Source organism: Bombina bombina, chromosome 4 (assembly GCF_027579735.1).
Source record: "Bombina bombina isolate aBomBom1 chromosome 4, aBomBom1.pri, whole genome shotgun sequence".
Classification (NCBI taxonomy): Eukaryota; Metazoa; Chordata; class Amphibia; order Anura; family Bombinatoridae; genus Bombina; species Bombina bombina.
In genome coordinates this window covers 257,508,932-257,770,307 of record NC_069502.1, presented here as the reverse complement: position 1 = coordinate 257,770,307, position 261,376 = coordinate 257,508,932, and the positions used below count along the sequence as shown (strand labels likewise).

Here is a 261,376-nt window from a genome sequence, read left to right as displayed (position 1 = left end):
CCAAATAGGTACTCACGGTTCCTGAAGTCCGGCGGAGAAAGTCTTCTTCCAGGTGGGTCCTTCATCTTCATCCACAGCGAAGGCGGAGCGGAGACACGGAGCGGTGTTCCCAGATGTGGCGATCCTCGGCGGCAACAGTCCTCGGTGGTGGTCCCCGGTGGCGTGGAGGTTCCTCTTCATGCGATCAGCCGCCGCACACTGAAGATTGAATGCAAGGTACCCCATATTTATTGGGGTATCTTGCATTCCTATTGGCTGACATTTTCACATCAGCCAATAGGATGACAGCAACTGAAATCTTATTAGCTGGTGAATAGCCAATAAGATTTCACTTGCTCTTGGCTTCAGTGTGCGGCGGACGATCGCATAAAGTGGAGCCTCCACGCCGCAGAGGAGCGCCGCCGCCGGGGGACTGCGCTGAGGACCATCGCTGCAGAGGATCGCCGCCACTGAGGATCGCCACATCTGGGAACACTGCTCCGCATCACGCCACCTTCGCTGTGGATGAAGATTATGGACCCGCCTGGAAGAAGACCTTCTCCGCCGGACTTCAAGAACCGTGAGTACCTATTTGGGGCTTTAGTGTTAGGTTTGTTTAAAAAAAATAAAAATATATATATATATATATATATATATATATATATATATATATATATATTTTTTTAATTAGGGTTTTTTTGGGCAATGTGAAAAAGAGCTAAATGCCCTTTTAAGGGCAGCAAAAAAGAGCTGAATGCCCTTTAAAGGGCAATGCCCATACAAATGCCCCTTTAGGGGCAATGGGTAGTTTAGGTTTATTAGTGTTAGGTTTTTTTTATTTTGGGGGGGTTTGGTGGGTGGGGGGTTTTAATGTTATAGGGGGGGTTAGTATTTTTTTAGGTAAAAGAGCTGTTTAACTTAGGGCAATGCCCTACAAAAGGCCCTTTTAGGGGGTTCTTTCGAGATGGCTTTTTTCTTTTTTTAAAAAAGGGGGTTATTAGATTAGGAATATTTATTTTTTATTTTGGATAATGAAGTTTTGTTTTTTTCAGTAATCTTAGTTTTTTTTATTTTTTGTGGAACTTAGATTTTTTTATTTTTTGTCATTTTAGTTACTGGAAAGGGGGATAGTGGGAAAAACGGGGATAGGAATAGGGGGAAAGGAGGATAGGGATAGGGGGATAGATGAATAGAGGGATAGGGATGGATAGGTATATTTATTTCATTAAACACTTTGGCCCGTGTACACAGGCTTTACACTAGTATATACATATACAGTATAAATTATGTATATCCAATAAATAACCAATTACTTTCATGTACTTGTTTGAAAATACCAAACTGCTAGCATTGTAAAATTCTTAATTTTTATAGACCTTTATTTGTACAAATAAATGTGATTTTTTTTAAATTTATTTTTTAGGATATATGGTTTTATTTTAAGAACAAACAAAAACATTACTAACCAGCTGTGCAATTTTTAAAAACAGAACCTTTACTTTAACGTATTTTTAAACACATTTAAAATAATCTTTTTTTAGGATACTGCATGCTGAAGATTAGGAGATCTAAGTGGGGTCCTTAAAGATTTTCTTTTTTTTGGGGGCAGACAAATATATATGGAAAAAAATACACAGATGATTCTTAAAGGGATACTAAACCCAATGTTTTTTCTTTCATGATTCAGAGTATGCAATTTTAAGCAACGTCTAATTTACTCCTATTATCAATTTTTCTTCATGCTCTTGCTATCTTTATTTGAAAAAGAAGGCATCTAAGCTAAGGAGCCAGCCACTTTTTGGTTCAGAACCATGGACAGCATTTAGCCACCAATCAGCAAGCACAACCCAGGTTGTGAATAAAAAATGGGCCGGCTTCTAAACTTAAAGTCTTGCTTTTCCAATAAAGATAGCAAAAGAATGAAGAAAAATTGATAATAGAAGTTAATTAGAAAGTTAATTAGAAAGTTCCAATCAGCCAATAGAATGCAAGCTCAATCCTATTGGCTGATTGGATCAGCCAATAGGATTTTTCCTACCTTAATTCCGATTGGCTGATAGAATCCTATCAGCCAATTTGAATTCAAGGGACGCCATCTTGGATGACGTCATTTAAAGGAACCTTCATTCAGTGTTAGGACGTCGTTTGAAGAGGATGCCTCCACGTCGGCTGGATTGAAGATGGACCCGATCCGCTCCGGATGGATAAAGATAAAAGATGCTGCTTGGATGAAGACTTCTGCCGCTTGGAGGACCTCTTCTGCCCGGATCGGATGAAGACTTCTGCCCCTCTGGAGGACCACTTGTGCCCGGCTGGGTGAAGACGGCTCAAGGTAGGGAGATCTTCAGGGGGGTAGTGTTAGGTTTTTTTAAGGGGGTATTGGGTGGGTTTTAGAGTAGGGTTCGGTGTGTGGGTGGTGGGTTTTAATGTTGGGGGGGTATTGTATTTTTTTTTTACAGGTGAAAGAGCTGATTACTTTGGGGCAATGCCCTGCAAAAAGCCCTTTTAAGGGCTATTTGTAATTTAGTATAGGGTAGGGAATTTTATTATTTTGGGGGGATTTTTTATTTTATTAGGGGGATTAGATTAGGTGTAATTAGTTTAAAAATCTTGTAATTCTTTTTCCCCCCCGTAATTTAGTTTATTTAATTTAATTGTATTTAATTGTAGTTAGTTTAGGTAATTTATTTAATGATAGTGTAGTGTTAGGTGTAATTGTAACTTAGGTTAGGGTTTATTTTACAGGTAATTGTGTACTTATTTTAGCTAGGTAGTTATTAAATAGTTAATAACTATTTAATAACTATTGTACCTAGTTAAAATAAATACAAAAATTGCCTGTAAAATAAATATAAATCCTAAACTAGCTACAATGTAACTATTAGTTATATTGTAGCTAGCTTAGGGTTTATTTTATAGGTAAGTATTTAGTTTTAAATAGGATTCATTTATTTAATTATGTTAAATTTATTTTGTTTAATTTAAATTATATTTAAGTTAGGGAGGGGTTAGACTTAGGGTTAGACTTAGGTTTAGGGGTTAATAAATTTAATATAGTAGTGGCGACGTTGGGGTCGGAAGATTAGGGGTTAATAAATTTAATATAGTTGCGGCTACGTTGGGGGGGCAGATTTGGGGTTAATAACTATAATGTAGGTGGTGGCAATGTTGGGGGCAGTAGATTAGGGGTTCATAGGGATAATGTAGGTGGCGGCGGTGTCCGGAGCAGCAGATTAAGGGTTAATAATATAATGCACGTGGCGGCGATGTCGGGGACGGCAGATTAGGGGTTAATAAGTGTAAGATTAGGGGTGTTTAGACTCGGGGTTCATGTTAGGGTGTTAGGTGTAGACATAGATTTATTTTCCCCATAGGAAACAATGGGGCTGCGTTAGAAGCTGGACGCTGCTTTTTTGCAGGTGTTAGTTTTTTTTCCAGCCAGCTCAGCCCCATTGTTTCCTATGGGGAAATCGTGCACAAGCACGTTTAGCCAGCTTACCGCTACCGTAAGCAACGCTGGTATTGAGGTGAGATGTGGAACTAAATTCTGCTCTACGCTCACCTTTTTGCAGCTAACGCCAGGTTTAAAAAAATGTAATACCAGCGTTGTCTTAAGGGAGTGGTGGGAACAAATGGCTCGTTAGCAACGCACCCCTGTTACCGCAAAACTCGTAATCTCGGTGATAGTGTTTAGCTGAATAGTCACTTAGAATGATTGTAGCTGTTCATAAAAAGTCTCAGATCGGAAGGTAGAGATCCAGCTAATGGGGTAGAAATGGTGTAGTTTACATCATAGATTACCCAATACCGTCTTTAGAATGGCCATAATCACTTAGGTCCGGAGTGTAAAAAAATGGTCTTACAGTCTTCAGTTTAACTACCGTCACTTGCTCCCCGGCATGTTGCTGCTTATCAGGGTTCCAACTACTCACAGTCAGGGCGATCCTATCTGCCCATGTGTCTGTCTGAAGCCTTTCCATATCAAAGCTCCTCCCATCTGGTATAACTGGCCGCATGTCATCGTCCCAGAACCGGGTTTTAGGGTTCTGTGCCACTATAGAATCTACAGTTTCGCACGCTCTAACTGTGAGATTGGAAATAATCTCAGGTAGCACAATCCCATCTTTCCGTATAAAAGCTGGTGCGTGCACCAGGACAAGACTGGTGGAAGTCAAAACATAAAGCACTACATCGGGCGATCATGACATATCAACTAGGTAATGAACAAGCCTTTCTTCCCACAGTTAGTTTAATTGAGAGCGGCCTCCCCATGTTCTCGAACTGGTTTTTCCTACATCAATGCCACTCTTTTATCCTTAAACACCCAGATAGGAAAAATATATTATGCCCTATGACTCCCTTCAAATCTTTGTGTAAAGCTTCTGATCCGATAAAACGTACTCTTTCACTAATATACTCTCTCCTATAAGCATCACCCCCAGGATTCTCCCCTTACTTCATTGACCGATGGTCTGATGAACTAAACACTGAAATATCACAGTTTGACATGACTCGCATATTTTCTAATATAACTAAAGTTTCCACTTCTAGCAAACTCATTGAGACCAATTTAAAAATCATCCAACGTTGGTACCTGACGCCCTGTAGAATAAATAAATGATTTGCATTCACCACAGATAAATGCTGGAGATGCAAAACTTCATTAGGCACCATGGGACACATATGGTGGACTTGTCCCCTAATACAAACGTGTTGGGATACTATTATAAAGGTTACTTCCAGAATGTTAAGTGTAGAATTACCGCTAGATGCACTCCTGTGGTTACTTAATAATATACCCCATAAACTTCCAACCTACAAAAAAAGTTTTATATTCATAGCCAGTAATAGTATGAAGTCCCTTATTGCCCAAAAATGGAAGAGCAGAGATGTGCCAATATTGACTCATTGGTATAGTAAATTCTACCAAATTTTAGAATTAGAGGAATATGCTTACATGCAACATAAAAAAGAGCCCCTTTACATTCAGTTGAACACTACCAGGCAACATCTCACGTGACCTTTATACAGAGTGATTGGGAAATTAAGCTATATGTTTTTCTGACTTTTCAGACACTTATATTGAATGCCACAGTACTTTTATAGTTTTTTTTTCTTATTGTTTTTGTGTTTTTTCTCTCTATTCAATTTGAACCATGTCAGCTTCTCTTTGTATGTACAGATTACCAAATGTACTCATATCATTTCACTGTATATTTATTTTGTATTGTTCTGACTTACTTCATTTATATAAATAAAGCTGATTTAAAAACAAAAAAAAAAAAAGCTGGTGCGGGCATTCTGGTCCAGTTTTGAAGTGGTAGTGGCACGATCCTCATACTTCTGGTCTGTAGACCTCGTCTCCGATTGCTCCCATCCAATTTTCACCAAACAGGGTACAGGCGGGACATTTCCATCTCATGTTGTGTGATCAGCTTGTCGATCGTTTCAAACACTGCACGTTCAAACTCCTCCAATATAGTTGCTAGTGATACATAGAGGTCTTTCATATTGATATAAGAATTATAGCTCTATTGGCTTCTCTCAGATATCTTGTGTGGGGGGAATGTGGCACCCTAAGCCCTACAGGTTATCCACTAGTAGACAGTTGCGGTTTTGCTGTGATAGATCACCCTTGTGGCTTCACTGGATAACATAGGATAGATAACAGTCACAACAGTTGCGCTTTAGTCCTACTAATATCTCTCTGGATAATGGTTTTCACCAGAATCCAAAGTAAAGATCAATACTTATGTAGTAAAATATGAGAAAAACTCCAAAATCAATCATTAAGCTGAGAGCTCCTGTGATACACGTCCTGTCGCTCCAGTGGTCAGCTCAGCCCCCAACCGGAAATTAACATTTTATTACTTATCTTGCTTACTATCTCACCTACCTCCCATTGGGGGTGTAATGTCTTCTGCTGGCTGTTTTTACACCACTTTTTTTATAGCCTATAGTTAAAGGGACTCAAAACAAGTTGGGATAGAGCAAAATATAATAATATGTACTTTAAAGGGACATTAAACACTTTGAGATGGTAATATAAAATGATAAATTGTATATATAAAACAGCTCTGCAATATACTTTCATTATTTATTTTGTCCTCTTTGCCTGTAATTCCATTCTGAAATTGTGAGCTTTTCAGTTCCTGTTAGAAATGGAAGTGCAGAACATTGTTATATCCCACACAGCCATTGGCTGCACTCTCTAGTGACCTATTTATAACTGACCCTAATTGGCCACAGCAGAGAAGGTAACACAAGTTACAACATGGCAGCTCCCAGTGTTTTATAGACACTAAAACTTTACACTTATTTTCTCACTATTTAAACAACTAATGAAACTTAAAAAAAAAAAAATACATCTAAATGTTAGTCATGGACTAATATTTTCTTTGAATGCATCATTCTATCTAGCATGTATTTAGTGTTTAACTTTAATGTCCCTTTAATTACTTTAACTGCAAATTTATACTACAGTGCCTTGCCATTAACCATTTCTTTTAAGTTTCCAAATTGAACAGCTCTAACTCCCCCCACACATTCCCTTCTATGACTGCATCTATATCTACCTTTGCTTTGGTAGAATGCAGACGTACACACTCATTATTTGCTGGAGCATGCCTAGAAGCAAAAAAGCAGCTGTGAACTCAATTGAAATATGATGCCTGTGTTTCTGAAGCTAAAGACTGATAAGGGGGTGGATCAGACTGCTCCAGACAGCATGACTATGTAAGTAAGTTTGCTTATTTTGGAAAATTATTTTTAAATACTTGCCAACAATTATTTTATGCAAACTTTGTTTAATTTGCCCTTTTAGGATATGCAAAGATCTCAACATGTTTTATGGCATTTTAAGTATAGAAACTTTCAGTGTAGCTAGGGATACCACAGTCAAAATTCAGCTATTTTAATTATTGATATAAAGGCAAAGGAACTATTTGTTAAATATGTAAAGTCTATTGGAAATATTTTATTGTTTAAAAAAATAGATAATCCCTTTATTGTCCATTTCCCAGTTTTGCCTAACCAACACTGCTATATTAATATACTTTTTACCTTGCATCTGAGCCTCTACAGACTGCCCCTTATCTCAGTGCTTTTTACAAACTTGCATTTTAGCCACTTTAAACAATACAAAAAATCAAGTAGACTGTCCCTTTAATACACTCCAGCAGGTTAAAGTGAAGGTCCATTTTGATAAATTAGTGCCCGGTTTTTAATAAACCTATTAAAAACAAGGGCACTTTAACATTTCACTGTTTTCTTCAAAAACTTACCTTTTAATCCTGAATGCCGCTCCAGCGACTCCCGCCGGCCGTCAGAAGCCTCTACAGACATCAGTAATGACGAATCAGGCTTCCTTCAATCACAGCTTCCCCCCGGGGGAATCTTGGCCTGATGCAACGCTGTGATTGGAGGAAGCTGGATTCGTCATTTTGGACCCACGAAGACGGCTTGCGACGGGTGGAGGAAGTGCTGGAGCGGCTGCCAGGATTAAAAGGTAAGTTTTTGAAGAAAACAGTTAAATGTCAATTTTGATGAATTGAAGTGCCCTTGTTTTTTTGTTTTTTTTGTTTTTTTTTTACTCTTGACAGAATTTTAATTAAAAAAAAAAATTATAATAATTATATCTGGTTAATATGTCAATGAGTGACTAGAATGACCTTCAATATTTTTCTGATGCAAAGTAATATATAATATATAGAATATTTTACTTCCTTGTGCAAATTCCTTCTCTAACAGATGCTCAGCACCATTACTTTAGACAGCTGGTGCAGAAGTACAACTGGTATTTTATGTATTTAAGCCTCCCAATCATCTTCATCTCTGTCCCCTGCAGATTGGTGCGGTGCGGGCAATGGTGGGATTGTCTTTACCACAACTGATATACAGTGGCACCACTACGGCAGCCTTTTCAATAATTGCCGTGCGTTGCTAACATATAGTTAATGTTTCTATATTTATGATGGCAGAAAAGGTGGTGCTGTGCAGTTAAATAATTTATTCAACCAACAGAGAGGAAGAGACCCCTCTAAAAGACTGCACATATAGCACTCTGTGCCTGGACTTATCATTGAGAAATTGGGAATTTTAAAATGTAACTTTTATTGAATTTTATTAAAATACAACACTCAATTAAAAACAACCGTATAGTGGTAAGCCACTTCCTTTATCCTTTGTAAGCCTTTGATGTGTAAAGGGTGCTTAGAAGGAAGTTGTTTAGGTGGGGAGTTATAAATGAGACCTGTTAATTCAGTAATATTCCTGATAACCAAAAGTAAATCTTTCTGTATCAAATACACATAAGTTTGGCTATTACAATAAATTGTTGGTTTCTACTTGTTGAATTGAGGTAACTGTAAATGATATTCAAAGACCTCAGATATATATCTACAAAGTGTAGTTGTAAAATACCATCTGAATAGTAAGTATCACTTCTATTCAATTGTATTGTAGAGTATAATTGATGTAGATATTCAGAATAGATGTAGTTTCTTAAAGCAGAGTATTGATCTATATTGTTCTAGATATATCTTAAAGTATACAAAATGCTAATATGCATCTGCTCAGATTGCCTTAATTCCCCAATTTTGTGGGTATATTATCACCATAAGTTGTTATAGGTATAGGTATATGACATAAGACAATATCGCTAATAGTGGCATTATTCTGCAGCCACATATTGACAATATAAGTTTGTCCCCCTATCCCTGTAAAACAAATGGCCAATTGTAACAGATGATGTAGTTCATTAATTAAAACGCTATAAATATTCAGCACATTGTATACTGGCTAAGACATATGATGTAAGAAATGTACTAAGCTACTCAGAAGTACACATTATTAAAAAATACCTTCCAGTCAGTATCTCAATAATTATACTAGTCTAGCAATGAATAATAGATATATGACTAGCTAGTATAAATAAATCTAAAGTATACGGCTTTACTTACTCTGCATATAAACCCCCAGAGAACCTATAACAACTTATGGTGTTAATATACCCACAAAATTGGGGAATTAAGGCAATCTGAGCAGATGCATATTAGCATTTTGTATACTTTAAGATATATCTAGAACAATATAGATCAATACTCTGCTTTAAGAAACTACATCTATTCTGAATATCTACATCAATTATACTCTACAATACAATTGAATAGAAGTGATACTTACTATTCAGATGGTATTTTACAACTACACTTTGTAGATATATATCTGAGGTCTTTGAATATCATTTACAGTTACCTCAATTCAACAAGTAGAAACCAACAATTTATTGTAATAGCCAAACTTATGTGTATTTGATACAGAAAGATTTACTTTTGGTTATCAGGAATATTACTGAATTAACAGGTCTCATTTATAACTCCCCACCTAAACAACTTCCTTCTAAGCACCCTGGTGGTGGTATCTGTTTACCATCCTGAAAATCTATCCTAGAGATGTCTGCATTCTCCTCGATGCTGAATGTTGGAAGTTCTGGAATAACAGCAGCTAGGGCTGAAGGAGCAATCCCTGGTCCCAGATCAGCACTGTACATGAGGTCATCAGCCACCCCTGGGAGGTCTGGTAGGGAGTAGGGGACATCTATCTCAGGGACTTGTCCAAGATCTGGCACATAGAAGTAGTTTTCTGCTGTCTGTCTCTCCAACTGCTCCCTCTTGGTGATGGAGAGGGGAGCATCAAAGGGTTTCTCCTCCTCATCTCCCTCAAATGCAGCGTTTGTGCGTGTCACAACCCCAGCTAATGGGTCCAGAAAAACATATTTTCTATAAAGATTTTCTGTTGTGTTGAAAAGCAACAAAGAGCTAACAGAATTGATGTTTCGGGGGAGGCTACCCAGCCCTTCCTCTGCACACCCTTCATCGTGCCCTTTTGAATTCACGCACACTGGAAAATATTTTAGCTTCTCAAACAGAGCCTGCTCATCCAGTGTGCGGTGTTTGCTTTGAATTTTGTGCCGCGTTTTCTTTTCTGACCATAAGTTTTGTGCACCAGCAAAGATGGAACAGTAGTCGTGAAGTTTCTCAGGAGCAGGATATTTAGCACTGGAGAAGACCTTTATTGCTTTCTTGCTGCCTTTAATCCGCTCTATTTTAGCCTGTGCTAAGGTCAGCCGGTTATTGATCCCCTGAAGCTGAGCTCGGTTTGTTTCTACCCGCTGCAGGACTCTGTCAAATATGTCGTTAGCTACACTCTGCAAATGTTGCAGGGTGTCTGTAATTTGATGAATTGCCTCCTCCCTGCGCAGGTCTGGCTGAATGAGCGGTACTGAATAGGCCTGAAGCTCCGAGTGCTGCTGTGGCATTGTGACATTGTCCCCTGCTGAGATAGCAGACACTCCTCATAAGTAGCTTGTTACCACATCAACCTAAGGTCCCCTCGCTCTCTGCATCCTTCCAAGTCCTGTCATATGACCAAGTGCCCTTGTTTTTGATAGGTTTATTAAAAACCGGGCACTAATTCATCAAAATGGACCTTTACTTTAAATCGATCATTGGGAATAAATTAGAGGTGAACATTTTAGGTTAAACTGTCCTTTTAAGTCTTCAATTAATATATATTTGGAATGCACACACACACACACACACATATATATATATATGATACAAATTTCATCTATTCTAATGGTACTTAAAGGGACATGAAACACAAAAAAAACATGCATTATTCATGTAGAGCATATGATTTTAAAGAACTTAACAATTTACTTCTATTATCTAATTTGCTTTGTTTTCTTTGTATCCTTTGTTGAAAAGCATATCTAGGTTAGGTAGACTCATGAGTTGGGAGATAGCTGCCGATTGGTCGCTTCACATATAAACCTCTTATCATTGGCGTTACTGATACCGACTCTACAACAAAACCATGAGAGACACCCTAGAAAGCATTGCACCATCTCGCATACACACTGTCCAAACCCACAACAATGCACCGTGGTTTGATAGCTCCATCAAAGAAATGAAAAGAACAGGACGTAAGCTCGAGAGAAAGTGACGCAGAACACATGATCCAGAGGATAAAGCTGCTCTTACCAAACATCTAAATAAATATCAATTTATGATAACTCAGAAAAAATCTTCATTTTTATTACGCAAAATTGCACCCTCCCACAATAGACCCATGCAACTGTTTCGCACAGTAGAAAGCCTCTGCAAACCAGCATGCATGCTTAGCCCTACCAACTTTTCTCAGGATAAATGTGAAGCATTTGCGAACTTCTTCAGAGACAAGATTTCCTCAATCTGAAACGCTATCACAGCAGGCCAATCAATTACACACCAGAACCACTACAATGGAATGCCAGATTGCCCCAGTTTATGGGCCACTTTTACACATGTGGATATAAAAGGAGTTAAAAACACCATACAAAAGTTGCACCCTACTACGTGTGACTTAGACCCTGCTCCAACTCAGCTCATATCTGGATGCATTGAAACACTCGCCCCAGTCCTCACAAAAAATAGTGCAGTGTTCACTAAAAACAGGAGACTTCCCAGATCCTCTAAAAGAAGCTGTGGTAAAACCACTCCTAAAGAAACCTTTATTAGACCCAGACTGCATGACTAATTACAGACCAGTATCCAACCTCCCATTTCTGGGGAAAGTAATTGAAAAAGTAGTGGCAACTCAACTGGAAGCCCATTTATCACGCCTAAACATATTCGATCCTTTCCAGTCAGGTTTTAGATGCCGCCACAGCACTGAAACAGCGCTAGTCCGAGTGCTAAATGATCTCCTCATGGCAAGAGACAAAGGTGATTACTCCATTCTAATCCTCCTGGATCTCTCAGCTGCATTTGACACCATTGACCATAGGATTCTAATAGAGCGCTTGCAGTACATCTGTGGTCTAGGAGGCACAGTCCTTAACTGGTTTAAATCTTTCCTCGCTGGTAGATCACAGAGAGTAATATCAGGATCAAGCTCATCAGCACCAACAGAACTGGTCTGCGGAGTTCCACAAGGATCTATCCTGTCTCCCATGCTATTCGCAATTTATTTACTACCACTGAGGGACATCATTAACCGACATGGCCTAAGGTATCATTGTTACGCTGATGACACACAACTCTACTTCTCCTTTGCTCCAGATACTACAGACCCAGCATGCCGCATAAACAATTGCTTAACAGACCTCATAGAATGGATGAATGCTAGCTGTCTCAAAGTGAAGCCAGACAAAACAGAGTTACTCTTGGTGAGGGGACCCCGGGCATCAAAAATATCCCACGATCACCCAACTGGCCTGGAGCTTGGAAGCTCTAAACTCGTTAGTTCAGCAAAGGTACGAAACCTTGGAGTGCTCATTGACGTTGGACTATCTTTTAAACAGCAGATTTCCTCCATAATAAAATCTGCCTACTTTCATCTGAAAAACATAGCCAGGATACAACACTTCCACCGGATGATATGCCAACATTAATCCATGCATTTGTATCCTCTAAGCTAGGTTACTGCAATGCACTTTACTTGGGCCTCCCAAAAAAAGAACTCCATCGCCTTCAGACAGTACAAAACTCAGCAGCCAGACTATTGACCAATCAAACTCGCTCCTGCCACATAACACCTGTTCTCCACTCCCTGCATTGGCTTCCAATTAAATGGTGAACATATTTTAAAATTGGCCTGCTGACCTTCAAAGCCTTAAACAACCAAGGCCCACAGTACCTGAAAGAGCTCCTGACACCCTACATCCCATCCCGTTCACTTAGGTCAGCCAACACATCCCTCCTCTCAGTGCCAAGAATAAGGACAAACTCAGGATCCAGAGCATTCTGCCACGCTGCCCCTACTTTCTGGAACTCTTTACCGTACGCAATAAGAGAGGCACCGTCCTTACAGACTTTTAAAAAAAAGCTAAAGACCCACCTCTTCCATCAGGCATTCAGTCCGCTTATCTGACTTTCAGAAACTCCTAACTTTTATGTCTTATGTTGGTATATTTGTAAAGTGCTTTGAGTCTCACAGGGAGAAAAGCGCTATAAAAATCGCAAATTATTATTATTATTTTTATATTATATATGTTCAGCTCGCTCCCAGTAGTGCATTGCTGCTTCTTTAAAGGGATACTGAACCCAATTTTTTTCTTTCATAATTCAGATAAAGCATGCAACTTTATGCAACTCTCTAATTTACTTCTATTATCAATTTTTCTTCGTTCTCTTGCTATCTTTATTTGAAAAAGAAGGCATCTAAGCGAAGGGGCCAGACAATTTTTGGATCAGAACCATGGACAGCAATTATTTATTAGGGCTGCCCAAACAGCAAGGACAACCCAGGTTGCTCACCAAAAATGGGCCGGCATCTAAACTTACATTCTTGCTTTTTCAAATAAACATACCAAAAGAATAAGGAAAATGTGATAATAGGAGTAAATTAGAAAGTTGCTTAAAATTGCATGCTCTATCTGAATCACGAAAGAAACATTTTGGGTTCAGTGTCCCTTTAATATAGCATACCAGGAAAATGAAGCAAAATTGATAATATAAGTAAATTAGAAAGTTGTTTAAAATTCTATGCTCTATCTGAATCATGAAAGAACATTTTTGGGTTTCATGTCTCTTTAATAACAAAGGGAGTTGGTGCACAGTACTTGGCTGTGTTCCCTGTCTCATGTAATCGGAGTGCTGTTATCTGCCTCACAACTCCCAGCGGGATACCAAGGACTTTCCAGGGTTTACTAAACAAATCACGCAATATAAACAGAGAAGGTTTTTTTTACCTGCCACAAATAAGTATTTTAGTCTGGTAATAAGCATTTTGTTTACAAATGTAAAATATTCTTGTGTTGTTAACTCTTGTTCCATGTCTTATAAAAAGCTTTAGCATTGTTTTGTCTTTGTTTAAAGAACCATGTGATGCCTCTATATTTACAGGGTTATAGAACCCAAAAATGTTCTTTTGTAATTCAGACAGAGCATCCAATTTACTTTTCTTATAAAATTTGCTTCATTTCCATAGTATTCTTTGTTGAAGAGATACCTAGACAGGTGTCTGCAGCACTACATGACAGGAAATAGAGCTGCTCTTGCATATGGATAACATTCTTGCAAAACTGCTGCCAAATAGTACTTCAGACACGTGCACGCTCCTGAGCTTACGTCCCCTGTTTTTCAACAAAAGCTACCAAGAGAACAAAAAATGATATTTTCTTCCTTTTGCTTACCCATCTTCAAGGTCAGCTTATTTACTCACTCATTCTGCAGTTTGTATACATATTTATATATTTTTTTATCTATTATCTGTGTGTGAAGTCCATAGTTATTCTGCTTGTACTTAAAGGGACAGTCAACACCAGAATTTTTGTTGTTTAAGAAGATAGATAATCCCTTTATTACCCATTCCCCAGTTTTGCATAACCAACACAGTTATAATTATACACTTTTTATCTCTGTAATTACCTTGTATCTAAGCCTCTGCAAACTGCCCCCTTATTTCAGTTCTTTTAACAAACCTGCATTTTAGCCAATCAGTGCTCACTCCAGGGTAACTGTACGTGCATGAGCTCAATCTATATGAAACACATGAACTAATGCCCTCTAGTGGTCAAATTGCATTCAGATTAGAGGCGGTCTTCAAGGTCTAAGAAATTAGCATATGAACCTCCTTGGTTTAGCTTTCAACTAAGAATACCAAGAGAACAAAGCAAAATTGGAAAGTTGTTTAAAATTACATTTCCTATTTAAATCATGATAGGTTTTTTTGGACTCGACTGTCCCTTTAATATTAAAATGATCTATGTTACTATGAGAGAAAACAGCTTCACCTGCCCAAATTTTTACAAATATGTTTATTTGAATCTTTAAAATGCATTTGCAATCCAAATCTGTTATTTAGTATGTCAAGATTGTCCCATCTCAAGTTAGGTAGAGGATATTAAAGTAAAATATGTCCTGCATAGATTTATTTAAAAAAAAAAAAAAAAAAAAAAAAAAGGATTGATAAATGTGGCAAAAAAATAAATAAAATAATAATAGGCAAAACACTCAGTGCTGTAAAAACAGTAGATTTCCAGTAATTCATGTTTGATGTAAATCAATGAACCAAAAAAAATAAAAATATTTGCGTTATAATGACCCAAAGAACTATGAAGTCGATAAGAATCCTTTAGAAAAGTTGATTTAATTTTTTATTTCTATAAAAAAAATCAACATAAAAGTCTATGGGGATTTTTTCTAGACCAGAATTATATTTTCAAGCTTTTCTACAGGATTGTGATCGACCTCTATGGGTTTTGATTTATCAAGTCTTTCGCCTGCCTACGACTGCAGGTTTTCACAAGAGTATTTATCAAGCAGTGGTCATAAGATTGACAGCTCCTGCCTGCGCGTGATTGGCTGTGCACGGGCAGGGGGCGGGATTGCACACAAGAGCAAAATAATGCGTGCAATCTCAAATTCAGGCAGTGGATTGCTGCCCGCCAGAGGAGAGCTGGGGCGAATATGTCTGTCCCAGCTTAATAAATCAAGCCCTATATATTCAACAGACTAGTATCTATGTTATGTTTAAATTGTTTTTATTGATAAAAGAAGCATATGCAAACATATAACAGCACACCCAAACATCGGTTGCGTAGAAATAATGACAAGACATATCGTTGGCTGTGCATTCTAAACAATAAGAAAACAAAGTAAATGTTTAATACGTTCGTATTTCACCTCTCTCCCCGTTGCCATGCTTATTACTAACACAAACAAACCAATTTATAAGGGAGTATAGGCCTTCCTTAGCTTTTGTGAAGTATAAAGAAAGAAGAATAGGGAAAAAGAGGGGTAAAAGAGGGTCAGAGGTAAGAGGTGAGTGACAGTGTCTGATGTTACTTATTAACCATAAACACAGTAAAAACATTCAAGTGAGGAAATCTGCCTAGTGATTAGATATCCGAGGGTGGGCTGCTGGCTACATTGGTGAGTAATTAAAGCCCAGTCTGTAGTTCCAGTATAACCAAATTTCATCATTAGTGACTTTGGTGCCCATTGACCATGCTGCTTGGTCGTACATGTTGTAGATATGTTGAATTCTGCATTTAATTTTCTGCCATGTTGGTGTGCCTAATTTCCAATATTTTGCTATGCACGTTCTCACTATCGTACATAAAATTCTGATGAAAGTGTTTATTGGTTTATTATATTTAGGTATTTAGGTATTTGTTCGTGGATTAGTGCTTGCCCTATGCTAATCTGTATCTGCTCATCTAGTAGGTAACTAACTAAGGATGACAGTGATTGCCATATTACCTGAATCTTAACACAGTCCCAGATCATGTGTCGGTATGTGCCCAACTCCCCACATCCTCTGTAGGCATAACCCCTGAGTTAGTTTGCGTCATATGTGATGTTCTAAGGGGCGTTAGGTACCATCTGAACATTGTCTTCAGAGTATTTTCTCTTAGGTCTGCACTTAGCAAGCCTCTAATATGTTCCTAACTGAGTCCTGGCTATAAAGGAGCCTGCAACATTCAATACGTTGCTTGGTATTGAAGTTGCATGCTTCCCTGCACAGCCGCTCTCACTGAGTACTCTGACTTCCCTCTGTGCTGCTGAACACACGCTGTTTGCGTGTCATCTACCCACTTCCGGTTTCACGGACCTCCGCACTTCCGGTTTACACAGACCAGGACGCTGCAGCTCTGTAAGCTGCTCTCCCCTCAATCTACCTCAGCGGTTTTCCTAAAAACAATCACTGAACCACCATTGCTAACTTTTTCTCCCTCCGGAGGTGAGTCATTGCTGGACACTTCTTCCTAAATATTTTTTGTCATAAAACCATTTTGTCACTTTATACATTTTTTCACAAAAAACGTTACTTTTCCTATTGGTTTCTGGACATTATCTCTTTTGTAATTTTTGTCTCATAATTATTGTTTGCTACAAACCTATTTTTTCCTTTTATTATATTTTTTACTCTTTTTTTTTATGCAGTCCTAAACCTTTAGACCTAAAACTGTTATCCATTCAATTACACCTTTTGGTGAGAACCACAATCAAACTCACTTATATTGGCCACAACAGTTTTAGCTCTCATATTAAACTCCACTCACTCAGTTTATATGTGTGTATTTCCAGATAAAATACCCACTATAGATTATGTGAGACACAACCTTTATTTTTATGGCCTGCTATAACAACTGTTTTGCATATATTTGTTCTAAAACTCTAACTTAAAGTTAGTGTGTATTACAGAATACCAAGCCTTAACACAGAATGCTGAACCCTGCTGACCTACAGGCTCATGTCATGGAACTCTCCCATAAAGTAGATCAGTTGACACAGGGTCTTAGAGAACTACACTCAGAGAATTTAACCCTAAAAAGGATTATAAAAGAAGGGTTTAACTCTCCTCCTGTTCCTCCTGAACCACCTATCAGCCCCCCAGAGCATTTCTCAGGCGATAGAAAAACTTTTAGACAGTTCTACAATGCCTGCAGAATGTTTATTACATTAAAACCAAAAACATTTCCTACTGAAAGAATTAAAATTCTGACAATAATATCCTATTTAAAAGGAGAACCCCGTGCTTGGGCAGACTCCCTGTATGAATCTAATGACCCCATACTTGAGTCAGTTGATGAATTCTTTAGAGCAATGTCTGATCTGTATGAAGATCCTCATAAACAACTGACAGCAGAAGATACATTACGTAGTCTAAAGCAGAATAAAAGATATGTAGAAGACTACATATCTGAGTTCAAGATCTGGCAAAGAGACACGCAATGGAACCAAATTTCATTAATTAATCAATTTAGATTAGGTCTATCAGACCCCATAAAAGATGAATTAGTTAGAATTGATCTCCCAGATTCTTTAGAGGCATTAATGGCCTTTACTATTAAGATTGATAGGAGATTCAGAGAGAGGAGATTAGAGAAACAAACACATGACACTGTAACCAGATATCATCCTTCACGTCCTGTGACATATAGCCCAAGGGTTAATGCAGAGGCCATGGATATTGGGTTCATTAAAGGACCGCTAACCCCAGAGGAAAAGTCTCATCGCAAGGAACATGCTCTCTGCATGTATTGTGCCTCCAAGGACCATTCAGTCACGGACTGCCCATCTCTGAAGAGACAGAAATCTGGTGAGTCAATTTGTACTCTTCACAATTTTAAACTTTCTACTCATAAACCAACTTACTTATTAGTTCCCATCTCGTTACAGTGGGAAAGACAGCGACTAAACCTTGAAGCCGTTGTGGACTCTGGCGCTTATGCGTATTACATTGATACCTCTATAGTAAAAAATAAAAATATACCGTTTGTTGTGAAAGAAAATCCAGTTGCAGTACGTTTGATTGATGGTAATTGTTTATCCACAGGTCCCATCACACACCAAACGATTCCCATACTTGTTAACATTCACAATAACCACCAAGAGTACATCTCTTTTGATATAATCACCTCTCCAATGTTCCCGGTCATACTCGGGCTACACTGGTTAAGACAACACCAACCAATGATTCATTGGAAACAAAATACAATAGAATTTAACTCGCCCTACTGTAATTCTACTTGTCTACTTTCTCACTCTATACTCCACATTAACCAAGATGAAGGGTTAATACCCCATCAGTATCATGATTTCTCATTAGTATTTGATAAAGTAGAGGCAGAATCTCTACCACCCCATAGAGAGTATGACTGCCCCATAGAGCTTATACCAGGATCAGACATCCCATATGGGCACATCTTCCCTCTATCCCAAACTGAATTAGTGAGACTAAAAGAATACATAAATGAAAACCTTAGAAAAGGATTCATAAGACCTTCCACCTCTCCTGCAGGCATTTTCTTTGTGACTAACAAAGACAAAACCATCAGGCCGATTGTGGATTACCGTGAGCTCAATAAACGTACTGTGAAAGACCGTTATCCTCTGCCGCTCATCCCTAAACTTATAGAAAGATTGAATGGGTCATCTATTTTCACTAAACTCGACCTTAGAGGTGCTTACAACCTTATTCGTATGCGTTCAGGTGATGAGTGGCTGACGGCGTTCCGTACGAGGTACGGACTTTTTGAGTACACGGTAATGCCATTTGGGCTTTGTAATGCCCCTGCAACGTTTCAACGTTATATAAATGACATTTTTAGAGATATATTGGACACCTTCCTGGTAATATATCTTGATGACATATTAATCTTCTCTAACACTTTGACAGAACATGTAAAACACGTAAGAACAGTCTTGGCACGTTTACAAGCACATAAACTTTACATGAAAGCTGAAAAATGTTGTTACAAACTGCTATTTATAACTGGCCCTTTAAATGGAAAATTGCCCTGCTTCCCTGGATTTTGGAGAAGCCTATTTGCCAGCCTCCTTCCTCATGACTATGGCCCCTGGAAGATTGTGCCCCTGAGAACATATTAACTTTTATTGGGTGTGTATGGCCCTTTAAGAACCAGCTGGGGACATATTGTGACTTTGATGAACAATGCCCCTTTAAGACTATGTCCCCAGACCTGTGAAATGACTTGTCCCTGACTTTCTCCCACTTGGTTCAGTTTCATTGTGTGCCATTAAGTGCTATGTGACAGACCCTTCGGTCAGAACTACAGAGATAACTTTGTTCAGCTTCAAGAAGCATTCTAAATACAAGTTTGCTGGGATCAGCTCTAATTAAGTTTAGTGATAAAACATTCCCATTGTCTAATCAGACTTCTAGTAGTGATAAGGTGGACTGCATTGTTTTATTGTGTGTAAAATGTTATCTGCTGAAGTAATGTTGTGGCCTGTCAAAGGGAGTGTCTCTCTATCTAATATCAAATGTGTGATGGGGGATTTTATGCCTCCCCCTGAGAGTGTCCTGTCTGCATGTAACCTCAATAAAAAGCAGGCTGTGTGCTCCAGCACTTCAGACCTATTTTTGACCCTCTAACTTGCAGCTTTGACTCATGTTTGTAGGATACAGCTTATATCACTACAGGGATTGCTATGTTTTTCATACTCCCTTAGCTACAGGGATTGCTACAGAAGGAAGAGGTTCACCTACTGGAGCCTGGTCGTAGGTCCAGGGCGCAGAGCAGACGGCGAGATACCAGCCCAGTAGCGGTGGTTCATAGAGTCTGCATTACTTATGGTGGCTACGCAGCAGTTATAGAGTCTAAGGTGCTGCTGCTCCTTTGGGGAGCGCTAGGAGCATCCTTTTCTACGGTCCAACTTCCAGCCAGCCTGGAGGCAACCGTAACATTTGGCGGCAGAGGTGGGATTGGCATCCTAGCACAAGGAGCAGCACCACAACAGCACTGGTATCGTAGGAAAGTTATTGAGGGCAACGCTAGCCACTGCGCAGCGTCCCTACCTACAGCAGCATGGAGCTGACAAGATACTGGTCAGAACCCTGTGAAGAGCACCTCAACCTGATCCGTCGCTATGAGGGCGCGGATTTCGTTCCAGAGGTAAAGAGGCGGCTAGTCCGATATGGTCCAGACCCTGCGCAGGAGGTAGTCAGTCGCCTCATCCGGGAATTGGCTACTGAGAACGAAGCGGCACGAGCCTTTGAGCGCCAACTGTGGAGTTTGGGGGTATGGACACCTGCTCTCCAGTGAGAAAATGAGTTACAGGGGGCAGAGACAGTTGGTCCTGTCCCCCAGCAGCAGAGTGAATTGCAGGGAATTGGGAGCCCAGACTCCATTCCCCAGCGGCAGGCTGGGTTACAGGGGGCAGAGACAGTTGGTCCTGTCCCCCAGCAGCAGAGTGAATTGCAGGGAATTGGGAGCCCAGACTCCATTCCCCAGCGGCAGGCTGAGTTACAAGGGGCAGAGAGAGTTGGTCCTGTCCCCCAGCAGCAGAGGAATATGCAGGGAATTGTGAGCCCAGATTCCATTCCCCAGCGGCTGGAAGTATGTAAGGGAGAGGAGAGCAGCGACCTCCCTCCCCAGCGGCAGTATACTGTGCAGAGGGAAGAGACAACCAGTCTCCTTCCCCAACCAGAGATACCAGAGGCAGCAGGCCTCATAGACTGGTCCTGGGAGGACCCCCAGCAGGCAGGTGGAGATGGGACCGCAGTCTCTCTACCGGCCCTACAGGGATGCTGGGCAGGCGGCCCAGATCCCCAGCGACAGACCCAGGTACAGGGAGGGGAGAGCATCGACCTCCCTCCCCAGCCAGAGTGTGTCTTCCAGGGAGAGGAGACATCCGGTCTCTCTCCCCAGCCGCAGCATGTTGCACAGGAAGCGGAGAGCATCGACCTCCCTTCCCAACGGCCACCGGAGTATCAGGAGGAGGAGGTAAGCCAATCTCCCCCTCCCCAGCTAACTCCTAACTTGGGCCCAGGGTTAACAGTGGAGATGTTAACCCCCACTGACCCCCACGTTCCCTTTGCCACCGGGCAGGACTATGCCCCAATTCCCCCAGCAGAAGAGCTGGCATCAGGACAGAGCGCTGCTGGCCTCTGCCCTACAGACCCCCTTGTTACAGGTCTGGCCTGCAAACCCCTCACCCCAGCAGAAGCGCTGGCACCAGGGCAGAGTGCCGCTGGCCTCTGCCCCCCAAGTACCATCAGCTATTTGCCCAGCTGCGCCAGGAAGGCAGAGGATGCTACCCTTTCATCCTATAACCTGGAACCTACAGGCCAGTACTACTTATTGTGGGGGGGCTACTTTGCTGCTAATGTTTATTTGTGGGTGGGTTGCAAGACTAACTTAGGCACTGACCGACAGAAGGTCAGGTGCCTGGTTAGTCTCCCTCCAAAAGGGGAGATATGTTACAAACTGCTATTTATAACTGGCCCTTTAAATGGAAAATTGCCCTGCTTCCCTGGATTTTGGAGAAGCCTATTTGCCAGCCTCCTTCCTCATGACTATGGCCCCTGGAAGATTGTGCCCCTGAGAACATATTAACTTTTATTGGGTGTGTATGGCCCTTTAAGAACCAGCTGGGGACATATTGTGACTTTGATGAACAATGCCCCTTTAAGACTATGTCCCCAGACCTGTGAAATGACTTGTCCCTGACTTTCTCCCACTTGGTTAAGTTTCATTGTGTGCCATTAAGTGCTATGTGACAGACCCTTCGGTCAGAACTACAGAGATAACTTTGTTCAGCTTCAAGAAGCATTCTAAATACAAGTTTGCTGGGATCAGCTCTAATTAAGTTTAGTGATAAAACATTCCCATTGTCTAATCAGACTTCTAGTAGTGATAAGGTGGACTGCATTGTTTTATTGTGTGTAAAATGTTATCTGCTGAAGTAATGTTGTGGCCTGTCAAAGGGAGTGTCTCTCTATCTAATATCAAATGTGTGATGGGGGATTTTATGCCTCCCCCTGAGAGTGTCCTGTCTGCATGTAACCTCAATAAAAAGCAGGCTGTGTGCTCCAGCACTTCAGACCTATTTTTGACCCTCTAACTTGCAGCTTTGACTCATGTTTGTAGGATACAGCTTATATCACTACAGGGATTGCTATGTTTTTCATACTCCCTTAGCTACAGGGATTGCTACAGAAGGAAGAGGTTCACCTACTGGAGCCTGGTCGTAGGTCCAGGGTGCAGAGCAGACGGCGAGATACCAGCCCAGTAGCGGTGGTTCATAGAGTCTGCATTACTTATGGTGGCTACGCAGCAGTTATAGAGTCTAAGGTGCTGCTGCTCCTTTGGGGAGCGCTAGGAGCATCCTTTTCTACGGTCCAACTTCCAGCCAGCCTGGAGGCAACCGTAACAAATGTATATTTCATAGTAATGATATCACATTTCTGGGGTACCATATCTCATCAAAAGGGATTCATATGGAAAATTCAAAGGTTCAAGCAATAATTGATTGGCCCATACCACATAATAAAAAGAATGTCCAAAAATTTCTAGGGTTTTCGAATTTCTATCGAAAGTTTATTAAAGGGTTCTCTCACATTGCTAAACCCCTAACTAATCTTACTAAAGATCATATACCTTTTGTGTGGTCCCCCTCAGCTAATGATGCCTTTAATTATTTAAAAAATGCGTTTACTACAGCTCCTATTCTTGCTTATCCTGACCCACTCTCTCAGTATACTCTTGAAGTAGATGCATCTGAACATGCAATTGGGGCTGTACTTTCCCAAAAATCCAAAACCACCAATAAATTACATCCAATAGCATATTACTCCCGCGTCCTCACATCTTCTGAACTAAACTATCATGTAGGGGAAAAAGAACTGCTCGCTTTGAAAAGTGCCCTAGTTAATTGGAGACATTTATTAGAGGGAACCGCTGAACCTATCATTATCTATACCGATCATAGAAACCTACAGTTTCTCAAAACCAACCGAACACTCACATCTAGACAGGTCAGATGGAGTCTATTCTTTTCAAGGTTCAACTACATCATTACATATAGGACGGCTTCCCTAAAAACAAAAGCAGACATCCTATCCAGGCTGCCTCCAAAACCCCATCAGGGGGTCCATCCGATAAAAATCGTCGCCCGCAAAAGCCGGCGACGCCAATATTTGCGCGGGTTTGGTATCACATATACGGCATAACCTAGAAGTTACGCGCGTATATTTCTGCCGTCGCCCGTAGTTTTTTGGGCTATAGGCAGGTATACCAAACCCGCGCAGTTTGGTATCCAATATGCAGCGTAAGGACTTACGTGGCGAAAATGGAGAAAACTTACTCCATTTTCACCTCGCCACAAAAAGCAGCCGTAAGAAGCCTTACGCTGACTATTGGAGCCCCGTAACTCCCTAAACTGGCTGCTAAAATAAACCTAACACCTAACGCATGCGCAATGTCTATCTACCTGTCAACCGCGATCCCCCCCCCCCCCGAAATCCCTAATAAAGTTATTAACCCCTAAACCGCCGCTCCCGGACCCCGCCGCCATCTACATAAACTAACCCCCTACTGTGAGCCCCTAAAACCGCCGTCATCTACCTTATCTATCCCCTAATCTGACCCCTTACACCGCCGCCACCTATATAAAAATTATTAACCCCTAATCTAATCCCCCTATACCGCCGCCAGCTATATTAATATTATTAACCCCTAATGTAAGCCCCTTACACCGCCGCCATCTCTATTAAAATGATTAACCCCTTATTTAATCTACCTACCCCGCCGCCAGCTATATTATCTATATTAACCCTAAGTATATTATAGTTAATATAGGTATTACATTATATATATTAACTATATTAACCCTAATTATATTAGGGTTAATATAGTTAATATAGTTACTATAGTATTTATATTAACTATATTAACTCTATCTAACCCTAACACCCCTAACTAAATTTATATTAAATTAATCTAATTCATTTATAAACTAAAATATTCCTATTTAAATCTAAATACTTACCTATAAAATAAACCCTAAGATAGCTACAATATAATTAATAATTACATTGTAGCTATGTTAGGGTTAATATTTATTTTACAGGTAAATTGTTAATTATTTTAAGTAGGTATAATAGCTATTAAATAGTTATTAACTATTTAATATCTACCTAGTTAAAATAATTACCCAATTACCTGTAAAATAAATCCTAACCTAAGTTACAAATACACCTACACTAGCAATAAATTAAATAAACTACAAACATCTATCTAAAAATACAATTAAATTAACTAAACTAAATTACAAAAAAAAACAAACACTAAATTACAAAAAAAAAAAAAAGATTACAAGATTTTTAAGCTAATTACACCTATTCTAAGCCCCCTAATAAAATAATAAACCCCCAAAATAAAAAAAATTCCCTGCCCTATTCTAAATTAAACAAATTTCAAAGCTCTTTACCTTACCAGCCCTTAAAAGGGCCTTTTGTGGGGCATGCCCCAAAGAATTCAGCTCTTTTGCATACAAATACAATACCCCCCCCCATTACAACCCACCACCCACATACCCCTATTCTAAAACCACCCAAACCCCCCTTAAAAAAGCCTAACACTACCCCCCTGAAGATCTCCCTACCTTGTCTTCACCACACCGGGCCGAACTCCTGATCCGATCCGGGCGATGTCTTCCTCCAAGCGGCAAAGAAGAATTCTTCCTCCGGCGATGTCTTCCTCCAAGCGGCAAAGAAGAATTCTTCCTCCGGCGACGTCTTCCTCCAAGCGGCAGCAAAGTCTTCATTCTTCCGGCGGCATCTTCAATCTTCTTTCTTCGCTCCGCCGCCGCGGAGCATCCATCCCGGACGACTACTGAACTTGGAATGAGGTACCTTTAAATGACGTCATCCATGATGGCGTCCGCCGAATTTCCGATTGGCTGATAGGATTCTATCAGCCAATCGGAATTAAGTTAGAAAAATCTGATTGGCTGATTGAATCAGATTCAAGTTCAATCCGATTGGCTGATCCAATCAGCCAATCAGATTGAGCTTGCATTCTATTGGCTGTTCCGATCAGCCAATAGAATGCAAGCTCAATCTGATTGGCTGATTGGATCAGCCAATCGGATTGAACTTGAATCTGATTGGCTGATTCAATCAGCCAATCAGATTTTTCTAACTTAATTCGGCGGACGCCATCTTGGATGACGTCATTTAAAGGTACCTCATTCCAAGTTCAGTAGTCGTCCGGGATGGATGCTCCGCGGCGGCGGAGCGAAGAAAGAAGATTGAAGATGCCGCCGGAAGAATGAAGACTTTGCTGCCGCTTGGAGGAAGACGTCGCCGGAGGAAGAATTCTTCTTTGCCGCTTGGAGGAAGACATCGCCGGAGGAAGAATTCTTCTTTGCCGCTTGGAGGAAGACATCGCCCGGATCGGATCAGGAGTTCGGCCCGGTGTGGTGAAGACAAGGTAGGGAGATCTTCAGGGGGGTAGTGTTAGGCTTTTTTAAGGGGGGTTTGGGTGGTTTTAGAATAGGGGTATGTGGGTGGTGGGTTGTAATGGGGGGGGGGTATTGTATTTGTATGCAAAAGAGCTGAATTCTTTGGGGCATGCCCCACAAAAGGCCCTTTTAAGGGCTGGTAAGGTAAAGAGCTTTGAAATTTGTTTAATTTAGAATAGGGCAGGGAATTTTTTTTATTTTGGGGGTTTATTATTTTATTAGGGGGCTTAGAATAGGTGTAATTAGCTTAAAAATCTTGTAATCTTTTTTTTTTTTGTAATTTAGTGTTTGTTTTTTTTGTAATTTAGTTTAGTTAATTTAATTGTATTTTTAGATAGATGTTTGTAGTTTATTTAATTTATTGCTAGTGTAGGTGTATTTGTAACTTAGGTTAGGATTTATTTTACAGGTAATTGGGTAATTATTTTAACTAGGTAGATATTAAATAGTTAATAACTATTTAATAGCTATTATACCTACTTAAAATAATTAACAATTTACCTGTAAAATAAATATTAACCCTAACATAGCTACAATGTAATTATTAATTATATTGTAGCTATCTTAGGGTTTATTTTATAGGTAAGTATTTAGATTTAAATAGGAATATTTTAGTTTATAAATGAATTAGATTAATTTAATATAAATTTAGTTAGGGGTGTTAGGGTTAGATAGAGTTAATATAGTTAATATAATTACTATAGTAACTATATTAACTATATTAACCCTAATATAATTAGGGTTAATATAGTTAATATATATAATGTAATACCTATATTAACTATAATATACTTAGGGTTAATATAGATAATATAGCTGGCGGCGGGGTAGGTAGATTAAATAAGGGGTTAATCATTTTAATAGAGATGGCGGCGGTGTAAGGGGCTTACATTAGGGGTTAATAATTTTAATATAGATGGCGGCGGTGTTAGGGGCTCACTTTAGGGGGTTATAGATATAATATAGCTGGCGGCGGGGTACGGGAGCGACGGTTTAGGGGTTAATAGCTTTTTTATTGTTAGGATAGTGAGGGGGGATAGCGGATAGAGGGTTAGACGTGTCGGGCTTTGTTAGGGAGGCGTGTTAGACTTGTCGGGCTATGTTAGGGAGGTGTGTTAGACAGTGCGGGTGTTTTAGACTTTAGTCAGGTTTTATAGGCGCCGGCAGTTTCTAACGTGCCGCAAGTCACTGGCGACGCCAGAAATTTGTACTTGCGCAGATTTCTGGACATCGCTGGTTTGTCAGACTTACGGCACGTTAGCATCTGACGGCGACTTATATGGGATAGCTCGAGTTGTGAGCTGAAACTGCGGGCGACGCCGGTTCCCTCGCTTGCGCCGCAAACTGCGATCTATATCGGATCGCGCCCCAGGTTCCTCACACAGGTACTATTATTCCCCCTAACTACATTTTAGGTGGTATCGTAGATTTCACAGTTAAAGTAAAAAGTGAACAAGACATCGACACAACAAAGGATACATATAATCTAACTCCTAATTCTGATGGGTTACTTTGTTATCAAGGTAAGGCATATATCCCTCCAAACATGAGATCGTTTATACTTGAACAGGTACATGATTCCAAACTCTCTGGACACCCAGGAGTTAACAAGACTCACAGATTGCTTAAGCGATTGTACTGGTGGCCCAGAATGATTTGTGATGTACAAAAACACATCTCTACCTGTAAGACATGTACCACATGTAAAAAAGATAGAAGACACCCCCCAGGTTATCTCCTTTCTCTTCCTATACCCAAAAGACCCTGGAGTGAGATAGCCATAGATTTTATCGTTGAACTACCCAAATCCGGTGGTAACAAAATAATTATGGTAGTGGTCGATCTATTGACGAAAATGTCCCATTTTGTCCCTTTCCATAAACTGCCCACCAGCATGGAAACAGTAACATTGTTGCTAAAAAATGTAATCAAATTACATGGAGTACCCTCTTCTATCACGACTGACAGAGGGACACAATTCACCTCGCGCCTTTGGAAACAGTTATGTAAAACCCTTGAGATTGATAAAAGGTTATCATCTGCTTTTCACCCCCAGACCAACGGGCAGACGGAGCGTACCAACCAGTGGTTGGAAGAATATATCCGTTGTTTCTCTACACAACAACAGGATAATTGGAATGAGTTGCTCCCTATCGCAGAATTTGCACATTATAACACATATCACACTTCAATCAAAGACACTCCTTTCCATGCCAATTACGGATTTCATCCGTCATTCTGCCTACCCCTCGAAAGGGAAAGTGATTGTCCTATAATAAATTATTTCACTAACTCCATCTCAGAATCCTTTACATTGCTCTCAGAAAACATAAAAAAGGCCCAAGCACGTCATAAACATTATTATGACCTCCGACATAGAGCGTCCCCTACCTACAATCCTGGCGACTTGGTATGGCTATCCACGAGAAACCTACGTCTCACTGTGCCTAGCCGCAAGTTCAACAAACTATTTATTGGACCTTTCCCTGTAACCAAGGTTATCAATGACAACGCTGTGACCTTGCTTTTACCCTCACATTATCGTATCCACCCAACCTTTCATGTCTCTCTTCTCAAGCCATATCAGGCACTCAGGAATCATTCACCATCTTCTGTGGATGAACCCCCTCTAGCTCCTGAAGTAGAGTATGAGGTTGAAAACATCCTGGACTCTCGTAAAGTATCCGGTAGACTCCAGTATTTGATCCACTGGAAGGGCTATCCCCATGAGGAGGATTCCTGGGAGCCCTCCGTTAATCTCTCAGCCCCAAGACTAGTATCTCTGTTTCACCGTCGACATCCATCTAGACCAAAACCATGAACCACGGAGTGGTTCCTTAAAGGGGGTACCCTGTCATGATATCAAATGCCTGTCTCTTTAAGAGATATGTTCCTAACTGAGTCCTGGCTATAAAGGAGCCTGCAACATTCAATACGTTGCTTGGTATTGAAGTTGCATGCTTCCCTGCACAGCCGCTCTCACTGAGGACTCTGACTTCCCTCTGTGCTGCTGAACACATGCTGTTTGCGTGTCATCTACCCACTTCTGGTTTCATGGACCTCCGCACTTCCGGTTTACACAGACCAGGACGCTGCAGCTCTGTAAGCTGCTCTCCCCTCAATCTACCTCAGCGGTTTTCCTAAAAACAATCACTGAAACACCATTGCTAACTTTTTCTCCCTCCGGAGGTGAGTCATTGCTGGACACTTCTTACTAAATATTTTTTGTCATAAAACCATTTTGTCACTTTATACAGTTTTTCACAAAAACGTTACTTTTCCTATTGTTTTCTGGACATTATCTCTTTTGTAATTTTTGTCTCATAATTATTGTTTGCTACAAACCTATTTTTTCCTTTTATTATATTTTTTACTCTTTTTTTTATGCAGTCCTAAACCTTTAGACCTAAAACTGTTATCCATTCAATTACACCTTTTGGTGAGAACCACAATCAAACTCACTTATATTGGCCACAACAGTTTTAGCTCTCATATTAAACTCCACTCACTCAGTTTATATGTGTGTATTTCCAGATAAAATACCCACTATAGATTATGTGAGACACAACCTTTATTTTTATGGCCTGCTATAACAACTGTTTTGCATATATTTGTTCTAAAACTCTAACTTAAAATTAGTGTGTGTTACAACTAGGAGGTCTGCCACGCGATATAGTCCCTTATTCTCCCACTTTTTAACCTCTCCCCGTGCCTCTCCGTGCAGGAGGTATCTAATGGGCTGTAGTGTGGAGTCCCTGGGGCACAGCCCTTTTTTGTGTGCTAAGTCTGCCCATATATGTTGAGTGGTCTCGCTTGTAATTGATTGGTGTTTTTTTAGCTCTCTTGTGCCGCTTTTATGTTCCCACAATATAGCATCCACTCCGCTCCCACCCCCCATATCCGATTCTAATTGTACCCAAAGGGCTTCATCCCTGGCTCTGAGTATTAATGTGTCTTGGGCAAGTCTATAATATTCGATCAGATTGGGTATTCCCAGGCCCCCCAAGTGTCTGTGCTTAGTCATGATTTTCCCTGCTATTCTAGCCATTTTTTTTCCTCGGATAAACACCAATATCTCGGCCTGGATTTTCTCTAAGTTGGGGTATACAATGCGTATGGGTAAGGCTCTAAAGAGATAAAGCAAACGGGGTAGGATAGTCATCTTTACTGCCGACATCCTCCCCATCCATGAGAAATTATGTTTTCTCCAGGTTTGGAGGTCTTTTCTGCTTGATTTGTATAGTGGTAGGTAGTTAGTTTTGTATAATTGCTGCGTCTGAGCTGTCACACCCACCCCCAAGTATTTCATGGAGTGCTTAGATTCTCTTAGTTCAAAGTTTATTTCTATTAACTTCTTTGTGTGGGGAGGGATCTCTATCGGCAACATCTCACACTTATCAGTGTTAATGCGGTAACCCGAGATTAGTGAGAATTCGCCAAGAGTCTCATATAAGTTAGGCAGTGACTGCATGGATCTGGTTATGGTGAGCACTGCAGTATGTCATCCGCAAAGAGGTTTATTTTGTATTCTACGTTCCCCACCTTGACTCCCGCTATACCAGGGTTAGTTCTTATCTTAGTTGCCAGAGGTTCGATGCATAGCGCGAATAATAGGGGGGACAATGGGCACCCCTGTCTGGTCCCATTTAATATTGGGAATGATTTTGATCTATATCCGTTGGAGGACACATGAGCTGACGGGCCAGTATATATGGCTTTAATGGCGTCTACAAAGGGGCCCTCAAAATTCATCTGCGCAAGGGTTTTAGTCATGTATCCCCAGTCCACTCTATCGAACGCCTGCTCCGCGTCCAACGAGAGGAGCAGAGAAGGCGTCCGTGTGTCGCGAAGGTGATGTATAGTAGCAATAACGCGTCTAACACTATCTGGGGCTTCCCTATCCTTAATGAACCCCACCTGATCTTTATGTATCAATTTGGGTAAAACTTGTGTTAACCTATTGGCAAGGATCTTAGTAAAAAAATTTAAATCTTGGTTGATCAGGGAGATGGGGCGATAACTGGAGCATTTTTTGGGGTTTTTGCCTGGTTTAGGAATTACTATGATTTTTGCTTGTAACAACTCAGGGGGGATTGGGTGACCCTGCATGATATGGTTACAGAATTTGGTCAGATGTGGGATAAGTTCCTTTCTGAAGAGTTTATAATATTTCCCCGGGAAACCGTCTGGGCCTGCAGCTTTTCCTGGTTTTAGAGTTTTAATTGCTAAGATTACTTCTAAAGTAGAAATGGGTTCGTTTAGCATTCTTTAGCATTATTTTAAGTAGTGAGGGGGTTTCTAAAAAGCTGCGCGTGAGGGTCTCTATATGTGGGTTATGTGTAACTTTGTGGCCATCATATAGTTCTGCGTAGAATTCCCTAAAGGTGTCTACTATTTCTTGGGGATGAGTAGTGACTGTGCCATCTATTTTTTCAATAAGTGAGATATTAGCTGTTTTGAAAGTTTCTCTGAGCTTGTGGGCCAAAAATTTATCGGGTTTGTTAGCGTATATAAAGTATTGTGATTTTAATTTCATTATAGCTCTGTTAGCTTGGGAATTCATTATTTTAGCTACCGAATCTCTTTTTTGTTGTAGTTTGGTTAGTGTGGAAGGATTCCCCGTTAGTCTATGGTGCCTTTCTAGTTGTGCTATGTCTACATGCATTTGTATCAGTTCTTGTCTCATTTTCCTGGTATGAATTGCTTTTTCCTTAATAAGCGTACCCCCTGATCACCGATTTATGAGCTGCCCATACATGTGTAGGGTTATCCGTGGTGTCTGTGTTAATGTCCCAAAAGTCAGATAAATGTTGCAGGGTGGAGGAGTGTATATGGGGGTTTTTGTGTAGTGTAGAATCATATGTCCATGATCTGGTCCTATTAGGGTCGATCAGGCTGTTTATGTTAAGTGCCACCACAGAGTGGTCTGACCAGACACACGGGCATATACTGGACGAGAGAAGTGTCGGTTGCAGAATTTGGCTGGTGAATATATAATCGAGTCGGGAATATGTGTTGTGGGCTGCCGAGTAGAATGTAGTGTCAGTGGTATTACCGTTCAGAGTGTGCCATGAATCAGTCAATGAGTGTTAGCTGAGTGAAGCCTGAATGTTCCTAATTATCCTATTGCGTCTCATTTGTTTGTTTGATATGACTTTCAGCTCATGACCGTCTAGTGGTGTTATAGGGATGTTAAAGTCGCCCGCCAGGATTATTCTGACTTGCGACCATTGTGTAATTATCTGCGATATAGTCGCAAAGAAGATATGTTGTTGTTCGTTGGGCGCATAAACATTACACAGGATGATATCTAAGTTATCAAGCTGTCCCTTTAAAATTAAGTATCTACCGTCTACATCCGCTACAGTGGATTCATGTACATAATTAACTGAAGGGTGGATGAAAATTGAAACTCCCCTCTTCTTCGTTTTGGCAGTTGCATGGAAATGTTTGGGGAATTTTTTAGTCCAATAGTAGGGGAGTTAAGGAGTGACAAAGTGCGTTTCTTGTAGAAACAGTATATTAGCTTTGAGTGTAGAGTATTGTTTAAAAGCTAATCTCCGTTTAAGATCTGTATTCAGGCCCCTTACGTTATGTGTAATAATAGTTAACTCACCAGACATTTTTTATAATGATTATGAATTGTTCGCTTACCTCATCTCGGAGAGACCCCAACAAGTACTCCACCCATTTGTATTCCATCCCACCTCGTATGACCCTGTCCATTGCCATCTCGATGAACCCCAACTGCACCGGTATCTCCCAAATAGGAACTTTAAACAAATAAAAAAGCAGGTAACAATTGTACAACACTTCATCATGCAGAGACCAAGAATGCAGACCTCTGACTTTCTCTTTTATAAAAGGGGATAAGGAAAGAAAAAAGAAAGAAAGAACAAAGAAGAACATGGTAGAAAATATCATTAAATACAGTAACTATAAGTCTTATTAGGTTAGGGGTTGTCATTTCAACAACATTGAGCTAAATGTAGATCAAATGGTAGTCCTATATCAAAAACTTAAACATTATGATCAAGTCCAGGAGCTAGGTCATCATCAGTCTCTGCCACCGCAGAGTTGTAGCGTCAGGAGGAGTTGAGCAAAACATCTTGTTCGCCCTAGGCCTCTCAGACCATGGTAGTAGTTTAGAGTCTGTCTATTAATAATTTGTATTTTCAACTCAGGTTTTATAGATATCTGCTCTAAGAACTGTTACGAGACTCCTGTGTGTCCCTTACTGAGCGCCAGAGAAGGAGCTTCAGGTTTTCTGCTTTTTCCTAGCCGACTTAGACCATTGTGGATTTGAAATCTGGTCCGCTGGTTTCATTGGTTGCTGCAAGGAGGTAGAGAGTGGCATTTTTGGCACTTCCAGGCCCAGAATTTGACATATTTCAGGGATGTCCGAGGGGTCTTTGAGAGTAACTGTTCTAGAGTCCTTATTAATGTAGAGGGCGAAAGGAAACCCCCACTTGTATGGGATTTGATGTTTCCTCAGTTGCTGCGTCAGCGGTCTCAGGGCTCCTCTGCGTTGTAGAGTTCTGACACTGAGGTCTTCATAGAACTGTATCACGTTTCCTTGGAATTTCAAAGTGGGGTTTTTACGTGCTGCCTGTAGAATTCTGTCTTTATCCTGGAATAGCGCCATCTTAATAATTATGTCTCTGGGAGGCATACCTTCCTTTGGTTTGGGTTTGAGAGCTCTGTGTGCCCTTTCGATCCCTATATTGAAGTACCCGGTCCCAGTCGTCACCAGATGAAAACGTTGCGCTATATAGGAGAGGAGATCTTTGTTGAGGATACTCTCTGGTACTCCTTTCAGTCTAATGTTATTTCTCCTGCTCCTATTTTCCAAGTCTTCTAGTTTTTCTTGGATCTCGGTTAATTCTTGGTGGTGGGAGGCTATTGATTGGGTTACGTTAGTAATGTCTTCAACGAGTGTGTCGGTATGTTCTTCCAGTGTGTCCATCCGCCCTCCAAGCTCAGCGATGTCTGTTTTAATTTCAGATAGGCTATTAGTCATTGCCGTGTGCATGTTGTCTATTTTATTCCATAGCTTCTTGAAATTTGCTGTTACGTCTTGTTTAGAGACCAAGTCTTTCAAGTCTGCTTTGGTCACAGGAGTGGATTCTTCAATTATGTCAGCTTATTCAGTATCTGACGTTTCTTGCTCCCCCTCTTCTAGGTTGTCTGTAGTGGTCATTTTGGGGGTTGGAGCTGTTTTAAAGAAGGCATTAACAGAAGATGACTTAGGTATCTTATCACCCTTTATGAGTCGCCTGGCAGACATTGTGAAAGTGGTTACTTAAAAGGAAGAACGGCGGGAACTGCAGACCGAAATCAGATGCAAACAGAATCCCAAAATTGGAAAACTCAATAGGGACATCCAGGATTTCTCTAACCAGAAAGTATACAGATGGAGACAGAGGGGATTCTATAAAAATCCAAATAAAAATCCAAAAGTCAACATAGTCCAAAGTGACATTTCGGATACAGATGGAGATGAAGCTGAATCAGCAAATGAAGAAACACCAAGTACGTCTACTATCACCCCAAATACAAGAATTAACACCAGAAATAAAAGGAAACAGACTTTTTTAGAACAGGGAGAAGGGGGAGGCCAATCAGAAGGGGAGGGAGGTTCAAACAAAAGAAGAACCAGAGATTACAACCACAAAGGAGCAGGACACAAGAACTGGAGAGAACCCAGGAGACCCCAGAGAGCGCCGAGCCCCTTCTCCAACATGGGGACGAAGCAATGAGAGTAATCAATTTATCACAAAGATCGTTAAATAAAGAGCATATCTCCATTTTATCTAAGGGTTTATCATTTTGCCCATCCCAGGATGTCAATAAATTTGAAATAATTAAGGACATTCAGCTATTTTTGAGGAAAATAGCATTGAAAAAGCATTTCAATAATGAACCCCCCACAGAAGGATGGAGCAGAGAAGAATTAGACAGCCTGAAAGATCTAGAAGACCTATTGGAAGAAAATACTAATCCATCTGAACACAGATGGAGAACAAAAATGAAAAATAAATCTACCTATGTACCCAAAAGCATTCATGCAGCTCAAATACAGGTCTTTAATAACCTGGTATGTCAGGAAATTACTGAACTAAAACTTGACCCTAAAGTGCAAAATTTATCATATAAGGAAAGAATGGCACTAAGGGAAATTCAAAGCTGGGAAGATGTGGTGATTCGTAACTCCGATAAAGGAGGTAACATCGTGATATGGCCATTGAACATGTATCTACGTGAAGTCAACAAGCAACTGAATGACAAAAGATGCTATTCAAAACTATTATTTAACCCAATTAATGGATACCATCAGATATACAATTCTATGATCCATAAAGCATATCAGAACGCTATCATCACACCTAAAGAAAGAACATTCCTGAATGTACAAAATCCAAAAGTTGCCACCCTATATCTCATCCCAAAAGTTCACAAGAACTTAGTAAGCCCTCCTGGAAGACCTATCTTGTCTGGCATAGGATGCCTTACAGAAAAAGCGAGCCAGTATATCGATTATAGATTACGGTCCTTTGTACATGAGTTACCTTCATACGTACAGGATACGATGGAGGTTCTGCAAAAACTAGACAGTGTACACATTGAGAAAAACACATGGCTTGTGACTTCAGACGTGGAGGCGTTATACACCTCTATTGACCATGACAAAGGAATTCATGCAGTAAGATATTTTCTAAACCAAAAATCTGAAGAGAATGAGAATCACAATCAATTTGTTATAAACCTGTCTTACAATACAACTTTTTCACCTTTGACAATAATTTTTACTTACAAACTCGGGGAACTGCGATGGGGACAGCATGTGCCCCCACATATGCAAATCTGTTTATGGGATGGTGGGAGGCTGAATACGTATTCACGGAGAACAACTCGAAGTACACAGAGTATATACCTCTATGGCTCAGATTTATAGATGATATTCTGTTTATATGGGAAGGGCCATATGATATCTTACTCGAATTCTTAAACATACTGAATTCGAATGACTTAAATATTAAGCTAACCACTGAAGCCAGTCAAACAGAAATTGCATTCCTTGATTTAAAAATCAAAAAAGAGGAAGATGGAAGAGTAACAACTGACCTCTTCAGGAAGAAAACGGCAACCAATAGCTTGTTGCACAAAGCAAGTGCCCATGCACCAGGAACAATACGGGGATTACCAACTGGTGAATTTTTGAGAACTAGAAGAAACTGCACAGACCTGAGCACATTTAAAATCCGAGCAAAAGAACTGGAGGAAAGGTTAATCAAGAGAGGATACAGTAAGACAAGTATAAAAAAGGCAAAAAATAAAGCTATGAGAACTAATCGAAAAGAACTACTAACGAAAAAGTGTAAAAAACAGGACAACAAAACAAGATTGATTTTAACATACTCTTCACAAATGACTCAAATCAAAAGTGTCATTAATAAACACTGGCACGTCTTAACCTCTGATCCAATATTAAAAGCCCATCTAGGAGAAAAACCAGAGATAGGATATAGACGATCAAGAAACATGAAAGACTTATTAACTAGGAGTCATTATACAAGGAAGAAAACTATGACATCATTTACCCCTGGGTCCTTCAAGTGTGGTACTTGTTCTACATGTCATTACATCAAGAAGACAAGTACGATCACCGACAGATTTGGATTCACTCACCGTATAAACAACTATATCAGTTGCAATACACAAGGGGTGATCTATGTACTACAATGCTCGTGCCATTTGTATTATGTGGGCATGACCACACGTATGTTGAGAGTGAGATTAATGGAACATTTAAGAAATATCAGAAATGCAAAGAAAGATGTGGAGGATGGTAAAACCATAACAAGTGTGGCGTACCATTTTCTACACAAACACAATTCAGATACCAGAAATTTACAATGTTGGGGAATAGAACAGATAAAACTAGGAATCAGAGGGGGAGACCTTGAGAAATCCCTATTAAAAGCAGAGAGTAAATGGATATATTTACTAAACACAGTACACCCCAATGGTATAAATGAAAACCACAACTATTATGTGTTTTTATAAACATTAGAACAACAAGAAAAATGTAAATAAAGGGGACACGAGATTGACAACAGAAAATGACAACAAGGATAGGGAATTTGAAATAGGAACTTGTAGTGGAAATCTAAGAATAGTTTAAAAAGAGCTGATTAGCACCAGTAACTATTCATACAATAAGGACCATTCCAACACACATCAAGAGCACCAAAATCAAATGACACATTCACATTGTAGAAACAGGGAAATGGTTTCAACTTCACGAGCACTTATAGTTTGCAACACCCCCCTTCTTTTGAAATGTCAAGCAAGTGCTATTAACAAGATAGTAGGGAATTAGATATGAATTGTGACAATCACTATCACCAATATATATGGACATATAAAATCAAGATATATATAGGTATACAATAGTTCTGGAGTTAGGATTAAAAATGGGGGTCATTTGAGGCAAGGATCCCAAGGAAGATCAAGAAAAAGAACAGAAAATCCCAAAATTGCAAATTTGAGTAGACTAACAAATGAACTATGCAAATAGGTACAAATATATGAAAAAATATACAAGTAAATATTTGGCAAAAGAGATTTTCTCAAGGAATTACAAAACAAATAAAAGCAATTCGAACCTCTTCAGAACTACACAATAAATTATGAAGTTTCTCCAATATATTCTTTTCAAAATTATCACGGATTTATAGAGTTTTAATTTCTTCATTGAGTATAGAACTTTAATAGGACGTAGGTCAAAGCACAATGTAACTTAGAATTAAAGTTTTTATTTTTCATCACTCAACACTTCCCTTTGAATGAAACACTCCTCCACACATACTTAGTCTAAATCACACTTTGTATAGAAGCACAAAAGAATATCACTTGACAAAGTGAGCACCATCACGTTTTTTATTTAAATACCAAACATTGCTATAAAATCATATCACATTGACATAAAATTATATCACAGGACTGTACACATATGGTTTTAGAACCAAGTAATAGTATTTAGAAAGCATATCATAAACTATACGAGACAAAATGTATCAACCATAAGCAAGAGCATTTGATTCCTATTTTCCCTAAATGCAAACCTCAACCCCATTATATGTAGGAAAATCTTACTTTCCGCTCAATACTAATACTGTAATGTACATCATAAAAATAAAGTAGTAATATAATTAAATTTCAGATAATTGAAAATAATAATCCACCTCAACAGTACGGAGGAAAAATGATGCAGAAAATCTCACTTTCCGCTTAATGTATATCATGATAATATATCAGCAACAGAGTTAAGCGTCAGGTAATTGGATATAATAATCCACCTTAACAATACGGAGGGAAAATGATGTAATCCTCCTTAAAAACCTCAGAAGTATTCACGGAACTAATCGAGTCCCGATTGGCTGTAACCATGACAACACAACCAATCAGAAAGCAGTAGGGGCGGGATATCCGGCTCAAATGCGTATAAATAGGTTGAACCACGGCGGCCCGCCGCCTTTGATAAAGCCTAAACAGGCGAAACGCGTCAGGGGGGTTGTGTGGGACAATGGGGTCCCTCAATTGTTATGTTTTTTAAAAAAGTCTAACCTAGCTAAGTGTACTAAGAAAATAGTATTTAATAATGTTTGACGGTAATACCGGTAAATAGTGGAGAACTGTGAGGGGATATAGGAGCCTAGCATAAAGACTCAGCCTGATAAACAATGCGCTGACGATTACGATAACAAACAGCACAGTTTGTTACAACTAATTGAAGCGAGCTAAAGATTTAATTATAGAAAGAAAGTATAAATATATAGCTCGCAGCTTCAATTCTATACAGAGATAGACAAACTGTGGATATAAAGAGTGACAAACTCGACTGAAACCACTTGATATAAACCTCGCAGCTTCAATTCTATACAGAGATAGACAAACTGTGGATATAAAGAGTGACAAACTCGACTAAAACCACTTGATATAAACCAAACAGGAAAAATAAAAAATAAAAAAGTTTAACAATACTTAAATATATATGCTTATGGAAATATAGACAGCTGTATATATATTTTATAATTTAGTATGTAAGAAAAACGAATGAGGTGTGTATGAATTGAGTGCATGATACGTTGTAACTTAATATAGAATCACAGTTACAAGAGTAAAAACAGTATCGGTCTTTCTGTGGATACCAGAACAGATCACTTAGTAATACTGTTCAAATCACATTTACAGTTTACCATTTTATCTTAACATTGAAATTGATTAAGAGTCAACCCAAATAGAACATACTTGCCAAATAAAGAGATAGAATTACATCGATCACATCAGAGATTTCATAGATCCAGATCGATAGTTATCACAAAACAAGAAAATGAATGGTGCGCATATTTAATAAGCGCAAAACACATTTAAATGCAAATGCTTGAGGGGGCTCAAAAACAAAGTTAAGATAACAAATACAGAACGTATATGCAGAACACACGATCACATACAAGAACGATATATACAGCCAATAAGAGAACTGTAACTACTGAGTATAGGACGAATAATAAATGAAGTGGTTCAAGTAATACAAATACAGGATGATGTGCACACTAATGAGGGTATAGTAAACTCAGCAGCTGATGTTACAAGTGATTTAGAATCACAGGAGCTTATGACAAAATAACGACAGTTGTGATTACATAATGCAGAACTGCATGATTACCCCAAAATACAAATTATAATAGCGCATATCCCTTAAAGCAACCACAACCTAGGTTGGATATAAGCTTTATTAATATTGAATCACAATCAGAATTATACCTTAAATTAGCCACTGGCATATTCTACTGTCCAATAGTCCAGGAAGCATATTATATTATGTTTGGTAACAAGTGACGTCAGCCAGAATTATTCAAATAAGAGCACATATATCCACTCAACTACATTAACATCCTAGAGACCAGATAACATATTAATTTACTGTCCGGGTAAGGTGTGAATTAAGTAAAATCACACTTACCAAGGTATAGAACAACCGAGACCAATAGTACCATTTACACTGAGAGACTAGATAATAATAATGGTTTAAAGGCCAGATTGATTGATAATAGTGCTCTTAAGATATAGCTACCCAGGTTAGACTACAATTTTAAATGTGTGTGTTTACCCATGTTTTAAACAAATAATAAAAGTTAAATTTTAAATTCTTTTTTTGCCCCTACCAAAAAGTCTGGGCATAGAGTGCTATTAGTGCATTATTCTTTCAGGGATCCTCAATCCCATTTGTTTGCTAATGTGTGTGTAAATTAATGCTAGCACCACTTCTCACAGGAGAAACTTAATAGAGATACTGATACAAAGAGTATCCAAAGAAAAATTTGAATTGGTGAGAAGTTTGCCTTAATAGTGCCCTTGTTACTTTGTGTGGGTAGTATAGAATCCCAAGTTTATTAAGATAAACAACACGGTAAATACCAATCCAAAAGTATGTGTAGGGACAAATATAGCTCACAGACAAGCTTTAGAGAGGATACAGGCAACTGTCTGACGTGGCTCTCACCCCCAACAGATATCTATTCAAAGGTACAAGTGGTTGCTGCAGCACCTTACATGGCAAAAAAAAAAAAAGTGATGTCTCCTGAAGCCAGTAAAACAATATGTCCAACAGTCTTGGAAGTAAGTGTCTGTTGTTAGGGTATTAGTTGGGCTCCTGCAGGTGGGTCTCTGTGTTAGATTGTTGATTTGTGGTTATTTCCCAACTACTCCCTCAGTCCTGGCTATGCAACTGGCTTATACCTATCTTCAGGGTAGATATTCTCAAATGGCTGCCTGTTAAAGTAAAAATTGTGTTTCTTTTTCACCAACCCTTTTCGAGTAAGGTATAGTGCTATGAGAAGGGTCCCTGTCCCTTTAATTTATGGCTTTAGCAATTGTTTACAACTGGGGCATACTTGGTTTAAGCACCACTACAGCTTAGTGTTAGAATGTGATTGCTGTGCAGCGTCTTATCTGGCTTGAGGGTATCACTATAAGCCGGTCACCTTTCCCATCTCTCTCTATCTTGTTAGATCTGTTACGCGGGATGTCCCGCTCCCTGACTGTGCTGGCCTACGGCGCCATCTTGGATGCGCTCCAACTTACATGTGAGTGTGGCGCAGCAAGGTTCCCTCTGACTTCAGCCCCCTCTGTAGCGCTCCGGTGGTCTCCTCACCTCAATTGCAGCTGCGAGGTCTCTGTGTCACACTCCGATGGCAGCGCAGAGTAAGTATACTGTCACCCGGGCTCTGGTGTTATGTTTGCCGCCTCCGTGCTGCTCTGCTGCTGATTGCTCGATATTTGGCCTCCTTTTCTTTTTTACCGCTCTCGGGTTAGCTGGATGCGGTTAGGGAAAGGCTTAGGACACTTCTCCTCCAGTCTGGATCAGAATTAACTGATAATTTAGGACATTAAAAGTTAAGTTTGCTCAATGTGTTGAGAAGAGCTCTGAGACTACACTTCCATAACTCAGCTAGGTCAGGCCACGCCCCCTCTAGTATCTATGTTATTTTAGTCAGTGTTGTTTTTTTTTAGTTATTTGAGTCATTGTCTTGACATTTTTTTTCAAGTCCCTAGTCAAAATTAAACTTCCATGATTCAGATAGAACTTACAATTGTAAACAACTTTACAGTGTACCTCTATTATCAAATGTGCTTTGTTCTCATGGTATGCTTTGTTATAGAGCTTATCTTGGTAGTATGAGGAGCAGCAATGCATTGCTACATTTAGTTGGTGATTGGTGGCTGCACATACAGTGCTCAGCATAAATGAGTACACCCCAACAGATTTGTCAGAAAGCCTTTACTTACATTTCAGAAACAACATATTCTATGGGACATTGTACTACAAAATAATCCCACAAATGCGGGCCATTGGTTGCAACCAAGATTTGTTAATTTGCACCCACAACAAAGTATTTTTTCTAACAAAAATGAATACACCCCAATGAAAGTCATAGGAGCAAAACTAAATGTCTGACAACAAATGTCTAATCAACAAGAATTCAGCTGCAGGTGAGTCTAATTATTCATTAAACAGGTGTAGACAGTTGATTATAAAAGGGCGTTACTTACCAAAGAAAGCCCCTTCCCATGTCATGCTGTCAGCAATGTTACCACATGGAAGAGAAATGTCACAAGGCCTGAGAAAGAAGAAAATAATTTCTTTACACAAGAAAGGTGAAGACTACAAGAAAATCAGCAAAGCTTTACTTATTGGTCAGAATACTGTAGCAAAAGTGATACAAAAATGTAACAAAGATGGAAAAGCAACCATCTCACAGAGACGTCCAGGCCATCCACGGAATTTAACACCTCGACAGGAGCGTCTTCTGATGAGAAGGGTTAAATAAAATCTCCATGCAAGTTCCCTGCAGTTACCTAAAGAAGTAGAAAGCCAAACTGTGGTGATTGTTTCCCGTAACACAATACGGCGTACACTGCAGTGGAATGGCATGCACGAAGGAAGCCTCTCCTAAAGCCCATGCACAAAAAAGCCCGCCTAGAATTTGCCAGGACACATGCTGAAAAAGAAGAAGACTACTGGGACTCTGTATCAAGGAGTGATGAGACCAAGATAAATGTTTTTGGAACAGATGGCTTCAAAACTTTATGGCGTCGCAAAAGTGAGGAGGACAATGAACAATGCATGGTGCCTACCGTGAAACGTGGTGGTGGCAGTGTCCTTCTGTGGGGCTGCATGAGTGCTGCTGGTGTCGGGAGCTGCATTTCATTGATAGTATCATGAATTCACAGATGTACTGCTCTATATTGAAAGAGAAGATGCTACCATCACTCCGTACCCTTGGAAGTCGTGTAGCAAATACATATATCCACTGAAGATCATGTATGCCGTCATGTGCTGGCAGACCAGATGCCTGCCTCTGTAATCCATCTGTGGCAGTAATCAGTAGCATCGAACTGCAGCCCAAACACATGGCTTGTGCAGACACTTATGCTGCATTAGACTGCAGAACAGGTGCGAGCACCCCTTTTCACCGTCACTGAGCTATGAACAGTCCCCAAAGCAGCTTCCTGTCCCTCGCAAATCCCTTGTGCCAGTAATGAGCTCACATCACACTACAGAAATGACATTTGTTTGTTGTAGACCCTTAGCTATGAGCCAATATCAGATGCTTCATTAAATGCATTTTGCCTGAAGGGAAGATAGAGAAAGCACTTGGTCTAGCTGTCAGTTATAACGAAATTCAGGACTGCCATATCCCACTTGAATCCAAAATAATGCAATAGGAATCCAGGCCAGCCTTATTAAAATGGGACCATTATTAATTTACAGAGGGCCCATAGGCATACAAACAACTTTTAAGGCATGATAGATGCCCTAAGTCATGTTCTAAGGGTGACTAAGAAACTATAGCAGGCCAGAAACATTGTTTGTATGCCTATGGTCCTTGTGTAAATTAATAAAGGTCCTATTTTAATAAGGTTGTATTCATAATACACTATCTGTCAGTTATAACAGCAATAGTACCAGTGTTCTCTACAATAATAGAGGGACAAATGCACAAAATAATTTAAAATGATCTTCTGACCACCTGCTCTTTTTCTGTGTATTTCTCCCTCTAAAACCACCAGCATAGTTGAAAATTAAGCTCTCTCTTTGGCCTTTTATAAGGTTAAACAACTCATTGTTGTGGATGTATATGTTTGCTATTGGTTCTTTGGATATTGCGTCTGTGTAGGTTACCTTAACATGTGGCAACAAGGGAAGTTTACTGCCTTTTTCTGTGTTTGAATTAGAAAAAGCAGATGTAGTGAAATGACAGTTATATATAGCTGAAGAGCTACTGTATCATATTGCATATTAAACAACAGCAAGATTCAGACACAGATTTTATTACTGGGCGAATTCTCCCAAACTGGAAAATTGACTGTTGGATATGCCTCCTGCACCCACTATAGAAACATTGTCAGACATCCCAACCTGCAAAAACTCATTTCAGGGAGGTGGCTTCACCCGCTACTGTGCCCCCCCCCCCCCCCCCAGTTATATATTGGACACCTTGAAACCCTAAATAAGATAGAGACTTATCATTAAAGTAGCTTCCCACTAACGTCACATTAAAAAAAAGTAGCTTTATTGCACAACCACATAAAACAAACCTATTTTCCAGTGATCGTACGCTTGTTGAATGCTTAAATATTTTAGAATACAAAGTTTAATTACGTGCAGTAAATAAGGTAGTATTTGTGTTTTATTTTATTAGAATCAGTGGGGGGGGGGGGGGGGCTTTTTGGTTACTGATGCATGCTTTGAGGGTTCTATAACGTCCCAGCAACTAAAGGCATTCCTTAAAGAAACACTTTTCCGAATTTGGGCCACATTGGATCATGGTACTTGGAGTTTCAGGGAAATTGCATTCTATTTGCTGGCATCAGGGAGCCGCTATTACAATCAGGGAGACTCCCTGAACTTCAGGGAGAGTTGGGATGTCTGCATTGTTGAATTGTTTTTTGTGGATGGGGACTGGGTGGGGGTGGTCTTCCACCTGTTGACGGGATTCTACCTTTCACCACAGCCGTTGGTGACATCAAGGGATGGCGTGGATTATTTGTAGTTCACGTTATCTCCTTGATTACCCCCTAGACCTTGGTAGGTGGTTCCCTCTACTCGGGACGCTAGCTTACACTATTGATAATTGTCTCTATTATATCCCTTGTCGCGGTATTATCATGACTTAAGTGGTCACAATGTAATTATGCAACAAGTGTGGTATTTTAACTAAGTAATTTGGTACTGCCAATATTGTATTGCTGTATGAGATATATCCATTAGATCTTTTTGCCCCGAACATATCAGTATGTACGAGTTTATACATCTTATGCTGTAGTCCATCCTCTATTTTAATTGAATTGATTCTTTTTATCTGTTGTTTTTGTAAACTTCGATATACACTTATCACGCCATATTTTTTCTCAAGTTTGTTCTGTAAGGCTTAGCTACCTGTTCTGGATATACACCATCTGGGTATAGACTGGATGCTTGAGTGATTCTTCACATTAATAAACATGTGCACTGTTGCAGCATAAACACTACGGAAGTGACGTCACACGATGTATTTCCAGTTAGACTGGAACATGAAATGATGTAACTTCCAGTTTTTCCGGATATGTGGTATTGATGGCACATAATCACGATATGTTTGGGCACTATATTATGTGATATTCAACACTGAGGTATCTATAAATATGATGTTAACCCGTATAAGGGAATAAGAATGTTTACTATGTATATAATTATGTACATTTTTGATTGAATGGTTTGATGTATACTAATACCGGAAGTGAAAGTTGTTAACTTCCGAATTCACTTTATACTATACCGGATATGATGTATGTTTGGCGCTTTTTTGGACAGGAAGAAGGAGCTAACTGTTTGTTAGTTCACTGTATGTAAGCATGGTTTTGTGTGTACACTGGATGTTCTGAAGAAGGGGAGTTTTATTCCCCGAAACGTCAATAAATTTGACTTTTGCATTTGAAAAATCCTGGTTTGTCTGTTTCTGTTGCACACACACATATATGCTAATCGTAAGCTTTTCAAATAGGTTTTCACAAGATATGCGGCCAAAGGGAAGGTAATACATGACTGGTGATGTCAGCCTCATATGTTTGAATCCAGTTTGTTTCCACTAACCCAATAATATTAAAGGAGCATAATACACATTTCTCCAACATAGGTGTGTCCGGTCCACGGCGTCATCCTTACTTGTGGGATATTCTCTTCCCCAACAGGAAATGGCAAAGAGCCCAGCAAAGCTGGTCACATGATCCCTCCTAGGCTCCGCCTACCCCAGTCATTCTCTTTGCCGTTGTACAGGCAACATCTCCACGGAGATGGCTTAGAGTTTTTTAGTGTTTAACTGTAGTTTTTATTATTCAATCAAGAGTTTGTTATTTTAAAATAGTGCTGGTATGTACTATTTACTCTGAAACAGAAAAGAGATGAAGATTTCTGTTTGTAAGAGGAAAATGATTTTAGCAACCGTTACTAAAATCGATGGCTGTTCCACACAGGACTGTTGAGAGGAATTAACTTCAGTTGGGGGAACAGTGAGCAGACTTTTGCTGCTTGAGGTATGACACATTCTAACAAGACGATGTAATGCTGGAAGCTGTCATTTTCCCTATGGGATCCGGTAAGCCATTTTTATTACAGAGTAAATAAGGGCTTCACAAGGGCTTGTTAAGACTGTAGACATTTTCTGGGCTAAATCGATTCATATATAAACATATTTAGCCTTGAGGAATCATTTAATCTGGGTATCTTTGTAAAATAATATCGGCAGGCACTGTTTTAGACACCTTATTCTCTAGGGGCTTTCCCTAATCATAGGCAGAGCCTCATTTTCGCGCCGGTATTGCGCACTTGTTTTTGAGAAGCATGACATGCAGTCGCATGTGTGAGGAGCTCTGATACATAAAAAAGACTTTCTGAAGGCGTCATTTGGTATCGTATTCCCCTTTGGGCTTGGTTGGGTCTCAGCAAAGCAGATACCAGGGACTGTAAAGGGGTTAAAGATAAAAACGGCTCCGGTTCCGTTATTTTAAGGGTTAAAGCTTCCAAATTTGGTGTGCAATACTTTTAAGGCTTTAAGACACTGTGGTGAATTTTTGTTATCAAGTTTATGCCTGTTTAACATGTCTGAACTACCAGATAGACTGTGTTCTGAATGTGGGGAAGCCAAGGTTCCTTCTCATTTAAATAGATGTGATTTATGTGACACTGAAAATGATGCCCAAGATGATTCCTCAAGTGAGGGGAGTAAGCATGGTACTGCATCATTCCCTCCTTCGTCTACACCAGTCTTGCCCACTCAGGAGGCCCCTAGTACATCTAGCGCGCCAATACTCCTTACTATGCAACAATTAACGGCTGTAATGGATAATTCTATCAAAAACATTTTAGCCAAAATGCCCACTTATCAGCGTAAGCGCGACTGCTCTGTTTTAGATACTGAAGAGCATGAGGACGCTGATGATAATGGTTCTGATATGCCCCTACACCAGTCTGAGGGGGCCAGGGAGGTTTTGTCTGAGGGAGAAATTTCAGATTCAGGGAAAATTTCTCAACAAGCTGAACCCGATGTGATTACATTTAAATTTAAGTTGGAACATCTCCGCGCTCTGCTTAAGGAGGTGTTATCCACTCTGGATGATTGTGAGAATTTCATCATCCCAGAGAAACTATGTAAAATGGACAAGTTCCTAGAGGTCCCGGGGCCCCCAGAAGCTTTTCCTATACCCAAGCGGGTGGCGGACATTGTAAATAAAGAATGGGAAAGGCCCGGTATACCTTTCGTCCCTCCCCCCATATTTAAAAAATTGTTTCCCATGGTCGACCCCAGAAAGGACTTATGGCAGACAGTCCCCAAGGTCGATGGGGCGGTTTCTACTTTAAACAAACGCACCACTATACCCATAGAAGATAGTTGTGCTTTCAAAGATCCTATGGATAAAAAATTAGAAGGTTTGCTTAAAAATATGTTTGTTCAGCAAGGTTACCTTCTACAACCAATTTCATGCATTGTCCCTGTCACTACAGCCGCGTGTTTCTGGTTCGATGAGCTAGAAAAGGCGATCGATAGTGATTCTCCTCCTTATGAGGAGATTATGGACAGAATCCGTGCTCTCAAATTGGCTAATTCTTTCACCCTAGACGCCACTTTGCAATTGGCTAGGTTAGCGGCGAAAAATTCTGGGTTTGCTATTGTGGCGCGCAGAGCGCTTTGGTTGAAATCTTGGTCAGCGGATGCGTCTTCCAAGAACAAATTGCTTAACATTCCTTTCAAGGGGAAAACGCTGTTTGGCCCTGACTTGAAAGAGATTATCTCTGATATCACTGGGGGTAAGGGCCACGCCCTTCCTCAGGATAGGTCTTTCAAGGCCAAAAATAAACCTAATTTTCGTCCCTTTCGTAGAAACGGACCAGCCCCAAGTTCTACGTCCTCTAAGCAAGAGGGTAATACTTCTCAAGCCAAGCCAGCCTGGAGACCAATGCAAGGCTGGAACAAGGGAAAGCAGGCCAAGAAGCCTGCCACTGCTACCAAGACAGCATGAAATGTTGGCCCCCGATCCGGGACCGGATCTGGTGGGGGGCAGACTCTCTCTCTTCGCTCAGGCTTGGGCAAGAGATGTTCTGGATCCTTGGGCACTAGAAATAGTCTCCCAAGGTTATCTTCTGGAATTCAAGGGGCTTCCCCCAAGGGGGAGGTTCCACAGGTCTCAATTGTCTTCAGACCACATAAAGAGACAGGCATTCTTACATTGTGTAGAAGACGTGTTAAAAATGGGAGTGATTCATCCTGTTCCATTAGGAGAACAAGGGATGGGGTTCTACTCCAATCTGTTCGTAGTTCCCAAAAAAGAGGGAACGTTCAGACCAATCTTGGATCTCAAGATCCTAAACAAGTTTCTCAAGGTTCCATCGTTCAAAATGGAAACTATTCGAACAATTCTTCCTTCCATCCAGGAAGGTCAATTCATGACCACGGTGGATTTAAAGGATGCGTATCTACATATTCCTATCCACAAGGAACATCATCGGTTCCTAAGGTTCGCATTCCTGGACAAGCATTACCAGTTCGTGGCACTTCCTTTCGGATTAGCCACTGCTCCAAGGATTTTCACAAAAGGTACTAGGGTCCCTTCTAGCGGTACTAAGACCAAGGGGCATTGCAGTAGTACCTTACTTGGACAACATTCTGATTCAAGCGTCGTCCCTTCCTCAAGCAAAGGCTCACACGGACATAGTCCTGGCCTTTCTCAGATCTCACGGATGGAAAGTGAACGTAGAAAAGAGTTCTCTATCTCCGTCAACAAGGGTTCCCTTCTTGGGAACAATAATAGACTCCTTAGAAATGAGGATTTTTCTGACAGAGGCCAGAACAACAAAACTCCTAAACTCTTGTCAAACACTTCATTCCGTTCCTCTTCCTTCCATAGCGCAGTGCATGGAAGTAATAGGTTTGATGGTAGCGGCAATGGACATAGTTCCTTTTGCGCGCATTCATCTAAGACCATTACAACTGTGCATGCTCAGTCAGTGGAATGGGGACTATACAGACTTGTCTCCGACGATTCAAGTAAATCAGAGGACCAGAGACTCACTCCGTTGGTGGCTGTCCCTGGACAACCTGTCACAAGGGATGACCTTCCGCAGACCAGAGTGGGTCATTGTCACGACCGACGCCAGTCTGATGGGCTGGGGCGCGGTCTGGGGACCCCTGAAAGCTCAGGGTCTTTGGTCTCGGGAAGAATCTCTTCTACCGATAAATATTCTGGAACTGAGAGCGATATTCAATGCTCTCAAGGCTTGGCCTCAGCTAGCAAAGGCCAAGTTCATACGGTTTCAATCAGACAACATGACGACTGTTGCGTACATCAACCATCAGGGGGGAACAAGGAGTTCCCTGGCGATGGAAGAAGTGACCAAAATCATTCAATGGGCGGAGACTCACTCCTGCCACCTGTCTGCAATCCACATCCCAGGAGTGGAAAATTGGGAAGCGGATTTTCTGAGTCGTCAGACATTACATCCGGGGGAGTGGGAACTCCATCCGGAAATCTTTGCCCAAATTACTCAATTGTGGGGCATTCCAGACATGGATCTGATGGCCTCTCGTCAGAACTTCAAGGTTCCTTGCTACGGGTCCAGATCCAGGGATCCCAAGGCGACTCTAGTAGATGCACTAGTAGCACCTTGGACCTTCAAACTAGCTTATGTATTCCCGCCGTTTCCTCTCATCCCCAGGCTGGTAGCCAGGATCAATCAGGAGAGGGCGTCGGTGATCTTGATAGCTCCTGCGTGGCCACGCAGGACTTGGTATGCAGATCTGGTGAATATGTCATCGGCTCCACCATGGAAGCTACCTTTGAGACGAGACCTTCTTGTTCAGGGTCCGTTCGAACATCCGAATCTGGTCTCACTCCAGCTGACTGCTTGGAGATTGAACGCTTGATCTTATCAAAACGAGGGTTCTCAGATTCTGTTATTGATACTCTTGTTCAGGCCAGAAAGCCTGTAACTAGAAAAATTTACCACAAAATATGGAAAAAATATATCTGTTGGTGTGAATCTAAAGGATTCCCTTGGAACAAGGTAAAGATTCCTAAGATTCTATCCTTTCTTCAAGAAGGATTGGAGAAAGGATTATCGGCAAGTTCCTTGAAGGGACAGATTTCTGCCTTGTCTGTGTTACTTCACAAAAAGCTGGCAGCTGTGCCAGATGTTCAAGCCTTTGTTCAGGCTCTGGTTAGAATCAAGCCTGTTTACAAACCTTTGACTCCTCCTTGGAGTCTCAACTTAGTTCTTTCAGTTCTTCAGGGGGTTCCGTTTGAACCCTTGCATTCCGTTGATATTAAGTTATTATCTTGGAAAGTTTCGTTTTTGGTTGCAATTTCTTCTGCTAGAAGAGTTTCAGAATTATCTGCTCTGCAGTGTTCTCCTCCTTATCTGGTTTTCCATGCAGATAAGGTGGTTTTACGTACTAAACCTGGTTTTCTTCCGAAAGTTGTTTCTAACAAAAACATTAACCAGGAGATAGTCGTGCCTTCTTTGTGTCCGAATCCAGTTTCAAAGAAGGAACGTTTGTTGCACAATTTGGATGTTGTTCGCGCTCTAAAATTCTATTTAGATGCTACAAAGGATTTTAGACAAACATCTTCCTTGTTTGTTGTTTATTCTGGTAAAAGGAGAGGTCAAAAAGCAACTTCTACCTCTCTCTCTTTTTGGATTAAAAGCATCATCAGATTGGCTTATGAGACTGCCGGACGGCAGCCTCCTGAAAGAATCACAGCTCATTCCACTAGGGCTGTGGCTTCCACATGGGCCTTCAAGAACGAGGCTTCTGTTGATCAGATATGTAGGGCAGCGACTTGGTCTTCACTGCACACTTTTACCAAATTTTACAAGTTTGATACTTTTGCTTCTTCTGAGGCTATTTTTGGGAGAAAGGTTTTGCAAACCGTGGTGCCTTCCATTTAGGTGACCTGATTTGCTCCCTCCCTTCATCCGTGTCCTAAAGCTTTGGTATTGGTTCCCACAAGTAAGGATGACGCCGTGGACCGGACACACCTATGTTGGAGAAAACAGAATTTATGTTTACCTGATAAATTACTTTCTCCAACGGTGTGTCCGGTCCACGGCCCGCCCTGGTTTTTTTAATCAGGTCTGATAATTTATTTTCTTTAACTACAGTCACCACGGTATCATATGGTTTCTCCTATGCAAATATTCCTCCTTTACGTCGGTCGAATGACTGGGGTAGGCGGAGCCTAGGAGGGATCATGTGACCAGCTTTGCTGGGCTCTTTGCCATTTCCTGTTGGGGAAGAGAATATCCCACAAGTAAGGATGACGCCGTGGACCGGACACACCGTTGGAGAAAGTAATTTATCAGGTAAACATAAATTCTGTTTTTTTTTTCTTTTGTGATTATGATTGAGCATACAATGTTGAACCACTTTTCAATTTAATGCTTTTTTAGCAGATTTGCTTCATTCTCTTGTTATCCTTGGTTGAAGAAGCAGCAATGCGATTGCTGGAAGTTGGCTGAACACACCTGGTGAGCCAAAGACAAAAGGCATAAATGTGTAGCCACTGATTAGCACCAAGCTCCCATTAGTGCATAATTGAAATGCTGATGTCAAAATGTTCTTGTGCAAGCTTTAGGGAGGGACAGGGTTTTTTTTTGCAAGAAAAAATAATTTTGAAACCTCATGAATTTGTATTTACTGAAATGGAGCCCAATATTGGTGAATTGGTAAAAATCAACAGATAAATCAGTACAATCTGTTTCAAATCCTAACAAATGACTTATTTGTTGTGATTTTTTTCTACTCAAACCATTATAATTTATACTGACACTGGCTTTTGAAAACCTACACCTAAAGGGACACGAAGTTCAAAATGAAACTTCTATAGTTTACATAGAGCTCACAATTTTTAATTTTAATTATCAAATTTACTGCATTATGTTGGTATCCTTTGTTAAAAAGCATTCCTAGGTAGGCTCAGGGGCAGCAATACACTTTTGGGAGCTAGCTGGTGGTTGCACACATATGCCTCTTGCCAGTGGCTCACAAGATGTAATCAGCTAGGGGTTAAATAAATAGCCATATGTATATGCAAGCAGTAGTGTAATAAGAAAATATTCTAACAAGTTGGACCATTTTCTTTTTGAACTTGTATGTCCCTTTAATTACTGTCCTTATAACACGCCTATTATATTCCAATAACAATTTATCCTAAACAAATTAACCTCTTTGACTCCTACCAGTTTTGCCTTCTTGCATCTACTGTTGTATAAACAACAAGGCTCTTTCAGTCTTATCACACTATCTACGGAGCTGAGTAACAATGCATATCATTCATTAGAGAGCAGGGTAAGGTCACTGGACAAGTTGATACGGCTTTAAGAGCTGATAAGGAATTCCTGTGGCTTTTACTGTGCTACACACCAGTCCTTTTTTGGAATTCTTTATATTTTGTATGCAAATTCTCTATTTTTAGAGGACTCATCTACTCTAAAGAATGTGCAATTATAGTTCTGAAAATGTTAGAAATCAGTAAATTGTTTACAGTATTGTTAGAACATAATAAGGGTATAGCTGATTTCAGGAAATAGAACAAGCAAACACAAAAGGGCAGTGAGTGTATAGCTAGAACTGACATATTTTAATGGTCACATGAGGGGGTTCGTTATGAGAAAAGTAATTGGAATATGAAGATAAATAAAAGGAAAAACATAGTGTATAAGAAGATATAAAATGGGTACAATAGGAACACAAAAAGAGGGTAGGAAGAATCAGGCAATTATTCTGTTGACTGTTCTTTAAAGTGACAATAAGCATGAACTAATAACACAGTATAATTTAAATCATTTTTTTTTGCCAGCACAATATTTACACAACAAGGAAGTTGGTTTCTTATTCAAGCTGTTTCTTATTCGTGAAATTCTGTTTCTTATTCATGGAAGTTGGTTTCTTATTCAATTTTTTTGTCAGACTGCTTTAAATTGACTTTAAAATAAAAATATAGGTTTTATTTAAATAATAATATGATTCAATGTAGTTACACAGAGGTGGAATCCCTTTATACAACAATTGGATATACAAACTGGAAAAAAGGGCATACGTTGGCACCAATACAAATATTACTATTTTGAATAAGTAACAGATATTTTCAAAGGGTTAATAACCATTGGGCCACTGATTTCACTATAAATATATACAGGGTAGACCCCCCTCCATGACATGCAATTGTTTTTAGCCTGGCCCAATGGTGTTTTGGGCACAGAAATTGATGCCAACACTGGCATAGGTGCTCTGATTCTCATTTTTGAATAAGTAACTGATATTTTCAAAGGGTTAATAACCATTGGGCCACTTATTTCACTATGAATATATACAGGGTAGACCCCCCTCCATGACTTGCAATTGTTTTTAGCCTGGCCCAATGGTGTTTTGGGCACAGAAATTGATGTCAACCCCGGAATAGGTGCTCTAATTCTTATTTTTGAATAAGTAACAAATATTTTTAAAGGGTTAATAACCATTGGGCCACTGATTTCACTATGAATATATACAGGGTAGATCCCCCTCCATGCCATGCAATTGTTTTTAGCCTGGCCCAATTGTGTTTTGGGCACATAAATTGATGCCAACACTGGCATAGGTGCTCTAATTCTCATTTTTGAATAAGTAACAGATATTTTCAAAGGGTTAATAACCATTGGCCACTGATTTCACTATGAATGTATACAGGGTAGATCCCCCTCCATGCCATGCAATTGTTTTTAACCTGGCCCAATGGTGTTTTGGGGCGCAGAAATTGATGCCAACCCTGGCATAGGTGCTGTACTTCTCAATTTTGAATAAGTAACATATATTTTCAAAGCATTAATAACCATTAGGCCACTGATTTCACTATGAATATATACAGGGTAGATCCCCTCCCTGTCATGCAATTGTTTTTAGCCTAGCCCAATAGTGTTTTGGGCACAGAAATTGATGCCAAAACTGGCATTGGTGACATAATTCTCATTTTTGAATAAGTAACTGATATTTTCAAAGGGTTAATAACCTTTGGGGCATTGATTTCACTATGAATATATACAGGGTAGACCCCCCTCCATGACATGCAATTGTTTTAGCCTGGCCCAATGGTGTTTTGGGCACATAAATTGCTGCCAACACTGGCATTTGTGCTTTAATTACCATTTTTGAATAAGTAACATAGATTTTCAAAGGGTTAATAACCATTGGGCCACTGATTTCACTATGAATATATACAGGGTAGACCCCCCTCCATGACATACAATTGCTTTTAGCCTGGCCCAATGGTGGTTTGGGCACAGAAATTGATGCCAACCCTGGCATAGGTGACATAATTCTCATTTTTGAATAAGTAACAGATATTTTCAAAGGGTTAATAACCATTGGGCCACTGATTTCACTATGAATATATACAGGGTAGACCCCCCTCCATGACATACAATTGCTTTTAGCCTGGCCCAATGGTGGTTTGGGCACAGAAATTGATGCCAACCCTGGCATAGGTGACATAATTCTCATTTTTGAATAAGTAACAGATATTTTCAAAGGGTTAATAACCATTGGGCCACTGATTTCACTATGAATATATACAGGGTAGATCCCCCTCCATGACATGAATTGTTTTTAGCCTGGCCCAATGGTGTTTTGGACACAGAAATTGATATTGATGCCAACATTGGCATTGGTGCTGTAATTACCATTTTTGAATAAGTAACAAATATTTTCAAAGGGTTAATAACTATTGGGCCACTGATTTCACTATAAATATATACAGGGTAGATCTCCCTCCATTGTTTTTAGCCTGGCCCAATTGTGTTTTGGGCACAGAAATTGATGCCAACACTGGCATAGGTGCTCTAATTCTCATTTTTGAATAAGTAACTGATATTTTCAAAGGGTTAATGACCATTGGGCCACTTATTTCACTATGAATATATACAGGGTAGATCCCCCTCCATGACATGCAATTGTTTTTAGCCTGGCCCAATGGTGTTTTGGGCACAGAAATTGATGCCAACACTGGCATATGTGCTCAAATTACCATTTTTGAATAAGTAACAGATATTTTCAAAGGGTTAATAACCATTGGGCCACTGATTTCACTATGAATATATACAGGGTAGACCCCCTCCATGACTTGCAATTGTTTTTAGCCTGGCCCAATGGTGTTTTGGGCACAGAAATTGATGCCAACCCCGGCATAGGTGCTCTAATTCTCATTTTTGAAGAAGTAACATATTTTCAAAGGGTTAATATCCATTGGGCCACTGATTTCACTATGAATATATACAGGGTAGACCCCCCTCCATGACATGCAATTGTTTTTAGCCTGGCCCAAAAGACATTGATGCCACCACTGGCATAGGTGCTCTAATTCTCATTTTTTAATAAGTAACTGGTATTTACAAAGGGTTAATGACCATTGGGGCACTGATTTCACTATATATATATATATATATATATATATATATATATATATATATATATATATATATATATATATATATATATATATATACATATATATACATATACATATATATATATATACACACAGGGTATGAATATATACAGGGTAGATCCCCCTCCATGCCATGGAATTGTTTTTAGCCTGGCCCAATGGTGTTTTACTCTAGAGCTCTGAGCTGTATAGTAAGTAGCCTTCCTAGAGTTTAATAGCAAACTCAATGGTAGTCATTATTTCTCATGGCGATTATCCATATCATAGGAGGACAACTGATGCCTTGTCTGTTTTAGCTGTTGATTCAGTTGATCAACATTTTTATGTTAATAACCTTCATCCTAGAGGGACATAAAATCCCTCATCTGAAATGATAGACCCTCTTTTTTCTAGTAAGGGGTCCTTTTAAGAGAGGTGGCTACTCAGATATGGGGACCGATTACCCAAACGATCAATCGGTCCCAATGTAGCTGTTTCCGCACAAGCCTTCAGGCTTGCCGGAAACAGCAGTTAAAAAGCAGCGGTCTCCTCTGAGCGGCGTACAGCAATCAACCTGATCTCATACAATCAGGTTGATTGACAACCCCTGCTAGCGGCAAATCTGCTGGGAACGGCATTGCACAAGCATTCAGCGATGTCTGGCGGACATGATCTCTACAGCGAATCATGTCCGCCAGACTTTGTTAAATTGGACTCTGTATGAGCTTTTTCATACAATAGTAGCAATTTTGAAGAAACTCTGCACCTAGGCCCTTCACATTGTGAGTGTGACATCTCTCTTGGCATCAATTTCTGTACCCAAAACACCATTGGGCCAGGCTAAAAACAATTGCATGCCATGGAGGGGGATCTACCCTGTATATATTCATAGTGAAATCAGTGGCCCAATGGTTATTAACCCTTTGAAAATATGTTACTTATTAAAAAAATGTTAATTACAGCACAAATGCCAGGGTTGGCATCAATTTATGTGCCCAAAACACCATTGGGCCAGGCTAAAAACAATTGCATGGCATGTAGGGAGATCTACCCTGTATATATTTATAGTGAAATCAGTGGCCCAATGGTTATTAACCCTTTGAAAATATCTGTTACTTATTCAAAAATGAGAATTATGTCACCTATGCCAGGGTTGGCATCAATTTCTATGCCCAAAACACCATTGGGCCAGGCTAAAAACAATTGCATGTCATGGTCATGGAGGGGGTCTACCATGTATATATTCATAGTGAAATCAGTGGCCCAATGGTTATTAACCCTTTGAAAATATCTGTTACTTATTAAAAAATGTTAATTACAGCACAAATGCCAGGGTTGGCATCAATTTATGTGCCCAAAACACCATTGGGCCAGGCTAAAAACAATTGCATGGCATGTAGGGAGATCTACCCTGTATATATTTATAGTGAAATCAGTGGCCCAATGGTTATTAACCCTTTGAAAATATCTGTTACTTATTCAAAAATGAGAATTATGTCACCTATGCCAGGGTTGGCATCAATTTCTATGCCCAAAACACCATTGGGCCAGGCTAAAAACAATTGCATGTCATGGTCATGGAGGGGGTCTACCCTGTATATATTCATAGTGAAATCAGTGGCCCAATGGTTATTAACCCTTTGAAAATATCTGTTACTTATTAAAAAATGAGAATTATGTCACCTATGTCAGGGTTGGCATCAATTTATGTGCCCAAAACACCATTGGGCCAGGCTAAAAACAATTGCATGTCATGGAGGGGGGGTCTACCCTGTATATATTCATAGTGAAATCAGTGGCCCAATGGTTATTAACCCTTTGAAAATATCTGTTACTTATTCAAAAATGAGAATTAGAGCACCTATGCCAGTGTTGGCATCAATTTATGTGCCCAAAACACCATTGGGCCAGGCTAAAAACAATTGCATGTCATGGAGGGAGATCTACCCTGTATATATTTATAGTGAAATCAGTGGCCCAATGGTTATTAACCCTTTGAAAATATCTGTTACTTATTCAAAAATGAGATTTATGGCACCTATGCCAGGGTTGGCATTATTATTATTATTATCATTTATTTGTATAGCGCCGCCAAATTCCGTAGCGCTGGTTACAATGATAGGGGTATACAATAACAAAACATAACAAAACTAAACAAATCTAGTACAGAAGGAAGAGGGCCATGCTCCGGAGAGCTCACAGCCTATAGGTTAAGGGTGCCGAGACATAAGGTTGGGGTAGCTTGTTACAGCGGTTGTATTTGCAGCAGTGAGTCAGGCAGTTCATGTACATGTACATGTATTAGTTTGGTTCGGATGCGGGATGGAGGAGAGATGGTAAGCCTCCCTGAATAGGTGAGTTTTCAAGGATCGTCTGAAGCTATACAAGGTTGAAGACAGTCTAATGTAGCGGGGTAGAGAGTTCCAGAGGACAGGAGCAGCACGTGCGAAGTCTTGGAGGCGGAAGTGGGACGTAGAGATAACAGGAGTGTAGAGACGTAGGTCAGAGGTTGATCAAAGAGGACGGGATGGGGAATATTTCACGATGAGAGAGGAAATATAGTTGGGAGTTAGACTGTTGAGTGCTTTGTAGGTTAGGGCTAATACTTTAAATTGTATTCTGGAGTGTATGGGGAGCCAGTGTAGAGACTGGCAGAGCAGAGAAGCTGATGTAGATCGTCGACTTAGGTGGATGACTCTAGCAGAAGCATTCATAATAGATTGGAGGGAGGAGAGGCGGTGTTTTGGAAGGCCATTTAGGAGTAGATTGCAATAATCAATGACAAAATGAGGGAATGAATAAGTATTTTTGTAGTTTTTTGAGTAAGGAAGGGACGAATTCTGGAAATGTTGCGTAGGTGTGAACGGCAGGATTTGGTAAGCGCTTGTATATGTGGGTTGAATGTGAGTTCTGAGTCTAGTATGACCCCAAGGCAGCGGACCTGGGGTGAGGTGTTGAGAATAGAGTCTCCAACCGTCAGAGAAATGTCAGGTGTTGGATGTCTCGAAGAGGGGGGATAAGAAGCAGCTCAGTTTTGGACGGATTGAGTTGGAGGTAGTGTGAAGACATCCAAGAGAAAATTGCATAGAGGCAGTCAGAAATCTGGTTGAGTAAAGAGGGAGAGATATCAGAAGAGGAAAGAAAGATTTGGGTATCATCAGCATATAGGTGGTACTGGGATCCAAAGGAGGCTATAAGTTTTCCAAGGCAGGATGTATAGAGAGAGAAAAGCAAGGGGCCCAAGACAGAGCCTTGCGGTACTCCAACTGAGAGAGGCATAGGATCACAAGATATGTTGTTAAAGGAAACTGAAAACAAGCGGTTTGAAAGATATGAGGCAAACCAGGAAAGGGCTGTGACTCGGATGCCAAATGAATGTTGTATTTTTAGGAGGAGAGGATGGTCAACTGTGTCAAAAGCTGCGGACAGGTCAAGAAGAATTAGTAAGGAGTAATGGCCTTTTGCTTTAGCTGATAACAGGTCATTTGTTACTTTAGCAAGAGCGGTTTCTGTTGAGTATTTAGAGAGGAAACCAGATTGTAGTGGATCGAGTAAGGAGTTAGTTGTGAGAAATTGAGTTAGCCGATTATAGACCGGTCGTTTCAATAATTTTGAAGCAAAGGGAAGTAAGGAGACCAGTCGATAGTTAGAAGGCGTGGAGGGGTCAAGCGAGGGCTTTTTTAGGATTAGTATGATTGACGCATGCTTGAATGTGTCAGGAAATGTGCAGCGGTGAGAGATTGGTTAAAGAGATGAGTTAAGGTAGGGGTTAGTGAAGCAGAGAGAGAGGGAATAAGTTGTGAAGGAACAGGGTCAAGTGGGCAGGTTGTGAGATGAGCCAAGGATAGGAGTGCAGAGACTTCTTCCTCTGTTACAGGAGGGTAGTAGCATAGATTTTTGTTAATAGAAGGGGTGGGTAAGATTGCTGGGTTTGAGGGGTATGAGGTGCAGATCTCTTTTCTAATGGTGCCACGGTTGCCGTTGAGTGATTGATGTACGTCGAAGAGTGGAGGGTGCAGTTTTGTCAAGTGTTGATTTTAGTGCTGAATTATACTGTAGAGTCACAAGGTTTGGACAAGAGAGGGATGAAATGTCAGAGAGCAGAGGACTCAGTTGAGTGGAAAAGTCTGTGAGATCCAAGTCATTTAAATTCCTGTAAGGTAGCAGTTTTTTGGGGGCTTGCAAAGATGTAGCAGGTAGAGTAAGAGAGAAAGTTTGTAGATGGTGGTCAGAGAGAGGAAAGGGGAAGTTAAGGGAGTTGGAAACAGCACAGAGATTTGTGAAGACAAGGTCTATGGAGTTGCCTTCACAGTGTGTTGAAGATGTTATCCACTGGGACAGGCCTAAAGAGGTGGTAAGGGATATAAGTTTAGAGGCAGCAGGTGTGTTAGGCTTATCAAGGGGTATGTTGAAGTCCCCTAAGATGAGAGAAGGGACATTATAAGAGAGAAAATGTGGAAGCCAGGCATCAATTTATGTGCCGAAAACACCATTGGGCCAGGATAAAAACAATTGCATGGCATGGAGGGGGGTCTACCCTGTATATATTTATAGTGAAATCAGTGACCCAATGGTTATTAACCCTTTGAAAATGTATGTTACTTATTCAAAAATGAGAATTAGAGCACATATGCCAGGGTTGGCATCAATTTCTGTGCCCAAAACACCATTGGGCCAGGCTAAAAACCACTGCATGTCATGGAGGGGGGTCTACCCTGTATATATTTATAGTGAAATCAGTGGACCAATGGTTATTAACCCTTTGAAAATATCTGTTACTTATTAAAAAATGAGAATTATGTCACCTATGCCAGGGTTGGCATCAATTTATGTGCCCAAAACACCATTGGGCCAGGCTAAAAACAATTGCATGGCATGGAGGGGGGTCTACCCTGTATATATATAGTGAAATCAGTGGCCCAATGGTTATTAACCATTTGAAAATATCTGTTACTTATTCAAAATAGTAATATTTGTATTGGTGCCAACATATGCGCTTTTTTCCAGTTTGTATATCCAATTGTTGTATAAAGGGACTCCACCTCTGTGTAACTATATTATATGAATCATATTATTATTTAAATAAAACCTATATTTTTATTTTAAAGTCAATGTAAAGCAGTCTGAGAAATTTTTTTAATAAGTAACCAACTTCCATAAATAAGAAACAGAATTTCACAAATAAGAAACAGCTTGAATAAGAAACTAACTTCCTTGTCATAATATTTACACACTTTTCTTTCTTTTAAAATATGTTTTGGAAAAGTTTATATTCATTCTTACTTTTCCTTACTTGTAACACCTATCTGGCTGCCCCTATTAACAGCTCTTGGTTTTATATACAAACTCTGCTTTTTCCCCACATTCCCTAGAGTGTCCAAAAAGCAAAATCTGTAACCTAGGTTTTTAAAATGCTGCAAATTGCCTAAACTAGCCATTTGATTTGCAACATTTGCAGGTGAATTTGCTTTTTGGTCTCCTGGCAATTGTGGGACAAGCACAAAACAACTGGTATTTAATGTCATTTTAACCATGTCCCTTTAATTGCTCATATTTACAATACATATGCAAATAAATTGTATGTACCTTTAAAAAGAGCCAACTACACAGAATATACGAAACATATACAAAATGGTGAAAAGTGTAAACCAAATGTTTTACAAACCAAGTAATTTTGTATTCGCAATTTCTAGGGTTTCTTTTAGTCTCGGTGTATTTAAATATGATTTTTACTGTAACATTTTTGGATAAATATTTGCATTAAAAAAAAAGATTTTGTAAAAAAATGAATAATTGTTTTAATATTAGAACAGTATATGCTTTTAATATTTACTAACTTAAAATGGTTTTAAAAAGAAACCTTCACTAAAGACAATCTAACCGACTTCCACGATGAAAAAACTGCTTCCACGAATAAGAAACAACTTGAATGAGAAAAACCAACTTCCTTATCACTTCACTTGTATTATTGTATTCTAACAACATTCCTCCGAACATTTCAGTTGCTGTTGCCTAACTATCCTGCCTGTGCTCTATGATATGAGACTTACTATAGTCATTCTCTTCTCTATGGTTTCCTCCCCTCTTCCTGATCAGCTGCTGGTGCACGTATATGAGTGAGTGTACATAGCAGGTTCAGTCAGTGGCACAGTGCTGCTGATACTTGGCATATGAAATTGTGATACTGTAACAATATGTGTTATTATACAGAACCTATAGGGAGAGCAGGTACCCTTCACCGATTGCAGGTTTATGCTGCCTCTTGGCTAATGTTCCTTCCTGCTTTGCAGCGTGAGTGTAACTTTACATTTTACCCATTTGATGCTGCAGAATGTCTGTAAAACATTTCGATGAAATGTTCTCCTGAACTTGCTGCTAGCTGTAATTGGGTTATCAATGCTGGAGTTGTACAGTAACATGATGTATTCACAAACCCATAGTAAATTGACTGTATGCATCGATCACACACACAAATATACATGTTTATTACAGCCCATACATTACCTATATAATCTGCTAGTATTCCTGTAGGCTGTAATAAATGTAACCTTATGCATAGCCCAGGATTTCTTGAAAACATGTACTTTGTATCCTTACCACATCTGCTGGAGATGCATTGTTACCAACTACTCTCATAGTTGCCAACATGATGCTGTGTTGTAACAGTAGCCATATGCCCAGGATGTGCTTCAGAAACTGGTATGGTCAATATTATGGGGTAGGTGTAAGAGCTTGGTGCTGTAATTGGTATAATAATATATAGATAAGTCTAAATCATACTATTACTATTAAACGTGGAGCAGTTCAACAGTAGGACGTCAATACTCCAGTAACCTGCTTGCTTGCTCGCTCAACTGGAAAGTGTCCCTGGAATTTTTTCGGAAATGTTGGCAACTATCTATACTTTCTGTTAAGTAAATGACTTATTTTTCTGTTACCCAAAGCTCAAACTGTCACTTTATTTTATTTTTCTTCCACAAAAATCCTTTATGAATAATATTTCTCTGCTTATATAAAACCTTTATTTGTAAAGTTGTTGCTTATTACCTACCCACCTTTTCTTCCTTTCCTCCTGTATCAAAATTATGTTTTACATTTTTGTTTTAGATGATAATCCTGGTTTATTTTACGTTTAGTTGAATTAAAGCAATTCATCTTAAAGGGACATAATACTCATATGCTAAATCACTTGAAACTGATGCAGTATAACTGTAAAAAGCTGACAGGAAAATATCACCTGAGCATCTCTATGTAGAAAAGGAAGATATTTTACCTCACAATCTCCTCAGCTCAGCAGAGTAAGTTCTGTGTAAAAAGTTATACTTCACCTGCTCCCAGCTGCAGGTAAAAATAAAAAAAAATGAAGAAATGAACAGCAGCCAATCAGCATCAGCAGTGCTGAGGTCATGAACTCTTACTGTGATCTCATGAGATTTGACTTAACTCTCATGAGATTTCATAGTAAGCTTCCTTTACCTGATTGGTGAAATAATATGAGAGTGCACGATGCTAGTCCCTTCAGATGCCCCAGGACAGACACACTAAAATGCTGCTTAGAAATCCTTTACAATGGGAGGTGGCTACTGAGGAACTTTTGAGGTAAAATATCTTTCTTTTATACATAGATATGTTCAGGAGATATTTTCTAGTCAGCTTTTTACAGCTATGCTGCATCACTTTCAAGTGTTTAAACATTTGGGTATTATGGCCCTTTAATGAGTGATATATTTCTTGCTGTATCTAATATATCTGCATTGTTGTCAAATTTAGAACATTGGACTGAATCATTTAACTTTAATGGGACATGAAACCTATATATATATATATATATATATATATATATATATATATATATATATATATATACTGTATATATATATATATATATATATATATATATATATATATATATTCATTATTCAGATAGCACATACCATTTTAAAGATTTTCCCCAATGCATTTCTATTGTCAAATGTTCTTTATTCTCTTGGTATCCTTTTAAAGGAGCTGCAATGTGTTACTGGAAGCTAGCTGATCAGATCATGTGAGCCAATGACAAGAGGCATATATGTGCAGCTAACTCTCACTAGTGTATTGCTGCTCTTGAGCCTACCTAGGTATGCTTTACAATAAAGAATACCAAAATAATGAAGAAAAAAGGAAAGAAATGTGATTACTTAATTGATTTATCTTTCCACATTTAATTTAACACATTAAGGGTAGATTCTAATCTTTCCATTTTTTTCCGATTTAATCCCTGATAATGGATGTCGATTACTGAAATCCGACGGACATGATTGGTTTACAGGGCATGTTTGATCAATTATGTTTTTAAAATGTTTAGGGCTAGAAGTGGAGCGCTTTATTATCGCGTGCCTGCAAACCGGCAAATTTGCCCGTTTGTGGGCGCACGATAATTAACCAGCCATTACAAGTGGCTGGTTATTACTACTGTGAGCTTGCGGTAGCAATTAGCGCTCAGAAAATTAACCAGAAATCCGATCTCTGATTAATTTTCTTAAAGTGCCCCAAATGCCCACAAAATAGAGGGCATATATATTTTTTTATTATTAAAAAAATGTACTTAAAAAAATAAAAAACAACTGCACTAGGCAGTTTTTGGGGTGTAAAGTTGGTGGGAGTGGGGTATTAGAAAAAAACAAGTGCCTTTACTTTGTGGTCTATGGGAACTGTGTGTTCCCAGTAAATATATATGTATATGACTAAATACATATATATTTATGTGTTAATATGTGTATATACACATTAACACATACATATATATGTATATAGTCATATACATACATATTTAAAAATATGCTGCCATAAAATAAGTCTGTACGAAGATGACGTTCTGTTAACCCTGACTGACCCCTCCGTCTCAATCCCACACCTCTTACAGGAATTCCGCAAATTTGGCAAGTTATCCCATTTCCACATCAACAATCAAAAATCTAACATTCTTAACATAAATATGAACACAAAACAGTTTAACGCACTTTCCGCGATGTGCCCATATCAGCTGTGCAGAGATCATATACAATATCTAGGCATTCGACTTACCCCTAAGATTGGCTCACTTTTCAGCGCCAATTACATTCTACTACTTAAACGAATTCAATCAGATTGCCAAAAATGGCAGTCAAAACCTTTTTCATGGTGGGGTAGAATACAAGTGGTCAAAATGTCTATCTTACCCCGCATCCTCTACGTGATGCAAACAGTCCCTATTAACCTCCCACAAACATATATATCACAACTCCAATCAATCCTCTGCAAATTTATCTGGGGCGGTAGAAAACCCAGAGTAGCAAAGCAAACCCTCTATCGTGCAAAACAGTGAGGCGGTCTAGGGGTCCCCTGTATAGCGAGATATTACCAAGCGAGTACACTACAGCGCATCTTAGACTGGCACTTAGGGCATTATTACAAAGCATGGTTATCCCAAGACTCCCACATACTTCGGACTCCGCAAATTGGCCCCTTATGCTGGTTACCATCATCTTGCAGACTGATCGTTGCTAAGCTCTCTCCCCTATATAGACACATCTTTCACTCATGGGACAATATACTACAATGCATACCAGGGATTTCAACCCCCTTCTCACCTATGTCACCAATTTTTCAGAATACAGAGTTATTAAGGAACATGCATACATCTACTGGGAATACTCAGTTTACAGATTTGGGATTCTCCTCTCCAGTATGTGAGTTCCTTCATCTGGGAGACTTGAAGCCTGCTCAGGAACTATAAAATATCCTAAATGGTACCTTCACCCACTGGCTTAAATACTCTCAACTAAAACACCTCCTAGCTACCTCCCCACACAAACAATCTCTTATACACCCCCTTACACGCTTTTAATCACTATGCAGATATGGGAAAGCCCTGAAGGGAACACTAACAATAACCAGAAGAATTCTAAACACTTGCTTACATAAACATCTACCTAAATCCACACAGAACTGGTCCAAAGAACTTGACCTGCATATTCCTGTAGAGATATGAGACCGGTTGTACCTCCATACCCATAAATCATCCACAGCTACTCAAATTCTGGAGATGAACTATAAACTCATCTCCAGATGGTACCTCACACCAGCACGGCTAAAATATATATACCCAGAGTCATCTCCCATGTGTTGGAGGGGCTGCGGCACAATTGGTAATATGGCACATATCTGGTGGTCCTGTCCTAGATTGCAGCCTTTTTGGAGCGCCCTGCAACAGATATTTATTCCCTTATTTGACGCTTCATTTAAACTCACACCCTTGATGGTGCTATTTAATGACAAGCCTCAACATTCTTGCAATCTGAGGTCACATCTCCTTCAGATTTGCTTAAACGGAGCAAAATCTCTAATCGCTAGAAACTGGAAAACTAATATTATACCCACCGTCGAAACATGGAAAGCTCGAACTCAGGAGCTTATTCAATTAGAGGAATATTATTACTTTAAAAATAATAATCTGAACCTTTATTGCAACGTCAAATTCTACTGGGAAACCATAAACCCACTTCGACCATAGTACTAATCCCATTCCTTCTCGTCCCTCCCCCTCTCTCCCCGCTCATTACACTCTTGACCGGCAAAACAATGCTACCACTCTGATAAAGATGGCTACTTACCTCTCTTTATTATATCCTTTTCTCTTCTAAATTTCTCCTTTTTCTTCTTCTCTATCTTTCTGTTTACCCTTTTTGTTACTGTATTGCATTTTAAGTTATCATGCATCTTTGTTATATGCAATTTTGACATTTATGGCAAGAAGCTAACTGTGATTGGAATAACCTTGATGTCTTTATACATATTATTGTCACTGAAAATGTTCAATAAAAATATTTAAAAAAAAAAATATATATATATATATATGCTGCCATTTGCGCTGGTATTACAAAGTGGAGTGCAAATATCGCTTCACTGAAAGCGATATATTGCGTCCACTTATAATCTGGCCCCTAATATGTTAAAAGTATTTTTATTTAATTTTTTGATCATTAGGAAAACCTTGTTTTCTTTTTTGGTGAGATTTTCGTCTGAAATCAAGAAGAGCAGTGAAGTATATTGATTTTCATTAGAAAAAAGTTGATGCAAAAACTGGATTTTAACAGTTCTCACATTGTAAATTGTGAAGTTGCTTAGTGACAAGATTTTAAAGTTAGTCCAAAGTTGCAGAACTCACTCTACACACCTCGATTTCTAAAACCTGTGGTACAGAGTGTGATTTTCAAATCTCACCGTACAGAAGAGGTTTCTCTTTGCCACATTTCTATAGCTTTAAGAAGATTGTGGTTTTAAACAAGCAACATTGAAGGACAAATACCTAACTCCTGATAAGATTAGAAAGAATATGGTATTTTGCATTCCCAAAAATGTGGGTATGAAATAAAACCAAAATATTTGGAGCGCAATTGCTAAATTCCATTTTTCGATGCTGCAGTTGTGATCTCTATTTTCTTGCGTTTCCTGCAGATCGCGTTGTTAGCTGTACGAGATATCACATATCTGTCTATTAAATACATATACTGTACATATGTTAATGTTTGTCCCACCCACTAAAGAGGGACTATTCAACAGTGCTGAATTTAGTTGTTTTTAAAATCTAGACCCTATATTCATATAAAATGACGTCTGTGGCCGTTTCATAGGGTATTGCACAAGATAATAGATTTATTCCAAAATGTCCTTGAATATATATTGAAAAGGCCATTTGTGCACTTTATCTATACCCTTTGTGTATTGAATTTGATGTGTCAATTTTGTTGCAGAATTAATGTGCAAAAGCTATGGTCAGGAGCATTGTGATTGCTGAAGCCAGTGTCCTTGCATCATATGGACTATTTTCCTGCTCTTTGCTCAGATCCAATCAAAACGTTTCCCAGTACAGAAATGTTGTTAACACCTGATATGTGATCACTCAGAACTTCAAAAACATGAATTGGGAGCTGAAAAACAGGATCTGTTTGTTAGATTATAGAATTGCACAGATTCCATTATTATAGGAGCCCTGAGACTAATTTTATATGCCCCTGCTAGTAATCAGCTGTACAGAATTTGCATTGCTTTACAAATAATTATACCAATAAGCAGATTCAATTAAATAAATGTACATATTAATGTTTCTATTAAAATTGTAACATAATTTCTTCCAAAGTAGATTATATCTATAATTCATATATTGTTTGGTTTGTGATAAAGTTATGTTTTCTTTGTATTGTTTGTAGAGTTATGTGGTTTATATTGGATTATGGTGACTGTGATTTATTTTATCATCAAAGGTTTAAGGAAATGGCAGAAAACTCTAAAACAAGCAGAGACCAAGAAGAGATGAAAGAAAACCATTCACAGCAGTAAGTTATATTTAATAACTTCCTCATGGGCTGTCACTAATACATAACAGAATAAAATAGAGACAGAGAACAGTATAATGGTAAATGATTAGGTGCAAACATACACTATATGCTAAATGTATATGGACAACCCTGCTATTTATTGAGTTCAGGTGTTTCAGCCACACCAAAACAGGTGCATAATATCCAGAACATAGCTATGAAATCTCCATAGACAAACAACGGGTTATACCGAACAGCTCAGTGACTATTGGCGAAGAGGTGGAAACGTCACCTCATGAAGAAAAGAAAATAAGCGTTGTGGTGGGCGGCCGGAGGGGGTTATGTTGGTAGAAAGAGCAAGAAAAAAAAGGTACGTTTTAGTGCATGTTTAATTTAAAATCATGAATGAAGGTACCTTTAGTTTACTCCTTACATACAGGCTAGTGTTTCAAAAGCGCTACACTTTACACATCGCTCTTTCGTAGGATGCCATTTTTGCCACAAGTCAGTTTGTGACATTTCTGTCTTACTAAATTTGCCCAGGTCAACTATAAGTGTTATTATTGTAAGTGAAAGCACCTATGAGCAACAACAGCCCAGCCACGAAGTGTTAGACTATGCGTGGCTACTGAGTGCTGATGCGCATTACTTGTAGAAATCGTCCCTCATCTGTTGCATCACTCACCAGAGAGTTCCAAACTGCACCTGGAAGCAACATCAGCATTAGAAATGTGCATCAGGAACTTTGTGAAATGTTTTTATGGCCAAACAGCTGTACACAAGCTTTACTATCTGATGGAACAATCTGAGTGTAGTGGATGCCAGGAGAATGCTACCTATTGAAATGCATAGGGCGTAAAGTTAAGTTTGGTGAAGTTGGTATAAGGGACTTGGGCTGTTTTTCAGGGTTTGGGCTAGGCCCCTTAGTTCATCTTAAAACTACAGGATACAAAGACATTTTGGACAATTGGGTGCTTTTACTGGCAACAGTTTGGGTAAGGCCTTTTTCTGTTCCAGCATTACTGTGACACTGTACACAAAGCAAAGTCTATTAAGACATGGTTTGAAAAGTTTTGTGTTGAGGAACTCAAGCAGCCTGCACAAAGCCCTGATCTCAACCCCACCTTTGGGATTAATTAGAATGACATTTGTGAGCCAGACCTCCTCGTCCAACTTCAGTGCCTGATCTCTTTTGGCTGAATGAACAGAAAGCCTTCACATAAGAGTTGTTATAGCTGCAAGGGAGGGCCAACTCCAAATTAATGCCCATTTATAAACAGGATGTCTAATAAGCTTATAAAGGTGTAGTAGTCAGGTGTCCACATACTTTTTGCCATATAGTATATATAATATAATAAATGTAAAGAGACTGTGCTTGCAGTAGCTCAAAAATGAATTAAGTGTTGCACTGTTATATGTGTATGTGCAAGTCTCATGAATTCAGGCTTTTTGTACAAAGTATATGTATATATACCCTAGATAAAAGCATCAATTACCATATAGCGATACAATTGTATCATTTACAAACAAGGCTAGTCAATTTTATTAGTAAAATGTAACTGATAAAAAAGATGAAGAAAATACACCCCTTTAATACTTTTCTTCATAGTAAAATTCGAGGAAGTGGTAAATGTGTGTACTTGTCACGTAAAAGGTACATATTTATGTAATAAAAGATCATATTTTATGAGTGTCCAGCTCCTTCTACAGTTTGTATTCTCTGCTTTGAGACTTTTAACAGTAAACACCTTGAGATTTGTATATAAAATGTTTCGTTTTGCATAATGAAACAACTTTGCAATATACTTTCATTGTTTATTTTGCTCCCTTTTCATGTAATTTAGCTCTAAAAATTTCTAACTCTTAAAACTTGAAATGCACTTTGCTGACTTCTCAAGGCTAGCCCTGCTACATAACATTTCCTCATTGGATTTTATCAGATAACAGCTTCAAAACAATGTACTTTATGGCCGGAGCTAGCCTTGTGGTCTGTGGAATAAAAGCCTTGATAAGCTTCTCCAAATAAGGCAAACGGAGGGTGGAGTTTTGGTATTGAAAAATTATTGCAGTAAAATGGGTTTTAATTTGTTTTAGAAAACATTTAGACTTGGGTAATATGTTATTCTATACAACAGAAATGTCTTATAATTACAAGATGTTTACTGTCCCTTTATAAAACAATGAATGCATAACGAGTCTGTTCTCAGTATTAAAGGGACATAAAACCTAACATTTTCTTTCGCAATTCAGATAGAATATAACATTTTAAACAACTTTCCAATTCATTTCTATTATAACATTTTCTTTGTTTTCTTATTATTCTTTGTTGAAAAGCATTAAGGTAAGCACTGGGGTGCTACTTGCAGTAACAGCTTACATCAGCTTTTAGAGAAGCAATATTGCAAGCGGATTATCACATGGATTAGACCCTTAATGCTCATCTTGTATTATTAAATATAAAATGTGTCACGCTTGCTAATTAGTGCCTCACAGTTTTATAATTTAAATGAAACTGCTTAATGCCGTTAGGAGGTTCCATGCTGTCCTTACAGCGCTGGGTTTTAACGCCATGCACCCTCCTCCTTTTGTTTAATGGGAAATCGGCCTGGGGGGCGTGCCTAGCATTGTAGGCAGTCCCCCAGAATCTGATCCGGCCTTGAAATCACGTGATCGCATTGATAATCGCTTGATTTTTGTTTTTCAAGTAAGTTTTCTTGCCCCTGGCATTAAGGGGTTAAATACTTATTGTAGGAGGTGAGCACAAAATAACACACAAACAGTCAGTGTCACTCTAGGTCAGTCTAGTCTAGGTCATATTTATCAGCTCTAACACACAGGGGTCGATTTATCAAAGTCCTCTCCTGCATTCGCTGCTCGACGACTGCAGGTTCTCACAAGAGAACCTGCAGTCCGTATTTATCAAGCTGCGGTCATCAGACCGCTGCTTCTCTAACCTCTTTTACACCTCTTAGCTGGAAATTTTCAATCTCTCCGGTCTCGTCCGACCGGGGAGATTGACACTCCTGCCCGCATGTGATTGGCTGTGCGCGGGCAGGGGGCGGTGTTGTACAAGATTGCAAAATAGCGGAATTCAGCCTGCCAGATAAATCGACCCCATAGCATAATTTTCTAATTGCAATACTTGCTATGTGTGCATGTCACAACTGGTTGGCACATAGTTTGTTTCTAACTTAGGAGCAGCAATTAATTATAGCTCCTAAGTGCAGCTTTGGCTATGTATTTAACATGTCAGGGGTCAAACACCTACCAAAGAGAATTAGAATGTACTTTGTAAACTGTTCTAAACTTAAAAAAGAACAAGTTGTATTCATTTTTCTTCATTTTAGTATTTTATTGTATTAGTAGAGTGTATGTGGTGATAAATGTCTTTGAAAATGTGAATCAGCAGATTTTCATAAAGTCAGAAAGTAATCACTAGGAATGTGTAAATATTTGGAATTCTGAATTTGTTAGTAAAAATTGCCGTGGTCTGCAGCATTTCTGAGTTGGAGTAAAAGTGCTATACACAAATTTCTGTGCAAATTGATATATTTTTGTGTTGCACTTTTAATAAATCTGGCCCCGGAGTTAGCTGAATTCTGCAGACCATAGCCATTTTTAGCTTTTGTTTTTTAAACAAATATCGAATATTTGCACATCCCAGGTAATCACTGACGCCGCAGAACCATTTCTTCTCCTTCCTTTATTATACATTAATCTAATTTACGCATATTTTATTCTCTTTTGTATGTGTCTACTTGTTCTGTTATCCAACCCGCAGCAAGATTTACCTTGATTACAACGCTACTACACCTGTTACGGCAGAAGTGGTAGAAGCTGTGGAAGAAGCTTTGCGTGATGCCTGGGGTAATCCCAGCAGCAGCTACCCTGCAGGTATGGAGCAGAAAGTGGTGACCGTTTGCCAGCTGAGAGGTTATTCCAACTCTTGATTCTAGAAAGTAGCAGTAAGGAATACTGACTTCATTTGTGAGGTTCCTTATACCAGTCAAGGAGTTCAAGATGTTGAATTCCTATAGTAATAGAAACACATGAGAAGGTACCAATGGCACATTATATGGGTTTGGGTAAAGGGATGTGAAACTTAATCATAAATATGTTTAATCAGACATTTTAAATTGAGAGAGATAGGCACAAAGAAAAAAAGGCATGGGCACAGAGAGATAGGCATAAGCATAGGCATACAGAGAGAGACGCACACAATAAATTGCACAGATAGGTAGGTCCAGAGAGAGATACACAAGCATGAGCTCAAAGAGAGAGAGACACACACACACACACACAGTCATGAGCAAAGCAAGAGACACAAACAAAGGCATGAGCACTGCGAGACACATACACAGGCATGAGCACAGCGAGAGACACACACACGGGTATGAGCACAGCAAGAGAGACACACACACACAGACATGAGCACAACGAGAGACACACACACAGACATGAGCACAGAGAGAGACACACACACAGACATGATAAACACAGAGAGAGAGACACACACACACACACACACACACACATAGGCACGAGCACACAGAGTGAGAGACACATACAGGCTTGATGAGCACAGAGAGAGACACACAGACATGAGCACACAGAGAGACACACACAGGCATGATGAGCTCACAGAGTGACACACACACACAGGCATGAGCACAGCAAGAGACACAAACAAAGGCATGAGCACTGCGAGACATACAGAGGAATGAGCACAGCGAGATACACACACACACAGACATGAGCACAACGAGAGACACACACACAGACATGAGCACAGAGAGGGAGACACACACACAGACATGAGCACAGCGAGAGACACACACACGGGTATGAGCACAGAGAGATACACACACACACATACACAGACATGAGCACAACGAGAGACACACACACAGACATAAGCACAGAGAGAGAGAGAGAGACACACACAGACATGAGCACAGAGAGAGAGAGACACACACACACACACACACACACACAGTGAGAGACACATACACAGACATGAGCACAGAGAGAGAGACACACACACAGACATGAGCACAGAGAGAGAGAGATACACACACACACACGCATGAGCACAGCGAGAGACACACACACGGGTATAAGCACAGCGAGATACACACACACACAGACATGAGCACAGAGAGAGAGAGACACACACACACAGACATGAGCACAGCGAGAGACACACACACGGGTATGAGCACAGCGAGATACACACACACACACAGACATGAGCACAGAGAGAGAGAGAGAGACACACACAGACATGAGCACAGCGAGAGACACACACACGGGTATGAGCACAGCGAGATACACACACACACACACAGACATGAGAACAACGAGAGACACACACACACACATGAACACAGAGAGAGAGAGAGACACACACACACAGACATGAGCACAGAGAGAGAGAGACACACACACAGACATAAGCACAGAGAGAGAGAGATACACACACACACACAGAGTGAGAGACACATATACAGACATGAGCACAGAGAGAGAGAGAGACACACACACAGACATGAGCACAGAGAGAGAGATACACACACACACACACACACACAGGCATGAGCACAGCAAGAGACACACACACGGGTATGAGCACAGCGAGATACACACACACACACACAGACATGAGCACAGAGAGAGAGAGATACACACACACACCACAGACATGAGCACAGCGAGAGACACACACACACGGGTATGAGCACAGCGAGATACACACACACACACACACAGACATGAGCACAGAGAGAGAGATACACACACACACACCACAGACATGAGCACAGCGAGAGACACACACACACGGGTATGAGCACAGCGAGATATACACACACACACACAGACATGAGCACACAGAGAGAGAGATACACACACACACACACACACCACAGACATGAGCACAGCGAGAGACACACACACACGGGTATGAGCACAGCGAGATACACACACACACACACAGACATGAGCACAGAGAGAGAGAGATACACACACCACAGACATGAGCACAGCGAGATACACACACACACACACACACAGACATGAGCACAGCGAGAGAGAGAGACACACACACAGACATGAGCACAGAGAGAGAGAGAGACACACACACAGACATGATAAACACAGAGAGAGAGACACACACACAGGCACAAGCACACAGAGTGAGAGACACATACAGGCTTGATGAGCACAGAGAGAGACACACAGACATGAGCACACAGAGAGACACACACAGGCATGATGAGCTCACAGAGAGACACACACACACAGGCATGAGCATCGAGAGAGAGAGAGAGACACCCACACAGGCATGATGAGCACAGAGAGAGACACGCACACCGGCATGAGCACAGAGAGAGAGACACCCACACAGGCATGATGAGCACAGAGAGAGACACACACAGGCAAGATGAGCTCACAGAGACACACACACAGGCATGAGCAGAGAGAGACAAACACACACACACCACATGCATGATGAGCACAGAGAGAGATACACACACAGTCATGAGCACACAGTGAGAGAGACATACACACAGGCATGAGCACACAGTGAGAGAGACACGCACACCGGCATGAGCACAGAGAGAGAGACACCCACACAGGCATGATGAGCACAGAGAGAGACACACACACAGGCAAGATGAGCTCACAGAGACACACACACAGGCATGAGCAGAGAGAGACAAACACACACACACCACAGGCATGATGAGCACAGAGAGAGATACACACACAGTCATGAGCACACAGAGAAATATACACACACACAGGCATGAGCACACAGAGAAATATACACACACACAGGCATTAGCATACAGAGAGAGACACACACACAGGCATGATGAGCACAGAAAGAGACACACACAGGCATGATGAGCACAGAAAGAGACACATACAGGCATGAGCACACAATGAGAGAGACATACACACAGGCATGAGCACACAGAGAAATATACACACACACAGGCATTAGCACACAGTGAGAGAGACATACACACAGGCATGAGCACACCGAGAAATATACACACACACAGGCATTAGCACACAGTGAGAGAGACATACACACAGGCATGAGCACACAGAGAAATATACACACACACAGGCATTAGCACACAGAGAGAGAGAGAGACACACACAGGCATGATGAGCACAGAAAGAGACACACACAGGCATGATGAGCACAGAAAGAGACGAATACAGGCATGAGCACACAGTGAGAGAGACATACACACAGGCATGAGCACACAGAGAAATATACACACACACAGGCATTAGCACACAGAGAGAGAGAGACACACACAGGCATGATGAGCACTGAAAGAGACACACACAGGCATGAGCACACAGTGAGAGAGACATACACACAGGCATGAGCACACAGAGAAATATACACACACACAGGCATGAGCACACAGAGAAATATACACACACACAGGCATTAGCACACAGAGAGAGAGAGACACACACAGGCATGATGAGCACTGAAAGAGACACACACAGGCATGAGCACAGAGAGAGAGAGACACACACACACAGGCAAAGCCATATAGGTCTGATAATTTTGAACAAAGGGGATCCCAGAGAAGCATTTACAACCATTTGTGTCATAATTGCACAAGCTATTTGTAAATAATTTCAGTGAGAAACCTAATTTTTGTGAAAAAGTTAACAATTTTTTTTTATTTGATCACATTTGGCGGTGAAATGGTGGCATGAATTATACCAAAATGGGCCTAGATCAATACTGAGTTGTCTACTAAAATAAAATTATATACATGTGAAGGGTTATTCAGGGATTGCTGACAGATATCAGTGTTACAATGTAACTATCGCTAATTTTGGAAAAAAAAATGGTTTGGAAATAGCAAAGTGCTACTTGTACTTATTGCCTTATAACTTGCAAAAAAAGTAAAGAACATGCAAACATTGGGTATTTCTAAACTCAGGACAAAATGTTAAAATTATTTAGCATGGGTATTTTTTGGTGATTGTAGATGTGTAACAAATTTTAGCGGTCAATGTTAGAAAAAGTGTTTTTTTCCCATTTTTTCCATCATATTTTATATTTTGTTTATAGTAAATTATATGATATGATGAAAATAATGGTATATTTAGAAATTCTATTTAATGGCAAGAAAAACGGTATGTAATATGTGTGGTTACCGTAAATGAGTAAGAGGAAAATTACAGCTAAACACAAACACCGCAAAAATGTAAAAATAGCCCTGGTCCTTAAGGGTAAGAAAATTGAAAAATGGCCTTGTCACTAAGGGGCTAAACAAATAGGAGCAAGCGGGAGTCTGTAGACCTAGGTCTACACCTGATACTTTCAGTCTTGGATAGGAGTCTGAAAATCAGCACAATGTTATTAAAAAAAATAAGCAAAATTAAAAACACCCCCAGAAGGGCTATTAAATGGGTCATCTACAAAACATTTATGCAAAGAAAAATCCAGTGTACAACAGTGTCCCAAATTTCAGTTTTTTTCCACAGGCTATTTCAAATGCCGATATAAAGGTAAAGGAGCTATTTGTAAACAATTTAATACACAACAGCAGGTAAAATGGATCATTGGGAACAAGTTAAAGGGGATAGATATTTGGGGTAAACTGTCCTTTTAAGCTTTCTCCCAGTGGTGCATTGCTGTTCTTGAGTTGATTTTAACTGTGTGTTTAACCTCTTTGCTGGGTTTAAACACATAGTTATATGCAAGCAACAGTGCAATAATAAAATACTAATTAGAGAATTTTCTTTTTCCGTGTTCATGACCCTTTAACACTATATTATATATTTATAGATAACTATGAAACTATTAACGTAAATGAAAAGACGTGTGAAGCCTTAGTAATTTCACTGAGTAAATAGGTCACCTTAGGGGAACTGACAGCCATGTTTATTAAGAACAGTAAAGTCAGTAATATCTGTGTGTAAGTAAATGTAAAAACAGAAACAAAGAATCTGACGGTAGATAAGAACCAAAAAGGCTCAGCATCAAGTCTACCCATATTACATGTTACTTTTTTCTTAGGATAGCCTTATGCATGTCCCAGGTATTTTGTAATTCCTTTACAGTCTTTGTGTTTACCACCTCAATTGGAAGTTTATTCCATGAATCCACCACGCTTTCTTTAAGAAAAAATAAAAAATGTTTCCTCACATCTCTCCTGAATCTGCTACCCTCTAAATGAAGATTGTGACCCCTAGTTTTGGTATTTCTTTTTTTGTGGAAACTGCTTTTTAAGTCCCTTTATATATTTGAAGGTTTCTATCGTGTCACATATTTAGATCAAAGAGTCTTTCTTTGTACGCTTTATATTTAAGACCGTGTACCATTTTAATATCCCTCCTTGGACAGATTCTAGTGTATTTATATCCTTCTGGAGATATGATTTCCAGATCTGTACACTGTATTCCAAATGAGGCCTAACTAATGATCTGTAAAGTGGCATAAGAACCCTGTTATTTCTGCTACTAATATCTCTTCCCAATGCAACTAAGTATAAAACTGGCCTTACTGGCTGAACTGCTGCATTGTGTACAAATTTTTAAATCATCTGAAATAATAATCCCCAAGTCATGTTCATCTTTAGTTACAGTCAGTAATGTACCATTGAGACTGTAGTTGGCCTCTGGGTTTTCGGATCCTATATGCATAATTTTGCTCTGAGTAATATTACTTTTTAAATTCCATTTATTTGCCCAGTCCTACAGTATTTTTTAATATCACTTGATCCACCCCTCCTTGAACATCAACTCTGTTACATATTTTTGTATCATCAGCTAAAAAGCAAACCTTCCTCTGGAGCCGACTTCCAATATTAGTGATGACCATGTAAAACAAACAGGCCCAAGAGCTGACCCTTGGGGAACACCACTAGTAACTGACCTCTCATTTAAATGTTCTCCATTAATTTAAACCCTCTGCCTTCTATCCTTAAACCAGCATTGTACCCACTTAACAATCTTAGCATCTACTCCAAGGCAATACATTTTGTGAATGTTTGTTGTAGCAAATGCTTTACTAGATACACCACATCAACAGCTCCTCCTTGGTCTATTCATTTAGTTACATTTTCCAATAAATCAATTAGATTAGTCTGACATGATCTTCCAGCAGTTACCATGCTGTCCTTTCTAAGTTGTTTGTCTGAAGGTAAGACACAAGTATTTCCTTTAAAAGAGTTTCCAATAAGTTCCCTGTAATTGTGGTCAAACTGACTGGCCTATAGTTAGCAAAGCAGTCAGGTTCAGTCACCTGTGCCTAAATGGGGGGAATACAAAATCATGTCCCCATTAGAGTTTGTGAGGATGCAATTTGGACACTTGTTCTATATAGGGTTGCCACTTCGGCCATGTTTTCCTGGACACTTATGAGTTACACATGCTGCAGGGTAAGCAGGTGGGAACATGTATTGTGCCTCTGGACTTCACATGAATGAACAGCACAATACATGTTCCTCCCTGCACACCCTGCAGCATGTGTAACTCATAAGTGTCCAGGAAAACATGGCCGAGGCGGCAACCCTAGTTATATATTATTTATCACATATGACATAAATGTTTTAGATGTGTTTGTAAGATTGTCACTCAGTGCAAGAATGATTGTGACAGCAGAACTTAAAACGTTACATAGTGTAATAGCAACAAATAATGTTTTTTTTTATAGCAATATTCATTGTGAATGTTTAAAGGATAACAATGCTACTGAGTAAGGCTCTATAGAATAATAGGAATCTGCTATAAGTGAATCTAGGCCAGTGACAAGCTATAGAGCATCACTTTGTGTTTTTATGGAACATGTGTACGTTCTTAGTTCTCGTGTGTGTCTGTTTCAGGATGCAAGGCCAAGCAGCTGATAGACACAGCACGAGCGCAGATTGCTAGGATGGTAGGAGGAAAGGCAGAGGATATCATCTTCACCTCCGGGGGCACAGAGGTAATACCTATATGTTTGTAGTATAATCACAGTCTTCTCTAATCAGTGCTGAGCTGTAGGTGAAGTAAGGGTGTGTCTTTATGTCCTTAGCCAGCAACACCAAAGTGATGAACACAAGTCATTAAAGAGACATTACACTGCTGGGTACAGTATTATGGTTACTGCACACCATTATATTATTTATCCTCCTGTGGTTGCAGCTCTCTTTAAAGTCGTTTTCTTTTTTTAACCCTTTAAAAAGTGCTGGTTAGTGAAGCTGCATCTTCCCACTGTACCAGGAGCATTTGTGATATTGTTGTTTACTTGACAAGCGTTACTGTGCACTTCAGATTTGAGTGCACAGAGCGGGAGCTGTACATTTTTGCAGTATCTGCATTTATCTATATATAATTCCCGAGGGCTTTTCTTATATTTGTTATGTAACTTTTATTAAACTGTTAAAATATAACTGGAAATATGTAAAGCCAGCAACATCACTAATCTGTGAACGTACAGGATGCAACAATACGCTACAAGATGGCGGCACCCAGTGTAAAGATGCAGAGCTTTACCTACTGGCTTCTGTAATGGGTTAAATAAGAGGACGGCTTTAACCCCTTAATGACAACTGACGTACCAGGTACGTCCTGCAAAAACTTGCAGTTAGTGACAATGGACGTACCTGGTACGTCAGTTGTCTTAGAGAGTGCTGGAAGCGATCGCAATCGCTTCCAGCAGCTCTCAGGGTATTGCAGTGATGCCTCGATATTGAGGCATCCTGCAATACCCTTTAGAAAGCATCCGATGCAGAGAGAGCCACTCTGTGGCCCTCTCTGCACCGGTAGCGATGCGGCCGTTCGTTGGTGGGTGGGAGCTTACAGGGAGGAGGGTGGGCGGCCCATCGCTACCCGGCATCCGGTTCCTTCAAGTGCATTGTGCACGCCGGATGCCGGGAGCGTGCGGGGGGCTGCGTGCACGCGCGCGCGTGCGTGTGTGTGTGCGCGCGCGCAGCAATCACTTCCACTGCCACCAATGAATTTTGGTAAGAGGGAGGGGGGCAGCAAACTAGAATTTTTTAAATAATAATATGATCAGGATCTGGATCTGGTGGGTGGGGGGGGGGGGTTGGGGCAGCTACACTACAGAAAAAATAAAAATAAAACATGTAAAAATAAAACAAAAACACTTTATTTTTTGGGGAAAACTGGGTACTGGCAGACAGCTGCCAGTACCCAAGATGGTGGCAATTAGGTAGGTGGGGAGGGTTAGAGAGGTGTTTGGGGGGGATCAGGGAGGTTGGGGGTTAAGGCAGGGGTCCATCACAGCTGAATAATGAAAAAAAAAAAAAAAAAAAACACCTTTTATTTTAGTACTGGCAGACTTTCTGCCAGTACTTAAGATGGCGGGGACAATTGTGGGGTGGGGGAGGGAAGAGAGCTGTCTGGGAGGGATCAGGGGGTGGGATGTGTCAGGTGGGAGGCTAATCTCTACACTAAAGCTAAAATTAACCCTGCAAGCTCTCTACAAGCTACCTAATTAACCCCTTCACTGCTGGGCTTAATACAAGTGTGGTGCGCAGCAGCATTTAGCGGCCTCCTAGTTGCCAAAAAGCAACGCCAAAGCCATATATGTCTGCTATTTATGAACAAAGGAGATCCCAGAGAAGCATTTACAACCATTTGTGCCATAATTGCACAAGCTGTTTGTAAATAATTTAAGTGAGAAACCTAAAATTGTGAAAAATGTCACTTTTTTTTTTATTTGCTCGCATTTGGCGGTGAAATGGTGGCATGAAATATACCAAAATGGGCCTAGATCAATACTTTGGGTTGTCTACTACACTACGCTAAAGCTAAAATTAACCCTTCAAGGTCCCTACAAGATCCCTAATTAACCCCTTCACTGCTGGGCATAATACACGTGTGGTGCGCAGCTGCATTTAGCGGCCTTCTAATTACCAAAAAGCAACGCCAAAGCCATATATGTCTGCTATTTCTGAACAAAGGGAATCCCAGAGAAGCATTTACAACCATTTGTGCCATAATTGCACAAACTGTTTGTAAATAATTTCAGTGAGAAACCTAAAGTTTGTGACAAAATTTGTGAAAAAGTGAACAATTTTTTTTATTTGCTCGCATTTGGCAGTGAAATGGTGGCATGAAATATACCAAAATGGGCATAAATCAATACTTTGGGTTGTCTTCTAAAAAAAAATATATACATGTCAAGGGATATTCAGGGATTCCGGACAGATATCAGGGTTCCAATGTAACTAGCGCTAATTTTGAAAAAAAGTGGTTTGGAAATAGCAAAGTTCTACTTGTACTTATTGCCCTATAACTTGCAAAAAAAGCAAACAACATGTAACCAGTGGGTATTTCTAAACTCAGGACAAAATTTAGAAACTATTTAGCATGGGTGTTTTTTGGTGGTTGTAGATGTGTAACAGATTTTGGAGGTCAAAGTTAGAAAAAGTGTGTTTTTTTCCATTTTTTCCTCATATTTTATATATTTTTTATAGTAAATTATAAGATGTGATGAAAATAATGGTATCTTTAGAAAGTCCATTTAATGGCGAGAAAAACGGTATATAATATGTGTGGGTACAGTAAATGAGTAAGAGGAAAATTACAGCTAAACACAAACACTGCAGAAATGTAAAAATAGCCACTGTCATTAAGGGTAAGAAAACTGAAAAATGGTCCGGTCATTAAGGGGTTAAAGAGAGCTGCAGGTACAGGAGTTAGGTAGTAAATATGCTGAACGGCTGGTTTACTATTACACTTTATTTTCCATAGCTAAAAGCATTTTGTAAAAATATTAAGCTTTTTTAAATTTGAATACTCTCCGTATAGTTTTGTTTGGGAATATTAGTTGCCATTTGCATCCTGAAGATTGTTATGTTTTGTTTCTTCTGGAACATTTAAGATATAGTGTTGATCTATATCTTGTCTGGGCTAGCACATTCCCATGTGTGGGACGCTGATGCTAACTAAGGCTCTCAGACAATCGCCTGAACTTGGCAGCTTAGGTCTACTAGTAGCAAACGTATATGTAAGTTATTCACTCAAAATGGTGACTCTTGTAGGCCAACAACATGGTGCTATTGTCTGCAGTGGAAAACTACAAGATACCAGCAGAACAAAGTCACAATACTGCTAATGGGACCTTGCCACACATTATTACCTCGAATGTGGAGCATGATTCTGTGGCACTGCCACTCCTACACCTTCAGAGGACACGCAGTGCGGGTGAGTCATAATACACAGATTGTGTACTGAAGGGCACGTTGCCAGTGCTTGTCTACTTATAGAACTATAGAAAACAGCTTGAGATTTCTGCTGCTGAATCACTCCCATTAAAGAATGTCTTGCAATACAGATCTATTTGCTTCTGTTCTGCTCCTCATTATGACTTTTGAGACCCCTGACTTATATATATATATATATATATATATATATATATATATATATTTATATATTTATATATTTATATATTGTATTAGGAGATATACAACCTTTTGTGTGTGTGCATATACTATACACCTTGGTTCTATATATATATATTTTGTATTAGGAGATATACAACCTTTTGTGTGTGTGCATATACTATACTCCTTGGTTTTATATATATATATATATATATATATATATATATATATATATATATATATATATATATATATATATATTGTATTAGGAGATATACAACCTTTTGTGGGTGTGCATATACTATACACCTTGGTTCTATATATATTGTATTAGGAGATATACGACCTTTTGTGTGTGTGCATATACTATACACCCTGGTTCTATATATATATATTGTATTAGGAGATATACGACCTTTTGTGGGTGTGCATATACTATACACCTTGGTTCTATATATATTGTATTAGGAGATATACGACCTTTTGTGTGTGTGCATATACTATACACCCTGGTTCTATATATATATATTGTATTAGGAGATATACGACCTTTTGTGTGTGTGCATATACTATACACCTTGGTTCTATATATATATATTTTGTATTAGGAGATATACGACCTTTTGTGTGTGTGCATATACTATACACCTTGGTTCTATATATATATTGTATTAGGAGATATACGACCTTTTGTGTGTGTGCATATACTATACACCTTGGTTCTATATATATATTTTGTATTAGGAGATATACGACCTTTTGTGTGTGTGCATATACTATACACCTTGGTTCTATATATATATTTTGTATTAGGAGATATACGACCTTTTGTGTGTGTGCATATACTATACACCTTGGTTCTATATATATATATTTTGTATTAAGAGATATACAACCTTTTGTGTGTGTGCATATACTATACACCTTGGTTCTATATATATATATATTTTGTATTAAGAGATATACGACCTTTTGTGTGTGCATATACTATACACCTTGGTTCTATATATATATATTTTGTATTAAGAGATATACCACCTTTTGTGTGTGTGCATATACTATACACCTTGGTTCTATATATATATTGTATTAGGAGATATACAACCTTTTGTGTGTGTGTGTGTGAAATATGATCATCTTTGCCAACAAACCCCCCAGCTGGTTGCTAACACTAAGGGAGCAATATTCAATTAGACGTCTCTCCAGCCTCTCCATAACACACCAACCTTACCACCCTCACCCTCAACCAGTTCCTGTGGTGTTCTAGGTAGCAGATTCACTAAAGCTCATTTATCTCTCAGTTCTTTAATGAATCAGCTCTAGAAGCAAGAGAGACCTCACTGATTATTTTCTAGTAATAACACTAAGGTGCTGAACTAACAATTGTACTGTAAGAAAATGGCACAAATCTCTAGGAAAAGTAGATGCTTTTCATATAATATAAAATATTTATTTCAGAGTGCAAGAAAGTAATCTGCTTTAAAGTTATTAATATTAATGGAAAAAGCTTTAAAACATAACCCATTATACATTATGTGCAAAAAAATAGGATGCTGTAATGTATGAGCTCATTATTTTTGCATATAGGTTAAGCACATAGTTAGGGTTATCTCCAGAGCAGCAATGCACTAACGGGATCTTGCTGCTGATGAGTGGATACACACATGTGCCTTTCTTGTCATTGGCTCACCAGATACGCTCAGCTAGTAGTGAATTGCTGCTCTGAAGCTGTTTTTTTAACTATGTGTTTAAATCTTTTGCAGGGCTTAAACACATGGTTATATTTAAGCAACAGTACAATAATAAAATGTGTTTAACATATTTTCTTTTTGTACTTTTCTAATTAACATTAATTATGTCCTAGTGCCACCTTGTGGTCATAATATTAATAGGAAGTTTCACAGGTTTATGCATTTTATTCAAATATTATCTCCTGTGCACGTCAAAATATGACATAGATCTAGCTAATGTAATGCTCATTCAAAGGTCATTCTATATAAGTACAGTTTATGGTTTTAATTTCAGTAAGTAGGACTTCTAAAAATGTGCTCACTGACCCTTGGGTGAAAACAAATGTCATGTGGCCCCTTATGTGAAATGTCTGTACATCCTGTCCTATATGCTGGAGCTGGGTTTTACAGAACTTGTTCAATTCATACAATGCACACAAAAGCCACTGATAATCTGTCTAAGCTTTTGCATGGAATAAAGTCTATCAGATATGTTTTTCCTTATAATGTAATATATAAGAGACTATGTTGTGGGCCTGGCAGTCATCATAGCATTTATTTAGCTCATTGAATACTTTTTGTCTACCCCAGAAGTGACCTTTGTACCAGTCTCTAAAGTGACTGGACAAGTTGAAGTAGAAGATGTAATTGCTGCTTTACGTCCCAACTCATGTCTGGTGTCCATCATGCTGGCAAATAATGAGACTGGGGTCATCATGGTGAGTGACAAATTATTGTTTATTTCTGATTTCCATGCCATGGCCTAGCTTCTTTACTTAGATGCTATGGATAACTCTTTGGTAGTACAGTCTATAGCTATTTTTCATTTCAGTTAGTAGAATTTCTAAAAATGTGATTATATTTATATCACGTAATCATATCACCATTCAAGAACCTTTTTTTTCTAGAGAAAACAGACCTAATTTGGCTAACCTCTCCTCAGTCTAAATTTTCCTTTCCCCTTATTAGTTTTGTGGCCCTTCTCTGTCTTTTTTGCGATTGGTCCCCTGAACTGCCCTCCATATTCTAAGTGAGGTCTTACCATGGATTTATATAGTGACAGAATTATGTTTTCCTCATTTGCATCAATGCTTCTTTTAATACATGCTAGTATTTTATTAACCTTAGAAGCTGCCGTCCTGGATTGCGCACTAATCTTTAACTTGTCTATAAATACGCCCACATCCCTTCCCTCCTCTGTTTTGCTAAGTTCAGTCCCATTTAAATAGCAGGTTGACTATTATTTTCCAGTATTAAATCTCATTTTCCATTTATCAGCCCATTTTTCTAATTTTGTAAATCCCCTTGCAAAGCAATTTTATCCTGCACTGACCTTATGACCTTACACAACTTTGTATCACCTACACAAATAGAGATGTTGCTATTTAATCCTTTCTCCAAGTCATAAATAAAAATATTAAAAAAACAGGGACCAATTATTTTCATCAGACATATTATTAGAGAAAGAACAATACCTAAGTGAGTGGTTGTTTGATATACACACATCAGCAGGAGCATGCTTCATATCTTAAAGTTAAAGCCTTGCATACAAATAAGCTGGGAACTCTGCACTTACTAAAATAGTGGATACACTGTCCATTAGAAACATGTTGCTGGGTATTGTACTCCAACTACTGGCAATTAGATTGTTGCTTATTGGGGGTAACTTGTTTGGCGGTATACTTTCACTGCTATTCAAATAAACACCCCTAATACTGTCCTTGTTAGACATATTTCTGTGGACACGCGGCCCCAGTAAATAATTGTTTGATATATCCCCACCTCTAAGACCTTGACAAGAGCTTGCAAGCAAACATGCCTCATAATGATATTCAATAAACGTACCCACATACATTATCTATCTATCTAGAGATTTGCCTAATTGGCATTCTTCCCCACTAGGATAATGGTTCATTTACTTTTGGGTCTACTCTAATCTGTTTAGTTCATTTTTTATGTGTTATGTTATATTTTGTTTAATATAGTTAATAAAAAATTAAAATCAGAGAGAGTTCAGGGGACAGAAGAGGAGAAAGTTGCAATACCCACATATCATGCTTGTTTTATAGCTAATAACATGTAAGGTTACTTCACAATTCTAATTCTCGCCTGTCTTAGAGAATCGCCTATTATTGGTAACGGTATTGCAAGACATTATGCTCTTAATAATAGGTCTTTGGAACCAATTTTTATTACCTCTATACTATGTGTAACTCGTGCTTTTTTCAAAATATTCTTTAACTGTAACATGAACAGAACTGAAATTTCTGTATGTTATTAATTGCTTACTGTTACCCTGAGCTCTTTTCAATAAAAAAAAAAACAAAAAAAAAAAACAGGGACCAATACTGTTTCGTGCCATGCGGCACTTAGTCATCCTATGACTAAGTGCCGCACGGCACTAATCACGTAAGGACACGCCCCCTTTTTTCCTCGTGTTTGAGTGTTTGTATTTTTTTTTTTTTGTTTTTTGGATGTGGATTTAATTTTTTCAGCGGAAAATGGCTGTTTTTATTATTTTTTTATTATTATTATTTTTAAAAGCTTTATTGAAGTTTTGATTAACTTACAGAGTACAAGCAATTATACAGCTCATTAAACTTCACATGCACGAATAAAAACATTACAATTCACCGAACAGCAAAGTGTGAATACGTCAATTCAAAAACAGGATATTGCATTCATGGTAGTTATAATTATTAGTGATCATGTAAGACCTTTGGTGACAATATCAGGTGAGTGGCCACAATTGTTATCACTACAAACCAAACAGGGTTATACATGCTATGACTCATGGACGTGGCATGGGCTATAAGTCTGATAAATGTCTATCCGCTCCAAGAGTCCAGTAGACTTATATGTCAATAGCTTTGTACCTTGAAACACTTTGCAGAAAAACATATTCATGAACAGAATCATAGAAAAGAGAGAAAGAAAACAACAACAAAAAGCAAAAAGAAAGGGAAAACAAACAAGGAAAAAGGAAAAAACCACAGGTTACAAATTTCAGCAAATAATGTCAAATAATTTGCCATGGGTCTACCGACAGATTCTCTAATAAACGGTGTTAGAGTTTCACTCATCATGGGCAAATCCTATAGAGGGAAACCATTTGCATCTTAAATTTTAACTTTATCTGTTAGTCACCTCCTGTGCATATACAGGGAGTGCAGAATTATTAGGCAAATGAGTATTTTGACCACATCATCCTCTTTATGCATGTTGTCTTACTCCAAGCTGTATAGGCTCGAAAGCCTACTACCAATTAAGCATATTAGGTGATGTGCATCTCTGTAATGAGAAGGGGTGTGGTCTAATGACATCAACACCCTATATCAGGTGTGCATAATTATTAGGCAACTTCCTTTCCTTTGGCAAAATGGGTCAAAAGAAGGACTTGACAGGGTCAGAAAAGTCAAAAATAGTGAGATATCTTGCAGAGGGATGCAGCACTCTTAAAATTGCAAAGCTTCTGAAGCGTGATCATCGAACAATCAAGCGTTTCATTCAAAATAGTAAACAGGGTCGCAAGAAGCGTGTGAAAAAACCAAGGCGCAAAATAACTGCCCATGAACTGAGAAAAGTCAAGCGTGCAGCTGCCAAGATGCCACTTGCCACCAGTTTGGCCATATTTCAGAGCTGCAACATCACTGGAGTGCCCAAAAGCACAAGGTGTGCAATACTCATGAGACATGGCCAAGGTAAGAAAGGCTGAAAGACGACCACCACTGAACAAGACACACAAGCTGAAACGTCAAGACTGGGCCAAGAAATATCTCAAGACTGATTTTTCTAAGGTTTTATGGACTGATGAAATGAGAGTGAGTCTTGATGGGCCAGATGGATGGGCCCGTGGCTGGATTGGTAAAGGGCAGAGAGCTCCAGTCCGACTCAGACGCCAGCAAGGTGGAGGTGGAGTACTGGTTTGGGCTGGTATCATCAAAGATGAGCTTGTGGGGCCTTTTCGGGTTGAGGATGGAGTCAAGCTCAACTCCCAGTCCTACTGCCAGTTTCTGGAAGACACCTTCTTCAAGCAGTGGTACAGGAAGAAGTCTGCATCCTTCAAGAAAAACATGATTTTCATTCAGGACAATGCTCCATCACACGCGTCCAAGTACTCCACAGCGTGGCTGGCAAGAAAGGGTATAAAAGAAGAAAATCTAATGACATGGCCTCCTTGTTCACCTGATCTGAACCCCATTGAGAACCTGTGGTCCATCATCAAATGTGAGATTTACAAGGAGGGAAAACAGTACACCTCTCTGAACAGTGTCTGGGAGGCTGTGGTTGCTGCTGCACGCAATGTTGATGGTGAACAGATCAAAACACTGACAGAATCCATGGATGGCAGGCTTTTGAGTGTCCTTGCAAAGAAAGGTGGCTATATTGGTCACTGATTTGTTTTTGTTTTGTTTTTGAATGTCAGAAATGTATATTTGTGAATGTTGAGATGTTATATTGGTTTCACTGGTAAAAATAAATAATTGAAATGGGTATATATTTGTTTTTTGTTAAGTTGCCTAATAATTATGCACAGTAATAGTCACCTGCACACACAGATATCCCCCTAAAATAGCTATAACTAAAAACAAACTAAAAACTACTTCCAAAACTATTCAGCTTTGATATTAATGAGTTTTTTGGGTTCATTGAGAACATGATGGTTGTTCAATAATAAAATTAATCCTCAAAAATACAACTTGCCTAATAATTCTGCACTCCCTGTTTATACTGCTCCCAGAGAAATATCATATCATGATAAGCATTCAGATTGCCCATTCTAAGATAATGTAGCCTCTCCAAAATTAATGTGTTCTTGACTAGATCAATCCAATTGCTAAGTGTTGGCACGTGTACTTTCTTCCAAAATCTTGCTATGAGTCTTTTTGCTGCATTTATTAATATGTGATAAAGACCCTTCCTAATCCCGCAAGAGATTCCTGGAGCAGCATTAAACAAAATTCCCTCTGGAGAGGGTGGTAGGGCAGCCCCAATAATTTTACTGATTTGTTGGTATATCTGTACCCAGAAAGTGTGTATTATCCCGCATTCCCACCATATGTGGAACATTGTACCTTCTCGGTTACATCCCCTCCAGCATTTGTTGCTGGCGCTACTGAACATGTGTTTTAATTTACAGGGGGTCAGATACCATCGGGTAAGAATTTTGATATTCGTTTCAAGCGCTGTTGCTGAATGTGCTGACTTAGCTGTTGCCTGAAACCATGTGGCCCACTGTTTACTGGGGTATTCCCTACCCATCTCAGCTTCCCATCTATGTGTATAGTTTGGCTTAGCCGGGAGATATGACTTAAGTATGTCTCTATACATAGTAGAGATTACTTTTTTAGGGTGGTGGGGTTGTATGCATATTTTTTCAAATGTTGTAAGTGGTCTAGTCATATCCTGCTTACTTTTATGTGTGGATGCAAAATGACGTACCTGGTGGTAGATGAACCAGGATTGAAAGAAGTTGTGACCTTGTGCCAGTAGAGTATCTTTTTTTGCTATTCCGCCACCCTCCATTAGTAGATATATTGGAATATGATCCAGTAATCTAGGTGTTGGGGCTGGGTCTAGTTTTTTCTCTAGCCGGTATAACAAGAGTTCCTCGTTTGGATATAGTGTAGTTAGGGGTGAATAATTTGAAGTTATGTATTTACATTTACTGCGTATTTTAAGCCAATCGGACCATGTTTCTTTGATGATAGGAAAGTCTTCTATTTTGTCTATGGGCGGTTTTTGGGGTGCCCAACACAATGCACCTAGCTGTGGAATTCCCAGTAATTGGGATTCTAGATGGACTCCCCTCTTATAGGAGTCACCCCCCTGTTTGCACCACTCAACTACCCTGTTCGCGGCAGTCGCCAATTTATAAAAGTATAGGTTTGGTACCCCCAGCCCACCGTCCTCTCTATGCCTATAAAGCGTATTCTTAGCTAACCTTGGTGGCCTTCTATGCCATATATATGTATCTATGATCGCTTGCATTTTACTGATATCTACTGCAACTCCTGGTATAGGCAATGTCTGCATGACATATAAAGCTTTCGGCAACAATGTCATTTTCGCCGCAGCAATTCTTCCAAGCCAAGATATGTGTGTTTTCGGCAACCAGGAGGAAGCTAAATGCTCAAATTCCCCCACCAAGCGACCATAATTTAATTTTCGCAAGGTTGTAGGATCCTGAGTCAGAAAAATCCCCAGGTATTTCAACGCCTGATTCTGTATTCTGTAGGGGAACCCATTTTTAATTGCCGATAGTTCTACATCTGAAAGGTTTATCGGGTATAATTCCGATTTGTTTGCATTTATCAGAAAATTTGCCACAGCCCCGTATTTCTCCAACTCTACTTGTACACTAGGGAGGGACTGTAGTGGATCTGTTAATGTCATAAGTATATCATCGGCAAACATTGCCAACTTGTATGTCTGCTCCTGGATAGTGATACCTTTGATTCTAGAATGGTCACGTAATTTTATGGCTAGTGGTTCCAAAGACAATATAAAGAGAATGGGGGATAGTGGGCAGCCTTGTTTCGTTCCGTTCCGAATTTCTAGGTGCTCAGTTAAAACCCCATTTACCCGTATTTGGGCCGATGGGGTAGAGTATAGGGCCAAAACTTTCTCAATAATTTTCGTGGGGAAGCCAAATTCTTTTAGGGTGGATGATAGAAAGGTCCAGTCTAATCTATCAGATGCTTTTTCAGCATCAGTTGAAAGATATATTGTGGGTATTTTATGTTTTTTAATATATTCCATCAAATTTAATACTCTACATACATTGTCTTTGGCTTCCCTCTGCGGGACAAACCCAACCTGATCTTGGTGTATTAACCTTGGGAGGACTCTATTTATTCTATTGGCTAAGATTTTGGAGTAAAGTTTAAGATCCACGTTCAGTAAAGATATTGGCCTAAAGTTAGCTGGGGTGTCTGTTTTTTTGCCAGGCTTGGGCAAAACAGATATATGGGCCTGAAGCATTGTCTCGGGGAAAACTACCGAATCTGATATCTGATTAAACAAATTAAGTAAATATGGGGTGAGTTGGTTTTTAAAAATTTTATAGTATCTATTGCTGAAGCCGTCCGGGCCCGGGGCCTTTTCCGGCTTTAGATCCCCAATGGCCTCTAGAATCTCCCTACTGGAGATTTGGGCTTCTAGCAAAGTCACGTCCTCATCCGTTAGTTTGGGAAGATTTATGCCCTCTAAATATTTTTCGCATTCTGCTTGATGTAGGGTTGGCGATCTATTAGGGAACAAGTTATATAATCTGTGATAGAATTTTCTAAAGGTTTCCCCAATGGATTTTGTATCCTCGATAATAGTATTGGGAGGTGACTTGAGAGAGTGAACATATGAGTTGGCATTTTGTTTCTTTAGCGCCCTCGCCAACAGTTTCCCCGATCTATTTCCCTCTCCATAATATTTCTGTCACACAAACAATTGGATTCTTTGTGATTCAAGTTGTAAATACTTATTTAAATTTTCCCTCTTTTCTTGTAAGCCCTTAGTTAATTCCTGATCTCTGGGGTTGAGTTTTAGCGCCATATCAGCCTCAGACACCTCTTGTGCTAATTTAACATATTCTCTAAGGGATTGTTTGCGTTTAGAAGCTTGTAGTTTAATAAACTCGCCTCTAATATAGGCTTTTTGTGTTTCCCATAGTATTGTGGGGCTAATGTCTGGTGTATTATTAATAGTAAAATAGGTATCTAAGTGTTCCGCAAATGTATCGACTACTTTTGAATCTGCTAACAACTGATTGTCTAGGCGCCAATAAAAAGGTTTGGTGGGAGCCGAGGGCCATGTCATCTCGCATTCCACTAAAGAATGGTCTGACCATACAGTGTGTTTAATATTTACATATTTAACTAATGCTAACGCTACATGGTCCACTAGTATGTAATCTAATCTTGAGTAGCTTTTTTGAGGGTTTGAGAAGAAAGTATAGTCACGAGTTTGTGGGAGGGCATAGCGCCACGCATTGTGAAGTGTCAAGGCTTTGATGTCTCTCCATATGGAGTGAAGCATTTTTTGATGTTGTCTAACGTTAAGGTTGGAGCTATCTAATTCAGGTTCCAAAGGGACGTTAAGGTCACCAGCAACTATTAGCGGGCCTTTAACTAGATCAGAGATTCTCTCTGAGATATGGGAAACAAAACGGCCCTGTCCCAGATTGGGAGCATATAAATTTACGATAGTCACGGGTCTACCAAACATCAAACCCATGATTCCCAAGTACCTTCCCTCTTTGTCTTTGTCTATTTTTTGGAGTTTAAATGGGATTGATTTATGTATCAGGATACTGACCCCGTTAATTTTTTTATTAGCGTTCGTGCAATGAAAGTGTTGTGGAAATTGGGAGGAAATATACTTAGGTACTCCCCCCGTTTTAAAATGTGTTTCCTGTAGTAGAAGGACCTTCCCTCCTCTCTTACCTAGGTCCCGCACAGCCATAGCCCTTTTATTGGGGCAGTTAAAGCCTTTCACATTTTGAGTGATAATATGTATAGTAGGTATGTTAACTTTTGTCATCTTATATTTTGTGTCTCCTTTCTAGATATCTAGGCCTGCTCACCCGTACTATCAGTATGGCATCATAATTCCCAACCCAGTTCATATTCCTCGGACTAGTGTAGACCCAATGGCAACCCATAGCATAATAAACATAACATAACTTGAACAGTGTAAACAGTGCACAACAGGTGCGAATAACAAAAACATTAACTAGCATTTTTCTCTCTTTCTCTGTCCCTTTGAACAGAAGAAAAAAGGGGGAAATACATAAACCCCTATTGGGCTTCTAAATATAAATAGCAAATGTATGCATAATGCATAGGTTATCTATTGCAAATTGCTTATCTGAAACAGTGTGAGTACATGACACCTAATATCTAATTGTGTAGATTAAACAGTTCGACCAGCCATGTATTATATACAGAAAAAACATGTGATCTATTCTATTGTCTGTTCTTTACATTTTAAGAATCTGTACGGAACTAAATTCACACAATTCACATATAACAAACAGATATTGGTTACATGCCTTACCTCGCCCCATTTCTTCCACAGATACCCTTGAGCAGTAACTTAATGGGGGCTTCCCCTTTCAGAAATTTTCTTTGGGCACATCGTACCATGGCACACCCCCCCAAGAATTCACAGGATACACCAAGGCAGACGGCCTCTACAAGGCATAACTGTTGCTGCTTCAATAGCAGCCTATACCTCACAGTGAAACCTAAGTTCGGGTTTTATCCTATCAAGAAAGTTCAACTTCCTGAAGCTTCAGCAGTATCAGGTCTTTGACTGTCTTTATTTACTGATTTTGCTGGTACCTTTCTCCATTCCATTCTCCTGGGAAGTGATGGGGCTTGGCCTGTAGTGTCCAGTTTGTCACCATGCACCTCTTCTTGTTGTGTTGGGGTAACAATGTCTAGGTCTTTACAGATCTGTTTGATGTCTTCTGTATTGTGGCATATGAGTCTCTTTCCTTTCCATGGGATTTGCAGGTTGAAAGGGTGTCCCCATCTATAGGGGATGTTGCGCTGCCTTAATGTGGTGGTAAAGAATCTAAATTCTCGCCTCTTCTGCAGTGTTCTTGGGGTCAAATCTTCATATAATTGGATGGGGTCAGCCCTAAATTTGAGAGGGAATTTCTGTCTCGCTTTTTTCATTATTTCTTCTTTAATTTGGTACCTTGTGACCTTAACGATCACGTCCCTTGGGGGCTGATCACCTAGAGGTTTCGCCCTCAGGGCCCTGTGAAATCTGTCCAGAGCAATAGTGGCTTCAGGGTCAACTCCCAGAATAAGTGTAAACAGGCCCTGCAAGTAATCTTCCAGATCAGATGGTGAGACGGTTTCCGGAATTCCTCTGACTCTGATATTACTGCGGCGACTACGGTTCTCCAAGTCGTCCAGTTTATTCTCCATTTGTAAAAGTAGATCGTCTTGAGAGGCAACTTTAGATCTGAGAAAATCTATGTTTGAGTCAATAAGGTCGTTGCTGTCCTCCAGCTTTTCCACTCTCTGGCCTATTTCTGAGAGGTCTTTTTTAATCTCGGAAATTTCTTCCCTGATGCATTGTTTGACTTGGCCTATTAGGTTTGAAAAGTCTTTCTTAGAAGGCAAGGAGTCCAACAGGGCCTTAGGGACTGAGATGGCAGGTGCTAGGCTCTCTCCCTCAGACTCTGACGAAGAGGAGGAAGCTTCTGCTCTAACCTCACTTGTGGTTGTCAGCACCTTGCTAGGTGTGTTCACATGCTTAAAGAAATTATTGACAGAGGAGTGTGCCATTGTTTGCTTCTTATTACTTTTGTCTGGCTTGCCGCCTTTTTTAGGTGACATTTTGGCTCCTAAAATGGGAATTGATTTTTCCTGCAGTGATTCCTTATTATGTAGTGTCCAGCTTCAACAGCAAACAGCTGCAGGGATCCAAAGTTATGTTAGTATTGGCGCTGTATTCCTAGGTTGCCCCTTCCACCTTAAGCAGTGTAGTTATCTTTCACTATGGGTCTGGTACTATTTACCCTGTGCTGGGTGATATGCGATATCAAAATTAGTGTCCATGGAATGAGTGATACTTTATATCCTTACTATTGGCCAGAGGTTCCCCCTGCTTACCTCCGTTATAGAGTTCGCTGCATATTCAAGAGGTCTGTGGGGTTGTGTTCTCATGCACGTTGTGTGTAATGGCGGCTGGTTTCCGCTTCAATTATGCTGATTTTTTGCACCGGGCCCTCTCACACGCTGGGTATCTCCAGAGTGCACTCCCCTCAGCTTTCAGCTGCTAGAATATTGCTTTAACAGCTCCCCTTGGGACTCCACAAGAGTTCTCCCCGGTCTCACTCTTCTCCGGCAGCTAGAAGCGCTTTACTCACATGACGCTTAGGCATTATGTAGGCCTCACTGCATAACGGGACTCTCCGCAGACCCGATATCCGTCCTAAGTAAGTCCCGGTCAGAGGTGGTGATCTTGAGGTTATAGAGCTACATTTCAGAGCAAATTAGCTCGTGTACCCTAGCATTCAACTGGCTTTAGCCCTTTTGGAAGATCAGAGCTCACTAACGTGCAGCCATCTCTCCTGAGCGCTGGCTCCGCCCCCTCGAGTTTGTGTTTTTCTCTGCATATGCTGGAATAAAGTTTCCATTTTTATTGGATATCCTTGTGTGCTGCCTCCTTCGACTATTTGCTATTGCTGTGGGTATGCTCAGCTCCTTACTTTGGCTTGCACCTCAGTGTTGTTATCACACGGACTAAAATCATTGTTCTATGCTGCCTGTGATTGAATTAGTTGCCGACCTGCATGTTTGTTCCTAGAGCCACGCTAACCCCCTTCTACTTTTACATAACTGACTAACCCCTTCACTGCTGGGAATTTCAAAAGTGTGGTGCGCAGCTTCAATTAGCGGCCTTCTAATTTCCAAAAGCCAAAGAGACAAAGGGGATCTTAGAGAAGCTTTTTTACCATTTGTCATATGACTGCAGTAGGCGGCCATATAGTGACTTCAAATATACCAAAATGGTCCTAGATCAATATCTTGGGTTGTCTACTTCACTATTTCATTGGAGTGATAGCAAAAATACTACAAATTATCTGAAAATCCTGGTAGCGAAGGGGTTAATGAACAAAAGCTTTAACTTTCTGCAGGAAAACAAAAGTTTATGTTGCTTTAAGTGTTTAGCGCATCTGTTATTGTGAATTTAAGTAACACATTTAATTGCTGTGCCTTTATATGTATAATAAACAAAAAGGAGAGTGCAGAATAGAATACCTGTTTCAGCTTAACCAATGACCCACAGAAGCACATATTTTAGAAAGCCTGTTATACATTTTGGAACTGTTCTTTGGTGGTCACCTATACAGTATTGTCTGTTGGAAAATGGACCCGATTCATATAATATTCTTTTACTAAAACAGTGAACTCTGTAAATTACTTTATACTAATTGTCACAAACCCCTTCCCTGCAGCCTGTAAGCGAGCTGTCACAGCGATTGGCTGCTATTTCTCAAGAACGTGTAGCTCAGGGACTTTCCAGGATTCTTTTTCACACGGACGCAGCTCAAGCTCTTGGGAAGGTGGAGATTGATGTGCAGGAGCTGGGAGTCAATTACTTGACCGTTGTAGGGCATAAGGTAATGAAAATGTAATAAACAAAACTGTTTGGCTATTTTATAACTCATTTTATACTGATAGCAGATTCTTTTGTTTGCATTTTCATATCTAACAATGTCTTTGATTTTTTATCTGTTTGAGTGTCCTGTAATTTCTAACATTTATTATTGTTCAGATCTCTCTGTCATACTGATATATATTTTTTTTATGTGCAGTTTTATGGGCCTCGTATTGGGGCTTTATTTGTGCGTGGTCTTGGACAGCTGTCGCCACTGTTACCAATGTTGTATGGAGGAGGCCAGGAGCGAAACTTCCGTCCAGGGTAAGTTGAAAAACAATTTCTTTCCAATGGCATGGAGAGTCCATAAATCCATTCAATTACTAGTGGGAATTCAACTCCTAGCCACCAGGTGGAAGCAAAGAGCACCCCAGCAGTGCTGTTAAGTATCTCTCTGACTTCCCATAACTCCCAGTCATTTTTTGCTTAGCACATCATAGAGGGTATGTGAAGTTGGTGTCTGAAGAAAATCAACTTTTAATCCTTTAATGGGTACTTTTCCCTGCAAGCAAAGATTGGGGTTATGCTGTGTCCATGTCAATCTCTTTAGTACAAGTAATGGTGGCTTTTAGCAGTTAGAAGACAGCAAGGTAGTCTTTGCTTACCTTCTAACACCAATGTATAGAAAACCAGGGTTGGTTACTCTGTTTTTTCTTTTCCTATAGGTCCCTGACAGAGGTCGTCTGAGTCTGTCATACCTAAGAAGCTGTTCCTGCCCTGCAGCTGGAGCTTCTAAGGTAAGTTCTTATCCTTCTAGGTGAGAAGGCCCTAGCACATTAAGGGTTAATCCCCTCCTTTACAGACAATGGAGCCCGGGTACTTTATCACAAATCTCTTCACCTTTGGGATTTAGTTTGGGCAATGTATGCAGTGCTCTGTTACGTTCTCATCATGCAGAGAAGATTTTAACTCTTCTATAAAGAAGAGTGTTATAACGGGCTGGTTGTTACCTCGCAGACATGAGGGTTAATATCATTTTTCCCTCAAACTGTGTTTATTGCCTTCCTGACAAAGGGGTATTTTATACAGTTTTATAATCTCTCAAATATGGAGGTTGTTTTCTGCAGTCGTTATATGACCCAGGTGCGGATTACAATGCCTGTATAATATCCCACTATCCCTCAGACTCAAGGGGCTTATGTTTTCCCCTTTTTATGTTATCTACACTCAGTTGAGGTAATACTGGTACTGGGAGCGGAATAGCGGAATTGGAGACTGCTTCTGTTCAAGCCGGGGGAGGTACCTGTAGCGGCTTTTATTCTTCATTTACCCTTAACATAGCAGGGTATTATGATCCAGAAATGTGTTGTAACATGCGTGCATCTATTTATTTCACTACAGCCCATAATATACAACATCTACATGTAGTTGCCTGGGCAGGCCTTAAAGTGAAGGGAAACTTTGGTGAAGGAAAGTTCGTTTTTTAAAAATACTATTAAAAACAGGGGCACTTTCATTCATCAAAATTTACAAAGCAGCCGTTTTGATTAAAAACTTACCTTTGTTTTTTTCACAGCTACAGCAGCTTTCCCCTCCTGGAAATCCTCTCTTCACACGTCAGCAATGATTAATCCGGCTTCCTCCAATCATGGCTTTCCCCCCAAGGTGGTTATTGCCTGAGGCCATGCTGTGATTGGAGGAAGCCGGATTAGTCATTGATGACGTGTGAAGAGAGGATTTCCAGGAGGGGGAAGTTGCTCTGGCTGTGAAAAAAACAAAGGTAAGTTTTTAATCAAAATTACTGATTTGTAAAATTTGATGAATGAAAGTGCCCCTGTTTTTAATAGTATTTTTAAAAAACGGACTTTCATTCATCAAAGTTTACCTTCACTTTAAGGGTAAGCGTTATTTATGATATTATCTGGCGTCCATGTATTTCTCCTGGGGTGCGCTCTTAGAATATTGGCGCTTTATGGGGGTTCCGGCTTCTCTTTTCTGTATATGGATCCTGACCATAATGTGGGATGAGTGGACTCGGCGGGGTTAAACTTTTTCCCGCCTCAGGCTAAGTTGTTTGCTGCTTTTGTAAGCGCGGTTCTTAGTTTTCGTCTATGTCCTGTTCTCCACAGTTTGGCCATAATGACATGAGCAGACTCGGCGGGGGTTAAAGCGACAGTCTAGTCAAAATTAAACTTTAATTATTCAGATAGGACAAATTTACTTTTGTCATCATATTTGCTTTTTTTTTCTCTTGGTATTCTTAGTTTAAACTAAACCTAGGTAGGCTCATATGCTAATTTTTAAGCCCTTGAGGGCTGCCTCTTATCACATGCTTTTTAAATTGTTTTTCAACACAAAGAAACTGAAAGTACATGTGGGCCATATAGATAACACTGTGTTCAGGCACAGAAAGTTATTTAAGATTTAGCACAACACAATGCTAAATGCAAGTCAATAGATAATAAACAGTCACAGTCATGTGATCAGGGGGCTGGAAGAAGGTTCCTAGATACAAGGTAATCACAGAGGTAAAAAGTATATTAATATAACAGTGTTGGTTATGCAAAACTGGGGAATGGGTAATAAAGGGATTTTCTATATTTTAAAACAATAACATTTTTATTGTAGACTGTCCCTTTAAACTTTTTCCCACCTCCAGACTTTTTTGCCACGCTTTTCAGGGATTTGTAAGATAGACGCTGGCAATTTTGATGAGCTGCGTAATACTTAGCTTTGCCCTGTTCTCAACCGCCTGTTTAATTCTTACTGTTGGGGTGCACGCTAGTGTATGGGGTCTCCTGATGTTTGGGGGAGATAAGTGGTGGAGAGGTAGCTTGCAAGGTACCCAGTTTATCCTGTCACTGTTAACCTTGTCAAAATGTGTGTTTTATGACAGTGGCCACTGACGGGAGTGCCATGGTTTCTCTGAGGCTCCAAAATGCAGACCCTATTTTTTATTAAACCTGACTGTGTGATATTTTCCATGATAAATATCTCAGTATTTTTAGGAATATGATTCTGTAAAATATATTTTGCTATATCTTTTCAGTTATTCCCTTGGAGTTTTGCGCCATCTTGTGGTGTTGATTTTATTACACCTTAAATTTTGAATCTCAGGTCTTCACCATAATATTTTAGCATAATCAAATGTATGCTTTCTTTTCTGTTACATTGCCAGTGGGTTTATATTTCAAATTTCAATGTATTATTTGTCTTTTATTCTGGGATCATTCTTAATTTTGATTCCCATGAGAGATGTTGTCGTATATGAGGTTCTTAAATATTTATATATTATCTATTTTTCCCCCTTAATGAGAAAACTAGAATTTATTTTAGTGTGTTTAAGATCACTAATATGAGTATTGTTTTTTTTTAATATACTTTGTGTTTTGTGAACAATGCTTTATTTTCTCTGGTGTGGAGATTTACAGGTCTAGACCTAACGGTCGCCAGACTACTAATTTTAGTTCCTTTCGTAACTTCAAGGCACAAAAAAAAAATCAAGCCAAAACCTCATGGAGGTCTAGCCAGCCTTGGAATAGAGTAAGCAATCCAGGAAGCCTTCCTCTGAGTCTAAATCAGCATGAAGGGTCCACCCCCGATTTAGTCATGGATCAGGTTGGGGGCAGGTTTTCCTTCTTTTAGCAGGCTTGGATTCACGATGTCCCAGATCCTTGGGCAGTGAAAGTAGTCTCCTAAGGATACAGGATAGGATTCAATTATTGTCCTCCCAGAGGCAGATTTCTCCTGTCAAGATTATCTGCAATCCAGATAGAGAGAGATTTTCTTAAACTGTGTACTGGAACTCGCTTCTCTAGGAGTGTTCGTCCCAGTTCCTCAGCCGAAGAAAGATCAAGGATTTTTTCCAACCTATTCATGGTTCCCAAGAGAGTGGGAACTTTTTTCTACCCATTTTAGACCTTAAGTGTCTCATCAAATTTCTCAAGGTTCCGACCTTTAAAAGGGAGACTATATGTTCTATTATCCCTTTAGTTCAGGAGGGTTAGTTCTTGACTACCATTGACTTGAAGGACGCATATCTTCATGTTCTTATCACAGGGGGCATTTCCATTTCCTACGGTTTGTTTTTCTGGACAGACACTTGCAATTTGTAGTCCTACCTTTTGGCCTAGCCGCTGCCCCTCAAATCTTTACAAACGTTCTAGGGGCTCTTCTGGCAGTGTCCATATCTTAAGGAATTGTGGTGGCTCCGTGCCTGGATGATATCTTGGTTTAGGCACCATCTCTTCATTTAGCAAGATTCCATTCTGATTCACCGCTCCCATGGGTGAAAGGTGAATCTGGAAAATAGTTCCTTCGTGACAATTACCAGGGTATGTTTTTTGGGGAAGATTATAGATCGATCTCCATGAAGATTTTCTTGACAGAGGTCAGAAAATCCAAACTTCTTGCTATCTGTCTCTCTTTAATCTTCTGTTTGTCCATCAGCGGCAATGTGTATGGAAGTAATTGGTCTCCTGGTGACTTCCATGGACATTATTCCGTTTGCTCGTTTTCCTTCTGAAACTTCTACAGTTATGCTTGTGCAGACAATGGATCGGAGACCACTCAGATTTCTTTCAGAGGATAGTTCTGGACATCCAGAGGAGAGACTCTATGTCCGGGGGGATCTCCCAGGACCATCTGTCCCAGGGCACATGCTTCCTCGGACCATCTTGGGAGATTGTGACCACGGATACCAGCCTGTCGGGCTGGGAAGAGTTTTGGGGTTCCTTGAGAGCTCATGGACTTTGCTCTCAACTCTAGGATATTTATTGATAAGGAAGACTACTTATCCTGAGTCCAATCTTCAATGCTTTGACAACTTGGTCTCAATTGAGTTTGGTCCGGTTTATCAGATTCCAATCGTACAACATCTCCTCGGTGGCGTATATCAACCTCCAGGGAGGATCTCGGAGTTCATTAGCTATGAAGGAGGTGAATTACATTCTTGAGTGGGCAGAGTCTCACATTTGTCTCTTTTCTGCCATCCACATCCCAAGGGTGGACAACTGGGAAGAGGATTATCTGAGCATGCAGACTTCATCCATGGGAGTGGGCCCTCCACCAGGAAATATTCTCTATGATATCTATCATTTAGAGAGTTCCGGAGTTGGATCTGATGGCGTCTCGTCTAAACGGCTATGCTACCTAAATACGGATCAAGATCTAGGGATCCGCAAGCAGCTCTGGTCGATGCTCTGACTGTTTAATGGGACTTTGGTCCTTTTTACCTGTTTTTCTTTGTTTGCCCTCCTTCCTCGGGTGATAGCCTGTATCACTTAGGAACAGACTTCGGTGATTCTGATAGCTCCAGCTGGGCCTCACTGAATTTAGAGAGCTCCAGTGGAGATTGTGAGTTTGTGCCTTATGTTTGCGGACCTGGTGAAGATGTTCTTTTCCCTGTGGAAATTACCTCTGAGGAAGGACCTTCTACTTCAGGGTCTTTTCTACAACTAAACATAGGTTCTCTGAAGCTGACTGCTTGTAGATTGAACGACTAGTCTTGTCTAGACAAGGTTTTCAGAAAAGGTTATTGTTACCATGCTTCAGGCTTGTTAGCCGGTAATTCACAAGTTTACCATAAGGTGAGGAGTAAGTGCCTTTTTTGTGCGAATCCAAGGGTTTTCTCTTGGAGTCAGGTGAGAATTCCCCGTATCCTGTCCTTTCTTCAGGAGGGCCTGGAGAAAGGCTTGTCAGTTAGTACTTTGAAGGGTCAGATCTCTGAGCTGTCAATTCTTTTACATAACCGTCTGGCTGACTTGCCAGATGTTCAATTCTTTGTTCAGGCCTTGGTCGGAATCAGTCCTGTGCTTAAACATGTTGCTCCTCCATGAAACCTTATTCTTGCTCTTAAGGTTCTGCAGCAGGCTCCTTTTGATCCTATGCTTTCTGTTGAGATTAAGTTTCTGTCTTGGAAGGTTTTTTTCTTCTGCTCGTAGAGTTTCTGAGCTTTCAGCTCTGCGGTGTGATCAGCCTTACCTTATTTTTCATGCGGAAAATGTCCTTCCTACCAAGATGGGATTTCTTCCTATGATGATATCGGACCACAATTTTAATCAGGAAATTGTCGTTCTTTTGTTCTGTCCTAATCCTTCTCAGAAGGCACACTTTTTTGCACAACCTTGATGTTGTGTGTGCCCTGAAGTTTTATCGGCAGGCAAATTCAGATTTTTGTCAATCTGATGTCTTTTTTGTTGTATTCTCTGATATACAGACGGACCAGAGGGCCACTTCTTCTTTTTTTTTTTTTTTTTTTTTTTTTGGGGCTGAGAAGTGTTATTCAGTTGGTTTATGAGTCAGCTGGACAACAGCCTCCTGAGAGAATTTCAGCTCTTACCTCTAGGGCTGTCTCTTCTTTTTGGGCCTTTAAAAATTGTCTGAGGCTTCATTTGGGAGGATTGTTCTTCAAGTGGTGGCGCCTTCTGTTTTAGGTACGCCTGTCTTTTTCTCCCTGGGGTGTTCTTTGCTTCCCCCTGGTGGCCAGGAGTTGAATTCCCACTAGTACTTGAATGGCTTCGTTGACTCTCCATGCCAGAAAAGAAAATAATTTATCAGGTAAGCATAAATTTTGTTTTTTTGGAACTAAAACATTTTGGAGAAACTTTGATAAGCTGTACTACTGTGACCATTTTGCTCATATTCCTTACTACAGTGACCATCTTGTTTCAACACAGTTTGACTAGATTTGGCCCTATGTCTAATTTTTTTTTTCTCCACAGTACAGAGAATACACCAATGATTGCTGGCCTCGGAAAGGTGAGGTTGGAATTCATAGAGAATTCTTCATGATATATTAAATTTAGCTCATACCATTCATTCTCGTTAGAGAAGGTTTGTTACCACGTCACTAAGCGGGATTTTTTTATTCACACCATTTATTTACAGTGTTTTCCCCACTGACTTTTTAATGGGCACACCACCTGACTGATTTTAATAACCACCTGTCTAAATTTTAAGCCAATATTAAGCAAACAGTAGTTAATATTTAAGGGACAGTCTACTTTAGAATTTTTATTGTTTAAAAAAGATTGATAATCCCTTTATTACCCATTCCCCAGTTTTGCACAACCAACACTGTTATATTAATGTGATTTCTTTCATGTAATTAGCAAGAGTCCATGAGCTAGTGACGTATGGGATATACATTCCTACCAGGAGGGGCAAAGTTTCCCAAACCTCAAAATGCCTACAAATACACCCCTCACCACACCCACAATTCAGTTTTACAAACTTTGCCTCCGATGGAGGTGGTGAAGTAAGTTTGTGCTAGATTCTACGTTGATATGCGCTCCGCAGCAAGTTGGAGCCCGGTTTTCCTCTCAGCGTGCAGTGAATGTCAGAGGGATGTGAGGAGAGTATTGCCTATTTGAATGCAGTGATCTCCTTCTACGGGGTCTATTTCATAGGTTCTCTGTTATCGGTCGTAGAGATTCATCTCTTACCTCCCTTTTCAGATCGACGATATACTCTTATATATACCATTACCTCTGCTGATTCTCGTTTCAGTACTGGTTTGGCTATCTGCTATATGTAGATGAGTGTCCTGGGGTAAGTAAGTCTTATTTTCTGTGACACTCCAAGCTATGGTTGGGCACTTTGTTTATAAAGTTCTAAATATATGTATTCAAACATTTATTTGCCTTGACTCAGAATGTTCAACTTTCCTTATTTTCAGACAGTCAGTTTCATATTTGGCATAATGCATTTTGATTTAACCATTTTTTTCTTACCTTCAAAAATTTGACTCTTCCCTGTGGGCTGTTAGGCTCGCGGGGGCTGAAAATGCTTCATTTTATTGCGTCATTCTTGGCGCAGACTTTTTTGGCGCAAAAATTCTATTTCCGTTTCCGGCGTCATACGTGTCGCCGGAAGTTGCGTCATTTTTTGACGTTATTTCGCGCCAAAAATGTCGGCGTTCCGGATGTGGCGTCATTTTTGGCGCCAAAAGCATTTAGGCGCCAAATAATGTGGGCGTCTTATTTGGCGCGAAAAAATATGGGTGTCGCTTTTGTCTCCACATTATTTAAGTCTCATTTTTTATTGCTTCTGGTTGCTAGAAGCTTGTTCTTTGGCATTTTTTCCCATTCCTGAAACTGTCATTTAAGGAATTTGATCAATTTTGCTTTATATATATGTTGTTTTTTCTCTTACATATTGCAAGATGTCTCACGTTGCATCTGAGTCAGAAGATACTACAGGAAAATCGCTGTCAAGTGCTGAATCTACCAAAGCTAAGTGTATCTGCTGTAAACTTTTGGTAGCTATTTCTCCAGCTGTTGTTTGTATTGATTGTCATGACAAACTTGTTAAAGCAGATAATATTTCCTTTAGTAAAGTACCATTGCCTGTTGCAGTTCCTTCAACATCTAAGGTGCAGAATGTTCCTGATAATATAAGAGATTTTGTTTCTGAATCCATAAAGAAGGCTATGTCTGTTATTTCTCCTTCTAGTAAACGTAAAAAATCCTTTAAAACTTCTCTCCCTACAGATGAATTTTTAAATGAACATCATCATTCTGATTCTGATGATTCCTCTGGTTCAGAGGATTCTGTCTCTGAGGTTGATGCTGATAAATCTTCATATTTATTTAAAATGGAATTTATTCGTTCTTTACTTAAAGAAGTTCTAATTGCTTTAGAAATAGAGGATTCTGGTCCTCTTGATACTAATTCTAAACGTTTGGATAAGGTATTTAAAGCTCCTGTGGTTATTCCAGAAGTTTTTCCTGTTCCTAATGCTATTTCTGCAGTAATTTCCAAAGAATGGGATAAATTGGGTAATTCATTTACTCCTTCTAAACGTTTTAAGCATTTATATCCTGTGCCGTCTGACAGATTAGAATTTTGGGACAAAATCCCTAAAGTTGATGGGGCTATTTCTACCCTTGCTAAACGTACTACTATTCCTACGTCAGATGGTACTTCGTTTAAGGATCCTCTAGATAGGAAAATTGAGTCCTTTCTAAGAAAAGCTTATCTGTGTTCAGGTAATCTTCTTAGACCTGCTATATCTTTGGCTGATGTTGCTGCAGCTTCAACTTTTTGGTTGGAAACTTTAGCGCAACAAGTAACACATCGTGATTCTCATGACATTATTATTCTTCTTCAGCATGCTAATAATTTTATCTGTGATGCCATTTTTGATATTATCAGAGTTGATGTCAGGTTTATGTCTCTAGCTATTTTAGCTAGAAGAGCTTTATGGCTTAAAACTTGGAATGCTGATATGGCTTCTAAATCAACTTTACTTTCTATTTCTTTCCAGGGTAACAAATTATTTGGTTCTCAGTTGGATTCCATCATTTCAACTGTTACTGGTGGGAAAGGAACTTTTTTACCACAGGATAAAAAATCTAAAGGTAAAGGCAGGGCTAATAATCGTTTTCGTTCCTTTCGTTTCAACAAAGAACAAAAGCCTGATCCTTCATCCTCAGGAGCAGTTTCAGTTTGGAAACCATCTCCAGTCTGGAATAAATCCAAGCCAGCTAGAAAGGCAAAGCCTGCTTCTAAGTCCACATGAAGGTGCGGCCCTCATTCCAGCTCAGCTGGTAGGGGGCAGGTTACGTTTTTTCAAGGAAATTTGGATCAATTCTGTTCACAATCTTTGGATTCAGAACATTGTTTCAGTAGGGTACAGAATTGGTTTCAAGATGAGACCTCCTGCAAAGAGATTTTTTCTTTCCCGTGTCCCAGTAAATCCAGTAAAAGCTCAAGCATTTCTGAAATGTGTTTCAGATCTAGAGTTGACTGGAGTAATTATGCCAGTTCCAGTTCCGGAACAGGGGATGGGGTTTTATTCAAATCTCTTCATTGTACCAAAGAAGGAGAATTCCTTCAGACCAGTTCTGGATCTAAAAATATTGAATCGTTATGTAAGGATACCAACGTTCAAAATGGTAACTGTAAGGACTATCTTGCCTTTTGTTCAGCAAGGGAATTATATGTCCACAATAGATTTACAGGATGCATATCTGCATATTCCGATTCATCCAGATCATTATCAGTTCCTGAGATTCTCTTTTCTGGACAAGCATTACCAGTTTGTGGCTCTGCCGTTTGGCCTAGCTACAGCTCCAAGAATTTTTACAAAGGTTCTCGGTGCCCTTCTGTCTGTAATCAGAGAACAGGGTATTGTGGTATTTCCTTATTTGGACGATATCTTGGTACTTGCTCAGTCTTTACATTTAGCAGAATCTCATACGAATCGACTTGTGTTGTTTCTTCAAGATCATGGTTGGAGGATCAATTTACCAAAAAGTTCTTTGATTCCTCAGACAAGGGTAACCTTTCTGGGTTTCCAGATGGATTCAGTGTCCATGACTCTGTCTTTAACAGACAAGAGACGTCTAAAATTGATTGCAGCTTGTCGAAACCTTCAGTCACAATCATTCCCTTCGGTAGCCTTATGCATGGAAATTCTAGGTCTTATGACTGCTGCATCGGACGCGATCCCCTTTGCTCGTTTTCACATGCGACCTCTTCAGCTCTGTATGCTGAAGCAATGGTGCAAGGATTACACGAAGATATCTCAAACAATATCTTTAAAACCGATTGTTCGACACTCTCTAACATGGTGGACAGATCACCATCGTTTAATTCAGGGGGCTTCTTTTGTGCTTCCGACCTGGACTGTAATTTCAACAGATGCAAGTCTCACGGGTTGGGGAGCTGTGTGGGGATCTCTGACGGCACAAGGAGTTTGGGAATCTCAGGAGGTGAGATTGCCGATCAATATTTTGGAACTCCGTGCAATTTTCAGAGCTCTTCAGTTTTGGCCTCTTCTGAAGAGAGAATCGTTCATTTGTTTTCAGACAGACAATGTCACAACTGTGGCATACATCAATCATCAAGGAGGGACTCACAGTCCTCTGGCTATGAAAGAAGTATCTCGAATTTTGGTTTGGGCGGAATCCAGCTCCTGTCTAATCTCTGCGGTTCATATCCCAGGTATAGACAATTGGGAAGCGGATTATCTCAGTCGCCAAACGTTGCATCCGGGCGAATGGTCTCTTCACCCAGAGGTATTTCTTCAGATTGTTCAAATGTGGGAACTTCCAGAAATAGATCTGATGGCGTCCCATCTAAACAAGAAACTTCCCAGGTATCTGTCCAGATCCCGGGATCCTCAGGCGGAGGCAGTGGATGCATTATCACTTCCTTGGAAGTATCATCCTGCCTATATCTTTCCGCCTCTAGTTCTTCTTCCAAGAGTAATCTCCAAGATTCTGAAGGAATGCTAGTTTGTTCTGCTGGTAGCTCCGGCATGGCCTCACAGGTTTTGGTATGCGGATCTTGTCCGGATGGCCTCTTGCCAACCGTGGACTCTTCCGTTAAGACCAGACCTTCTGTCACAAGGTCCTTTTTTCCATCAGGATCTGAAATCCTTAAATTTAAAGGTATGGAGATTGAACGCTTGATTCTTGGTCAAAGAGGTTTCTCTGACTCTGTGATTAATACTATGTTACAGGCTCGTAAATCTGTATCTCGAGAGATATATTATAGAGTCTGGAAGACTTATATTTCTTGGTGTCTTTCTCATCATTTTTCCTGGCATTCTTTTAGAATACCGAGAATTTTACAGTTTCTTCAGGATGGTTTAGATAAGGGTTTGTCCGCAAGTTCTTTGAAAGGACAAATCTCTGCTCTTTCTGTTCTTTTTCACAGAAAGATTGCTATTCTTCCTGATATTCTTTGTTTTGTACAAGCTTTGGTTCGTATAAAACCTGTCATTAAGTCAATTTCTCCTCCTTGGAGTTTGAATTTGGTTCTGGGAGCTCTTCAAGCTCCTCCGTTTGAACCTATGCATTCATTGGACATTAAATTACTTTCTTGGAAAATTTTGTTCCTTTTGGCCATCTCTTCTGCCAGAAGAGTTTCTGAATTATCTGCTCTTTCTTGTGAGTCTCCTTTTCTGATTTTTCATCAGGATAAGGCGGTGTTGCGAACTTCTTTTGAATTTTTACCTAAAGTTGTGAATTCCAACAACATTAGTAGAGAAATTGTGGTTCCTTCATTATGTCCTAATCCTAAGAATTCTAAGGAGAAATCGTTGCATTCTTTGGATGTTGTTAGAGCTTTGAAATATTATGTTGAAGCTACGAAATCTTTCCGTAAGACTTCTAGTCTATTTGTTATCTTTTCCGGTTCTAGAAAAGGCCAGAAAGCTTCTGCCATTTCTTTGGCATCTTGGTTGAAATCTTTAATTCATCTTGCCTATGTTGAGTCGGGTAAAACTCCGCCTCAGAGAATTACAGCTCATTCTACTAGGTCAGTTTCTACTTCCTGGGCGTTTAGGAATGAAGCTTCGGTTGACCAGATCTGCAAAGCAGCAACTTGGTCCTCTTTGCATACTTTTACTAAATTCTACCATTTTGATGTATTTTCTTCTTCTGAAGCAGTTTTTGGTAGAAAAGTACTTCAGGCAGCGGTTTCAGTTTGAATCTTCTGCTTATGTTTTTCGTTAAACTTTATTTTGGGTGTGGATTATTTTCAGCAGGAATTGGCTGTCTTTATTTTATCCCTCCCTCTCTAGTGACTCTTGTGTGGAAAGATCCACATCTTGGGTAGTCATTATCCCATACGTCACTAGCTTATGGACTCTTGCTAATTACATGAAAGAAAACATAATTTATGTAAGAACTTACCTGATAAATTCATTTCTTTCATATTAGCAAGAGTCCATGAGGCCCGCCCTTTTTTTGTGGTGGTTATGATTTTGTATAAAGCACAATTATTCCAATTCCTTATTTTATATGCTTTCGCACTTTTTTATCACCCCACTTCTTGGCTATTCGTTAAACTGAATTGTGGGTGTGGTGAGGGGTGTATTTGTAGGCATTTTGAGGTTTGGGAAACTTTGCCCCTCCTGGTAGGAATGTATATCCCATACGTCACTAGCTCATGGACTCTTGCTAATATGAAAGAAATGAATTTATCAGGTAAGTTCTTACATAAATTATGTTTTTTACCTCTGTGATTACCTTGTAACTAAGACTCTGCAGACTGCCCCCTTATTTCAGTTCTTTTGACAGACTCATAAATAACTCTACGGGAGTAAGCACACTGTTATCTAAATGGCACACATGAACTAGTGCTGTTTAGCTGTGAAAACCTGTCAAAATGCCCTGAGATAAGAGGCTGCCTTCAAGGCCTTAAAATTTAGCATATTAGCTTACTTAGATTAAACTTTCAACAAAGAATACCAAGCGAAGAAAGCAAATTTGATGATATAAGTAAATTGGAAAGTTGTTTAAAATTGCCTGCCATATCTGAATCATGAACATTTAATTTTGACTGGACTGTCCCTTTAAATGTTTTCAATATTTGTTGCTCAAATTATCATTTAATCAATTTATGTTAAATTCTGTAATTAATTTCTGCTTTTGATTGCTAGAGTAACATTTATGAATGAGAGAGAAAATTATAATATTATAAAGTATTACACTGCTCGGCTAATCATAATGCCACCCGGCTGGCAACGTTTTCTGTGGAGAAAACTGATTTCTAATCACAATTCCTCTACAGGGATAACTATTTTAGAATCAAAGTATAACCTGGAAATGACTAATCAAGCTTAATTTATAGTTGTAATCTTCACCATCATTGGGCCTGATTACAAGTGGAGCGCAAACGTAATTTACGCTAGAATGATTACTGCAACTTCAGAGCTCTGGTTAACTGTTTCGCAAAACAAAAAAGTGTCACAAAACACATAAAAAATGCATTAGAAAGTACAGTTACACTCATAATAACACTATCTAATAAAAATTATTTAAAAAAAATATTGCACACAAAAGTTTTATAAAGGCTCAAAGATAGGAGGTCTCAGGTAAAAAAAAAGGGCTTTAACATAGACATACATACATATACATGTCTAAATATGTGAATATATGTGTATATATATATATATATATATATATATATATATATATATATACATACAGTATGTGTGTGTGTATATGTATATATATATAAACCAAAATTCATTAAAATTATGGGGGGAGATAAAAAACGGAAATTAAAATCCTCCATGTCTCAAAATTAAATCAATGTAAATATTTGCATAGGAAATTAGCACATCTAGGAAAAGCAAGCGGGGATACTTGCCTAGATGTGATAATTTCCTATGCAAATATTTACATATATATATATATTTATATAAATCAATGTGTTCATATGTATTTATATGTGTATACATGTATTTATAGATATATACACACATATAAACACATAAATACATATGGTAGTTGAGTAGATAAAAACATGTAAAATATTTATGCAATATTCATATTTAATAAAGGTTTTAACTGCTGTAAATATTTCACATTCCAATGTTCTGTACATAGGGGAATATTTTCTAAATAGATATTCCTATATACTGTATATGTATATAGCTATTACCTATATATAATCATGTGTGTATATATATATATATATATATATATATATATATATATATATATTTCTTCTACAAGATACGACGAGTCCACGGATTCATCCTTACTTGTGGGATATTATCCTCCTGCTAACAGGAAGTGGCAAAGAACACCACAGCAGAGCTGTCTATATAGCTCATCCCTTGACTCCACCCCCCAGTCATTCTCTTTGCCTATGCTAGTAATAGGAAGGGTAAAGTAATAGTGGTGATAAAATGATAGTTTTAATTTCTTCAATCAAGATGTTTTTTATTTTAAATGGTACCGGTGAGTACTATTTTTCTCAGGGAGGATATGGCAGAAGATTTCCCCCTGAAAATTGATGATTTTAGCAGCAGTTACTAAGATCAATTATAGTTCCCACAGATCTGAAGGTAATATGAGAAAATGCTTCAGTGTGGAGGACAGTCTCATGCAACAAGCAGCATTTGAGGTATGTTTCAGCCCTTTACTTCTGAGGAAATTTAATATATCAGAACTGGCTGATTTGGTTCCTTATAATGGGAACAGGGTAAGCAGTAGTCCTGTAATCAATAAGGGTGTTACTGTTTCTCCTGGGTGTTTTTTTTCTGACATATGCAGCTCAAGTAGATACGCAGCATGGAACTCAGACACTGGGGCATTTTTACTATTTATCATAGAGGATAAGTCGTTTTTTATTGCTGAGAAAAGGACTTATATTGTTTGGTGTATTTATTTATTGGGGACCACATGGCTGTTTATAACCGCTTCCCATGCGGTAGTTTGAATTATTAGTGTGACGTCCATTGTGGGCGGGGCCTATTTTCGTGCCTCAGACGCACAGTTTACTCTAAAGGAGACAGCAGACATTAGCTCCGGTTGGGCCCTATCTGTGTTTTACACTCTACGGATTGATGTCGATTCGTTTGACAGTTCTCTGGGGGCAGGTAGGCGCCACAGTAGAGCTGTGGCGAGGTGCAGGGGTCATTATTTAGCAAGTTGAGTTTTTTGCTTTAATGTTCCTGTAGAGGGTAATTTCTGCTCTTGCATGTGGGATGCAATAATTTTTGGCAACTCTGTATAGACATACATAGTTTTTGAGCATTTATAAGCGTTTTTAAGTGTGTGTAGAAAAAGATTGTGCGCTTTTATTTCTTAAAGGCGCAGTACCCGTTTTTTACAAAATTATTTTTTTCAATAAATAAAGTGTTTACCAACTGTTGTGGTTATTACTACTTTGTTTAACATGTCTGACATTGAGGAAACTCATTGCTCTATGTGTTTAGAAGCCATTGTGGAACCCCCACTTAAATTGTGTACCTCTTGTACTGATAGCGCCTTACACTGTAGAGAACATATTTTAGGAAATGTAAGTGTGTCTAAGGATGATTCTCAGTCTGAAGAGAATCAGGATAGGCCATCCAATTCTCCCCAAGTGTCACAACCTTTAACACCCACACAAGCGATACCTAGTACTTCTAGTGCGTCTAATTCTTTTACTCTGCAAGATATGGCTGCAGTTATGTCAACTACCCTCACTGAGGTATTATCTAAACTGCCAGTTTTGCAAGGTAAACACAGTAGGCCAGGTATTAATGTAAATACTGAACCCTCTGATGCTTTACAGTGCTCTGAATTGGGGGTCAGGGAATTATTGTCTGAGGGAGAACTTTCAGAATCAGGGAATGCGTTACCTCAGACCTCAGACAGATTCGGACTTAGCGTCCTTTAAATTTAAACTTGAACACCTTCGCCTGTTGCTCAGGGAGGTCCTAGCGACTCTGGATGATTGTGAACCTATTACAATTCCTCCAGAAAAATTGTGTAAGATGGATAAATATCTAGAAGTACCTACTTACACGTACATGTTTTTCCGGTTCCCAAAAGAATTTCGGAAATTGTTAAAAAGGAATGGGATAGACCAGGGATACCGTTCTCTCCCCCTCCCAATTTTAAGAAAATGTTTCCTATATCAGACACCATCAGGGACTCTTGGCAAATGGTCCCTAAGGTGGAGAGAGCAATATCTACTCTAGCTAAGTGTACAACTATACCTATTGACGACAGTTGTTCTTTCAAAGACCCTATGGATAAAAAATTAGAGGGTCTTCTAAAGAAATTATTTATTCACCAGGGTTTCTTGTTACAGCCTACTTCCTGCATTGTTCCAGTAACTACGGCGGCAGCTTTCTGGTTTGATGCCCTTTAGGAGTCTCTGAAGGTAGAGACGCCCTTAGAGGACATTTTGAACAGAATTAGAGCTCTCAAGCTAGCTAATTCCTTTATCACAGATGCTGCTTTTCAGATTGCTAAATTAGCTGCAAAAAATGCAGGCTTTGCCATTTTGGCACGCAGAGCACTATGGTTAAAATCGTGGTCTGCTGATGTATCATCAAAATCTAAACTTTTAGCTATTCCGTTCAAGGGTAACACCCTATTCGGCCCTGAATTGAAGGAAATCATTTCCGACATTACTGGAGGTAAAGGTCACGCCCTACCTCAAGACAAATCTCTTAAGATGAGGGGTAAACAAAATAATTTTCGTAGCTTTCTAAATTTCAAAGGAGTACCCTCTGCTTCCCCTTCCTCCACTATACAGGAAGGGAATTTTGCTCAATTCCAGTCTGTCTGGAGACCTAACCAGGCCTGGAAAAAGGGTAAACAAGTCAAGAAGCCCGCTGCTGCTACCAAGACAGCATGAAGGGGCAGCCCCCGATCCGGGACCGGATCTAGTAGGGGGCAGACTTTCTCTCTTTGCTCAGGCTTGGGCAAGGGATGTTCAGGATCCCTGGGCATTGGAAATTGTGACCCAGGGGTATCAGTTGGAATTCAAGGAATTTCTCCCAAGGGGGAGATTTCATCTTTCACGTTTGTCTGTAGACCAGACAAAAAGAGAGGCGCTCTTACACTGTGTAAAAGACCTCTATACCATGGGAGTAATTTGTCCAGTTCCAAAGCTGGAACAGGGACAGGGGTTTTACTCAAACCTTTTTGTGGTTCCCATCGCTCTCCATCGTTCAAGATGGAGACTATACAAACAATCTTACCAATGATCCAGGAGGGTCTCAATACATGACCACCGTGGACCTAAAGGATGCGTATCTTCACATTCCTATCCACAAGGATCATCATCAGTTTCTAAGCTTTGCCTTTTTGGACAAGCATTATCAGTTTGTGGCCCTTCCCTTCGGGTTGGCCACAGCTCCCAGAATCTTCACAAAGGTGCTAGGGTCCCTTCTAGCGGTTCTCAGGCCGCGGGGCATGGCAGTGGCGCCCTATCTGGACGATATCTTGATTCAGGCGTCAACTTATCATCTGACCAAATCTCACACGGACATTGTGTTGTCTTTCCTAAGAACTCACGGTTGGAAAGTGAATGTAGGAAAGAGTTCACTTGTTCCACAAACAAGAGTTCCATTCTTGGGAACTCTGATAGACTCGGTAGACATGAAAATATTTCTGACGGAGGTCAGAAAATCAAAGATTCTAAATACTTGCCGAGCTCTTCAGTCCATTCCTCGGCCATCAGTGGCTCACTGTATGGAGGTCATTGGATTAATGGTAGCAGCAATGGACATTGTCCCGTTTGCTCGCTTTCATCTCAGGCCACTGCAGCTGTGCATGCTCAGGCAGTGGAATGGGGATTATGCGAATTTATCTCCTCAAATAATTCTGGATCAAGAGACCAGAGACTCTTCTTTGGTGGTTATCACAGGATCATCTGTCCCAGGGAATGTGCTTCCACAGGCCATCATGGGTTATAGTGACAATGGATGCCAGCCTCTTGGGCTGGGGTGCAGTCTGTAATTCCCTGAAGGCTCAGGGTAATTGGACTCCTATGGAGTCTCAATTACCAATCAATATTTTGGAACTGAGAGCAAAATTCAATGCGCTTCAGGCGTGGCCTCAGTTGGCTCTGGCCAAATTCATAAGATTCCAGTCGGACAACATCACGACTGTGGCATATATCAATCATCAGGGGGGAACAAGGAGTTCTCTAGCGATGATAGAGGTATCAAGGATAATCCGATGGGCGGAGACTCACTCTTGCCATCTATCAGCATTCTATATCCCAGGAGTAGAGAACTGGGAAGCGGATTTTCTAAGTCGTCAGAATTTTCATCCGGGGGAGTGGGAACTCCATCCGGAGGTGTTTGCATCATTGATTCAACAATGGGCATACCAGAATTGGATCTAATGGCAACTCGACAGAATGCCAAGCTTCCACGTTACGGGTCCAGTTCAAGGGCTCCCCAGGCTGTACTGATAGATGCTCTAGCAGTACCTTGGTCGTTCAACCTGGCTTATGTGTTGCCACCATTTCCTCTCCTGCCTCGTGTGATTGCAAGAATCAAACAGGAGAGAGCTTCAGTAATTCTAATAGCGCCTACGTGGCCACGCAGGACTTGGTATGTGGATCTAGTGGACATGTCGTCTCTACCTCCGTGGAAACTACCATTGAGGCAGGACCTTCTCATTCAAGGTCCGTTCCAACATCCAAATCTAAATTCTCTGCAGCTGACTGCCAGGAGATTGAATTCTTGATTTTATCTAAGCGTGGATTCTCTGTCGGTCATTAATACTTTGATTCAGGCTTGCAAGCATGTCACGAGAAAAATTTACCATAAGATATGGCATAAATATCTTTATTGGTGCGAATCCAAGGGCTACTCGTGGAGTAGGGTTAGGATTCCTAGGATTTTGTCCTTTCTCCAAGAAGGATTAGAGAAGGAATTATCAGCTAGTTCCTTAAAGGGACAAATTTCTGCTTTGTCAATTTTACTACACAAGCGTCTAACGGATGTCCCAGACGTTCAGTCTCTTTGTCAGGCTTTAATTAGAATCAAGCCTGTGTTTAAACCTATTGCTCCGCCATGGAGTTTGAATTTAGTTCTTAATGTTCTTCAAGGGGTTCTGTTTGAACCCATGCATTCCATAGATATTAAGCTGTTATCTTGGAAAGTTTTGTTTTTAGTTGCTATCTCTTCTGCTCGAAGAGTTTCTGAGCTTTCTGCGTTACAATGTGATTCACCTTATCTTATATTCCATTCTGATAAGGTGGTTTTGCGTACTAAACCTGGATTCCTTCCTAAGGTTGTTTCAAATAAGAATATTAATCAGGAATCACGTCTCTATTCATTGTTTATTCTGGAAAACTTAGGGGTCAAAAAGCTATGGCTACCTCTCTTTTTGGCTGAAAAGCATCTTCCGCCTCGCATACGAGACTGCTGGACAGCAGCCTCCTGGAAAAAAATTACGGCTCATTCCACTAGAGCTGTGGCTTCCAGATGCTTCTGTTGAACAGATTTTTAAGGCTGCGACTTGGTCCTCCCTTCATACTTTTTCCAAATTTTCCAAATTTGATACTTTTGCTTCTTCTGAGGCCATTTTTGGGAGAAAGGTTCTTCAAGCAGTGGTGCCTTCCGTTTAGGTATCTGTCTTGTCCCTCCCGTTCATCCGTGTCCTGTTGCTTTGATATTGTATCCCACAAGTAAGGATGAATCTGTGGACTCGTTGTATCTTGTAGAAGAAAAGGAAATTTATGCTTACCTGATAAATTGATTTCTTCTATGATACGACGAGTCCACGGACCGTCCTGTCATTTTAAGACAGTATTTATTTTATTTTTTTTAAAAACTTCAGTCACCTCTGCACCTTTTTAGCTTTTCCTTTCTCTTCCTATACCTTCGGTCGAATGACTGGGGGGTGGAGTCAAGGGAGGAGCTATATAGACAGCTCTGCTGTGGTGCTCTTTGCCACTTCCTTTTAGCAGGAGGATAATATCCCACAAGTAAGGATGAATCCGTGGACTCGTCGTATCGTAGAAGAAATCAATTTATCAGGTAAGCATAAATTTCCTTATTTCCATCTAAAGGGGAGGAGAGTCCACGGCTCCATTCATTACTGTTGGGAATTATGAACCTGGCCACCAGGAGGAGGCAAAGACACCCCAGCCAAAGGCTTAAAAACCTCCCACACTTCCCTCATCCCCCAGTCATTCTTTGCCTTTCGTGAAGTGCCGAAGATCGGAGTAGATCGGAGTAGTCTCTTATGGAGGGTAGTACTCTTCGCATTGGGACTGGAGTTTTAAGTAGTCCTGTCAGCCTCTTAATGAGAGCCTGGGCGAAAGTTAGAGTCCGGAGATGCAGGGAGAGTCTTTCTGCGAAACCATCCCGACTCATATTAACAGCTCCACAAGCAATCAGCATTGACGAGTTTCGCTGCCTGCTTTTTCACTCAAGTCCATGTCAGGAGCGAGGCTACTAACCTTTCACACTCAAAGGGCCATGTTTCTGTTCCACGGCGTAGATTCTGGTAAGATCGTTTCATTTTTTATTACATAAATGATAACATGGAAGACAGGGTCACAGTGTGACGCCTTTATCTTAAAGAATCAAGGGTTAATATTCCTGGAAAGAGGATTATTGAACAGGGGGGGTTTATACATGATATTGTTTATTGTGTCATTGCTGCGTTATGTGTGAGATGAGACTCTGGCAATGTGTGGAACTTTCAGGTGACTTATGGGAGTATTGCGCAAACATTTTGTGGCGCGTTTTCTCCTTAGGCAGGGGCGGTCCTGTCAGGCATTCCTTGTGACCGGGTGTGGCTATCTCTCCTCTCTTTTGATCAGCGGCGCAGGAGACGGAAAGGTTTCTGTAGTCTGGGTCATAGGAGGTGGTGAGTGCCCCGGCCATTGGAGGTATAAAGGTGCCTAATCATTAAGTTAATCTAGTCCGTAATAACAGCGCAAGCTATGGAGGGTTCTCCCTCTTTAACAAGGTCTCATTCCTGTGTTTATTGTGAGGAGGTTCTGGTAGATCAGTCTGCTCAACTATGTTCCACATGCCTTAATAAGGTTACGACATCTAAAAGCAAACGGATGTCTAGTATTACTGAGCCGTCTCCAATTGCACATGCAGCGCCCCAGGTTCAAACCATTACTCCTACGGGAGAGATTCGTTGGCCGTCAGATTTTGCTGATTAACTGCAAATAATAGTATCGAAAGTGATCCATGCCTTACCACATCTGCTAAGCGTAGGGCGTATTATGGCGGCCCGGCCCAGGGATTGTCTACGCCTGTGGAAATATCAGAAGGGTTATATGATGACGAGGCCCACTCTGACTCTTCGGAGGAGGCCTCTTCTGGGTTGGAGTCCGTGTTATCTAAACCTCCAGCTGTGGAGGAGCCTGACTTTAGGTTTAGGGTGGAAGATTTGCGCAATTTGCTGAAACAAGTGCTTGCTACTCTGGAAGTTCCAGAACCAAAACTTTCAGAAGAACCTGCAATTCCTAAACTTGATAAGGTATATGAGGACAGATATTGACCACAAGTCCTAAAAGACACAAAGAAAGGGAGGCGCCCTTGGTGCAGCAACTTCTTATGAGTATTTCTATATCAAAAGATGACGATCAGGTACTCACAAAGATGACTGCACATCCAGTGCAATAGTGAACAAGCCGAAGCTTCAGAGCCGTTCGGCTGACTCCCCAGCGGCAAATGGGCTGTGAGCGGGACTTGTCTCCTGATGACAACACAACTTCCGGTGCTGCTAGCCAGATTAAGACGCCGACAGATAATTCCAAACAAGGCAAAGTCCAGGAGGTATTAAAACAATTGTCCAAGAGCAAGGTAAAAGTAAACAGATACTTTTATTAAAATAGATTTAAAATGTTGCTTAGCAACGTGTTTCTCGGCTCAATATGCCGTTTCATCAGGCTACATAATATTTAAAAATACCTTGCTATCTCTTTATATTATTACAGGGGAGGTTGTTGTGGTTGGTTCACCTCTCCCTTAGACACACATATTTTGTGTGGTCTGGTTTGTTGTTTATATGAGGACAGGGTGGTGCCTCAGGCCTTCCCGGCTCCTGTTAAGATGGCGAATATTATTAAGAATTAATGGGAGCGATTAGTTTCTTCCTTTTCCCCTTCTTCTTCCTTTAAGAAACTGTTACCTGTTCTGGACTCTCAGCTTGAGCTGTGGGGTACTGTCCCTAAGGTGGATGGTGCTATCTCCGTGCTCGCGAAGCGGACAACTATTCCCCTCAAGGAAAATATGTTAAGGAAACTGTTTCAACACACGGGTTTGGTTTTCAAGCGGCAGCGGTAGCTGTTGTCGCTGGAGCTGCAACATATTGGTGTGAATCCCTGGGTGAAATGGTCAAGGAGGAGACTTTTTTTATTGAAGAGATACAGAATAAGATTAAGGCGCTGAAGATCGTCAATTCTTTCATATGTGATGCCAATATGCAAATTATTCACCTGAACGCTAAGGTGTCAAATTTTTCCATTTAAGTTTGCAGGGCTCGTGGCTAAAGTTTTGGTCTGCGGACATGACCTCTAAGTCGAGGCTGTTGTCTCTGGCTTTTCAAGGAAAGATTCTGTTCAATCCAGGATTGGATTTGATCATATCCACGGTTACGGAAGGCAAGGGAGCTTTCCTACCGCAGGATAAGAAGGCTAAGCCTAAAGGATCTACTTTTCGTCCCTTTCGTGCGGACAAGGCCCAGCGCCAGCAACCCGCTGCGGAAGCGGACCAGTCCAAGGGAACTTTGAAACCGGCTCATTCTTGGAACAAGTCTAAGCAGAGCAAGAAGCCCACAGAGACAAAATCGGCATGAAGGGGCGCCCCGACCAGTCTCTGGACCAAGTAGGGAGCAGATTATCTTCTCAGAAGCCTGGTTGCAGGATGTTCAGGATCTTTGGGTTCTGGACGTTGTCGCCCAGGGTTACAGGATAGGGTTCAGATCCCATCTGCCCAGGGGCAGATTCCTCCTGTCAAACCTGTCTTCAAGACCGGAAAAGAGTTAAGCCTTTCTAGAATGTGTGAGGGATCTCTCCTCTCTAGGTATTATCGTACCAGTACCCCAAGCAGAAGGGGGTCTAGGGTACTATTCAAATCTTTTTGTGGTTTCAAAGAAGGAGGGCACATTCTGCCCGATTCTGGACCTAAAGTGTTTAAACAATTTTCTGAGTATTCCATCGTTCAAAATGGAAATGATCAGATCTATTCTGCCCCTAGTTCAAGAGGGACAGTTCATGACAACTATAGACTTGAAGGACGCTTCCCTTCATGTGCCAATTCACAGGGACCACTTCCAGTTCTTAAGATTTGTGTTTCTGGACCAACACTTCCAGTTTGTGGCCCTTCACTTTGGTCTGGCGACGGCCCCGAGAGTCTTCACGAAGGTTCTGGGGGTACTACTTGCAGTGGCCAGATCCAGAGGCATTGCTCTGGTGCCCTATCTGGACGACATCCTAGTCCAGGCGCCGTCGCTCAGTCTTGCAGAGGATCATTCGAGGGCGCTTCTTCTTTTGCTCCAATTTCACGGTTGGAAGATTAACTTAGGAAAGAGTTCCCTGGTTCCCAGCAACAGGGTGCCCTTCAGTCCTCCTCAAGCCCCTCGGTGGCTCAGTGTATGGAGGTGATCGGACTCATGGTCTCCACTCTCCAGCATAGACGTCATTCCATTCGCCAGGTTCCATCTCAGGCCTCTTCAATTGTGCATGTTGAGACAGTGGAACGGCGATCATTCAGATCTATCACAGCAGATATCCATGGATGCTCGGACTCGGATTTCCCTCTCTTGGTGGATCCGTCCGGAGTAACTGTCCATGGGGACATCCTTCTTGAGACTGTCCTGGGAGATTGTGACTATGGACACGAGTCTTGCAGGATGGGGAGCTGTTTGGGGTGCCAGGATGGCACAAGGAAAATGGTCCCGGGAGGAGTCGCTCCTCCCGATAAATATCCTGGAACTCCAAACAATCTGAAGGCATGGCCTTCTCTGGAGGCGTTCAGCTTCATCAGATTCCAATACGAAAACTTAACCTCGGTGGCTTACATCAACCATCAGGGGGTACGAGGAGCTCCCTAGCCATGAGGGAGGTGTCTCGGATATTGGAGTGGGCGGAGTCCCACAGCTGCTCGCTCTTAGCGATTTACATTCCAGGTGTGGACAACTGGGAAGCATACTTTCTCAGCAGGCAATCCTTCTATCCGGGGGAATGGTCTCTTCACCCTGAAGTGTTTGCTGAGATTTATCTCAGGTGGGGAACGCCGGAGATAGATCTCATGGCGTCCAGACTCAATTGCAAGCTACTAGCATACACAGTAGGTAAGCGCGGTGTAGCGGCGTCCGGAACCGGAACCGGTAATGGTAGGTAAAATGCTCCAATGGAATGGTCTGGCAGAGTGCCGTAGCCAGCGATCAACTCAAAATCGCTGTATATACAAGAACAGGAGGGCAAATGGCAGGTACTCCAATAACCAGATAGGCGCAACTCTATTCGGTAAAAAATTCAAAACTTTAATGAAAAAATGTTTAAAAATTGTATATAAAATACACAATCAAGCTGGACACAAAGACAGGGGGTGAAAAAGACAGGCCTGACGCGTTTCGCGCCCCCTAGTGGCGCTTATTCATAGGCTGCAGCACCTAGTGTGTGGTGCCTTTTTAAAGGGCAAGGAAAACCATTAACCCTTAGTGTGCAAATCATTATTAAAAACAGTAACAAAATAAAAACAACAACAAATTTACATTGGGATTACTTACAAAAAATATAAATACAGATTCAGATACAGACATACCTGAGCCAGTGTGTGGAATAATGTGATACCTAGACATGATAATGAGAAATTAATATATACCAATTACCTAAGTTTGGATACTAGTAACTAAGAGATGTCCTAGTTTTCTTAAATATGTATAAACCAACTAGTATTGTACACAATAGGGATATCACAATATTAATATAGTAAGGGAAATATATAATTAATTAATAGTCTCATGACTACATAGTGCCATTTCAGTTATCAGTGAAGTAGTTAATATCGCATGCTTTATTCATTCCTAGTGGTTGACATGTATTAAGCTTTAATATCCAAAATATTTCTTTCTTATCTAAGATTTTTTGCCTATTGCCTCCTCTAATTGGAATTTTAGCGATATCAATGATTTGGACTGAAATATCAGCCTTGTGGGTGAAATGTAAACCATTAAAGTGACTAGCGACTGCGGAGTCCTTAGAATAGTTTTTGACGTCTCTAACATGTTCCCCAAAAATTCACAAAAACAAGGATACCCCCCCGGGAAAATCTTAGATAAGAAAGAAATATTTTGGATATTAAAGCTTAATACATGTCAACCACTAGGAATGGATAAAGCATGCGATATTAACTACTTCACTGATAACTGAAATGGCACTATGTAGTCATGAGACTATTAATTAATTATATATTTCCCTTACTATATTAATATTGTGATATCCCTATTGTGTACAATACTAGTTGGTTTATACATATTTAAGAAAACTAGGACATCTCTTAGTTACTAGTATCCAAACTTAGGTAATTGGTATATATTAATTTCTCATTATCATGTCTAGGTATCACATTATTCCACACACTGGCTCAGGTATGTCTGTATCTGAATCTGTATTTATATTTTTTGTAAGTAATCCCAATGTAAATTTGTTGTTGTTTTTATTTTGTTACTGTTTTTAATAATGATTTGCACACTAAGGGTTAATGGTTTTCCTTGCCCTTTAAAAAGGCACCACACACTAGGTGCTGCAGCCTATGAATAAGCGCCACTAGGGGGCGCGAAACGCGTCAGGCCTGTCTTTTTCACCCCCTGTCTTTGTGTCCAGCTTGATTGTGTATTTTATATACAATTTTTAAACATTTTTTCATTAAAGTTTTGAATTTTTTACCGAATATAGTTGCGCCTATCTGGTTATTGGAGTACCTGCCATTTGCCCTCCTGTTCTTCAATTGCAAGCTACCCCGTTACGAGTCGAGATCCAGGGATCCCCAGGCAGAGCTGATAGATGCCTTAGCGGTGCCTTGGGGATTCAGCCTAGCTTACATTTTTCCACTGTCACCACTTCTACCTCGTGTAGTGGCATGCATCAAACAGGAGTGGGCTTTGGACATTCTAATTGCTCCATCATGGCTGCGGAGGACGTGGTTTGCGGATTTGTTGGGGATGTCATCCACTCCGCCGTGGAGGTTACCCTGTCGCAGGGATCTGCTGGAACAGGTCCCTTTTCAACATCAAAATCAGACTCTGAGGCTCTGAGACTCTAATTCAGGCAAGGAAGCCAGTCACTCGTCGCATCTACCATAAGGTGTGGAGGACTTACTTGTCCTGGTGTGAGAAGCATGGATATCCTTGGCATGAGGTGAAGGTATCCAGGATTATTTCCTTTCTCCAAGACGGTTTAGAGAAGGGTCCTTAAAGGGACAGATTTCGGCATTATCAGTCTTGTTGCATAGGAGGTTCGCTGAGCTCCCTGACATCCAAGCTTTTGTTCAGACTCTTTCTAGAATCAGGCCTGTCTTTAGACAGTCTGCTCCCCCATGGATCTTAAACTTTGTCCTTAAGGTATTGCAGAAGGTTCAGTTTGATCCTATGCATTCCATTGATATTCGGATTCTGTCCTGGAAAGTTCTCTTCCTGTTGGCCATTGCATCGGCACAAAGAGTATCTGAACTGGCTGCCTTGCAATGTGAGCCTCCTTATCTGTTTTTTCATGCAGATAAGGCTGTGCTTTGCACTGGTTTGGGGTTTCTTCCCAAGGTGGTGTCTAACCGTAACATCAATCAGGAAATAGTGGTTGCTTCTTGGTGTCCTAACCCTTCTTCTTCTAAGGAGAGGTTGCTTCATAATCTGGATGTGGTTCGTGCCCTGAAGTTTTTATCTTCAGGCTATGAAGGATTTTAGACAGTCTACATCTCTTTTTGTGGTGTATTCAGGGAAGCGCAAGGGACAGACAGCCTCTTCTACTTCTTTGTCCTTTTGGTTGAGGAGCTTGATTGGCTTGGCCTATGAGACAGCGGGACATAAGCCTCCTCAGAGGATCACGGCTCATTCAACTAGAGCTGTTGCTTCGTCTTGGGTCTTCAAGAATGAGGCCTCTCTGGAGCAAATTTGTAAGGCGGCTACCTGGTCCTCCTTACACACTTTTACAAAATTTTACAACTTTGACGTTTTTGCTTCTGCGGAATCTGTTTTTGGGAGAAAGGTTTTGCAGGCTGTGGTGCCCTCAGATTAGGGCCCGCCTTTTCCCTCCCGGTTTCATTCAGTGTCCTCTAGAGCTTGGGTATAGGTTTCCCAACAGTAATAAATGAAGCCGTGGACTCTCCTCCCCTTTACATGGAAAACATAAATTATGCTTACCTGATCATTTAGTTTCCATTGAGGGGAGGAGAGTCCACGGCTCCCGCCCGTATCTCCGATAGGCGGACCTAAATTTAATTCATCTTCTGGCACCATTTATACCCTGATATTTCTTTGAATGTTCCTTGTTCCTTCGGCAGAATGACTGGGGGATGAGGGAAGTGGGGGAGGTATTTAATCCTTTGGCTGGGGTGTCTTTGCCTCTTCATGGTGGCCAGGTTCATAATGCCCAACAGTAATGAATGAAGCCGTGGACTCTCCTCCCCTCGATGGAAATGAAATTATCAGGTAAGCATAATTTATGTTATTGTACAAAAAAACATTAAATATACTGTATATATAAATAAATAGAACATATTCTTCTATGTGCAGAACATTGGAATGTGAAATATTCCTATTTTTATGTTGGGTTAGCGCATATGACAATATGCGATCGAGTTTGAGCGAGAGTGGGGGGTTCCACTTTTTTTCTCTCTATTGACTTCTATGGGGGAATAAGTGAACGTGCACGCGATATTCTAACTTCGGCTTTTTGCGTTTGTCGAGTTAGCACAACAGCGAAAATAGTTTACTTTCCACTGGCAATATGAGCGCAACTCGACAAGCACAAAAAGCTAACTTCTAGCGCAATTAACGCTTGAGCGGAAATGTTAATTTGCGCTCCACTCGTAATCTGGCCCATTGTGTATTATTTAAATTCTTTATAAATTGGCCTTTCTTTAAAGGGACAACAAAGCACAAACTGTTCTCAGTTAACAAAACAAAACTCAGCACTGTTTACACCTTCTGATCCCTGGGGCATAATCTGCCTCTCGTCATTGTACACATGCTTGAGTTTTTCTATAATACGCCCTAAAGGGACAGTAAACTCCTTGTAATTGCGTGACATTTATGTTGTCTTGCCATAGAATAATATCATCCAAGTTTAAACATTCTTAATATCTTGTTTGCTGCAGTTGTTTTTCATTAGACAAACTCAACCAACCACTTGCCTCATTTGTAGTTCATCTGGGCTTGCGTCTGCAGCTGACATGGTTAGCCACATTTATTATGTTGTTATAAAGTTCATTGTTTTGCATTTTTTATCTTTCAAGCCAGTGAGGAAAAGATATGTAGCATTGTTGGCCTTGAGAAGTCTGAACTGTGTTTTTCCGTTTTTAGAATTAGAAAATCACAATTTTCAGAACTAGATTACATGAAAGGGGGCAAAATAAATAATAAACGTATATTGCAAAGCTGTTACACTATGCATAACTAAACCTTTTATTTTAAAACCTCCAGGTGTTTACTGTCACTTTAATTTAAGGTATTTTATCTGTATGATGGACAATGCTGGTTTTCAATGTCCCATCTGATGTTCAGTCTTGATAGTCATTTTGTAATGGGGACATTATTTTGTCAACTTCATAAAAACACATCTCTCTCAATCATTTCATCATCGGATGATTTACACAAATCGTTTTCTATTCCTTTAGGCCGCAGAGCTTGTATCCTCACACTGCACTGTATACAGGAGTCACATGCAAGAGGTTCGAGATTATCTTGAGCAAAAGCTACAGGTGAGACCTCTGCAACCAGTGTGAGACTGAACCTTCTGTAGTTTTTAGGTCAGGAGCATCACTTGTAAGTCTGATTAGTTCAGAGCTGTTATGTCAGACAGAAGTTATACTTTACTAATACATTGCTAAGTTATGTTCTGAATGCAAAATATAGTTACAGTACCTAGATTAAAAATCAGAATCTAAAGCTGGTCTTAAAAAACCCTGGCGCCAGGGAGCTGCTGGAACCTTAAAATTAGTCCCTTGCGCCCTGGTTTAGTTTCCGCTACTCCCACTCCCTCCTGCTTGCCGCCAGCAGGCACACCTAACATTAAGCTTGGTTAGGCTGGATCCTTTCTAGGCTTCACAGCTGTGAAATACAAATCCAACTTTTTATGGTGTTATTATGTAATTTGTGTGTTATATATATATATATATATATATATATATATATATATATATATATATATATATATATATATATACAGTATATATACAGTATATATACACAAACACACATAGACTCCTGTATATGTGTGTGTATACATATTTATTTATGAATATAAATATGAATCCAACTTTTTATGGTGTTATTATATGACTTGTGTGTGTATACACACATATATATATATATATATATATATATATATATATATATATATATACACAAACTACCATATGCATGTGTGTGTATATACATATTTATTTATGAATATACTATTTTAATGTTATATATATGACACATTTATATTTCTTGTTTTGTATTATAATGTTATGATGGTGTGTGTGTATGTGTATGTGTGTATATATATATATATATATATATATATATATATATATATATATATATATATATATATATATATATATATATATATATATATATATATGAGATGGTTGACTAGAAACAAAAAGATGTTGCACTGGTATTTAAAGGGACATTAAACACTTTGAGATGGTAATATAAAATGATATATTGTATGTAATAAAACAACTCTGCAATATACTTTCATTATTTATTTTGTCCTCTTTGCCTGTAATTCCATTCTGAAATTGTGAGCTTTTCAGTTCCTGTTAGAAATGGAAGTGCAGAACACTGTTAAATCCAGCACAACCATTGGCTGCACACTCTAATGACCTATATATAACTGTCCCTAATTGGCCACAGCAGAGAAGGTAACACAAGTTACAACATGGCAGCTCCCAGTGTTTTATAGACACTAAAACTTTACACTTATTTTGTCACTTTTTAAACAACTAATGAAACTTTAAAAAATACATCTACATGTTAGTCATGCATCATTCTATCTAGCATGTATTTAGTGTTTAATGTCCCTTTAAAGGGACAGTTTACTGTAAAAAAAAATCTCCTGTAATGTGTTTTTAATAATCTGCTTTACCTGCTAGAGTATATTCACTTGTTTATTTTGTAAAGGAGCTTCTTTTGCCCGTTGAAACCTCCTTTTTTTAATTTTTATTATTCTTTTTATTGTGATACAAATTATACATTAGCCATTATACAAAATAACATTTTCTAGTAAATAGACTTCAATATTTGTTGGTTATGACTGAAATTCAAATAGAATCACATTTTAACTTTAATAATATTCAAGAAAAAGAAATAAAAAAAAAGAAGAGGAAAAGGAAGAAAGAAATTGACTAAGTCCATTGGGCGGACATTAATGTGAATGTGAATGTAAATGTAGATAGTCTCCTATTTCCTATAGTTTGTAAGTATAAGGTTTTGGTTTATTCATGACTCATTTGGTCATTGTGTTGGGTCTCTGCATTGGTCTCTGGGATGGGTGGTGGTCAAGTTTGAAAGTATGAGTCCCATAGAAATAATATTTCATGGTAGAAATCAAGTTTATTACTAGACAGATAAAAATATTTTTCGAACGTAATATTTTGTGAAAGCTGCGTTTTCCATTCAACCATTGTGGGTGGCGGTGTTAAGGGCTATTTGTAGTAATTTTGTGTGGGTTTTGGATTGAGTTTAGGAATGTTGTAAAATAAGAATATTAAGGGGTCAAGGGCGATATTGCTGTCTAGCAATTGATTTATTTGAGTTCTCACTAGGTTCCAATATCGTTGGATTTCAGGACATGACAGAGACAAAGGCCTCCAACATCCTCGAGGGTATAGGGTTATTTTGATCAAAAAGGTAGGAAGAGTGCATGTAATTTGGGAATCGGTAAATCCTTATAGGTTTTGTAATAAGAGCCACTGAACCCATCTGGGCCCGGGCTTTTCCCTGTTTTTAGTGATTGTATAGCTTTATCTATTTCTTGGGGTGTGATAGATTGCTTAAGAAGGGTTATCATTTTGGGGTCAAGTTTAGGTGTCTCTATATCCTGGAGGTAGGTCTAGCATAGTTGTGTATGGGTCTCTTTCGATCGGGTGGGAAAAAGATCTTAGAGATCTGCATATAATTGTCGAAAAGTATCAGCTATGGTGAGGGTATCTTCAACTATTTGGTTTGGTGTTTTCTTAAGGTAATGAACATAAAGGGAGTTTTGTTTTTTCTTAAGTGCTCTAGCAAGGAGTCGGCCTGCTTTGTTTCTTTATATGAAGAATTTTGTTTCAAGTAGAAAGCTTGTTTTTGTGTTTTTTCTAATAATAGGTCATTAAGTTTGTTTCTGGTAGTTAACTTTCCCAGAAGAGTTTCGTCTTTAGGATGGAGTTTGTGCATATTGTCAAGACGGAGAAGGTTTTGTGTAATTTTGAGGTGTAATGCTCTTATTTGTTTAGTTTTGGTTGCCTTAACTTTAAATAATTCTCCTCTTATGGTACACTTATGTGCTTCCCAAACTACATGTATATTTGCGTTTTCTGTTAGATTTTCCTGGAAATAGTTGGAAATAGAGTTCTTAATGTGGGTGTTGTGTAGAGGATCTAGAAGAATAGTGTCGTCGAGACGCCAAATGAAGGGTTTAAGAGGTTGGGAGGGCCATCTGAATCGACTGACAGCAGAGTGATCAGTCCATGAAGTGGTTCTTATTTGGGATGAAACTAAGTGTGTTAGGAGCAAATGGTCAGCAAAAATGTAGTCCAGTCGAATATGACTTATTAGGGTTGGAAAAGAAGGTAAAGTCCCTGCTGTCAGGGTGTAAATAATGCCATGTATCATGTTATGATAATAATAGGATGTTTGACCATATGGATTTCATATTTTGTTTTGGAATCTGTAATGTTACATTGGAACTATCTACGGATGGGTTCAGGGGGAAATTGAGATTGACTGCTAAGAGTATTGGTCCTTTAGTTAGGGTGATAGTTAGGTCTGTTATGGTTTGAAAAAATACAGATTGATGAGTGTTCGGAGCATAGACATTAATAAATGTTATGGGTCTACCATAAAGTAGTCCTCTAATTCCTAAACATCTGCCTTCTTTATCTGTTTCCATATAATGGAACTGAAAGAGGAGAGACCTATGAATAAATATGCTGACTCCATTTATCTTCTTTGTAGGGTGATAACTGTGATAGTGTAGAGGGTAGTGCAATGAGAAGTTTGAGGGTATGGAGCCCTGTTTAAAATGGGTTTCTTGTAGATGTCATTGAAAGCCATTTACCTCTTTTGAGGTATATTGAAACCTTTAACATTTTGAGTCATGAAAGTTAGTAAATGGGTTGGTGGGTTAGCCATTTTCTAGGGAAGGTGGTGTGTAAGAGATTAACCGTGGAGACTTGGATTTATATAAGGGAGTTGTCCAATGAGAATAATAAATAAGAATAAAACAGATAAGATAATTTAACTTAAACAGTAACAGTAACATTGGTATCATAGATATCAATATGATCATACCCATTAACATTAGGGGGAAATACCCTGTCCTTAAGTGATTATTATCAATGATACAACTGAATCACAGAACATATTAAACAGTAGCTAACAAATATTATGCATTATGTATTTTTTATTTTAACAGAAAAATGTCTAGGCACTGGTGAGGTATTATTTTTGAAGTCAATATCTGAGAGTACTTCAATCTAACAATAAGTTTATGTATTTCAAACATAGTTACTATCTGGATCATGTCCACAGTAAATGAGTAGTCCATTAATATTCTGAGAGGTTTTTGAATGGAAAAGTCCATCTGAGATGGGATGGCAGGATTGATTAAAGTGAAAGTAAATTTAGAGCCTCAACATTAATGCAATCCATTAATGTTCATTTTTTAAGTACAGTCGCTAATTTAAAAAAATAAAATAAAAAAAATTAGTCTTTAGTAGTTAGTTATATCCTAAATTTTTCCGCACTTCCTTCGCCCACCCGATCATTTCCTGATTTCTCTCCTTTACACGTAAGACCGGTCTCACCCGCTCTTACGTGTACATTCGTCAGCGTTCTAGTGAGGCGTATTATTTTGTGCATGTGCAGAAAAACATAACTGCTGTGTGTCTCATGAACACGTATATATTGCGGCCGAAAGTTACTTGAGACACGCATGCGTATATACCATTGTGGGCGTAAATCTAGTCTGTTGGGACGTCAGTGGGGGACCAATCAAAAGAGTTACGGCGATTGAACTGAGCGTTGTAAAAGGTACCTTTAAAGGTTAAATACTAATGATTTTACCAAAATGATGAATTAAAGTCACACTCATTTTCAATTTACTTTACAAAGCTGCATAGGGGTCTGTGAAAGTTAACTTTTCCTTTAAGTATCAGTGTTCTTTTGTTTTTTTGGATGATATTATTGCTTGCCACCTGGGCCCTCGATCTATCGGATGGTCCAGAAGTTGTGATTCTTTAGCTGCTCTTTGTAGAGATGGTGGCATAGTTATATTTAGGTCTGCACAAAAGGTTTCTGCTTCAGATAGATCTTTGCAGGTGAATCTTTGACCTTGTTGAAGGACTTGTATTGAACATGGGAGTCCCATCTATAGGCTATGTTATGAGAGAGTAGGTGGGTAGTGAGATCTCTGAATTCACGTCGTCTTTGTAGAGTTCTGGGTGCTAAGTTTGCAAAAATGTGTATTTTGTGAGTCTGAAAAGTTATTTTGCTTTTGTTGTCTGGATACATGCATTATCTCTTCTTTATGGTGGTAATCTTTGAACTTGATGATGATGTTTCTGGGGTTCATGGAACCTGTAGGCTTTGGGGAGTAGCACCCTATGAGCTCTATCAAACATAGAAGAAATAAACTAGATATTTCTTCATTGAGAAAAGGGCTTGGAGATCTTTTTTAGAAGGTAAAGATTCTAGCAGCGATTTTGAGCGTACAACAGTATCTTCTGTATCTTCATCGCTAGCATCTGATGTCTGGGAGGGAGGACTGCGTTGTGAAGTTGCAGGTTGCTCCAATAATGTTGCTGCTGTATAATTGGGCTTGAAGAAGGTGTTTACCGAAGGTGTTGTAGTTGTTGTAGTTTTAGGGGTCTTATCCAGCTTAGGCAGCCTTTTAGGCTTCATTTCTGGTTCTGTATAATAGTATTTATAAATCAGCGAGAATGCCACTGGGGGGGGGGGGTTGTTACTTGATTACTGCAGTGCAGTGCGTATGAGGATCTGATAGTGAAAATATTTCCTGTGAAACAAGGTGCTAGAGTCTCTCCTAAATATATGTATTTATATATAAGCTGGTCTAGGTAGAAGTGATAAACTTTTGTAATGGTAGGTTGGCGGCAATTTGTGGTAGGTAATTGCTATATAATTTCAGATAGCATCCATTTTTCAGTATTCAAGAACACAGAGATATATAATGCAGACCGTTATAAAGGTTGTAGCTTTATATTATATGATGCATAAACTAGAAGTGTCCGCTGTCATTAATTAATTATTAAGGAGAGTGTAAGTCTGTTAAGTAATGATTCTTTATCAATTGCAGTGACTCTCATAGTTGTAGGATATAGAGGCTATAAAGGCTTTTTTTGTTTTGCAAGGTAGATTTCTTAATTTGCACAATATATATCAGTATGCATAATGTGTATTCCCTGCATAGGAATTAAGCTTATATTTAATTTAACTTCAGGTATATTAAGGTCCAGGCCTCATCTAGTTAAGGATCTTGTGGCCACATGGCTTCTCCACGCCCTCAGGTTCACAGTTATGCTGCGGATCAGTAGGTGCTTTCTGGTGATGAGCCTGTGAGTCTGCGGCGTGGCTTGTATGGGCCTCAAGCCGTTTGGTGTTGGTGGGCACCGTAGCGCTTTTTGTGAGTTAGTCACCAGTAGCAGTTATTTGACCCTAATTGATGTATTTTGGGGCATCATGCCTTTAACATGTGTGACGTGCGTTTCTGCGATCTAGCCGCTGTAGGCCTCAGGCTGTTGTAAGCACAGTGCTTCAGAGCGCAATCCAGGTAAGGTGCACGGATGTAGTACTTGATCCGTGTCGTAGCCGGTTTGTTCAGGGAGCATATACAGTCTTTTGTGACTTAGATGGTAGTCCTGAGACGAGACTTTTGGAGCACACTCAAAGAGCGGCCATACTTCTCAGCAGCCGACTCCGCCCCCTGAAACATCCATCTTTTGAAAAAAAATACTTGTACTTTATTTATTTACTGTAAAAGTCATACAATGAGTACATAGGGAACAGAAAGACATCAACATACAATCAGCTGGTTTAAATCCATGTAATTATACACAGTCAGGTAATAAATAAGTTTTCTTCTACAAGATACGACGAGTCCACGGATTTCATCCTTACTTGTGGGATATTAACCTCCTGCTAACAGGAAGGGGCAAAGAGCACCACAGCAGAGCTGTATATATAGCTCCTCCCTTCCCTCCACCCCCAGTCATTCTCTTTGCCTGTGTTAGTAATAGGAAGAGGTAAAGTGAGGTGTTAGTTTTAGATTCTTCAATCAAGAAGTTTTTTATTTTAAATGGTACCGGTGAGTACTATTTTCCTCAGGGAGATATGAGAAGAAGATTTCTGCCCTGAGGTTTATGATCTTAGCAGCTGTAACTAAGATCCATGTTGGTTCCCACAGAGCTTCTGAAGGTAGTGCAAGACAAATCTTCAGTGTGGAGAACGGTGTCATGCTACAAGCAGCATTGAGGTATGTTCAGTCTTTTATTCTGAGGAGACTTGGTATATCAGAGCTGGCTGACATTTTTTCCTTGCAAGCGAAGGGGTAAGCAGTAAACCTGTACACTGAGGGTGTTATTGAGAGACCTATGTTTATTCATATTGCCTTAACATATGACGTTTGCACTGTATGGGGCTTGACACTGGGAGAGGCAGCTTGACACTTTATAGTTTTTTAACAAAAGTCAGGAGGGCTGCAAGTTTAATTATAAAGGGACCACATGGCTTGTTTTCAGACCGCTTCCCATGCGGTTATTCAGACTGTAAGGACGACGTCCATGATGGGCGGGGCCTATTTCGCACGCTCAGACGCGCAGTTTACTCTGACTGAGAAGGCAGCAGGCATTGGCTCCGGTGGGGCCTAAACTTGTGTTCTGTTCACCGGATCGTTGTTGAGTCATTTTGCAGGTGCAGGGGTCATTTTTTCAGTTAAAACTTATTTTTTTGCTTAAAAATGTCTCTTAGAGGGTAAATTACTATTTTCATGACAGGGTGCAATAATTTTTGGGCCAATTGAATATAAATATTTAATTGTGTAGCATTCATTAACGTTTTTGACAATCTGAGAAAAAATTGTGCGCTTTTTATTTCTTAAAGGCGCAGTACACATTTTCTAAAAGTGGTTTAAATCAATAAATAAGGTGATTTACGACTATTGTGGTTATTGTTAGTCCGTTCAACATGTCTGACATTGAGGAAACTAATTGCTCTAAATAAATTATTTATTCATCAGGGTTTCCTTTTACAACCAGCTGCTTGCATTGTTCCAGTTACTACTGCAGCAGCTTTTTGGTTCGATACTCTAGAAGAGTCTCTAAAGGTTGAAACCCCTTTAGAGGACATTTTAGATAGAATTAAGGCTCTTAAGCTAGCTAATTCTTTTATTACAGATGCCGCCTTTCAAATTGCTAAATTGGCGTTTTAGCGCATAGAGCGTTATGGTTAAAATCATGGTCTGCTGATATGTCATCAAAATCTAAGCTCTTAGCTATTCCTTTCAAGGGTAAGACCCTATTCGGGCCTGAGTTGAAGGAAATCATTTCTGGAGGTAAAGGTCACCCCCTACCTCAAGTCTGTTAAGATGAGGGGTAAACAAAATAATTTTCGTTCCTTTTGAAATTTTAAAGGAATACCTTCTGCTTCCTCTTCCTCCACAAAGCAGGAAGGGAATTTTGCTCAGTCCAAATCCGTCTGGAGACCCAACCAGGCTTGGAACAAAGGTAAACAACCCAAGAAGTCCGCTACTGCTACAAAGACAGCATGAAGGGGCGGCCCCCGATCCGGGAACGTATCTAGTATGGGGCAGACTTTCTTTCTTTGCCCAGGCTTGGGCAAGAGATGTTCAGGACCCCTGGGCATTGGAAATCATGACCCACGGGTATCAACTGGAATTCAAGGATTTTCTCCCAAGAGGGAGATTTCATCTTTCACGATTGTCTGTAGACCAGATAAAAAGAGAGGCATTCTTACGCTGTGTAAAAGACCTCTCTACCATGGGAGTAATTTGTCCCGTTCCAAAACTTTTTACTCAAATCTTTTAGTGTTTTCCAAAAAAGAGGGAACTTTCAGACCCATTTTAGATCTCTAGTGTCTAAACAAGTTTCTCAGAGTCCCATCGTTCAAGATGGAGACTATACAAACAATTTTACCAATGATCCAGGAGGGTCAATATATGACTACCGTGGACTTGAAGGATGCATACCTTCATATCCCTATTCACAACGATCATCATCAGTTCCTAAGGTTTGCCTTCCTGGACAAACATTTTCAGTTTGTGGCTCTTCCCTTCAGGTTGGCCACAGCACCCAGGATCTTCACAAAGGTTCTAGGGTCCCTTCTGGCAGTTCTCAGACCGTGGGGCATAGCAGTGGCGCCTTATCTGGACAATATTTTAATTCAGGCGTCGACTTATCATCTGACGAAATCTCATACAGACACAGTGTTGTCGTTTCTGAGAACTCACGGTTGGAAGGTGAACCTAGAAAAGAGTTCACTAGTTCCTCGGACAAGGGTACCCTTCTTGGGAACTCTGATAGACTCGGTAGACATGAAAATATTTCTGACAGAGATCAGAAAATCAAAGATTCTAAATAATTGCCGAGCCCTTCAATCCATTCCTCGGCCATCAGTGGCTCAGTGTATGGAGGTAATTGGATTAATGGTAGCGGCAATGGACATCATTCCGTTTGCTCGTTTTCATCTCAGACCACTGCAGCTGTGCATGCTCAGGCAGTGGAATGGGGCCTATGCAAATTTATCTCCTCAGATAAATCTGGATCAAGAGACCAGAGACTCTATTCTTTGGTGGTTGTCACTGGATCATCTGTCCCAGGGGACGTGTTTCTGCAGACCATCATGGGTGATAGTGACAATGGACCGCAGCCTCCTGGGCTGCGGTTCAGTCTGGAATTCCCTGAAGGCTCAGGGTGTATGGACTCAGGTAGAGTCTCTACTTCCAATCAATATTCTGGAATTGAGAGCAATGTTCAATGCGCTTCAGGCATGGCCTCAGTTGGCTTCGGCCAAATTCATCAGATTCCAGTCGGACAATTTCACGACTGTAACTTATATCAATCATCAGGGGGGAACTAGGAGTTCCTTGGCGATGATAGAAGTATCCAAGATAATTCGATGGGCGGAGGCCCACTCTTGTTATCTGTCGGCAATCTACATCCCAGGAGTAGAGACAGACTTTTCATCCAGGGGAGTGGGAACTTCACCCGGAGGTGTTTGCCTCACTGATTCTCCGATGGGGCAGACCGGAGTTGGATTTGATGGCATCTCGTCAGAATGCCAAGCTTCCAAAATACGGATCCAGGTTGAGGGATCCCCAGGACAAACTGATAGATGCCTTGGCAGTGCCTTGGTCGTTCAGCCTAGCTTATGTGTTTCCACCGTTTCCTTTTCTTCCACGCGTGATTGCTCGGATCAAGCAGGAGAGGGCTTCAGTAATCCTGATCGCGCCTGTGTGGCCACGCAGGACTTGGTATAAGGATCTAGTGGACATGTCCTCTCTGCCACCGTGGAAACTTCTTTTGAGACAGAACCTTCTCATTCAAGGAACTTTCCTACATCCAAATCTAAATTCTCTGCAGCTGACTGCTTGGAGATTGAACGCTTGATTTTGTCTAAGCGGGGATTCTCCGATTCGTTCATCGATACTTTGATTCAGGCACGTAAGCCTGTCACTAGAAAGATCTATCATAAGATATGGCGTAAATATCTTTTTTGGTGTGAATCCAAGGGCTACTCATGGAGTAAAGTTAGGATTCCCAGGATTTTGTCTTTTCTCCAAGAAGGATTAGAGAAAGGATTATCAGCGAGTTCTTAAAGGGACAGATTTCTGCTTTGTCTATTTTGCTACACAAACGTCTGGCAGATGTTCCAGATGTTCAGTCTTTTTGTCAGGCTCTAACCAGAATTAAGCCTGTATTTAGACCAATTTCTCCTCCCTGGAGTTTGAATTTAGTTCTTAAAGTTCTTCAAGGGGTTCCGTTTGAACCCATGCATTCCATAGATATGAAACTGTTATCTTGGAAAGTTTTGTTTTTGGTTGCTATTTCTTCTGCTCGTAGAGTTTCTGAGCTTTCAGCGTTACAATGTGATTCGCCTTATCTTATCTTTTATTCTGATAAGGTGGTTTTGCGTACCAAACCTGGATTCCTTCCTAAGGTTGTTTCAAATAAGAATATTAATCAGGAAATTGTTGTTCCTTCCTTGTGTCCGTGCCTTGACGTTTTACTTGCAGGCGACTAAGGATTTCCGTCAATCATCTTCATTATTCATTGTTTACTCTGGAAAGCGTAGGGGTCAGAAAGCTACGGCTACCTCTCTTTTTGGCTGAAGAGTATCATCCGTCTGGCATATGAGACTGCTGGACAGCAGCCTCCTGAAAGAATTACGGCTCATTCCACTAGGGCTGTGGCTTCCACATGGGCTTTTAAAAATGATGCTTCTGTTGAACATATTTGCAAGGCTGCGACTTGGTCGTCTCTTCATACTTTTTCCAAATTTTACAAATTTGATACTTTTGCTTCTTCTGAGGCTGTTTTTGGGAGAAAATTTCTTCAAGCAGTGGTGCCTTCCGTTTAGGTCTCTGTCTTGTCCCTCCCGTTTCATCCGTGTCCTGTAGCTTTGGTATTGTATCCCATAAGTAAGGATGAAATCCGTGTACTCATCGTATCTTGTAGAAGAAAAGTAAATTTATGCTTACCTGATAAATTAATTTCTCCTGTTAAGTGTAGTCAGTCCACGGGTCATCCATTACTTATGGGATATTAACTCCTCCCTAACAGGAAGTGCAAGAGGATCACCCAAGCAGAGCTGCTATATAGCTCCTCCCCTCTACGTCACACCCAGTCATTCTCTTGCACCTAACTAATAGATAGGATGTGTGAGAGGAGTGTGGTTATTAAATTTCGTTTTTATTTCTTCAATCAAAAGTTTGTTGTTTTAAACAGCACCGGAGTGTGTTGTTTCTTCTCAGGCAGTATTAGAAGAAGAATCTATCTGAGTTTGTGTATGATCTTAGCGGACGTAACTAAGATCCATTTGCTGTTCTCGGCCATTCTGAGGAGCGAGGTAACTTCAGAACAGGGGACAGCGGGCAGGGTTCACCTGCAAAGAGGTATGTTGCACTATATTATTTTCTAAGGAATGGAATTGACTGAGAAAATACTGCTAATACCAATATAATGTAAGTACAGCCTTAAATGCAGTAGTGGCAACTGGTATCAGGCTGTTATGTATGTATGTTGGCACTAAAGTATTTCTGGGGAATGGCACTTCACTAAGAAAATACTGTATACATATAACTCATAGCCTTTCTGCAGTGATAGCGACTAGCAACAGGCTTTTATTATTTCATATATTTAAAACGTTTACTGGCAGGTTAATCTTTTTTCTCTCTGAGGTACTTGGTGAAAAATTTATGGGCATTATTTTCCACTTGGCTGTCGTTTATTTTGAATAAAATCAGTTTACTGAGCTTCCCCACTGCTGTATTATGAGTGGGAGGGGCCTATTTTGGCGCTTTTACTACGCATTAAAAATTCAGTCACAGTCTTCCTTATTCTCTCTGCATGATCCAGGACGTCTCTACAGAGCTCAGGGGTCTCCAAAACTAGTTTGAGGGAGGTAATCACTCACAGCAGACCTGTGAGACTGTGCTTTGACTGTGATGAAAACGTATTTATTTTATTTGTTATTCGTTTTTTGGTATTAAAGGGTTAATAATCCACTTGCTAAATGAGTGCAATCCTTTGCTAAATTAATGCATTTCATATGAAAAATTGATTGCTATAACTAAACCGGTTCATTGTTATCTCAATGTGACAGTTTTTTTGTGTGCTTCTTAAAGGCACAGTAACGTTTTTTATATTGCTTGTAAATTCATTTGAAAAGTATTTTCCAAGCTTGCTAGTCTAATTGCTAGTTTGTTTAAACATGTCTGACACAGAGGAATCTCTTTGTGCAATATGTTCAAAGGCCAAGGTGGAGCCCAATAGAAATTTATGTACTAATTGCATTGATGCTACTTTAAATAAAAGCCAATCTGTACATGTTAAGAAAAATTCACCAGACAACGAGGGGGAAGTTATGCCGACTAACTTGCCTCACGTGTCAGTACCTGCATCTCCCGCTCAGGAGGTGCGTGATATTGTAACGCCAAGTACATCAGGGCGGCCATTACAAATCACTTTACAAGACATGGCTAATGTTATGACTGAAGTTTTATCTAAATTACCAGAACTTAGGGGTAAACGAGACCACTCTGGGGTGAGAACAGAGTGCGCTGTTAATGCTAGGGCCATGTCTGATACTGCGTCACAATTTGCAGAACATGAAGACGGAGAGCTTCATTCTGTGGGTGACGGATCTGATCCAAATAAACCGGATTCAGACATTTTAAATTTAAGCTGGAGAACCTCCGTGTATTACTAGGGGAGGTGTTAGCGGCTCTGAATGATTGTAACACGGTTGCAATCCCAGAGAAAATATGTAGGTTGGATAAATATTTTGCGGTACCGACGTGTACTGACGTTTTTCCTATACCTAAGAGACTTACTGAAATTGTTAACAAGGAGTGGGATAGACCCGGTGTGCCTTTCTCACCCCCTCCTATATTCAGAAAAATGTTTCCAATAGACGCCACCACTCGGGACTTATGGCAAACGGTCCCTAAGGTGGAGGGAGCAGTTTCTACTTCAGCTAAGCGTACCACTATCCCGGTGGAGGATAGCTGTGCCTTTTCAGATCCAATGGATAAAAAGTTAGAGGGTTACCTTAAGAAAATGTTTGTTCAACAAGGTTTTATATTGCAACCCCTTGCATGCATTGCGCCTGTCACGGCTGCGGCGGCATTTTGGTTTGAGTCTCTGGAAGAGACCCTTGACACAGCTCCATTGGATGAGATTACACACAAGCTTAAAGCCCTTAAGCTAGCTAATTCATTTATTTCTGATGCCGTAGTACATTTAACTAAACTTACGGCTAAGAATTCCGGATTCGCCATTCAGGCGCGCAGAACGCTGTGGCTAAAATCCTGGTCAGCTGATGTGACTTCTAAATCTAAATTGCTTAACATACCTTTCAAGGGGCAGACATTATTCGGGCCCGGTTTGAAAGAAATTATCGCTGACATTACGGGAGGTAAGGGCCATGCCCTGCCTCAAGACAGAGCCAAACCAAGGGCTAGACAGTCTAATTTTCGTGCCTTTCGTAACTTCAAGGCAGGAGCAGCATCAACTTCCTCTGCTCCAAAACAGGAAGGAACTGTTGCTCGCTACAGACAAGGCTGGAAACCTAACCAGACCTGGAACAAGGGCAAGCAGGCCAGAAAACCTGCTGCTGCCCCTAAGACAGCATGAAGTGAGGGCCCCCAATCCGGAAACGGATCTAGTAGGGGGCAGACTTTCTCTCTTCACCCAGAATTGGGCAAGAGATGTCCAGGATCCCTGGGCGTTGGAGATCATATCTCAGGGATATCTTCTGGACTTCAAAACTTCTCCTCCAAAAGGGAGATTTCATCTTTCAAGGTTGTCAACAAACCAGATAAAGAAAGAGGCGTTTCTACGCTGTGTACAAGATCTTTTACTAATGGGAGTGATCCACCCGGTTCCGCGATCGGAACACGGACAAGGGTTTTACTCAAATCTGTTTGTGGTTCCCAAGAAAGAAGGAACCTTCAGACCAATATTGGATTTAAAGATCCTAAACAAATTCCTAAGAGTTCCATCGTTCAAAATGGAAACTATTCGGACAATTTTACCCATGATCCAAAAGGGTCAGTACATGACCACAGTGGATTTAAAGGATGCCTACCTTCACATACCGATTCACAAAGATCATTACCGGTATCTAAGGTTCGCCTTCCTAGACAGGCATTACCAGTTTGTAGCTCTTCCCTTCGGGTTAGCTACTGCTCCAAGAATCTTTACAAAGGTTCTGGGTTCTCTTCTGGCGGTACTAAGACCGCGAGGAATATCGGTAGCTCCGTACCTAGACAACATTCTGATACAAGCGTCAAGTTTCCAAACTGCCAAGTCTCATACAGAGTTAGTACTGGCATTTCTAAGGTCACATGGGTGGAAAGTGAACGAAGAAAAGAGTTCTCTATTGCCACTCACAAGAGTTCCCTTCTTAGGGACTCTTATAGATTCTGTAGAAATGAAGATTTATCTGACAGAGGTCAGGTTAACAAAACTTCTAAATGCTTGCCGGGTCCTTCATTCCATTCCACACCCGTCAGTGGCTCAATGCATGGAGGTAATCGGCTTAATGGTAGCGGCAATGGACATAGTACCCTTTGCACGCCTGCATCTCAGACCACTGCAACTGTGCATGCTAAGTCAGTGGAATGGGGATTACTCAGATTTGTCCCCTATGCTGAATCTGGATCAAGAGACCAGAAATTCTCTTCTATGGTGGCTCTCTCGGCCACATCTATCCAAGGGGATGCCCTTCAGCAGGCCAGATTGGACGATTGTAACAACAGACGCCAGCCTGATAGGTTGGGGCGTTGTCTGGAATTCCCTGAAGACTCAGGGATCTTGGACTCAGGAGGAGAGTCTCCTTCCCATAAATATTCTGGAATTAAGAGCAGTTTTCAATGCCCTTCTGGCTTGGCCTCAGTTAGCAACTCTGAGGTTCATCAGGTTTCAGTCGGACAACATCACGACTGTGGCTTACATCAACCATCAGGGAGGGACAAGGAGTTCCCTAGCAATGATGGAAGTCTCAAAGATAATTCACTGGGCAGAGTCTCACTCTTGCCACCTATCAGCGATCCACATCCCAGGCGTGGAGAACTGGGAAGCGGATTATCTAAGTCGCCAGACTTTTCATCCAGGGGAGTGGGAACTTCATCCGGAGGTCTTTGCCCAAATACTTCGGCGTTGGGGCAAACCAGATCTGGATCTCATGGCGTCTCGCCAGAATGCCAAACTTCCTCATTACGGATCCAGGTCCAGAGACCCTGGAGCGGTTCTGATAGATGCTCTGACAGCACCTTGGGTCTTCAACATGGCTTATGTGTTTCCACCCTTCCCGATACTTCCTCGATTGATTGCCAGGATCAAACAGGAGAGAGCATCGATAATTCCAATAGCGCCTGCGTGGCCACGCAGGACCTGGTATGCAGATCTAGTGGACATGTCGTCCTGTCCACCATGGTCTCTACCTCTGAGACAGGACCTTCTGGTTCAGGGTCCTTTCAAGCATCCAAATCTAATTTCTCTGAGGCTGACTGCATGGAGATTGAACGCCTGATTCTATCAAAGCGTGGATTCTCGGAGTCAGTGATTGATACCTTAATACAGGCTAGGAAACCTGTTACCAGGAAAATTTACCATAAAATATGGCGTAAATACTTACATTGGTGCGAATCCAAGAGTTACTCATGGAGTAAGGTTAGGATTCCTAGGATATTGTCTTTTCTACAAGAAGGCTTAGAAAAGGGTTTATCTGCTAGTTCGTTAAAGGGACAGATCTCAGCTCTGTCCATTCTTTTGCACAAGCGTCTGTCTGAAGTTCCAGACGTTCAGGCTTTTTGTCAGGCTTTGGCCAGGATTAAGCCTGTGTTTAAAACTGTTGCTCCGCCATGGAGCTTAAACTTAGTTCTTAATGTTTTACAGGGTGTTCCGTTTGAACCCCTTCATTCCATTGATATCAAGCTGTTATCTTGGAAAGTTCTATTCCTAATGGCTATTTCCTCGGCTCGAAGAGTCTCTGAGTTATCAGCCTTACATTGTGATTCCCCTTATCTGATTTTTCATTCAGACAAGGTAGTTCTGCGTACTAAACCTGGGTTCTTACCTAAGGTAGTCTCCAACAGGAATATCAATCAAGAGATTGTTGTTCCTTCATTGTGCCCTAACCCTTCCTCAAAGAAGGAACGACTTCTGCACAATCTGGACGTCGTCCGTGCCCTGAAATTTTATTTGCAGGCAACTAAAGATTTTCGACAAACTTCTTCCCTGTTTGTCGTTTATTCTGGACAAAGGAGAGGTCAAAAGGCTTCGGCTACCTCTCTCTCTTTCTGGCTTCGTAGCATAATACGTTTAGCCTATGAGACTGCTGGACAGCAGTTTCCTGAAGAATTACAGCTCATTCCACTAGAGCTGTGGCTTCCACTTGGGCCTTTAAGAATGAGGCCTCTGTTGAACAGATTTGCAAGGCTGCGACTTGGTCTTCACTTCACACTTTTTCCAAATTTTACAAATTTGACACTTTTGCTTCTTCGGAGGCTGTTTTTGGGAGAAAGGTTCTTCAGGCAGTGGTTCCTTCCGTGTAAAGATCCTGCCTGTCCCTCCCGTCATCCGTGTACTTTTAGCTTTGGTATTGGTATCCCATAAGTAATGGATGACCCGTGGACTGACTACACTTAACAGGAGAAAACATAATTTATGCTTACCTGATAAATTCCTTTCTCCTGTAGTGTAGTCAGTCCACGGCCCGCCCTGTTTTTTCATGGCAGGTCTAAATTTTAAATTATACTCCAGTCACCACTGCACCCTATATTTTCTCCTTTCTCGTTTGGTTTTCGGTCGAATGACTGGGTGTGACGTAGAGGGGAGGAGCTATATAGCAGCTCTGCTTGGGTGATCTTCTTGCACTTCCTGTTAGGGAGGAGTTAATATCCCATAAGTAATGGATGACCCGTGGACTGACTACACTACAGGAGAAAGGAATTTATCAGGTAAGCATAAATTATGTTTTCTTCTGCGATATGACGAGTCCACGGCCCTCCCTGTCTTTTTTTAGACATATTTAAATTATATATTTTTTTTGTAACTTCAGTCACCTCTGCACCTTTTAGCTTTTCCTTTCTCTTCCTAAACCTTCGGTCGAATGACTGGGGGTGGAGGGAAGGGAGGAGCTATATATACAGCTCTGCTGTGGTGCTCTTTGCCACTTCCTGTTAGCAGGAGGTTAATATCCCACAAGTAAGGATGAAATCCGTGGACTCATCGTATCGTAGAAGAAATTCATTTATCAGGTAAGCATAAATTTTATCATATCAATTACAATTGCTCCATACTCATGTATGTCTTCAATTTTTATACCATAACTAACATACAGCTAGATTACGAGGTTTGAGCGCTATAGGGAAATTAACGAGCGCCACAAAAGTGTTATTTCACCTCCCTATAGCGCTGCTATTACAAGTTTACAAAAAGCAGGCTTGTGCGGGCGATATGGTGGCGTTGAGCTCAATACCGCACCGAAATACAAGCGCTGCTTTGACGTGCTTGTGCACGATTTCCCCATAGACATCAATGGGGAGAGCCGGAAAAAAAGAAGCCTAACACCTGCGATTGTGGAAACAAAAGCTCCGTAACGCAGTCCCATTGATGTCTATGGGGAAAGAAAACGTTATGTTTAAACCTAACACCCTAACATAAAAACCACGTCTAAACACCCCTAATCTGCTTCCCCCTAACATCGCTGCCACCTACATTAGTTATTAACCCCTAATCTGCCGTCCCCAACATCGCCTATACTTACATAAAGTTATTAATCCCTAATCTGCCGCCCCTGACATCGCCGCCACCTACATTACACTTATTAACCCCTAATCTGTCGCCCCCATCGCCTATACCTACATGAAGTTATTAACCCCTAATCTGCCGCCCCTAACATCGCCGCCACCTACATTACACTTATTAACCCCTAATCTGTCGCCGCCACTATACTAAAGTTATTAACCCCTAAACCTCTGGCCTCCCACATCACTAACACTACATAAATATATTAACCCCTAAATCTAACATATCCCTAAGTATAACCCTAACCCCCCCTAACCTAAATATAATTAAAATAAATCTATATTAAACTTACAGTTATTACCTAAACAATTCCTATTTAAAACTAAAAACAAACTTACCTATAAAATAAAACCTAAGCTAGCTACAATATAACTAATAGTTACATTGTAGCTATCTTAGGTTTTATTTTTATTTTACAGGTAAGTTTGTATTTATTCTAACTAGGTAGACTAGTTAGTAAATAGTTATTAACTATTTACTAACTACCTAGCTAAAATAAATACAAATTTTACCTGTAAAATAAAACCTAACCTGCCTTACAATAAAACCTAACATTACAATAAAATAAAATTGTGACGGCCAAAAAGGTGTGCAGTACACCTATACCTGCAAGACTTGTAATAGCGGCGTTAGGGAAAAAGCAGCGTTATGAAGCATAACGATGCTTTTTCACTCATAATGTAAAACTCGTAAACTAGCTGATAGTTAGCCTCGCCAACTCATGTTTTTTGAGGTGCTAAAGTCTTATTTTATAGCATTGACCTACCATAGTCCACGTATTCGGGCAAGCATTACAAAAAGAAGAGAGAGACGGAGAGAGAGAGTAGGGGAGGGAAATGAAGAAGTTCTATCATTTTTGGTTCTGGTTGGTGGTTTAAAGTGATGGTAAATTCAACAAGGTTGTTTATCGGCAATCGATCTAACTGCAAAAATTACTGATTTTCATTCATCAAAATTTTTAAAAACAATCTTACTGGTTTAGTGTAACCAAAACTGCTCCAATTCTATTGTGCACTCCAGCAGTCCTGGCACTAAGTGCCTTTTATTTTTCTTTCCTAAGATATGGTGAGTTCATGGCGTCCTCAATTACTGTTGGGAATATCACTCCTGGCCAGCAGGAAGAGCACCACAGTTAAGCTGTTAAGTATCCATCCCCTTCCCGCAAACCCTAAGTCATTCTCTTTTCCTTCGGTGCAAGGAGGAGGTGAAGTTTTGGTATCTGAAGAAGATTTCTCTTCAATCAAGATTTTATTATTTTGAAAGCCAGAGTAGGTTTGCTCTGATCTTTCCTCTCAAGATTGGGTCTAGCTGTACTCCACAATAGTAGGGCAGTGATAGCTTTCAAGCAGTTAGGAACTTGTGAGGGGGGCCTCAATGAGATTTCCTAACAGGTTGCTGCCCTTGTATAGAAAGCAAGAGTAGATTTACTCTGTCCTTTCTTGTTTTTACAGGTCTCTGTGGGGAGTGGCTTCCTCTCATGACGGGTGAGCTGTCCTTCTGCCGGACAGCTAGAGTTGCAGGTAAGTGCCATTTTTGTCTTCTGGGAAAGAACTCGGGCACTAAAGCAGATTTACAGCTGCACTTAAACTGGGTCTACATTCCTAAGTTCAGGAATCATAATGCAGGGAGCAGGCACTGTGGGCTGTGACTCTAGAGAGAAGGATTTTAACATACTGTAAGTGTGTTATATTTTTGGTGGCTCAGTAATTTTTCACTGTAAATCCAGTTTAACGGATGGGTGATTTGTGTAAATACAAGGGGTAAATATGCATGAGAAATTGCTGCCCATACGCTAATTTTCCTCTTATGGCTGCCAGAACTGTCCCTGACATAGAACAGGGGAGGCTGATCCTTTTCTGAGGTGGTAGTTACTGCTTAAAGAGCGCAGTTTCACTTTGGTGGCGCAGCTTATAGCAGGTCATGTGACATCTTCTCTGCATCGATCGGTCCGGAGCTGCTGCGATACAGAAAACACAGTCACAATCTGTTTCGTGGTGCAGAGGGGGCAGGTAGGCGCCTCATTTATATCGCTGAGGTGTAGAGGTGTTTCTGTCACTATTTTAATTCTCTTTTAAAAGGAGGTTTTTGGATTTTATATTTTGAGCTTTAAAATCAAATTTGGCAATTAAAACTTATATAGTTTTATCTTTCAGATTTAAGCTTGAACACCTTCGTGTTTTGTTAAAAGATGTTTTGGCTACCCTTTGCGACTCCGATATTCCTGTCGTTGTCAACCCTAAGAAATCTAGTAAATTTAAAAAATACTTTGTGTTTCATTTTGTTTTTATTGTTTGAAGTTCACAAAACTTGTACAAAATAAACATGTTGTTTCCACATGAACATAATAAATTACAAATCATAATCCTCCATATCTCTTATTGTATAGTTAGTTTAACAGTACATTATTTCTACTATTATACATGATATTAATTTTATTCATGTAGAACACAAAAACCTTATGAAAAAAAAAAACGAACCTCAACATTTTCTAGTTATTAAATTCAAAAGGTACTAAAGAAAAAATATAATTTCTTATATATTTAAACTAAAGTTACTACCAACAGTTGGTTGAGCGTTTCACTAGTCCTACCTGTATTTTACCGTATTCTATAAATCATCTTTAATAAGACCAAGGAGGAGGTGGGGTTGGAACAAGTTGTTCAGGGGGAGAAAAAGAAAGAAAAAAAAAAAAAAAAAAGGGGGGGAGGGGGGGGGAGAGGCGGTATACACCAACGTGTTTCGATGATAGTTATATGTTGTTTCTATATCTCCTAATAAATTCTAACCATTTATGTTCAAATCTATCTTGATGATTAATTCCCTGATTAAGGCTATCAATATGTTCTATTTGATATTGTGCATGAAGTAGGAAAGTTAAGTTGTTAATTGTGGGTTCCTTAGTGGCTTTCCAATTTTTTAAGATAAGATATCTACCTCCCAGGATTACTGTATTAATAAAATCAATATTAGGGACGTATTCCCCAAGGTCTCTCAAATTAACCAAGAAAAAGATATGCTGTATCTCTATACGTATCTGTGTATTCAGTAATCTATTCATCCAGAACTGTACCCGCTGCCAATATTGCTGGATCTTGGGGCAACTCCAGAACATGTGGACCAGGTCGGCCCTGATGGAACTACATTTAAAACATTCCCGTACCATCTATTTAAGCTAGCTGGTGATATATACATGTGATTCAAGATTTTAAACTGTGATTCTCGCCATGATGCGGAGAGAGTTGCATGTTCTACCGCAATTATGCTCTGTTTTACTTTATATGAATCCATATTTTGGATATCCTTAGCCCATTTTGCCGCTATCTCTGATACATTTTTTTCACCACTCTCCGTTTGTATCATCCGATACCAATAACTAATTGATCGTTTGCCTGCTTTAAACAGAGCAAGGCCCATTTTAATACCCGGGTGTATCCACTCCTTAGTACAATTTTTGATAGTTTCATTATACCAGTGGCGGACTTGTAAATAGGCATAAAATTCTGTGTTTTTAAGTTGGAACTGATCTCTAAGCGTTATAAATGTATACACCCGGTTAGTCTCTGGATCCCTAAACTGGGATAAATATTTGAGTCCTAGTATAGCCCACTTGTTAAACATTTGACTCTTAATACCTGATGGGAAGCAAGGATTCCCAGAAATGGGTACTAAATTCGAAATCAGCGGGTTGTCATTCATGCTGATCTTAATATCCTGCCAAGCTTTAATAATATGAAACAAGGTGGGCTTATTTTTGACCATAGATGGTAGTTTCTTAATCGGGCAGTGTAATATTGCCTGTAGATCATATGGTTGGACTAATTTTTGCTCTATTTCTAATGACGCTACATAATCCCCCCCAGTAAGCCAATCCATCGCCACTTTTGCCAGACATATTTTATTATAGTTACCGAAATTTGGTAACGCAAGGCCCCCAAATTGTCTTAACTCTGACATCTTCTGTAAAGCTATACGCTTTTTGCCATTACCCCAGATAAACAGTCTGATAGAACTATTTAGACGCTTGAGATCAGATTTTGTTATTGGAATTGGGATATTTTGCATTAAATACATCAGTTTAGGTAAGGTAATCATTTTTATCAAGTTAATTTTTGCCGTCATTGACTGAGAGAGGAAAAAAAAAAAAAAAAAAGAAAACCCAATCTCCCCCACCACTCGTTTCCCCCCCCCCCAAAAAGTGTAGATCAGGGGACATATGCTATGTTGCAATACATTTTCATATATACAGAACAATTTCCCGATTTTGTCCCTAGACTTAAACATATTCTGTCGGGGATTATAAGTAAATTTTTGAGATATAATACCCCCAAAAGAAATATTGTAAATCCGCAGTAAAAAAAAAACATATTTTAGATTTGGTCCTGTTATACCAATATCGGTAGGTGCATTCTTCATGGATTATATAGCTAACAGAATAACAACAGCTGTATAATACAGAGTACTCATGTGTATAAAACCTTATCTTTCACTTTAAATATATTAAAAAAGAAAAAACACAAAATTAAAAAAAATAGCGTCTCTAGCTTGCATATCATAGTGACATATGTTCCCAAAAATTCCTTTCTCTGTTATCCACTTATCTGTTTAGTGGTCTCCTTTATATTTGTCTATATAACTCTTAGCTTCTTGTGGAGTTCTTAGTACAATTAATTCATTATCAGTATATAGTTTGATTGTGGCTGGGTATATTAATCTAGCCGGTAGTCCCAAGTTGATTAAGGTGGTACAATATGGTGAAATAGCTTTTCTCTTGCCTGCTGTCTGGAATGAAAAATCTTGAAATAACAGAATTCTATGTTGGTCTATTAGTAGTGTTTGCATCTTTCTGTAGGCTCTAAGGATATTAGTCTTATCTTGGAAATTCAAATATTTCACTATAATAGGGCGTTTCTGTACTGAATTTTCTGTTGTGTTCCTAGGATTACCTGTACGATGTGCTCTTTCTACTGCTATATTCTGTTGTTGGATCCCAAGTAATTGTGGAAGTGTATTAGCAGCAAAAGAAATTAAATCTTGATAACAATCACTTTCAGGCAGTCCAATAATCCTTAGATTATTGCGCCGTGCTCTATCCTCCAGTTCCTCTACTTTATCACTAAGATCATTAATTTTGCTACTATGTTGCTGAGATATTTGTTCCGTCTTAAACACTAGATCTTCGACTTCAGATATTCTAGACTCCGCCTCTGTGAGCCTAGATGAAAACTTTTTCATTTCAGAGACAAGTTCCACTTTAATCAAATCAAATTGAATCAATATCCATTTTAGTGATATTTAAGCAACTTGTTTCTGCCCTTAGGTCTGTGTTATTGTCTAAACTATTTCTAGGCTTCCTGTCTTTCACCTTAGCTGGCATAGTGTGTGTTTTAGGTGATAAAAATGTATCCATAAATTAAGTTCGTGAGGGTATGTGATTATGTGGGGTGTTGGGGGAGAAGAGAAAAAAAAAGAAAAAAAAAAAAAAAAGGGGGGGAGAAGAAGGGAAGTGTGACAGTGTCAAAATAGAGAGTTTTATTACTTGTGCTAGTCTATAATATCTGTGAAACTTGTGAATATTAGGGTCGTGCCCTGTGTGTGTGATTCGGAGTCAGCTTAGGGGAGTCAGGTGAATTCTGTATTCAACAGCGCTAGGGTATAGCGTAATGTATTCTCAGTATTTGCTATTTTACTCTGTCTAACAGTTGTGTCATTCGTCTATCTAGTACTTTATAGGCAAATACATAAAAAGTTATGACTATATTCAGTACTATAAAAAACTATATTTGTTAGTTAATACACCAATCTATAGCCACATATATTTCCTATGGAGAAAGGAGCGGTATTTAGCATATTAATCTCAGATGCCTTATATGTATCCTATTTATATACCTCCAGCCTTAATACAGAAAGAAAAGGCTCATGCATATACACTTACTTCCTAGGCATATAAATTCCTGAGCTATAAACCTCCAACCTTAATACAGAAAGAAAAGACTCATGCATATACACTTAATTCCTGAGCATATGTACAATTTATAGATCAGCCTTATGTGCTATTTCAATTAACCTCTGCTCTTTATCCTGTTCTGCAGTAGTGTTATAACATAGTATATTATAGTGACATGATCTCTCCGTAAACCTTTAGAGTTACAGGTAACTTATATAGTCCTTAGTCCATGTCCAAGAAAGAAGAGAGGAGGGATTTTCCTACTAGTTCTTGTATACGCCCAATAATGCTGCAGCTAGTAGCTTTATTATTTGCTTAATTCCAGAACAGCTCCAGAGTCTTCAGAAAAGTTATAATCCCTTTAATTCTATTCTGGAGTTCACAGTTCATTTCTATGAGCAAACCTGGGAAATTATATATCCTTTTAGGAATGGAGCTGTAAACAATTCAGCTGATTATACCAGTTTCTCTAATCTTCCTGCTTTGATACTAGCTGGTTTATACAACAAGAGTCTCGTATACCTTGGTTACAGTCTCCTATTATGCTCTACCAGTTGTATTGTATCATAGATCTATTACACAGCCTGTATGGCCGGGTTTATTTTCCTTTTTTCACCCTGTCATTTAATACCGGCCCTCCTGTACTCCATATACTCCACTAGATGTTATAAACTAGGTATAGGAGAACAGCAATTTTATAAGGGCACAGACTTCACAGTCCTCACATATGTTGTCCCGTCTTACCTTCACCCCGAAACCAGGTCAGGGACTTACGCTCCGATGGGCCAAGCACCGAGTTCTGTCTGTGGATACTGTCGCAGGTGGCTGTGCGGCTCCACACTTCTCCTACTGCTAGCTGTTACTTTCCAAAGCCTCCTAGTAATGCACAGGAGTAAATTTAAAAAATACTTTGATGTTTCCTCCTCTTTGGAGGTGTTTCCTGTGCCAGATCGTGCTATTGAGATTATTGCACGAGAATGGTAGAGACCTGGGATCCCTTTTTCCCCGTCTCCGGTTTTTAAAAAGATGTTTCCGGTGGCTGACTCCATTAAGGAGTCGTGGCAGACGGTGCCCAAGGTGGAAGGGGTGATTTCTACTCTGGCTAAGAGAACTTCTATTCCTATTGAGGATAGCTGCTCTTTCAAGGACACAATGGACAAGAAGCTGGAGGCTTACTTGAAAAAGATGTATGTTCATCTGTTATCTGCAGACCAAATAAAAAAAGAGGCATTCTTGAAATGTGTACAGGATCTTTCCTACCTGAGAGTGATAGTTCCAGTACAGGAATAGGGTCTAGGGTTTTATTCCAATCTGTTCGTGGTTCCCAATAAAGAGGGAACCTTCCGACCGATCCTAGACCTAAAGTGTCTAAACAAGTTTCTCAGAGTACCGTCCTTTCGAGATGGAGACTATCCGTTCCATTCTTCCTTTACTGCAAGAAGGTCAGTTCATGATGACCATAGACCTGAAGGATGCGTACCTTCATGTTCCCATTCACAGGGATCATCACAAATTTCTGAGGTTTGCCTTTCTGGGCATTCACTTTCAGTTTGTGGCCCTTCCATTTGGTCTTGTCACAGCCCCCAGAATTTTCACAAAGGTTCTTGGGGGCTCTTTTAGCAGACGATATTCTGGTTCAGGCGCCATCTTTTCAACTAGTAAAATCTCACACAGAGATCTTGTTGTCTTTTTTCTTCGTTCCCACGGATGGAAGGTGAATTTGGAAAAGAGTTCCCTTTTTCCTGCTACAAGGGTGGTTTTCTTAGGGACCGTTATAGATTCCTTATCGATGAAAATATTTCTGACGGAGGTCAGAAGAAACAAGATTGTTTCTTTTTGCCTCTCTCTACAGTCTGCTATACGGCCATCAGTGGCTCAATGTATGGAGGTAAATAGTCTGATGGTTGCTTCCATAGACATCGTTCCCTTTGCTCAATTTCATTTGAGAGCTCTGCAGTTATGCATGCTCAGTCAATGGAACGGGGATTATGCAGATCTGTCTCAGAAGATAGTTTTAGATCAGTCGACAAGAGACTCTCTCCCATGGTGGTTGTCTCAGGAACATCTGTCTCAGGGGACATGCTTTCGTAGACCTTCCTGGGTGATTGTGACCACGGCGCCAGCCTAATGGGCTGGGGTGCAGTCTGAGACTCGTTGAAGGCACAGGGACTTTGGTCTCAGGAGGAATCTGCTTTCCCCATAAACATCTTGGAGTTGAGAGCGCTCTTCAATGCCTTGATAGCTTGACCTCAGCTGGCCTTAGCCTGGTTTTTCAGGTTTCAGTTAGACAACATAACCTCAGTGGCTTATATCAACCACCAGGGAGGGACTCGGAGTTCCTTAGCCATGAAGGAGGTGGCTCAGATCATTCAGTGGGCGGAAGCTCACAATTGCTGTCTATCTGCCATCCACATTCCAGGAGTGGACAACTGGGAAGTGGATTTCCTGAGCAGACAGACTTTTCATCCCAGGGAGTGGGAACTCCATCCAGAGGAGTTCTCCAGGTTAACCATCAAATAGGGGGTACAGGAGTTGGATCTGATGGTGTCTCGACAGAACGCCAAGCTTCCAAAGTACAGTTCAAGGTCAAGGGATCCTCAGGCCTCCCTGATAGATTCTCTGGCGGTTCCTTGGAACTTCAGGTTGGCATACCTGTTTGCTTCGTTTGCTCTCCCTCCACGAGTCATTGCTCGTATCAAGCAGGAGCGAGTGTCGGCGATTCTAATAGCTCCTGTGTGGCCTTGCAGGATCTGGTATGCAGACTGTGACGAATCAAGCCTTCTCAGTGTCACAATAGAGGGGCGTGGGCATGAAGGGGTTAATGGCACACAGCTCTGGTTCCCTTATCCTTGAAACTCTGCAAAAGGACCTTAAAGGAGCCACCACATTAACCACGGATCTTGTCCACGCTGCTCTAACAATTTCTCTGCTGCCACCACTTTTAAAATTAAAAGGGAGTTCTGGGGAACCCCTAGGAAACTCACACTATTTAACAATTAGGTACGTGCCTTTAACCTTGTCTCAACAGGAGTGTGAATTCAGATATTAGAGCCCAAAGACAGAATTAGATTTTCTATGTATTTAATAACAAAAATATCAACATAGGTTACACAGTGCAAAATTATAAAGACACTCAAAACAACATACAATTACAAAGCTACAGTTCTTTAAAAAAACAAAATGGGACATGAAAAAGAATTACACAATACCTTACTTATTATCAAATTCCTTTAGATATGTGGAGAGCTGCCATCCGATGTTAGTCTCTTGGTCCCAAGGGCAGTTCTGCCTAAAGAAGTCTCTGTTGCATACTTAAAACAGAATTCCTTTGTCTTGTCAAAGACAACGCCCTGGTTATAATTTATGATGACTTCAGCAAATGCCAACAAGTTTTAACTACCACTATCAGTCTCCAAGGGGAGGAGCGTTCTGTATTCCTACACACAATTATACTACATCACTATTCTTAAAGAGGGGGAAGGAAGGAGGGGGAAGGAAGGGGGGTAGAAGGAAGGAGGGGGGGAATCTCATCTTACAGCCTTCTGCAGCAGATTTCACACACATAGAACAAACAGTTCACCTTAACCCCTTTCATGCTGAGACAATACCACCTCTGCTGAGCAGCCAATCCAGGCATCAACTACTCCACATGATTGTATCATTACACCTCCCCTTTTAAAATGTTGGAAATAGGTGGTCAGCCCACGCTGATCCCCTATGTCAACCTACATCCTACTCTTCCCTCGTTCATAAGACCAGATCTGCCCTTTCTGCACACTCTCATCATTCATTTGCCCCCTGTAACAATTAGCATCAGCTGACTCAATTTCTCTTGTGTTGGACATTTCCTTGCAGGATATCACACACTCGCTCTCACTCATAAAGGGATCTAGCAGCCCCTCAGGGTAACTCACTGGGGGACTAAGAGCAATTCTTGCTATGCTTAGGCCAGATACTCCACTGTTCACACCTACCCCAATATGCTCTGTAGGAGTAGTAGGTTCGTTAGTCACTGCAGCTACATCTCCCTCCCCCTCTTCTTCACATCTGCCATTCTTGTAGGGGAGGTCCACAGCCACACCCAAGGTCCCATCTTTTTTTACCCTCTGTAACAGGGCAGGATGTACTCTGACCCCTACACCAGCCATGCCATTCACTCCTCCTTGCATATGCAATGCTGGTTCTAGCACAGAAGGGTATACCCACTTAGTCTGCCCTTCTGATCAGCCCTGCTGCTCTCTCACATTCACACACACTGCATCAGGCATCCCATTGTCGCAATCAATGGCAGTATAAACCTTTGCACTGGCACAATACAGTACTGGTACAGGTTCAGATAAATCATCATTAACCATAGGCTCTCCCTCCTAGCACCCAGGTTCAATAGCAGCAACATTGGTACAAACATTTTCCATACATCCCTCCCTAGGCTCTCCCTCCCAGCACCCAGGTTCAATAGAAGTAACATTGTTGCAAACATTTCCAATACATCCCTCTTCATCAGAACAAGACAGTACTGGTGTACACAAAGACAGAGCTGCATTAACCCTCAGTCAGCTCCCCCTCCCAGCCATCATGTTCAAGGGAATCATTCTTTATCCTTTGGTGCGTTACCTCCAGCTCTGGTGCAGCGAGCAATGTGTCCATCTCTAGCTTCCCCTCTGGGTCCCCCAAAGTTTCACACAGTACCTCAGTTGGTGCAGGGCCCTCTACTGGCCCTTCCAGGTTGCAGGTGTTGTCTTCTGGGGCGTACTGACAAAGCATCCGGCCCACATCATCCCCCAGCAAAACAACAGGGATATCCGCAGAAATCCCCACCCCCTGCAAACCTTTTCCCACACCCCAATCCAGGGCTACACATGCTGCAGGGCACTCCCCGAAAACTTCTTCATTATCCACAGTCTCTCCTGGGATAATATCCTCTGCCACTTCAGGGCGCACCAAGCGAAATCCAGCCCCAGTGTCCTGAAGTCTCATGGTCACACAGTCTCCCTCTGTGACGCTCTGCAGATTACCTGCTGACCCACCCACAAACAAAGCTGCTGCAGGTTTCCCTGCTGAATTCCCACCCCAGACTGCATGTTGAGGTTTCTCCTTGGTGGGGCAGGCCAATCTCAGGTGCCCAAACTCGTGGCACCAAATGCATGGGCAGGTATCCCCCTTGTCCAATGCAACTTCTGCCCCCTTGATGGGAGATGTTCCAGGGGAAGGTACTTCTGTAGAATCGGTTGTCAGTTGCTGGCACATTCCCTCCCTCCAGGGAGGTGATACAGCTTGTACAGTGGAACACTTGGCTACTGGGGCTTCGTTGTTAGTGCTGTCTGTAGCCCCTGCTGCTGAATCAGGTTCCATTTCCAGGAGCACTCTTCTGGCCAACGGGCTCACTGTCTGGCAAATATATAGCAAAAATTCTGGGTACAGGAGAGGTGCCTCGGTTATGGTAAAGTCAAAAACCTCTAGCACATGTCTCCGCTGGGTATCCCTTATAGCGATTTCGTGCTCTCTTTTTCTCTCAGCAGCCTCTCTCTCTTTTTCTCTCTTCTTTTCTTTCTCTTTCTGCAGCCACCCTCTTTCTCTCAGCTGCCTCTTGAAACTTGAGGATCAATACCATTCTCAATTTAGGATCAGCATCCCCCAAGTACCTGAGTGCTGTTTGTAGCCTAGAGTCATTTTCACTCACAGGGGTAACAGCAGTAGGGATAATCTCCTGGGTTACAGGAGGGTCATCAGTGTCGGGTACCAGGTCTTGAGTTACAGCTTCCACAGTAACCCTTCCTGTGACTGTTTCAAACTCTGTTGTGAGGCCCTCTGCCTCCAGAAATCTCAGTATCAGCTGTTCTTTCCCTTTGCCAAGAATAGTAATTCCTCTTTTCTTGCAAAGAAACTCCAGAGACCATTCAGGCATTCTCCTATATTCTTCCATACTGAGCACAGCAACAAACAACAAGAGGGGGGGGGGGGGAAACTGCTTCTTTGCACTGTAATGTGTATATATATGTCTCTGCAATTAGGCACTGAGTTCTGTCTTTGGGAAATTACACAAAAACATGTAATTTCTTTTAGTACTATACTAATAGCACTAAAAAACTCGAAATATCCCCACTGCTGCCAGCCAGCTTGTGACGAATCAAGCCTTCTCAGCATCACAATAGAGGGGCGTGGGCATGAAGGGGTTAATGGAACACAGCTCTGGTTCCCTTATCCTTGCAACTCTGCAAAAGGACCTTAAAGGATCCACCACATTAACCCCGGATCTTGTCCACGCTGCTCTAACAATTTCTCTGCTGCCACCACCAAAATTTTTAAAATTAAAGGGGAGTTCTGGGGAACCCCTAGGAAACTCACACTATTTAACAATTTGGTACGTGCCTTTAACCTTGTCTCAACAGGAGTGTGAATTCAGATATTAGAGCCCAAAGACAGAATTAGATTTTCTATGTATTTAATAACAAAAATATAAACATAGGTTACACAGTGCAAAATTATAAAGACACTCAAAACAACATACAATTACAAAGCTACAGTTCTTTAAAAAAACAAAATGGGACATGAAAAAGAATTACACAATACCTTACTTATTATCAAATTCCTTTAGATATGTGGAGAGCTGCCATCCGATGTTAGTCTCTTGGTCCCAAGGGCAGTTCTGCCTAAAGAAGTCTCTGTTGCATACTAAAAACAGAATTCCTTTGTCTTGTCAAAGACAACGCCCTGGTTATAATTTATGATGACTTCAGCCAATGCCAACAAGTTTTAACTACCACTATCAGTCTCCAAGGGGAGGAGCGTTCTGCATTCCTACACACAGTTATACTACATCACTATTCTTAAAGAGGGGGAAGGAAGGAGGGGGAAGGCAGGGGGGTAGAAGGAAGGAGGGGGGGGGGTCTCATCTTACAGCCTTCTGCAGCAGATTTCACACACACAGAACAAACAGTTCACCTTAACCCCTTTCATGCTGAGACAATACCACCTCTGCTGAGCAGCCAATCCAGGCATCAACTACTCCACATGATTGTATCATGACACAGACTTAGTGGAGATGTCATCTCTCCCTCCTTGGAGACTTCCTCTGAGGAAGGATCTTCTACTTCAGGGTCCCTTCCTTCACCCAAATCTCGTTTTTCTGAAGCTGACTGCTTGGAGATTGAACGCTTAGTTCTGTCTAAGTGTGGATTTTCTGAGTCGGTCATTGAGAGCATGATTCAGGCTTGCAAGCCTGTTACTAGAAAGATTTACCATAAGATATGGCATAAATATCTTTATTGGTGTGAATCCAAGGGCTACTCTTGGAGTAGGGTCAAGATTCCTAGGATTTTGTCCTTTCTCCAGGAAAGTCTGGAGAAGGGTTTGTCTGTCAGTACTCTGAAGGGTCAGATTTCTGCTCTATCTATGTTGCTGCACAAGCGTCTGGCACATGTGCCAGATGTGCAATCTTTTTGTCAGGCCTTGGTCAGAATCAGGCCTGTGTTTAAGTCTGTTGCTCCTCTTTGGAGCCTTAACCTTGTTCTTAAAGTTTTGCAGCAGGCTCCATTTGAGCCACTGCATTCCATAGATATTAAGTTTTTATCTTGGAAGGTTTTGTTTCTTACTGCTATCTCTTCTGCTCAGAGAGTCTCGGAACTCTCAGCTTTGCAGTGTGATTAGCCTTATCTCATTTTTCATGCAGATAAGGCAGTTCTTCGTACTAAGTTTGGTTTCCTTCCTAAGGTTGTTTCGCATGGAAATATTAATCAGGAAATTGTTGTTCCTTCTCTCTGTCCTAATCCTTCTTCTCATAAGGAACGTTTGTTGCACAACCTGGATGTTGTGCGTGCTCTTAAATTCTATTTGCAGGCGACTAAGGATTTTCGCCAGTCTTCTTCCTTGTTTGTTTTTCTGGGAAACGTAAAGATCAGAAAGCTACTGCTACTTCTTCTTCCCTGTGTTTGAGAAGTCTAATTCATTTGGCTTATGAGACTGCTGGACAGCTGCCTCCTGAGAGAATCACAGCTCATTCCACTAGGGCTGTCTCCTCTTCTTGGGCTTTCAAAAATGAAGCTTCTGTGGAACAGATTTGCAAGGCTGCAACTCTGTCCTCACTGCATACTTTTTCTAAATTTGATACTTTTGCCTCGGCTGAGGCTTCTTTTGGGAGAAAGGCTCTTCAAGCATTGGTGCCTTCTGTTTAGGTCTACCTGTCTTGTCCATCCCTAGTCCTCTGTGTTCTCTAGCTTGGGTATTGGTTCCCAACAGTAATTGAGGACGCCATGGACTCACCCTATCTTAGGAAAGAAAACTAAATTTATGCTTACCTGATAAATTTCTTTCTTTCCGTATATGGTGAGTCCACGGCCCCGTCCTTTATTTTAAGACCTCAGTCACCTCTACACCTTGTGTTACTCCTTTTCTCCATTTCGGTCGAATGACTGGGGTTTGGTGGTAGGGGAGTGATACTTAACAGGTTAGCTGTGGTGCTCTTTGCCTCCTCCTGCTGGCTAGGAGTGATATTCCCAACAGTAATTAAGGACGCTGTGGACTCACCATATCCAGAAAGAAAGAAATTTATAAGGGAAGCATACATTTTGTTTTTTTATTACGTGGTCCAATCACAATTGTGGATCTACCATTGCTATTGTAATTGTATGTAATAGCATGAGTCAGTTCCACATCAGCAGAGCGTTATGCATACACAGAAAGCAGCTAGGACTGCTCTCTACTGCACAGTACAAAAAAAATCAAAGGAAGGACACGGGGGCGAAGCTAACAAATGCCGGAATGAAAAAATAAGAGTAAAATTATATAAATATATAGGGGTATTTAAAAAAGTAAACTTAGCAACTATGTCACTGATCATCTATATTATCATAATCCTTGCATGTAAAACCGTAAACATTACCATCACTTTAAGTATCATTATCTCTGGAACTTTGATATCTGTGAGTTTAGTTCCAAGTCCCCAAGATGCCGGCTGTTCTCTGTTGGGGTTTAAGCCTGATTTAACTGCGTCCATCAAAATTGAGTTGCCACTCTCCCCTTAACTGAGCATTTAGGAAATAGTCTGTATTCCTAATTGGGTTTAGTATTTGGGTCTGTTGGACTCTGTCTATTGTGAGTATGTAAGCTTCCCATTTTCTCATAAAGTGAGTTGTTCTTCCCTGAAGGTCTCCTAGTGTGTCTGCTTGCACATAGAGCAGTTGTTGGTGTATCTCTCTTTTTAGCTGGGTTAAGGTAGGGGCATTGCCTTTCAGCCAGTATTTAAATATAGTTTTCCTGGCCTGTAGGATGGCATTGTGTGTGAATAGGAAAACTGTGTTTTAGTCAGATTATGGATGTTGAGAAACACTATTGTCTGAGGTGTGAAAGTTAAGGCTATTTTCCTATAGAGTTTAGCCAGTGTTTTACCATTCCCCAGAATTTATATATTTTAGGGCATGTCTACAACATGTGAGGTAGATCTGCTTTTGGTTTTGAGTATTTCGGAATTTCCCTTCAGACTCTCCCAGTTCTTATACATCTTTGGTGTTATGTATGCTGATTCTAATAGTGAAACCTCTATCTTTACTGAAAATATGAATACTGCAATATTCTCTATGGATAAGCTATGTAAAGAAGGGGCAGTGGTAGAAATCAATTTCCCAGTTGCAGGTCGCCCTCAGTGTTTGGAATTCAACAAACTCTTATCAGCTACTTGCCTGAGTATTTAGTCCCTTTGTTTTTTTTCTTAGTGTGCTTGGCATTGCGTGTATTGGAAATTGAATCTTAAGATTTATCCTAAAAATTTAACATGAACATTTCAGTACCTAAATGTTGGCCTTTGTGTATACAAAGAGATAAGATAGTGAGGCCTTTCTGTATATGTGTGTGCGGATAGATAGATAGATAGATAGATAGATAGATAGATGGAAATATGAAGTTTAATTCATCATTTGTTATGTATATACTTTTTAATGTAGCACTGAAATGAATAACCCACTCTCCGTCCGCCCACTTCAAAAAAAAATTTTTTTTTCGTGAGCTATTGGTTTGAACTGTTCTCCAATCAGCGCTCTAGCCATACAAATTTTTTTGTAGTTAGAGTGCCGATTGGAGAACAGTTCAAACCGTTAACTCACCAACAAAATTACTATTGAAATGGGAGACTAGAGCGCAGGGTATTTGAATTTCAGTGCAACGGTAAAAAATAAGTTAAAGTGCATCTTCATTACAACTAATGAATTAAACTCCATCTATAATATCGCTAACATTCTGGATCTATTTATACAGAGGAAAGTTTAGCATCACTTTAATTCTTTTCACAGAAAAAAATACATAGTTTTGAATAATTAAAATGCCCATGACCAGAATTCAGAGTGTTAGTCAAACACATGCAGAATAGAACTGCAGAAATAAGAAAGCATTACAAGAAAACTGTTGGATGCCATGCAGTCTTATCTTCTAATTACTAATGGGGCATACCATTGAATGTGAAATGCATAGCGGTGCATTGTAAATTTGCTTAGAAGTGATTCTGCTATATGCTTGCATGGAAGTTATTAGTGGACAGAGGTTGGTGGCAGCGTAAGGATTAAAAATGAGCTAAATTGTGTTTTATTTATAAGTGACAATTTTACGATCAGATATAAAGCGTTACATTCATGCCAGTATTGAATTGTCATTAATATCCCTATACGCTATTGCTAATTAAATATTTTTATTTGCAGGAAGTTTTTGGGGACAAGATCCGTTTTAATTCACGTTTCCCTGGGTCAAACCGCCTTCCAAACACATGCAATGTATCTCTTTTAAGGCCTGCTGCACTTGGTGAATCTTTTTTTTATATCTTATAAAGCTGATTTTTTTTTTCCACTGTGGAATATCACTGTACGTATCTGTTTGCTTAATGCAGCACATTTGTTGATCACTTTACAGTATTCTAGACAGGATTTAATGGACATACCACCTGTCTCATTTTACTGACATCCTGGCTAAAATTTAAGCTAAAATCAGCTAATGTTATTTTTTTTCAATGCTTGTTGCACACATTATCATTACTTCTGTTTATGTTAATTTATGCAATTAATTTTGTGCTTTGAATAGCTTAACTATGTCACACGATACTTAGCCCATGGTACTGTGTTGATGTGGTACTTAGGTCTAGCAAAGAGAAACAGGTGGCAGAAGGCATTTAATCATGCTCTCTTACCATATGAAGCCAGTGACAGTCTGTAACGATCTTCTGGTGGTGCTGGTGGAAGGTTTCCAAGAGACGGAGGGAGGTGGGTGGTCGGCCCATCATGGGATGGTTCCCTACACTATGTGCAAAGGATTTTGGGTTAGATTACAAGTGGTGTGTTAACTGTTGCGATAAAGCGAAAAGGGGTATATCTTGGCTCTTTGCACTCATCGGTAGTATCTCGCGTATTACAGGTTGAAGGTAAACATGATCTGTTCGTGCGACTTCAAAGCTTTGGTTAACTGTTATGCTTGACTAAAAAGTTGCACAAAGCACATCAAAAATACATTTAAAAGTACAGTTACACTCATAATATCACTTTCTAATAAAAATTATTAAAAATTAAAAAAATTATGAAAGATATAAAGTCTCAGATGTTAGAGAAGAAAGAAAAAGCTGCAAAGGGCTTTTTAAAATAGAGATACTTAAATATACATGTGTGTGTGTGTATATATATATATATATATATATATAGTTGTATACAACTGTATGACAATTTCCATGATTTTCATTTATAAATAATTGGGTGTTTGGATCAGCAATTTCATTTTGATCTATCAAATAACTGAAGGACACAGTAATATTTCAGTAGTGAAATGACATTTATTGGATTAACAGAAAATGTGCAAGATGCATCAAAACTAAATTAGACAGGTGCATAAATTTGGGCACTCTTGTCATTTTGTTGATTTGAATACCTGTAACTACCTGGAACACACAATTGGTTTGGTGACCCCATTAAGCCTTGGGGGCCTATCTATCAAGCTGTCAACCTCAAATACGCCGGAATTCTGCAGCGTAATTGTTGCAAACTTGATCCGACCTAGTTATCAAAGCCTACAGACCGGCACATGTTGAAATTTAACATACAATCCGCTAGTCTCAATCCGACGCAGATCGATGCTTACGTCATTAAAGATGTTACGAATACACATTTGGCTCTATTTGACACTTTTCCCCAGTTATCAAACTTTTAACAGGTACGCTTGCGGCTATTTCGGCCCAGAGTACCTGGTTTTCAATCCGCCACCCTGGAGGCTGCAGATGCCATAGAAATCAATGGGAGTCTGAAAGCACCGAAAGCTTATGTTTGATGCTGTAAGATATACCATTGATTTCTATGGTTGAAAACAAGTTATGTCTGCACCTAACACCCTAACGAAAACCCTGAGTCTAAACACCCCTAATCTGCTGCCTCGACATCGCTGCAACCTAAATAAAGTTATTAATCCCTATCCCACCACTCCCCGACTCCGCCACAACCTAAATAAACGTATTAACCCCTAAACCTCTGGCCTCCCACATCACTACCACTAACTAAACATATAAACCCCTAAACCATCAGCCCCCCACATTGCCAAAAAATAAATTAAGCAATTAACCCCCAAACCTAACAAACCGCTAACTTTAAATAAAATTACAACATCCCTACCTTCAAATAAATTTAAACTTAGGATTGGAACAGCAAATAGAATGAGAGCTGCTCAAATCCTATTGGCTGATTGGAACAGCAAATAGGATTTTAGAAGCTATAATCCTATTGGCTGATTGAAATCTTTCAGCCAATAGGAATGCAAGGGACGCCATCTAGGATGGCGTCACTTGCATTGAAGTTCCAGTTTACAGCGGCGATTGTATGAAGAGGATGCTCCGCGCTGGATGGATGAAGATAGAAGATGCTGTCTGGATGAAAACTTCTTGCCGCCTGGATGAGGACTTTGCCGGCTAGATGAAGATTGAAGAGGCCATTTGGATGAAGACTTCTTACCGGCTGGATGGATCCTTCAAGCGGGACTTCAATAACTGTAAGTGGATCGTCGGGGGTTAGTGTTAGGTTTATTTAAGGGTTTTTTGGGTGGGTTTTATTTTTAGATTAGTGTCTGGGCATGTAAAAGAGCTAAATGCCCTTTTAAGGACAATGCCCATACAAATACCCTTTTCAGGGCAATGGGGAGTTTAGCTTATTTTAGATAGGTTTTTTATTTGGGGGGTTGGTTGGTTGGGTGGTGGGTTTTACTGTTGGGGGGTGTTTGTATTTTTTTTACAGGTAAAAGAGCTAATTTATTTGGGGCAATGCCCCACAATAGGCCCTTTTAAGGGCCATTGGTAGTTTATTGTAGGCTAGGTTTTTTTATTTTGGGGGGCTTTTTTATTTTGATAGGGCTATTAGATTAGGTGTAATTCTTTTTATTTTTGATAATGTGGTTTTTTATTTTTCATAATTAAGTGTTTTGTTTTTTTGTAACTTAGTGTTTTTTTTTTCTGTAATTTAGTACTTTTAATAATGTTTAATTGTATATTTAATTAATTTGAGTAGGGTTAGGTTTTTTTAATATGTAATTTATTTAATTTAATTGGTAGTTTAATTTAATTGTAGGATAATAGTTAGGGTAGGTTAATTAATAGTTTAATATAGTTTATTTTAATTCTACAAGTAAGTTTAAATTTATTTGAAGATAGGGATGTTATCATTTTAATTTGTAATAGCTTAATTTATTTTTTGGCGATGTGGGGGGCTGACAGTTTAGGGGTTAATAGGTTTAGTTAGTGGTAGTGATATGGGAGGCCAGAGGTTTAGGGGTTAATACGTTTATGTTGCAGGCGGAGTCGTGGAGCAGCGGGATAGGGGTTAATAACTTTATTTAGGTTGCGGTGGGGTTGGGGAGCAGCAGGATAGGGGTTAAACATTTTAGTATAGTGGCGGCGTTTAGTAACGGTATAAATAAAGATTGGAAAAAGCCGAATAGACGCAAGATCGATGACTGCTAGTTAATAACAGTCCGATGCTCATCACCCCGTACTTGGTGCGCGTCTTTTTGCCGGCTTTTTTCATAACTAAGGAGATCGTATTGAGATACGCAGCCGCGATGTTAGGTGAGCGTATTGGTACTGGCGAATGCAACAAAATTGAGGCTTTGATAAATATCCCGCTCGAACTTCATAGACAGGTGCATCCAATCATGAGAAAAGGTATTTAAGGTGGCCAATTGCAAGTTGTTGTTCTCTTTGACTCTCCTCTAAAGAGTGGCAACATGGGGGCCTCAAAAAAACTCTCAAATTACCTGAAAACAAAGATTGTTCAACATTATGGTTTAGGGGAAGGCTAGAAAAAGCTATCACAGAGATTTAAGCTGTCAGTGTCCACTGTGAGGAACATAGTGAGGAAATGGAAGACCACAGGCACAGTTCTTGTTAAGGCCAGAAGTGGCAGGCCAAGTAAAATATCGGAAAGGCAAAGGATGGTGAGAACGGTCAAAAACAGCCCACAGACCACCTCCAAAGACCTACAACATCATCTTGTTGCAGATGGTGTCACTGTGCATCGTTCAACAATTCAGCACACTTTGCACAAGGAGAAGCTGTATGGCAGAGCGATGCGGGAAAAAGCCTTTTTTGCACACACGCCACAAACATAGTCACTTGAGGTATGCAAATGCACATTTGGACAAGCCAGCTTCATCTGTGGACTGATGAAATAAAGATTGAGTTATTTGGTCATAACAAGGGGCGTTATGCATGGCGGCAAAAGAACACAGCGTTCCAAGACAAACACTACCCACAGTAAAATTTGGTGGATGTTCCATCCTGCTGTGGGGCTGTGTGGCAAGTGCCGGTACTGGGAATCTTGTTAAAGTTGAGGGTCTCATGGATTCCACTCAATATCAGCAGATACTTGAGAATAATGTTGAGGAATCAATCACAAAGTTGAAGTTACGCCAGGGTTGGATATTTCAACAAGACAACGACCCAAAACACTGCTCAAAATCTACTCTGGCATTTATGCAGATGAATAAGTACACTGTTCTGAAATGGCCATCCCAGTCCCCAGACCTGAATATCATTGAAAATCTGTGGGGTGATTGGAAGCGTGCTGTCCATGCTCGGCAACCATCAATCCAGACACTCATTACAGGTTATAGGAAGCATCTAGAGGCTGTTATTTCTGCTAAAGGAGGCTCTACTAAATATTCATGCAGTATTTCTGTTGGGGTGCCCAAATTTATGCACCTGTATAATTTCATTTTGATGCATATTGCACATTTTCTGTTAATCCAATAAACCTCATTTCACTACTGAAATATTACTGTGTCCTTCAGTTATTTGATAGATAAAAATGAAATTGCTGATCCAAACACCCAATTATTTATAAATGATAATCATGGAAATTGTCAGGGCTGCCTAAACTTTTGCATATGACTGTATATGTGTGTGTGTACATATGTATTTATATGTGTTTACAGGTAGCCCTCAGTTTACGCCAGGGTTAGGTTCCAGGAGGAATGTTAATGAACAAAAACATTTGCTAACAGCACCTAATTAAATAATCACACAACAGACTGCATCATCATCAAACTAAGTTTAATGAACAAAAACGTTTTTTACTTGCATTTTTCTGAAAACAGTTCTCTGCATTGTTAGCATGTTAGATAATATTGGGTCTGCACCTATTCTATGCATTTCAATCTGCAGTGATTAATAGGCAATTAGGCACGCTCACCTCAAGCAGCTGGACAGGAAAATAATAGGGAAGTGGCTGCTAAATATTGTTGCTTGATAGCTAATGTCTGCTCTGTGTACACAGATCAATTTAAGGCTGTTAAGTTGCATAACTTTGCTGCAAAACAAGAGGACAGCTCCACCTACTGGCTATTTTAATTAGTGCACTACTTTCCAAAGCTTTTCAATAGCAGTCACATGACTGGGAAAAAAAAGGTTATTATTCTGAAACGTCGCAAATTGAACCGGCGTAAACCGAGGGTCACCTGTATATATATTTACAGACATAAATATACTTATAAATACATATGTATACATATATAGACATATATAGGTAGCCCTCAGTTTACGCCGGGGTTAGGTTCCAGGAGGAATGGTTGTAAATCGAAACCGTTGTAAATTGAAACCCAATGTATAATGTAAGTCAATGGGAAATGAGGGGGTTAGGTTCCAGGCCCCTCTCAAAATTGTCATAAGTAACACCTAATACATTATTTTTAAAGCTTTGAAATTAAGACTTTAAATGCTAAACAGCATTATAAACCTAATAATATAGATTGTATCATCATCAAACTAAGTTTAATGAACAAAAACGTTTGCTAACAACACCTAATAAAATAATTACACAACAGACTGCATCATCATCAAACTAAGTTTAATGAACAAAAACGTTTTTTTACTTGCATTTTTCTGCAATCAGTTCTCTACATTGTTAGCATGTTAGATAATATTGGGTCTGCACCTATTCTATGCATTTCAATCTGCAGTGATTAATAAGCAGTTAGACACCCTCACCTGCTAAATTTTGCTCGATAGATCTGGGCTGTTTAGTTGCATAACTTTGTTGAAAAACAAGCGGACAGCTCCACCTACTGGCTATTTTAATTAGTGCACTTTGCTTTCCAAAGCTTTTCAATAGCAGTCACATGACTGAAAAAAAAAGGTTGTTATTCTGAAACGGCGCAAATTGAACCAGCGTAAATCCGAGGGCCACCTGTATATATATATATATATGGGCTGCTAAGTAGCTGAGAACATGTAATTATATTTAATAAAGTGTTGTGTGTATTTACTTTAAATATTTCACATTCCAATGTTCTTAACATAGGGCAATATGTTCTACGTATTTTTAAATAGATATTTCTTTCCAGTGGCATGGAGAGTCCAGGAATTCATTCATTATTGTTGGGAATTCAACATGTATTTAAGAATAAATACAACATTTATTATGTGAAGAACATTGCAATGCAAAATATTAATAATTCTTGTCGGGTAAACACACTTGAGAAAATGCGATGGGGGTTTGCAGAACTTGTTGTTGTCCCCCACACACACACTTTTTATGCTCCATTGAAGTCAGTGGGGCAATACGTTAAAGCGGTCGCGATATTGCAAGTTGAACTTTTTGTACGCATCGGGTTAGCGCTCTTTAGAAAAGATTTTACTTTCAACTTGTAATACACATGAAACTCTACGTGTGCAAAAAGCTTAATTCTAGCCGAGTTAACGCGTGAGTGGGAGCGATAGATATCGCTCCACTTGTAATCTAGCCCTTAGTAGGGGAGAGGGAAGGATGGGTCCATACAATCAGTGGGAGTTCTATGGGGGTGAAGAGGGGTGCTATGCGCCTCCAAACACATGTGTATCACCCCTGTTGGAGCTGAAAATGGCTCCATGTATTATCTAAGCTGTGTCTTCACTACCTTTGTTACCTCTGAAATAAAACAGGGTGATTGTGTGGAGAGTGAGGGGGATCCATACACTACAGAAAAAATAAATACTTAATTTGAGAAAAAAAAGCACTAATGTTACTGGAAGACTGGCAAAGATAACAGTATAAGGGGAGAGTTAGCAGGCTGGCTGCCAGTACCTAAGATGGTGGTGACCAGGGGTCAGTGGGAGGGAAGACTGCTGTTTTGCAAGGATCAGGGAGGTGTCAGGTGGGAGGAAAATCTCTACACTACAGCAAATATGACCCATAACAGCATACTGATTAACTCCTTTACTGCTGTGAATTTAAGAAGTGAGGCTGCACAGCTGCAATTAATGGCCTTCTAATTATCAAAAAGCAACTGCAAAGCCATTATTATTTTATTATTATTATAAGTTATTTGTAGAGTGCTAACAGATTCTGTTGCGCTATAAACATAAGCATGATATGCAAGGTAACGTTTATAAAAGGCAAGTAGGTAGAAGGCCCTGCCAAGACTTGTACTGTTGTAGTTAGCTCTCATGAATGTGATTTACAAACAGCTTGGCTCATAGGCTTACATCCTAAGAGAGTTCAAGGGGATAATAATGGAGGAGAGGGACTAAGGGTAGAAAAGGTTAGCATATATTGTATGCATCCCTGAACATTAGAGTCTTTAAGGAGTACTTGAAACTTTCAAATCTAGGGGAGAGTTTTGTGGTGCAAGACAGAGAGTTCCACAAAATAGGGGCCAGTCTGGAGAAGTCGTATAGACGGGAATGGGAAGAGGTAACAAAAGAGGAGGAGGTTGTGAGCAGAATGAAGGGGACAGGAAGGAAAGTATCTGGAGACAAGGTCTAAGATATAAGGGGGCAGTGTGATTAGGGGCCTTATATGTCAGAGTTTTGTGTTTAATTGTGAAGGCTAGAGGAAGCCAGTGAGGGTATTGGCAGAGAGGTGCAGCAGATGAAGTGCAATGTGTAAGAAAGATGAGCCTGACAGAGGCATTCAATATGTATTCTAAACGAGCTAAACGGCAGCTAGGCAGACCAGAGAGGATGGAGTTTCAGTAGTCCAGGCGGGAAAGGATGAGAGAGGAGATTAAATTCTTAGTTGTGGCTTGTGTGAGGAAACATCTAATTTTGGAGATGTTTTTAAGATTGAAGCGGCAGGAATTTGCCAAAGACTGAATGTGAGGAGTGAAAGAAAGATCAGTTATAATTAACTTATATTAACAGTTATAGTACAATGGGGTAGAGATTTTAGAATAAGGGGGGAAATAAGGAGTTCAGTTTTGTAGAGATTTAGCTTAAGGTGGTGAGAGGACATCCAAGATCAGATATGAGACAGTTATTGACACTAGTTAGCATGGAAGGCGATAAGTCTGGTGCAGATAGGTAGATTTGGGTGTCAGCAGCATACAAATAATATTGAAACTCATGGGACTTTATTAAGGAACTTAATGATGACGTGTAGATTGAGAAGAGGAGGAAACCAAGGACACAGCCTTGTGGTACCCCAACAGAAAATAGTAAAGGGGCAGAAGATGCACCAGAGATGGCTACACAAAATCTACAGTTAGACAGATAGGAAGAGAAGTCAATCAATTTTTCATTGCGCAGCTATTCAACGTTTCGAAAAATTGCGATTGTGCTTGCGCATTTGACTTTTATGCAACAATCATTTCCGCGCTCGAAGATCTGTAGTTAACAGTTTTGCGCAACATAAAAATATCATGAAACACTTAAAAAAAAAAAAATACATTACAAAGTACAGTTACAGTCATAATAACACTGGCTAATAAACATCATTTAAAAAAAATATTGCAAACAAAAGTTATAAGGGTTCAAAGATACAAGATCTCGGGCAGATGCAGGGATTTTACAGTGACATACATACACTTACATAGAGAAACATGGATTTATATTTATAGAGATATGTTTAACTATGGCAATAATGAAAAGATTTTACATTACAATCTTATGCACATTAAACAATATCTCAGAAGGATTTTTAAAGCGATATTAACATATAGATCTCGAGATATCTAGATATATGTATATATTCATTTACATATTTCACTATAAATAGATATATCAGTCCAAAAATCATCACATATATAGAGAAATATTTATTTATAAATAAATAGAACATATTCCATTACGAAAAACATTTTCAAAATATGAAATATTCGCATTTTCTTGTACACTTTTCAAGGCAAATACGTCAGGGGCTTTGCAGAACATATTACTGTTTTGGTGCGTGTTTCTTCTATTTGTCTTCTCCATTGACTTCTATGGGGAATACGTGAATGCGCCCGCTATTTGGCTGTTTAGATTACACGGTTTAATGTGCGCGCAAAATAAGTTATAACGCGCGCTGTGCACAACTGATTTGCTGTGCGACTTGTAATCTTGTCTATAGAGAGGTGAGGGAATAAGCGAATCGTGGGTTTCGAATGAGAAAAATGTGAGAGAAGAAAATATCTACACCACCTCCTTGTCTGTTTTCAGACCTAGGGGTGTGGCTGAAATGCAGACCCCCGTGTGACAATGCAGCAGTGGATGCTGTGTCTGAAGGATAGAGCCAGGTTTCTGTGAGAGCCTGAAGGTTGAGGGAGTGGGTGATAAAGTGGTCATGGATAGAAATGAGCTTGTGGCAAACAGAGCAAGAGTTCCAAAGTGCGCAAGTGAAGAGGGTTTTGGCTTTAGACATGAGGAATATGAGTAAGGTTACAAGAGTTTTGTTTTCTAGGGCTATGGAAAGGCACATATGGGTTGGCGAGGCTAGGAAGTTTTGGGGGACCAGGATTAGGGGAGATATTGCCAGCAGCAAGTATGAGCAAGAGGGAGAGTGACATAAGATAAGATACAGATTTGCAGTATTGAGAGTGTTTTTAGGATGAGGTGCAAGTAGGAGAGAGAGTGTTTAGGAATGTGTCATGTTCATGAGAGCAAAAGTGAGGTAAGGGTAAAAAAGATTAAATTAATAGTGCAGGTGATGAGGGGGATGGAGTAAATGAATGAAGTAGTTTGTTATAGAGGCACGAGAAATCAAAAAAGAAGATGAAGATGAAGATATGAACATCAGTCAAAAGTCCAATTGGGAAAATTAGATTGAGTGTAAGATAAGTTAAAATAAGCAGACAATATAATTTGGAGGGGGCTGATGTTATACCGTAAGTAATCTTTAAATTTTGGAATTATAGCAAGTATTGGCAAGGTTTGAACACCTAAACGATAAAAGTGTATATCCTGCGCAGATAACAGAAGGGAAAGGGGATATGAAATACCTCTGGCTCTCCTCAGCGGGTCCCTAGTGTACCCAATATGAAAGTAGAAAATAGATGGGGGTGGAGGTGAGCGCCAAAAAAGGCTGAGGTAGGGAATGGGGACACCTGTTAGACTGATAGAGCGGTGTCCACAATGTAGGTTCTCTTGTTGACGTTGGTGGAATCGATGTACAAATAGTATAATAACTATAAATTAGTTGTAAACTTTAAGAATGTATATCAATGTTTAATCCACACAAAAATGTTAAAATATCTCAGATCTACTTAAAAACATACACAGTCCTAAAAATAGAAATAAAAATAACAATCATATAAAATCATGGATCCATGTTACAATAAAATAAATGCAAAAAATGGGAATGCACAATAAAAACCTTTTTGCAATAATTGATCTTATAGACCAAGTATCCTAATTAGGCCACGTGTCCTAATTGGAGTAGTTTATTTAAAAACAGTCCAGATGGTGGTAAATGTTCTTATGGTTATATTTGTCCAATTAAATCACAATATGGCAAAAAAAAAAAAAATTAGTGTCTCTGTCCGTGACCAATTCTGAAATAATTCCAAAGCAGTGTGTGTCCTGTGCCTGAAATGGTGAGAAAATGGAAAATCCAAAAATGTGTGATCACTTAATGTGAAAAAAAGGGGAAAAAAATGTAGAAAAAATGTAGAAAAATGTAGAAAAAATGTGTAACCTTGCAAAAAATGTGAGAATCCTCCAGTTTATGTGGCAAAAAGTGAGTATTCAAGGTGATTAAAAAAGTGTCCAATGTGATATAGTGATTTCTGTGCAATGAAGTTGTAGCTCAGTATGATCCAATCAAAAACCAAATAACATTGTGCAAAAACCTGTAAAGAAAACAAACAATACTATAATATATACAAACTGTTAAGTGGGTATATCAGTATTATGCTTACTCAAATCAGTCGACGCGTTTCGGCCATGTACTCCTGGCCTTTATCAAGGTTTGAACACCTGTGAACATCACATAGCTAATGTTAGTTGTGTGTAAATATTTTCTTTTTCATGATCACATTTGGACAAATGGTGGCATGAAATATACAAAAATTTGCCTAGATCAATACTTTGGGTTGTCTAACTTAAAATATATATTGTTTTGGGGGTCAATTTTACAATAATTTCTTAATGCTGTGAATATATAGCTAGCTCTTTTTAGGCAAAAAAATAAAATTTTGTGTATATATATATATATATATATATATATAAACAAATCCTTTTTAAAAAGCAGGCACTCGCTGGTATTTCTCTTGTAAGGTTTATCCAGTCCACGGATCATCCATTACTTGTGGGATATTCTCATTCCCAACAGGAAGTTGCAAGAGGACACCCACAGCAGAGCTGTAATATAGCTCCTCCCATAACTGTCATAGCCAGTCATTCTCTTGCAACTCTCAACAAGCAAGGATGTTGTAGGAGAGAGTGGTTAAATATAGCTAGTTTATTTTCTTCAATCAAAAGTTTGTTATTTTTAAATAGTACCGGAGTTGTGCTATTTTATCTCAGGCAGTAAATAGAAGAAGAATCTGCCTGAGGTTTCTATGATCTTAGCAGGTTGTAACTAAGATCCATTGCTGTTCTCACATATGTCTGAGGGGATTACACAGATGAGGTAACTTCAGCGAGAGAATGGCGTGCAGTTTATTCTGCTATCAGGTATGTGCAGTTATAATTTTTTCTAGAGATGGAAAACACTAGAAAATGCTGCTGATACCGGATTAATGTAAGTTAAGCTTGAATACAGTGATTTAATAACGACTGGTATCATGCTTACTCCCAGGGGTAATACCCTTATGATATTGCAATATAAAACGTTTGCTGGCATGTTTAATCGTTTTTATATATGCTTTGGTGATAAAACTTTATTGGGGCCTAGTTTTTTCCACATGGCTGGCTTAAATTTTGACTAGAAACAATTTCCACTGTTGTAGTATAAAAGTTACAGTTGGTGCAGTTAAAATTACAAACTGTGACATCCAGCTTCCCTCAAAGGCCCTCTGAATGCTATAGGCCCCAAGGCAGAACATACAGTGATGTGAGATGTCATCGCAGAAAATGCAGCATGTCTGCAGAAAGAACAGGACACATGCAGGAACGGTTAGCACATAAACTTTGTAGTGCTGCTCCACATTAGACTATTCTCTTCAAACAGAGCTGTGCTCTGGCTGCACTGTGTAAATTTTCCTTAACACAGTGCATCCAGGGCAAACTGCTGTTTGAAGTGAGCAGTCAAATATGCAATAGCGCATTGCTTGTTGACTGGCTCTGAGATTTTTTTCAAACCCGCCCCTTAGCCTTTCCCAGTCTGCCTAGCTGTTTATTCTGAATGTAAGAGCACTGCATATTTTTATTACTACATTTCTATGTTAGATCAAGAGAAAAGGAATTTATTAGAGACTTTTTAAAATTTCTGTTTTTTGGATGCAGCTAATTTGCAATGCAATTTTCAACTACTGCACTATATTATAAAACATAAAATATTGCTTAATTATTCAGTTAACCAACACATTGCAATTAACTGTCTAGTTTAAAATTGAATTGTATTTAAAAATTACCTGCAGAAAACTTTTCACTAAAAAAAAATCTCATCGCAGAAAGTAAAGAAAAGTTCTGCTTCTGGGGCTATAGGACATCTCTGAAGGGTCCAAAGGCTTTCCAAAGTCGTTTATTGGGGAAGGTAGGGCCACAGCTTGCTGTGGCAGTTGGTTGTGACTGTTAAAAAACGTCTATTTTGTTTTTTTGATCCGTTTTTTGAACTAAGGGGTTAATCATCCATTTGCAAGTGGGTGCAATGCTCTGTTAGCCTATTATACACACTGTAAAAATTTCGTTTGATTTACTGCATTTTTTCACTGTTTTTCAAATTCTGACAAAATTTGTTTCTCTTAAAGGCACAGTACCGTTTTTTATATTTGCTTGTTAACTTGATTTAAAGTGTTTTCCAAGCTTGCTAGTCTCATTGCTATTCTGTATAAACATGTCTGACATAGAAGAAACTCCTTGTTTATTATGTTTAAAAGCCATGGTGGAATCCCCTCTTAGAATGTGTACCAAATGTACTGATTTCATTTTATGCAATAAAGATCATTTTCTGTCTTTAAAAAATTTATCACCAGAGGAATCTGACGAGGGTGAAGTTATGCCGACTAACTTTCCCCACGTGTCAGACCCTTTGACTCCCGCTTAAGGGACTCACGCTCAAATGGCGCCAAATACATCTAGGGCGCCCATAGCGTTTACTTTACAAGACATGGCGGCAGTCATGGATAATACACTGTCAGCGGTATTAGCCAGACTACCTGAACTTAGAGGTAAGCAAGATAGCTCTGGGGTGAGACAAAATGCAGAGCATACTGACGCTTTAAGAACCATGTCTGATACTGCCTCACAATATGCAGAAGCTGAGGAAAGAGAGCTTCATTCAGTGGGTGATGTTAATGACTCAGGAAAGATACTTGATTCTAATATTTCTACATTTAAATTTAAGCTTGAACACCTCCGCGTGTTGCTTAGGGAGGTTTTAGCTGCTCTGAATGACTGTGATACCATTGCAGTGCCAGAGAAATTGTGTAGACTGGATAAATACTTTGCAGTGCCGGTGTGTACTGATGTTTTTCCAAATACCTAAAAGGTTTACAGAAATTATTAATAAGGAATGGGATAGACCAGGTGTGCCGTTCTCTTCCCCTCCTATATTTAGAAAAATGTTTCCAATAGACGCCACCACACGGGACTTATGGCAGACAGTCCCTAAGGTGGAGGGAGCAGTTTCTACTCTAGTAAAGCGTACTACTATCCCTGTCGAGGACAGTTGTGCTTTTTTTTTTTTTTAGATCCAATGGATAAAAAATTAGAGGTTACCTTAAGAAAATATTTATTCAACGAGGTTTTATCCTACAGCCCCTTGCATGCATTGCCCCTGTCACTGCTGCTGTGGCGTACTGGTTTTAGTCTCTGGAAGAGGCTTTACAGGTAGCGACTCCATTGGATGACATACTAGGCAAACTTAGAGCACTTAAGCTAGCCAATTCTTTTATTCTGATGCCATTGTTCATTTGACTAAACTAACGGCTAAGAATTCTGGTTTTGCTATACAGGCGTGCAGAGCGCTATGGCTTAGATCATGGTCAGCTGACGTGACTTCAAAATCTAAGCTACTTAACATTCCCTTCAAGGGGCAGACCCTATTCGGGCCTGGTTGAAGGAGATTATTGCTGATATCACTGGAGGAAAAGGTCATGCCCTTCCTCAGGACAGGTCCAAATCAAGGGCCAAACAGTCTAATTTTCGTGCCTTTCAAAACTTCAAGGCAGGTGCGGCATCAACTTCCTCTAATAATAAACACGAGGGAACTTTTGCTCAATCCAAGACGGTCTGGAGACCAAACCTGACCTGGAAAAAAGGTAAGCAGGTAAAAAAGCCTGCTGCTGCCTCTAAGACAGCATGAAGGAACGGCCCCCTATCCGGGAACGGATCTAGTAGGGGGCAGACTTTCACTCTTTGCCCAGGCGTGGGCAAGAGATGTTCAGGATCCCTGGGCGTTGGAAATTATATCCCAGGGATATCTTCTGGAATTCAAAGCTTCCCCCCCAAAAGGGAGATTTCACCTTTCGCAATTATCTGCACACCAGATAAAGAGAGAGACATTCTTACACTGTGTACGAGACCTCCTAGTTATCGGAGTGATCCATCCAGTTCCAAAGGAGGAACAGGGACAGGGTTTTTACTCAAATCTGTTTGTGGTTCCAAAAAAAGAGGGAACCTTCAGACCAATTTTGGATCTAAAGATCTTAAACAATTCCTCAAAGTTCCGTCGTTCAAGATGGAAACTATTCGTACCATCCTACCACTGATCCAGGAGGGTCAATATATGACTACAGTGGATCTAAAGGATGCTTATCTTCACATTCCGATACACAAAGATCATCATCGGTTTCTCAGGTTTGCCTTTCAAGACAGGCATTACCAGTTGTAGCTCTTCCCTTGGGATTAGCTACAGCCCCAAGAATCTTTACAAAGGTTCTAGGGTCGCTTATGGCAGTCCTAAGGCCGTGGGGCATAGCAGTAGCCCCTTATTTAGACGACATCCTGATACAGGCGTCAAACTTCCAAATTGCCAAGTCTCATACGGACGTAGTACTGGCATTTCTGTGGTCGCATGGGTGGAAAGTGAATGAGGAAAAGAGTTCTCTATCCCCACTCACAAGAGTTTCCTTTCTAGGGACTCTGATAGATTCTGTAGAAATGAAAATTCACCTGACGGAGTCCAGGTTATCAAAGCTTCTAAATTCCTGCCGGGTTCTTCATTCCATTCCGCGCCCTTCGGTGGTTCAGTGTATGGAAGTAATCGGCTTAATGGTAGCGGCAATGGACATAGTGCCGTTTGCACGCTTACATCTCAGACCGCTGCAACTATGCAGTGGAACGGGGATTACACAGATTTGTCCCCTCAACTGAATCTGGACCAAGAGACCAGGGATTCTCTTCTCTGGTGGCTATTTCGGGTCCATCTGTCCAAAGGTATGACCTTTCGCAGGCCAGTTTGGACAATTGTTACGACAGATGCCAGCCTTCTAGGTTGGGGTGCAGTCTGGAACTCCCTGAAGGCTCAGGGATCGTGGACTTAGGAGGAGTCTCTCCTTCCATTAAATATTCTTGAACTAAGAGCGATATTCAAGGCTCTTCAGGCTTGGCCTCAGTTAGCAACTCTGAGGTACATCAGATTTCAGACATCATCACGACTGTAGCTTACATCAACCATCAAGGGGGAACGAGAAGTTCCCTAGAGATGTTAGAAGTTTCAAAAATAATTCGCTGGGCAGAGATTCACTCTTGCCACCTATAAGCTATCCATATCCCAGGTGTAGAGCACTGGGAGGCGGATTTTCTAAGTCGTCAGACTTTTCATCCGGGAGAGTGGGAACTCCATCCGGAGGTATTTGCACAACTGAATCTCATGGCGTCTCGCCAGAACGTCAAGCTTCCGTGTTACGGATCCAGGTCCAGGGATCCCAAGGTGACACTGATAGATGCTCTAGCAGCGCCCTGGTCTTTCAACCTGGCTTATGTGTTTCCACCGTTTCCTCTGCTCCCTCGACTGATTGCCATGATCAAGCCGGCGAGAGCATCAGTGATTCTGATAGCACCTGCGTGGCCACGCAGGACCTGGTATGCAGATCTAGTGGACATGTCATCCTTTCCACCATGGTCTCTGCCTCTGAAACAGGACCTTCTACTTCAGGGTCCTTTCAACCATCCAAATCTAATTTCTCTGAGGCTGCCTGGAGATTGAACGCTTGATTTTATTAAAGCGTGGCTTCTCCGAGTCAGTTATTGATACCTTAAGACAGGCACGAAAGCCTGTCACCAGGAAAATTTACCATAAGGTATGGCGTAGATATCTTTATTGGTGTGAATCCAAGGGTTACTCATGGAGTAAGGTCAGGATTGCTAGGATATTATCTTTTCTCCAAGAAGGTTTGGAAAAAGGATTGTCAGCTAGTTAAGCATCTGGCAGATGTTCCAGACGTTCAGGCATTTTGTCAGGCTTTAGTTAGAATCAAGCCTGTGTTTAAACCTGTTGCTCCACCATGGAGCTTAAACTTGGTTCTTAAGGTTCTTCAAGGAGTTCCGTTTGAACCTCTTCATTCCATAGATATCACACTTTTATCTTGGAAAGTTCTTTTTTTGGTAGCTATTTCCTCGGCTCGTAGAGTCTCTGAGCTATCTGCCTTACAATGTGATTCTCCTTATCTGATTTTTCATACGGATAAGGTAGTCCTGCGTACCAAACCTGGGTTCTTACCTAAGGTGGTATCTAACAAGAATATCAATCAAGAGATTGTTGTTCCATCCTTGTGTTACACAATCTGGACGTGGTCCGTGCTTTAAAGTTTTACTTACAAGCTACTAAAGATTTTCGTCAAACATCTGCTTTGTTTGTTGTCTACTCTGGACAGAGGAGAGGTCAAAAGGCTTCGGCAACCTCTTTTTCTTTTTGACTAAGAAGCTTAATCCGCTTAGCCTATGAGACTGCTGGACAGCAGCCTCCTGAAAGGATTACAACTCATTCCACTAGAGCTGTGGCTTCCACTTGGGCCTTTAAAAATGAGGCTTCTTTTGATCAGATTTGCAAAGCGACGACTTGGTCTTTGCTTCATATTTTTTCAAAATTTTACAAATTTGATACTTTTGCTTCTTCGGAGGCTATATTTGGGAGAAAGGTTTTACGGGCAGTGGTTCCTTCCATTTAAGTTCCTGCCTTGTCCCTCCCTTCATCCGTGTACTTTAGCTTTGGTATTGGTATCCCACAAGTAATGGATGATCCGTGGACTGGATACACCTTACAAGAGAAAACACAATTTATGCTTACCTGATAAATTTATTTCTCTTGTGGTGTATCCAGTCCACGGCCCGCCCTGTCATTTTAAGGCAGGTAATTTTTAAATTTAAACTACAGTAACCACTGCACCCTATGGTTCCTCCTTTCTCGGCTTGTTTTCGGTCGAATGACTGGCTATAACAGTTAGGGGAGGAGCTATATTACAGCTCTGCTGTGGGTGTCCTCTTGCAACTTCCTGTTGGGAATGAGAATATCCCACAAGTAATGGATGATCCGTGGACTGGATACACCACAAGAGAAATAAATTTATCAGGTAAGCATAAATTGTGTTTTTATCAAATTTTACTTAGTACAGCAAATTAGTGAACGTTTTCGGGGGAACCGCCCGACCTCAGACATAAAATATACATTTGTACTTACCACCCTTATAAGTGCAACCATCTAGATCCCCTGGTGAGCAGCTCTGCCGCATCTGGGTCTCCGCAGAACACCAGCGGCGCAACTGCGCATGCGCCGACTGTAGTACGGAGCACCATCTGGGCCAACCTAAAACAAAGTGTTAAAACAAATTAACAAGACTGTACATTCCATATACCACCAGCAAATAGCATATATCACTTGTAAGCATGTTATGTTATCAGCACTCCAATGTATATACATCTCTTGTCATGCAGATTATGCTAATCATCATAGAAGTAGAACATATGTACCATAATAGTTAAATTCACATCTGGATACAACATTGTAATAACGATCATGTTCAGTAGATCTTAACTAAATGACCGGACTGGGTGATAATAAAGTCAAAATAACATACTAGGTGAAATATTAAGTGTAGCCAATAATTGATATCAAAATCATTTTAAGAATCATCTTTAAGAATAACACAACTAACGATAATGGACACACTGTCACTAACAATGACCACCCTAGAGATTACATAATATTAGAATCAAATCCATTAATCATTAACTCAAGTGGGGCACACTAACTAACTGGTCATATGACTACCTACATAAACCTCATAGAGAACTCATAAGAAACAATGCAAATCAAAATTAGTATTGAGGCCCTTTGGGACCAGTGTTTCCAAAGTAAAAGTCCATTTGGATTCCCTTTGGAGGAACATCTTAGCCACCACGAATAGGGGCTGGAATATGATCAATTATTATGTATCTGAGATCCGATACATTGTGATTGTACATGAGAAAGTGCCTCGGTACAGGTTGTTCTGAACTGCCAACACGTAGTGCAGTACGTATGGTCGACCTATGGTTGGCCATGCGTGTCCGTAAGTCATCTTGGGTTTTCCCTATATAGAACTTTCCACAAGGACAATGCAACATGTACACTACGTGTGTAGTGGTACATGTGACTCTGTAATTAATAGTAAATTGTTTATTTCTCAGGGGATGTACAAAATATTTACTCTTAGATAAGCCATTACAGGTCACACAACCACTACACCTGTAGCATCCATTTCTTTCTGAGCCTAACCATGTTTTGTTTGTATAGCTAGCTCTATTGTCAATACGTAGTAGTTGATCACAAAGAGATCTCCCCTTTCTATATCCTACCATGGGACCATCAAAGTTAGTAAATGGTAGTGTCATATCAGATTTGATGCTCTCCCAATTCTTTTTAAGAATATTAGGTATCTCCATCTTGTCAGGGGTAAATTCTGTGGAGAATATTATTTTCTTGTTAGTAGAATCCCTTATTTTCCTCGTCAATGCTTGTTCTTGGGTCATCACTAGAGACTCATCCAATGGCACCTGTAAGTACTTTCTGGTGTACCCTCTATTTTGAAATTTCAGATGCATCTCCTTTAGCTGTATTTCTTTCATATTCGGATCACTGTTGTTTCTCACAACCCGTTTGAACTGTGATTTGGGCAATGCCCATTTCAGGCTTGGATGGTGACAACTCGTGGCTTCTAACAGTAAGTTACGATCTGTAGGTTTGTGGAACAATGTAGTGGTCAGTCTATGCTCACTCTTTGTTATTCTTAAATCCAAAAAATCTATTGTAAACTTATCACAATTCATCTTAAATACCAGATTAGGATTTTGTTGGTTTAATATCAGAAGCCATTCATCAAGGTCATGTTTAGGCCCTCTCCATATCAGAATGAGGTCATCAATATATCTTTTAAATAATAATATCCTGGGATCTTTAAATGCAACTGTATCATTCTCCTCAAAGTATGCCATATACAAATTGGCATACGATGGGACCATATTTGACCCCATCGCATTGCCGGCAGTCTGGAGGTAATAGCTGTGAGTTGCTGCGCTGAGGGAGTGCTGGGTTCTTTTGGAGGATTTTATATATATATATATATATATATATATATATATATATATATAAATCAAAGTAAATATTTGCATAGGAAATTAGTACATCTAAGCAAGTATCCCCGCTTGCCGCCAGAAATTCTTAATATGCAATGTTTCCAATGCACAAGAGAATTGTGGGTAAGATATGCAAATTAGGTATGCAAATTCTCAGTTTTTTTTTTTACATATATACATACAGAGAGAAGTGCACTCACAGGAATGAACAACTGGCTCAATACCATTGTTAGCCTGTTCTATGGTGATTTACCACCTGGGTGCAGCTTTATATATAGATATGTGTGTGTGTGGAGAGAGAGTTTTCATGGTTAAATAAAAAAAAAAAAAGCAAAGGCTCTATTTCTGTTTAAATGGAGTGATAGCAGAAAATGCTAAAAAGTCTCTGGTGGATAGGACTGGAGCTCCGATCACGATTCTTTTCCATCAATCAGAGAATTGAGCTTTACCTTTTTTCCTAGTGCGCTGTCACACTGTACACACTCACACTGAAACATCTGTCATTCAGCCCTAGGTGAAGGGTGATATTCGCACACTCTTTCTGTATGGCTGTGTATCGATTCTGTCAATAAAATAATGGAATGAATGGCTATTTTGTATCTATTTTTCTATTGAAATAATTACAATAAACCCTTAAAACACATTTCTACAGAGGAGCAAGCACTCTTTTCTGTTGCCTATCTTGCAACTCATTCTCACATTAATAGTCCATTAGATCACTGCTCTTCTCCATTCTCTCTGCGCTTAAAGGGACAGTCCACACTAAAATTGTTATTGTTTAAAAAGATAGATAATTCCTTTACTACCCATTCCCCAGCTTTGCACAACCAACATTGTTATATTAATATACTTAATAACATTTAAACCTCTAAATTTCTGCCTATTTCTAAGCCACTAGAGACAGCCTCTTATCACATGCTTTTTTATTTGCTTTTCACAACAGGAGACTGGTAGTTCATGTGGGACATATAGATAACATTGTTATCGCCCAAGGAGTTATTTAAGACAATAGATAGATGTTGCTGCGGGTAAAGTCAGATATCGGGTAATTATAGGATTACCTGGGTAAAATTGACATTACCCAGCGGCTGTGTGTAAAGCCTGATGTAAGATCATACAGGTATACATTTATACAGATATATATAGGAATATCTATTTATAAATGAATACAACATATTCTGCAATCTTCAGAACATAGGAATGTGAAATATTTACAGTAAATACAGCTTAACACTTTATTAAATATAAATAGTGCATAAATATGCTTTTTCTTCATAAATGAAAAGAGTCCACAGCTGCATTCATTACTTTTGGGACATAAGAACCTGGCCACCAGGAGGAGGCAAAGACACCTCAGCCAAAGGCTTAAATACTCCTCCTACTTCCCTCATCCCCCAGTCATTCTTTGCCTTTCGTCCCAGGAGGTTGGCAGAGGAGTGTCAGAAGTTTGTTTTCGTCTCTTATGAATGGTAGTACTCTTCGACATAGGACAGGAGTTTTAAGTAATCCTGTCAGTCTCTCAGTGAGGGCTTGGATGAAGGTTAGAGTCCGAAGATGCAGGAAGAGTCTTTCTGCAAAACCATACCGACTCATTTTAACAACTCCACAAGCAATCAGCGTTGTCAAACTTCGCTTTGCTGCCTGCTTTCTTCTCCCAAGTCCATGGCGGAGGCGAGGTTACTATCCATCACACTTGAAGGGCCGTGTTCCTGTTCCACGATGTAGATTCCGGTAAGATTGTTTCATTTTACTTCTTCATGATTGTACTGTAACTCATTTGTTCCTGCGAACTCACATGAAAAATACAGGGTCTCAGTGGGACTTCTTTAGTATCTTGGAATCAAGGTTTAATATCTCCTGAGGGGGATTATTGAACAGGGTTTTTTTTAATCATGTTTGTTATGTGATTCAATCTGCTTATGTGTAGTGTTAACTGGGCTTGTGGCTTTTTGGAACATAACAGCCTTTCGAAATGACGCGACCTTACGGTTGGGCATGCTTTTTTTGGACTGTACAGTTCACCTTGTGACCGGGCGTGTTTATGTTCTGGTCTCCCATTTCCGCATTCCTGTGTGGCGACAGAGAATTCTAGTCCGCTGGTGTCTGGTTCATAGGAGGTGGTGAGTGCCCCAGCCATTGTGGGTGTCAGGTGCCGTTTAAATTGTTTTATATATAGTCCATTTTTTGGTATCCTTTATCCAGTTATGGAGGATGCTGATGTTGAGATTGTTCAACTTTCTGATTCAGATTCTTCGTCCTGTGACCAATGCGAATTGGCCCTATTGACTCAGGTCAGTCAGTTATGTTCTTTAGGCCGTCTTAGAGCGCCTTGTTCCTCGGGCTCGGGGATTCAAGGGACTGCTGAGCCATCTGCCTCGGGTTGGGGGCTTGTCCTCCGGGAGGTGAGTTCCCTACTGCTCTCTACTACTACTACTACACATGCGGGTAACCCAAGTTATGTTTTTTCCTCCTCGGAGGGTGAATTGTTTCCCCCGGAGGTAGTGGTACGTTTTCGCTTTTACATACTTTTGGCACTTGCTCATCTAGAAAGTCCAGATGTTTATTTGCGATTGTGCTTGTGCCTGATTGCCCCAGTTCTCTTGGCCACAGGAGGGCATGTGCAGTTCCCTGCGGTTGTAACTGTTCCTGAGTGTTGTGTCTTTCGTTACAGGCTGGCTCGCCTTCATGTTCTACTCAGACACGTTTTTGAGCTATTTGGGGACCCTATCCTTCTCGGCTATGGAATTCATCAGTCTCCTCCTTTGAATGGCTCACCTCGTTAGACATGAGGGGGTGACGTAGTCTCCTTTTAAGTCTTGTTATCGAGATCCTTCCCAGTTTTGTTGGAGGAACAGGGTTTCCATTAGGCTGGTCCTGCGGATCTTTCTGTTCTTCTTCAGCGTTAACCCTCGGGTTGCCTGCCATTTTATTTGATCTGTTTAGGATGAATTTAATTTTTCTTTTCATACTATGTTTCCTGCGGGAACTTTCTCTGGAATCAATACTCGCTGTTTGCTTCTATGGAAATTGTTCGGACACGTTAGTCCCATGTTTGTCTATTTTTTCTTCCTCCCTCTCTGAGGGCGGATTTAGCCAGCTTGGCATTTATGACCCTGGTTGCAGGCTGGTCCTGCTTGGGTTCAGATCTTCTGTCTTGTGGCTTATTCACACACGTGGCGCCTATTATACCTTGCTTGTTAGGTTGGGGTGTTGAGTGCTCTCAATATTATTTATGTTTCTTGTTATTTGTTTTACAAGTTTCAGCTAAGCATTCTCAAGAGGACTTGCGGGGCTCCGTTTGGCTCTCGGGATTGTTTCAGTCCTTAAATAGCCATCTCTCTGGTGACTGGGTCAGTGAATTTTTCTGCGTCACTCTCTGTTGCTTCCGATACCCTCAGAACCTAGAGTATTCCTTCACACGTGGCGAGAAGGTTAGAGGGTTTAGCGCCTCTTCCCGCCGGTCGGGCAGTTTTGCCTTTAGGAGGCCCTGGGAATTGTCCTTTTTGGACTTGTTCCTTTAGTGGTTCTCTTTTTCATTAAGACCTTCTTGGACTTTGTCTGTTTCTCCTTGTGGATTGGGTCACCTCCAGGGGACTTGGATTCCCTTCGGGAGTTGGTTGTTCCTTTTCGGGACATTAGACAGTGAGGTCTTTTTGGGCTCCAGTTAGGGGTCCTTCCCCGGTGTTGGTAATGCTCTGCATCTCCTTCTTGGGATAGAAGAGGTACTAGTGGTTTTCCACTCATATGGTTCAGGTATGGCCATCCAGGTGGCATCCAAACCCATGTTTTTCTGTCCTCTTACTTTGAATCTGAGGTGATATGGATTGTGGAGGCTTGCTGTTGCTCTGTTTGGGTGACTTGTCCTCACTGTTCCCCTTGTGTCTGGAGCTCGTGGCTAGCTGGATAGCTAGCTCAGCATATTAATGCTCTGTGGCTACTCGAAACTGTAGCAAACCGAGGGTTGCTAGCTCGATCCCCGGCGAGGTCTACTCAGCCTTTCCTCCTTTTGAGGTTGATAAGATGAGCTGCGCCTTGTGTCCTTTAAGGGGGATTAGCCGCTCTTTTCAAGCACACTCATGTTAGCTCTAGTTTCCTTTTATGGCCTTGGGGGCTCCTGCAATGGGTGGTCTCTTCCCTTTGAGTCGGGATTTGCAAGGGCTTCTTGCTCTTGTTATCCGGGTTATTCTGGATTTTTCCCGGGGAGGTCTGCTTTTGATCTCAGACGAGCGATTTATGTTCCTGGAAGATTGTTTACTATAAACATTTGTGCGGCCTGGGCTTCTTGTCCTGATCTTCTGGTTGTCGAGGGTTTTACTCTTTCTACGTTTTGTCTTTGTGAATCCCGCTGTGGGATGTTATCAGACCTTATGATCCTAAGACTGGCCTGGGGGTTCCAGTTTCCGGGGTACTTGGGCTTAGCCCTTGTTCTGACTGTTCTGTTTTACAACTTGGCCAGATCTTGTGCCGGACAATACGGTTCCCTTGAGACAGCCAACTAATGTGACCTGCTGGTGGGCTTTCCTGCCTAGCAAGCGGAAGGTTTGCGGTTGCTCAGCTGTCACTCTTGCGCCTGGTATGTGTGCTAGCACGATGGTGTTTTAAGGGGTTCTTTCCGTGTTCATCAGTGAAGTGGCCCTGTATTCTTTCGATTCTTCCTATGACTTCCTGTCTTATGGGCAAGTGTTTATCTATGCTCTCCTCTTCAGGGGGCTCGTTGTCCTCCTTACGGAGGTGTGGTTCCTTTTTTTAGGGGCCTCTCCTGTGTTCGGGGGGTTGGATCAGATGTTTTATCTGGTTCGGGGATTGGTCTGCTCTTTGAGTTGTTCCTTTCCATCTGGGGAGCTGCTGGCTCCGCATTGAGACTTTAGTTGGGTGGCTTTGCTTGATCTCCTTGGGTCTAATAACTGCTCGATTGTCTGTAGGTTGAAGTGGCTGTGTCCATTCTTTCGCCCTTTTAGGGAGCGGTTTTGGGATTCCTTTCTGTTCCCTTGCTTTAGATCTGCCGTTGCTTGAGCTGGTCCAGGTAGGTGAAGGATCTGAGATCTGTTGTTCATCCTCAGGTCTTGGGGGTGCCAGTGGACCTTTTTTTTTTTTAGAGGTTCTGGGCCTCTCCCCCTTTGAGATCTGTGAGTAGGCCTGGTGGCATGGATTGCCTGGAGTGTGTCCTCTGTCTTGGAGGTTGGGCAATCTGCTATTTTGTTCGGCCGCTTTTTCCTTACAGATAGTGTTTTCTCTGTGTCTTCCTACGGATGGCAGCGTGTTATTGGACTCAGATGTTTATCTTTCTGAGTTTGCTACTTGTAATTTTTCTGTTTGCTCAGTCTCTGAGTTCTGGGGTTTTTGAGGACTTTGTCTTCAGCTGTCTTTTTTGGTGCTATTACACGATGTTTGGGAAATGTTTCTTCTCCTTGATGATGCTTGGTTGCTCCTTGAGGGTTGGGCGTCGTCTCCCCTTGTTCTCTGGATCCATTCGGGTCTCTGTGGACTTGGCCTTCCTTTGAAGGGGGTTTTTCCTTTATTGGATCTTGCTGTACCTTTTGGGTATCCCTTTAGCTCACCCTTGTCCTCTCCCTTTTGGGGAGTTTGGTACTGTACTAGTAAGGGTTGTGTGAGGACCGACTGCTGGGGGACGGTTCTCCTGGAGCAGTGTTGGCTCAGTGAGTCTGCTTTGCGGTTTCTAGTTAGGCTTTCGGACTATCTGCGGGTCAGTGTCTTTGGGGCCTTTTCCTTCTATTTTTTTTGCCCGGCTCAGACGAAGCAGGGTTTGGTTGGGTTGTGTTTTTTTTCAGGCCTGATGACCTCAGAATGGGCCGCCTATTGTACCCTCCCGTTTTTGCATTGTGTCCTCTATAGCTTGGGTATTGTTTTCCCAAAAGTAATGAATGCAGCTGTGGACTCTTTCCATTTATGAAGAAAAACTTAAATTATGCTTCTTCAGATGGAAAGAGTCCACAGCTCCCCACCCATATTTTTTTTTGTGGGGCGGTCTCTTATTTTTTATTCTTCTGGCACCTTTTCACCCTGGTATTTCTTCTACTGTTCCTTGTTCCTCGGCAGAATGACTGGGGGATGAGGGAAGAGGGAGGAGTATTTAAGCCTTTGGCTGGGGTGTCTTTGCCTCCTCCTGGTGGCCAGGTTCTTATTTCCCAAAAGTAATGAATGCAGCTGTGGACTCTTTTCATCTGAAGAAAAGAAAATTATCAGGTAAGCATAATTTAAGTTTTTCTTGTTTTCAGCTACTTAACTGCAAAGGGCTCCAATGCACTTATGTATATGTCTATATATGTAAACATATGTATTTATGTGTTTATATACAGTATGTATATAGGTCTGTAAATACATATATATACACACATATAAATACATATGTACACATATATAGACATATTAACCAGATCTCTGAGGATGCAGTAATTATTCTAGTGTACTTTCAACTCGTAATACCAGCAGTAAACCCGACGAGCACAGACACCCGCGATAAACCCCTTATTGCTCGCCAAACGTTTGCACTCCACTCATAATCTGGCCCCAAGTGAGTTCAGACATAACGTTTGCTGCATTACAATCAGATAGGGCATAGCTTATATTATATATCTGCCTTTGACACTAGTAGACCATATAATGCAACAAAGCAAATTAAATACAAATAAGTGATTGTTTTTGTGTTATTTTGGCAAAGCATGTCTAATATGTCATGCTAAAAGTACTTTGCATTGCACCTCAGTGTTAGAGTTTGATGGATGCTTTGTCATTTCAATTTTTACACTATCTTTTGTCACAACGGTGCACATCAGTGATGGCCAACTTCCTAACACATGGGGCTGCAGATCATTATTTCAGAAGCTTAAGGGGCCGCATATAAAAGTATAATTATGAGACAAACAACTTTTAATATAATAATAATTATTCATGAAAATGTCCAGTGGCACTGGGCCATAACATTGCAAAGCACCGTCTATCTGTTACTCTCTCCTTTAGTGGTTTCTTTTGGGCTATGACCACCTTGTTTGCACACCTATCAAAAGTCCCCAAAGCCACAAAAACTCAGACACATTCTTAGAGCTTTTTTTCCCTGGGGGGCACAAGGAATAGAGCAGAGGGCCGCATGTATCCATCACTGGTGCATATGACAGAAATGGTCATCTCTTATTTTCCTTTGTCTGATGCAGGTCGTGAGTGGCTGTCGCATTGTCATTATCTTCTGGCCAGTGTAGGAGCAGCGTGCCACTCAGATCGGGGAGACAGGTACGTCTAAAACATTCATTTTGATTTTATGTTCATGCCTACGTGATGTCTTCTGTGAAGTCCTGAACAGAAACACAAGGAATTTGTGTTTTGTATGCACTCTTTTTTTTTCTTATTTGACTACATTGTGTTAGTGATGACATCTAGAGCTTAAGGACAGGATTTCTAGACTGTTATTCATATTAATGCTTTGTTTCTTTTGCCAGATAATCTAGGTGGATTTTAGTGGCTGAAAGCCATTGTTCATATTAAAAATTGTGACATGGTTAAATGTTTTGGGTGTATTTAAAAAAAGAAAATCAGGATGTTTTAGATGCTCCTCCAACATTTTTCTATCAGATATTCGGACTGATTTATACTTTGCCTACAGAAAGTTTTTTTTATAGGAAATTAAAATTTAGTAGTTAATCTAGGTAACATTATTTTATTTAATTTCTAATAGTTTTATTGAGGTCATATAGCACAAAGTACATACATCAATTGTTAATTGCAAATGAGCAGGAAAAAAGGTTACAATAAAGCTGTATATATAAAAAAAGAGAGAAAAACAGTGGATACATTTCTTGATTAAAGGTACAGTATACACCAATTTTCATATGACTGCATGTAATAGACACTACTATAAAGAAGAATATGCATATAAAAAGACCGAATACCCAAACAGGAGGAAGCAGGAGTCTGTAGATATCATTATACATTTAAAACTTTGGGGCTTGGTAAGAATTCTGAAAAAAAAATCAACACGTTAGTTAAAAATAAGCAAAACTATATATTTTTACAAAAACACTTCCAGATGGGCTCTATAAATGGATCATCTACGAAACATTTATGCAAAGAAAATTCTAGTGTACAATGTCCCTTTAAGGATAATGATAATTATAATAACCTGAGCATTAAATAACAATTTAAAGAGGTTTCTTGTAATAAGGAAAACATAGATAGCATTTGTATGCGCTAGCAACTAGTATAGCTAGGAAAGCTTTTACAGAAAATCATAATAGATATAAAAAAACGTCCAATGTACACAAAGGCCTCTTCAAAACAATATGAAATACATAAGATAGAGGAGGACTTAGGGTGGGTCTTGAGGCCATTCTTAGACCCTTGAATAGAATATGGTAAGCATGGAATAGACCCTGCATTATAATAAAATCAATTTGTAATTCATTAAAGTGAATGTAAATTTAGATGCTAAAGTGCCCAGTTTTTAAAAATCCAATTAAAAACAGGGGCACTTTAATTCATCAAAATGTACATTACACTCGTGTTATGAAAATACCTTTTAATCTTGACAGCCGCTCCAGCGAATCCCCCGGTCGTCGCAAGCCTCTTTGTCCTTCAGAAATGACAGATCGGTCATCCTCCAATCACGGCCCCCCCCCAGGGGAATCAGTGTCTGATTCAATGCCGTGATTGGAGGAAGCCGAATTTCTCATTTTAGACCTGGGAAGTTTTCACAACACGAGTGAAATGTAAATTTGGATGAATTAAAGTGCCCCTGTTTATAATCAGATTTTAAAAAACCGGGCACTTTATCATCTAAATTTACATTCACTTTAACTAAGAAATGTTTTAATTTCATAGTGTGGGAAAATTATAATGTGTTATTATGTACTGGAATATACTAAAACAGAGAACACAGAGGGAAAAATATATAGTACAAATATATGCTATGGGGTTTTGCAGAGACTGCTATGTGTAATAGGGTGTATGTTGTCTCCACAGCCCATCTCCAGTGCTGCTGAGTAGTGGGGTGCCACTAGATGCTGCCCGAGGTGCAATACGTCTTAGTGTAGGACGAGAAACGTCTCGAGAAGATGTGGATTTGATTGTCCAAGACCTCGAGCAAGCAGCCCAGGCCTTGGAAGAAAAGACAAGGATGTGCAGAAATTAGATAAACACGAGGAAAGATATATTTGTAAATGTTTAGCGGATAAAGAAGAAATAGGAAAGATGAAGGTGTTGTTTCACTATATGCCAATGGAGGGCAGTTTTCTTTAAAGGAACATTAAACTAAAAAAAAATTATAATATGCTTGTGACAGAGCAATAATTAATGTGCATAGAATTGATCAGCAGTTTAGCATGGAATTGCCAAAAAGCTGAAGAAATTTTTTTTAAATCTATTTTGGTTGAAGAATTTTCAAGGTTTTGCAAATCAAGTGCAGTTCAGGGAAACGTCTGGTGGAATTCATGTTCCAAACTATTTTGTTGTAGGCAGTAAAAGACATATGGAAATGAGCTTCTGTTCTCATCTAAGCATTGACTGTGTAGAATTTTGGGGGAAATCAGTCAATTTCATCAAGTTTACATATGATGGAGATACTCCAGCCTCTTACAGCAAAAATGAATGTATATTGCAATATTGTATATTTTTGAATTAAACTTTTTGGCTAGATTATGAGTGCAGCGCTAACAGGGGTTGATCACAGGTGTTTGCGCAAGTCAGGTTTTTCACTTGTATTACAAGTTGAATGTAAAAGCGATCGCTTGAGCGCAATTGAAGTTAAAGCGCATCAGGATCGTCTTGCAAAACAAAAAAGTGACACAGAACACATACAAAATACATTACAAAGTACAGTTACACTCATAATAACATCATCTAATAAAATTTATTTTAAAAAAATTGCACAAAAAAGTTATAAGGGCTTAAAGATATGAGGTTTTAGGTGTTAGAAAAAACATTGAGATACAAACATATGCTATGTTTATATGTGTGTACATATGTATTTATATGTGTGTATATGTATTTACAGATATGTATACGTACAGATATATATATATATATATATATATATATATATATAAGTATCCAAACAGGTGCACTCACTGTGACACAAGGCATCCGTCGGGGTGCTGCGTAGAAAACATATAGCAATATCCGTTCAACCCCTGAAGGTAGAGAAAACGCTTCACTCTCCGGTCTTATCAAATATCCTTTATTAGGTATCCAGCTTCAATTAACAATTCCCCCAAATGTTTCGATACCGGCTGGTATCTTTATCAATGGGTAATCAGAACATATCTATCCCAAAAGAAGGTTCCTAATACTAACCAATACCCACTCACCTAAGTACACCTGTAAGGCGTCCCTGTCACTTCCGGTGTATCGGAAGCCGCCCGCCACACGCATGCGTCCAGGAGTTTGCTAACCGCATGGCTAATTAGCATATCTAATCACGTAATGACGTTTGCGCTCCAACCGCGCATAGTTACTCCCACTACTGCGCATGTCTGGGTGGCCGGAGTTCCGATAACACCGGACTAACTGTTACAAATGTAACTACTATAATTTCATAAATGCAAAAAAACTACCTATACTACATTAAAATCTATATAAAAATATTACAACTACCTGAGATCTCAAAACAGGCTTGGTTTCAAATATCTACATCATCTTAGCGTATTGGTAAGATACTTTGCATTTTAATATACAGTTTGTTAAGCTATTCACTACCCCTTTACTATCTCAATCCATAATCTCCGTAATGTCAACTTTACTAAATAAAATTTGTTATATTACAATTATCAATAACTCATATAACTTCTATGTCAACTGGAGTACAGTAAGAAACTTTGTTATGGCCACAGCAATATACTGAACACAATACTTTCAGAGACTTTCATGTGCACATATGGTCTGGACCAGTCCATCTTCTTCGATGTTGATGACCTAGACCGATAAATCATGGACATCTCACTCAGAGGAAGACACAAAAGTCCATTTGTACATTCAGACCCTTAGGAGCCACTGTGTCCAGACGATAGATCCAGGAGGTCTCAACCTGGAGTAATCTCGTATTCCTATCTCCTCCCCTTCGTAAGGGGGGCACATGATCAATAAGCATAGTCCTTAAACTAGCCACTGTGTGTCCTGCTTGGAGAAAGTGTCTGGCAACCGGTTGGTCAGATGTTTTCCTGTCTATCGCTTGTCTAATCGCATGGCGATGATTAGCCATCCTCTCACGAAATGTAGTTGAGGTCTTACCCACATAGACTAGCGAACATGGGCACATTAGTATGTAAACTACATAGGTACTCATACATGACAGTCTGTGCAAAATCTTGTACTTTCTCCCAGTGTGTGAGTGGTGAAAGAACATCCCTGTTAGCATACTATTACACGTAGTGCAATCCCCACATCTGTAGCAGCCAACTTTTTTCCTGGTATCCAGCCATGTACTTTTTTCATAGCACTTCACAGGATCATTATGGACCAGGAGATCCTTCAAATTGGGTGCTCTCTTATAAGCCATCCGTGGGGCAGTTGTATGCAGGAATGGTAGTGTTTTGTCAGTACTAATAATGTCCCAGTTCTTCTTGACAGACTCAGACAATATCTTGGACACGGGGTTGAACGTGGTTACAAAATTAATGATATCACCATTGTTTTCCACCTTATCAGTAGGATCATGTGGTTGTAGCAAGGATACTTGATCATCCCGGGCCAGGTTGGTTTGCACCTGTGTTATCAACTTTCTTGCATATCCTCGTTGTTTCAATTTCATAATCATTTCATCCTCCTGTATTCTTCTAGTCTCTCTTAATGTGTTATGGCTGCTACAGATGTGGGGATTGCACTACGTGTAATAGTATGCTAACAGGGATGTTCTTTCACCACCCACACACTGGGAGAAAGTACAAGATTTTGCACAGACTGTCATGTATGAGTACCTATGTAGTTTACATACTAATGTGCCCATGTTCGCTAGTCTATGTGGGTAAGACCTCAACTACATTTCGTGAGAGGATGGCTAATCATCGCCATGCGATTAGACAAGCGATAGACAGGAAAACGTCTGACCAACCGGTTGCCAGACACTTTCTCCAAGCAGGACACACAGTGGCTAGTTTAAGGACTATGCTTATTGATCATGTGCCCCCCTTACGAAGGGGAGGAGATAGGAATACGAGATTACTCCAGGTTGAGACCTCCTGGATCTATCGTCTGGACACAGTGGCTCCTAAGGGTCTGAATGTACAAATGGACTTTGGTGTCTTCCTCTGAGTGAGATGTCCATGATTTATCGGTCTAGGTCATCAACATCGAAGAAGATGGACTGGTCCATACCATATGTGCACATGAAAGTCTCTGAAAGTATTGTGTTCAGTATATTGCTGTGGCCATAACAAAGTTTCTTACTGTACTCCAGTTGACATAGAAGTTATATGAGTTATTGATAATTGTAATATAACATATTTTATTTAGTAAAGTTGACATTACGGAGATTATGGATTGAGATAGTAAAGGGGTAGTGAATAGCTTAACAAACTGTATATTAAAATGCAAAGTATCTTACCAATACGCTAAGATGATGTAGATATTTGGACCAAGTCTGTTTTGAGATCTCAGGTAGTTGTAATATTTTTATATAGATTTTAATGTAGTATAGGTAGTTTTTTTGCACTTATGAGATTATAGTAGTTACATTTGTAACAGTTAGTCCGGTGTTATCGGAACTCCGGCCACCCAGACATGCGCAGTAGTTGGAGTAACTATGCGCGGTTGGAGCGCAAACGTCATTACGTGATTAGATATGCTAATTAGCCATGCGGTTAGCAAACTCCTGGACGCATGCGTGTGGCGGGCGGCTTCCGATACACCGGAAGTGACAGGGACGCCTTACAGGTATACTTAGGTGAGTGGGTATTGGTTAGTATTAGGAACCTTCTTTTGGGATAGATATGTTCTGATTACCCATTGATAAAGATACCAGCCGGTATCGAAACGTTTGGGGGAATTGTTAATTGAAGCTGGATACCTAATAAAGGATATTTGATAAGACCGGAGAGTGAAGCGTTTTCTCTACCTTCAGGGGTTGAACGGATATTGATATATATATATATATATATATATATATATATATATATATATATATATATATATATATATATATATATATATATGTGCATTGGAGCCCTTTGCAGTTAACTAGATGAAAACATGTAAAAACATATGTATGCAATACTCAGTGTTAAACTGTTATACAGAATATGTTCTATGTATATATAAATAGATATTCATATATATATATGTATATATCTATACCTATATATAATTATGTGTTTTTGTGTGTGTGTATATATATATATATATATATATATATATATATATATAGGTATAGATATACATTGTACCCAGCACTCCTTCCACTCAGGTGTAATCACTGCCTGGGTGCTATCCTCGTAGAGACTATGTAGAATTGTATTGATGAAGGAGGGCACTCACAGGACTTCTTTTTGAATCAAACAAATTTATTTCCAAATGTGTTAAAACATTAAATTGAATGCCTTTTGGGAGAATGTGTGGACAGACAAAAGAAAATTACAGCTTTTTGGTAAAGCCCATCTTTCTACTGTTTTCAGAAAAAGAAATGAGACTTTTAAAGAAAAAAATACAGTCCCTATAGTAAAACATATGGTGATCGTTCATTGATGTTTTGGCTTGCTTTGCTTCTTCATGGATGTCTTGACTGTGTGCATGGCATTATTAAATCTGAAGACTACCAAATAATTTTGTGGTGCAATGTAGGCCCCAGTGTCAGAAAGTTTGGTCTCCGTCAGAGGTCATGGTTCTTACTGCAGGACTATGACCCAAAGCACACATCAAAAATCAGAAATGGCTTAAGACAAAGCGCTGGAGAGTACTGAGCTGGACAGCAATTAATCCAGATCTCAATCCCATAGAGCAATGTGTAGAGATCTTAAAACAGCAGTTGGGAAAAGGAACCCTTCCAACCTGAGACCTGGAGCAGTTGGCGAAAGAAGAGTGGTCCAAACTTCCAGTAGAGAGGTGTAAGAAACTCATTGATGGTTACAGGAAGCAATTGATTTCAGTTATGTTTTCCAAGTGGTTTGCTACCAAATATTACATTGAGGGTGCCAATAATTTTGTCCAGTCAATTTTTGGAGTTTTGTGTGGAATGTGTTGCATTTGGCTTTTTTTTCTCCACTTTTTTGTGTCATACCAATGCAAACAAAAGAAATAAACATGAGAATGCCTAAACATTTGTAATTGCAACAATTTTCTGGGCAAAGTGGTGCATTATCTAACAGAAATGCAGGGTTTCAATATTTTTGGCCATGCCTGTATATATATACACAGTATATTGATTACTTTAAAAAGTGAATCAAGGGGGGACGGAGCTAACTCTCGAGCTGAACGGTCGCACATCACAACAGCTCCGGCTATACTATCTATAAAAAAACAAGCTTGGCGACCGTTCTAGCCCAAATACTCCATCATTACTGAAAATTGGGAAGCCCAGACGACCTAACTATCTAAATACAAAGTGTGAGACAATAGATGGACAACACTTCACTGTCTAAACACCTCTATCCTACCGACTAGGATTTCTGAGAGTGGCCATTTGATGGCCCACGTGGAAACTGACGGGCGGAATGAGATCTTCTAATGGCCAATTTGCTACCTTCCATAGAGTCACTAAATCGACTCCCAGCGGAGTGGCATTGCTGTTTGGACTCTGAACACGAGAATTGATTCGCTATTTACCGGTTTAAGCTCCCAATTGGCAGACCATTTCAGGAGTCTTATCAAGGAGATAGAAGCTGCATTCGCTCCTGCCCTTGCTACTACTACGAGCGCTAATCTCATGCAAGTAACCCAGAAGCAGTTCACTATACAGGTGGCTCGTATATCAGAATGCTCTTGTACCTTTGTAGCTCTGGATAGTACCCACATCGGGCTAACAGCTGATCACCAAATTACAAGCTGTTCTGAGACCGGAAGATTTCTACACGAAACCCCCCACATAGACCAGATGACTCCATATGATCCTGCAGCTACGGCAGACATAAACTTACTCGAGAGCAATGGACTGTCTACCCCAATGGCCAAGCGGATCTCCATGCTTCAAGTGCCCATGCTGCCTACTTGGTCACAGGATAACATGTCTAGTGAGGTGGGTGTCACGTTTCTGAAGAGCAACGGATGTGGAGGGTTATTCTGCTGCCTCAATGTGGTGTGTCCTGGCAGTTAAGTGGTGAGTCTCACCACCCCAGATCTACAGAGCAAACACAATGCTCAGACTGATTGTCTCAGTCTTCTGAAAGGACATTCTCATAAGACCGGAGTGAGATACGAACTTAAGATAGGAGTTGGCTAAGTACCCGGTCATACTCACGACCCCAACAAACAGACCCAAATTGTTCAGTTTCTCATAGAACTTTCGCCGCTGATTTGTTGGAGGACTTATCACAACTGTCTCTTTGTTTTTGTTATAGTATTAATATGCAGGTATATTTACATGAAGCTAACTAGCTGAACTATATATGCCAGTAACTTAATTTCTAAAACTCCACTATGCTATGGTATTAAGTACAATGCCTAAAACGTCCTCAAAACACATAACTAGGAAACTAATGTCCCTTTATACCTCTTACTTTGCTCCTCACCATATAGAGAATTGGGTCTTAATACTCTATGTTAACAAGGCTATAGATCTTGAATGTATTGCATTATGTGAGTTCCTTAAACAGAAATATGAAGTTAAATCTCTGAACATGATTTCATAAGTTTACACTATAGTACTATGTCAGGTAAGATCTTTTATTTTGAAGGGAAATGATCTCTTCCTATGGGTATGGGGGCATTGTCTAGACGCTACATCCACATAGCGCTGAGGTTCCAAAAATCCCATGCATAGGGGTGCAGACCCCCACGTGGCCGGTGATTTGAGTGATCAAAATGTATGGTTCAATACAGCTAGGTAGCAGAGATGGGGGGTATTAGCTCCTTACTGACATAGAATGGAAGATAAACAAGGGGAGCCAACATAGTGTGAATCGTTAAAACAACAAATATAAAAGTGATGTGCAAAAAACTACTCACAAGGAAAGTGGCACCTTAAATGAATAAGGTGCGATAAAGCAGGCTGACATTCAAATTCCAGCAGTCAGTACGCTGGAGGTCTCACCCAGAGGACCTGTGGAATCCAGATAGGCGTCTAGAAAGTAGCACCCACGTTTTTTAGGGCCAATGGCCGGACCAGGTGAGCTGCAAGCTGATAGGTGTTCTCCTGCTGTACTCACGCCACCGAGACTTTTCTCCAAAACTGACAGTGTCAGTGTATGAAAGGTTCCGTGGTAAAAGTCTGTGCACTTCTTACTCCAGTTCTTATTCTCCCCTCTTGTTTCTAGTGAAGCCTGTGCTAGTGGGAGGGTCCCCGACTGGATCACAGTAACAGGAAGTCAGTGAACATCAAAAAACGTGGGTGCTACTTTCTAGACGCCTATCTGGATTCCACAGGTCCTCTGGGTGAGACCTCCAGCGTACTGACTGCTGGAATTTGAATGTCAGCCTGCTTTATCGCACCTTATTCATTTAAGGTGCCACTTTCCTTGTGAGTAGTTTTTTGCACATCACTTTTATATTTGTTGTTTTAACGATTCACACTATGTTGGCGCCCCTTGTTTATCTTCCATTCTAGACACCCTGACCCATCGCACCGCGGGACACAAGAGGAGCACGCCAAACACCTGAACACATCACCGTTCACATATTAGGATTGGACACTTATTATTTTTTACATCACAGCATTTTTTGGGACATTGATAAGTACTTTTTATATATTTTACTCATCGCCATAAATATCATTGTTTATCTGTGATATCTGATTATTTCAATGTATCACTAATATTATACACAAATTGTCCTGAGCACTTGTTTTACTCACAATTTATTTTCGTCATTATTATTAATTTTTCACACATACCAAACACTGTGCTGTTTATATTTATTTATGCATACGGGTATAAACCTAATCATAAAGTGTTAGGTCCTACTTTGATAACCTGTGTTCCAAGCGCATCCTCTTAGGTTTTTCCTCCTCAGGAATTTCTTTTTACCTTACTGACATAGGCTGACTTATGATGCAGGGGATTGTTTATTACCTGCAAGGTTGTATAGGCTATAGGATACGCTTTGTTTGCCTCCTACACTCTCTCACAGGATCTGTGGTGCTCAGTGTTAGGTATTAATAGGATTTATGTATTATAGCTCCTTCTGACAAACATAAGTTACCCTTTGAATTAATTTACAGGATCCTACCCCTCTAGCCCTATACAACTTAAATCCTATCTCTCGTAAGCACTAGTATTCTTATCTACTCATGCCCATAGGTTAGGTTAAATATTGGTAGGCACAGAAGACCTCCTGAGATGTAGAAAATGCATTGTTAGGCCACTCCCAGTACTAACCTTCTTACAGCTCTCTAATCTAAGTTTATGTTTATTGATAAAGCCCCTAGTTAACTTATATTGGGCTTTTTAGAGTTATGGTTTTCCTGATACAGTACCTCTGTGTCTCTTGTTTGGTGGCACTAATTTAATTTATGCAAATGGTGTGCTGTCTGCGGCCGGGACAGCATACTAGGGTTTCACTATAAAACACAGCCAAAATAATATTTGAGAGGGTACTTATAAATTTCATAGCCCCAGGTCTTAGACATTTACTAATAACCGCACACTCAACCCATTATATGCAAGTGCACTATAAACCCAGAGGTACACAAATATCTAAATGCAGAGGGCTCATGATAGTGTCTATTGGGGCCACTGGATTATATTTAGTTAGATGCCTAGCATTAGTGGTCTCCCTATGCATATAGGGGTAACATCCATTATTTTTGTTCTTCTCTTCTCATGTCTGTAACATATTGTATTCTGACTAGCTAAAAGTACTTAATGCTGACTAACCTGGATGTTTTTGTATTTGAGCTGGTTATCTCTACTTTCAAGAACAGTACAATTTTTCCCTCCTGCAGTTTAATAATTAATCTCCTCTTGCTTGAATATGGAGACATGTTTCCTCACTTCTCAGAGGATGGAGGGATCGGAAAATACATAGCAACCAGTAACAATGATTATCAGCCTTATCTGCATACTTGAATAGTTAGCTTGTGAGCCCCAACATACCCCGCTAGATTGCACTGAGCTAGTGGTCGCAATGGCGGCTTGTACCCCGATCTCATTTAGTCCCCTCATACAGGCACATAAGATAGCACAATATAGCAGACTATAGCTGACCAGTGATATATTGTATACTGTGAAAGAAATCAAAACATATCTTAGCTTTTCCCCTCTATACACTGTGCTGATAGGAGATATCCTTACCTGCTTTGTATTCAAAAGTTTAGAGGCCCAAAAAGTATTTACCAGTCTGGCAACCTAATTGGCTCCACTCCCCATTTTCTCCTTTTTCTCCCTCACCTCATCTAGAGCGGCTTTTGCCCGTTGATTTTCCCTTCCCCAAAAACTAAGAAGCCAACCCCCCCTAGCCCCATTTTATCTAGAATAGATAAACCAATGTATATTCTCTAAGGCAATGCGGGGACCATTCCTCTTCTTCATATAATATAAAACTGAGGTTACATTATACCCTATGTGAAACTCCTACGGACATACTAGTTCCATTCACTGTGGACTACCATTCCCATTTACTAGCTCCATGTTGTAGATTGTTTTTTACAAGTGGGTGAAATACTATATAGGTATTGGTTCTACACTTTTCCTGAGATTTACAGAATTTGTGAGTTATTACCACTTATTGCCATTTTTGTACGCTAAGAATGTATGACTCATTACAATGTTATTATTGTTCGTGGGTGAATCTTATATGTAACGTCTTTTACAACCTCAATAAAAAAAATATCTTTAAAAAAAAAAAGTGAATCAATCTTTCTGTTTTTCATCCACCTGGGTGCTAAACTTGTGTAATTTTTGGAACAGCAATAAAAAGCATTGGCAGGAATTAAAAAAAAGTGCAGTTAAATTGTATTTATGTTTCAGAGAAATGAAAATCCCCTTTGTTGTAGCCCCAAAACGTCAATTATCATTTTAACTTTTGTGGCAGTGTGATAGTAAGTGAAACAAGTGAAACAAAAACTGCTGCAGACCTGTTTACTGGTGCATTACATTCACAGAGATTACGAGTTTTGCGGTAACGGGTGCGTTGCTAACTAGCAGTTTTTTCTCACCGCTCACTTAAGACAACGCTGGTATTACAGTTTTTTTTAAACCCGGCGTTAGCCGCAAAAAGGTGAGCGTAGAGCAAAATTTAGCTCCACATCTCACCTCAATACCAGCGTTGCTTACGGTAGCTGTGAGCTGGCAAAACGTGCTCATGCACGATTTCCCCATAGGAATCAATGGGGCTGAATAAAAACCTAACACCTGCAAAAAAAGCAGCGTTCAGCTTCTAACGCAGCCCCATTGATTCCTATGGAGAAACAAAAGTTATGTCTACACCTAACACCCTAACATGAACCCCGAGTCTAAACACCCATAATATTACACGTATTAACCCCTAATCTGCCACCCCCGATCTCGCCGACACCTGCATAATATTATTAACCCCTAATCTGCCGCTCCGGACACCATCGCCACCTACATTATCCCTATGAACCCCTAATCTGCTGCCCCCAACATCGCCGACACCTACTTTTTATTTATTAAACCCTACTCTGCCGCCCCCAATGTCGCCGCCACCTAACTACACTTATTAACCCCTAATCTGCCGCCGCCAACGTCGCTGCCACTATAAGTTATTAACCCCTAAACCTAAGTCTAACCCTAACACCCTCTTAACTTAAATATAATTTAAATACATCTAAATAAAATTACTACAATTAAATAAATTATTCCTATTTAAAACTAAATACTTAGCTATAAAATAAACCCTAAGCTAGCTAGGGTTTATTTTTATTTTACAGGCAACTTTGTATTTATTTTAACTAGGTACAATAGTTACTAAATAGTTATTAACTATTTAATAACTTCCTAGTTAAAATAAGTACAAATTTACCTGTAAAATAAAATAATTACAAGTTTTTTAAACTAATTACACCTAATCTAATCCCCCTAATAAAATAAAAAAGCCTCCCAAAATAATAAAAATCCCTTCCCTATACTAAATTACAAATAGCCCTTAAAAGGGCTTTTTGCGGGGCAAAGTCAGCTCTTTTACCTGAAAAAAAAAAATACAATACCCCAACATTAAAACCCACCACCCACACACCCAACCCTACTCTAAAACCCACCCAATCCCCCCTTAATAAAACCTAACACTTACCCCTTGAAGATCACCCTACCGTGAGACGTCTTCACCCAGTCGGGCACAAGTGGTCCTCCAGAGGGGCAGAAGTCTTCATCCGATCTGGGCAGAAGTCTTCATCCAGGTGGCATCTTCTATCTTCATCCATCCAGAGCGGAGCAGGTCCATCTTGAAGCCAGCCGACGCGGAGCATCCATCCAGACCGACGACTACACGACGAATGACGGTTCCTTTAAATGACGTCATCCAAGATGGCGTCCCTTGAATTCCGATTGGCTGTTAGCATTCTATCAGCCAATCGGAATTAAGGTAGGAAAAATCCTAATGGCTGATGCAATCAGCTAATAGGATTGAAGTTCAATCCTATTGGCTGATCCAATCAGCCAATAGGATTGAGCTCGCATTCTATTGGCTGTTCCAATCAGCCAATAGGATTTTTCCTACCTTAATTCCGATTGGCTGATAGAATCCTATCAGCCAATTGGAATTCAAGGGATGCCATCCTGGATGACGTCATTTAAAGGAACGTTATTCTTCGTGTAGTCGTCGGTCTGGATGGATGCTCCGCATCGGCTGTCTTCAAGATGGACCCGCTCCGCTCCGGATCGATGAAGATAGAAAATGCCGCCTGGATGAAGCTTTCTGCCCGTCTGGAGGTCCTCTTCTGCCCGGATCGGATGAAGACTTCTGCCCCTCTGGAGGACCTCTTGTGCCCGGCTGGGTGAAGACGTCTCACGGTAGGGTGATCTTCAAGGGGTTAGTGTTAGGTTTTATTAAGGGGGATTGGGGGGGGTTTAGAGTAGGGTTGGGTGTGTGGGTGCTGTGTTTTAATGTTAGGGGGGTATTGTATTTTTTTTTTTACAGGTAAAAGAGCTGATTACTTTGGGGCAATGCCCCGCAAAAGGCCCTTTTAAGGGCTATTTGTAATTTAGTATAAGGTAGGAATTTTTATTATTTTGGGGGCTTTATTATTTTATTAGGGGGATTAGATTAGGTGTAATTAGTTTAAAATTCTTGTAATTATTTTATTTTTTCTGTAATTTAGTGGGGGGGGGGGTTCCGTACTTTAGTTTATTTTATTTAATTGTAGGTAATTTAGTAAATTAATTTAATTATAGTGTAGTGTTAGGTGTAATTGTAACTTAGGTTAGGATTTATTTTACAGGTACTTTTGTATTTATTTTAGCTAGGTAGTTATTAAATAGTTTATAACTATTTAATAACTATTGTACCTAATTAAATTAAATACAAACTTGCCAGTAAAATAAAAATAAATCCTAAGCTAGATACAATGTAACTAATAGTTATATTGTAGCTATCTTAGGCCTAGATTTAGAGTTGGGCGGTAGCCGTCAAAACCAGCGTTAGAGGCTCCTAACGCTGGTTTTTACCGCCCTCTGGTATTTGGAGCCAGTCATTAAAGGGTCTAACGCTCACTTTTCAGCCGCGACTTTTCCATACCGCAGATCCCCTTACGTCAATTGCGTATCCTATCTTTTCAATGGGATCTTTCTAACGCTGGTATTTAGAGTCGTGGCTGAAGTGAGCGTTAGAAATCTAACGACAAAACTCCAGCCGCAGAAAAAAGTCAGTAGTTAAGAGCTTTCTGGGCTAACGCCGGTTTATAAAGCTCTTAACTACTGTGCTCTAAAGTACACTAACACCCATAAACTACCTATGTACCCCTAAACCGAGGTCCCCCCACATCGCCGCCACTCGATTACATTTTTTTAACCCCTAATCTGCCGGTCCGCCACCTATGTTATACTTATGTACCCCTAATCTGCTGCCCCTAACACCGCTGACCCCTATATTATATTTATTAACCCCTAACCTGCCCCCCACAACGTCGCCTCCACCTGCCTACACTTATTAACCCCTAATCTGCCGAGCGGACCGCACCGCTACTATAATAATGTTATTAACCCCTAATCCGCCTCACTCCCGCCTCAATAACCCTATAATAAATAGTATTAACCCCTAATCTGCCCTCCCTAACATCGCCGACACCTAACTTCAAGTATTAACCCCTAATCTGCCGATCGGAGCTCACCGCTACTCTAATAAATTTTTTAACCCCTAAAGCTAAGTCTAACCCTAACACCCCCCTAAGTTAAATATAATTTTATTCTAACAAAATAAATTAACTCTTATTAAATAAATTATTCCTATTTAAAGCTAAATACTTACCTGTAAAATAAACCCTAATATAGCTACAATATAAATTATAATTATATTGTAGCTATTTTAGGATTAATATTTATTTTACAGGCAACTTTGTATTTATTTTAACCAGGTACAATAGCTATTAAATAGTTAATAACTATTTAATAGCTAAAATAGTTAAAATAATTACAAAATTACCTGTAAAATAAATCCTAACCTAAGTTACAATTAAACCTAACACTACACTATCAATAAATTAATTAAATACAATACCTACAATTATCTATAATTAAACCTAACACTACACTATCAATAAATTAATTAAATACAATACCTAAAATGATCTATAATTAAACCTAACACTACACTATCAATAAATTAATTAAATACAATACCTAAAATGATCTATAATTAAACCTAACACTACACTATCAATAAATTAATTAAATACAATGCCTACAAATAAATACAATGAAATAAACTAACTAAAGTACAAAAAATAAAAAAGAACTAAGTTACAAAAATTAAAAAAATATTTACAAACATTAGAAAAATATTACAACAATTTTAAACTAATTACACCTACTCTAAGCCCCCAAATAAAATAACAAAGCCCCCCAAAATAAAAAAAATGCCCTACCCTATTCTAAAATAAAAAAGTTCAAAGCTCTTTTACCTTACCAGCCCTGAAAACGGCCCTTTGCGGGGCATGCCCCAAAGAATTCAGCTCTTTTGCCTGTAAAAAAAACACATACAATACCCCCTCCCCAACATTACAACCCACCACCCACATACCCCTAATCTAACCCAAACCCCCCTTAAATAAACCTAACACTAAGCCCCTGAAGATCTCCCTACCTTGTCTTCACCTCACCGGGTCCCGATCTGTCCAGAAGAGGGTCCGAAGTCTTCATCCAAGCCCAAGCAGGGGGCTGAAGAGTGACGTCCATCCTCGGGCTGAAGTCTGGATCCAAGCGGCGGCTGAAGAACTCCATCATCGGGCTGAAGTCGGAAGTCCATCATCGGGATGAAGTCTTCTATCAAGCCGCATCTTCAATCTTCTTTCTTCCGGAGCGGAGAGGAGCCATCTTCTTCCAAGTCGACGCAGAACATCCTCTTCAACCGACGTTTACTCGCCGAATGACGGTTCCTTTAAATGACGTCATCCAAGATGGCGTCCCTCGAATTCCGATTGGCTGATAGGATTCTATCAGCCAATCGAATTAAGGTAGGAATATTCTGATTGGCTGATGGAATCAGCCAATCAGATTCAAGTTCAATCCGATTGGCTGGTCCAATCAGCCAATCAGATTGAGCTTGCAGTCTATTGGCTGTTCCGATTAAAGGAACCGTCACTCTTCAGTTGGACGTCGGAGGAAGAAGATTGATCCGCGCTGGAGGTCTTCACGATGGAGCCGTTCCTCATCGGATGAAGATAGAAGATGCCGCTTGGATCAAGATGGTTGCCGGTCTGGATCGCCTCTTCTTCCCGGATAGGATGAAGACTTTGGAGCCTCTTCTGGACCTCTTCAGCCGCAGGATTATGGATCGCCAGCCCACGCTTGGGTTGGATGAAGATTTCGGAGCCAGGACCGATCGGTGATACCCGGCGAGGTGAAGATAAGGTAGGAAGATCTTCAGGGGCTTAGTGTTAGGTTTATTTAAGGGGGGTTTGGGTTATATTAGGGGTATGTGGGTGGTGGGTTGTAATGTTGGGGGGGGTATTGTATGTTTTTTTTTACAGGCAAAAGAGCTGAATTCTTTGGGGCATGCCCCACAAAAGGTCCTTTTAAGGGCTGGTAAGGTAAAAGAGCTTTGAACTTTTTTAATTTAGAATAGGGTAGGGCATTTTTTTATTTTGGGGGGCTTTGTTATTTTATTAGGGGGCTTAGAGTAGGTGTAATTAGTTTAAAATTGTTGTAATATTTTTCTGATGTTTGTAAATATTTTTTTATTTTTTGTAACTTAGTTCTTTTTTATTTTTTGTACTTTAGTTAGTTTATTTCATTGTATTTATTTGTAGATATTGTATTTAATTAATTTATTGATAGTGTAGTGTTAGGTTTAATTGTAGGTAATTGTAGGTATTTGATTTAATTAATTTATTGATAGTGTAGTGTTAGGTTTAATTGTAACTTAGGTTAGGATTTATTTCACAGGTAATTTTGTAATTATTTTAACTATTTTAGCTATTAAATAGTTCTTAACTATTTAATAGCTATTGTACCTTGTTAAAATAATTACAAAGTTACCTGTAAAATAAATATAAATCCTAAAATAGCTATAATATAATTATAATTTATATTGTAGCTATATTAGGGTTTATTTTACAGGTAAGTATTTAGCTTTAAATAGGAATGATTTATTTAATAAGAGTTAATTTATTTCGTTAGATTTAAATTATATTTAACTTAGGGGGGTGTTAGTGTTAGACTTAGCTTTAGGGGTTAATCCATTTATTACAGTAGCGGCGAGATTCGGTCGGCAGATTAGGGGTTAATAATTGAAGTTAGGTGTCGGTGATGTTAGGGAGGGCAGATTAGGGGTTAATATTATTTATTATAGGGTTATTTAGGCGGGAGTGAGGCGGGTTAGGGGTTAATAACTTTATTATGGTAGCGGTGCGGTCCGCTTGGCAGATTAGGGGTTAATAAGTGTAGGCAGGTGGAGGCGACGTTGAGGCGGGCAGATTAGGGGTTAATAAATATAATATAGGGGTCGGTGGTGTTAGGGGCAGCAGATTAGGGGTACATAGCTATAATGTAGGTGGCGGTGGTGTACGGAGCGGCAGATTAGGGGTTAATAATAATATGCAGGGGTCAGCGATAGCTGGGGCGACAGAATAGGGGTTAATAAGTGTAAGGTTAGGGGTGTTTAGACTCGGGGTACATGTTAGAGTGTTAGGTGCAGACGTAGGAAGTGTTTCCCCATAGAAAACAATGGGGCTGCGTTAGGAGCTGAACGCGGCTTTTTTGCAGGTGTTAGTTTTTTTTTCAGCTCAAATGGCCCCATTGTTTTCTATGGGGGAATCGTGCACAAGCACGTTTTTGAAGCTGGCCGCGTCCGTAAGCACCACTGGTATCTAGAGTTGCAGTGGCATTAAATTATGCTCTACGCTCCCTTTTTGGAGCCTAACGCACTGAAAACCCAGCCATTCTGTGAACTCTAAATACCAGCGGTATTTAAAAGGTGCGTGGGAAAAAAAGCACGCGTAGCTAACGCACCCCTTTGGCCGCAGAACTCTAAATCTAGGCGTTAGGGTTTATTTTATAGTTAAGTATTTAGTTTTAAATAGGAATCATTTATTTAATTGTAATTTTATTTCGTTTTATTTAAATTATATTTAAGTTAGGGTGGGTTAGACTTAGGGTTAGACTTAGGTTTAGGGGTTAATAAATTTAATATAGTAGCAGCAACGTTGTGGGCGGCAGATTAGTGGTTAATAAATGTAGGTAGGTGTCGGCGATGTTAGGGACATCAGATTAGGGGTTAATAAAATGTAACTAGTGTTTGCAAGGCGGGAGTACGGCGATTTAGGGGTTAATACATTTATTATAGTGGCGGCGATCTCCGGTTCGGCAGATTAGGTGTTAAAAATGTTATTATAGTGTTTGCGATGTGGGGGGGTCTCGGTTTAGGGGTTAATAGGTAATTTATGGGTGTTAGTGTACTTTTTAGCACTTTAGTTAAGAGTTTTATGTTACGGCGTTAGCCCATAAAACTATTAACTACTGACTTTTAAATGCGGTAGGAGTCTTGACAGGAGAGGGTGTACCGCTCACTTCTTCCAAGACTCTTAATACCGGCGTTATGCAAGTACCATTGAAAAGATAGGATACGTAATTTACGTAAGGGGATATGCGGTAAGCCCGAGTCGCGGAATAAAAGTGAGTGGTACACCTGTACCTGCCAGACTCGTAATACCAGCGGGCGTTAAAAAGCAACGTTGGGACCTCTCAACGCTGCTTTTTAAGGCTAACGCAAGACTCGTAATATAGGTGATTGATTGCATAGAATAAAAAAAATCCACAATACTTTACATCATTGGAAGAAAAATAAATGACTATCCATTATACGAGTTAACATTTAAAAAGAAGATTGCAATCTTTTACAACACTGCACAAACTAAACGTGATACCTGGTGATAGCGATTACTGGTTAGAACTCACTGAAAAAATACTGTGTTAATTACATGCATTTTTTATATATCGAATTTGAATATATGATATGTGTCTCCCACCCCCTGGTTTCTGTTTAGCAAGTGTTGTCTCTTTACTTTCTAGGTACAATCCTTCATGTGTGCAATATAACTGCATTATACCCATTATATCTACGCTGATAAATTTATACAGAATTATTTCTATATTAAATTGTGAAATCAATAAAGGATCATTGTATTTTTTTCATCTTTAAGAGAAATTTTTAAAACGTTTTATGGTCTTTTACTTTTTTTGAATAATAAATGACCCTGTGCTGTGTGAACCAGTTTCAAGTTAAAGCGTTATATGAACTACTGGGAGGGACGGGGAAGTGGGAATGATAGTTAAATGCTCTGGTTGGGTTGTCTCTGCCTCCTCCTGGTGGCCAGGTGATGTATTTCCTATATGTTAGAATGGATTTTCGTGGACTCTCACTACCAAGAAAGAAAAGAATTGATCAGGTAAGCATACTTTTAGTTTTTTAATACATTTCTAAAACTGGATAGCTGGTCATGATTAGAATTACTTTGATTGGAGCCTGCTGATGTTATATTAAACTTTTTATCTAGACTGTGACACATATCTTCCCTTTTTTAGACAACAGGCAATGGAATACCACTAAGAGATATTTGTTTTTCTGGAGGGAGCACTTTTAATTTACTTCAGCATGACCTATTGCAACTCATTAAATGTTTTATAAGTACAAAGAAGCCACATTTGAGTATCTCTGTAAAGATGATACAGTAAGCAATGTAAGATATGTTGTTAATGCATGGGACTGCTTTATCAAGGCATTATGCACTGTTTTTATTTTGGTTGGTAAGACAACCAGCAAACAAGGCTTATCACTTTGTGAGAGTGCTGCATTTTTTATAGATACAAACATATACTTGTTGTATAAATAACAGACTACTGCAGGTGCAGCACTTGAGTATGTTTATATAGCTATAATATACATTTCAGCCTAATCAGTATACTGTGCTACAGATCCTGAGTACAACACAAGTTCCTTACTGCTGTAATGTAAGTAGGGTAAAGTGAATTCAAAAGTATTCACACGCAGAAGAGCAGAATTCAGCCAAACAATTCCTGAATTAATGTTTGATATCTACATGTAAATATAGAACTATAACATGTAGACACTACTAAAAATATAGCATTTGTTAATAATAAAAAAAACTGAAATAAAAAATTACCATTATAAAACTCTGCTAAATAATTCATAAACATTGTGCTAAAATAATTATGTATACAGTGTTCATTAAAAAATAATAATACTGATAAAGATTTGCATTCACAGAAACTCAATTAACTTCAAATAATCATGCACTATTCCTCATGAGTCCAAGGTCCATATGTTAGGAATTATAATTTTTACAAATGTTATTCCAGTATTCATTATAATAACTGTAAATAATAATAATTAACTGCACAGTGACAGGGGAATCCCACACTTCTAGTCTTGTAGAAACAACAAAACGTAGTCCTTTATTTTATTCATATTAAAATCAAAACATGTAAATGACAGCCCTGGTCAAGCTGAACACAACATGCCAAATATAATTAACTGCACCCATATTTTTAAAGACACTCTATTAAACTAGTCCCACTACAGCTAGGGTGCAGTCCGGAATACTCTTGAATATTCCAACAATCTTAAAGTAATCAACATAAGGTAAACTAACACCAATATTGCAGGAGATAGTCAGGGGAAGGGCTGAGGTCATAACCAGTATAGCAGAACCAAAGCCATGTGTCAGAGAACAGGGAGGTGGCACAAGAATAGTCGAGGAGCAGGCAAAAGCCAGGAACCATAAGGGATTAAATGCCATATCCTCCTCTGTGGGAAGAATTATCATAACTGAACTATTTACATTCTCAAGTTTAATGTAAACCTTTAACTTCATTTCTAACATAGAAATAAACACACAGACAACTTCTTGGTTATAAAACCCGCACGTCACGTTTATTGTGGCAACACAAGGAACCCAACAACCAGCACAAATAAACATGGACCAGGGGGGCGGCAATCAGGTACTAGCTAATGCGTAGTAACCCATGCTAACAAGATGGGCAGTACCAGGGATACAGGTGAGGAAGCAAGAGCGTAGCTCGATACTGTAATGGCTTAGGGAGTTCTCGGTTTTGAATCACACGGGCAGGGAACACCCCAGACACGCGTCTGAGGACTTCACCCCTGGCCGAAAATAGCCGTCACTCTACCTCAATCACATCCTGCCCCCGGACACTGTCCACCCGCCAGCCCAGGGTCCAAACCCACAACTCCAGACCATTAGGACCAGGGTCAACAAGGTGCAAACCACATTGAACACCTGGGGAGCTGAAACATAACGTCCTTGGATTTGTAGAAATAGGCTGGCTAGCCCTCATCATGCCCGGACTCCCCTAACACTATTGGGACCCCCTTAGTGATGATCCCTCTAATGATTGCCGCCTAAAACAATAAAAAAGGAGGGATAGGGTGGGGAAAACTTCAAGGAAACAAGCAGAAAGAGGATTTCTTCCTGTACAGGTCTTAAAAAGGTAAGCCAAACCCCTCCTCTCTAACTGCAACATTGTTTCCTACACACACACAAGAACACTCCCACTACTCCGTCTTGGCCTTAACCCTTATGTGCATTCCAGGCAATTTGCCTTACATTTCCTGTATGATCAGCAATAACCAGGTGTCAAAGCAGAAGGAGTAATCCAGGCAAAACAGTAATCCAGAATATAGTTCTAGGAGTCAGCAACAAGTTTCTCAATCTACAATTCAAAGTACAAACAATGATCAGACCAGAGATGTAAACCAATATACAAACTGAGGTCAGAACCAGGAGGATTCCTACCTCACTCTATGATCTATTACAGTGTACCTCTAATCTGGCACATTATGTTCTACCTGCACAAAGTTCCTGGCCACCACTTATGTTTCTTCCTTTATCACAGCCGTATGGCACTTCTATGATTCCCCATTTTAACGTGTGACGGTCACATTAAGTATTTGTAATTTACCATCATTTGGACATACATATTAATTGTTTACTTAGAATGAAGAAATAATATCTCAACTCTATAGTTATTTAAAATGTTGAACAATTATACCTAGGATACCCTAAATATATATTAATAATATGAAAACATGTTAGCTACTTTAGCTTAGGTAGTTATATAGGATGTACACTGTTTAGTAAAATTCTTGGGGTCCGATCACATATCGGGGGCAAAAGCATACAAGTGCTGTGCGTATATTTTACCCATAGCCTGCAGTTTTTACTCCCATAAACTAACATAGAACGGGCGTTGGTATCACATATTCGGTGCAAGGACTTACGCAGTGAGAATGAAGAAATTTTACTCCATTTTCACCTCGCCACACATAGGCAGGCGCAGCAAGCCTTGTACTGAGTATATAAGTACCGTAACTCCCTAGAAGCCTTAACAAACACCTACAGCATGCGCAATATGTACATCTAAACCGCCATCTCCCCACCGCAATAACTAATAAAATGTATTAACCCCTAATCCGCCAACTCCCCACATTGCAATCTACCTAATAACCTTATTAACGCCTAATCTGCCAACTCCCACAACGCAGTCTAACTAATTACACTTTTAACCCCTAATCCGTCAACCCCCCACAACGCATATAAACCTATTAACCTCAAACCGCCAACCCTTTAATGCAAACTACCCAATGAACCTATTAACCCCTAAACCGCCAACCCCCACAAGCAAAGTATTAAACTAATAACTAAGCCCCCTAACCTAATATCCCCTAATTTAACCCCAATTGCAATACACTAACATAAAATAAAAAAATACTAACTACATTTAAAAATAATAAACATTTACTAAAAATAAAAAAAACTAAATTACTTTAAAAACCCTAACAGTACCCAAAATAAAAAAAACTAAGATTACAGAAAAAAACAAACTACATTATCCAAAAATTTTTTTTTTATTCCTAATCTAATCCCCCTTAAAAACAAAAAAGCCACCCCAAAATAAAAACACCCCCTAATCTAGCAATAAACCTACCAATAGCCATTAAAAGGGCCTTTTGTAGGGCATTGCCCTAAGTTTAGCAGCTCTTTTACACCAAAAAATACTAAGTACCGCCTAACAGTACAACCCCCCAAAATAAAAAAGACCTTACTATAAAAAAAAACAAACAAATCTAGCCATTGCTCCTAAAGGGGCATGTGTATGGGCATCAGCTCTTTTAATGCCCATTAAAATAAAAAAAGAACACACCCAAAAAAAAAACCTAACACTAACGCCGAAATAGGTACTCACCATTCCTGAAGTCCGGCGGTGAAGGTCTTCTTCCAGGCGGCTCCATCTTCAATCTTCATCCCGGTGTCGCGGAGCAGAGACGGCGCCATCTTCAATCGTCCTCCAGGTGTCATGGAGCAGTGACGCGGTCATCCGACGTGGAGGCTCCTCTTCATGTGATTGTCTGCCACACACTGAAGATTGAATGCAAGAAACCTGTTTTATATTGGGGTACCTTGCTTTATTATTGGCTGAAAATTTTCAATCAGCTAATAGGATGAGAGCTGCTTAAATCATATTGACTGTTTAAATCAGCCAAAAGGATTTAAGCAGCTCTCATCCTATTGGCTGATTTGAGGTATTGGCTGATCTTAGGTTTTTTAATTTAATCTTATTTTTTTTATTTTTATGTAATCTTAGTTTTTTTTATTTTGAGAAATGTTAGTGTTTTTAAAGTAATTTTAGTTTTTTTTTAGTAAATGTTTATTATTTTTAAATGTAGTTAGTATTTTTTATTTTATGTTAGTGTATTGTAATTGGGGTTAACTTAGGGGGTGTTAGGTTAGGGGACTTAATTATTAGTTTAATACTTTGCGTTGTGGGGTTTGGCGGTTTAGGGGTTAATAGGTTAATTAGGTAGTTTGCGTTGTTGTCGGTTTAGACGTTAATAGGTTTATATAGTGGTTTGCGTTGTGGGGGTTGGCGGTTTAGGGGTTAATAGTGGTTAGATTGCGTTGTGGGGGTTGGCGGTTTAGGGGTTAATAACTTTATTAGTTAGATTTTGATGTGGTGGGTTGACGGATTAGGGGTTAACTAATTAGGTGGATTACGATGTGGAGGGATAGCGGATATAGGGATTTTGATGTGTCAGTTTAATTTTTGGGAGGTGGGTTAGATTTTTATGGGTGATTTTAACTTTTTTTTTTTTTACTTAGTCGCTAGCAGTTAATAAACTGCTGTAAGTCACTGGCAACTCTAGAAATTTATCAGATTTACGGCAATATATGATCTGTTGGTGCCGTATATGTGATTCACCCGATATGCGAGGTGAACTTACCGGCTGTGTGAGTTTCAGCAGCTGCGCTAAAACCTACACCGTATATGTAATGTCGCCCTTGGATATTTGTTATGTGATCAAAATAGCACACTACTTTAGTGTCCTGATATGCATTTACTTTTGTTTGTTTTTTCAATTAGAAACTTTATTGGGAAGTTAGCAAGCGAATACAGAAATCGATTAATACAAAATGAACAATTGTAAAAAAACTTTAGAGAAGGAATACCATGCCTAGAGGGATTTACAAAGTTGTTACAGAGTATACAGAAAAGACAAAGTAGAAGTTCCTGTGAGTAACCCTGTGCTAGAAGAGCGGATGGACCATAGTGTTGGCATTATCCGTGTTAGTTCATGTTCAAGTCTAGTATAAGAAGTCAATTCAAAGCAGGAGTTGAATGATCTAAGATATAACAATACCAAAGCAATTGTGATATTCAAAACATATGTAACACAACAACACACAACAAAATATGTTGCAGAAAAAATACATGCTACCCAGGGGGAGTGCAAGCATTCATTTTTACATTGAAGTATATCCATCAACCTACGAATATAAAGAGTCCAGTAGTGGAATAGCAGGTAGGTGAGTTAAATATGCCAAGGGGGATCAGCAGATTGCCAGGTCCCTAGGATTGATTCATACATTTCTAATCTATCTATAAATATCTGTATCTTTCTAGTACTAATATGCGCAATACATGCTTTTTCCAGTCATCTAGTGTAGGTAGTAAAGACTGCTTCCATAGTCTAGAAAATAATTTCTTAGTGCTGTTGGCCATAATATGGAATAATTTACACTTAAGTTTGCAATTTAGTTTGGGAGGTAAATTTGTAATGAAAGGAGTAAAATCACTTGGGATATTGCTCTTTAGTACCATATTAATATATTTTATGAGGTCTAACCAAAACGGTTGTATGATTGGGCAATTCCACCAAATATGATATAAAAATCCCTATTTTTTTGCATCCTCTCCAACATCTATCTGTCACTCCTAGAATGTTATGCTTTAATCTAAGATGTGTCTGCTGACAGCTACAGATGATTTAGCAGTGTGTACAAAAGCTTTTTTTCAGTGGGAGAAGTAATGTAAAAGTAATAGATAACAAAGAGAAAGGTAATGCCTAGCCCTTGTAATTGAGCAACACAGCCTTTTAAAGGGAGTGACTTTCCTTGTTAGAGATGCTTTATGTTTGCTTACATTAATAAAATGATTTAATTGGTGGTGTCTGAACCACAGTGTAAAAAAGTGTATACCTCTTTAATTTTAGAGTAATCTAAGAACTGAGTGGATATTCTCAGGGTGTTGTGGAATAGAGCTATGACCAGGAGGATAATCAGGATTGCCTAATAAAGTAGAGATGGGCTGGTAGAGATATGCTGGTGCTTCTGAAGGACGTGAGTTTGCCGGATGATTAGGATCTGAATAGAATATAGAAATGATACTTAACAAGGGGCAAGATAAATTTTTTTATCATCAATGACAAAAGCCAAATGTACTCATACATTCCTTACAGAATCAGTATGTAGAGAGAGAGTTCTCTTTACCATCCAAATTCAACTGAACCTGTGTAAATTAGTTGTGTGCAATTTATGCATAGAAGGTTTTAAACCTCAGTTACTCTTCCGTGAGTAGAGGAAAAGCTTGCCCTGGAAGTTCAAGTGACATTTTCAAGTGCAGGGTGACTTTTCACTTGGGTAGAGATCTGTCTGTTTTTAGATTTCTTGGGACCAGCACTAGTCCAGCTTGAGCATTGTGACTTGGGTGAGGAAGATGGTACATTATTTTTAGAAGATTTTCTATGGATAAAAGTGGGATGGAGAAGGTAGGATTTAAGTTCTATTGATTCACAAAAAGTAGGTACGTCATCTGGGCCTGAGCAGGCTGACCGTTTTTTGTCTTTGACCACCAGTAGCTGAAAAGGGTAACTCCTTTGGTATTGGATAGCTTTGTTACATAGCAAAGTGGTCAAGGTTTGTAATTGCCTCCTTTTTCTATTATCCTGTGAGATAAATCAATCAAAAAGTGGATAGTGTGATTTTCAAATTTAAATAACTGTTCTCTTCATTTGGGGCACATTTTTTTCATTAACCAGAGGTCTGGCCTCTGGTTAATTGCGCTAAGCGCAAAGTGAAACCGCAAGCTCACAGCAGCTTTAACCAGCCACTTGTAATGGCTGGTTATTTAACTTGCATCCGTAAAGGGGGCACATTAAGATAGCACTCCACTCATAATCTAGTCCTATATGTTTAACATTGCTCACTTTCTTCTATCAAAATAGTGGATAAAGAATACTTAAAGGGACACTGAACCCAAATTTTTTCTTTCGTGATTCAGATAGAGCATGCAATTTTAAGCAACTTTCTAATTTACTCCTATGATCAAATTGTCTTCGTTCTCTTGCTATCTTTATTTGAAAAAGAAGACATCTAAGCTTTTTTGGTTCAGTACTCTGGACAGCACTTTTTATTGGTGGATGAATTTATCCACCAATCAGCAAGAACAACCCAGGTTGTTCACCAAAAATGGGCCGGCATCTAAACTTACATTATTGCATTTCAAATAAAGATACCAAGAGAATAAAGAAAATTTGATAATAGGAGTAAATTAGAAAGTTGCTTAAAATTGCATGCTCTATCTGAATCACGAGAAAAAAAATTTGGATTCAGTGTCCCTTTAAATGAATGTTGTATGTACACATTTGTGATAGTCATGTTTATGAATATACAGTATATGAATTATGAATATGTATATTTTGTTTGTTTGCAAGTGCTATCCAGAGTTCTGAACCAAAAATGGGATGGACGGCTGCTAAGCTATATTCTTGCTTTTAAAATAAAGATAGCAAGAGAACGAATTCAAAACTGATAATTGGAGTAAATTAGAAAGTTGCTTATAATTGCATGCTCTATCTGGATCATGAAAGTAAAAATTTTGGTTTAGTATCCCTTTAACTTTCTTACGTCCCATTACATTTCTACTTGCTAAGGGCACTGGGGTAACTCCCTTAGAACCTGTATCCCCTTCCTCCTCCTCAATATCCTTTCTTTTATTGATTTTCAAATCAATAAACATACAGATTTCTTCCTCTTCCCCATCCTCCTTCGTACGTACATTAGCCTGAGAGTGTGATATAGGGAAATCTCTTATCTCCACCACTACAGTTGCTGTCCAATTAAAATTCAGCAGATGTCACAGACTCTGCTGGGATCTCTGAGTCACCCCATGCTCCAATATGTTGCTCATTTGTAATAGAGGATTCAGAGAAATTAAACTTGTTGCACTTGATGGGCCCTCAGTTTGGCTGTTGGACACAGCTACCTGCAGTTGCAAAAATTACACTGTCTGCCTGCCCAAGGGTTGCTCAGTATCTGAGACAATTGGCAAACTTTCTTTAGCAACAGTAGAAGTTTCTGGAGATCATCCTCATTTGTCTGAGCAGTATTTTCTGTACATTTATCATTTTCTATTACAGGATTTTTATGTGTCAAATCAAAAGGATTGTTAAAACTTTTCATTTTGTTTGCATATGACTTGTCAGTTCTTAAAGCTGTAACCCTACGCCACGATCCGATAAAAATCGTCGCCCGCAAAAGCCGGTGATGCCAAATTTTGCGCTGGTTTGGTATCCTATATACGGCGTAACCTAGAAGTTACGCTCGTATATTTCTGCCTTCGGCCGTAGTTTTTTGGCCCATAGACAGGTATACCAAACCAGCGCAGTTTGGTATCCAATATACAGCGTAAGGACTTACGTGGCGAAAATTGAGAAATCTTACTCCATTTTCACCTCGCCACAAATTGCAGGCATAGTAAGCCTTACGCTGAGTATTGGAGCCCCGTAACTCCCTAAACTGGCTGCAAAATAAAACCTTACACCTAACGCATGCGCAATGTCTATCTACCTGTCAACCGCGATCCCCCGCCGCAATCCCTAATAAAGTGTTTAACCCCTAAACCGCCGCTCCCGGACCCCGCCGCCACCTACATTAAATGTCTAACCCCCTAATGTGATCCCCCTACACCGCCGCCACCTACATTAAAATTATTAACCCCTAATCTAATCCCCCTACACCGCTGCCATCTATATTAAATATATAATCCCCTAATCTAATCCCCCTACACCGCCGCCACCTCTATTAACTATATTAACCCTAATTATATTAGGGTTAATATAGTTAATATAGTTATTATATTATATATATTATTAATATAGTTAATAATTAATATAGTTATTATATTATATATATTAATTATATTAACCCTATCTAACTCTAACACCCCTAAATTAATTATTATTGCAATAAATCTAAATAATATTAATCTTATTAACTAAAATATTCCTATTTAAAACTAAATACTTACCTATAAAATAAACCTTAAGATAGCTACAATATAATTAATAATTACATTGTAGCTATTTTAGGGTTTATATTTATTTTACAGGTAACTTGGTATTTATTTTAACTAGGTACAATAGCTATTAATTAGTTAATAACTATTTAATAGCTACCTAGTTAAAATAATTACCAATTTACCTGTAAAATAAATCCTAACCTAAGTTACAAATACACCTACACTATCAATAAATTAATTAAATAAACTACAATTATGTAAACTAAAATATAATTAAATACACTAAACTAAATTACAAAAAAAACCCCACTAAATTACAAAAAATAAAAAAAGATTACAAGAATTTTAAGCTAATTACACCTAATCTAAGCCCCCTAATAAAATAATAAAGCCCCCCAAAATAAAAAAAATTCCCTACCCTATACTAAAGTACAAAGTAATCATCTTTTTTACCAGCCCTTAAAAGGGCTTTTTGCGGGGTATTGCCCCAAAGTAATCAGCTCTTTTACCTGTAAAAAAAAAATAGAATACCCCCCAACATTACAACCCACCACCCACATACCCCTATTCTAACCCACCCAAACCCCCCTTAAAAAACCTATCACTAACCCCCTGAAGATCTCCCTACCTTGATTCGTCTTCACCCAGCCGAGCTGAAGTCTTCATCCAATCCGGGCAATGTGGTCCTCCATCCGGGCGATGTCTTCATCCAAGCAGCAAAGAAGAGGTCTTCCATCCGGGCGATGTCTTCATCCAAGCAGCAAAGAAGAGGTCTTCCATCCGGCCGATGCCTTCCTCCAAGTGGCATCTTCTATCTTCTTTCTTCCGGCTCCATCTTCAGACCTCCTACGCGGAACATCCAGCTGGCCCGACGGACTAACGACGAATGAAGGTTCCTTTAAATGACGTCATCCAAGATGGCGTCCCTCGAATTCCGATTGGCTGATAGGATTCTATCAGCCAATCGGAATTAAGGTAGGAAAAATCCGATTGGCTGATTTATTCTTCGTTAGTCCGTCGGGGCAGCTGGATGTTACGCGTCAGAGGTCTGAAGATGGAGCTGGAAGAAAGAAGATCGAAGATGCCGCTTGGAGGAAGACATCGGCCGGATAGAAGACCTCTTCTTTGCCGCTTGGATGAAGACATCGCCTGGATGGAGGACCACATCGCCTGGATTGGATGAAGACTTCGGCTCGGCTGGGTGAAGACGACTCAAGGTAGGGAGATCTTCAGGGGGTTAGTGATAGTTTTTTTTAAGGGGGGGTTGGGGGGGTATTCTATTTTTTTTTACAGGTAAAAGAGCTGATTACTTTGGGGCAATGCCCCGCAAAAAGACCTTTTAAGGGCTGGTAAAAGAGCTTTATTATTTTATTAGGGGGCTTAGATTAGGTGTAATTAGCTTAAAATTCTTGTAATCTTTTTTTATTTTTTGTAATTTAGTGTTTGTTTGTTTTTGTAATTTAGTTTAGTGTATTTAATTGTATTTTAGTTTAGATATTTGTAGTTTAATTAATTTATTGATAGTGTAGGTGTATTTGTAACTTAGGTTAGGATTTATTTTACAGGTAATTTGGTAATTATTTTAACTAGGTAGCTAGTAAATAGTTATTAACTATTTAATAGCTATTGTACCTAGTTAAAATAAATACCAAGTTACCTGTAAAATAAATATAAACCCTAAAATAGCTACAATGTAATTATTAATTATATTGTAGCTATCTTAGGGTTTATTTTATAAGTATTTAGTTTTAAATAGGAATAATTTAGTTAATATTATTAATATTATTTAGATTTATTTTAATAATAATTAAGTTAGGGGTGTTAGAGTTAGATAGGGTTAATATAGTTAATATATATAATATAATAACTACGGTATATCAACTATATTAACCCTAATATAATTAGGGTTAATATAGTTAATATAAGTGGCGGCGATGTAGGGGGTCAGATTAGGGGTTAATATATTTAATATAGGTGGCAGCGGTGTAGGGGGATTAGATTACAGGTAAAAGAGCTGATTACTTTGGGACAATGCCCTGCAAAAGGCCCTTTTAAGGGCTGGTAATAGAGCTGGTTACTTTGGGGCAATGCCCCACAAAAGGCCCTTTTCAGGGCTATTTGTAATTTAGTTTAGGGTAGGGAAATTTTAGTATTTTAGGGGTTAATAAATTTAATATAGGTGGCGGCGGTGTAGGGGGATTAGATTAGGGTTGATAATTTTAATATAGGTGGCGGCGGTGTAAGGGGGTCAGATTAGGGGGTAAAACATTTAATGTAGCTGGCGGCGGTGTAGGGGGGTCAGATTAGGGGGTAAAACATATGTAGCTGGCGGCGGGGTCTGGGAGCGGCGGTATAGGGGTTAATATATTTATTATTAGGAGTGAGAGGGGGGATTGCGGATAGAGGGGTATACGTGTCGGGTTATCTTTTGCAAAATGACCAGTGTCCCCCAGTTCCCACAAGTTTTAGTCTGACCAGCATATCAAACAACACCATAGAATTGGGAATATACTTTATTTTACCAGTATTGATGTCCTTAAAGGGACACTCAAGTCAAAATAAACTTTTGTGATTCAGATAGAGCATGCATTTTTTATATGCACAATTTCTGGGGAACAAGATCCATACTAGTCTGTGATTGGCTGATGTCTGTCACATGATACAGGGGGGGCCGGAAAGTGGGAGAAAAAATAAAATTATCAGAAAAAATCTACTGTTTATTTCAAATTCAGAGTAGGTGTTATTGCCTTGTCTTTTTATTATGCAATTCTACTGCAATGAGTAGTCCTTTAATTCCATCATTATCTTTACAAAAAAATTCTCTGTCTATAACAATGCAGTACTGATATAGGGAAGCGTCTATAGTTTTCATTACAACATATTCATTATATATATCAACATAAACCGTATTAGAGGTCCATTTGGTCAGTTCTCATATTCTTAAATTTGTTATTTTCTTCTCATTCTTTAGCAAAGTAAAATTCTTAAAGGGACAGTAAATTCAAAAATAAACTTGCATGATTCAGATAGGGCATGCAATTTTAAAGAACTTTTCAATTCACTTTTATCATCACATTTGCTTTGTTCTCTTGGTATTCTTAGTTTAAAGCTAAACATATGTTAATTTCTAAGCCCTTGAAAGCCGCCTCTTATTTCAATGCATTTGACAGTTTTTCACAGCTAGAGGATATTAGTTAATGTGAGCCATATAGATAATATTGTGCTCACGCCCGTGGAGTTACTTATGAGAGGGCACTGATTGGCTAAAATGCAAGTCTGTCAAAAGAACTGAAAAAAGGGGGCAGTCTGCAGAGACTTAGATACAAGGTAATCACAGAGGTAAAAAGTATATTAATATAACCGTGTTGGTTATGCAAAACTAGAGAATGGGTAATAAAGGGATTATCCTTCTTTTTAAACAATAAACATTCTGGAGTAGACTGTCCCTTTAAAACAACGTTCAAATAAAGCAATAGAGGTAAATTATACTACTTGGTAAATTCTTTCAGGGGTCACAGCAAAACTGTATTCAATATCACTAGGAGCAAATCCCATCATCTTCTGCAGAATCTTCTTCTAAACCTTAAATGATCCACAGTATTTTCTCCTTCGATGATAAACTCCACAGCATTTTTCCTCTGCATCTTTGCTTTTGTTGTTGTTCCAAATTGCTTCAAATTCCCAAGGAGCAGGCACAAAGTCCACTTATGTATCCATGTGTGTCACTGCACCCTGACATTGTTACATGTCGCACAGTGGTTGGCTGATATTAGCAGGAGCCAGGCCTGCAACAAGACTTTCATAGGCCCTTGGCACTTTAGCGCCCCCATTTGTTAAACATGAGAAGAGAGGGCAGCACTGTACAGCGCTTACCTTTCTCACAATTAGCGCCAGTTTCACGCTGCATTTGCTCGCACTAAGGATATCACCTCTCTAAAGCATAAGAGCAAAGCACTGTCATAGTGGCAGGATCAAACATTCTACGAAGAGAAGTCACAGTTTCTGTCTGCACAAGCCACGAGGAACTTACCATATCTTCATTTTTTTATGATTTAAGAAAAAAATTAATATTTTATTCAATCCCAAAAAATTGTTTTGGTGGGCCCCTAAAAATGACTCAGCCCTAGGCACTGTGCCTAATGGGTAAGTCAGGCCTAAAAAATAGACAGATAAAAATAGAATTTTTATCTGTCTAATTGATAAAGCAAAATGTTTTAAAATATTTATTTAGCATGCAGATGTTTTGTAATGCTGTAAATAATTTCCAGTGCATAAATATAACTTTGATTTTAACGTATCTTGCAAAAATATTAACATAGAAAATGTGATATTCAAAATGGTGCTTTAAAAATTATGTTTCCATCATTTTAAAAACTTTGAAGTAGGGCTAGAGGTATGTGAATAGGGTTAGAGCACAGCAAGTGAGAGTGGAAGGCCCTCTAGTGGGCCTGTAACAACATTAAGGGATTACCAACTTGAAGTCTGGAGAAATGCTAGGATGTGTTTTGTTACAATGTTGCAGGTTGGGAGGCGGTGTTTGTTCTTACCTTTATAGGGTCCTGCAGCCGTGTGTTCAGCCTCTTTCGGTTTCCAGACTTCAAGGAGAAGGTTTTTCTGAGATCCTAGGGAAGATTGGAAGATGGAGAGATCCAGGAGGAAGTCTTTGCCTCCCAAAAGATACAGGCAGGTGGTTGAGATGGCTGCCAGGAAGAAAGGGCCTGCAAGACAGAGAGAGGAGCCTGAGTCTGAGGAACTGGTACCCCCCACACCACAAAAAAATCCACCCACCAGGAGATTTAATAAAGGAAATGGGAAGAAATGGGGGGGCTGGCCCCAGTGCACAGGCCCCGGATTGTAGAGGGGTTGAAGTAGGCCCAAATGTGGGGCAGCAGCCTCAGGGACAAAGCGAGCACCTCACTGCAGGGCAGACTGGGCCCAGTATTGGCTCAAAGGGCCGGCAGGGAGATTTGGACCTCGTGGGGCAGCAGTTAGGTGTTGGGGGAGAAGGCCTGTTGGGCCCGTTTGCGGCCTTGCCTCCGGCGGCCATGGCGGCAGTCCTGGCCCTAGCACAGTCACTTTCTACTGCTATGGCCCTTTCGGGCCCAGTGCTGGGCCAGGTTGCTGCCGGTGCGGCCGGTGGTGGGGCCGGGGATGCTAGGCCGACTAAGCTTGACGCAGAGTGTGCAGCGGCAGGGCCTCCCTCTGATGGCGGCTCGCGCGAGATCTCCTCCTCCACAAGTTCATCAGAGGGGGAGGAGGATCGAGGCCGCCATCTTGGGAAGCGGAACATAGGCAAACAGAAGGCCCCACGCGGAGCAGCCCAGGTAACTTGGGGAGGCTACCGGTCGCGGAGGGGGCATCAAAGGGGAGCGCTGTGCGAGGGCAGGAGCACTTACCGGGAGTGAGTGGTGAGAGGCAGCAGGGTGCAGGTCCGGATGCTGTGGCGGTAGTGCGTGGCGCAGTTGGGGGTCCGAGTGAGAGGCCAGGCACTAGTGCGCAGGCGAGCGCAATGGAGGAAGTATGTGGCACACGTAGACTCACATTAGCAGGTGAGGGTGCAAGGGGCATTAGAGGGCCTCCTAAGAGGCCGGTGTACAGGTCGGTAGGCCGCATGGATTATGATTTACACAGGGGGTTGGAACATGCGGTTATAATGCATGGTGCTGTGCAAAGGGATCAGTTTGTGTCTGAGGACTGCATGAGACGAGGGGAGCTGGCATATGAGCGGAGTGAAAGGCAGTATGATGGTGTGCAGATGCATAGTGGTGTGAGTGAAGACACTATTAGGAGGGCAGTAGAAGCTGCGCTGCGTGAGGTTAACAGAGCCAATGCTCATCCTGGGTTTAGTGACAAAGCCTGGGAAGGCCCTGCTCAGGAAGAGGTTATTAGAAGTGCTGTGGCTGTCGCATTGGGTATGAATGCTGGAGTGGGGCAAGGGGGTATGAGGGTGGGTGCCTCGGTTGATGCACCTTCTGCAGACCGGAGTACTCCCCAAGTTATTTTGTCCCAACAGGTTTGTGGAAATACAGCAGCAGAGATGGCAACTGGTTTGTCAGGTCCCCTAGTGGTTGCAGGGCCCAGCAGAGATCAGATGGAAGCAGCGCCGCAAGTGCCAGCAGGGCCAGAGACGCCAGGAACCGGTGAGTGCCATGCACCTGACACTATGCACACTGACACGGGGTCTTCAACGAGTGAGTCAGGTTCAGAGAGTGGGGAAGACCTTGGGTTAGTGGGTAGAAGACAGTGCAGAATGTTCAGAATGGATAAAAAAGATGGCAGCGGCTCATGCGAAGGATAGGGCAGGCACTAAAGGACAGGCAATCGAGGTTACGGGGGCGCTTGGGCCTGGGGGCAATATAGCCCTGACTGGCCCGGTGCCGCGTAAAGTGGCGGCGCAGGGGGACACTTACCCTTGCCTAGTACACTCCCTTTACGGCCATCTGAAAATGAAAGTAGTAAAGAAGATTCAGGAGGGTAAATACGTGAACGTGTTTGACCTCTCCCTGGATGCCTTTAGGGCAAAAGAAAGGGCCCTGGACGGTTCAGGGCCAAAGAAAGTGCGCAAGCCGGAGACCTACGAGGAATGGCTGAAATGCTTTCGGGTCTTCGCCGCATGCTACGTGGACAGGTGGCCCTTGCAGGGCCATAACCTGTTTAAGTATCAGGATACTATTGAGGATATCCAAACAAGATTTAAGGAAGGCGCATGGCGTGAGTATGACATGGCCTTTAGAAGGAAGATGGTGGGTAACCCCTTGCTACATTTTGGCACACAAGATTTTTGTGGTCAAAACTGGGGTTGGAGGGAGGTGCCCCCTCCCCCGGGATAGCGCGCCAAGGCCAGCCGCGACAGGGTCCGCGGCCGGGTAGGCGAGGTAGGGAATGCTGGAAATTCCAAGAGAAGCAGTGTGACAGGGGAAGCAGCTGCTCCTTTCGCCACATCTGCAAATTCTGTGCGGGGCCCCACCCAAGAACCGAGTGCGGGAGGAGAAAGAAGAAGGGCCAGATCAAATCAGCTCCCAAGCCAGGAGTTGCGGTCAAGGGCACCAACCCTGCTTAAGTTGCCGGCCATGTTAATATGGCTGGTGAATTACCCTGACCGGGAGGCAGTGGAGCTGCTCCGAGCGGGGTTGGAGGGGGTTTTTCGTATCCCTGTAACAGGGAGGGTTGTGGGTTCACCGGTGCATAGGAACTTAAAAACGGCCTACGAATTCCCGCACGTGGTGAGGGAGAAGTTGGCTAAGGAGGTGGCTCTGGGCAGGGTGTCCGGTCCATTCTCGGTATGCCCATTGGAAGATCTGGTGATCTCACCTTTGGGGGTTGTGCCCAAGAAGGAGGAAGGGAAGTTCAGGTTGATACATCACCTATCCTTTCCAAAAGGGGGGTCGGTTGACGACGCTATTGACCCGGAGCTGAGTTCGGTCCATTATCAGTCGTTTGATAAGGCGCTGGACATAGTCAGGGCATGTGGGCCGGGTGCGCTGTTGGCAAAGCTGGACATAGAGTCAGCTTTCCAGCTACTGCCATTACACCCCTCAGCTTTCAGGCTAATGGGCATGAAGTTCGAGGGGTTGTGCTATGTGGACAGGTGCTTACCTATGGGTTGCTCACTGTCCTGTTCGCTGTTTGAATGCTTTAGCTCATTCCTTCATTGGGTGGTACACAAGGCTTCTGGTGGGGGGCAGTGGCCCACTACCTGGATGAGTTTCTATTGGTAGGAAGAGCTGGTTGTGCGGATTGCGAACAGCTCATGGACGTTATGAAGGATATGATGGCACGATTCGGGGTTCCGCTGGCAGATGATAAAACGCAGGGTCCTTGCACGTGCCTTACTTTCCTGGGGATAGAAATAGACAGGCAATATGCAGGTTACCACAGGATAAGGTAACACGCATGTTATCTTTGGTGTGGGCGGTCAGGAGACGGGACCGAGTGCCCATCAGGGAGGTGCAGTCATTACTGGGACTTCTGAATTTTGCGGGAAGGGTCATTCCTATGGAAAGGGTCTTTAACCATAGATTGGAGGGTCAACTGAAAGGCCCGACAGGTCAGGTGAATTGGGCCCGCGTCACGTCCGAGGTGAAAGAGGACCTGGCGGTATGGGACAGCTTCCTAGAGAATTTTAATGGGTTGTGCCTATGGAGGCGCCCTCCCGTATCGAACCATGTGTTGCACCTGTTCACAGATGCAGCGGGTAGCTTCGGGTATGGGGCATACCTTAATGGCGAATGGAGCGCTGCTCCATGGCCACGGGAATGGGTGGAGGCAGGTTGTACAAAAAAATTTACCCTGCTGAAGCTATTTCCAATTGTGGTGGCCGTCGAAATTTGGGGAGAAAGGTTGGCGAACAGATCGGTGGTATTCTGGACAGATAACCTGAGTGTAGTGTACGCCATTAACAGGTTGTCCGCGTCATCGCCGGCTGTGGTTTGCTACTTGAAGCACCTGGTGTTGCGCTGCTTGCACACGTCCTGGGAGTGCAGAACGTTATAGCTGATGCACTCTCTCGATTTAATTGGGGGCAGTTTAGGGAAGCAGCACCCAAGGCGGCAAAAGAAGGTCTAACGTGCCCGCCAGTTGTTGAAGATTGGGCGAGCATCCTTCCCTTAGTAAAGGCATCTTTGGCACTGAGGACCTGGTCGGCATACGTGAGCCACTGGAACAGATGGGAAGCTTTCTGTTAGCAGAAGGGTGTACAGGTACGGGGGGCTTCGAGGATGCAGGTGTTAGAATGGTTGGCGCAGCTAAGACGTGAAGGGGTCAGTAGGGCTGGCGCAGGGGGGAGGCTATCTGCGATAGCCTTCTTCAACAAGGCGTTGGGTTATGCGGATCACTCCGGCGCTTTCCTGGTCAGGAAGGTGCTGAAGGGGTGGGGTAGGCTTGCCCCCCGGGCAAAGGACTGGAGGGAACCTATCACACTGGGCAGGCTGCGGCTACTAGCGTTAGGTTTGTGCTCTGTGTGCACATCTGATTACGAGGAGTTGCTCTTTTGGGCGGCCTTTGCGATGGCATTCGCGGGGGCACTTAGAGTGGGCGAGCTGGTGGCGTTGTCCAAGGTGAAAGGGAACGGGGGAGTCCGGGCGGAGCACGTCCGGTTGGCAGACGGTGGGCTCCTCTTATTTGTGCTGAAGGATGTGACTTTAGGTTGGTCAAATGTGGTTGCTCGACTGCAATGGCGACACATCGTCACTGAGAAAGCGGCATATAATGTGCGTAAAAAGGTCAACAGGGAGATGGGAAGGACGGTCACGGCCCTGGGGGGCTTCGTGATCCGGCACAAAAATATCACGGCCGACAGAAAGGACCTATTCAGGCCTGATGGGATCCACCTGACGGACGTTGGGTTGGACTTGTTCCTGAAGGACGTCAGGGGCGCTTTACTGAGGGTTATTTAAGTTAGTTTAAAAAAAAAAAAAGTATAATTTGTTGTTTATATTGTTATATTGTTTACGTAGGTAATAGGTTCCTGTTGGCTTTAGTTTGGCGGCAAGAGGACGCTTGGCCCTTGTGGCGGGTGGTCAAGGCCCTTGGGAGCGGGCACGGAGAGAAAAGAGTGACGGTCCAGAAATAAGGGAGGGGTTACGCCTGCCAGGCGCCGGCCTGGGGGTCCTCTCCCTTGCGGATGCGGGCCGAATACCTCTTAACATCACAGCTCTCTCTGCGTGCCATTGGGTGTGTACAGCCGGGTGTCACGCTGCAGGCATCGGAAGGGGCCTGGACCATCTGCTAGTAGGGGCTAGGTTAGGGTGAGGTGTTATGATTACGAACTTGTTGCCAAGTTTGATGTTAGGTTAATTTGAGTAAGGCACTTGTGAAATGGTTTATTTTAATAAACGTGGACCGTGACCGGTCTTTTTCTCCCAATGTTTGTGTGTTGTCTTATTTATATAGATAAAAGGTGGTCTACAGTACGGAGGATGGAATAGGGGGTTTAGACCTTATTATTGCTGTCATCTCTGGTACCAAGGGTCAGGGATCTAACTCCCTGGTCTGGCGAGACTATCTAAAGCATCTCGTTAGTACATTGAGGTCCCCAAAAGAGTTTTAAAACTGCACATTTTAGCTTGATAGCTGTTTATTTAGCTATGCAGGTTTTGGATGTGAAGCAGAGACACATACATTACAATATAATGCTCAAAAAGCCCCAAAGGTTTTGCCTGATTTCTCTCCATGCCGGAGAGCTTTTTGATCATCAGACTCTTAGAGAGACACCAATCCTGTGCAACCTTCTGGCCATGCAGCATTTTAATGATGCATACATTCTGTTTGCAGCATTTCAGTAACTAGTTGACTGCAACATTTAAACAGCTAACCCTACTGAGTGTATCCCTATGGCATGGTTATATTACTGAGGCACTTATTAATTACCTGTTTTTTACAGGTGATATTCTCAAATCAAACCCTATCTGTGTGCAAGTTTGTTCCCCCTTGCTTTAGTGTATTGGGTCACAAATTGTGCATTATATCTGCAGTACTTGGAAGGGCCCTCAGCCATGTTTGTTTCCAGAGTAGACCACTAGGACACTTTAGCATTCAGAGTTATCTTATTTATCTGAGCCTCACACTGAGTCAGTTGCAGGAGTCGAAAACCTATGGCACTAGTGCACACAATGGCACTTTTGGTGCGCACTAAACCTCTTGACTACAACCGTACTGCTTGTTTTCAATGTCTGCAGTTGTAGTACTTAATAAAATATTTTTTCTTATTAATCCATTCTACATATCAGCTGTATAGTTGTTGATATATTTATTTAATGTTTTTATGTCCTTTAAATTTTTCAATAGGTACCATGGTCATAAGAGAGAATGTTTAGTAAGAGTATTGCCAATTTGGGCTCACGCACTCACAAAGGTTCACCACCCATGTATCTATTGGATGTGTCATTTTCCTGTCTCATTTTAATCTTCTACTGTTCTTCCACCTATCTGTCATTCCCTCTGAGAGTTATGGAAGGCCTTTATTACCAATGACCTTTGCCCAAAGTGCTGTAAGTGTGTCTCATTTCATTAATGACTTGAATGTGACACAGATCTAGCTATGTAGTTACACGATCTCTCTGTTTAACGGAGCAGGGCTGCTTAGAATTAATAGCAGGTGGGTGGAGGCAGTTCTGCAAACCACAAGCACAATAAGTGCAGGTAAAATATCCCACATGCCAGTAATAGCCCCCCTCCTTTTGGACACCCTATACCTCCCCTGAACTACACCTCAATTATTATTGCTATATGATCCCCTCCCCTGTTAGAAGAAGAGCAGCTGAGAGATGTGTGTGTTATAGAGAGAGAAATGTAACTTTGTGAGGAGCGGATCATAGACACAGCCAGGTCCTTGGGGTACAACAGGTGTCTGAGGGGGGAGACGATACAAAGTAGTTACAAGTAGGTTAATGATGCATGAAAGTGAAAGGAAAGATACAGACAACTGACACTTCTATTAGTCAGGGAAAGGGGAGCGTTTTGTGAAGTTACAGGGACTGCCAACATCACAGGTATGATTCATCATGGAAAGTAGATCTGTGCCCTTGTGCACATCAGTGTGGATTCTACTTCACTTTGGGGATAGTATTATATTGTCTCTTCATTAAGATGTTTTGAAGGTGATATATTGAAAAGCTTTATGTTCCCAGAGCTTGAATGGAGCCTTTGGACCAAACAGTGATTCAGGATCAGAAGGTTGGAAGATGCCTGCAGAAAGCCAAGATCACAGCCCTGTTCACCAGCAACGTATGCCAAGACGACTTTTATCCATTTTACCTTCTCCTTTTATATCACTGATTCATTACACTGTACTTTAAAAATTACAGTTTAAATTCTACACAGTTTAAGTTCTAAAGATATTCAGTTAAAAACACACGCACATTCTACACACACACACACATAAGTAAACACACATACATTACACATACATTACACACACACATTACACAAACAACACATATACACACATTACACGCACACACATATACACACATACATTACACAAACAAACACACATTACACATACACACATTACACAAACACACATACTTTACACAAACAACACACACACATACATTACGCCCTCACACATAAACACACATACATTACACAAACACACACACACATTACACATACACACATTACACAAACACACATACTTTACACAAACAACACACACACATACATTATGCCCTCACACATAAACACACATACATTACACAAACATCACACACACATTACACCCACACACATATACAAACACACATACATTACATAAACACACACATACACACATTACACACACATATATACAAACACACATGCATTACACAAACAACACACATACACACATTATACACACACACTCATATACAAACACACATACATTACACAAACAACACACATACACACATTATACACACACACTCATATACAAACACACATACATTACACAAACAACACACATTACACGCACACATATACTAATATACACACATTACACACACACTTTACACAAACACACATACATTACAGATACAACACACACACTACACAAACACACATTACACATGCACACATTTATTACAAAAACAACACACACATTCACATTACACACACATACATTATACTATTGTATAATTATATGCAATGTATTAACATGCAAGTAGTTTGTTTCTTCATTTGCATGGCCTATATTTTTAAGCCTTCAACACAGTTGCACACAGCTGCCTTAACCAACATAATGCTAGATTACAAGTGGAGCGGTATTTTTTTCCCGCTATCACAAAAACTCAGCTAGAGTTAAGCTTTTGCACTAGTCAGGTTGTGCTCATATTACAAGTTCCAAAATGCGCTAGCATTAACCCGAATAGTGCGGAAAACCTAACTTAACTTTTTTACGTGCGCGTGCATGTATTCCCCCATAGAAATCAATGCAGAAAAAAAAGAGAAATGCCCCAAAACACCATCACATTTTTTTGCATTCCTCATAGAAGTCAATGGAGGAAAAAAAATTGTTGAAAAAAAAACCATCGCGCAAGCAACATAGCATATTCACATTAGCAAATGTCAAACATTTACAGTAAATGCATAAAATCTTTATTACATATGTATATTGTATTAATATGTTTTATCATATTTTCATCTACTTAATGGCAAACAGTTCTAATGCACTTATATATATGTCTATATGTGTGTACATATATATTAATGTTTTATATGTGTATATATGACTGTAAATACATATATACACATATAAATACATTAATATTTATGTACAGATATATATATATACATACATATACATCTTTAGCAATATATATGTATGTATCTCTATGTTAAAGTCCTTTGTCTGACTTTTTTGAGCCCTTATAACTTTTTCTTTGCAATATTTTTTTTAAAATAATTTTTATTAGACAGTGTTAATATGAGTGTAACTGTACTTTGTAATGTATTTTTTAAGTGCTTTGTGCAACTTTTTTGTTTTTCGGAAAACAGTTAACCACAGCTCTTCTAATGTTTTTGGGATTGATTTTTTAAAATGTTCATGGGACTCTCACACGATTTATCATGCGTGTGCATGAGCATCTTACAATTATCATAATTGGTGGACAAAAATACTGATTTTTAAAATTAGTAGTTACATTTTTTATGCACATCTGGTACAGCTTTAAACAGTTTGAGCAGAAATTGTCCAGCAGTTTTCCATTTTTTCTTAAATATAAAAGATGGAGCTAGGTGTTTCTATATTACTGCTAGATATAGAGAAAATATCACTGTACAGTTTCTAGTTAGATGGTCAAAGTTATTATATCCTATGCAGAGTGTGCATAGGATATAATAACAAACAAATCAGACACAAATTTGTTTTCTACCGTTTAAAATGAGATTTTTAAATGCATTATAAAACCTGATTTCTGTGTGTATTTAAACCTTAGCCAGCTAGACAATCTATACATATTATGGTGTATTCTTACATTGGCTTCATGTAAATTATCCAGTATAACATTTTACCATTTTGTTTGCTGCATTATGAGTGTTGGCTATGCTGGTGCAGGCATTGATCAGTTTTGCAGCATTTGATTAATACTTTACTTCCTCCCATATATGCAATGATACAATGTCTGTGCATCGTCCTAACTGGTTTACATTTACTGGTGTCTGTGTCTCTGTCCCAGTGTCTTTTTACCATTTTCCCCTCTCTCTTTGTTTCAGTGAGTTTAGCTATCTACACACAGGGTATTTGTGTCCTTGTCTACGGATGTTCCTGTGCTCTCATATGAGGTGTCTGTATCCGTGTCACTTTGTCATTATCCCCTGCCAGTACGGTACATTCTTTTGTCTCTTTGTCACTCATTAATAACTTTCTTCATCAGAGAGCTGTGCGGAGTGAGGAGACTGGAACAGTACAGAGTGTCTTACAGCTTGTGGATAAATCAAGGATAAGCCAATGCCTACAGAAAGCCCGAATTGCTGGAAAATTCCTACATGCTGTAAGTGTTCAACATATTGATTTTATTCTTCCTAAACAATATTTGCCCTATTTGCAGTCTCATTGGCTACCTGGGTATCACAATGGTAGGCGAGGCAATCAAAACTATAGCCTCAAGGAATTTGTAAATATCTTGTTTAATAGGATAAATGCACATAAGTTGTTCTTTATTTTGAAGCTATCGCCACAACTCTCCAAAATAAAGCTGGTTTTAGTAGGAATAATTAAATAATCTTACCATGCGTTATTTTTTATCTCTCAGTAGGGAAAGCATTTCAGTTAGCAGTTAAAGGACCACTTAACACAATAGAACATCATAACCAATAAATGCAACATAAAAAGTCAATGCAAGGGCACTACTTTATAACAAATTTTAAAGTTACTTCTAATTTCCCTCCCTCTGCATCATGTGACAAAATGCATATACGTATATTTTGTGAATTATTGCACATGCTCAATAGTTGTTGGTGCCTCAGAAAGTTTGCATATAAAATATTGTGTACATTTAGTTAATGGAAGTGAATTGGAAATTTGTGTAAATTTGTGTGCTCTATCTGAATAATGAAACTTATTAATTAAATAAATAAAATAAAAATAAAATTAAATAAAATAATTTTGACTTGAGTGTCCCTTTAATGATGCTGTAAACTAGTTCAAGTATCATCTAATGTCTGCTTTACAATAAAGCACATTATGTCTGTGGTTGTATACACTCTTTAGGCACAGACCACAGTATAAAGAGTTGCATTTAGAAAACACAGTGGTCTTAATTCACTAAATCTGCAAGTATAATATAATCTCTCAGGTCTTCCTTATACAATTTAGTAAAAAAATATTATATATTTGTACAGCTTCACCAAATTCTGTGGAGCTGTGTAAATTAACAGAAGTATACAACAACACTGATTTGTGGTTAAATAAAATACAGATACATAAAAGAAATTAAACAAAACAAGACAAATTAATACAAGAGAAGGGAGATCATGTTCCAAAAGAGTTTACAATCTACAGTATAGTATTCAATGAAATGTAAGCTTTATTCACAATATATTTATATATTTTAGACATAGCAGTAGATTTAGGACTTCTATTTGTAGATATGCTTTTATCTATTTTACAATCATACGCCTAGATTACCAGTTTTTGTCGGTAAGGCTGTGCGGTGCTAACGAGGCTTTTTTTCTTACCGCTCACTTAAGCCAACACTGGTATTACAGGTTTTCTTCAAGCCGGCGTTAGCCTCAGAAAAGTGAGCGTTGAGCAAAATTTAGCTCCACATCTCACTGTAATACCAGCGTTGCTTATGGTAGCTGTAAACTGGCAAAACGTGCTTGTGCACGATTTCCCCATAGGAAACAATGGGGCTGAGTTGACTGAAAAAAAACCTGTTAAAAAGTAGCGTTCAGCTCCTAACGCAGCCCCATTGTTTCATATGGGAAAATGAAATTTATGTCTGCACCTAATACCCAAACATGAACCCAGAGTCTAAACACCCCTAATCTTACACTTATTAACCCCTAATCTGCCGCCCCCACTATCGCTGACACCTACATTATAATTATTAACCCCTAATCTGCACCTCCGGACACCGCCGACACCTACATTATACTTATGAACCCCTAATCTACTGCCCCCAACATCGCAGACACCTACATTATATTTATTAACCCCTAATCTGCCCCCCCAACGTCACTGCAACTATATTAAATTTATTAACCCCTAATCTGCTGCCGCCAACGTCGCCGCCACTATAATAAATTTATTAACCCCTAAACCTAAGTCTAACCCTAACCCTAACACCCCCCTAACTTAAATATAATTTAAATACATCTAAATAAATTTACTACAATTAAATAAATTATTCCTATTTAAAACTAAATACTTACCTATAAAATAAACCCTAAGATAGCTACAACATAACTAATAGTTACATTGTAGCTAGCTTAGGTTTTATTTTTATTTTACAGGCAACTTTGTATTTATTTTTAACTAGGTAAAATAGTTATTAAATAGTTATTAACTATTTAATAACTTCCTAGTTAAAATAAGTACAAAAGTACCTGTAAAATAAACCCTAACCTAAGTTACAATTACACCTAACACTACACTATAATTAAACTAATTACCTAAACTACCTACAATTAATTACAATTAAATAAAATAAACTAAATTATGAAAAAAAAAACACTAAATTACAGAAAATAAAAAAAGAATTACAAGAATTTTAAACTAATTACACCTAATCTAATCCCCCTAATAAAATAAAAAAGCCCTCCAAAATAATAAAATTCCCTACCCTATACTAAATTACAGATAGCCCTTAAAAGGGCCTTTTGCGGGACATTGCCCCAAAGTAATCAGCTCTTTCACCTGTAAAAAAAAAATACAATACCCCCCAACATTAAAACCCACCACCCACACACCCAACCCTACTCTAAAACCCACTCAACCCCCCCTTAAAAAAACCTAACACTACCCCCTTGAAGATCACCCTACCTTGAGCCGTCTTCACCCAGCCGGGCACAAGTGGTCCTCCAGAGGGTCCGAAGTCTTCATCCTATCCGGCCAGAAGAGGACATCCAGACTGGCAGAAGGCTTCATCCAGGCGGCATCTTCTATCTTCATCCTTCTGGAGTGGAGCGGGTCCATCTTCAAGACATCCGACGCGGAGCATCCTCTTCATCCGATGGCCGAAGACTGAATGACTGGTCCTTTAAGTGACGTCATCCAAGATGGCGTCCCTTGAATTCCGATTGGCTGATAGAAATCCTATTGGCGGATGCAATTGGCCAATAGGATTGACCTCACATTCTATTGGCTGATTGGAACAGCCAATAGAATGCAAGCTAAATCCTATTGGCTGATTGGATCAGCCAATCAGATTGAACTTCAATCCTATTGGCTGATTGCATCAGCCAATAGGATTTTTCCTACCTTAATTCCGATTGGCTGATAGGATTCTATCAGCCAATCGGAATTCAAGGGACGCCATCTTGGATGACGTCACTTAAAGGACCAGTCATTCAGTCGTCGTCCGTCGGATGAAGAGGATGCTCTGCGTCGGATGTCTTGAAGATGGACCCGTTCCGCTCCGGAAAGATGAAGATATAAGATGCTGCCTGGATGAAGCCTTCTGCCGGTCTGGATGTCCTCTTCTGGCCGGATAGGATGAAGACTTCCTCTGGAGGACCACTTGTGCCCGGCTGCGTGAAGACGTCTCAAGGTAGGGTGATCTTCAAGAGGGTAGTGTTAGGTTTTTTAAGGGGGGATTGGGTGGGTTTTAGAATAGGGTTGGGTGTGTGGGTGGTGGGTTTTAATGTTGGGGGGTATTGTATTTTTTTTTACAGGTGAAAGAGCTGATTACTTTGGGGCAATGTCCTGCAAAAGGCCCTTTTAAGGGCTATTTGTAATTTAGTATAGGGTAGGGAATTTTATTATTTTGGGGGGCTTTTTTATTTTATTAGGGGGATTAGATTAGGTGTAATTTGTTTAACCCCTTAATGACCGCAGCACTTTTCCATTTTCTGTCCGTTTGGGACCAAGGCTATTTTTACATTTTTGCGGTGTTTGTGGTTAGCTGTAATTTTCGTCTTACTCATTTACTGTACCCACACATATTATATACCGTTTTTCTCGCCATTAAATGGACTTTCTAAAGATACCATTATTTTCATCATATCTTATAATTTACTATAAAAGAAATATAAAATATGAGGAAAAATTGAAAAAAAAACACTTTTTCTAACTTTGACCCCCAAAATCTGTTACACATCTACAACCACCAAAAAACACCATGCTAAATAGTTTCTAAATTTTGTCCTGAGTTTAGAAATACCCAATGTTTACATCTTCTTTGCTTTTTTTGTAAGTTATAGGGCCATAAATACAAGTAGCACTTTGCTATTTCCAAAACATTTTTTTTTTCAAAATTATCGCTAGTTACATTAGATCACTAATATCTTTCAGGAATCTCTGAATATCCATTGACATGTGTATATTTTTTTTTAGTAGACAACCCAAAGTATTGATCTAGGCCCATTTTGGTATATTTCATGCCACCATTTCACCGCCAAATGCGATCAAATAAAAAAAAATCGTTCACTTTTTCACAAATTTTTTCACAAACTTTAGGTTTCTCACTGAAATTATTTACAAACAGTTTGTGCAATTATGGCACAAATGGTTGTAAATTCTTCTCTGGGATCCCCTTTGTTCAGAAATAGCAGACTTATATGGCTTTGGTGTTGCTTTTTGGTAATTAGAAGGCCACTAAATGCCACTGCGCACCACACGTGTATTATGCCCAGCAGTGAAGAGGTTAATTAGGGAGCATGTAGGGAGCTTGTAGGGTTAATTTTAGCTTTAGTGTAGTGTAGTAGACAACCCCAAGTATTGATCTAGGCCCATTTTGGTATATTTCATGCCACCATTTCACCGCCAAATGCGATCAAATTAAAAAAAAACGTAAAATTATTCACAATTTTAGGTTTCTCACTGAAATCATTTACAAACAGCTTGTGCAGTTATGGCACAAATGGTTGTAAATGCTTCTCTGGGATCCCCTTTGTTCAGAAATAGCAGACATATATGGCTTTGGCATTGCTTTTTGGTATTTAGAAGGCCGCTAAATGCTGCTGGGCATCACACGTGTATTATGGCTAGCAGTGAAGGGGTTAATTAGGTAGCTTGTAGGGAGCTTGCAGGGTTAATATTAGATTTAGTGTAGAGCTCAGCCTCCCACCTGAAACATCAGACCCCCTGATCCCTCCCAAACAGCTCTCTTCCCTCCCCCACCCCACAATTGTCCCCGCCATCTTAAGTACTGGCAGAAAGTCTGCTGGCAGAAAGTCTGCCAGTACTAAAATAAAAGCTATATATTTTTTTTAATGATTTTTTAAGCATATTTACATATGCTGCTGTGTACGATCCCCCCTTAGCCCCCAACCTCACTGATCCCCCCCCAAACAGCTCTATCCCCTCCCACTGGCGCCATCTTGGGTACTGGCTCCCAGCTGTCTGCCAGTACCCAGTTTAGAAGAAAAAATGGGTTTTTTTTAAATTTGTTAAAAGTTTCTGTAGTGTAGCTTCCCCACACACAAAACCAGCCCCCCCCCCCCCACCCCTCCACGATCACTTTTTGTGCTTTTGCACAAACAAGATTAGGCCAGTTTTATTAAAACATTTTCCGTAGTGTAGAGGTTCCCACCCGCTCCCGCCCCGTGCACGCGCCCGCCCGCCACCCTCCGTGCACGCGCGCCCCCTGACGGTACCGCCCCCGATCCCGCCCCCCTTGGCGTCACGCGGCACACCGATGGCCGCCCACCCGCCTCCCAATTCGGCTCCCACCCACCAACGATACCGGCCATCGATGTCCGGTGCAGAGAGGGCCACAGAGTGGCTCTCTCTGCATCGGATGGCCATGTGAGGTTATTGCAGGATGCCTCCATATCGAGGCATCACTGCAATAACCGGAAAGCAGCTGGAAGCAAGCAGGATCGCTTCCAGCTGCTTTCCACACCGAGGACGTGCAGGGTACGTCCTCAGGCGTTAACTGCCTTTTTTTTTGAGGACGTACCCTGCACGTCCTCGGTCATTAAGGGGTTAAAATTCTTGTAATTCTTTTTTTATTTTCTGTAATTTACTGGGTTTTTTTCCCGTAATTTAGTTTATTTAATTTAATTGTAATTAATTGTAGGTAGTTTAGGTAATTAGTTTAATTATAGTGTAGTGTTAGGTGTAATTGTAACTTAGGTTAGGGTTTATTTTACAGGTACTTTTGTACTTATTTTAGCTAGGTAGTTATTAAATAGTTAATAACTATTTAATAACTATTGTACCTAGTTAAAATAAATACAAAGTTGCCTGTAAAATAAAAATAAACCCTAAGATGGCTACAATGTAATTATTATTTATATTGTAGCTATCTTAGGGTTTATTTTATAGGTAAGTATTTAGTTTTAAATAGGATTAATTTATTTAATAGTAGTAATTTAATTTCGTTTTAATTAAATTATATTTAAGTTGGGGGATTTAGGGTTATATATAGATTTTGGGGTTAATTCATTTAATATAGTAGCGGCGACGTTGGGGTCGGCAGATTAGGGGTTAATAAAGATAGGTAGGTGTCCGCGATGTTAGGGACGGCAGATTACGGGTTAATAAAATTTAACTAGTGTTTGCGAGGCGGGAGTGTGGCGGTTTAGGGGTTAATACATCTATTAAAGTGGTGGCGATGTCCAGTCGGCAGATTAGGGGTTAAATAATTTTATTATAGTGCTTGCGATGTGGGGGGGGGGGCTCGGTTTAGGGGTTAATAGGTAGTTTATGGGTGTTAGTGTACTTTGTAGTACTTTAGTTAAAATTTTTATGTTATGGCGTTAGCCCATAAAACTCTTAACTACTGACTTTTAAATGCGGTAGGAGTCTGGACAGGAGAGGGTCCACCGCTCACTTTTTCAGGCGATCGTAATACCGGCGTTAGGCAAATCCCATTAAAAAGATAGGATACGCAATTGACATAAGGGGATTTGCGGTAAGCTAAAATCGCGGAAAAAAAGTGAGCGGTAGACCCTTTCCTGCCTGACTCGTAATAAGTGGGCGTTAAAAAGCAGCGTTGGGACCCCTCAACGCTGCTTTTTAAGGCTAACGCAAGACTCGTAATCTAGGTGATAGTGTTTGCAATGTTCTCTTGAATTATGAAGCAAGCCACTGAAACTGATAGAACAATTGTTTATATGAAATTAGAAGGGGCATAACTAGAAATCACTTTTTTGTAGCAGTGGTGGATAGCACAATGTTAAACCTTTCACCCTAGCCGCAAGATGCTGTTTTCCAGAGAGCCCTACTACTTTGTTGCAAAAGAAGTACGCAAGGACCCTGAGGTTTAGCCAATTATCTCATGGAACTCTAGTATGGCTGCATCTGGTAATTAATTGGCCAGTATCACAGCTATATTTTTTCCTGATGTTTCTAACCACTAAAATAAATTTTGTCTGTTGAAGTAACTTATTTCTTCAGTCTTCAAGTAAAATTAATCTTTATAAACTTTAATATTTCAATATAATTATCTACATACTACCACGTAATGTATTCCTTTCATATTTGTATTCACAAAACATTCAGAATAGTGAAAATACTAAAAAAAAACATTGTTTTCTCCACTGCATTTCATCTGTATACTATTATTGTTTTTATTTTCTTATTAAAGACTATCTTATAAGAGTATGTATGATAAGTTTTTAATATTTATTCTTTCACAAAGAGAGACCATTCAGAGGTCACCTTGAATGCAGAAGATGACTGCAAGGTAGAGTCAATAGCACCAGTTGACTTAGATACATTGGTGCCTACGCATGATCAGCAGGGACGAGGGATCCCAGAGTGGAAGAGGCAAGTGATGGTGCGGAGACTTCAAGCACATCTAGAGGAAGAAGACAAACAGGTATTATTGGATGTAAGGGTAATAAAATAAATGTACAAAAAATTCAGTTCCTATTTCAACACCTGAAGATATACAGTAAGTACCTTTGACAAGTACATGAAGCATTTAGTTATTGGATAAAGCATGTGTACCTATACTAACTGTTACATTTTTTGGCATTTTGACAAATAGTTAAAAATAAATGGGAGAGTTTGTCAGATAGATGGAAAGGGTTTATATATATCATGAGATTCTGATCCATGATACACCCCTAAGCTGCTTAATACAAATTTCTGGTGTAACAAATTCTGTACATTCAAACATTTCTTCTAAAAATAGAATATTATGGTTACTCTCCATTTTGACTTATAACATGAATTTGAGTGAAGTTGTTTTATAAGTGTCATGTTCTGTCTCAGGATGTTTTGTGAGAGCCTCATTGTCTGGAACAGCTGCTTTAAATGAAGATTAGTAGAAGCCATATAGATTGAAATGATAACAGATTTATTTAAACAACAAAATACTTTGAACAAATACCTGCAGGGTATTTTATGTTAAAATAGTTTTTATTGAAATAACATCCAGAAACACATTACATTATGTATACAGTTAGTTACATTATCATATCATCAGGTATCTGTTCTCATTAGTTACCGTAGTCAACTTTTCAGTTTCTTATCTCTTTCTCCCCTATAGTTATTGCTCAGCATAATACATTTTAGAGTTAACTTTTTCCTTAGAACTAGTATATCTGACCTGTTACATTTTCATTGAAGACAATTGTCAAAGATGTCATTTGTCTATATTTATATAATAAAAAATTTTTAAAAACCAATTAAACAAACAGAACATTTGGTCACAAGTAACTGAATCCTCATTGTTTCAGTATCATCTTTCCCTGTCGCTTCCCATTCTCCCCTACTCCCTTCTGTGTAATGAAGTAATGTTGATTGCACTATCCTCCCCTATAATGGAGTTATGTTGTGTGCATTATCCAGTAAAACCAGACCTTTTGGAATACATCCACCGTTCCTAATATCCCTGCCGCTGTTTCATGCAAAGAGTAAGTTGTCTTAAGTCTGTCCAATATCTCCTGCCATGTCGGCACTCCCACCTTCCAATATTTAGCGATGCCCACCCTTGTGACCGTACAGAGGATCCTAATGAAAGTGTTGATATGTTTATTAAAGTTCGGGAATGAAGCATTAAGTAGCCCCTGAGACATTGTGAGCACTATTTGTTCTTCTAGGAGTGTGCTAATATATGTTGATAGTTTAGACCATATATGGGCCACTCTTGGACACTCCCACCACATATGTATGTAAGTACCAACTGAGTTGCATCCCCTATAGCAGTTACTATTTCGGCCTCCCATATAATGTGATGTAGCAATTGGGGTTAAATACCACCTGAATATGGTTTTGAAGCTATTTTCTCTTAGATCAGCACTAAGCAGTCCCCTACAAGGAGAGTAGAGCAAATCTTGCCATTCTTGTACTTCTAGTGAGATATTTATATCTGCTTCCCATCTAAGCATAACCGGTGACTTGGAATCGCCCTTTGAATTCTGTAACATCAAATAAAGTTGTGAGATGGATTTTTTGGATCTAGTATTGGTGCTGGCCAATCTCTCCAAGGTCGTGCTAAGTTGTTTGTGCATGTGCGGTATAAATTTGTTTAGGGCGGATGTAATCTGCAAATATATGTACCAGTGAAGGGAGGTAGGTGCTAATTTATCTCGTATCTGGACAAATGTTAGTGCTTTATTATGTGTTAGTAGGTCCCCCACCCGGTAAAGGCCTTTATTTTCCCATTTATCGAGTTGTTTCCGATATTCCCTAGGGATAAGATATTTAAGTGGCATTTTGGGGGAACACTCTGGCATTAATTCCCCATTGGATGACAGCTTTTTCCAGTGATCCACTGAAAATAAGGTAATCGGGGAACACTTCTTAAGTTGTTGCTGGTGCAACATTCTATCCCAAATAAGATCACCCGGTGAATCTAGATGTCCAATCCCAGCCTCCAATTTCATCCAGAGTAAGTTCTCTACTGAAGAGCCCAAGAGCGCATTTTGGGCCAATCTGGATGCATCGTAGTAATTCAATAAGTTAGGGACTCCAACCCCCCCAAGTTGTCTGTGTGGTCAGCGTCTGATAGGAGAGTCTAGATTGTTTCTTCCCATTTATAAAATGAATAATTTCTGATTGCAGGGCTTTTAGATCTTTTTTGGGGACTGGGATTGGCAAAGTGCGGAACAAGTACAAAATTCTCGGCAGAAAGTTCATCTTTATGGCAGATATTCTTCCATACCAAGAAAAGTTATGAAGCGTCCACTTAGCAATGTCCCCTGCAGGGTATTTTAAATGTGCTATTCAGGTATGTTAAGTCCACATACGGCAGGAGTGGAAATAAACAAACAAAGTAAGCAGAGATGCAGATTCAAAAGGAAATTCTTTCTCCTGGTAATAACTGAATTACAAGATTTGCACAAAGCAGGAAAACAAACTATTAAACAGGTAGCAGGTAAAGTCTTTCTCCTGGTAATAACTGAAGTGCAGGATTTGCACAAAGCAGGGAACAAACTTGTAAACAGGTAGCAGGTAAAGTATTTGTCCTGGAAATAACTGAAGTGCAGGAATTGCACAAAGCAGGTAGCAAACTTGTAAACAGGTGCAAAGTTGAAGTCTTTCTCCTGGTAATAACTGAAGTGCAGGATTTGCACAGAGCAGGGAACAAACTTGTAAACAGGTAGCAGGTAAAGTCTTCCTTCAAATAAGTACAGAAATACAGGAAACAGGTTCTGACTTGTGACAAAACATAACCAATGTGAAGACAAAATGCAGTCTAAGAGCCATCCTTAAATAGGGAGGTTTTGCACAGGATTGGTTCTGAGTAATTCCAAAAGACAATTGAAATGAGGGGGTTAGAAGGCACAAACAGAAAGAAGCAGTAATAAAGTAGAGGCTGAGATGAGAAAAGGGTCTTGACATGAGGAGTGAAGGAAGAGGGAAAATATGAAGGGGAAAATATAGGATGAATATGAACCAATTAATCATGAAACATGATGTGGTAACCAGCCTCCGACCACAGGAAAAAGGATCAACATTTGAAGTGTTACTAAATGACAAACTACAAATCTAGATACTGTCTTGTTTTAGGCTCTGAAAATTCCAACAGACATATACAATTTGTATCATTCTTTCATGTATGTGCAGTGCAATATAATTCTATATATATGAATATATATATATATATATATACACACACACACACATATATTTTGTAGCATTCTCTCTCATCTTCCTTCTTTTTTCACCTTCCTTCTTTTTTCACAGGGTGAATGGCACTATTCTCATACTCATAGTGCCATGTTGGGACCTTATGGTGAGTTAGTTACAGAAGAGGAGCTTCGTTACTTTGATGAACAGATGGAGGGATTGCGCCGTCGCAGGGAATGCCAGCAATATGAGCAGGAGCTCTCATCTCAGGTTAAGCAGTTACAATCCTTGTTGCCTACACCATTAGTCAGTGTCAGCATCAATACTGAGCTTTTGCAGATGAGGGAAGATCCTGAGTGGTGTGCTTGCATGTCAAATATTGTTAGGAGCATGTCTGAGCTCCTCTCCACCACTCCTGCCATGCCAGGTATTCCAAATAAAACTGCCAATACTTATAAAAAGCAATCTTCTTCACTTTCACCAGTGAAAGAGCTACTGAAGTGTGGTGTTTCAGTCACAAGACTAAAGGCTAATTTTGAGAGGAACCAACAACAACCACATGGGCAGTCAGCTTTTAAAAAGACCAAAGGTAAAAAGGAAACAGAAGATGCTAGTGATTCTGGGGTAAGTTCAGAAGAGTCTTCATCTATCAGGGACTCTCCAGTCCCACCACGAACTTTAAGAAAAGAGCGTATTGTTTTACTGTTTCTAAGTCACTGGAAGAGATCAGCATACTCAATGCATGTCACAAGCAAAACCACAAAGAAAAAAGAATCTCAGGAGGCAATGAGAAAAAAAATAAAAGATGATCAGGCTCATACTACTAATGGTAACCAAAACACAGAGCAGTGTACGGAAGGTATACCACCAAATGCACAGAATAAACCTGAAACTTCAAAACAAAATAACAAGGCTCTGGAGAATGAATCAATATCCAAAAATGAACATGGAATTCCCAGAAGTACTCCAGAATACAATGAACAAGGTATTTTAGAGGTTGATGCATCACCTCGAATGGGGGTTCTGCTTAACCAGCTAGTAAGACAAAAAAACACAGTGCAAAGACTGATTGGTAGCTGGAGAACAGTGACCAAAAATGAACCCCAATCATCAGAAAATCATTCCATCCTTCCATCCCCTGAACACTATTTAGCTACTGCCCATAATAGTCCTCCTCTGAATCATGAAAGTCTCACACTTGACTTGTTCATGTTAGGCTACTTCCGCCTGCTAGAGCAGGATTTGCCAGAGGAGGAAAGAAGAATGAGGCACCTTCTCTGTTTTGAGGTTTTTGAACAATTGGGACGTTATGGTTGGCCTACAGCTAGAGACTTCCACTGCACAGTCTTACAGGAGATAGCAACTGGACATAGAACATGGGCTGATGGCTTTGAGGACATAAAGGCCCATTTTTTTGGACCTGGTTCAGAGCAGAAAGAACGAAGGAGCGCTGACACTCAAATATCAGATTCTCAAGATATTTGTCAGTGCATAGAGAGGAGTTTTGCATTCTGGAAAGAGAAAGAAGCTGAAATATTTGGGGCAGACTTCTGACTAGTAAACAGTAACAGAGGGAATGTTTGGTGCTTTACTGTATATACCATATATATGCATTTTCTGTAAATATAATAAATATCCATAGACTTAGGATCATTTAGGAATTTGCACCAGCTTTATATTCAAGTAACTAGATTACTATGTTTCTGAACAGTTTTTATTTTAGATATATATGAGCATAACAATGGAATGGTGACTATTGTATAGTCATAATGTATACACATATAAAGAAGTTAAATGAAGATCTATTCATAGGTATTAAGAGATCTATAGTCACATGTCTTTGATGATTGATAATTTTATAATTTTAAACAAACTTAAAGTGATCATCTTTCAAATGTTTTAAAATAGAAACTGATATTAACACATCATTTTCTAAATGTTTATTTGAGTAAAAAACATGATATAATTACTGTTTTCAAAGGATCATACAATGTCACATGATAGAGTACCCATGTCAGACAATAGTGTTCCACTGCTTGCATTAAAGTGAGTAGTAAGCAATCCCCTAATATAACTAAGAACAAGTTATTAGATTGCAAATTATGCAAATTAGTTAAACATTTCCTCATAGCACTTCTTTTCATGTGTGCACTATCAATATCTTGGGCCCACATTCAGAATAGTGCACAATCTAGTATTACAAGTGAATGGTAAAATATTATTGCAGACAATATCTATTTAACATTCCCAATACTTTCCACATTGATGTGACTTGAGACCCTAAGTAAAGTTTTAGTGCTAGAACTAAAAATATAACAAAACATATGCATAACATATTAAAATAAAGTATTGCAGTCCTATTTATCCATATTAAATATAATATATATATATATATATATATTTATTATTGAAATAAATATATAAATAGTGTTTTAAAGCGATATGGTTCATGACAAGGTGTTTGAGTATGTAAGTGTATGTATGTGTACAGATGTATGTGTACACATACTTACATATATATTATTATTATACTTTATTGGATACAATTCATTTAAATAAAACAATACAAGACTTGTAAGAGACAGGACAAAATTTACAAACACATACAGGAGGGATTGAGGGCCCTATTCCCGTGGGAACTTACAATCTAGAAGGGTAGGAGGTTGAGAAACAGGAGGCGAGGACTGCAAGATTGAGAAAGATGTTAATACAGAGTTAGATGAGGGAAATGTTAGGTAAGTGAAATTAATTTATTATTTAGTTGGGTGGCAGGTTTCTCTGAACAGAAAAGTCTTCAGGGAACATTTAAAGGAAGAAAGATTAGGGCAAAGCCTGACAGCACGAGGGAGAGTGTTCCAGAGGGTAGGTGCTGCACGACAGAAGTCCTGCAGTCTAGCATGAGAGGAGGTGATAGTTGCGGATGCAAGGAGCAGGTCATTGTTGGATCTTAGTGGGCGGGCTGGAGTATACTTGTGTATTAGAGAGGATAGGTAGAGGGGAGCGGCATTGGTGAGAGCTTTCTATGTAAGCGTGAGAATTTTGAATATAATTCTGCTGTGAATGGGGAGCCAATGAAGGGACTCGCAGAGAGGTGCAGCAGCGAAGAAGTATAGATGGAGAAGAGTAGAGGAACTAGAACAGATCCTTGAGGTACTCCAACAGACAGAAGCATAGGAGAGGAGGAGTCGCCAGCAAATGACACAGAAAAAGACCTGTGAGAAAGATAGGAGTGAATCCAGTAAAGAGCAGTGTCACAGAGGCCAAAAAGGTCTGTAGGAGGAGGGGGTGGTCAGCTGTGTCAAAGGTAGCTGAGAGGTCAAGTAAGATGAGTATAGAGTAGTGGCTAATATTTTTAGCAGAGAGAAGATCGTTAGTAACCTTGGTAAGGGCAGTCTCAGTTGAGTGTTTGGGGTGGAATCCAGATTGCAGGGGGTCAAGCAAAGAGTTGGCAGACAGGAAGTGGGTTAGGCGATTGTAAACTAGTTTTTCAAGGAGTTTTGATATTAGTGGAAGCAGTGATATGGAACGGTAGCTTTCAGGAGAATTTGGGTCGAGGGAGGGTTTTTTGAGTATGGGAGTGACTTTTGCGTGTTTGAAAGAAGATGGGAATGAGCCGGTAGAGAGAGATAGGTTGAAGATGTGAGTAAGAGCAGGAATGAGGGTGGAAGACAGGGAGGGTATTAGATGGGAAGGGATAGGGTTGAGCGGGCAGGTAGTGAGGCGTGAGGAAGATAGTAAGGAAGAAACTTCATTCTCAGTGGCTGGATGGAAGATGCAGAGAGTGGCAGAGGAAGTAACCTGCCCTGTTGTTGGAATATTGCAGGTTGGTGTTGGGATGTTGCTTCGGATAGTACGTGTTTTGTTTAAAAAGTAGTCTGCCAGGTCTTGAGCACTAAAGTCAGATGGGGGGGTGGAGCAGGTGGGTAGAGGAGAGTATTAAAGGTGGAGAAGAGTCATTTAGGGTTTAATGAAAGATTAGATATGAGAGAAGAGAAGTACAAATATAAATACAAATACACACACACACACACACACACACACACATATATATATATATATATATATATATACAGTATATATACATAGCTTTGAGCCCTACACATTAAAATCTTTTTCATATCCCTAAAAAAATGGTAACATTTTTTAAAATAGAAATAGTTTAAATAGCATTGTTCTTCACTTAGAAGAAAATGTTTTTCTTATTTTTCATTTTATATATACTCACACACACATGGGGAGGGAGTTAGCACAGCCCTGCTATCCAACCTCCAAATGATAGTTCGCCTGAGGCTTTTGCCTGAGCTAAAACCTTTTACTTTCCACTCATGAGTGCAAGAATAAGAGTGCTATTGATTTAACTTTAGTTATCACTCAATAGCGCTAATATTGTTGAGCTCCACTTGTTATCTAGCCCTAAGTACATTTTATAAGCATAGTATTGAGGTAATTCCCCTCCTTCTAGTTTGGGTGCCACCATGTTAAAATCTGGCTTTCACTGGATTCCAGTCGGACATGTTTGCACATGTATAGCAACTCTCTTTCACCTGCAATGAAACCTAAGTTCCATAACTCATGATTAGTGGGGGATGCATTAATGCATTTATGGCTAGATTACAAGTGGAGCACTATGGCTATTTTGCACTCATTGGGGTAGATTTAACAAGCAGTGGATGCTGCTTTTTACGCCCAGCGTTTCAGGCTCGTATGAAACGGAAGTTAAGAATGCTCCTTAACAAAAGGTGGCGGACTGAAATCCTCTCGATCCAATACGATTGGGATGATTGACACCCCCTGCTAGCGGATTGTGCAGGAGGCAGCATTGCACAAGCATTTCACAATAAATGCTTGTGCAATGTTAAATGCCAACAGCATATGCTGTCTGCATTTAGCGATGTCGAGCGGGCATCATTCACTACAGCTATAGGACTTCATGTGTTCCCCCAACACAATATTATCCTATTCACAGAGTCTGGATAACTTTTCCATTGCTTTTCCATTTTCTAGAATTTTCTACAGATTACATAGCATTTTTATGTCAATTATGTGAACTAAACTATAGCGAAATTAGTAGCTGACATTTTGCACTGTTCCTATTCAAATGGTACTGCAAAAGGCTTCAGTGTTTCAGTAAAGAATGTTCATATTGAAAACTAATTTTAGAACTAAATTTATACATTTGTTTTTTAAAAACTCCAGGCAAATTGAGTCAGAAAAGTAAATAGAATGTTGAATAAAAAGCTCTTATCAATGACAGTGTGCTTGTAGATATATTGCATCTATTTCTCCTGAGATGAACAAAAACTTTGTCACTCAAGTTTGTAATTATTATATATGCTGGCTTATAAATTCTATCAATCTCTGAAGTTTTATGTTTTTTTTTTTAAACGCACATCATATATTATAATTCACTTTAATGTTGAATTTCAAGAACCAAATCCTATGGCATGAATTCTCAACATGTACCTAATGACAAACAAACATCTTGTAATTACAATACATTTCTGTTGTGTTACTATAGAATAACATATCAGCCAATTCGTAATGTTTCAAAACAAATTTACATCCTTTTTACTGAAATTACTTTTTAATACTCAAACTCCATCCACTATTTACCTAATTTGGAGGAGCCAATCTGGGCTTTAATCCACAGACAACAAGGCTAGCCACTTTCATAAAGTTAGTATGAAATGTATTAATAGTTGTTATCTGATAAAACCAATTAGGGACAGATATGCAGCAGAGTTAGCAATGGGAAGTAAGCAGGATGCATTCAAGTTATTTAAATTAGAAATTGCTAAATTTTTAGAGCTAAATTATATAAAAAGTAGGCATCATTAATAAAGAAAAATTGATAAGTTTGTTTCATTATCCATAACTAAATATTTTATATAAAAAAACTCAAGGTGTTTACTGTCCCTTTTTCAACAGGACTTCAAAAGGGCTAAACAGATTATCAGAGAATCCCAGACTTTTAACTTCTCATGTAGTTAGAGAAGCAGTAATGTTTGCCCATGTCACTTAGTAAAATACTCTAATTGGCTCTAAAATACTCTAATTGGCTAGAACGTTTTATTATTGCACTATTGAAAAGAACTATCAGCCAGATTACGAGTTTTGCGTTATGAGCGGCTCGGTAATAACTTGCAAGTTATTTCCACCGCTCACCTTTAATAGTGCTGCTATTACAGGTTTTCCAAAAACCTGCATTAGCAGGCAATATGGCAGCGTTGAGCTCCATACCGCACACAAATACCAGCGCTGCTTTGAGCGGGTTTTACGTGCTCGTGCACGATTTCCCTATAGACATCAATGGGGAGAGCCGGCTGAAAAAAAAGCCTAACACCTGCAATAAAGGATCGTAAAGCTCCGTAACGCAGCCCCATTGATTCCTATGGGGAAAGAAAATTTATGTTTAAATCTAACACCTGCTGCCCCTGACATTGCCGACACCTACATTACACTTATTAACCCCTAATCTGCCGCCCCGACATTACCGCTACCTACATTACACTTATTAACCCCTAATCTGCTGCCCCCAATGTCGTTGCCAACTACATAAATTTATTAACCCCTAATCTGTCGCCCCCAACGTCGCCTCCACCACTATACTAAAGTAATTAACCCCTAAACCTCTGGCCTCCTACATCACTAACACTAAATAAATATATTAACCCCTAAACCTAACCCTAAGTCTAACCCTAACACCCCTAACTTTAATATAATTAAAATAAATCGAAATAAAACTTACTATTACCTTACCTAAATAATTCCTATTTAAAACTAAATACCTATAAAATAAACCCTAAGCTAGCTACAATATAACTAATAGTTACATTGTAGCTATCTTATGTTTTATTTTTATTTCACAGCTAAGTTTGTATTTATTTTAACTAGGTAGACTAGTTAGTAAATAGTTATTAACTATTTACTAACTATCTAGTTAAAATAAATACAAATTTACCTGTAAAATAAAACCTAACCTAAGTTACACTAACACCTAACATTACACTAAAATGAAATAAATTACATTAATTAAATACAATTAAATAAATTACAAAAAAAATAAACACTAAATTACACAAAATAAAAAAGAAATGATCAAATATTTAAACTAATTACACCTAATCTAATAGCCCTATCAAAATAAAAAAGGCCCCCCAAAATAAAAAAAAACCCTAGCCTACACTAAACTGCCTTTTGCAGGGCATTACCCCAAAGAAATCAGCTCTTTTACCTGTAAAAAAAATACAAACAATCCCCAACAGTAAAACCCACCACCCACACAACCAACCCCCCCCCCAAAAAAAAACCTACCTAAAAAACCTAAGCTCCCCATTGCCCTGAAAAGGGCATTTGGATGGGCATTGCCCTTAAAAGGGCATTTAGGGGGCGTGTCTGTGCAGTGTCCTGGAACGGACGCAACTTCTGAAGGCTCCAGCAGAATTGACACTAATCCGCTGATTATTGTGTCTAAATGGCAAGAATACAACTAAACATCATACAGATACCACGTTTCTAGTAGTTGTGGTTTTATAATCACCCCTCTTGCTGTTTTTATGACTCTGGGGTCTCAGCTCAGAACTTTATGGCCTAGGGTGGCAGCCCATTATTAGGTATCCACCCCCCCCCCCCCCCCGGGAAGAAACGGGTTATTGGTGCTGTCGGTTAATTCCCGACTTACCGATTCTTCACCATCACACAGCTCTAACGGATCAGAGGGCTGAACCTGCATACCATCAACAGCAGGGGAAAAGTAAAAACTTGTTTATATAATATCTGCAACAAGCAGAGGATTTCCAATATGGCGGAGGAACATAACCGACTACACCACGAGGAACTCATGGCAAGATTCACTGCACGCATGATAAGCCTAATAGATAGAGCTCCATTTGAATATCTAATACAGCGCTTGGAGGCACAACAGGAGAGTAAGAGACCCACTAATGCTCCCATACCGGGACAGACCCAGACAGGCTCAGATGTAAGTGTTCCTTCCCCTGCTACACAGGAGCTAAACGGAGCGGTACATGCACAGAAGGCAGTTCCATTTCCCGGAGCACACAGGACTTCAACACAGCACATATACCGGCAGAGCTACACTCCAAGCAGGAACAACATAGAACAACAAGAAGAGGAGATTTGTCAAGCGGATTTACCCCCGACGACATCGGACCTCCGGGAACCTCAAAGCCAGACCACTAATGCCACAGCACAGATAGCAGTAGAGAAGGGTACAGCGATGAGGTCTCAGCGTAAAGCAAAGATAGCATCCAAGACTGGTCTATCACACGGAACCCATCACAAAGTCAGAGGTACACCAACAACCCTAACAGATTGCAGCTACAGGTCGGCTCAGCTCTTTGAGGTACTGGCTTGGCAGTCGCCACATACAAACTCATACCACTATTGCCTACTATGGCCAGCTGGACACAGGGGGTTAATTGGAGGCAAAGGTACTTCTATCACCCAACGCAGTCACTACTTAAGGCAATTATCGGCCAGAATACTTGTGTGGCAAAGTGTTCAAGATAAGTAGTTGGGTTTGGGATGTGTATGTTACATTAAGTGATGTTTTAGTAGTTATACACTGTTCCTAGTTTAATTTGGTTTGTTTATTTGTTTTGTTATGAACATCGTGTTTGTAAGATATATATGATGCAAAGCTATATCAGTTTGAGAGCTTGATCAGCTTGGTACACAAATGTGCTTTAATATGAATAGGACTGGGGTGAAAGGGGGCCTCATAAACTCAAACCTAGCTGCTTAATCAAAGTCCTGAAAGGTTATTAATTGTGTGCTGCAACTAATGAACTAATGGGGCAATTATTATGCACACTCTCCCTCCATGTGGCCTGCGGCCGAGGCCCATGGTAAGCGGAATAAACTAAGCACTGGATTTATCTCCCCAAAACTATGAAGTGTCCTGTTTTAGAGAATAGTGCTCCTCAACTAATATGAGAAAATCATCTAATAGTAGTAAGAGAGTACAAGGACATTAACAGTAATAAAATATGTGTGACAGCTCTTTCACCACTAGATAAAGAGAAGTAAAGCCCCTCAATATTATGTCCTCAAGCATATCCGGTATTGAGAATAGTGCACCCTGCATATGCCCTACAGCCAGTTTATATCAAGTACTAAATGCTACCTATTAGTTACTGAGTTTTACAGTGAAATATAGATTATGCAAGATCAGTATTAGCTGTAGTTGGGAGTGAACCGCCTTAACCATGTAAGACCCCTTGTTTTTCTCTCCCTCTGATCCCTCCTATTGAATTAAGCTTTTCACAAATGAGTGCCCAAAACCTTTTAAAAGTCAACTTGTTCATAGGCCCATGAGAGGTCGGTATACTTGAAAGTTGGGTTTTATAAGGAATTATATTCTGATGCTTTTTCTTAAAGTCTCTCACTTCATTAATAAGATAATAATGTTAATATAATGGGTAATGAACACAACTGACACTGGATCTTCCTCAAAGGTCAACAGACTGATGATCACCTTCTGTTTCTAACGGACTTTCCACATTGTCTTCTAAGAATTCAAACCATACATAACCTAACGTCTGTGATAACATGTATAATTGTAAGATTTCATTTTACTGCAAATATTCTGATATACATGTAATGTCTACATCTGCTATTACCAATAAAGCTTGTTTGAAAATTTAACAAAAAGGGCATTTAGCTCTTTTTCTGTGCCCAAAACCCTAATCTAAAAATAAAACCCACCCAATAAACCCTTAATAAAACCTAACACTAACCCCAGAAGATCCACTTACAGTTTTTGAAGACCGGACATCCATCCTCATCCAGCCGGGAGGTCTTCATCCAAGCGGGCAGAAGTCCCAACAAAGCCTGGAGAAGTCTTCATCCAAGTGGCAAGAAGTCGTCCTCAAGGCGAGCAGAAGTCTTCATCCAGACGGCATCTTCTATCTTCATCCTTCCGACGCGGAGCGGCTCCATCTTCAAGACATCCGGCTTGGATTACATCAGCCAATAGGATTTTTTACCCTTTAATTTCGATTGGCTGATAGAATTCTATCAGCCAATCGGAATTCAAGGGACGCCATCTTGGATGACGTCATTTAAAGGAAACTTCATTCTTGAATAGCCAGCGAAAGAAGAGGATGCTCTGCGCCGGATGTCTTGAAGATGGAGCCGCTCCGCATCGGAAGGATGAAGATAGAAGAAGCCATCTGGATGAAGACTTCTGCCCGCCTTGAGGATGACTTCTTGCTGCTTGGATGAAGACTTCTCCCGGTTTCGTTGAGGACTTCTGCCCGCTTGGATGAAGACTTCTTCCGGCTGGATGAGGATGGATGTCCGGTCTTTAAAAACTGTAAGTGGATTTTCGGGGGTTAGTGTTAGGTTTTATTAAGTGTTTATTGGGTGGGTTTAATTTTTAGATTAGGGTTTTGGGCACAGAAAAAGAGCTAAATGCCCTTTTAAGGGCAATGCCCATCCAAATGCCCTTTTCAGGGCAATAGGGAGCTTAGCTTTTTTAGGTAGTTTTTTTTGGGGGGGTTGGTTGTGTGGGTGGTGGGTTTTACTGTTGGGGGGATGTTTGTAATTTTGTTTACAGGTAAAAGAGCTGATTTCTTTGGGGCAATGCCCCGCAAAAGGCCCTTTTGAGGGCCATTGGCAGTTTAGTGTAGGCTAGGTTTTTTTTATTTTTTTTGGGGGGGGGGTTATTTTGATAGGGCTATTAGATTAGGTGTAATTAGTTTAAATATTTATATATATATATATATATATAATTTCTTTTTTATTTTGTGTAATTTAGTGTTTATTTTTTTTGTAATTTAGTTAATTGTATTTAATGTAATTTATTTAATTTTAGTGTAATGTTAGGTGTTAGTGTAACTTAGGTTAGGTTTTATTTTACAGGTAAATTTGTATTTAATTTAACTAGATAGTTAGTAAATAGTTAATAACTATTTACTAACTAGTCTGCCTAGTTAAAATAACTACAAACTTAGCTGTGAAATAAAAATAAAACATAAGATAGCTACAATGTAACTATTAGTTATATTGTAGCTAGCTTAGGGTTTATTTTATAGGTAAGTATTTTGTTTTAAATAGGAATTATTTAGGTAATAAAAGTAAGTTTTATTTTGATTTATTTTAATTATAATAAAGTTATGGGTGTTAAGGTTAGACTTAGGGTTAGGTTTAGGGGTTAATATATTTATTTAGTGTTAGTGATGTGGGAGGCCAGAGGTTTAGGAGTTAATAACTTTAGTATAGTGGCGGCGGCGAGGTTGGGGGTGACAGATTAGGGGTTAATAAATTTAAGTAGGTGGCGACGACATTGGGGGCAGCAGATTAGGGTTAATAATATTTAACTAGTGTTTGCGATGCGGGAGTACGGCAGTTTAGGGGTTAATATGTTTATTATAGTGGCGGCGATGTCCGGAGTGGCAGATTAGGGGTTAATAATTTTATTTTAGTGTTTGTGATGCGGGAGGGCCTCGGTTTAGGGATTAATAGGTAGTTTATGGGTGTTAGTGTACTTTGTAACACATTAGTTATGAGTTTTATGCTACAGCTTAATTGTAACGTAAAACCCATAACTACTGACTCTAGATGGCAGTACGAATCTTGACGGTATAGGCTGTACCGCTCACTTTTTGGCCTCCCAGGCCAAACTCGTAATACCAGCGCTATGGGAGTCCCATTGAAAAAGAACATTTTAAAAAGTGCGGTAGTTACGTTGCGTGACGGCCAAAAAAGTGTGCGGTACAGCTGTACCTACAAGACTCGTAATAGCAGCGGTAGTGAAAAACTCGTAATCTAGCCGTATGTGTTTAACTTCCACAAAAAGGCTAAAATTGCATAGCTTAAGTAAGCTGCATACAGGCAAAGCAGTACTGCTCCAGAGCTAAACATGGTTACAGAGCCAATCAGGGGATGCATATTTGCATATCTGACAATCACCATCCGCATTTAGTTTAGGACCAGCTTTTACTATGTGTTTAGTCAATTTTTGAGGCAATAGGATAATGCTCTAAAACCCATTATTATTATTTTTCATTCTTTATTTATAAAAGTGCCAACAAATTATACAGCCCTGTCCATGGGTACAAAAGATAAAAGTACAGCAATGATACAATATTTTTAAGAGATAGGACAAAATGTATCAAATAAATACAGGAGGAATTGAGAGCCCTATTCCTGTGGGAATTTACAATCTAGAAACTCATAACATTTTGCTATTGCTTTTTTATATCTCTTTAAAGAAATGTGCTTTATAGAGAGCAGTATATAGAGGCACTAAAATGTAAAGGGACAATGTATTCAGGCAAGCAGCTGATAAATGTTCATTGTATTCGAATGGCCTGCGTTCTCTCTCTTCCATCCTCTAATGGGAGGCTGATTTCTGATACTGCCTCTTGTTTACATAACTTTCCTATTGCTAATTTCCATCTAAAGGGGAGGGGAGTCCACAGCTTCATTCATTACTTGTGAGAATTAAGAACCTGGCCACCAGGAGGAGGCAAAGACACCCCAGCCAAAGGCTTAAATACCTCCCCCACTTCCCTCATCCCCCAGTCATTCTTTGCCTTTCGTCACAGGAGGTTGGTAGAGAAGTGTCGGGAGATTCAGAGTAGTCTTTAATGAAGGGTAGTACTCTTCAGAATGGGACTGGAGCTTTAAGTAGTCCTATCAGCCTCTCAGTGAGAGCATGAGTGAAAGTTAGAGTCCAGAGATGCAGGGAGAGTCTTTCTGTGAAACCATCCCGACTCATTTTAACAGCTCCATAAGCAATCAGCGTTATCGAGTTTTGCTGCCTGCTTCATACACTCAAGTCCATGTCAGGAGTGATGCTACTACACTGTCACACTTGAGAGGCCGTGTTCCTGTTCCATGGCATATATTCTGGTAAGATCGTTTTATTTTTTTATACACATAATGAGAACGAAGGAAGACAGGGTCACAGTGTGATACCTTTTATCTTTATAGAATCAAGGGTTAATATCCCTGGAAGAAGGATTATTGAACAGGGTTTTTTTGTACATAATGCTGTTTATTGTGTTATTGCTGCGATATGTGTGAGATGAGGCTCTGGCAATGGGTGGACTTCAGGTTCATTTCCGGGAATATTTGCACGGCCGATTTGGCACGTTTTTTTCCCTAGTGCAGGGGCGGTCCTGCGAGGCATTCCTTGTGACTGGGTGTGGCCTATTCGACTTCCTCTGCTTGACCGGCAGTTGCAGGAGACAAAGCGGTTTCTGTGGTCCGGGTCATAGGAGGTGGTGAGTGCCCCGGCCATTGGTGGTTATAAAGGTGCAATTTTTCTATATTATATCTAGTCCGTAATAAAGGCACAAGCTATGGAGGACTCTGACACGTTAGAGGATACTCCCTCTTTAACGAAGTCTAATACCTGTGTTTATTGTCTTGCGGTTCTGGTAGATCTGCCCGCTCAACTATGTTCCACATGCCTTAATACAATTACGACATCTAAAAAAAATAGGATGTCTAGTACTACTGAGCCGTCTACATCTGAGGGTTCTCCGTCCCATGAGGTGCGTTCCCTACTTTCATCTCCAACTACACATGCAGTGCCCCAGGGTACGACCAATCCTTCTGCGGGAGAGATCTGTTGGCCGCCAGATTTTGCGGATCAACTGCAAACGGTGGTGGACCATGTTCTGCTAAGTTCAAGCTTAAGGTAAAATATGGCGACCCAACCCAGGGGTCATCTACCCCAGTGGATATTTCGGAAAGATTATCCACTGACGAGGACGACTCCGACTCTTCGGAGGACGTTTTTTCTGGATCGGAGTCTGTGTCATCTAAAACTCCGGCTGCGGAGGAGCCTGACTTTAGGTTTAGGATGGAAAATTTGCAATTTTTACTGAAGCAAGTGCTTGCTATGCTGGAGGTTCCCGGAACCGAAACTACCAGAGGAACCTTCTACTCCTAAACTTGATAAAGTATATAAGGACAGGGTAGTGCCTCAGACCTTCCCGGTTCCTGTTAAGATGGCTAACATTATTAAGAATGAATGGGAGAGATTAGGTTCATCTTTTTCCCCTTCTTTGTTTAAGAAACTGTTTCCCATCCCGGACTCTCAGCTCGAACTATAGGGGACTGTCCCTAAGGTGGATGGTGCTATCTCTATGCTCGCAAAGCAGGCGACGATTCCTCTCAAGGATAGTTCATAGTTTAAAGAGCCCATGGATAAAAAGTTAGAAAACATGTTGAGAAAAGTGTTTCAGCACACAGGTTTGTTTTTCAACCGGCAGCGGTGGAGCTGTGACATATTGGTGCAAATCTTTGTCTGAAATGGTCGAGAGGGAGACTCAATGAGATTCAGGAGAGAACTAAGGCCTTGAGAGTTGCTAATTTTATTTGTGATGCCAATATGCAAATTATTCGCCTGAATGCAAAGGTATCAGGTTTTTCCGCACTAGCCCACATGGCTCTGTGGCTAAAGTCGTGGTATGCGGATATGACCTCTAAGTCTAGACTGCTGTTCCTTCCCTTTCCTTTCAGGGAAAGATCCTGTTCAGTCCAGGATTGGACTCAATAATATCCACGGTTATGGAAGGCAAGGGCGCTTTCCTGCCGCAGGATAAGAAGGCTAAGCCTAAGGGATCTATTTTTCATCCCTTTCATGCAGACAAGGTCAGCAGCCCGCAACAAAAACGGATCAATCCAAGGTAACTTGGAAGTCAGCTAAATCTTGGAATAAGTCCAAGAAGAACAAAAAGCCAGCCAAAACAAAGTCGGCATGAAGGGGTGTCCCCCGACAACAGACCAAGTAGGGGGCAGATTATCTCTCTTCTCAAAAGTCTGGTTGCAGGACGTTGAGGACCCTTGGGTCCTGGAGGTTATCCCCAAGGGTACAGGATAGGGTTCAGATCTCATCCACTCAGGGGAAGATTCCTCCTGTCAAATCTCTCTTCCAGACCAGAAAAGAGAGATGCCTTTCTAGAATGTGTGAGGGAACTCTCTTCTCTCTGAGTAATTGTACCAGTACCCCCAGCAAAAAGGGGTCTAGGGTACTATTCAAACCTTTTCGTGGTCCCAAAGAAGGAGGGCATGTTCCACCTGATTCTAGACCTAAAATGTTTAAATAAATTTCTGGCTATTCCATCGTTCAAAATGTATACGATCAGGTCTATTCCGCCCCTAGTTCAAGATGGTCAGTTCATGACGACTATAGACTTGAAGGATGCCTACCTTCATGTGCCAATCCACAGGGGACACTTCAGGTTCCTGAGATTTGCATTTCTGGACCAACATTTTCAGTTTGTGGCCCTTCATTTTGGTCTGGCAACGGCCCTGAGAGTCTTCACAAAGGTTCAGGGGAGTTACTTGCAAGAGCCAAATCCAGAGGCATTGCTGTGGCCCCTATCTGGACGACATCCTAGTCCTGGCGCCGTCGTTCAGTCTTGCAGAGGATCACTCAAGGGCTCTTCTTCTTTTGCTCCAATCGCACGGTTGGAAGATAAACTCAGGAAAGAGTTCCCTGATTCCCAGCAACAGGGTGGAGTTCCTGGGCACAATAATAGATTCTATAACCATGAAGATATTTCTCACAGATCAGCGACGCAGGAAGATTGCGTCCACTTGTATTGCCCTTCAGTCCTCCTCCAGCCCCTCTGTGGCTCAGTGTATGGAGGTGATCGGGCTCATGGTGTCCAGCATCAATGTCATTCCATTCGCCAGGTTCCATCTCAGACCTCTTCAGTTGTGCATGTTGAGACAGTGGAATGGTGATCATACAGACCTATCCCAACAGATTTCTCTGGACGATCAGACGAGGGACTCCCTCTCTTGGTGGATCCGTCCAGAACAACTGTCCCAGGGGACATCCTTCCTGAGACCGTCCTGGGAGATTGTGACTATGGACGTGAGTCTGGCAGGATGGGGAGCTGTTTGGGGTGCTTGGATGGCACAGGGAAAATGGTCTCGAGAGGAGTCTTTCCTCCCGATCAATATTCTGGAACTTCGAGCAATCTACAATGCTCTGAAGGTATGACCTTTCCTGGGGTCGTTCAGCTTTATCAGATTCCATCAGACAACATTACATTGGTGGTTTACATCAACCATCAGGGGGGGACGAGAAGTTCCCTAGCGATAAGGGAGGTTTCTCGGATATTGGAATGGGCAGAGTCCCACAGCTGCTCGCTCTCAGCAGGCAACTGGCACAACTGGGAAGCAGATTTTCTCAGCAGGCAATCCTTCCATCCGGGAAAATGGTCTCTCAACCCCAAGGTGTTTGCGGAGATTTGTCACAGATGGGGGGTGTTGGAGATAGATCTCATGGCGTCCAGACTCAATTTCAAGCTATCCAGATATGGGTCGCGGTCCAGGGATCCCCAGGCATAGCTGATAGATGCCTTAGCGGTGCCTTGGGGGTTCAACCTAGCTTACATTTTTCCACCGTTGCCACTGCTACCTTGTGTAGTGGTCCGCATGAAGCAGGAGCAAGCTTTGGCTATTCTGAATGCTCCGTCATGGCCGCAGAGGACGTGGTTTGCGGATCTGGTGGGGATGTCATCTTCTTCTCAGAGATCTGTTGTTACAGGGTCCCTTTCAACATCAAAATCTAGATTCTCTGAGGCTAACTGCGTGGAGATTGAAAGCTTAGTCTTGGCCAAGAGAGGGTTTTCTGAGAGAGTGATTGATACTCTCGTTCAGGCCAGGAAGCCGGTCACTCGTTGCATCTATCATAAGGTGTGGAGGACTTACTTGTCCTTGTGTGAGAAGCATGGATATCCTTGGCACAAGATTAAGGTATCCAGGATTCTGTCCTTTCTCCAGGATGGGTTGGAGAAGGGGCTTTGCTGCAAGTTCCTTAAAGGGCCACATTTCGGCATTATCTGTTTTGTTGCCCAAGAGGCTCACTGAGATTCCTGATATTCAGTCTTTAGTTCAGGCTTTGTCTAGAATCAGGCCTGTTTTTAGACAGTTCGCTCTTCCCTGGAGCTTGAATCTGGTTCTAAAAGTGTTGCAGAGGGTTCCGTTCAAACCTATGAGTCTCTAAATTGGCGGCCTTGCAATATGAGCCTTTTTATTTGGTCTTTCACGCTGATAAGGCTGTTCTTCGCACTGGTTTGGGATTTTTTCCCAAGGTTGTGTCTAACCGTAACATCAATCAGGAAATAGTTGTTCCTTCTTTGTGTCCTAACCCCTCTTCTACTAAGGAGAAGCTACTTCATAATTTGGATGTGGTTTGGGCTTTGAAGTTTTATCTTCAGGCTATGTAGGATTTCAGACAATCTACATATCTTTTGTGCTGTATTCAGGGACAGAAAGCATCTTCAACTTATTTGTCCTTTTGGCTGAGGAGCATGATTCGATTGGCCTACGAGACAGCGGGACATAAACCTCCTCAGAGGATCACGGCTCATTCAACTAGAGCTGTGTCTTCTTCTTGGGCCTTCAAGAATGAGGCCTCTATGGAGCAGATATGTAAAGTCCTGGTCCTCCTTACACACTTTTACAAAGTTTTACAAATTTGACATTTTGCTTCGGCGGAAGCAGTTTTGGGGAGAAAGGTTTTGCAGACTGTGGTGCCCTCAGATTAGGGTCCGCCTCTTTTGCCCTCCTGTTTTTTTCATTCAGTGTCCTCTAGAGCTTGGGTATTGTTTCCCACAAGTAATGAATGAAGCCGTGGACTCTCCACGACACCCGCCCGTTGCTCCGTTGGACGGACCTAAATTTAGTTTGTTCTTCTGGCACCATTTATACCCTGATATTTCTCCTACTGTTCCTTGTTCCCTCTGCAGAATGACTGGGGGATGAGGGGAGTGGGGGAGGTATTTAAACCTTTGGCTGGGGTGTTTTTTCCTACTACTGGTGGCCAGGTTCTTATTTTCCAAAAGTAATGAATTAAGCCATGGACTCTCCTCCCCACGATGGAAATAAAATTATCAGGTAAGCATAATTATGTTTTTCAGTATAGGTGGTGGTTTCAACAGGCAAAATCCGCTATTTCAAATGACAAAATAAAGGTAAAGTCGTTATTTGTAAAAATTTTAGCACAATCCAACAAATGAAATGGATCATTTGGGACACATTTAAAAGAAAACATTTTACAATACAGTGTCCCTTTAACTAAAGCATACCATGTATAACCATAGTAACTACAATAGGGCTAAATTTAAATATCTTGCTCTCCAGACACCAACATTACCTACCCCCCCTTCCTCAAAAAAAATGTCACGTGTCTTTAGAATTTTTTCTAATTAATCTTAGTTGTCTAAGATTGTTGACTCCTCCTTATTCGTCTGTTCTGTGAAGAATATAAACCACAGTGGAAGTGAATGTCCCCCAACAGAAGCAGAACAAATTAACCATTATTAAACCTCACCATACTATTTAGGTTCAAATTGTAATTGTTAGCTCTTTAAGTGGAGCTCTAACTGAGCGATATTTCTTTTGTTTTTTACGCACAATGAAAATAGTGCGCATATTATATGAGTTGAAAGTAAATGCATTCGCTTGAGCGCAATCAAATGAATCACGTGTTGGGTCGGCGTGACATCAGAGCTCTGGTTAACTGTTATGCGAGACAAAAAAGTTGTTCAAAATACATAAAAAATACATTTAAAAGTACAGTTACACAATAACACTGTCTGATAAAAATGAATTAGAAATGCATTTAAAAAGTTATACGTGCTCAAAGATATGAGGTCTCAGGTGTAGAAAAAAATGGCTGCAAAGGGCTTCAACATAGAGATACATACATATACATGTCTAAAGATGGATATGTTGATACTAATATATATATACATATAAATACAAAATTTGGTTTAGCACACCTTACAAAAAGTTTATATACACATCTTTGGGAGTGCTGCCAATATGACCTAGTCAATACACAAACAAAAAGGTATTGGCGCACATCCATTTTCAAAAGCACAACATATTTTTTGAACTGCTGCAAAAAATTGCCTGCAAACAACATCAAAGGCTAAGCAAAATATGGTCATATTGTGTGACTAAGATCCCAATGTTATTTATAAAGAATAGTTGTCCCTTGATGTTGCAGCAGTTCAAAAAATATTTTGTGCTTTTGAAAATGGATGTGCGCCGATACCTTTTTGTTTGTGTAATTACTGGGTCATATTGGCAGCACTTCCAAAGATGTGTATATAAACTTTTTGTAAGGTGTACTAAACCAAATGTTATATTTGTATTAAAAAATAACCAGGGAGACTGACCATCTCCCATTGGTTAAAGCACCCCACCCCAGCTCAGGTGTACTCATGACAGTCTAATAGAGTTGTGAATGTTAAGCCATGGGGGCATATGTATCAAGCTCCGAATGGAGCTTGATGCCCCGTGTTTCTGGCGAGCCTACAGGAAACACAGGGCATCAAGCTCCATAACAGCAGTTATGAAGCAGCGGTCACAAAGACCGCTGCTCCATAACCTGTCCGGCTGCTCTGAGCAGGCGGACAGACGTCGCCGGAAATCAACCCGATCAAGTACGATCGGGTTGATTGACACCCCCTGCTGGTGGCTGATTGTCCGCAAGTCTGCAGGGGGCAGCGTTGCACCAGCAGCTCTTGTGAGCTGCTGGTGCAATGCTGAATACGGCAAGCGTATCGTAGTGTCGGATCAGGTTCGCCAGACCTTGATACATATGCCCCATGGAGTCTAATTCTATTATGAAGAGTAAAATCAGGAAAGATTCAGCCCTCTGAGGCAAAGGACTGTAGTGTTAGGACCAGTCTATATTGGGGCACCTTGTAAGTTGGTGATTAGCTAAGCAGAATATGGCCATATTGTGTGACTAAGATCCCAATTTTATTTATAAAGAATAGTTGTCCCTTGATGTTGTTTGCAGACAATTATTTGCAGCAGTTCAAAAAATATGTTGTGCTTTTGAAAATGGATGTGCGCCAATACCTTTTTGTTTGTGTGTGTGTATATATATATATATATATATATATATATACAGTATATATATAACAGCATATTTATATATATATATATATATATACACACAGTAACTGGTCCGCTGCCTCTGAGGCTGCGGTCTGCAATCCATCCGATCCTATACGATTGGGCTGATTGACACAAGAACTGCTTGTGCAATGATATATATAATAATCATACTTGCAAGTGATTATGCAACTATAAACAAGTGTTGTGAAAAAAGCATTTGAGAAGCTTGCGACCTGGTGAGCTATAGATGTAAATAAGGTCCTTAAAACATGTGGCTTCTATTAGTCATAGCTCCTTATTACTGAAAACGGGTATTACTTTTCTTAGGAGAAAATGAATGTAATTGTATAATGTATTTTACTGTCATGGATTTAAAAGACTTCTGATTTATAACATGGACTAATATCATTACCTGGCATCATAAACACAGTGCACAAGCTGTAAATTAAGACTGCAAGCCTGTTGTTAGAGGCAGGCATCAAAGAATAAACTGTAGGCCAGGATCATATCAATAGCAGATTTTTTTGATCATTTAGCTCATCATTACGTGTATATTATAA

The 261,376-nt window shown here is 40.0% G+C and overlaps 2 protein-coding genes across 2 annotated transcripts; one reads left to right on the top strand and one right to left on the bottom strand.

Annotated features, from left to right (window-relative positions):
• Positions 1–9,349: 9,349 nt before the first annotated feature.
• LOC128657272 (WASH complex subunit 1-like) lies at positions 9,350–10,401 on the bottom strand. The gene has a single exon (XM_053711552.1). It carries the CDS (start codon positions 10,295–10,297, stop codon positions 9,350–9,352), a length of 948 nt encoding a protein of 315 aa, XP_053567527.1. The 5' UTR covers positions 10,298–10,401.
• A 50,989-nt stretch (positions 10,402–61,390) lies between these two features.
• On the top strand, positions 61,391–189,065 carry SCLY (selenocysteine lyase). The gene is made up of 13 exons (XM_053709917.1): positions 61,391–61,423; positions 67,589–67,660; positions 71,424–71,536; positions 78,514–78,614; positions 81,682–81,844; positions 84,345–84,472; positions 95,731–95,895; positions 96,091–96,197; positions 102,596–102,632; positions 124,939–125,022; positions 159,715–159,814; positions 186,590–186,665; positions 188,391–189,065. Exons 2-13 carry the CDS (start codon positions 67,599–67,601, stop codon positions 188,557–188,559), a joined length of 1,305 nt encoding a protein of 434 aa, XP_053565892.1. The 5' UTR covers positions 61,391–61,423; positions 67,589–67,598; the 3' UTR covers positions 188,560–189,065.
• Positions 189,066–261,376: the final 72,311 nt, after the last annotated feature.

Excerpts from the sequence above, each read along its gene's own strand:
- SCLY (XM_053709917.1), top strand. The coding sequence starts at position 67,599 with ATGGCAGAAAACTCTAAAACAAGCAGAGACCAAGAAGAGATGAAAGAA. Across the intron at positions 81,845-84,344 it reads TCAGAGGACACGCAGTGCGG|AAGTGACCTTTGTACCAGTC; the intron begins GTGAGTCATAAT and ends TGTCTACCCCAG. Across the intron at positions 95,896-96,090 it reads TGACCGTTGTAGGGCATAAG|TTTTATGGGCCTCGTATTGG; the intron begins GTAATGAAAATG and ends TTTTATGTGCAG.
- LOC128657272 (XM_053711552.1), bottom strand. The coding sequence starts at position 10,297 with ATGCCACAGCAGCACTCGGAGCTTCAGGCCTATTCAGTACCGCTCATT.